We start from the raw sequence: 243,793 nt of genomic DNA on the forward strand, positions 1-243,793 counted from the left end.
TACAATATCCTGTAAAAGCAGGTTATATAGGAAGTTTTTAGAGATTTTTATAAAACCTGGAACTCTGCAGAAGCATAATGAAGACAGTTTTTGGTCCAAAGATCTAAATGCAAAGAAGCATAAAAACGCTACAGGGAATGGAAGAACATGATTGCAAACTGTTGAAACAGAAATCCAAACTTTATTTTTAAAAAGTGGTATATTTTATTTGGAGTTAATCACTCATGAGATGCAGGCACCTTCTAAAAAGAGCTAACTCCTAAAAAAATAAAGTTCTGCAAGCTTCTTTGCAGAATGAAGTAAAAAAATCATAGCAGATTGAGCCTTTTTGTTCAGGGTTATGTTGTAGGTTTAAATTGGTGACTTTCTCAAATGTCTCACCTTATTTTACTTTGTTCTTATATAGGTAGTGGAGGAAGTCGGAATACAAGTCTCCTTCCAAAAGAAATCCAAACAGACAATTCCTAAAATGTCTGTTTTTAACTTTATTTCCGAGGATGTAGTTTCTAATGCATGTTTCATGGAACACATTAAAAATAAGACTGGATAGTAAAACTGCTGCAGGTAAAGTGCCTTAATCTGATCTGAAAAGGCTGCAGTTTAAATGCTGATTTAAAAAAAAACAACCACGTGAATGTGCCTTTAAGGTAAATTAAATTGAATGTTGACTAATGCAAGATGGTGCAAATCCAAAATGAAGAGTCCTGTTTACATCAAATTTAAACTTGGGTTTGGTTAAGAGGAAGTTTAAGAAGGAACAATAGAAACACCATTATAAAAGCTCACTTTGTTCTCGGAGCCGATAAAACTGCCATGTTTAACAAAATCCTAATGTTAAAATGTTGTAATTTTTTTAAATGTAAAATTTACAGGTACCATGTTCTATGAAGTATTGTTTCTGATTTGGTCTTAAAAGATGGAAAAGAAAAGTAAAATGTAGGCTACAGTGTGGAAAGTTCCGAGTGGCGTGGCCAAAGTGATGCAGAATATCAGGACAGCGGTGAGTTCCACAGTCACTGTAGAGATAAGGATTTGTGTTTATAAATCCTGGTATGGGGCTCAATGCAGTACTGCCAAGCACTCTCACCAAAAAGGCCCTGGTTGAAATCCCACCTTGGTTCTTGCTGTGTGGAGTCTGATTGTCTCCCTATTCCTGCAACAGTTTCAGCAGGCACTCCAGCTTCCTCCAACAGTCCAAAAACACGCTTCATAGGTTAATTGGTGATTCTAAATTATCCCTAGGTGTCGATGGTAGAGTGTGTGTGTAGTTGTGTGGCTCTGTGACAGACTGGCAACCTGACCACCTTCACCCATCAGAGCTGAGATAGGCTCAAGCAACCCCTTGACCCCAAAAGAGTTACTATTACTATGTGACATTTTTAGCCAAACGCAAAGTCAATTCCAACACCTGACTACATCTCCAGAGGAGCAATTTGTGTTCATCTGTGTTTGTTTTTTTTCATTTGATGTTGCCTGTTGACATCGGATACTCAAGAAACATGATTGGATCGCATAACAAGCTCGTCTGCTTAATTAAAGTCCTTATTTTGACAATTTTCATTTCATAGTAACTCTTCATTACTCAGTTATTGTCAGCACTGAGGTCCAACTGTGTGGAATGTCTCTCTGGAAAATAAAAGCATCATTGACAGGAGTGAGAGGATGCAGCATGTTAGCAGAATGTGCAAGTTAACCCGTTTTGCACTGTGATGGGAAACTTTCTTTCAATAATATTTTCTCCAAAAGGTTAAAAAAAAGAGGTCAAAATGATGTTAAGAAGCTCAGTGCTCAGTTTTTTAAAGCCCAATAAAAGCAGAGAAAAAAAACAACGTAGTCCGACACTGATCCAAATCCAGGCCACAGATTTAGTTTTTTTAGAGGGATCAACATTTCCTGTCTTTTCTTGAGCAATCATTCCATTTCTATTTCCTCCAGAAAGTCAATATGAGTGGGAAAAAAAATGGAGTGGCGCCCTTGAAAAAGATTTTAGTTGGAAGCTTGTGAATATCACTTAATGTCCCTTTCTGCAAAAATGCAGCACTTTCACAAAGTGAGTTATCTATAGCCAGAACCAATTATTCCCCTCTTTGTCAAGTCATTTCCTGACTTTTATTTTGAAAAAAACATATCTTTTTCATGTTTTGAGCTTCTTCTGTTCAGTTCCTATAGAAACAGAACTTTGAATCATGTGAGGATTGTGCATGTTTTCTCCTTCTGTCACCAAAAATTCTCCCTTTTGGACAAGGATTATAAAGAATTTTTGTTTTTGTCAACTAAAGCTCTGATTAGTTGACATTATGTTTCCCAAAGTAAAAGCTCATCTGTGTTCTGATCTCACTTTTTTTGCATAAAGGCCCATAGAAGCAGAAATCCTTGATGTTGAGCTGATCAAACTCATTTCATTGGCTTCAGTGATGGCAGTCAGCTGATTCATAATTTTTACATTTTGTTTTTACCATTTGTCACATTCTATATTTTATTCTTAGCGTTTGCTGCCTATCTGAACTGCAGAAATCCTTTAATCAGTAATGAACTACATGAAATTGAATATATCTGGTTAAGTATTTGAAATAGACATATATTTGCCTTGGTTGGAGTTTCTGTATGAGTTGCACTGTGGTGTAGTGGTTAGCACTCTGTAGTGAGAACTCCCTGGTTAAATTCTTTCTGTGTGGATGTTTTCTTGTTTTTTTTTTACATGTGTGGAAGCTCTCCAGCCTTCTCCCACAGCCCAGAAATTTGCATCTCAGGTCAACTGGTGACTTTAAATTGTCCCTAGGTGTGGATAAGTATGCCTGTTTTGCCCTTTAATGAACTGCTGACCCACCCAGTTGGCTGAAATAGGCTCAAGTGACACCAACAGGGATTAAGTGGATTAAGAAAATGGGTGGATGGATGGAAAGTCTACATTTATTGCAATGTCTTACCTTTTTCTGCATTGGGTGATAGGTAACTATTGAGATCGCATAAAAAGGAGCACTTCACAGATCTCTCTTTCTGTCTATAATTATTGGGGTTTTTAATTTTAGAAGCATATCTTGAGTGTTGTTTATAATCTATCTGCTGTTTTTATGTGAATAGAGTTACGGTAACAAGTTAATTTCCCCTTTGTTGGATCTATTCTATTCTATTCTATTCTATTCTATTCTTTTCTTTTCTTTTCTTTTCTTTTCTTTTCTTTTCTTTTCTATTCTATTCTATTCTATTCTATTCTATTCTATTCTATTCTATTCTATTCTATTCTAAAAAAGCACCTGCACCAATGACTGAGTCAGTTCTTCCAAAAACGAAATTACTTTTTGATTGCTCTAACACTGTTCTGTATTGAAATTTCTTACTGCAATCCATTATCCATCCACGTTCTAAACCTGCTGAATCCCTCCTGGGGGTCAAGGGGCTGCTAAAGCCTATCCTGGGAACTTTTGGGCAAAGGCGGGCGGGGTACACCATAGACAGGTCGCCAGCTTAACGGAGGAACACGCAATCCCACTCGCTTACATTCACACCTAACTTATTACTTCAAAAAATAGAATATTTTTAAAAAAGTATATTCGCAAAAACTGAATCTTGATTTCTACCTGCATCTCTCTGCAAAGACTTTGTTTTTTTATTTAGAGATATTTATTTCGGTTATGTTTAACAAACAAACTTAAAAAAAACCCATCAACATAAGCATTGACACTGAACAATGTCAACATAAACATTGAAAAAAAAAAAAAACATTGAACAAAATTAACCGAAAAAGGTGTTGGGTGAAGCCAAGGCTTATTTCCCCAACCCTGAATACAAACATCACATCTACCTAAAATTGTTAGAACCTTAAATAAGAAAAGAAAAAGGAAGAGGAGAAAAACAAAAAAACAAAACAAACACAAACACATCTCAAAATTACCTCACAACCACCAGAGTCTCTCAGTCCAGAAGGTATTTTTGATAGATTTTAAATTTATACATTTTCGTAATCCTTGTGCTATCCTAGGCACTTTACCATTGGGAGTTGGGTCATCTAGACCCACTAGACAGTGCTCTGAACCTTTTTTCTTCAATGATTTGTGATCTTCACTGGTGTCCATGGATTACATGAAATCTTTCCACCTTTATCCACCTTTGTCATGGTAGGGAGAACACGTCAATGTAAGGGTGGGGTCATTTAAGATAGCACAAGGTTAAACTGAAATATGGAGTTTGCATATTTCAGATCTTCGGATAATGAATTCCCCACGTTGACCCCCTGAACAAAAATACTATACCTTAATGCATTAGTTCTGACCACTTTCTTTTTAAACATATCTTTACCCCGAAAATCATAATTATCAACTTTTATTTCAAAACAAACTCAGGTTTTGGCAGGTACACATTGTTTTTTAACTTTAAACATAAAAATTCCAGTTCTAAGATCAACTAAATCCAAAAGTTTAATTGGCCTTAATTTTGGAAATATTTGTTTTGTGGATTGATTGTATGAAGAGTACGACGGAGTTTTAGGGCCACGGTGAGGAAAAAAAATTCTGGCCAACGTGACGAGATTAAAGTCGTCATGTCGACTTTAATCTCGTCATGACGAGAAAAAACTCGACACAAAGTTTCGAGAAAAAACTCGTCGTGTCGAGATAAAAGTCGAAATAAAGTTTCGAGATTAAAGTCGCAATGTTGCGCGACAGCAGTGAAGCTGAGTCTTTCAGGAGTATTCAGTGTTATGGCTAATGTTAGTGAGCTAGTGGCTTTGTATTTAAGAGTTTACGACAGAGTTTTATGGCCACCAAAAAAAAAGTAATTTTATTAGGAGATAAAAACTCGTAAACTTACGGGAAAAAGTCATAGATTAACAAGGAGAAAACCCCGAAGTTGTCTGTTTATCGGAGCCTAGCTTGAAGATGAAATATGTGGAGCCTTTTGTGAAGCTTTATTTCCGGATTATAGGTTTAAAACAAAGAGATTCTGAGTCTTTTGGCGACTCAAAATCAGATTATTGTCAGTGGAGCCGCCTTTCCGGGGTTCGGTGTATTGTTCAGTGTCAGTAAAGCGGACTTTCATCTGTAAAATAAGGAGCTCAGAGAAACGTTTGGGTGCAGAGGATCGCTGCAGCCTTTATTCTCCTTTTCATTCACATAACCTGAAGTTAATCTGTCACATTACGTCATGAATCTGTCATCCGATCACCAATGCGGAAGTAAACAGTGTTACATACACCCACTGCTGCAGATGAAGCGACCCGTTTGATCATTCAAAAACAAAGATGAATGAAAATAGTCTGTTGTATTAGCATTACAACGTTGAAATAGGCAAAAAAGTGCTGCTCCTCAGACGGAAGCGTCGCACAAACATAGAGATCTGGTCCTTGGTGGAGGAAGAAAGGATTCAAGTGAACAGCTGCAGGGATACCGATGGCTTCATCATCGGGCTGCAGGGATCCTGCAAACCAACCATCAATAAATAAAACTTTAATGAATCGTAAATCAATCAAATGAGCCTCCAGACATTTGGAACATTATCAATAAACATTCAGCTCACCTGTTCAACAAAGTTTAGTCGGTCTGATCTGCTGCTGCGCGGTGTTCACCTGCTGCTCTGCAGGCTCACTTCCACAATCATCTCGTAAATTTACGAGTTTTTTTCTCTCGCGAGCAATCTCGAAACTTTATTTCGACTTTTATCTCGACAAGACGAGTTTTTTCTCGAAACTTTGTGTCGAGTTTTTTCTCGTCATGGCGAGATTAAAGTCGACATGACGACTTTAATCTCGCCACGTTGGCCAGAATTTTTTTTCCTCACCGTGGCCCTAAAACTCCGTCGTAGTACCAGAATTTTTTTTCCTCACCGTGGCCCTAAAACTCCGTCGTAGAAGAGTGATTTACGATTCTAATTGTTTTTTTTTTTGCAGAATAAAAACAGGTTTTGTGTTTGACTTGTAACTATGCCCCCAGATTTCTGAACAATAGGTCAAATAAGGAATTATGAGGGAACACTATATAATATACAATGTATCTGTGTTTAAAAAATACTTGATGTAGACTTCATGTAGAATGGCTAATGATTTGGAAAATTTAGAGAGAACATGTGTGGTTTCCATGATAATGTATGATTCAAAATAACTCCAAGAAATTCATTTCATTTACTCTTCCAAGAACAACATCCTCAATTTTTAACTCAACAATATTTTCCAGTTTTCTATATCCAAATATAATGTACTTGGTTTTATTTTTATTTAAAGACAGTTTGTTTGAATCAAACCCTTGTTTGATTGTGGATAATTCTTTTGTTATGTCTGAAAGAAGCTTTTCCAGATTATCTCCTGATAAATACAAAGTAGTGTCGTGGGCATATAAAACACAATTTAACAAATTAGAAACTTCACAAAGGTCGTTTATGTACAAAATAAATAATATAAGACCCAATAGGGACCCCTGAGGTACTCCACATGTTACAGGACACATATCAGATTTTTCCTTATTGAAATAAACATACTGACATCTGTTAGTAAGACAACTTTCTAACCAGGAATATGCTATTCCTCTAAAACCATATTTCTGTAGCCTACTAAGTAACATAGTGTGATTTACTGTATCAAACGCTTTTTGAAGATCAACAAAAACGCCTACCGTAAATGTCTTCTTCTCTATCGAGGAAGAAATGTGATCAACCAGCTGCATCATCGCCATTGAAGTGATAGAGCCACAACATCAGTTTTCATAGCTATGCTGATGATACCCAGCTGTACATAGCTATGTCTCCTGATGACACAAGACCAATAGAAGCACTTTTTAACTGTATTTTAGATGTAAAATTATGGATGGCAAATAATTTTCTGCAGTTCAACCAGGAAAAAACTGAAATTTTAGTTATTGGTCCTGAAGCCAAGAGGGAGAAACAGTTTCTGAAGCTACAGGAACTTTCCATAAGTCATTCGGAAGCAGTCAGAAACCTGGGTGTTATTTTTGACTCTAAGCTAACTTTTATCCCCCATATAAAACAGGTGGTTAAAACTGGTTTTTATCATCTCAAAAATCTGGCTAGAGTCCGCCCACTACTCTCTCTTGCTAATATGGAGATGCTAATGCATGCTTTTATCATGAGTAAAATTGATTACTGTAACGCCCTGCTTGCTGGTCTTCCAAAAACAAATATTAGGAACCTTCAGCTTCTCCAGAATTCTGCTGCACGAGTTCTTACAAAGACCAGGAGGCGGGCTCACATCACCCCAATTTTAAAATCCCTGCATTGGCTCCCCATATGCTTCAGGATTGATTTTAAGATACTTTTAACAGTTTTTAAATGTCTTAACGGTCTTGCGCCTTCTTATTTATCAGATCTTTTAGTAAGATATGAACCCTCGCGGACCCTGAGATCCTCTGGCACTGGTCTGTTAACCATTCCAACTGTAAAAACTAAAACCTATGGAGAAGCTGCATTTCAGCACTATGGTCCCCGCTTATGGAACAGTCTGCCAGAGGGCCTGAGAGCCGCAGAGAGCATTGATACTTTTAAGAAAAGGCTCAAGACCCATCTTTTTAACCTGGCTTTTAGCTAATTTTTATTTATTATTTATTTATTTTACTACTTTTATTTATTTATTGTTATTTATCTATATGTATTTTCTATTTTTATTTTATTTCTTTATCCATTTTATCTTGTTTTATGAACTTGAACCTGATTTTTAACGTGTTATTTTAATTTACCTTATTTCAATGTTTTATCGTTTTTATCAATATGTTTACTTTTTGATTCTCAATTTTTATTCATTTTTATTTCCGGTGCTTCTTCAGCTGGAACCTCTCCCTCTGGGACGGCTGCTGTTCAGCCGCTGCGGCTCTGGGTGGGGACCTGCATCACCGCTTAGCTGTGGTGGAGCGGTCCCCGCCTGTGATGTTGCATTTGGCTGTCTATGCGGCTGTTCACAGGGGGGGAGGTTCCAATTACTAGCGTTTCCCGCATCATGTTTTTGTGCTCAGCATATGTTTTACAGCCTATTTTTCATTGTCATTTTCCATCAGTTAGAGAGTGGGAGGTGTGAAAGGCGTGGGGGGCTAGGTACGGGGAGGGGGGCCCTATTATTTATTTATTTATTTATTAATGCTTGCTTGTTTTTATATTTTGTTGTTTTAATGTAAAGCACTTTGTGTTATATTTTTATATGAAAAGTGCTTTATAAATAAAGTTTGATTTGATTTGATTTGATCTGCCAGCCCTAAAACCATATTGATCCTCATGCAATAAAATAAACTTTCCAATAAAATTATTCATTCTTTTAACAAAAAGTTTTTCTAATATCTTGGAGAATTGAGATAGTAATGAAATTGGTCTGTAATTTGTAAATATATGGCGATCTCCATTTTTAAAAATTTGAATAATTTTTGCTATGTTCACGTTATTTGGAAAAATGCCTCCCTAAAAGACATGTTAAATATATAAGTTAGTGGCTCAACAATGAACTTAACTGTGTGTTTAATTAATGACATATCAATATCATTCCAATCTTTGGATCTTTTATTTTGAAATTTTCTTACAATTTCTAGTATTTCAGTTGTACTAACCTCAGACAGAAACATTAAAAACTTGTTTGGCTGGATACTAAGTTCTTTCAACTTCTTTATTGGCTCTTTTATTTCCATTGCAAGTTTATTTCCAACATTAGCAAAGTATTCATTTAATTCACTAGCAATAAGCATTGGGTTTCTAATATAAATATCATCTTTTTTTAAATAACTTGGATACTCTTGTTTCTTATTGTTTTTTTTGGTTAATTTGTTTATTATTTTCGAAGTCTCTTGCATGTGTAATTTGTGTTGCTCAATTAACTTATGATAATACTGTTTTTTAGAATTTCTTATTATACTCACCAATTTATTTTCGTAATTGTCATATCTGTTTTCTCCTTCTTTGCTTTTTACTTTTACAAACTGTCTGTACAGTGCATTTTTCTTTTTACAAGCCTTTTCAATACCTTTGGTTATCCAAGGTTTTTTATTATTTTTTTTTTTATGACTAATTTTAATCTTTGGACAGTTTAAATTGGAAAGCTCTTTGTCACAGTCTCTCTCTCTCTCTGCCATGTTTTTTTCTAAAGTTTCAAGTCTACTCTATAAATTGAAAGAGCAAAGTCACTCCTCAGATGTAGACAGAGGAAATCTAAATTTGATCATAAAATAACAGACAACGCTGAAATTCCAGTGATCCCAGAACTCCGAAAGAACAGGAAACAAGAACATTGGAGCCTCAAGAGAAAGACATTCTCTCTCTGCAGCCTGGTAGAGATGTCTGAAGATCATTTGTTGTGGTTTTACGATGAAGCAAGCACCAGCTCTGAGGCTTTTATTGTTGCCTAAGTCTGTTTCCTAATATAGATTTAACAAGCCTAAAAGAATAGCAGAGCGAGAAGCCCTGTGAGGCTGGAATGCTCATTAAACATCTAAACAGAGTCAATGAAAAAGTGCTGGGAAGAAAATGATAGCATTTAAAAAGAGAGGAGAAAACAGTAATAATGTTGCTTTTCTTAGCATCTCATAATTAGTGGTGGGGAAAATGTTTAAAGTGTGGCCACGGGACAGCACAAAGTGGGGCTCAGTGGACATATCAAAAGCATTTCACACTCATTTTGCCATCAAGTTGCACGACCAAATGCAACACACTGCTGTGCAACGTTGTGTTCACAGATGTGTGACGGGCAGACCTCGTCTTTATGTGAGGATAAATGAGCAAACGATAAAGAAAACGATGGTGCTCTCCCAATAAAACTGCTGTTCAGGTTTAAAGACAAGGGACTACAAACACTAGCAGCAACATTTCTTGAAAACAGTTGATGGCTCGAAACGTCAGGGGAAAAAAAATGAAGGAAAACAGAAACATGGGTTTTACAGGAGATGGAGTCTTCTAGTAGACTCCTGTGAATCTATAAGAGACAAGTGATAAACTCCAGCCCTTAAAACCCACTCCATTTTAGTGTTTATAACAATTTTTTGTTCTTGGTGATGGAGTACAAAAATGAGAAAAATTAAGCTCAAATTAGTATTTCGGAGTATTTATTAGTTCAAATTGTTGTGAATTAGGAGCAGTTTAAAAATGGCATCTGTAAAAGCTTGTAGCTGTGATATTAAACTTACAATCAGCGAGCCACAAGCTCCCTGGTCCGCTCCATTCTGATACATCCACTTGCAGACACATAGATTCATGTACGTCTTTGTTTTTCCTCATCCAAACTGACATCTGGCTCCACACTGTACTGCCGGACAGCTCCAATGTTGCTCGCCATTTTTGTTGCAGCGGTAAAGTTAGGTTGGGGGTGTGAGGGACTGTAAGCTAGAAGGAGAGAGTCTAAAGAGATGATTCATGGGAAGTGGACGTGGGCTTACTCCGTGCCAACAGTCCCACCCACAACTCAGAGGCAAATTTCTACTGAACTCCTGCAATGAAACTTAAAAAAAACAATGGAGTTTTCCTAATAAGGCGCTGTTCAGGTTGACCTGTGTTATACAACAATAATGGACTCTTCTAACAGACCCCTGTGAACCTATAAAACACAGGGGGTAAACCCAAGGCCTGAAGAGCCAGTGTCTCAACATGTTTTCCAACCTACAACCTGACACTGTAGCTTCATACTAGCCAAACACCACTGATGCAGGTTCTCAGCATCAGATAAGGCAGGTTTCTGTAAAACCAGTAGGATGCCAAATTTGACACCCCTGAAGAAGGAAGCATTGAAACAATTTCCTTTAAAGATATTTAAGTAAACATAAAAAAGTTGCTTCTTAAAATAATGCATTCAGAAATTTTGTTGAGCCGTTTTGAAGACACCATACCTGTTCTTTTTTATTTTATTTTTTGGTTAAGGTGTAGGTCTAAGCTATAGTTTGCAACATTTTCTTTATTCCATTGAAGTTTTACAGTAGTCTTCTTTGGTTTCTTTTATCAATGCATCTTCGGCACGTGGAGATCAGTTTCAACCTCAACGCAGACAGAAGTCTCATCATTCAAGGTTATGAGCAATGAATCTTTGATGGTTATGGTGACTCTGTGGAAGCATGGCGCTTCACAGTTACTGAAAAGTGAGGCATTGGGACGGTTAACCTTCAAAGACGTGCTCTATAACAGCTTTCCACGAATTTTTGGGGTGTTTCTGTGGGAATTAAAACCCTTAAATTCCACAGAGTATTTATGAGATGAGGCTGTGATGCTGGATGGGAGATCCTGGCTCCCGTTCTCCCTTCCAAGGGTTTTCAGTATGGTTGAAATGAGTAGGCTCCACTTGCCAATCAAGCTGCACCGCACTAAACGTGCCCAACCATGTCTTTATGGTCTTTGATTTGTGAACTGGAGCACAGTCATGCCGAAGCATAAATATTGGCCGATGCTGGAAGTAAAACCCAGAAGTAAAACAGACTCATATTATGAAAACAGTCATAAAATGCCTCTGTTTTTGAGACCTTTTTTTTTCTTTTTTTTCGAAGGATCTGCCAAATCCATTATTGCAGACGAAGCAGCCAAAACCCAGAACACGATTTGTCACTCCACAGAGCACAGTTCGGCTGCTCCACAAGTCCAGGGACTGTGTTTTCCTGCACGCCGTCCAAAGCCTGGCATGGAACCAGGTGATATGAGAGTTGCAGCTTAGCCAGCTTAACCTTGGAAATCCATTCAATGAAACTCCCACCGCAGTTTTTTTTACTTTCTTTCATATCAATGGAAACATTAAGCTCTGTCCTGGTGTTTTTTTTGTATTTTTTTTTTAAAACCACAATTTTCTTTGTTGGTTTTGCACCTTTGAATTTTTTATGACAATATCCAGAGTACTTAATAAATAAGTTGAGAATTTAGAGATCCTTACATTTTTATATGACCATAATCTCTTGTAAGAAAATCTCTATATAAACCGTCAAAATAAACTCCAGCAGTTTGTTAGTTTTGTTTTCAAGTCCAGGACTGAAACCTCAAATAAAAAAACTGAATTTTTTTTGGTCATTTGGGAAAAAAAGAAGTTTTATAGTCTTTTCAGTTGTTGTTTCCTACAGGAAAATGACAAAACAGAGCAGTGTTTGTGTCCCTTAATGGCAAAAACTTGAGTCAGAAACCAGACCATGGATGCCTAAACAGCAGTAACCACAAAAACTGATACCTGTGGTAAAAAGTCGTTGCCTGTACATTTGAGTTTCATACACACAACTTCATAAATAATTCAAAGGTTTTTTCACAAAACACCTAATTCCATTAACCTAACCCCAAGTAGTCCGGGGCCTTTTTTACCTTTTTTATCCTTAATCCACATTTTGCTTACTGACCGTATTTGTTTTTTTGGCAATCCATTTATTTAGTACAACCCCAGCTTATTTTTTTTACAGATATATTTTGGACTATATTAGACAATAATTTCCCTGCAAAACTGAAACAGTCCGAAGAATCAATTTTGGCTGGTAAAGAAGATCATTTTTTTTACTTCAAAATTCACAGAAATTGAGATTTTATAACAAAATATCAAACAATGGGAAAAATCTAAAAAATCAAAAACACTCACAAACCCACCAGCGAGTTACTTCGATCTTCTCATTGAAGATTTTTAAGGACGCAGCTTTTTTTTGTCCTTTGTGTTGCTAATCTTTACCTCCATCAGAACAATCCCAATCTCTTGATTGGACAGGTTTATTGACTTTTTTCATAGATTATTGCTAGATCATGTTTAAACTTTTGGAGCGAGACTCTGCTGTTTTTGTGCCAAACCACACTAACAGCAGGAGCATACAGGAAACTGTTGTTACTTTATATGACCCAAAAAAAAAAAATAAGGAATCCAAATGTATTTTCCAGTAGGGTCCCATTTCTAAAGCATTCAATTTGGGTTGAAGTTTATGTTATAAATCTTTTTTGGCATACAAATTATCCTCTTCTTGGTAAAAAGTAGACCTTTTGGGTAATATTTGAGTAAATAACAACATTGGAAGGGGCACAATATTTTTATTTAGTATTTTTGATGCTATAATCAGACAAATTTGAGACATTTACCCTCATACTTGTTGGTTAAAAGAATGCCTTGTTTGTGTGTGTGTGTGTGTTTGTCAAAGTTGTCATTGTCATACAATGCCGTTGTGGAGAGGAACAGATCAAAGCTTCTTCCTGTCAGCATGCAGCACTCTGACATCTGAGACCGCACTCTTGTTAATTTTTAATGGCAGGTTTTGTTCTGCTGTCTAGTAAGCTGTTAAGAGGAGCTAAAATATTCAGGCCTTGAAGTGAACTGGAAAGACACACGAGATGATCAGAAATGCAGATTTGACTCAAATATGTCAAAAATAAACCTTTTATTTGTCCTCACTTTATCCCACAGTTTAGGTACAAAAGATGCTTAGTTTTGTTTCAATTTAGAAAAAAAATAAATACTAAACAATTGTTTTTATCTAAGAAAAAACGTCAGAGATAATGTTTCCCGGTATGAATAAATAAAAGCACATTAAAAACACTGATATCAAGTTTAAAAAAAAAATCATTTTATCAAATTGTCTCTGTGATTTCTCCTCATTGTTTTTCTTGTAACTGTTTCTCTGTCATTCAGTTCGTTTTTTTGTTGTTGTTCCGGATCGACTTCCTCCTGCTACCCGGAGGTCACTGACGTAAATCGCACGACGAGTTGGCCTTGGACTAAAATGAATTTGAAAGGTAATTGCATTTTGAAGTTTTTAAGCCACTTGACACAAACCTCTGAGTCATTCAGCAACAAAAACCTCAGAATAAAACAAGAATGGTTGTACTTACCGCATGAAGTAAAAGTAAGACTTTAGCTCCATAGTGTTCATATTTCAACATGGAGGAAATTACTTAATAAATAAAACATTAAAGTCTACTAAAAATTGGTAAAATATTACACATTTTTAACCCTTCTGCTATCTTAGATGATCCCACCCTTACATTGACGTGTTCTCCCTACCATGACAAAGGTGGATAAAGGTGGAAAGATTTCATGTAATCCATGGACACCAGTGAAGATCACAAATCATTGAAGAAAAAAGGTTCAGAGCACTGTCTAGTGGGTCTAGATGACCCAACTCCCAATGGTAAAGTGCCTAGGATAGCACAAGGGTTACATTCTGTTCTATATGAAGTATAAAATAAAATAATTGTGTAATTTGATAAATATTTATTAGAAATCTGCAAAATTTGAAAAACTATTAAACACTATACACATCCTTTTTGTATGTTCAAAAATGGTTATTTAAGGACTTTGTCCATAAATCAATCTAAGTGGGTGGGATTTGCACACCTTTTGGCTCATTTTTGATTAGTTTTTACAGACACCTGCTTATCCTTTGTGCTATCTTATGCACTTTACATTTGGAGTTGGGTCATCTAGACCCCATAAGACAGTGCGCTGAACCTTTTTTCTTCAATGATTTGTGATCTTCACCGTTGTCCATGGATTACATTAAATCCTCTTCACCTTTATCCACCTTTGTCATGGTAGGGAGAACATGTCAATGTAAGGGAGGGGTCATAGGATAGCACAAGGTTTAATACTGTTAACCTGTTAGTTAGAATCTAAAGTTTAGACCAAATACATGGAAAATGAGTTGCTTTTATTTGGTTTTAAAGACCCACTTCACCCACTGACAATCTTGTTTCATCATGTTCTAGAGGTAACTCAAATTTGCATTTCTGAGTATTTATTTATTCAAATCATTGTGAATCAGGAGCACACGCAGAAATACAGTAAAAAAAAAAGCATATTAGTGACGCAGAGAATGCGCTGGGCGGGCCACAAGCTTCCTGCTTTGAGCAAGAGGGAAAAGGGGGCGGGGTCATCCCTTGCCAAACACCCCACCCACAACAAAAAAAATTATTTATAAGCTACTGCTCATTAAAAACCTATTCACTAACTGGTTTTGCCCCATGTCTTGTAATTAAACTTCTATTTTTCAAAAAATGTTTTTTTCTATAAATTCTGACTTGGATTTTTTTAAGGTTAATCTTTTGGGAATAAATGAAATGTTAGTGAAGTTATATGTAAGATTGTAAAAGTATTTTTAGGATTATATTAAATATTCAAAATCAAAAACATGAATTTTCTTTATAAAGGCAATTGAGTAATTCTATAGTCTTAACATGACTTTAAAAATGTTTCATTTACTAAACATGTTTGCCAATTTTACTTAGGATTTTCAATGCTATTTCCTTTGACTAAAATAACTCAAATAGCAAGAGACAAATAGCAAGTTCTATGCAAAAAAATAAATACGTAATAAATCAGAATGTGGTAAACACGCCAAGAGTCAGTATCCAGCGTCAAAAAATTCCTTCTCATTTCTTCAATAATCTTCAGGAAGGACAGAATCGGCAGCACTTATTTCACTCGAGTTTATTTGTAACAAATGAAACTTGTGTCAATAAAGAACAGAATTCTCTTTTTTTTGTCATTTTCACACGCTCCGAGAACCAATGTAAGAAAATAAAAAGCACTTGCTGAACTCAGAGCTGAAAAAACAACAAACAAACAAAAAAAAAACTTTACATATACAGACCAATTGGAGGTAACTGACCCAAGTAACACACCATGTTTTATACAATTTTACAAACTCCAGAGTTTCTCCATCTACATGATACATTTGGGAATAAAACAGGGACACGTTTTTGTGAAACTTGCTCGTTTGTGGTACAACAAACCCACAATGTGATGTATTGCACACACAGCTGTGCCATAAAACTGTGATTTCAGGTGCATCCTCTTGGTATATCACTCTGTATATCTAATAAATTTCTCTTTGTTCCTTAACTCTACATAAAAATTTTTATATTCATATTTATGCACTGCAATTACTCTCTGTGGTTTGTGTTATTTACATAGACACACTCTTGTGAGCATGTGGAGTTCAAGTAAGACTCCTTTTGGGGATGGCCTATCCAAGATAAAAGGATGCTAGTATTAGTGCATAGTACAAAGAGAAAAAGTGCAAGTCTTCCCATAACCGGCGTGACCAAACAGGGGCATCTCAAAAGTGGTTACCATGCATACAAAAAACAGCTCTAACTGTGACGAGTTGTCGTACATCCCTCATGGAGTTGATGGGTATAAAAAAAATGCTTTATGCCCGTTTTGCGTTGTTAGCACCAAAACTTTCCTTATAACCTCTGTTGTTGCCGGAAAAACACAAACAAATGACATCAGACTGCGGGACACAGGTAAGCTGCTTGACTGAATTTAGGTGAACTGACTTTAAGTTGAGTTCAAACTTTGCCTTTTTTTCGGATTTCTGCATAGCCGAGCAAGAAACAACCTTGACTGAGCTACGTAGTTGCGAAAGGGGGGCCAAAAATTAAAAAACTGAGGTTTTTGCATGAGAAAAACAAATACACATTTAGATAAGTAAAAAAAATAAAAATAAAAACTCACTCAGATGTCTTGCTTTGAAACCATTAACAAACCTAATCAACAGCTACTAGAGTTTAATTGGTTTTGGCTCTGCAGCCAACGAAAAGCCTTCCTTAAAAAAAAAACAACAACACAAAAGAGCAGGAAACACCCTTTAGGTCACTCAACAGAAATTATGTCCACAAACATTCGGATTACATGTACCAGCACGCATACGGAAAATACACAGAAAAAAGCCTTTTTTAAAGTAACTTTATCAAAATAGGCGTTTAATATAAGGCACTAGAAATCTAAAATAAAAAAAAAAACACTTAATAGATGCTGTTCTGAAATATGAGTTCAATCATTTGCTGCTTGCTGTGACATACCCAAGAATGAGATCGTCTACTGTGATAAAAGATCCAGAAAGGAGTTTGTTAGGACTTCATCCTCAGCCCGGATACCATAAACGCAGGAAAAACGATTCTTGCTATCATCATCATCATCATCATCATCATCATCATCATAGTGGTGATTAACTGCAGTTAGTGACTTGACACAAAAATATATAATACATCTACTTATTGCACACTGAATCAGACAGAGAAGAGTTTACGGTGAGCATTCCAGTGAGAAACTTGTCTCAATGCCTGACCTTTCACCCTGCGAGCCCCTTATTTGTGTGAATCCCTTCCTTTCTCCCTCGTGTCAGACATTTTTGTGAAGCTTATCTGGACTTTTAACCCTTGTGCTATCCTAGGCACTTTACCATTGGGAGCTGGGTCATCTAGACCCACTAGACAGTGCTCTGAACCTTTTTTCTTCAATGATTTGTGATCTTCACTGGTGTCCATGGATTACATGAAATCTTTCCACCTTTATCCACCTTTGTCATGGTAGGAATAACACGTCATTGTAAGGGTGGGGTCATCTAAGATAGCACAAGGGATAAATATGCTTCTCATTTGCGTGCAGACTGTCTGCACTTCCCGTCAGGACACAGGCAGGCAGGAGGTGGTTGTTGGGACTTTTCTGGCATCATAGCGAGAAGGTTCTAAGTCCTGTACGCATGCCAGAAGTGCGACGAGGTGGGGGTGAGATGCTGCGAGGGAGCGTTTGTCCTAAAACGGTGAAAATACCACACTAGATTTGATTGTACACTTTTAATCTCTTATAAAAAATGGCTACAGTTCATTGGATGACACAGGAAACAAAGCCTTACTCTTGTGTGGTCTGTGGGGGACAAAACGACAAATTGTGCCCACCTTAAAAAATAGTTGCGGCTTACTGAAAAATAAAAAAATGATTTTATGGTATGCATTTTTCACCTCTGCCATGCGTCCCTTATTTCAAATCATAAAGCGTAAGGTTGAATCGGTGGAGTTTATCGCTGTATGGTAGAAATTTCACCTTTTTTCCCGCCAAACGTTTTTGTTCAAAAGAAACAAAAGTCTGTTTCCAAAATGATCCAGAAAGAAACAGAAAGCATGACCCTGTGGTCTTTTCAGTGTCTGTGTCTTTTAATACTGTGTGCTCTGTGCGCTCAGGCTGACGTTGGCAATTCTGCGGTGCTGAAAAGAATCCGCTCCATCGGTCGACCGGGTCTCCGATCAAATAGATTCTGCCTCGAGTGTTCCCATGATATAAAAATCCAAACTCCCGGTGACGGAAAAAGTCTCGTAGCTCAGTCCCGTGTTTCGTTAGGTTATGCTACACTGGTGGACGAGGTGAGGCTCCACACCCAAACAAAGGGATCCAAGTGCCCGAAAAAAAAGCACAAAAGAAAAGAAATCTATACTCAATTGAGTATTCTGATTGAAACGGGTGGTTGAGTTCTCCAGACAGGTGTGTTTGTTTGGGCTGAGAGGGGCGGGGAAGGACCCCTCCCCACCTTTGTCAAGCAGGTATGGCTCAGTTAGAGGTGCTGTTTCTGGGTACGGGATAAGCCGGTGGGCCCCCTTAACTCTGCATGTGGTTGGTGTTCATGCACACATCACAGCCTAGTGCATGTATTCAGGTTGTGTGTGACACTAAGAGGAAGCACTAGGTTGAGTGTGGCATGACAGACGACCGGGTTTTTATGTTGCATAGTGGTCAAAGCTTCCTAGGTACTCCAAACTAGCCCTGTAGCAGAATTGGTACTGGTCCTGAAAGACAGAAAAAAGAGATTTAAAGACAGGGAGATGGTATTTTTGTCCAGAAAATGAAAGATTGAGAGATATGACCTCTGTCTGAACCGTGGCAGGTCTTTGAGTGCGCAGCATCTTAACGGTCTGGAAGATGTCCACTACACCTTCATACCTCATCCTCTCCAGAACGATGCTGAGGGTGATGAACACTCCGGTCCTTCCTACTCCAGCACTGGGGAAAGATTGTTTCAAAATTATTTTCTAGCAGAGAGAAAAAAAGAATGAATAAACTGGTACTGAAAAGCAACTGGGTACTAAGTTATTTAACCAGTAATTAAAAAAACACAAGTGTTTTAATTTCTTGCATAAAAATAGCTCATTTTAAACTTTGATCAAATTCCCAGCAAGCCGACAAAGAAATAGAGATTTCTGGATAATAATCTTTTAAAAATCCACTCAGATTTTTTCTGATCTATTTTAAAGTTCTCATACTGGTCTTTTAATTATGATTATAAAATTAAAAAAAATTGGTTGTTTTCTAGGAAATAGTTTCTGCAGAGCGGCAGGATTTAGTTAGAAACAAGCCTCTGAGTTGCAGGCGGGACCATTTCTGCTATTTTACATGCTCTCCTGCTAGTTTGCAGCTCCTCACAAAAATGGTGACAAATATTGGAGCTATCCAGTTTCTAGCCAGATACCAGCTCGAACGAGGAAAACAAAGACCTACATGGATCTAGAATGGAGCAGAGCAGGGAGCTTGTGACCCAGCCAGTGTATTTTCTATGTCACAGCTACAAGCTTTTTCCAATGTCATTTTTTCATCTGCTCCTGTTTTACAACAATTACAACAAAGGAAAGAAATGAAATGCAAATTTGAGCTTAGTTTTCATTATAAATGTCCTCCATCTTCAAAAAAATGCCAAAAGGACGTGTTAAAAAAATCCAAAACACTGTTTTCATTGGAATGGGTCTTTAAAAACACACCCAAAATTAAGCTGCTATAAATATAAAAGGAACTTTTGTTTTCTTGTTTGTTTAGTATAATATTTTTGTGAGTATTTTGTCCTTTGTTTTACTTTGTTCAATCTCAGCTGTGTTATTTTTGGTTCTTGTCCTGTTCTGGTTTCAGTTTTTTTATCCCCCATTAGTCACTTCAGGTTGTTAATTATCCACAGTGGTCTTCATTAGTTAGTGATTAGAAAAGTCTGGTTTCCAGTTTACCTGCACTATTTTGTTGAACCCATCTTTGTGCACCGCAAAACAGGTCACTTAATAAATAAGTCAAAAAATTGTTACCCCCTTGGCAAATTTTCTTTAAATAATTAAAGAATCCACCAATGGAGTAAAAAATTGGTCTGGCCGAGAATTTTTATTTTAAGAAAAGAAATTCCAGTCACTGAGACATGTTTTCTCAAACTTGAAAAGAAAACTTCTTCTACTATTGAAAAACTTTAGTAATAAAACATTCTTTTTCTTGTAATACAGAAAATAAGACAATTTTCAGTTTTTCCAATGTGAGTTAGTTCATGCTCAAGTTTGTTTTTTAAACTTTAAAAGCCCTGCTCTTCTGCAACTTTGGCTCCCACACTTCAGTTGAAGGCCTCCATCATTATAATTCATTTCCAGGACTGAGGCAGACATTAGAGAAATATTCCAAGCTGATCTATCTGTTCTGATCAATACATTGAAAGTTACATCAATTTACAAGAAATGCGTGTCAGTAACCTCAGAGTCTGGACAGACGGTTTCCTCTTTTAGGTCATTCACAAGGACTGGATCTTCAGATAAATATGACATTTTTGTCCAAAAAATGTGTTAATTTAACAGTTAATCTCTAAATTTGGTTTCATATAGTAAACATGGCTTGCATCGACTTTCTTTAATGTTTGCACATCAATAAGCGATGCTTCCTTAAGTCCCGATAAAGTTCCAGTAGACATACGGCTGCCTCAGCGTTAAGGAGCTGCTCTGACTCTCTGTTTTATATATTTGGATCTGCGAGCTGTTTCCAGATTTATGACGAGAACACAATCTGGCTCACATCTTTAAAAATATTTAGTTTTGTTCTGTTTTTCCTCCGAAGGCTATGAGGCTCAAAACTGCAGGCAGGCTGATTCACGAACTCTTTGTTTTGGATCCGTTTCCTGGTTGTGTGTGCAGAAAAGTGGCTCAGTGAATGAGCAACTGGTTGGCAACATACGACCCTCATTGTATAAACTGAAATAAATACTGGTTGCAAAAGGAAAATCTCAGTAACCTATAGGTTCAGGCAACCTTCGCTGCTAAATCGCTGCTTTAAAATCACCTTAAAAAGTTTTGTCTTCTTCATCTTAGATTTAGTTTTTAAAAAAAAAAATCTTAAAGATCCACACTGAAAACAATATGTTTTAGGTGTTTTAACCTTTTTCTAATGAGGGAGGAAAGATATAAAGAAAATTAAGCTACTTTTGTCACGCTTTCAACCCTGTGGCTTATTCAACAATGCGGCTAATTTATGCCTTTTTTTTATGAAATTTTTTCTAACGACCGCTAGGGGGCGCTCGAGCAGAAAGCTTAAGAGCGAGAAAGGGGGAATTCGGTATTTGTGTCGAGGAAGACGCAAGTTTAATGTAAATGAATAGCACAAACAGACCCTTATCATGGAAAATGCAAGAAGAAATGGATATGATGCAGCTTTCAAGTTAAAAGCAATCGTTAAAAGCAGTGTGAAAAAATCCACAATCACCAACGGGTTTGGAAAAGCTGGTCTGCTGCGTGACGGAGAGGACAGCACAAGCTCAGGAGTGAATTTACCTCAGGATGAAAGTGACACTGACAGCGACAACGAAGGAGACACTGAGAGAGAGTGTGTGGCGAAGAATATCTGATGCTATTCCAATCCGACACTGAGGAGGAAGACTTCCATGGTTTCAATGCACAGGAGGAAGTGGAAGAAAGCTCTCAGTGACTTTTACGTTTATGTTTTTTAAAACAGCCCTGTTAGCGCTGTGTTACGGTGTGTCACTGTTGTGAAAGAAAACATCCGGCACATGCACTGCGCTTGCCTCTGCGCCGCACGCGCCTATAAGTTACTGCTGCTCTCAGTGACCTTTTTTTTTCTTTTCTCTCACTCTCAGTGACTTTTACCGGTATGCTTTTTTAACCAGCCCTGTTACTACCATATTGCTGCCGTGTTACTGTCACAGGCGGCGGTTTTATCACATACACATCCTCCTTCTACAACACGTTTCAATGTGGGCCCAACGGCTTATAGGGAGGTGCGGCTTATCCTTTAAAAATGTGATGGGTGCGGCTTATAAACAGGTGCGCTCTATAGTCCGGAAATTACGGTATTTCTTTATTAAAATTGTTGTGAATCAGGAGCAGACGAAAGAAAATGCTGTTTCGAAAAGATAGTACTTATGAAGTCGAAAATACAATGGGTGGGCCACAAGCTCCCTGCTCTGCTCCCTATATACATTTGAAGATCCATGTGGATCCACTAGATCCCTGTACGTCTTTGTTTTCCTCGTCTGAGCTGGCAGCTGGCTCAAAACTGTACGGCTGGATACCTCCAAAATATTGCTCGCCATTTTTGTTGCACCGATAATGTCACGTTAGAGGTGCATGGGACTGTAAGCTAGAAAGAGAGCGTGTAAACAGAGAGCTCTCAGATATGGGTGACAGGAGCAGGGGGTGGGGAGGTGGTTTCTCAGCGCCAGCTTTCCCACCAGCAACTAAGAGGCGAATTTCTAATAAACAACTGCTTCTCTGCAGAAACTATGTCCTAGAAAAGAATACAGCTTTTTTTTCCTGTTCAAGCTAAAAACAACATAATTAAAATAGCTCAAATAATGATCGAAATATACATTTAAATGTCAAATGAAGCTTAATAATAAACACGTTTCCAGATGTAGTTCCTGCTGTAGAAACAAATCAAAGTCTCATGTGGAGTTTTTGGTTTTTTTCCGCTCCACACTGTTCTGTTCTGGCTTCTCTTGTAGATGCAATATGGATTTTTTTTCTACAGCCATTTGTTTCTGGCAGGTTTACAAACATGAATGTTGAAAGGGGTTACACTTTTTACAGGTCAGCTGCGACTCACCTGCAGTGCACGGTAATTGGCCCGTCCTGCCCAAACTGCTCTTTAGTTTTATGCACCTGCCCAATAAAATCTATGAATCCCTCCCCTGACTTTGGCACTCCTTGCTCTGGCCAATCAGTAAACTGGAACTGGCGAACCGTGCGTGACTGGCCATCCTGAAAGGAAAGAAGGGAGTTAATCTTTCAAAATCCCAAAAGATCAAAGTAGTCCAAAAGAGCGCATCAGCAGACTCACCCTGGCATCAGTCACTTTGAACTCTCGCAGGATGTACTGAGGCATGTTATACTCCGCCATGGGATCCACCACGAAGTACTGGTATCTGGCCGAGCGCTCCGCAGGCCAGTACTGGTGACACTTCTCCTGCAGAGGACAGCACACTTCGGCTCAGAGCGCTGTTTTTTCACTCTGAACAAACTGAGTAAGAGTCATTTCAGGCGTCTTCATTACGAAAATGTCTTTTTCACTTGCAAGGTTCATTTCTCATTTAGGGCCTATTTTGTGGCAGATGAGCTATGACTTTCATGAACAATAACCGTGCCGTGTGCACAATCAACAGTCACTATATTCAAACATTTATCACATTCAGCTTGAGTCTCATTTTGGGTTCAATATCATCCACAAAGCGCTCATATTTAGTCATAAAACAATCGTTTTGGGGTTTTCTTTCTTTTTCTGCCACACCTAAAAAGCTGTATGGAGACTCTGAAGGAAGACTGCAGCTTCAAAATTATGATCCAATAATCAACATCCATGATTAAAACTTACTAAATGATTCATCCAATAGCGATGAAGTAATCTAACATAGAAAAATTATCTTTTTTCCCCATCTTTTTTTCCAAAGGGGAGCTGTTAAGGCCAAAATTTCAAAAATGCTGTGCCAAAGCAACATTCTAGTACAAATCCAGCAAAAACATTACTTTAATTTAGTCCACCAATAAATCAGAAATTCCAGGATTTACTTTTTGTATTTACAATAAAACAATCATCTATTGCATGAAATGTTTCATACAAATCACTTTGGTACTATCATATACAGAGGAATTGCTAGGTTTATATAAGTTTTTAAAATGAATTTCTTTTAAACAAACATCCCAGTTTGTACAACAACATAAAACTTCTTTTGGCTATCGTCTACAAGCTCTAACAGCAACAGATTCTTTAATTGAACAATTTTTCCCACACGTTTGGCCTGATTGCATAAAAAAAACCACGTCAACCGTACCCGTCCCATTTCTCTCAGCTTGGTTAGCATGACAACTATGGTGGAGTTGTGCTCCCACAGCATTCTCCAGTAGTCCTCTGTGGTCTCAGCCAGTGGGCCTTGAGTTGCTATATAAGCTCTCTGCTGCCTACAAAAACACAAACACATAACAAGTGTTAAAATGAACAAATAAATGAACAGACTTCCTCTTTAACATTTCACTCTAGTTTTTTCGCGCCTGTATCCGTCGATGAAGCTGGCGTTGATGTAATCCGAACCCTCCACTCCTCTGATTGGCTGCAGACACACACGTGTGGTCTCGTAGGGCATGATGTTGACCAGCCGGTTCTTGAACTTGTTACATGGCAGATTGGCACTCACGAACCGTGACGTGTGAGCCTTGGCACTGGCCAGACGCTGGAAAACATTTGACATTTGGACGTTAGAGGGTACTTGAGGAAAGATGCATTTAAAGTAAAAAAAAAAACACAACAAAAGTGCTCTATGGTTTTATCAAACACAAAAGAATAAGAAAGTGTCTGGTTTTATTTCTTTGTTAAATGAGCTAAAAACTGTTGGATATATTATTTTTATAGTATTATTAACTTTATACTAAGTGGTGGCTTCAGCGTTACATTTAAGAAGGATTTTTTAATTAATTGGTTTTGATTTCTTTTTTTCAATGACCACATTTATTTATTTAGTCATACATTTCATCAAAGTAAATTATTGTTTTAATGCATGAATGATGCTCTTAAGTCTAAATTGATTTGAAAAAAGATTTTCCTCCAGTTTAAAAAAAAATTTTTTTTTTTAATATCACAGTCTTTCTAGCTGTGATGAGAATTCCGACTTCTAGTTGAACCTTACGCATGTCAAAACTCACTAAATGTATTTGCCACCAGGCCCGGTGTTTTTCACTGCCAGACAAGGGGAATTGGAAAATCGGTTAACAAGGCAGGCCTGAAGGTATTTAGCCAGACAACTCCAATTGAATAAACAAAGTGGGGGCGACTCAGAGGGATTGGGGCGGCAATATGGAAAAGAAAAAGAACATAATAAGACGGACAAGACGAGCAGAAAATCAAGAGTCGGGCTGCAGGAAACCACAAGGCCCCGCTCTGTCTCAGTCACATATGCAAACCACACTTGATCCAGCGCAATATGCATACATATATTTATAGAGCAGGCAGGAGGTGAGCGGATACACTCTCCTGAAACTCTTGACCGCTGAGAGACATGGCTTAAAAGGAAAGTCAGAACAACAGAGAATAAGCAAGAAGTAACCGCAGACTGAAGAGAAACAATGAGCTCCCACGAGCCGATCTGAGGCTAACGCAGAGAAGCAGCTGGAAAATCCCGTCGATCGGAAATATGTCTGGGTATCAAGAACTCCAACATCAACAGTGTCAAATTCGTCGCAACTTTTGACCTGAATCCGACTTGTTCTATAAACAAACGGCAGAGTTTTACGTGTGGACGCCTTCTTTGAGCTCCAGGAAACAAAAGCATGACCTGTGTGAACGGGATCCCTCTGGCTGCTTTTTCTCACTTTTGATTCAACTTTGTGTGGTTTTCAGGCGAGTTATGCGAAGCCAGACCGCTTCGAGAAATTTCACACACTTCTGGTGTTTTGTTAATGAAGCTGGAAGGTGCTCCTCGAGACAGCGGCCCGCAAAATTCCACGAAACGCCATGTTTTGGATGATCCTGGCATATGTTTCACATCAGCACATGACTCAAAGAGAAAACAATCAAGTTATGGCTCGATCGGTTGTCATTGGCAGTAGACTACTATGAAAAGAGGAATGCTGGGTTAAAGGCTAAAGGAAATTTCTTGGGTCGCCTGGAGTGTTGACTCTATCTACCCTCTGAGAGTTTAGGCAAAGATTGTGTAAAAACTCTGTGGCAAACGTCACTCAGCCAGACCGGCCAGGTCTGAGGAGGCCTAGTTTGGTGAAAGCAAACAAAGGAAAGGCAAAGTAAAGAAAGTCGGATCTTCTCAACAGGAATTCTGATTATCTCCATTGATCTTTTAGAAGATGACATTCAAGATATTTTAGTAATCTGCTATATTTAGTATTTCTATTTTATTTTATGTGTTTTATTGTGGTATCTGTATCATTTTCCTGCACTCATATAATCTCACTTTAGATTCAGTTACTCTTGAAACCTAAAAATATGTGCATTTATAACAATTTTTGCTTGTAAAGATTGGAAGAATTTCTGACCAATCAGCATCAACCTTCATGTCCATGTCTGTGATTGGCTGGCTTTTGTCTTGGACCTTTGAGTCCTGCTCTGTTTCGAGTGCAGAAGAGAGAGGATTTCTCTCGAGTGAAAATTGTTTTGATTGTATTTATTTTAGAGTTTCAAGTGCAAAATACTTTTTTGAGCACACAATTTTTTTTTGTTTTGCGCTCAAAACAGTGAATGTTATGCTTGGAATAATGGCAGAAAAAATCCCTCAATAAGAGAGACTCTCTACAGAGATTTGAGAGAACAAAAAGTGGTGATATAAAAGATAGTTATCCGAGCGACTGTGGAAAACGGGAAAGGTAGGAAGAAAGCAAGAAATTTGTTGGCTCACTTCCAAGAGTGCGGGAAAAAAACAGGAAAAAGAAGAACAGAATCAAAGCTAATTAAAAATTTGATTAACCCTTAGATGACCCCACCCTTACATTGACGTGTTCTCCCTACCATGACAAAGGTGGATAAAGGTGGAAAGATTGGCATCTAAGTTTGTTACTGGCCTGGCAAGCATGAGCATCTATTACATTTGATTTAATTTAAGTCACAGTTAAAATTGTCATTACAATTCTTTCACATCTTTGTCTGGGACAACACCCTCTTTAATGATGCTTTCAGAGTTTTAGCAACAACTTTCTGTTGTTGAACGCTTCTGACCTTCTGCAGCCCAAACTTGAGCTGCTATTGTACAAATGACAAGCATCATTGAACCTCTAAGTGCCTGGAGAAAAAGGGAAACGTGCATCTTTTCCATATAGGGACAAGACAAGTGCTACCTTGTTTTGCTGCTACAATCCAGCCCTTCTCACCTTGAACTCCAGCTCCATTCCTGTGACATTTTCTCCAGGCTCGATCTGTGTCAGCCTCTGGATGTAGGAGTACAGGTTTCTAGCGGGAACCTCCGTGTTGCCGCAGGTCACGGCCTCCAGCACAGCGTCATGGATGAAAATGTACTGGTCCTCAGTCTGGACCATGTAGTTCCTCTGTGAGCGCATTAGCGTGACATGGCCGTAGACGTCGATGGTCTTTTCATGCTTGATGCGCTCTGTCATGGCGTCGATAACGATGAAGCAGCCCGTGCGACCGACTCCAGCACTAGGATGAGATCAAGGGAGATTAAAAACGGGGTACACATATTAGGAAGACCACATAAAAAAAGGGGTGTGAAGAGTCATTTTCCTAAGTGTCCGCTATCGCTTTACAGCTGATCTGGACCCTGCAAACCATTAACTTAAATCACCTAAGTGTTGCAAAGATGCCCCGCCAGCAATATTTCTAACAAGTGACACCAGCAATGACTCAGCACTTTTATTGCACCGGTATCTGGAAGATAATATCCACATCGGCATAAAATCCAGAAATACAATCCATGAAGGTGCTCACCCAAACACTTCACATTTTTGCTCTGTAAGTCCCTGACTGATGAGATGACCTGACCAAGCGGGACTGTACGAGTGAACAGAAAACTCTTTGTTTAAAGTCCCACGTCGATCGTCTTTTGATCCATTTTAAAAGCTTCATACTTAAAAGCGTTGGTCTTTTAAGTATGATTAAGCTGTTTTTAGTCTAAATCTAAAAAACTTGTCGTTGTCTCGGACATAGTTTCTGCAGTGTGGCAGGAGTTAATAAGAAATTCACCTCTGAGTTGCGGGCGGGACCATTGGTAAGGAGCTACTCCACTGAGAGATCTTTGTTTACACTCTCTCCCGCTAGCTTACAGTGCCTCACACCCGGTGTGAGGGACTGTAAGCTAGCGGGAGAGACAAGGAAAACAAACGGACGAGGAAAACAAAGACATACACGGATCTATGTATCTCCAAGTGGATCCACCAGAATGGGGCGGAGCTGAGAGTTGTGGCCCGCCCAGCGTGTTTTCTATGTCAAATATAGCGTTGTGTTAGGAATGGCATCCAGTGTATAACTCTCTGCTAGACCGAATGTGCGGATCAGTGAAAGCCGAGGGGATGTGCTGAAAGGTAAAGAATAATCTTGGTCGAATTTAGGCAGAGACTGTGCTGATGTTGTCGGTCATAAATAACCCCCAAATCAGTCATCGTCATTCGAGGAGAAGGTTTGCTGCAGTTCAGCAACCCTGCAGTTGTCGATTTCATCAGTGAGCAGATTAGGATATTAGACCGTCAACATGGTTACAGAATGCATGAGAGGTGCACACTGGAAGAACTGCATGCTACTCATGACTTGGTCTATTATCACGAGAAAAAAAAAGTGTTCTCTCATGATAATGCGATAGTAGGCGGCGTTATTGAAAAAAAATTAGAAAAAAAGCAAGATGGGAAGTTCTCAGTTTATGTAATTCACAACAATTTGAGTAAAGAGATACTCAGAAATGCAATTTTAAGCTCAATTTTCATCAGAAAAATGGCAAAAGAATATGTTAGAAACACCAAAAACAGCGTTTTTAATCAAAGTGGGTCTTTAAACTCACAACATTTAGCACATGTGTGTTCGTGGGAATCAGATTGTTTCATACAGAGGCTGGATGGAAAATCATGACAGAATTTGTGGCAATAATTAAATTTGATCTATAATCCTGTTAGATACCTTGCAGACAGAGGAGATTAGGAGGAGCTGTTTTTCCTGCCAACCTCCAGTCTTCGTCTTCCGGTGTCTGTAAGTACCCATCCAGCACTCTCACACCACACTCTCCCTTTCTGAACCTCTTTGAGACTCCATTTCATCCCCACCTCCAAAGAGCTTCTCTTTAATTCATCATTTTCATTCACCGTGCCCTGGATTTGACCCGACACCTTCTCTATCATTCTACACAAATTTCCTCCCCTCGCTCTGCACCCTTCCGGCTTCCTTGCTCTCGATCTGTTCTCAACCCAGTTTTTCTTCTGCTTCTCCGCTCCCTGCTCATGCATACCCCCTAATTCTTTCTCCAGAGAGCTCCAGCTCTCCTATTTCCCCCCGTTTTTCTCACTTCTAAGAGCAAACTAGCTTCAGTCCTGGAGCTCAGCACCGTATTAAGACAGTAAATATAGGTTTTCTGAGTCTTTCTACTTCCAACATGCATGCTTCCTGCTCCACAGATGGTATTTTCATTTAAACACACATTCATAAATCCAACTCTTCCTAACTCTAACAATGAAGTGTCAACTGTGAAAGCTAATCTTGGGAAAATTTTAAAAATGATGGATGTTGTTAGCAAAGTATGCGGGTGTGAAAGGCAGTGAGGGTGGTTTGAGGTTTGAGCCATGGCAGGCCAGTCTTGTTTTTGTTAGGAACAATCTTAAACCTATGGCCTGGGACTGAATGTTGATCTTCCCACACTTTTTCACAAATACTGCCAAGAAAAACCCCAAATTACACTCAAGTATTTTGAGGATCAAATTTAATTCCTTTTGGCTCCTCTGGATTGATATTAGGGCGTTGTTTTTTTTCCTTCTTTTTGGTCCAATCAGTGATGAGAATGGAATGTGTTGAGCAGAAACACCGACTAACCTGCAGTGGACAACCATCGGGCCTGCGTCTGGAGGGTTGCAAGCCTTGACCCGGCGAAGGAAGGCCAGGAACGGGGTGGGGTGTTCGGGCACCCCGTGATCCGGCCAGGCTGTGAATTGGAAATGACGGACCTCACGCTTCTCATTGGAGCCGCTCTGGATGAACAAAGAGACAGAGAAGTAGTCACGAAGCGTGGGTGGGTCTGGATATTTCTTTAAAAACCAAAAACACCACTAAAAAAACAGAAAGAAAAAAATACAAGAGGGGTTTTTTGAATACAGTTCTCATCTTTATAATGGTTTTCTCATTTTTAAAAACAAAAAAAGGACATGTCACCACATCCAAAGCAACTTAAAAAAACCAAACAGATTAAAAACCTACAGGGAGCATCTGTAAGCAATCAATCTCTATAGTATTCCACTATTTTTCTTGTCAACAAAATCTTTTTCAACAAAAAAGCTAATCAGAAGTTGGCTCTTTTGAGAAGTTTCCTGATGTGGACTTTTTCCTGTTAGCTCACAGGAAAAAGTTTTCTGGAATCCCACAGGTCACAGCATTCCCGCGGGATTCCCATTGGATTGGAGTTGTCTCTGCCATTAATCACAGGCCCGGGACGGGATAAAATTCTTACAGGAGCAGGAATCAACCGATAAGAATGACGACAAAAAAAGTAGTACAATTACATGAGATGTTTTACATAATGATTAAATAAAGACAAAAATATAGAAGAGAGGGACAGGGGTGGGTTTATTTTGAATGGGAGTGGGATGGGAGTGTGAGTCAGATCACCAGGAGCAGGATGGAACAGGATTATTTTTCAAACTTTGGTGTAGGAGCGAGACGGTACAGGAATAAAAATCCACCTGCAGTTTGGACACAGTCTACCCTACTGGATGACTTTAGCTGTGGATGTCCAGTCGCATCTTTGGGAGAACCTCCTGATCTCCCAAAGCTTGTTTCAACTCCTGTTAAAAGCCAACAGCCAACTCTTGCTTGTTTCCGCTTCCCCCATGTTGAGTTGGGGCAGTAGCCTAATATGTCCACATAATTTCTGACATAACTTCGATGCCAACTCACCTCCAATCAGATTTCAATCTCTAAACAGCATCGATAGTTAATCTAATGACTTTATTAAGTCAGTCCTGCTGATATTCAGGATCAGGGTTCCCTTCAGCTTTTAGCCTGACACAGACTCTTTAGAGTACTGAATGAAGGACGGACAGTTTTTCTGATGACTAAAAAAGTTCCACTTGACTTCCTGTAATACATCCGTTCAATAGACATCAACACCTTCATGCCTCCGTGATGCTTGAAACATGGCTAGTTGGATTCTTTCAACAAGCAAAATATAGATGATCAGAAGCCATATTTTACTCCATCCAGCTTTTAATGTGACAAATCGCCGAGACCAAAATGACTGTAATAAACCATCTATGTTTTACATCACCACACAGAACACTTTACCTTGTAAAGAGCAAAGGTCCTGACAGAGTAAGTGGCTAGTTCCACTGTGTCCAGCAGAGTGACCTGGATGAGGCCGTAGGTCTCTGTGCCTCGAGTCGGCCAGTACTGATCGCACTTCACCTGCAGGCGAAAAGGGGAGAAGCTGAGCAGTTTGCATATGAGTGTGAGAGTGTGTGTACAGATTTGTGGAAGCAGAGGAAGACAGAGCGGAGAAGGGTGCAAGTGCAGAAACAAAAAACAAATAAATAAATAAAGAAGAGGGGAGTGATGAGGTAGATCAGTGACAGAAGTGATGTTCAGTACATGTGCATACTTGGACAAGAGTTTTGACACATTTGCTGGGTAAAAAAGTGACTAAAAATAAAATATTTAAAATGTTCAGCTTGGTATTCTACTTTTTTTCCTTAAACTGTGTCATATTCCATGCTTAAAAAAATGCTTAATAAACTTTGGTAGAAGATCAAATCCCAGCATCCTCTACCACTAAAACACTATTTGTAGTTCATCAGTTCAGCCTGCAGGACCACAGAGGAGGGAAGGGAAGAAAATCCCAGAAGAGATAAAAGAAGAGAAGAGGGTTGTGGCAGAATCAGGCCAAACCAAACGCTACGCGCTGATCCCTCCAGCCCTCACATCAAAGACAGCAGGAAGCTCCGCTCAGCTAGCTCTGCATTCCACTGCTCCAGACTGGGGATTAAGCATTTTGGCCTAGGACGCTCAGGCTGTAATTACGGCTTTCCAGCTGTTGTTTTCCCAGCAGACCTTGAAAGACTGTAAGGACAGAAATGGTCGACCACGTAGGGGGGCCCAGTAACTGCCAGTGATTTGACAGGATTTCAGAACACGCTCGGAGTGAAAAGCTTCATAATTTACTGATTTATGAGCTAACAGCACGACCATGGTGTGATTTGTCCTAAAAGGAAGGATACTGGCAAGATTACCACTGTGGAACCATCTGTGTTCATCTGTGCTTTTAATGGCTAAAAACATAATGGCATAAATGTTTAGACGTGGTAAATGAGATTAAATTTTTTCTGTGCACGCATGAAACAGAGGCGTGCAGCAGGGAGCTACGGTGGCCCAGAAGTCAAAACCACATCAATTAATCCTTACTCTACCCCAAAACATTTAAAGATCACAAGGAAAAATACAAATTAATGATAAAATATTTTAAAAAACATTACATTTTAGAAATCAAAACAAGATTCAAGAAACCAGTTCCAAAAAAAGCAGCCCCCCCCCACAACACAATCCAAAAAAATTAACAACATAAAAAGGAAACATGTCAGGAAACAAAAATTGTTTCTAAAAATCACGGTAAAAATAAAAAAAATTTAAAAAGGAAGCCGAAAAAATAGAGTACTATGGGACATTACTGATTGAATGATGATGTTTATTCACCTTTTCAACCAGAAGTTATTCTCATGGCAATACCCAACATTTGTTTAAAGTCCCACGCAAACCATCTATTGTAAACGTATTCCCAGAGCAACCCCGCCCCCCTTCATGTCACCAATAACTGAGTGGTCCCTGTTTACATGCTCTCCTGCAAGCCCCTCACACATCCAACTTAACTTTTCCGGTGCAGCAAAAATTGTTGCACTATTGGAGCGGATTTGTGATGTACTTTCTACGTCACAAATACGATCTTTTTCAAAAAGAATTTTTCTGTCTGCTTCTGCAAGATTTGAATCAAAACATACTCAGAAACACAATTTTAAGCTTAAGTTTCTTTAAATATGCCCTCCATCATCTCAAAAACAAATTAAAAACACAAAAAATATGATTTTCATCGGAGTGGCTTAAACGTTATCCAATCAGTGATATCCCATAATCCCTACCTTTTCTGGTTTCGTATTAACATTTTTTTTACATTTTATTTTAATTTCTGGAATTTAATTTTGCTTTCTCAACTTTTTTATGTGATGGTTAATAGAATTTCTTATTTCTAAAATGTGATGTCTTTTAAAAAAGTTGTTTTGCTGTTTAAAATGTCCTTGTGATCTTTAGTATGTTTTTTGTATTGAGTGATTTCTTGATGTGATTTGGACTTCAGGGCCACCGTAAGGATCAGACAGGTGAATGCTTTTATTGTGGAAAACTCGGCTAAATGTGCAGTTTTAATCAACAACTGCAGCTCAAAAAAAGAGAATAAAGCACTCCATAAAGTGCATTTTAAAACCTGGTGGACAATGTGAACAATCGTTTTTCGAATTACATCTCACTTTATGCAGTAGGTATTGATTACATATCTCTATATATGTATCTAATAAAAAAAAGGAGGGAGGGGGTAAATACAGGATAAAGGGTAAGGAATGAAACATGGGAGGTCAAGGTTGCATTTGAAAAAAGGATTAGCAAAAGGAGAGAAAGAGAGGTCTTGCCTTAGAGAAGAAATAAGAGGGCATCTGAGGGTCAGAGAGACACAACAGAGACAGTTGGAAAAGGTCGAGAAGGACACAGAGATCGAACAAAAAGCACTGGTTAGTAGAAGAAAGAAGCAAAGGATGGGAAGAAAGGATCATTCTCTGGAAAGAACTCTGGAAATAATTGGTTAGCACTTAATCACGATTCATACCTCAAGCCATTCCTGTTCATTTCATACTGACATGACATTCTCATTACGCCGGATTTTTACTCAAGCGCAAATTCTGTTAGCGAAAGAGAAATGCCTCGAAACCAAATGACTTTCTAATTCATTATCGACCCGGTTTAGCAGCGTCTCTAATCCTCTAAGGCTTGGCTCACCAGTATGTGCTTTTCTGTATTGTACAATTTGGTTCTGATCAACTATGTGAAGTGCTCCAAAAGACCGCTGTAAAATAACTACTCCATTTGACAGAATAAACCTCTTTGAGTTTAGTCTCTGATAAGTGTTTTAGCTCCCTATTGTCCGTGCTGATCTCAAACTGTTGTCCTGTTCCAAAAAAAGCTTTTTCTGCTTTGAATCTGTAATTTTCATCCATCAAAGTTTTCTTTTTGCTTTTAATTGTTTAGGAAAACTGCTTACCTCTCTATTGCATATTAGACACAGGGAAAAATTGTATATAACATTTTTATTAAGACGTTTTGCGGGTATGAGGCGGACATCCCACAGGGAGATTAAAGCTGGTGTCGGTGAACAGAGCTGCAGTTTAGGAAGCATCAAAAGTTGATGTGAAAAGCTCTGATCTGTTAACCCTGGAGGGGCTTGAGCTCATTTTACAAGCCAGTATAATCTTTTGTAGATTTTATAGCTTGGCTCACTTAATAAATACGTCTTAAAGACTCACTCTGATTATCTTTTGATCTATTTTAAAAGCTTTCCCAGTGGTTTTTAATGATGATTAAGCCATTTTTAGCCAAAATCAAAAAAGCTGTATTGTTTTTTAGAACATAGCTTCTGCAGAGCAGCAGGAGTTCATCAGAGTTGTGGGTGGAACCACCTGGGCGGAGCAACCCCACCACCGTTCCCCTCCCAATTGGTCAGAGCTCATGACAGAGAGCATGTGGTCCGCCCACCATAGTTTTGACGTCATAAATACGATTTCTTCCTGCTCCTGATTCACAATGATTTGAATAATGAAATAGGGTTGGGCGATGTCCCTTAAATTGGCCATTGACGATGTTTGCTGTCAACCATCGGGATGGACGATGACATCGTCGGGGGGGGGGGGTATTTGTACATTTTTCGTTCTTATATAACTGCTATTCGTTTTTTTGCTTTTTTCATTTTATTTCCCAACTAATGACTAATCCGCGATGATCCAGTATAAACTGACGGAAGTGACTTTAACAAAAAAAGTAACAAACAAAATAGAAAAGAAGTAGTCCGCTCCCGCACTTCCGGGGGAGTGCGGATTTACAGCTTTGTGTTTGATGGGAAGGGGGGGGGGGTACATGAGCGGTATGTGTGGGAGATTTAAGACTGCGATCCGTCCCGCAGCTCTAGGGGTACATGCAACCGAACTCAGAACCGGGTCTAAAAGTGTGTGTCTGAGCACAGCTCGGATCGTCAGCACACACAGCGGTTTGAGCTTCAAAGCAGAAATGTCGCTCAGTCCTTTAAACATTCAAACAATCACGCGGATTTGTGTTTCCAGTCGTGTCCCGACTAAATAAAGGCTGATGTTATTCTTACATGTTTACGTGCAGCCAGCAAGCAGCACCACCCAAAGCTAATGTTGTTAGCCCGTGTTAGCATACTGCTAATTCTGGCTTCGTTCAGAAAAAGCACTGACCACACGGATTAAAATTCAAATGATGAGCGAACAGGTGTTTCATAATAACCGTAACATTATTAAAGGCACATTTAGAAGATCATCTCGTATTTTACCGAGTTGACATGTCAATGTATATAGCCGCTCGGCGCTGTTTAACAATGTTTTGTATTGAATAGTTACATTCAATAAAGTTTGAAAAAAAAAGCCGCTCGGCGGAGTTTATATCCTTCCGTTTTTCAAACCCTACTGCGCATGTGCGAATGATTTATTCCGACGGAAAGTGTGACCTTAGTGAACGTTTTTATATTCTGAAAACATTTTTCTGGGCCCATCTACACGGTTGGATTCTAATCCGACTGTTGATCCCATCAAGATATTTTGTACATGTAACCGCGGCTTATGGTGTCGACGCGCAACGTGGCGGGGGTGTGGCATCACGATGGTGGTCTCTCCATCGGGATGTCAGTCACCCATCACAACCCTATAATGAAATCTTCAAAAATGATATTTTCAGCTCAATTTTCTTTATTTACGTTCTCCATCAATAGGCAAATGTCAGAAGAACAAGTTAAAAACACCAACAACACCATTTATATCAGAGTGGGTCATTAAATAAGGTGAGTCAAGGTTTAATTGAATATGTTATCTTGTGATTAAACTCTAAGGGGAGTGAAAACTTAATGTTTTGGATCTAATAATACTGCTGCTAGTTATTTAGATAATGAAAAACTGGCTAAGTGCTTCTTCTTTTTTGTTTTTAATTAATTGTTTTTTCCAGTTTTGTATTATTTTTTGTTGATTTATTTCCCTAAAAGGCGCTTCAGTTTGCCAAGACTTTACTAAATTGCTCTAAAAAATCAATCGATTGGTTAGGGTTCGGGTCATCAATCCTCCATATACTTCCCTTTATCTCATCATTGTCATCCCAGCACTGGTCACTCGACTATATTTCCGCATTTCTAAACTTAATTTGACTGATTTCCGTCCTTTTCCAGGTAAATCCAGAACATTTGGCATTAATTATGGCTTCCAATGAACCTACGCGCAGCAGAAGAGCGGAGATGAGCGATTCTCCCCGTCTGCCAGCCCATCGCACTTTCTTACCCGTGACTTCTCCTCCAGCTTGGTCATCATGATGATGTTGGCTGAGTGCTGCTCCCATACCATCCTCCAAAAGTCCCCAAAGGTCTCAGGCAGGGCACCCTGCGTGGCGATGTAAGCATTCTGTCGGCGGTAGCCATCGATATAGTTTGCATTGATGTAGTCACTGCCAGGGACGCCTGCATAAAGAGAGAAGCAGGTCATGCAGGTAGAAATGAGATGAAAAAAATGCAAGCAATTAAATAAAATAAAAAAATCTAACAATCGGGTGTCCATATGAATCCCTGTAAGTTTCTTTGCAACTGAATGTCAATGGTTTTAATAACAAAGTAAAAGGATTTATTTAAAACTCTAGCACTCTGACAGAAGGTTTATGTTAAAGTAATAAAGGGTAAGGATCATCTGAGGTCATGGTGGGAAGATTAATGTTTTCATGGGGGCCCAGTAGTGTTGGATTGTTCTGTCGTCTTGTTTTATTATGCATGCTAAGACGATCATGGGCCTAATCTCAGTTTACTCTCAATGTGTCGCTTTGAATGGCAATAGGACTGTAAGGCCATCTCTGTGTAAGACTCTGCTGACACTGCTTGTCCAGAAAGGGATTGTGTGTGATTGTGCGATGTGGAAAGACCGTCTGTGTGAGTTTGATTTGGGATCAAACCTGCTCATCTGCGGCCTAATACCATAATCCCACAAATCACTGAGTCAGAGCGCGAACATGCACACATACACCAAAGTGTGCAAGAAGTGAAAAACACATGTGTCTTTGTGTCCTCACGTGCGTTAGGATTCACACACTGAGCTGTGACAAGATTCTGCTAAGGTGATGAAAAAAAAAAAAAACTTTCAGATTTTTCTGAATTTATAAAGACGTCAATGATTCTCATCAAAAAATATTTGCTGTGAGGGAAAATGCCTGGTACAAAATTTGCACCGCAAATAACCTTATCACAAAAGTTTTTCAATAGCAGAATAATCTTAGATTGGGGAAAAAATGGCTTAGTGACTTACATATTTTTTGTAAAATAAGATCATTTTCCTTTCACATTGGCGGATAGAAAATCTGTCAGTGGAGTAAGAATATACGGATCTATTTCTACAGAGCCTGATTTTTCCGTGTGCCTGCTGCGTCCTCAGCTTTACAGGTTTTTTTTCCCACTAGGATACGGAAACAACAGACACCCATGAATCCATTTAAATGAAAAAGGACAGAAAGCTTTGATTCATCTTAGGTTCCAAGATGAGACACAGTAAGATGAGCAAATGTGAGATAATTGCTCTTCATCTCTTGAGAAAGCATATGTCGAGGCTTAGATTTCCTTTAACTTTACTGCAAAGGAATACAAAAGACAGCCAGATAAACCCATCATTAACCAACACAGCAGTGTGTGTGTGTTCAAGAAACTGCAGGCGAAAAAGGCAAATACCGTATGTCCCAGACTGACAGCCTATAGGTAGATAAATATTTTTCTGTCATTTGTGCTCATTTGCAAAAGAGCAGACTTTTTTTTTTAATTATTATTTTCTTAGCTGAAAGCAAGAAAGGCAACCAGAGCTTTAGGACAGGCGAGGGCGGAAGGGCTGCTTCACACATGCTCTGCCCAGATAAGGCTCATCTCTTTGGGCTTGGCCTCCCACCGCCTCCTGCCTTCTTCTGCACATTGGAGTTGCCAGTTTCCCCGCCTCGGGTCTTTCCCAGCTGAGGTGGGTGAGTGTGCTTTAGAATGCACAAGAAGAGCACAGCCAAGACTATTTATTTTCTCTCGATTCATTTAAGAAGAACAAATCCAATTAAATGGACACAGGAAGAATGTCTAAATATGGAAGAATAGTCTAAAAATGATGTCCTCATAATTTATCTAGACATATTTGCAGATGACCAAGACTGGATCTGAAACAAAGTCTCGACTTTGTGATTTTACTGTTGAACAGAGTTCAATAAAAGACACATTTTGTCAGCTAACCAAACAGTTGTGATGCTAACTAAACTCCTTTTTTAAATTTTAAAGACTCTCACTGATGAATATTGTTTTTAACATGTTCTTGTGACATTAATCTGATGATGGAGGACATATGTTGAGAAAATTAACCTTAAATTTGAAATTTGAGAGTATTTTTTTCTTTCTTTAAATCATTATGAAGACAAGCGAAGACAAATAAAATGCAACAAAATGCTGGGAGCGCCACAAGCTCTCAGCGACTAGAAGGGGAAGGGGGGTGGGATTGCTCTGTGCCAACAGTCCCACCCTCAACTAAGAGGCAGATATCTAATGAACTACGGCCGCTCTGTAGAAACTACGGTATGTCCTAGAACACGACAGCTTTTTAAAAAAATTTTGGCTAAAAAGCTGATAATCATATCTAAAAGACCACTAGGAATGCTTTTATAAAAGATCAACAGATGATCAGAAAGAAGCTTTAATTTATATTTTTTGACGTTCTTTGCCACCTGATAAATCTAGACCTGAGTCAATGTGAATTGCAGCAGCCATATTACAAACTCGGCTGCATTAATACATAACACGTGTCACTGTGAAAAGAGCGGGAGCGAGGGAAACAGATGTAAAGGGCTGGCTCATAGCCCCTCCAAATCTCCCTTAAGAAATTTTACGCCAAAATAAAGTCAGAACTTGAGCGGCCTGCTGTGTGCACAGCTGCTGCAGCGGCACGATTGGCAGCAGCCTCTGGCACAGACACAGATGCTGTGCAGGACACCAGAGTTTGAACCACAGAAGAGCCATGGTGACAAAATGCTGACAGATCCAACTCTTCATGGATGAGTATTGGGCATTTTCTCCTTTCTTTTTAATGCCAGAAGACTTCACTGTCAAAAAACTGTGCAAACGGTAAGATGTGTTTTGAAAAATGCTGTTTGACTTCCTGTATGTCCTTTTCTCACCTGAGGTTACAGTTCGAAAGCCTCCATTTGATGTTAGCAAAGACAATCAGTCCTTCATCTTTTAAAACTTTTGTTGCTGATGATCTGCACCCTTTAGTCATGCGCGTCTATGAAACTAAATCACAATTTATGACATTGGGTTAAACAGCACATTAGATGAGGCTGCTTTTAATATGAGTGAACAGAAGTGTCATCAACGTTAATGTCTCACAGCCTAAAGTTAAATAAATGTAAAAATAATTGCAATATATAAGGTGGATATAAAACAGGGTGATACTCAGTGCTGAGGCACTTTGAGCAACTGTTTGATTTGACAATTGTATGTTGCAGTTTTAATGCAACAGAGGCATGAAGGCCTCAGATCACATGGGCCTTTTTCAAGGCTGCAGCGAGTGCACTATTACTGTTTTTTAATCATGTATCTCTCTGTCTGAAAAATATATGATTAAAACGCTTCAACCAACTGTGGATAACAGAAGACATTGGGTGAGGTACTTGAGTGATCCACCGATCACCGCAATGCAGGCAGAAACAAGATCCAATCATCCCAACCCAACGCCACACAAGCAGCACAGAAAGTTGAAAAAAAAAGGAAACTTTGATTTATTTTTGGCATGAATTGTTTTTAAATATAATTAGTCATTTTGACTTAATTTTTTTATTCACGCACGTTTGCAATTTTCAAAACAAAAGCATCAGAAATGTAAGTTATGTAAGTAAGCAAAGAAGCAAAATGTAAGTTAATCCTAAAAACATGTAAAAAAATGTGTACAAAAAAGTCCTCAAAAGTAAAAGGTACATAATATAAAAAGAAATAGTCATGTAACCTATGAATTTACTCTCCTCTGTAAGTGTTCTTTGTTGTAAGTCTTCAGAGGAAAAAATAAAAGCCTAGCAGGTGGCACAACTAGAAAAAAAATTGAAAAAAGGCTAGAAGTTCTTTTGTTTAACCCTTTTTTTAATAAAATGTTTTTTAAGATGCCAATTGAGCAGACTAAAGAGGTAAAGCTTTTGATATTCAGATATTTTTTCACAGTAGAAATTCAGGAGCCTCTTTGCATTCATGCCCATTGTGTTCGTGGATTCTCAACATATAAGAAAACCTCAGGAAAGAGCTGTACGCTTTACTCTAAGTTGAAGGGAATGCTCTATAGATACGAGTACAAGGTGGATTTAGGACAGATTGTTATTGCACTTTTTCAAACTGCCAACTAGAAAATTGCACTTGCATAGTTGTATGCGGACAATTATTCCACCAAAGTATTTTGATGCAATAACAGACTTGAACAAACTTGAATTAAATTTGTGGTAAAAAAAATAAGAAAAAAGAAAAAAGAAACAATTTTAAAGGTAATTTAAAGCTAGTTTTTATAAATCAAAATAACTAAAAAGATGTATCTAAGACAAAAACTATGAGCAACCCATGAAAAAAAGTGCAGGTAACAATGAAACACAACTGATTCTCAAGACTGGAAAACCACAAAGAACTTGTGAGCGTGTCTTACCTTCAATGCTGGAAAGTACAACCCTTGAGTGATCGTAGGCAATGACATTTGCGTAGCGGTTCTTTGGTTTGTTGACTTCCAGGTTGGAGTTTTCCCAGGTGAACTGCTGACCCGGATCAACAGACTGCAGGACACAAGAGTGGCGGTCAGGGCAAAAAAAAAAAACAATTCCCAAGAGGCAGTAAATGTTTTGCAATGACTAATTTAGTTGTCCCACATGGACACAACAGTCAGAAACTAAATCTTCAGTCAAATTAATTCTGATTGTAAATAAAAAATACACACACAATTCTGTCAGATTTATTGATAACATTTGTATCGATGTTTAAGTTTGTTTAAAAGATCTACTTTAATGGAACGCTGACTTTCAGATCTGTTATGGTATTTGTCATTACTGTGGCCTACTCTGGAATGCAGTTGATGCTGCCTGCTATGTACTGTTATGGGGTGTAACGATTCAGTTTAACAACGATATGATTCATATCATTTGTGATTGACGATCTGATTCACTTTCGATATTGGTTCGTTTTGAACGATCCAATTCACCAACAATTGATCACTTTATGGTAGCAATGGAGATCTGGGTAATAAGGAACTGCTCTAACATTCATCAACAAAACTGGACAATCTTGCTACAGTGATTTGGTGAAAGCTGGGACATTTCTTGAGAAGCTCTTATTTGAATCCTTTTGACAAGAAGTTTAGTTGGCAGCTTGGTAATTCATTCATTGACGTTGAAAGCTTATTTTAAAATAAATAAAAAACTGTTATCTCCCACATAAATTTAACAGTAGCTGAGACTTTTCTCTCAAAACACATTTGGAACAGAAGCGCTTCGGCGTCTTTGAAACGTTGAGCTCGAAAGCGCTGCCAAGGATCGCTGTGTCAACAGCCTATCATTACAAAACAACTACAAATGAAAGTCTATAGCGTTATTATTGGCACTTGACAGAAGTGCAGGTACTTCTGAAAAAGATTTTCCACAGAGAAAAACCTACCAAGGGGAGAAGGAAGATAAAAGCATTAATAAATTCCACGGGCCGAAAGAGGACAGTCATGTTCGGCCATTAAGTTCTTGGACGGTAATTGTAGTGTAATCATTGCTGTAAGCTGGGAGAAGCAGACATGAGGTCATTACAGGGCGGTCGATGGAAAGGGGTCAGAGGGAAGAGAGCCAAAGCAATTTAGCAATTTTGAATATTGTACGACACATAATTATGGCTTGGTTGGAGAAAAATGGACAGGAGTGGTAGTGGATAAGTGCATCTCTGTGTGAATTTAAGGCCGCTTTCTCTGCCCTGGCAGCATCATGTGTGTCTGATAATCACACCACAATCACTTCTGGCTTCCCTCTGTCGCTCAGCTGCTCTCCTCCTCCTTTGCAGAGGGTTGCGGTGCTCAGTCTTGCAGGGGGAATGCTAGTTTTTCCAGCTCTCGCCACAATCTCATGCAGCTTCCCCGCTTACTGTCTCGTCAAACACCGACTCTCTGCCCTGTCTTCCTGTATACATCTGCCAAACCAATTCTGCCCTTCTCTTTTTGGTGTCCATCTGCTTCAGTCCTTATTCGTTGTGAAAGACTCTTTGGTCCACACAGATTTAGATTTATTTGAATGTTTTCTGCACAGAAAAGAAAAAAACAACTACGTTTCTGTCCGCTTTACCAGCTCTCTGCAGACCTCATTGTAATTCTAGGTCTTATTGCTAAAAAAGCCAGCATGTTAAAAAGCAGTTCTGCTGATCTGTGTACTTTGCACACTAAAAGGCACCCAATTTTCCTCCCCAATCCCGTCATGAAAGCATTCATTGTGCTGCGAGCTTAAAGGAACTAATTAAAAAACTGTCTTCAGTTACTCCACTGAATATTTGAAATCTGAAGCTTTTGGTCTTCTGTTATCTCTGCTTTTCTGGGTTTTACAAGAATAAAAAAAAAGAACATTGATGATATCTTGCTTTAAGTAAACACCCCCCCCCCCCCCCCCCCCCCGTTAGAAATTTAATTTTCCTATTTTATTTTGGTATCAACAAGAACAAGAGAAGGGGTTTCATCTTTCTTAGATGATAAAGGACTAAAGTAAAGTTACTGTATAAGCCTTTGACTTAGATTTCTGTTTTTCCTATTTTCAAAGATGAAGACGAGAATGACAAAAAAAGTTCAGTTTTTAAGGTTTGGAGATTTTCAGGAAGAAGTTAGAATTCCTACCTCATACTCCTGGGAGAACTTGAGATTGTCGTTTGCCTTGAGGCGCTCAATGTGATCCGTCAGCTCAGAGATGGGGACGGGTGGGTGACTTGCCATGCCTGTCCATGAAGGAAACAGAATAACGAGCCTTTTTAATAAAGCATCCCATCTAAACTAAAAAAACAAACACGTAGCATTAGGGATTCTTTAAGCAGGGGTTGTGTAGTCTTGTTGTCCATTGTTAGTGCAGGAAGTACATGAAAGTATGGCTTTTTGGATTTAGTGGCTTTGTTGTGTCTGTGCATGTTTAGAAACATGAAATAAAATGTCTTTCAAGACCCACTCCAATGAAAATTATGTTTTTGGTGTTTTCAATATGGAATTTTTCTGATGATGGAGAACATCCATGAAGGAAATTTCTGAATATTTCTTTATCCAAATCTTTGGGAATCAGGAGCAGATGAAAAAAAGTAGTTGGAAAAAGAACTTAATGGGTAAACAGAGAGCTCTCAGCCATGGTGGCGGGGGAAGGAGGAGTTGCTTTGTGCCAACCGTCTTACACACAACTCAGAGGTGAATTTCTAATGAACTCCTGCCACTCAACAGAAACTATGTCCTACAAAACGACACAGGTTTTCTGAGTTTGGCTAAAAATGACTTAATCAGAATTAAAGGACTGCTGGGAACGCCGAAAATCGTTTAAAAGATGATCAGAGTGGGACTTCAAAGTAAATGAACACAGCTGGTGAGTGTAATGACATGGGCTGTTAAGATAAGCATTATCTTATGGAAAAATATATTTAAAAAAGGCACTTGGTGAAATGCTGTTATTCAGCTGAAAATAAAACGCAGAGTTAGAGTAAAATTAGGTAGAATGAAAGAAATCTGACAATGATGAACTAACTTGACAAGCGTCGATAACCGCGGTACACTGATACACGATAAGCTGAAAAGGAAAACAACATTAAGGTTAACCCAGCACAACGTATACCAACACTCGGCGTTCTCTCATAAGATGCAGCACTTGGCTATACTCTGCTCGGCTGGATTTGGTTCTTGTGTGAGCTGGGTTGTCCTAGCAACAACATCACAGCTCTACAACTTTTGTTGCTCTCAATAAAAAAGGAGAACCAGAATATCTGCAGGCAGTCAGATAACACATTCCTAAAAGAACCGGGAGAAGCCATGTGATGCTGTTTAAAGGGAAACTAAGTAGCTAATGCTAGTTTTTTGTGTGCAATTGTTGTACTTATTTAACCTTTTATTTAACCTTTAACCTAACGGCATTTAGAGCGAACAGCAAGTAAGCATCTCATTGTACAGTGAAACCCGTTGCCTTACTGTACATCTGACAATAAACCCCTTCCTTTGAATACTTTGAACTTGGGTGTACTAAATAACCTGAAAAGTTTCAGAACAAGGTCTGGGTCCCATAATTTAATGAAAAATGATTTATTTGTCAAGGTTTTATTCCAAACCAACGTTCAAAGTTCAAGAAGATGCTTACAAGAATAATTTTAATGATTTTATTATTGCAATTTCTGTTAAAACTAAAGCTAAAACCAATTGGATTGTTGATTCCTAGCCTTCTTGCTTACTAATATATGTATTTGTAGTATTTTTCAAAACGCTTTTTAGTGTCAACGTTCACTTAAACTGGCAACAAAGTCTATTGATGCAACTATTTATTGGTTAAACACAGGTAAGTGACCAAACAATATGTAACACCATCTAAAAAGCAGAAAAAAAAATTAGGTTAAGTCCTTCTGAGCAGAGGTATGAGAGGAAAAAATGCACTGAAGTGTTACATGTGCTTTTCTCTACCTGGAGTTTGGAAGTTAATTCTGCGCAGCTCCACAGGATCGGTGGGATGGTGGGAGGACATGGCTTTACTGCAGGGAAAACTGCCTTTTCTTCCTTCAGCTTCAGCTCTTTTCCTAAAAAAAAAACAAAACAAAAAAAACCATCAAGTTGTGCTTAAACTCATCCTGAATTCAAATTTCCAAATGTCCTGTATATTTCAAAGCCCTGCACACACAAATGACACAGTGAGGAACAGTTTCATCTCTGCTTTTAGCATCTCCGGTATTGACCAGCAAAATGTAAAGAAAACAAATTTGGCGGTTGCAAATCGACTGACATGTAATCTAAAAACCATCCATAAATTAAAATATGAAGTCTTTTGCTACAATTTCTATCTTTAATAAATGAAACAAATTAAAGCTTTAATCACAAAAATATTCGTTTTCAACTAGTGGGCCTGCTTGTTAGATTAGTTGAACTCAGAAAAGCTTAGCCCCTTTAAGGTAGCAAGTTTCTTTTTCTTTCCACTAAACGCAAGTCTTTTTCCTACTTTAAATAATCACACGCTACCTTTCCTGCTACTTCTGTTCTGCACACTGAGTACATGTAGCTTATTGAATGGTACAACCTGTCCAGAACACTTAAGGTTATCCAAACAATCCAGATCCTTCTAGTTTATTCCAGTTTTTGCACTAGCTTTTTAATCAGAATACCAGATATCAAATTAGACAGAGCATGTTTACCTGTCTGGTTTGCTGGATCCAAACATGGAGCAGACGAGCAGTTAAGGAGAAAAAATTGAGATGCATTAGTGTCCAATCAACCTCCATTGGGGCCATAAAACTCCATCATTATGTAAAACATTAGACGAGCTAAACGCTTCTTTTGGTTGCAACCGTAAACATGCACAGCCTCCCCTTTTATTGTGACACGCAATACCTTGGTAAAAATACTGCTTACTTGGAGACAAGTGACACGCTAATAGATGGAGGAGCATCGTGGGAAATACTCCAGGGCTTATAAACATCAGATTATAAGCATCGAGGTTAATAATGCTGTGCCACATCTGTCACAGCAATTATTTATATGTGCATTAACAAACCTCCAGCTACAGGACTCTGATTACCATGGAAAACGCTGATGGCTGATAACGTTATCACGGCCTATCACTCATGTAAGGCAGTGCAGCTCCGTGCATACAAGTAAACCAAGGTAAAATGAATATTTCAAATGAGTAGACTGGAATAATTGTCAAAGGTTTTTTCCAAATCCTTCATGCTTCACTTACCTTTTAAAGAGAAGAATGGCGATGACAATGCAGACGATGAAGACCACAGCCAGCACAGGCCCCACCACCCACAACAAGCCTTCCTCTTCGTCAACAATCGGCTGAGGGTCCACATCAGACGAGGTCACCGGATCAGAAAACGGGCTGGTTGCATACATAGTCTGAACGAACACAGGTCGTTTGTAAGTTTTCATAAACTGCACATCACCGCACAGTCTGCTGGAAGGGTTGGAGGGGTTAGTTTTACTTACATTCTCCGAAAGGTCCAGAAGTGCAAGCACGAAGAAAACGTACTCTTGTCCGTTCTGTAGAGGGCGGTTGCGGAAATCTCCGTAGTTTCTGCCGTCGCCTAACGTGAACTCCAGGGGGAGGGTCTTAAAGTGAGCTGTGACGTACGCCCTGGGATCTGACAGGCCGACCTGCCTGCGGATGCGGAGAGCACGGCTGATGCTTGTCCTGTTGATCTCCTTCAGTAGCTGGAAATACAAAGAAAAAGTATATCAACAGAAGACAAAAATATCTTCCATTTTTGGGTTTGCAGACCCCATTTTAAATTTGTTTGCATAATTGATTTCCTTGTTTTTGTTTTCTGACAATTGCCATTTAAGTCTTTACTCCATAATAATATCAAAATTTGCAGAATAACCGCTCTTTTTTGTGAGGCTCTTTTTTGGGTTAAAACTCTCACCTCATCCAAGTTCATTTGGTCTGGCTCCTCCCAGGGATTCAGGAATTTACCCCCTCTCTGCTTCTTCAGAGGCACCACCACAACATAGTAACCCCTAAAATGCAGCATGCATAGAATCACCTCTGTACATATTTACAAACATCATGTCATTCTAAATTTTTTCCCTAAGTGGAAGAAACATTTTTACTCCTCTAAGACAGAAAAAGAAGAAAACCTGAGGAACAAATGAGTTCTTGAGGGCAAATATTCCTTATTTTTATCATCACTTCTAGACAATAACCAATAAGATGGAACGTCCTACAGTGATGCTTTGGCTTTTTTTTCTTTAATACTTTAAAAATTGGCACAGGCATGGATTTTGGTGAAACATTTGACCCATATATTGCAAATAAAAGCACACTTCCTCTGAACTTTAATTCTCCATCCTCACATTCCTAGGCTCATCCCTACCTGACTTTTGCTGTGGTCTGTACAGTTGGCAGCTGCACAGTCACCATGCCGTCTGCATTGGTCTTTCCAACGATGGTTGGCTTGGCTTTCAGGATGTCTGGTGCAGTTGTGGCAGTGACACGGTGCTGCAGACCTCCAGCACTGTTGGCCCGGTTGGTGAGCAGAAAGGAATACAGTGTGTCCGGAGTCAAGCCAGTGATGAGCTTCTGTGTCTGCTTGCCATCTACCTCCACAGACTGGCCCTTCCCATACAGAATCTGAGAACACACCAGTGTCAACAGGAATGGAAATGGTCACATGAATTCAGAGAGAAACATAAAATATGCACACGTTGATAGAATGTATTCAAAGCCTAATCCTTTAAGTTTGTGGTGCCCAGCTGAGTAAAAAGCAACAACTTTCTGATGCTTTCAGGGGGCATCATGTGGGTGTTAATGTCTCACACAAGTTAATGTGATGACCATTTCATGTCACACAAAAAGTTATAAAAGCTCATTTGTCAAAAGAATAAAAGCCGAGCATGAAAACTATTCTAGTAAAACTTAAGATAAGATTTTTTTTGAGTCTACATGGAAGGGTTAAACCTTTATCCCCTTTAGCAAAATGTACTTATTTATTTTTTGGTTTCTGATAGTGTTTCACTAAGTTACAAAAATCTTTCTAAGCATCTGTGTAGCACTCTGATATTTTTTTATTCTACCCTATATTACCATTCATGTCATATTTGATAAACATATTTTAACGTTTTTTTTAAACGACTACTTGCTGTACTGAAAGAATGTAAAGTTTTTAGATAATTAACTCCTTTCATTACAGCTACAGCATGTTAAAAATGTGTGGATCAAATTAGAATCAGTGGATACGTTTCTGTACTCCAGAAGAAAATAAAATGAATTGCAACTTAAACACACATATATGCGTGTTTCAGGCTTCTGCATTCAAAACTCTCATATTCAGGCATTGCTCTAAAAGATTCTATGACCGTTTTTCGGTTCTACCTACAAAACGTGTGGCCACTCAACGCACATTAATAATTAAACCAGTGGATATTCGACCAATCAAAGATTCAGATTTAATATTGATGAATGAATGGACTCGCCTTTTATTTATGGAAATATCAACCATTGGAAAATGTATCATAGATTATAAATTAATAATTGGATGGGTGTCAGAACAATCCAGTGCGAACAACATATACTAAACTCGCATTAAGGAACACGCTTCTAGAACGTTTTTGAAGGTACGTCAAATTTCCAAAGTGAACGTGGCATCACAGGGTCAAAACAACTTTGATATTTGTTGTGTATTGAAATAGTGATGATGTATCTAATTGTGAAGCTGAATTTCTAATGTGTTTTTTTTAATTTTTTTTATTTATTTCAGCTTTCATGTAGTTCCTGAGAGCAACCAATTACCAACCTGCTGTACCTGTTACCAACCAAAAAGAAATGTACTCACAGTGAAAGGTTGGGAAGGATTCTTGTCCCGGATCTCCCAAGAGAGGAGGATGGAGTTCTTCATGGAGGCTTTAACTCTGAAGTTGGTGGCAAAAACTAAAGCAATAAAAGATACAAAAAAAAAACAAAAAAAAAACTGATTTTTGTGCCATTACCAACCCAGTCACCCAACAATTTTACCTGTATCCCACTTTCCAGCACCGGCCTCAAGCTAGCTATTACACCGAACTGGACAAGAGCACTTTCCTCAAACACTGACTAGAGTCTTACCTTGCTTTTAGAAAGGGAGGTTGTTATCTAAGGCCACAGTGACAAGACAATGACAGAGGACATCATGATGCAACCACCAGATGTTTGTGTGAATGTTGGACTTGTTTGTACAATAAATGGTCAAGAAGTGTGTCTTGGATCCAGAGCAATGGTGATGGCTTTTCAGAATATGAGCATGTTCCTACCTTGGTCTAGCCGCTGCGTCCTGAAGCGGACACTGGGGCTGTATGGCCCAGGACCCACAGCTGTGAAAGCACACACCCTGACATCGTATACTGTGTCGGCAATCAGACCCTCCAATTTAGCACTTGAGCCTGGGGCGGGCACCACCACCTCTGAAGCATTCCCACGACTGTTTATATCCTTGTAGAGAACTGAGTACTTTACGATTTTCCCATTTTGCTCAATTAGTGGAACCGACTTCCATGCCAGATGGAGTGATGTTGCGTAGGCATCCTCCAAGATAATATTCTCTGGGTATCCACTTGGAGCATCCTCTGGAGTTGTCACCTCCTTCACAGCCTCTTCTCCATAGCCCATTTTGTTATGGGAGCACAGTCGGAACTCATACTTTGCTCCCTTCTGAATATCCTGGACAGTGTAGCGTGTTTCCTTGGTTGGGAATTCCACAACTACAAAAGGGAGGACATCGACTCGGCCAAAAGTAAGGCGGTACCCTAGAATTGGGGTTGGTGGGTTGGAAGGAGGGTACCAATGGAGCAGAGCGGTACCCGAATCCGACACAGTGACCATCAGTCTGGGTTTTTCAGGCACTAGAAAAAAAGAAGAAAGGGAAAAATAAAAAGATAATTAGATAGATAATTACACACCAACCAAAAGCAAAACTACAAAAAATAGCTTGAAATCTGCCACTGATATGACTAATCCAATCTTTTAACCCTTGTGCTATCTTAGATGACCCCACCCTTACATTGACATGTTCTCCCTACCATGACAAAGGTGGATAAAGGTGGAAAGATTTCATGTAATCCATGGACATCAGTGAAGTTTACAAATCATTGAAGAAAAAAGGTTCAGCGCACTGTCTAGAGGGTCTAGATGACCCAACTCCCAATGTTATTGTGCCTAAGATAGCACAAGGGTTAATAACCTCTAATGATCACAAGTGGTGAAGAAAACCTTATGAATTACAGAAAATGTGTCTTATAATGGCTTTTCCTTGGGTTAGTCTGTTCAGACACACTTACAAGGTAGAGCGGTGCACTCAGTTATGGGTTTGCTGCGAGCGCCATCGCCTTTAGCGGTGTAGGCTCCAACTGATACAGAGTAGGCGGTGTCAGACTTCAGATCTCCAAGTATCACTTCCTGCGGAGCAACAAAATACCTTTAAGGTTCAAGTGAGCCAGTTACCTTTCACCCTAACAGTTTTTCAGCTTGGAAAAGGAACACAGCCATTTTTCATGTATTCCATTTGCTCTGAAATGTTTATTTTTTTAGAAAAACAAAATACATACAGTATTTTTTTTTTCCATCTGAGAGGGCACATTTTTAGAAAAGCCACCTTCTTACACAAAACATCATTCAAGATCACCAATGTTAAACATTTGCCAAGACTTGTGTTCTTTATAACACTTAACTTGCCTATTTTCATTTTTCTTACACCAAGTGAATGTTATCGATTGTACAACAGAATATTTTCCGTCCTAATTCATATATTTTTCATTAATCAAGACGAGAGCGGAAAGTTTTCATATGGTAATGGTTCAAAATCTTTTGTGTATGACTAATTCATCTGATTATTTTGTTCCTTATAATATGACTTAATAAATGGTTAAAAGATTTACTTACATATTCCACTGAGTCACCATACTCCCACTGAAGGACGAAGCAGAACCAAAGAAATGAAAAAGAGAAACAAAAAAACCTCAGTATCTTAATAGCCTTTCCGCTGCAAAATCTCTCTCACTGTCCTAAAATTATAGTGCATAATGTCTAGCGGTCGTTACAGATAATAAATCTGTGGCAGTGAACACATTTATGTGCTTCAGAACGGCTTATTTAATAACATACTTGACAATCTTCCTAATATTTGTAGCAGAACATCCTGAGTACAATCCAGAATAATAAAAATCTCATCTATGTGTCGTATTTTCTGCATTGGTCCATCCAATTATCTAATTCAAGTAAAGAAAATAAAAGAGTATAAAATGTGAGGAGCAGCTCCAGCAACCCCATCTGGACTATACATCTCCCTAAATGTACATAAAGCTGATTGATTTGTGTCTGTCAGTCCAACTAGATGTCAATTAAAGTTGCCATCAAATCGATAATAGGAACCTCATTACCATTAGGCCATTACTGCTCATATTAACACAGGACACATAATAGAAATTATACCATGACTCTAAAATGAAAATAGCTAAGAGGTATTTTCTGTTTTGCAAAAGAAAGGAAGAAAAGCGCTGGATGTGGTTACATGAGCTTAAACGATTGTGGAAAAATTACATTTGACTTCCAAAAAACAAAAAAAACAAAGCATGTAATAAAATAAAATAAAAATATGACTAGTTATAGAAAATGATGCATTGTATACCGATTCTTAGGTCAAAACCAAACCTTATTCGAATCGTGGGGAAGTGAAATGGTTGCAGTGTTGCAAACGCATGTTGTGCTACATCTAAAAAGGATTTATTATTTATTGTTTTTTATTATCTGCAACCTTTAAAATAAAAAAGCCATTTGGTCCAGTTTCTTACTGACCAAAACCCAGTGGCAGCCGCCAAATCCCACTTTATTTATGGTTATATGCAGCCATTCATTTACAAAATGTAGCTTTTAAATGTTTACAATTAATTTGGAAAAAGTGTTATATTTTTCTTAAAAATAACAGCATTAACCTCTTTACTTTTGACAGCAGCAAATAAGTTGATTTCAAAATAAAGTTCACCCCATGTCAAATAAAACTTGCAGTTTCTATCATCATGATAACTATTGTGCAGCTTAGATTGGGATATGTGCTTAGCTTAATTAATTTATTATTTTGTCAAATTAATTGCATTTTTCTATAAAGCCAAAGAGTCAGAATGGAAGAAATAAAGAGCCTTATTGCGTGGTTACAGAGCCTCAGTTTGTAGGCCGCTGGTATAAGCTAAAAGCTGTGTCATCATTGTTATTCCCTTATTAGCAAATTAAAAAAAAAGATTAAAAAAAAGGTTTTCATTTTTGTTGTTTTGGAAAACAGAAATCATATATCAAACCAAACCAAACTCTTTTATCTCTTGTTAAAGGTACTAATATAGACACAGAATTAAATATCACGTCAATACAGTGAATGTGAAAGATTCTGGATCAATAAAGTCATTTTTCTTGTTATATTTTTTTCTTTTTACTAAGTTTACTTGCTTTCATTTCTTTAATACGTATATTTCACATTATTATTTTTCATAAAGGTTCAAAATTATGCTACCCTAAATAGTTTTATTACAAATTTAACATGCAAATGTCCTTTGTAATTTACTAAAATTCAGCAAAAAGTTTACAAAAATAAATTGCAAAACATAAATTGCAAATATTGGGTGAAAACTAATTTACTAATTTATTTTTTAATTAATGTTTAAGTACAATGAAAAAAAAGATAAATTATTGCACTTTGAATTATTACGTTTTTTATGAATTAAATTAAATTAAATTAAATTAAATTAATCTTTTGGTGTTACCTGTGAGTCATCAATGAGGATGTCCTTGATGGAGGGCTGGCCCTGTGGTTCCCCATAGTTCATTCTCACGTAGTGCACCTGGTAGCCTCGGATTTGGCCGTGCTGCCGTTCAGGAGCTGGCGCCCGCCATTTCACCCTAATGGCCGAGGCGTTCACAGTCTCTGCCTCAACCCCACGGGGAGGACCACTTGGAACTAAAAATGCATTTTGGGATAGAAGTCAAGGGGCGCGGACGATGGGTAGTAAAAAACTTTCAAGTGAAGGCTTCTACTTTAGTAAAGGTTTTTTCCAATCAAAAATATGCGGGCGACAAAAAAATAGAAAACGCCCAGAGGATGAATAAAATGTAAAAAGAAAAAAAGAAAAAAAGCAATCCTCTAAAAAAGGACAATTTCTCTGATGCCTGGGAAAAGTCAAAATAGTTACTAGGGAGAGGGCTTATGGTTAAACTGTGGAGTTAAGATGGGACACGTAGGGAATGATAAGGATGGCATAAAAAAACACAAAAGACGTGTTGCAGAAAAAAGGGTGGCAGGCAGTCAAAGAGAAACTATCTTTATCAGAAAGACCCGCTCTCACTCTGCCAAGAACTACACCTCTCCAAAAAAGCACAGAAAAGAATACAGATGGAAATAAAACCTTGGGCAACCTCTGGGTTATTGCTTGATTCCCACAAAAACATTTCAAAGATCAACATAGTCATAAAAGCCTCCATGTGAGACAATAAAAAAGGAGACAGACGTGCAAGAAACAAAATGGCTGCAGGTAGCTTTTAAATTATCCAAACAAAGTGGTACATTTCCAAATATTTGCAGAGGAATTGGAGAGGATTTAGGTGATGAGTGATTAGTGGAGAAAGGCAAGAAGGGAGGGCTGAGGTAAAGCTTCCTCTCTGCCATTAGAAAGAAATATTGTCATCCAAACAGAAGAAAATGCAAACAACTGCGTTCGCAAAAGGAGGAGATTTTTTTAGAGAGGGAAAATTGATCATTAAAAGGGGGATAAAATCGGTTTCCTTAGAGAAAAGAAGCTGACAGGAAAAAGCAGGGGATGTCTGGAAGTTGAAAGATGTTGCTGGTTAGGGAGGGAAAAAAAGGGCGATGCACCAAAACCCCTTTACTGATGGAAAAAGCCCTTTTGGTTGCGCGGTTAGTGAGGCACGTTGACTTTTTTGGGTTTTATTTCTTTGAACATACCATCTTCCTCGGTGCGGATAAGCAGCTGTAAACTTTCCGGTCCTTCTCCAGCCTCCGTGCTTGCTCGGACTGTTATGCCGTACTCAGTCCATTTCTCAAGGTTTTCCAGGAGGTACGGGGAGCTCTCCGGGGGGATTCCATCAATTCTTTTGGATGTTTTGTTCCCTTCCATTGTGGTGTACTGGATGGAGTATCCCGTTATGATGCCATTCCGAAACTCCAGGGGAGGTGGAGCCCAACTTACCAGGATGCTGGTAGAGCTGGGGCTGGTGCAGGAGATGTCCTGGGGAGGTGCTGAGGGAGCTGGTTCGGCCCGATTAAAGGATGCACAATGGGGTTTGTTTGGGTAAATGTCATGTGGTTGTGTGTGCCAGTGGTTGGGTGAGATGTGTTACGAAATATGGAAGGGGATTGACAATGAGCAGATGAGAAATGGGGAACAAAAGACAAAAAACATAAAATGAAAACGAAACACTGGAAAACAAAAGTGCTCCCAAAAAAAGAAAAAAATGACCCTGCAGGTAGAAAGCAGGTTGATCGAAACAAAGATACTTGAGGGATGGGTGTCACATTCATCCAGTCGAAGTGTTTGATAAATGGAAGTGTGAAGAAATGCAACACAAGGAGACTGACTATACCATATGCTTTAGTCACATGCACCCCTATGGGTTCTGCGGATTTATGGTTTACCCAGGCTGTGGAGGGCCGTCTTAAGGGAGCACAGGTATATCTAATGTGATGCTCACACCGGGCTCAGAAACGCGCATTCCAGTGACCACTTTCAATGAAATTCGATCATTAAACACAAATTAATAATTGCAGTTTGCGCGCAGCCATAATTATTTTACAGCAAGTCATTCATATAACGGAATAGAGCTGTGACAGAGAAAGCCTGGAGACTGATTTGTGAGATTTGCACCACATTGACATTTTTCACCAAGCCTCTTCTAACTGAGTATGTGCGCTAGTATTGAGCAGCAACAGCCCGTTTGCCAAAAGCATGATCAAAAACCCCACACATGCCTGGTGTGTACATAGCATTCCATTTCCCTTTAGGTTAGTGCAGCCACCTCAAGGGACGTCACAAAAATGGAACGCACGTTTGTCGTGCATGTGGTGAATGCATCGTGAAGTATTTTTAAGGGCAATGTAAGTTATACGCACTTCTGTCGTCCGAGTGATGCTATCATACGGTGCCCTTATGCGGCACACTAGTTGTTAGTAGGGTGCATGCATAGACGGGCTCCTTCCTGACTGCGCGCAAATTCTGCATGCGCAGGGTGTGCAGTGGACACCCAAGTGTCTGTAGGATGTCCACACAAACTACCCATTGTTTGATTTCGTTCGCAGGGTTTAAAATGATGTAAAATTTATACGATTGCCTGCGTCTCACCGACTTCCCCTGATCTATGTGTTGCATAAGTGTTTGCTACAACCTGCAACATGCCTATAGAAAAACAAATGTGCATTAACATTTTCCCTGTACGAACTAGGATCTTAAAAGTCTGTCCAGGCCACCTGCTTTGCCCATTTTTCACCCGCAGACAGCCGGTATCCACCTGTATCCACCCCGTAAGGGCAGTTGTGACTAAGGCATTAGACACAAAGAGCACCCATCCATGACTTACTTGTCTTTACAGCCTTACTGAATCCTCTCTGATCCGTGCGGGACTTCTCGTGTCTATCTGTAAGCTTCTGACCTCTTACCTTATCCTCTGGATCTCTGACAGACCTCAGATCGGTAACCAACAACATAAACACAACCGCTGACAACAAATCTGAGACTTAACACCAAGCAGCCACAGCTGATGGGGTAAGTTGTACACTATCCTATCAGAGCTTTGATGCAGTTTGTCTTTTCCATTTAACTTCAAATCTTTTAGCATCATATGCATGATGGTGTGTAGGACTGAACTGGAATAAACTGACTTAAACTGGATTACTTCTTCTTTTTAGTCTGTATAGTAAATTAGTAGTACATAGAAAACCTTGGTAGCATTCAACTCGACTGAACTACAGTAGAATAGACCAATCTTTAGGGTATTCTTATGTTATAGACATAATTTTTAATACACTTGACTTTTTTCGTTCCATATGAAATGGTTTAAGATGGCTTTCAGTGTACTTGTAAATCAAATGTTTTAGAATATGTCAGAGGAAACAAGACTACAATGGAAGTGACTTTGGTGGTGGCTGATTGGTGCAAATAAAAAAGACCAAACTGTAGACACAGTTATAATGGTTCATTCATTTGTTGGGATGAAAACAGGTTTGCCCATTTTGCATTGTCAATTTTGCATTTACTGCATTTTACTATAAACATCTGTGAAACAAATTTTTAAATTAATAATAAATAAGTTCAACTCAGGGTGAATTTTAGACCAGGATAATTCAGTGGACCGGGTTCAATTTAGGAGGCAAGCTAAAGAATTTTACAATGGCTTACTTTTACAGAACAATTTTGAGATGGGATCTAACCAAAAAAAAAACATGTTCCAGGGTTTTTCTCACTGGGACATACGCAGAAGGAAGGAGAAAAGCCAAGAACTTAGAGATAGTTCATAGTCTTTTGAGGATTTGTTAATACATTCCTGCACCTCCTGACTACTCTGTCTGCACAAGATAGTTTACAACCTTTTTTCGATTTCCTGTGGTCATTATCTTTTCTGCTTTAGATGCATAACACTTCCATCACTTCTTCCTTTATTTCTTTTCTTCTCTTTGTTCTAAAAAACAAAAAGAGGTCTGTGCTCACAGTTTTAGGTAACCCTCAAACAAAACTGTGACTGGCGTTGCCAGGCAGACCCAGTCTTGCTTGTTAGACCACAAAGGGATGACATAAGAAGTTAAAAAAATTTTTTGAAGTCTAACGGCCCCTCGAAAAGTCAGCAGTAGAGATTACACCTTTTGGACAAACTATTTGAGATGAAGTTCTGACATAAATCAGAATTTCTTTAGCTTTGAGTTGCCCACATTCTCGACAACTGGAACTTTTTGTTTTCCTCTTTTAAACAAGCATGTGCACATACAAACTCTCACACTTTGTAGAGTGGTTTCATGGACGTACGTGTTTGTGGAGTGCCAATGGACACTTCATTGGTGTACGCTCCTATTCCATTTTTGCTCTTAGCTGCCAGCTGGAAGGTGTACGTGGAGAAAGGCTTCAGATTCTTCAACAGGTAGGATGTCGTAGGCTCAAAAGTGACTTTCTTCTAAAAATACCATCAAAAACAAGCATTTAGATCATCTTTCAGTCATTTTGATACCAATAGAGTAGTCAGTCTGTCTTTTGTTCCATCCTTACCTCTTCCGAGTCGTTCACCCTTCGGTAAACCAGCTCATAGCCTGTAATCTGGCTCTCTGGGCCACCCTGGGTTGAAGGGGCTACCCAGGACAGTAGGATACTGGTTTCAGACTTGGCTTCACCCTTAAATTCTGAAGGCTGGGACGGTACTAAAAAGAAAACAAAAGCAAGGACTCTTTAAATTAAATAAATATACATACCGTAATCCTTATGTTCTTTCCTTTATATGAATCAGTGCATGCAGCCTATCTGCATTTATGCATCACCTCCAGTCTTGGCAATAATCTGCAGGTCTTGGGACAGAGGTCCATCTCCCACAGAAGTGAACGCCAGGACTCTGATGTAGTACGTCTTGTTGGGAGTTAAATCCTGGATGGTGATGAAGCTGGTGCTGCGTACCATCTGCTTGTCCCACTGCATGGCACACTTTGGCATCAGCAGCAGAAATGAGCAATCATGAAACGGAGGGTGGGGACACTCACCTGGTTGACTGGAAGCATGTTGTCAGAGGTGTAGTAGACTCTGTATCCCACCACCTGACCATTGGGCTCCTCCGGCTCATCCCAGTGTATCATTGCTGTTGTGGCACTTAGCATCCGGCCGATGACCTGCAGGGGTCAATGGAAAACAAACAGCCTGAGCGCAACACAGCTTAAAAAACATTTGTAAAAAATTAAACTCGATTAGATAAAAAGCACTTTTTGCCAACTGAAACTCTCTGACCTGCCGAGGAGGCGACGAGGGCGCCTGCTCAGCTGTGCGAGCCTCCACAACTTCGCTGGGGGGTCCTTGGCCGATGGTGTTGAAAGCTGCCACCCGAAAGTCATAGTGAGAATAAGGGCTGAGGCCGCCCACGCTGTAGCGAGTTGTAGCGATGCCATCAATCTCCTTGAAGGGGTCCTCTGAGCCTTTGCCGCGATACTGGAGGGAATGAGAGATGATGAGGGGAAAAACAGAGGAAGGATTCGATAGTCGTAGATCGGCGTGAAAAACAGCTTTTTATTTACTACCGCATGTCAAATGTGGGAGCCCTGCTTTATATAAGTGAAGTTTTCAGCCAGTACCACTTAAACCGTTTATGACTCATTCCTGTATTTCAGTTCAGTGCTCCTCATAGACACAGACAGCTGTTAATTTACAAGATGTTTCCTTTTATAGTGACGGAGGGCGGTACATTGGCGAGAGATGTGGAGCTCCTTTTCCTTTACAACCCTACTTAGTGATAAGAGTTTATGCAGATATAAAGTTGAGCTACCAGACGCTCCACTTCAGAATCATAGCAGATTATGTGTGTGTCTGTAACACACCTGTATCACATAATAGGAGACAGGTTCTGGGTTTCCTGAATCCCAGGTGAGGGTGATGCTTGTTGCAGTTCTTTCTGTCACCATAGGCATGCCCGGAGCCTTCGGCAGAGCTTCAAGGAACAAAAAGAAAACAAAATCTTAATCCCAAATGCATTTTTATGGTGTGAAAGATCTATAGAGGGGCAACAGCTTCCGCTGTAGTTTAAAGCCTAGCCATCCACACTTGACTTACATATCCCCTCAAACTTTGTTTTATTACACTTTTACTAACATCGACAAATCCCAAACTTTTCAAAGAAATTAACTATGTATGAAATTAATCAACTAGATAAATTTTATATTCAGTAAAACAATAAAAAATGGGCTGTCGCAGGATTCCTGGTGTACTTCAAAAAAGTTTATAAACTGTATTATTAAATAAAATTATTTATCAGATAATCATTATTTAAAATTTTCATATTTACTTTCTTGAATTCACAGACTTATTATGAAAAGCAGATTTTAAATTGAATCAGACTAGATGAATATGTGAGATTACAACACGCTAAAAAGTTATTTTTTCATTTTTCCTTCAACAGCTTGTTGGATTGGACCCATGTGTTGGTAATTGTCATCTCAACAGCACCACAACGCTCAGTGTGTCAACAGCAGAAACAAAATAATTTTGAGAGACTGATCTCAGGCCAGTCGAGAAAAATATGGCACATTAGCTGCTACAGCCACGATTAAGAACCTGATGCTAAATGCTCACACCTTTCTGAAGTTCAGAAGAAAGAAAAACTGTCAGTGGAGCGGGGCATTCAGTTTAGTGGAAAGACACATTTGCAGTGACTTAAGATGTCAATTAAGTGACGTACTTTAGAGCACAAAATTGTGATTGGCCAATGGTAAAAAAAAAAGATTTTTTTTTTAAAATTTGTTCTTGGTTATTTAAAAAATACCCTTTAAAATGTGTTGTTAAAGGGATCCTTTTAAAAAATAAAAACGTTGCTAAGACCTACCACTTCCCTATAACACCTCAATGAAATCCTCTGTTTATATGTTAAAAAAAGGTGTACAAAAATCTTTTTGGATGTGTGAAATGGTCCTGAATGGAAATATACAAAACGTTTTCATATGCCAAAAAAATTGAACAACCTAGTAATTAGGTACTAATTGTATGGAACAGAAGATCCAGATCAACACATGGAGGCTGACTATTGGATAGACCTGTTGCAAGACTTCCTATAAGCCTTCCAAACTGTTCACATATTGGTGGAACTTTTAAACTTCCTGTTCCTGTCTAACCCTTTACAGGGCCGTTCTTTGTAACCATGGCAACGCAGACAGTTGTAGGATTAGCTTTTCCAATGTGGAAACCAAAAGTCTGCAAAAACTTCAACATGCAGCTGCCTTACATATGCAAACCTACCAATTATGGCACCTTAATTTTTCCAGTTTTTGGATGTCCAAAGAATTTAAAGAAGTGAAAAATGATGGTTGTGGAGTTGAGGTTATGAAAGAAACATTTCTACAATTTCAACCACATTTCAGTGTCTGCATATACATGAAAAAAAAAAAATACAGATTGATGAACTAAAGATTTAAAACTGTTGATAGCATCTAATACAGTTCAGAGTAACTATTGTGAAATAAATGAGGACTATTACAAATAAAGGTAAGGAATATTTTTTTATTCCAAAACTGAAAGTCTTGTTTTTATCTCATCTCAACAATTAAATTTTTTTGAAACTGTGGCCGTGTTTTAGAAATAAAAAAACAAAAAACATTTTCTCTTACAATATTGTCATGAAAGGTTAGTGGAGAACCCAAAATGCAGGAGACCAGGATTGGTGACAGGAAATAAAACATTTAATAAACAAACTGAAACATCACAAACTATGGGGAGAAACAAAACTGTGACACAACAGAGCAGATGAGCTGACAAGGATGAACAGAAACTAAGACACTTAAATAGGCTGAGGGTAATTCACTGAAGTGAAGACAGCTGTGGATCATGAACCTGAAACTGGAATGACCGACAAAAAGAAAACCAAAAACATGGCCAAGAACAAAACCACAGAATCCTTTCAGTACCCCTCCCCAAAAGGGCAGATCCCAGATGCCCAAACAAACCCAGAGAAAGGGACCTGGAGGAACAGGAGAAGTAAAAACAAGTCCAGAACACAGTTTGGGTTCCTGCAGCCTAGCAGAGGTGAGGGGTGACATGGCAAACCCCTCCTCAGGAACAGGCATGAAGAGGAGCAGTCCCAATTACTCTCCCCAGGGACAGGAACCACGAAGGGGAGCGGCACTGGTGACCCTCCTCTGGACCAGGAGACACAGCCAAGGGGGAATAAATGGTGACCATCCTCAGAGACAGGGGACATAAGGTGGAGAGGCCCCGGTAACCCTCCACAGGAAACTTGATACTTGAAGGATGGTCCCGGCAATCCCCCTCAGGAACAGATTAGCCGGATGTGGATTGGCATGACTTGTGGCTGCGGGAAACCCCATTTGACATGGCGTGCACTGCAGTAGCAAAGAAAAAAAAAAAAACCCTGCTACTGCAGCAAAAAAATCTCCTGCTGGGTCCAAGGTGGTCAGGTCATTCTGTCATTAACTGGTGGTGGAGGACCCAAAACGCAGGAGACCAGGATTGGTGACAGGAAATAAAACATTTAATTAACAAACTGAAACATGAAAAAACTATGGGGAGAAACAAAACTGTGACACAACAGAGCAGATGAGCTGACAAGGATGAACAGAAACCAAGATACTTAAATAAACTGAGGGGAATTAACTGAAGTGAAGACAGCTGTAGATCATGAACCTGAAACTGGAGTGACTGACAAAAAAAACAAAAACATCAACAAGAACAAAACAGAAACAAAACCACAGAATCCTTATAAATATTTACCCTTGTTACTATAAAAAATGACACAAGGGTACATAAAAAAATTAGCTTTTGTCCACAAATCTCAAATTTGATCACTTATAAGTAATTAATTGAATTTTTGATCATTGTTTTGATGATTTTTCTATGAGAGAAGGGTTTGATTTTCCTTATCAAATCCTGTCCTCCTCAAAGCCCACCTTTTACAGTGATCTGTGCCATGGCTTCGATCACACCGAGTGTTGACATGGCAACGCAGGTATAATTGTTGGACTGCCGCACATCGGTCAGTTCCAGGACGTTGCGGCCGATGGGCATGTCATCCTCGGGTGTCAGGTCTTCTGCTCCCAGCATCCACTTCACATACGGCATGGGGGAGCCAACAGCCACGCAGGTGATGTTGATGTTACCTCCTGGCATGATTTCGCTGTCAGCAGGGGGGATGGAGAAGCGAGGGGGCACACGACGAACTAAAGCAGAAATGAAAGACAGGAAATACTATCAATTCTCAGTTGACCTTGAAGGATGAGAGGAAATATGTTTTACCGCTTTTAAATAAAATAGAAAGCATACAGAGTCACTCAGGTACATGCTGAGTCAAAATCATTAAAAGCTTTTCCAAATCTGTTGCAATAAACATTTAAAGACCCACTCCGATTTTTTTAAAGCTCTTTTAAAAGCAGCCTTTTAATTATGATAATGTCATTTTTAGCCAAAATACAAAAACCTGTCGTTTTCTAGGACATAGTTTCTGCAAAGTGGCAGTAGTTCTTTAGAAATTTGCCTCTGAGTTGTGGGCAAGACTGTTGGCACAAAGCAACCCCGCCCCTCTTCCCCACCTTGCTGTTGAAAGCTGGGAGCTTGTAGCTCACCCATCGTATTTTCCATGTCACAAATATAATTTTTTTTTAAACAACATTTTTTTGTCTGTTATTGATTTATGATTCAATTAGAGCACATGTGTCAAACTCAAGGCCCGCGGGCCAAATGTGGCCCGCCATGTCAATTTATGTGGCCTGCAAGAGCATAAAAGTTTTTAATTTCTTAAAATAAAAATAAAAGTTGGTGTGTGTTTATTCATATGAAGGGGGAATTGGACTTAAATATCGGATTGGGAAACTAGACATTAGGACTTAAACACTGTCCATATAAACTAACCTGACAGAATCAAATTTAAGAGGATTTATGCTAGAGTAACAAGCAAACATATGTTTTCTATGCAACTGTAATTGTCAAATTAAAAGGTCATAATAAATAAATAATGAGTTATTTAACATTAAGGAGTAGCTACGTTTATTTTTCATTACATTTAGTTACATGTGTAAGTTGTATCTGGCCCTTTGAGGACAACCACTATGCTGATGTGGCCCTCGGAGGAAATTAGTTGGACACCCCTGAATTAGAGAAATATTTAAAAATACATGAGAGTTTTAGCTTTTTTTTTTTTAAAATATGCCCTTCATGAAAAAAATGCTACAAGAACATGTTAAAAATAACAAAAACCTGATTTATATCAGAGTGTGTCTTTAGAGAACCATAACGACAAAATAAAAGTATGTAAAAGTTGGAGAAAACTGACAAAAGCACATGAGTGAGAATGCAAACAGCATTTTACAACAAAGTCATTTAATAAAGATGGCCAAACCTTAAGTATCTAATATAAAAGACACGGAAAGGACAGCCTCAAAAGAGCCACAAAGTGGTTTCTGTACCAACCTTCTCGCAGTTCTGCAGTGGCCAGCGGGACAAAGAACAGCAGGAGGGAAAGATGAAGACGAGAGAAGAAAAAAACACAGTTAATATCAGAGAAACGGGAGAGAAATAAAGTTTGGAAAAAGAAGCAAGGTAGCAAGAGACGGAGCGTGAGGCGAAGAGAGGAAAGAAAGTGGGAGAAGAGAAAGACCATAAACATAAATATCTAGTACGGTAAGTGGCTGATGTTGGAAGAGTTCAAGGCAGCTTCTACCGCCTGCAGACCCCAGTCTGCCTGTCAAACTCTCACTGAGCAGCAGAACCTATTCTACCGGCATCACAAGCGCTGTTAGTCGCACATCACTGACTCTCTGCTGTTTGTCTGTTCTTTATCACACACACTGTGCGCATGCTGGATGACATGGCTGCATGTGTGAAACCAAAAAAGAAGGGCAGACAACAGAGCAAAAGGCCTCGGGAATCAAAACGTCTCCAGGATTTGAATGTTTGCTGGGTCTGTGCGGGAATGTGTGAGCACGTTGAAAGAGCACAGAAGGACACAGCGCCCGTGGAGCCAGATGCCTGTCAGATTTGGGAAGAAACACAACTCTTATCTGGGCTATGACTCGTTTCTTCAATGGGGTCTAAAGGTTAAAAAGGCAAGGCCAGAAGTTTATTTGCTTGAGAGGAGAAGGAGGCCAATTGACCTTTTTAGAAGCACATTTTTCATTGCTTAAAAGCTAAAATAAAATAAATCAATACAAGTTTAATTGAATTATATCATACATAAAAAATAGCAATTACTAGTGGATAAACCATTGAGTGTATATGAGAATTGGACTGAGTGACCCCTCCCCCCTTGCGTTCCAAACAGGAAATACCCTCTGGCTCCAAGAAGCCAAAATCCCACAGACTTCTATTGAGAAATAAACAACTACTTAGTCATAATATTTTTCAGAATAAATATTCTTGCCCTGCTACCTTTTAAAAAAAAAGCCTAATTATTTGAATGATATTTTTTAGTGCTATTATGCAATTAATTTTGACCTGCTTTCAATTAATCTAATGAATCTATTTTTGTGACATTGTTTGATGGAAGGCCACGGCCCAACCACTTGAAAGTGAGCCGGGAAATATCTGTCAATCAAACACTTTGATCGCTCGATGTGAGACTACGTACTATTAGCGAGGCATCTGATTGGCCAGTTTGTAACTTGAATAACTTGCACTACAGAAAAATATGAACAAGTTAGAAAAAAAGGTAACAGATCAAGTATGGTTATTCCGACAAATAGAATGACTGTTTATTTTTTTAACAGACGTCCATGGGTTTTTGGTTTCTTGGAGTGAGCGGCTACTTCCTGTTTGGAACGCGAGGGTGGAGGGATCTTTTGGTCTAGTTCTCATCTACAGTCAAAGGCATGAACTCATGTTTTAGTCACAATTTTACCTCTGACGTAGAGATTCGCTGGGGTGGAATAGCGTGTCCCATCACTGTTGGTGGCGACACACTCATACTTCCCCTGGTCCGACTCCTCGCTCATCTCTATCTGGAGGGCGCCTGGATGGACGGAGTGACAGCGAGAAGAGGGGAGAAAGACAATAGAGAAGCATAGATAGAAAAAGAGAGGGGAAAAGAGCAATCACACAGAAGTGAAACACATCAGGCACAGTATGGCACCAACGCAACAACACTGTAATGGTCAAACCCCTCAGGAAAAAATGAGTCTAAAAGAGGTTTTTAAGTGAAAACAAGCAAAGCTCAGTGAGAACAGGAAGATTTAAAAAAAACAAACATATTTTTGCAGACAATCTGCCCAAAATGAAGGACAGCTTCATGATTTAGGAATGACAAAAACAAGAAAAAGGGATACAAAAGCCTGAAAAAAAAACCCAGAAGAAACTTCCTCCTAATATAAACCGAGCAGCCCAAACAAGGAGAAATCCACTCATCAATACAAACTTTTCCAAAAAAAGAAAAACTGCTGCAAGTTGAGATGTGGTTAGGTCAGTTCAGAGGGAAAAGAGGTGACAAAGATATTGCCATGGCAATAGGACAACCCCAACCCCTTGCAGATCCACCAGCGGGATCAGGAGTGTGATGTCATTTTAAAAACAGACCAACGAGGAGGTGAAGACATCGCTCCATCAAGGGCAACCACATATATTTAAAGAGAAAAAGGAAAAAAAAAAAAAAAAGGAACGACATACGCAAAGCCTTGGGAGGGGGCCGATGCTTTCTCGCTCCCTGAAAATAGAAAAACTGTCAAAAAAAAGTCAGCCAGAGAGGTTCTTTAGAGATGATGTGGTACGGCAAGAAAAAAGCGCCCAGAAAAACTTTATCAAAAAAGTGGTTGTTTGGGGCTTTTTGTTGGTAATGGAGGAGAAAAGAGAAAATGATGGCAAAAAACCAGAAAGAAACTCGTGATTCTGTGTTTGTAAGGGGGAGGTCAGTGTGTTTGTATGCGAGTGTGAGCATTCTAATTTTGTGTGTCGCAGTCTTCGCCATCTGGACTACTCAGGCAGAGCGAATAACAGCTGGGAGGGAAAACAAAACTGGGACATTTGGTTGGGCAAATACGGACAAGTTAGAAAGAGAGGCCGGGTCAAGCTTAGGTCAAGACCCTTCAAAAAAAAAAAAAAAAAAGAAAAAGAAAAGAAAAAAAAGGTAGATGTGAGGATATTTTATCCCTTCGCTAAAGCAAGAAATAATGAAACCAAGTACGCCATGCTTTACGTCTGAACCAAATTAGAGATGTAGACGGTTGAATGACTGAAAATGATGAGTAAAGAAAAAGCAAATCACATCATCACATGAAGACTTCTGTGTTACAGAGTGACAGCTGAGGCTGAGATGGGAAACACATGAAGATGAAGAAAGGCTGAGAGATGAGGAGAAAGGGAGGTGGTCATCATATCATATCATGAATTTCTTCCTCAACTCCAATTCCTCCTCTTGGGCCTAATGCAGATCTGAAGCAGTCGCAGGAGAATTACCAATATGGCAGAGTCTGAGAGCTCATATTGATGAACCCACCAGGAGCTGCTTTTCAGATCTGCGAGACAAGTAGGAAGCAGGGTTGAAAAGGAATCAGGCCACTGTGTCATGTCGGTCCTCCCAGCAGTCTTACCTCGTATGGGCGTGCCACCTGAGTGGGCAATGAATGCACGAGATTAGAGAAGGAGAAGAAGAAGAAAATGTTAGTACCTCTGAAGGAGTAGGGGGATAAGGGAGGAAAGGGACTAAGGGAACTAACTTATTGAGGAATAGAACCAAATTAGTGAGTAGGGACTCAAAATATAGATCCTCAGAGATTGAGAAGAGGAGGAGACATTAAAAGAATTCAGAAAGGGTTAATAGAGGCAGAATAAGCTCAAGAGGAAAAAGCAGATCTTAGATAGAGTGACAGACAGTGGCAGAGCTATAAGAAGATGGGTTATAGATTGGATTTTATTGACTTGCAGTAGGGCAGATGTGAGTCTAAGTCTAAGGCTGACTAGTGGATTTTAACTATCGTATATGTCCTGACCCGTAAACCGCTTGTGCTCTCTGCATAAACCAAACGCAGGTCTAATCCTGCTCATTGGATATAATAGAAATCTTTTTCATATCTGCTCTTAGGAGTAAGAAAAAAATCCACTCTCCAATACTGTCTGATGTTGAATAGATTTGTATTTTCTGTTGATATTGGGCTTTAAATCTCTCATATGAAAAGGTCGCGGCACACGTGACTCTTGGCCTTTTATTTACCTTGCCAGCACAGAACAAAAACTCGAAGGTCTAGAATTCATCATCAAGATTCACTCTTGCTGTCAATTCTCATTTTGGGTGGTTCCATCCCTCAAATAAGCAGCTGTTGTGTCTGTGTGAAATTTCCAGATGGTTTGTTACGTTTCTAAAAGCCCACCTGGTCAAATAACAATATAAAATTTCACATTTCCTGCCCGATTGAGTGTCAGATTGTCTGAGTGTAAAAGTTCTATCAATTAAGGGTTGTTTGAATGGGGACATACAGTAAGTGCTACTGTGTCGTCCATCCATTCACTTCCGCTGATTTGGGTTTGGATCTTGAGGATAGCAATTGGATGGATAGCAATTTAACCACCCAAAAAGACCATATAGAGAAACTGAATGCCTGCATCAGAGACATCAAGACCTGGATGACAATTATTTACCTCCTCCTGAACCCAGAAAAAACTGAGGTCATTATACTAGGTCCTAAAAACCTCAGAGATGCTCTGTCTGCTCAGAAAGTCTCCCTTGATGGCATAAGTGTAGCCCCCAATTCCACAGTTAGAAACCTTAGGGTAGGGTGCCCATACAAACTACGCTCTGATTGTCTAACATCCTAAATTCTAACGGTCAGGTTGCACGCAATGAGCCCTCAGGGAGTGTGTGCATATTCTTGAAGAGCCCTAATGGACCCCTGCACAGTACATGGGATTTGAGACGGTTGAAAAAATAATAAATCTGTATGACCCGCCTTCGTCTCACCTACTTTACCCTTATGTGTTATATACGTGTTAACATGACCTGTTGCTTGCAGCATTCCTACAGAAAATTATGCGTGAACAATTTTGCTCTACGGGCTCACGGCTTTGGTATTTTGTGAGGGCCACCTGCCCATTTTTTGCCTACAGACAGCCAGTATCTACCCGTATGGGCAGTTGTGACTAAGGCCTAACAGCTTGCTAACCAAAAAACCTTATACATAAGAGCACAAGTATTGAAAGAGTGGATTATTCTAAAGAAATGAAAAACTTCTGGACAACTCAGACCTAGTACATTGTATCTCTTCCAGCTATCCAGCCTTCTTGGTGCTGATTAGTTAAATGAGATGTGTCCAGATTCTGATGGACTGAAAACACCTGATCCAGGGAATCAGCAGCAAAAAAGCAAAGACAGCTGAACTACAAGCAAACTGGTAGATGTTGTATTTAATTAATTTTAAACCCGAAACACACCTATCTACCATCTGGTATCAATAGCTTTTTTGACAATAGTACCACAGAGTGGAGATAATTAGTGGGTGAATGAGTGAGGGAAAGAGATATCTAAACAAGTCAATGAGTGGAAAGTAAATAGGTGAGTGTTGGGAGCAAGTTACAATAGTCTGGGTTTGGGAAAGCTGCAGGTGCACGGATGAAGGTGAGGCCAGCTACGTCTAAGGTGATGAAGAAGTTGGTGCACATGTGCATGTGTGTCACTGTGTGAGCGTTGTCTTTCCTGTTGCCTGAACCCTAAGGCAACAGGTGAGTGCATTTATAAATATCCATGGTTCGTGTTGATTTGGAGTGTGACGGTTAGTAAAATGCGCACCATGCATTTTAATAACACTAACACATTTGTAAAGGTGAGCAGAAGCAGCAAGTGTAGCAACAGTAGTGAGCAGTAAATAGAAGAGTGGACAGTGAGGATGTAGGCCTCGAAACAGAAGCACTTACCAAAGGACTCTGTGGTTAAAAAGATACAAAGAGAAAAGAACAGCATAGACATGGCATTACAATGGGACCATTGGTGACACAGATGTGCTCAGCAGAAAGACTACGAAACATTTTATTGGAACTCCACAGAACTTTACTATAAAAAAAGTATTTAGTGGCAAACGAATCAGAAAGTCAATCATTTAAATCATAAAAATGAGCTAAACTAACATGACAAATATTTAGCTATTATATTGTAACATTGTTTTTTGTCAAATAGAAGTTTAAAAGGAAGGCTAATCATCTTGAAACAGCTAAAAAATATTAATGACAATAAAGCGGGGACAAAAGAATGCTTTTCCAGGAAATTAGGGTGATAAGGATAACTTGACTGAAATAATTTAAAGAGGATTTTAAGTCTCTAGAAGCAAAAGGGAGAACTCAAAGGGGAATAGATTTTATGACATATTGGGTTTGTTAGACGTTACTGTGGCAGATAGAGCTACTGTGCTAACTTTTTTTGCTGAGCCCTCTCTCAGAAAAAATCTGTGTCAATATGGCAAAAGCAAACTAAAAAAGGAAAACAAGAATAAACTTTTCATTCATTCATTCATTTTCTATTCCGTTTTATACCTTTTTTGGGGTCACGGGGCTGCCGGAGCCTATCCTGGCTACTTTGTCTCAAGAATAAACTTGAGACAAATTATTTAAAACTGCCATCATTCTCATAATATATCTCATATTGATGCAAGTTTCTTCCTTCACACATTGGACAAATTTACAATATTTCTTTTGCGCTCCTTTTGTTATAATGTTATAACAGAATAATAGAGGTTCCCAAATTGATTTTCTTTTATTTTATACATACAACATTTATAAAAAATAATTATAAAGAATTAGACTATGTATTTTGTGACGACAAAATTTCCAATTATCATCCAATTAGAACACAGTATGCGTTGGAGGCTTATTCCGATGGTTTATCAGGTTATGTAATTTTTAAAACATTTTAGTCAAATCCCTGAATCATCTCTGCTCCATAAAGATGCAGATTTTGTTCCGAATTAAAAGTTCTACTCATCTTAAAAGCAGCTATATGGAAATAATTTCATGAGGAGAACCTTTTTAGTTTTCTAAAGCTCAAACCGAAGGAAAAAAAAAAAAAGCTCAGTGAAAGCAGCAAATTAATTTTTTTATTTTTATTTGCTTTTACCATGTGATACAGCCTTTTCGAATTAAGGGTTATAATTTCCTCAAATAACGCTAAAAATTTTAAGAATTTTTTATTAAAGATAATCGAGATCCTGGGAGAAAATTATGTGCGCATAACAAAGAATAATCCCAGTGTATGGTCACAGCATTAAGAAGTAGACACTTCCTGATGTACATGCCACCATCACCTGTATTTCGTGTAAGTAAACTTTGATATAATAACTTGAACCTTCACTACAGACATGTAATGCATGTCAGAAATATCTCAAACGAGTGTGGATAGTAATAAAATTGATAGTGATGGTGATTTGTATAGGAAGTCATCAGTTTGGAGGACAGTTGGGAGTCTGTTTCAAAAGGTTTGGTAAAGTATAGAAGGGTTGGGAATCATACACAGCCAACTCGTATCACAGCAGCAGCAGCAGACAAAGTCAGCTAAAATATCACAGCTGGCTACTACGCAGGAGGGTGAATCAGCGGCGAGGAAACAAGGGTTGAAGATCAGCAGAATCAAAATCATAGTTTGCAGCAGCAGCAAGTTCGAAATGGGAATCAAAAACGGAGTCAGGAAGAAGAAGCTGGAATTAGGGAATAAAAAAATAAAAAAATGGTCAAAGTTTTGTTTACCTGAGCGGAGTTGCTTGATTCGTCCATTGTTACTAGATGTGTTCACTGGCAGGAAATCTTTGAACCAAGAAATTTCCGGGTCAGGGTTGCCACTTGCAGCACAGAGCATGGTGGCAGTCCGAGAACGCTCAACCACCTTGAGTTGGGGGCCCATGTCAATGGTGGGAAACCCTGCGGGAAGCTGGTCCTCTAAATACATGCAAAACAAAGCAAACATCATCAACAGCCACCCATCAGTCAATGACACAATTTCCAACCAGTGACAAAACAAATAATTGAATCTCTTCTCAATGCCACCTGTCAGGGAGTGAGATATTTTAGAAAACAAACAAAAATGTGTCCCTAAATTCATTAGAGGGTGGAATAACCAACTCATGCGAGAACTAAGTAGAGTTTGACAAAGTTCTACATATTATGGCTAGAGTAGATCTAAGGATCTCCACATATGCAGATCTTTTGGAACATTTTGGTGGCATGGAATGTGGAGCAAGGATCACTGATACATGTAGGTAAGATAGGCTGACACTTGAGGTCTAGTATAAAAAACTACAGAAGCTCCAGTTGCTGAAGAGTTTCAGGTCTGATCTGACAGAAATATGTCAGAACCCAAAGTTGTTTTGAATTAGGGGTGTTTGAGTACCTCCAGTGACTTTTGTCCATACGTATAAGAACCAATGACTAAAACTTGACTGTTGACCGAAAGGAGGGCATTGTCTGATTTACTAAATCACATTTTTTGCACCACAAAGATGGCTAGGACTAGGAGTAAAAAAGTGATCCAAGGACACACAATGTGAAGAAGGCACAGTGCGGAATGTATTTTGGACGAGTGTGTTCTGTGACAGCAGGGGATTCTTACAGCAACACAACACTTTCTGAAAGCGGATCAGAAATCATTAGAGGAGCTGCTTGGTGTCCAAGTTCAAAACATCCAATTTGGTTGAGCAATTGTAGGAAGTTGAGCTTTTCTCATAATTTCTATAAGAACGATCTACTCTGCCTCCAGGTACTTCCTGGGCTTCTCTTATGTTACTCAGTAATCAAGCCATCATTCTAAACCAATCGTTAAATCGCCTGCCTTTCTTTCCAGCCAATTGCCTTCATATTTTGGCTTAAAATTCATGGATATCATCTATCTCTGCATTCCAAATGGTTTTGCCAGCCATCACATTCTCCACTGGGAGCGGTGTTTATGCATGGTCTGGTCCTTGACCACAATCAGCAACTAGGCTCTGGGGTTTACTCATCTATAGTCACCAGCCCAGAGCCTCACCTCAAGATTTATGGACTTGTCTTATGCACCTCGTTCTGTATCACACATATATCTTTACTCATTTTCCTAATACCTCTTTTGAAATACAGGCCAAACCAATTCCGAACCTTTATGGGAGTGCCTCACCTCAATAGTTAAGGCTTATAGACAGCCCACAATCTCCACAGAACAGGGCTGATGCGATATGCCGTTGATTGAGTACTGTCACTCAAAATACTTTGTGCCGTGGCACAATCACTTTGTACGCCACTACATATGGTAGCACTGGTATTTTATGAGACATGTAGTGACTTACCAACATCATCTATAGTCATATTAATGATTTATTTAAGTGTATTAGATACTCAACTTTTGCTCCAGATCAGATGAATCTTAGTTTTTATGTTTGTGTTTAGTTGTAGTCCAAATAGGCTTATAAGTCACTCGTCATACTTTCTGGAACGTTTGAGATTATGATAAGTTTTGGGATCACTGCACCACTGTACCAATCTGAAGACCCAGTTATGGTGCTATTGCACATCTGGAAGCACCATAAGAGTTCCCTGATTGAGCATTCAACAAAACAAATCACAACAATAAAACAAACTAACATTTTAGGTCAAATGTACTCAGGCTCATAACAAATGGTGTGCTTTGAGAAGGCCCTTACAAGACTCAAATGATCTGTTGCTAACAGCTTAAAGGAAGACATCACCGCTCACCCTAAGAAGTCCAACTAAAAAACATATCTAGAATAGTACTGCTACGTTCACACCGGGTTTGGAATTACGCATATGAGCAACTGCTTTCAATGAAAAGTTTAAGTAAATGCGCTTATAAGTGGGTCTCGATCTTCAACATTCAAAACTCTCATATTCACGCATTGCTACACAAGATTTTAAGTCAGTTTTTGGGCTCTATATATTTAATATATGCGGCCATTGAACGTACGCTGAAAGTTGAACCAGTTGAACTTTGACCAATCAGGGACCTGAATTTGGTAGTGACGTATTGGCAGTGTTCATTTCAAAATACTGCCAATACCGTAATGTCACGCCTGATAAAAGATCAGACTTTTGAGGGATCCCATAAGAAGGTCCTAAAAAAAAGATGCCATCCCAAGACAGTCAGTCATTGCTGTTTGAACAGAATTAAAGAGAAAATTAAAGCATATTCTTTCAGGGAATTTAACGTGACTCAGCACACTTTTACAAGCCTCATCCAGTCCAAGAAATTGTCCCTGGAGTTCACCTGTTGTATAAAATCAAACAGGCAAGTTCAATAAAGTCCTGCCCACTGGGAGCTGTAGCCTTGTGGGACGGTAACTTAAATGCTAATTTTTTTGACATCAGTGGCAATTAACTCAAACATAGAAAACCATTTCGCTGTGACATGGAAAATCAAAGGCATTGGTCTAACTTTATTCACTTTAAGAGGGAGGTTTAGGAGAGAAAGAGGGAATAGTGCTTGGAGCATTTAGAGGATCAAAGAGAATGGAACAAAAAGGAGAAAAAACTGTATCTAGACTTGTAATCAAATAGGTATGGAGCAGATTAGTTTTACATTTTGTCCTAAATTTTAAACGAGCAATGGGAAATTCAAGAGTCTGCAATCATCATAGGAAATTGGATAGAGAATTAAAGTTTGAAAAGAAGTCAGATAAGTAAGAAATGGATGTTTGAATGATGGGGTATTCATGTAAAAGGCAGTCTTCCCTGAGTTTTTTTGTTGGTCAGAGCTAAAATCCACTGTGACTTTCTCCATCTATACCACACAGAGCCTCATTAACAGGAAATCCTAGCGCCTAACCTCACTGAGGAGATGCTAATTCTGGTAGGTATCATCGAACCGTAGCCAATGGGTCGTGAGACGCCGGCATCGAGTGCATGCGTGGCCTTTTAACAGCTCCGGTTTCAATCAATCACATCGCCTGACAAATGGAAACGCAAGCATAATAAACTAAACTGAACACGACGGAGAAGTGTTTCTGGGAGTGAGTGAGTCCGCATTAAAGCGCGTACGGTTAAAGAGGGTAGAGACTTAAAAAAAGAAAGAAAGACGAGCAGAAGACATCACTAAAAGACAAAGAAAGAGTGACAGAAAGGAGAACCAAAGAGAACAAGCAGGAGAAATAGACAGAGAGGGTGAAAGAGCGCAAGGGAATTGTACAGCATAGCAATCCTGATTCTCTCTGCTTTCATTATGCAAACACTTACTTCAAAGCCAGCCCCTTGTAGGCAAGAATAATGCATTCTATTTCATCTACCTGGGGTGGGACACTGCAGCGAACAGAGTGCACAGTTTGAAAGCAGCTCCCAGATGTCGTGCATTTCTCTCCGTCACTCTTCTACAGCCACTCGAATGGGCATGAATGTGCTAACTGACTGTAAAAAAAGTCATGTAATTGCAAACAGGTAACATCTTCAAAAATGCCCATAAAAAGACGCGCAAAGTAGTTCTTGAGTTGCAACGAAAAGAAAGAACAACTGTTTAAGGCTCCAAGCTACAAACGCATATTGGTTTTCTCACTGTGCTGCCGAATGCAAGGAGTTAAAGACCTCCTGAGGTCAAAGCAGATGTGCAATCCTACACTTTGGAGCCGACACAGATCTCCACACACCACACTGTTTCATTTGGATGTGCTCCCAACTCACTGTTTCCACTGTGAGCAATCCAGATCCTTTCCAAGCTCTCAGAGAGGCCCGCTCTCACAATAATGAGGACTGCTGTGAGAACGCTGTCATTTTACAGAATGCTCCAAATGTAATCTACACACGTCGCCACGGGTTTCATCATCTGCCTGAAAGACTGCGATTCGTGCCTGCTCTTCTAATCAGGGGAAGGCTGTATCAGAAGCCTCACAATTACATAATAAGAACAGCTGTAAGCAAACTTGTTTGCATCCCTCACTGTTTTGACCGAGAGATTCATTTCTTACGCAATTGAGCACAATCCAAAGGATAACTGTCTATTTCTTAATATGCATTGATCTTAATGCTCTGTCAGAATTTTTATCTGAATTTTTTTTAAGGAAAGACAGTTATCATTTACACCCATTTAGCTCGTTCAAGCGCCTTAGTCTTTCTAAACTAACTCTTTATAATAATAAAAAAATGTATATAAAATGTTATAGATTAAAATGTTTTATTTATTTACTTCCCGTTATTTTAAATAAAGTGCTTTGTGGTCCTGTATCAGCTGTGCAGACACCACATCATGAAAAATAAAGGTACGGTAGCTGGTAGATGGTATTTTTTTAGCATTTTTTTCATGATGGAAGACAGATATATATATGTATATGGCTGGTTTGCGGCGCCTTCGGCCCGTGAAACCAGGGTTCGAATCCGGACTGCTCCCTATTCCCTTCTCTGCTTCTGTGCCGGTCCCAAGCCCGGATAAATTGAGAGGGTTGGGTCAGGAAGGGCATCCGGCATAAAACATTGCCAAGTTAACCATGTGACTCATCCTCGAAAGAGAGGTTTTTTCGCTGTGGCGACCCCTGATGGGAAAAGCCGAAAGAGAAAGAAGATATATATATATATATATATATATATATATATATAAACTAAGCTTAAAATTGTTTCTGAGTGTTTGTTTACTCAAATGACACGGCAAACGAAAAAATGCAGATGGAAAAAGTTTTAAGCTGTGATGTAGGCGGTACAATCAGCAAGTCACATGCTCCCTGCTCTGCTCCATTCTGATGGATTTTAGACAAATAGATCCACTTATGTCTTTGTTTTGCTCGTCTGAGCTGCCCTCTGGGAAAACAGATTCTGGAAGGAAACTACAGGTAAAAAAAAAAAAAAAAATCAATTATCAATGCAGTCTTAAATAGCCCCAAAAACAAATTAAAGCCGTTGTATGGTCTGCAGACACTCCCCCCCGTCCCCCCCCCCCACCCCGTCCCCTTTTGAACCACTGGCTGAGCTGCTGCGACAACACTCCTCATGCACCAGTTCTGCCTCTCATCAGAACTGCAGGTGACAAATGTTGGTTTTTGCTCCCAAGTAGCTTCCCAGTGATGCTCTGGGAGCTAGGAGGCGATAGATTAAAATCCAGGAGAGGAGTTTAAACATCCCTGACACGTGCGTTTCGGTTTAATTGGCGGAATTGCAGCCATTTATTAGCCATGTAAGAGATTTTGGCACCATTTTCTTTTTTTAATGTTTTTGCCGCTGCAATGTACTGTAATCATATGGGGGGGGGGGGGGGGGGTATTTATTATGTCAAAAGTTCATTTCCACCAGGTACAGTCTGTGTTTTTTGGACTATGTAGCTGGGGTGAAATTTTCATTCAATGTACAGTAGGAAATAAGAATACGGTACTTGCAGTCCAGGACTGCTGTGGTCCATAAATATACAACCACGGTCTCACTCATAAGCTTACATGTTTTGCACAAATCTTTGTTAACTGGGATGATTTGCTGAAGATCCACCAGTTTTGAGCATTAATGCCAAGTTTTTTTTATGATCTTGGCCAAGTCTTTAAGCACATGACAGTCAGATGGCCAACTGGACCAGTGTCAGCTTTTCTTATGCAACTTTGTGCAACAATTTTCCAGGAAGTTTTTTGGGCAAAATGTTCCCCATATTGAGAAGTGATTAAAGCATTGGATGATAGAAAAGTAAACTGTTCATTAATAACAACAGCAACAAAAAAAGTCAGATCACACAGAAATATGTTCACTTCCGGACTTGTTGCTTGTCACCTGTCACCCCAGGTACATGTGAATTTTTACAGAAAGTAGGAATTATACAGAAGCCGATTGTGCGCTGGATACAAAAGCATATAATTGCTCTATGCTAAACTATTATTTCAGCCACTGCCAATTATGGCCATTTACTGTGAGCCAAGATTTCAGGCAGTCTGGTCCAATCATCAGTAATTAAGCCTCCTGACCTTTATACCAGATCCCGCATGTCAGGCAGTCAGTCAGTGGGCTGAGTCTGTGGAGGTGGTGTTGAGTGGGGACACATGACTGACAAGGCTGTGTGTGTGTGTGTGTGTGTGTCTCGGTGTGTGTACTTTGCGACTGACATTTGCACTGACAGCCTATCAGGGACTATTAGCTGCTCCCAGGTGGCCTCTTATTCATCCACAGCACAATGACTCCTCAGAGGAAGAGAAAGAGGGTAATCACCACATAAAAAGATGCACTGTCTTAAATTGAGGGCACGTTTGTCTGTGAGAAACGCGCACGTGTGTGTGTGTACGTGAGGTAAAGAAAGACGGGCGAGCGGATCGAACCATCCAGTGACAGAGGTGGAGAACTTTGAAATAGATGCAAAAACAACAAAAAAGGTACACACACACACAGATGTAGGCGCACAGCTTGGTGTGCTCGCACAATTACAAGGCGCACACACAGACAGACAGGCGAAGACTAACCACGTGAGACAGGAATGATTCTGGATGGATGGATGGAGCGGAACAGCACAGAAGATGCAAAGAGTGGTTGGTTGTGAATTATTTAGAAGTAGCTGTGCAGCAGACCTAAAAGCACGTGGAGAAACAGACAGAAGAGAAAAAGCAGGCAGAATAAAGAGTATGGTGGTGGTAGTGGTGGTTGGGGGGGCTAAAAAATTAAACATAAAAACGGGAGATGACAAGAGAAAGAACTGCAGACTCCCTTCTAACCCTCAAAGAGACAGGAGAGGAGGAAGAGGAGGAACATGCTGCACATCTTTCCCCCCATGAGTATCACTGGCAAAGGCAGGTGATGTGATTATCCACACTTGAGCAACTTCACTCAATAAGACGCTCTTGATCCTCAAACTACCGGTTCATAATGTTCTCTTAATGGACTCCACTAACACCAACATCACTGTCTGCATTAATGGACCCTTGCTTACACTAAATCATCTACTGGAGTGAATCCAGGCTGAGAGAATCGGCCCAGGCTTTACAGCCGAAGGAGTGCGAGGTGTTGCTCATTGTGGACATCGATTGTTAGTGTTGCTGGGTTGTTGAATAAGAAGACAATAAGGTGTGAGACAGGCTGGATGAGGAGGTGGAAGACAAGCTGTTTATAGCTACAGCCAAAGCAGACACACACAACATCAGGTTAGTGGAGCTAATTCCTTTTGCTTTCTTTTTGCCAGACACAAAAAGACGGATGCAATGCAAATTTGGCAAGTACGTCTTGACGCTGATGCTGAGACCAATACGAAGAAGACGGAACGTTGTGCTTGCTGCACTTCTCAAAGAAGAGCAACACGCACAAGAAGAAGAAGAAGAAGAAGAAGAAGAAGAAGAAGAAGAAGAAGTTGTTGCGTGAGGCAGCGGTTGCAGAGGCCTCACCACGCTAATGTTTAAAAAAAAAATCTTGAAGATTTTGTTGATGCCTCATCATCGCACGGTGGCAGTTGTATTTGTGACCATAGCAAAAAAAAAAAAAACGAACAAAGTGTAACCTAGAGTACATTTTTAAAAGGGTGCCTGTAATTTGAAAGATTATTTTTTCTAGCTGTCTTCTCATATTCCTGGATCATTTTAAGGGTTTCCCCCCCAAAACATGTGAAGCAATATGTCAGTATAGGTTCTCATTAATCCTGGTAGTGTTGTCTTGCAGTTGAGTCATAGCAACTGGACTTCCTCTTTGAAACATTTTGTTGCTTATCCAAGTGGCTTCATCTGTCTGGATCAGGGGTGGGCAAACTTTTTGACTCGTGGGCCACAAAGGGTTCTAAAATTTGACAGAAGGGCCAGACAAGGAGCAGATGCATTGAGTGTATTACCAAAAATATGCTTTTGTTGTGGTTCAAATTTGATTGAACGAGTTTTCATATTAAAACTGTGGCTTTTGTTTTCATTTTCATGCCAATTGCGCGATGGGTGGATGACCTTCAGGGAAAAATGCAAACTTAGAAAAACGGCATGTTCATGTGCTGTTGGAATAATCAGAAAAATGACTCTCTGACTCGGAAAACAAACATAAATGTCAGAAAAACAACAAATTATTCAACACCACATGAATGCAGAATGACTTTCTGCACCTAGACAAAGGTCAACATATTTATAGAGTACCATCCATGGGAATTACAGTGAAAATAATAAGGATTATCAATATAATTTATTCCAGGTAAATAAGAGACTTGGACTTCTCACTGTATCTCAAAGCCCTGCAGCATTAATTGCAAATGAGTTTAAAAATGTCTCCAAATGTTTTTTTGTTTTTCCATGAGAGGAAATACAGATTTTTTCTTAAGTGTAAAAAAAAATTCTTGGCAAATTAAGAAAGAGTTTACAAAACATTTCTTAAAAATAGTCACAGATTTGTCTCAACCTCAACCTTTCTCAGTTCTGTTTCAGAGTTAGAAACTTTGAAAAAGTGACAACTCTGTAAAAAGCTGCAGACCTTCATCCATCCATTTTTATAACCCGCTGTATCTCTTTCGGGGTCATGGGGTCGCCAAAGCACGTTAATATTACTGCCAATGTTGGGCGAAGGCGGAGTATACCCTTGACAGGTTGCAAGTCTGTTGCAGGGCCACAATCACTCCCACACACTCACACCAGCATGACAATTTAGGGACAATTTAGAGTAACCAATTAACCTATGAAGCATGAGAAAACCTACGCTTGCAAGGGGAGAACATGCAAACTCCACACATAAATGTATACGCTTTTGTGTAAATAGATCTGAGAATCTGTGTTTAGTGATTCAATGCGGATAAAACAGCTGATCATTTATCACTTATTTAAGTGATTTATTTGACCTAATGCATAAAACGCTTCAGATCAGAGTTCCAAATGATACAAAACCAAAATTCCTCTGTTAAAATTTTATACAAAGTGCCTCACTTTATTAGGCACACCTGTCCAACTGCTTGTTAACACAAATTTGTAATCAGCCAATCACTTGGCAGCAGGTCAATGCATTTAGGCATGTAGACATGGTTATGACGATCTGCTGCAGTTCAAACTGAGAATCAGAATGGGAAAGAAAGGGGATTGAAGTGACTTTTAACGTGGCATGGTTGTTGGTGCCAGACAGGCTGGCCACAGAGTACAAAAATGCCTTGTTGATGCCAGAAGTTAGAGGAGAATTGCCATACTGGTTCCAGCTGATAGAAAGGCAACAGTAACTCAAACAACCACTGGTCACAACCGAGGTCTGCAGAAGACCATCTCTGAATGCACAACATGTCCAACCTTGAGGCAGATGGAATACAGCAGCAGAAGACACCGGGTACAACTCCTGTCAGCTAAGAACAGGAAACTGAGGCTACAATGAATTTACACAGGATCAAAATTGGACAATAGAGGACCGGTAACGTCCTCGACATTGTCTGCTGCCACATTCAGGTGGTAGGGTCAGGATTTGGCATCAACAACATGAAAGCATGGATCAATTCTGCCTTGTATCAAGTGTTGAGGTTGTTGTTGGTGGTGTTATGGTGTAGGGGATATTTTCTTAGTACCAATTGAGCATGGTTACAAAGCCACAGCCTACCTGAGTTTTGATGCTGACCATGTTCATCACTTCATGACCACAGTATACACATCGTCTGATGTCTACTTCCAGCAGGATGACGTATCATGCCATAAAGCTAGAATCATCTTAGACTTGTTTCTAGAACATGGACTCAAATGGTCAGATCTAAACCCAATAGATCACCTTTGAGATGTTGTGGAACGGGAGATAGGCATCATGGAGCCGACAAATCTGCAGCAACTGTGTGATGCTGTCAAGTCAATATGGACTAAACTCTCTGAGAAATGTTTCCAGTACATTGTTGAATCTATGTCACCAAAGATTAAAGCAGTTGAGAAGGCAAAAGGGGTCCAACCTGATACTATCAAGGTGTACCTAATAAAGTGGCCAGTAAGTGTATTTTTGTTTTGTCAAGAGCCTTTAAAGCATATCTGACTCCATCATAAATAGTTAATGAAGAATTGATGGGTTCATGATAACGCACAATTAAACTTGAAAGACTTAAAATGAAATATGACACACAGCATATCGACAGATCTTTAGAGCATTTCAGCCTAATTGTAAATCTGTTCAATATTCTAAGACTCAACTCAAAGATATTATTTACAAAAAAACAAAGAAAATCAGTTGGATCACATATCAAAAATATAAGTATTTTATACAGTTTTTATAATAATAAACCACTTAAAAGGTCAGGTAGATAGTAAAATATGACTTAATAAAACCCTTTTGGTCCCTGATGAAAACAAATATTCCCACAGAGAGATGTTTTATGATTAGCGGACAATTTGGAGTTTTTAAAAGCGGGAGTCTTCCCACCTACCTCGTAACACACTGAGTCGGGTGGAGGCAGTAATCTCTCCTGCTGAGTTGGAGGCGTGACATTCGTAAATGGCCTCGTCTCTGGGAGTTCTCAGCGGTTGGATCCTCAGGACTGAACCGGATCCATCGTCAAACTCTATTACCTGTCGGTGGAAGTCACAGTCAAGCAGCCGTACCTCTATCATGGAGGGGTTTAGCTGAACAAGTATGGAATCTGTCTGTGGTTGGTGTTATTATACAGTCCAAGTGTGGCGTTGAAAGTCTTTCATTTGTTTGCTTCTGCTTTTTCTTTGATTTTGATTTTTAATATGAAAAATCATTTTTAGAAAAAAATAAATGGTTTCAAATCTCTCCCTTAGTTATTTTTCATCTATTAGGGAAAGCTGACTTTAAAGGATAACACAACTCACTACACACATAAAAGCTGATTTTGTGTGGCATCAGCATCTATGTAAGTTATTTCCTTTATAGGAAAAAAGATGTAATTAAATTTATATCTCATATTCTGGGATGTGTATTAACTTCTTTTAGAAACCCTGCTTTGTGCATTAAAAAGGCTTTCGCTTCAGAATAATGCACATATATGTAAGAATGAATTTGATTTTCTTGGAAAGTTTACTTAAATGGAAATCGGATAGTAACAATCCCACAAGTCTTGACCGACAAAACAGCAACAAGTAACAGCATGTAGCCTCGGTTCATATAGTTTGGATCAATAATAAAGCATCTCCTGGAGTGATTTAATCACAAACAGGAAGACACAGAGATGAACCTAAACCTGGGAGGGAACTCTGCTTATTAAAGCGGAGGAGCATCCTGGGCAACACTGACCAGACTGGAAAGAGTCTGATTTAACATCTGCAACTGAAAGGTGACTCATGAGGGTGCAAATAAATCAAAAGTTTTTGCCTTCGGGAAACCAATAAGACTGATCATATAAGAATCTCATATTCAGCAGCCGGAGGGATCATCTGACATATAAGAGAGAGTATGGGCAGACGGTGCTTCACACACCTGAGTGACCTTTGAAGCACAACTACAGACAAATCTGATTGCCTTTAAAGGTACAGTTTGGTCTCTGAATGTAAACCGATGATGCCCGTTAAACAAAGATCACAAACATAAAGCCGCCCGTTTCTGTCTTTAATGTCAACTTCAACTGTCATAAATGCCATGCATTTTCCCAGCGGGCACTGGTTTAAAGAGGGACTCTATAATAATACCATTATTGATGGTTCTAATTGCACAAATTAAGTGGAGACGGCACAGCTCTACAGAATATTTTCCATACTAAGTGGTTGTTTGATATGTAAAATAAGTCATCTGTCATGTTTAGCAAGCTTTGAAACACTACTGAGGCTCGTTTGTTCAATGAAAACATGTCTTAGTTCTTACGACCCTTTAACAGCGGAACTTTAGCTCCCGTGTTGACAGTCTTTCGACTATCCAAACTCTTCAACCATTGATGCAATTAATATAAGTTCAGCGAATTTGGAAACGGAGAAAAACGGCATAGCACTAATGTACGACATTTTACAGTAGTGAAGTGCTTGCATAGTGGTGTAAAGCTGCGTTTGTCCTTGACAGAATCAGGCCATTCATGGCGATCGCGTCAACGGCCGAAGATTTATGGTATGTCAAAGAGCTCAAAGAACGAGTGTTTTTCACCGGCGAAAGGTGTTAAAAACAAAACTCTTTAAATGCTGTGTCCACAAAACAACAAACATGGTTACAACAAAGAAATCATGAAACAAGCATGAATTCCATTTTATTTTTTGTTCAGTTAAAGTCACATGGAAATTATTGATTATCTTTCGGCGTATCTCGTTAAGGGACAGCAAATCCTCTTTTACTGATTTGTTCAGGTGGTTTGGCAGAGAGTTTTACACCGGATGCTCCTCCTGACACAACCCTGTATTTTGATTGATTGAATATTTTTATGCCACAAATGATCTTTTCTATTCTGTATTACAGTCATCTATATAACAGCACATTTTATTCAGCGCCCTGATTGGCTGAAGAGTCTTGTCAATCAATCCCCTTTGTACTGTGTCTTCTATATCTACACAATGCATCCAGTCTGCCAAGTCTAAATAAATGTACATTGGCGAGGAGATCTTGGTTTTAATTTGATCAAATTGGAATTATTTTCCCTAAAAATTTGAACTTTAAAGCTACGTTCACACCGCCCTTGGTAGCATGAACCAACTTTGACCTATCAGTATGGATGGCATCCTTAATTCACGAAAGAGTCAACCGCTTGAAGATTCAATAATTGCGATTTGTGTCCCATATATGACTCCAAATCTTTCATACTGTATATATGTACGTGTATTCAATAAAGCTGTGAAAGAAAAAGCATGGAGAGAGATTGGCAAGATTTGCATCGCTTCGGCATTTAGCAGCAAGCCTCTCCCAATTATAGGTGGTGGTCATGTGCAAACACTAGTAAATGAAAAAGAAGAGGAATCCCCTCCCTGCTTGTCCAGTGTGAACACTGAGTTACAGAGTCCAGACAGAGTCACCATCCCTAGTTATTTTTGGAACGAAACTCCTGCAATAAAAAGAGGGACCACTGTATATACATTTAAGATGGCGAATAATGTAAAACTAAAATGTTACAAATTCTAACCATGTAGAAGTAAAACCTTTGTAACCGTGTGAGATATGAGGTTATTAGTCGAAATGTTAGAATACATGGTCCGTTAATTTATGTTTATCCAAATTATGGTAGTACACCCTGAATTTTGTTTATGGGCCCACATTATTGTCAAAAAAAGGATGCAGCTTTATACATGTGTCACATTCACTCTTTTTGGAAAATTCTTAAATTGTTTCAGAAAAAAAGGTAAAAGTTAGGGTTGCAGGAAAACTCGTAATTTGTGGTCATATAATTGGTCAATATTGCGATGACAATATAATTTGCAATACCTTAACAAATAGCAAAGCAACCAAAAACATCATTTACATTTCACTGCAACAGTTTAATTCAAATAGGAGTCAACATACCTTAAATTATACTTCAAATGACCCTCGTCTACATGGGAGGCAAGTATCTAATATAAAAGGGCTCCATCTGATTGGTCAAATGCGTGGAGGGATTTATTTGATTCGTTAAATACTTCAAGCTGCCATAAGATAGTTTTAGCACATTTAAGGTAACCATTTATCACAATTTATACCATCTTTTGCGATATGCGTATTGCACATCTTGATATAACGATAAATTTGTGACTTATTGTGCAGGCCTAGTAAAAGTGGTGTTTTCTCTTTGATTTAAAATAAAATCACTTATATATATGTATTTGATATTGTCAGTAAAGATGTTAAGCTATGGCCCTCAGGGACTTTTATGTAAAACCCCAATGCATCGTCATCAGCGGAAGGCATAAATATCTAACTCTTGCAGGAGATACAGTGTCTTACCTCAAATCTCTGGTTGCTGACTCTTTTGCCTTTCTTGTTCCACATTATCTTGGGTTGTGGGTCCCCAGCGGCCTGACACACAAAGGAAGCCACTCCCCCCTGGACTCCTGTTTGGTCCTCTGGGGTTCGTGTGAATCTAGGAGATGCTGTGAGAAGAGAGAAAATCACAAGTGAACATGCTTGGAAGTGAAACAGGGCGCTGCAACTGACAGCTTTGTTATATTTACTAGTCACTAGTAGCACTGATGTAAAAAAGAAAACCCATGCATACACTAAAATAAAATAAAATGTTTCTAAATGCTCTCAAGAGATGAAAAATTGCTTTTCCTTGTCCATATGCAACACATGCAATGCATAGAAAATATAATTTTAGTAGATTTTTTGTGCAGTTTGAGAATAACTAAAGGGCAACAATGCAGAAAGTCAAATTCTCTCAGTATATTTCTTACAACAACCTCGTTGCATTCAGCTTGGACGTGTGGGTGGGTTGGAGTCTGCATGTGTGTGCATGTTCCCCCATGTTTTCCCTCTGTCCCTGCACGGCAAAAGAAGCTTAATATTTCTGTGCCATAAAGGATTTATGAAGACTTATTCCTGACATGACCACTAAAGCCCCTCGTTTCGGGGACGCCAACAATATCATGGCGGCGGCCTCCGCTAGATTGTGACATCATAACATCAAAAAGATTCGGCACGTCAGTCACGGCACGTCACCAGCCGCTCGCCTAATGGCATTCCAACCAAACCAGAAAATCCCTACTTAAGGGCTTACTGCCAACCACCCTGACAAAGGGAGAGAAATTGCTTTTTGCTGTTTTAAAAGAAATCAGGGAGAAAAGGAAAGGAAGCTTAGCGTTTCAGAGCAAGGGGAGGAAGAGGAAAAAAAAGGGAAATTAACAGAAGAACGGATGAGATAAAAGGAACAGAGGGAGACACGCAGATGGAGAGCAGAGGAGGGAAAGAGGAAGATGAGTGCGAATACAACATAAAGAGACAGGGAGGCAGAGTGTGAGTCAGATAGGATGGCAAGCAGTCAGAGAAAAGCAAGCTGCCCAATCAACTCTACACCTCAGTGATTCACGGCCAACTCTAACCTCCGTCAACACACGTGTGTGGATGCGTTTGCCTATGAGCTGATTTAGTGTTTCTCTTTTATTTTTGCCCTCCTTGCACATGTCATATTACATGTAAATAAAGCTTTTTGTTATTATATCAAAATTGATTATATTAAAAAAAAAAAGAAAAGATGCAGATGTTCAAAAAATATTTTTATTTATTTATCCCTTTTTAGACAGAATTACCTTTTTTTATACAGGGTCATTATGCACAAATCCATTAAAGACCCACTATGGAGAAAATTGTGTTTTTGGTGTTTTTAACATGTTCTTTTGCCTATTTTTTCTGTGGATGAAGACATTAGCTAAAAATTTCATTGTTTTTACAACTTGGTCTATGGTGAATATTATCTGGTTTAACAATCCTGCTTGGTGACATTGCATCTTTGTTTGCACATTTTGCATAATTAATTTTCATTTTACTAAAAAAAATGTATTTAATTTTTTTTGTATTAATACTTTCAATAATTTTCCTTTAGTTTTTACCTGGGAGTTGCACTTTACCAAAGACATCCTTGAATGTCCCTGGGTCATCAGTGAAGAGGACAACCCATTGAAGGAAAAACTGTTTAGTTGACTAAAAATATGGGTTTTATTTTTACTTAACTCAGTTTAAAAGTAAGGCATCCCCATATCATAATACTGCCACCTCGGGTTACAAGGAAAATCTGGATTCTTTTGAAGCGTCCTTTTCGATTCATGAACTTGCCAACCGCTCCCCATTAAAAGTGATCATTAATTATTGTCCAGCTGGATATATATATGACACCAAATCTTTCATATATCGAAATAGAGCTGTGACAGAAAAAGCCTGGCTCAACATTTGTGATATTGGCACCGCTTTTCGCATTTCGCACCAGGCCCCTTCCAGCTGTAGGTGGCAGAAATGCGCTAGCATCAGGTAGTGGTAGTCCAGCGTGAACACAATAAGTGCATTTTAAACTCACGTTCATTGTATCCTTGAACGTTCATCACATGCCCGGTGTGTACGTACCACACACCGTGCCTCACATGGCCGGTGTGTACATAGCACAAGCTAGCAGGAGAGGCTGTAGTTGGATCGATGACGGGAAATGGGGATGGGCTTACTCCGTATGAGCGGTCCTGCTCAAAACTCAGAGGCAAATTTCTAAAGAACTACTGCCGTTCTGCAGAAACTATGTCCTAGAAAACAACAACGCTTTTTAAATTTTGACTAAAAACGTAATAATCATAATAAAAAAAACACTTTTATAAGAGCTAAAAATTACAGGCCTTTAACATTTTAGTTAAAGAAAATGTGTAGTAATGGTTGTGGGTTCATTTTCTTTTCTACAATGAAATGAAAAATACTGCAAAGTGTCACTGTGAATAAATGTTCCACTGTATGTAATCTACTTGCAGTATTGATCTTCAGTGTTTGATCTATCATCGTTTGATGAGCAAGAAGGAAAAAAAACTCTAAATGTGACTGGTGGGTTTTTGCATTATTGTACATTAAATGTGACATTTTCGGGGCTTTTAGAGATTGCATTTGCCTTCTGAGAAAATGTCACGGTCCCTTCTTTTCCCTTCCCATATTGAATATGTCACATCCCACTTAGTTATCATGTGGTTAAAGAGGACAAAATATTAGCAAATCCTGATATTGTGTATGTGAAATATTAACGATGCAATTATGATGGGACCGTTTTTACCTGCATACATCTTGTCAATGGGAGCTAAAGCTACATAAAAGAGACAGAAAGGCTGAGGGAAGAAGGAAAAAAAAAGAAAGAGAAGCGGGGCAATCTCCCTCTTAATCCCTCTGCTAATCTCTCCTCCACAAAACAAATGAAAAGTGTAACGCCAGCAGAACCACACTAACAGCCATGGCAGAGCTTTCAATTTATTCTGTTTAATTTCTCCCCTTTCCTTTATCTTTCCAGACCACTCAAAGATCTTTCTTAACTTTTGGATTTCCTGTTTCAGTTTGGTTTCAGATGAAACCCACTACAAACCCTTCGATTCACTCCTTTTTTCTGTCTTCCTTCTTCTTCTCCGCCCTCTTCTTACTTATTTCTCATATCCTTCTTCAATCTCTGGAGTGTTACATAACTCTTCCTGTCACATTGACTGACTTTATGATGGCGGGAGTTCGGTAGACGAAACAGTACAACCGTATGTTCTTTCTTGCAATAAGTTTTCTCCTAGACTTCATTTCTTAATCTGCTTTTTAATGAAAAAAGACCAAATACAGGATATGAAAACTGTGCAACAGCCTCTATTTCCCCACAATAAGATTTAAAAAATAAACAGCATGGAAGCATAGGGTAAGATTCCCCAGATTTAGACCACATCGTAGTGTCCCAACTTGGGATATTTGTATTATTTTTGTGTCTGATAGGAGCCATTCAAAGGAGGCTACATGGATGAATATCTTTAACATTGGATCTACTCAGCAGATGACAGGGATTAAATAGTCAATTTTGCTCTCAATGCAACTTATAATTGATATGTGAATACACGTGCCAATTTCCAAGGAGACAAAGACCCGTTGCATCACCAGAGAACTTAAACTACATGTGGAGCTTTAAGCCACGGACACACTGGGCATGTGACGCATGTTCAAGAAAGTGCGTTCTCGAACGGAGCGCGTGTCACATTAAATTCCAAGCAGGGAAGGGATTTCTCTTCTTTTTCTTTATCTATTGTTTCCTAGAGCATGTTTGCCACCCACAGTTGGAAGAGGCTTGGTGCGAAATGTTGAAGCGGTGCAAATCTTGCAAATCTGGCTCCAGGCTTCATATTTTGTAGTTCGGTTGGCACTTCCGTGAATAGAAAAGGTCTTTTTTTTCATATGTCACTACCTAATCCGGGTCCCTGCTTGGCCAAAGGGTTAGGGTTAGGGTTAGGGTATCATTTGCATTGATCGTTTACATAAACTTTTCATTAGAAGTGGCCGCTTGAATGCACGTTGTCAAGGGCGGTGTGAAATGTAGCTTCTGAGCTGATTTGATGACACAAGTTTAAAAGACCTGTAATAGTACAATTGAGGTTCAATAGCATTGCTGGAACTTTGATAAACAGCAGGAGTAAAGGAAGCTAACTGCACTTGGAGACTACAGGGGCATGCTGTGGCTGACAGATGCTGTCTTAACCCAAAGGGACACTTAAGATAAGTCAAGTTTGTAAGAACAGATGCTTTGCCCAAAGCCTCAGGGAGAAAGGATTAGTGCATATAGTGTGTCGGAACTAAGGTACCATATGAATCTTAGAATGGAAAGTTTTTACAGGAAATATGATTAAAAAAATAACAGAAAAGGTGTAAAAAACTGCCAAAAACACCCCAACAGACTGAATAATGATCAGAGCCAGCTAAATGCCATAATGACACTAGATACAAGTCTAATATATTAATGCTCAGTGATCTGAACTCATTCCTGTACAGCTTCTAAAATCCTTGGCAAGATGCGGGGACTGATGTGCCCTGTGGTCTCATCGAATGTGCCCTCAATCACTTACTGTAGCTGATCTGATGCGAAAAAGCATAAAGCAGGCAGGCCTTTCCAAACAAATCAAATCAAACAAAAAGCAGTGGCCTGAGCTGTGCAAAGAAGACCCACTCTGCCTGATAATGCAAGTCTCAACAGAGAAGAACAGGCAAATTCACAGATTACCAAGAAACAAACATTCACATGGTTAAGAAATAACCAACAGATTTCAAAAGATAATGAGTTCTTGAAAAGCAGGTTAACTTTTTGGAGAAGAAGGATAGAAGAGGAGGAGCCTCATGTCAGGGTAATCGTTATTGTTTGTCTGATTGAGCATGCAGATAAATTTTTTACTGTCTACTAACGATCCAGTTAACTGGCGATTCACCTTATGAGAACCAAATCGCTCCTGTCAGAGGGGTTGAAGAACGAGGCCAATATAAGGGACAGAGGCGGTGCCGTCGTTGTGAGGCTGGAAAATGGGAGGGCAGCTGGCCTCAACAATAACTTAAAGCAAATTACAACATATTAAGAGCACACTGTCAGCAAATTATAAGGTGCTCACTTTTGTCCCGGTAATGAAATTGGAAAGCTGAGGCCAATAAGCCAAAAGCTATCATCCTTCTGCAGAACCCACACAAGTGTTAATTGGAAAACATTTGGTCATGCCGGCTATATCAACAGGAAAAATTAAATTATACACAACAAAGTGCCCTAACATTTAATGAAAGTTTGATAAAACACACAAATTAGGTTTCGTATTGATTCAAGTCCTAATCTGAACTGCATTTAAAGTTTCTCCTTTAAACGCTGTAGAATATGTCTGGAATATCTCCAAGTTGCATTACAATTGATAACAATGACATTCTCGCCATGACGTGAAAATGATGCAAACCCAAATATAAAATGCACTTTCACTGCCCGGAGCAGTGCATGTCCAATTAGCATGCCATTTATGCCCCCATAGAAGCCGCAGGGTCTGGCTAGTGACGAGTTAAGCAGGGTTAATTTGCTAGAAACACAAGGGGAGGAATTAATCAAACAGGATCCTTTTTATGCACAGGTCATTAGAAACACATAGGCTACCCACTGAGTACACAACTTTACTGGGTCAGTGCAGGCTTCCCATGAAAATGAACAGAGGGTTTCTCAGTGCTGGTCGCAGTATATTAGTTCCACACCACTGCTTATGTACGCTGAAGCTAAGCTAACGCTACCAGGGCCTCTTTACAGACCAATGCACCTGCTAAGCTAATGCTAAACTAAGATAATCAGATTTTGTTAGTCACAGATGAGTTCACAGCCATGTTATAGCTGTTGATAACTTTGCTTTAGGACATCAGTGCAGAAAACCTTTCTCCTATGCTACGCTAATCCAGATATAACCAAAAGCTCCGAATGTGTAGTGTCGGCTAATATGTAAAATCTGGACAGTACTGTATTGTTTTAATTTTAGGTGCTTGCTACACTTGTTATGTATACCTGTGTCTATATAAAATGACTTCAACGCCTTAATGCCTGACTTTGTTTCCAGTTATATTTAAAAAACGTATCCTTCAATGCTTTTCCACTCAAGGTGATGCTTCCTTAGAGGGAGTCCTGGATTAAATGGTACTTTGTGAATTCATATGGCACAAAATCAACAAATAAAAACAAAATCAGAAATTGAAAAGCAAGTACCTATAGAAACTACTAAACAGAAAAGGTTTTTCACAATTGTTGTCACAAAGTTTGTTTGAATAATTGACGGAAGAAACAGCTTATTTGTTTTTATTGTTTAAACAGAAATTTATTTCACTTCTTATTTGGCTACATTTTTAATGTAATCGGAATATTAAAAAAAAGTGAGAGAAAGTCTTCGGGTGGTCCCTCAAAAGATGTAGGTATAATTTAAAGTAACTTAATTATTTTTTTTTTTAATAACTAATGCTATGTTCACACACACCTCAACAACACACGTTCAAATGACCAAGTCCAGTAAAATGTCAGTAAATGCACTTATGCACGTTTTGGGCAGTCATGTTCAAAGCTCGCTTTCATGCGTCACTATGCAAGTTTAAAAGCCTATATTTTTTGGCTCTACGTAAAAAATGCACGGCCATTGACTGTGTGTTGTAAGTAAAGCCAGTTTAACATTGACCAATCAGGGACTTGGATTTGGGAGTGACGTATGGGTGGCGTCGTTTTTAATTCAGGAAAGTGCGAATTCTTGCACTAGTAGTGGGTAGCGACAGTCCAATGTGAACACCGTAAGCTTAAAGCGCATTCAAGAACTTGCATTTATCGTGTTCTTGAACGTGCATCACGTGCCCAGTATGTACTTAGCACTTGCGATTTGTGTAACATGGAACAGACTGCAGCAGAGTCACAAATAGCTGTGCTAACCACTGTAAAATTGTGTTTAAGTATTTAAATTAAGTTCTCTTTTGTTTTATAAAGTGAAGATATTTTAGTCAATCACTACAACTTTCAAAACAGGTCTTTAATGTACACAATGCATAAGGTTTCTGTGTTGTTAGGCGAGGAATGACATCTCCTAAAACATATATGCTTAGGTGTCATAAAATTTACAAATATTATTTCTCAAAAATCAAGACAGATATGTGACAGGTAAGGTTTTATGGGGTAAAATGATCCTTGAAATCTAGGTTTTTGTAAGACACATCAATGTATTTCTAAAGTATTTAAAAGAGTTTGAAAAATCAAAGCATAGAACATATTAACAAGGTACCACTGCAAAAAATTATTAAAATATGTGAACTTATCTAAAAGCTTACCAATAAAAACCAGCATTGTATAGATCATACTCATTCCATCTAAAAATAATACTTTTTCCCCTTCCTGACCTAAACTGCCAAGAATGGTCTTTGGCACATTTTATAATAATGTGTTCGACAATGATCCTGCTGTTTCTTTCCATTTTCACAGTGAGTCCAAATAATCATAGAGAGGAAAGACGACCTCTATAAACCCGATCTTTTCACACCCTTCGCTGATCATCGGGTCAGAAACATCCAACCTCAGATTAAGCCTCTATATCTAAATCTTATCCCAGCGAATCCTCACATTACCTCATCCATCAGCAGCAAGAGGCCACAAGCTTTACGTAACTCAACGTGGTTGTTTCAATCCAATCATGCCCGCTCTGGGCTCTGCAAATGCTGTCCTGCATATAAATGTGAAACAGAAATGTACTAAAAAATTGTGCACGGGTTACTAATAACATCCATACAAGATGACAGCATTTTAAAAAATGCCCCCAACTTTATCAAAATAACAATAGAAAGAGCTTATTTTGACAGAAAATGTATCTATTCATTTTTACAAGCCAATGAAATCGAATGAAACTTGCAGATTAAAAAAAAAGACACTGGTGTTTGCAAGTAAGGTGGCTCAACTCAGCATAAGCAAACAAGCTGTCATAGTATGAGATCCAGCCAACCACCTTTCAAGTTTCAGTCAGCCCAAAGGCCCTTTAAGAGCTGGCAATGCTGTGGACTTTTGACAGGTTAATCAGTCACCACATGAGACGGCTCCTTTTTTTCAGGGGGACTAATACAAAAAAGGTCGAAGTTTCAGGAACTAGAAAGTAAATTGAAACTTTTTCAGGGGGTATACAACAACCTTTTATAGCACATAAAAGACACCCATTCAAGATGAAGGTAAAGATTTATGCGATACCCGGTTCCTCCTTATTTGAACCTCTCCTTTCCAGTTTTATAACATACAGTCTGCTCACTAAAGCAAAGGGTTGCAGGTCAGCAGCGTATCCGCTACTGTAAGCCTCTGAAAAAAACAAAAAACAAAACAACACACTTGATTGTGTTGTGGTGCTCGCACAAAGAGGTTTTACTTGGTTTGGAATTGTTGTTGCGTCAAAGCTGGAGGGGGAAGAGTAACAGCTTGTTGGTTTCGGGGCAAACAAGGTTCTTGCAAAGGACCCGTGTTAATGCTGCGTTTTACATACGACAGAATGACAAATCAGGAGATGTGATTTTCTCGCACAGGGTGTCACACTGTACATGGAGCAGTGGCCTAGTTTGCAGAGGGATCAGGGCATTACTCTTAATCCACCGGATAGATGCCACAAACCAGAAAACACAATACAGCAAAACAAAAGATAGGTGGGAGTGGTAAAAAGGGGACGGTAAAAGGAAGAAGATGCATGCATCTGGTTACACCTGCCTATTAACGGTTGAATATGGGCTGACTGCTGGCAAAAAACAGTCAAACTTGTATGGGGCACCCAGGTGGCCTGCATGAAGTTTAATACCACTCATAAAGAGAAAGTTTTAATGTGCATTTTTTCTACGGGCATGCGGCGAGTGACAAGTTAAAGCTAACACTTAAACAACATGTAGGGCTAAATTAGGGTGATAAGACGCAGGCATCTCCCATGTTTTTATTTAATTTTTTCAATTCCCCCTAAAACCTCCACTCACTGCAAGGGACCCATTAGTAGCGTTTAAGGGATAAGTGTGCGCTACTTACTTGCAACATGACTGTTGCAATTAAGGACATTAGACAATCAGGGCATCCTATGGGCATCCTATGGATTCCTACGCATCACCTGCACACACTTTGCATGCAGCATTTGTCAGTAAAGAGCCAGTGCGTGCACCTCACTATTGACAGGACACCGTGCAATATAGCATCAGCCGTACGCCAAAAGTGTGCATAACTTGTGTTATCCTATCAAATACTTTTTGATACACTTACCACACGTATAACAATCGCATGTTCTGTTTTTATGACGTTCCTTGAGGTGGCTGTGGGAACTACAAGGAAACTGCAAGACATACCTTTGCTCCCTTAAAGATGTGGCTGCACGTGTCTTTGACCTTCCACAGATCCGGTGTTACGGTTGTGGCGTATTTGGTTTTGTTTGCTCTGTTTAATGCTGTGTTTTGTTTATTTTATTTCTATCAGAGTGGGACTTCGTTGTTTTTGTGGATCTTTGTGTGTGTGACTGATTATTGCCAGTTGTTGTGCTGGAAAGGGTGTGGCTTCCATTTTTAATAAAAAAACAAACAAAAAAAAAAAAACCGCCACAGCCGTAACACCGGACAACCCAAGAATCCGCCGTACCCATTCGAGTCAACGTCTGTATGGCTGCATGTGACTAAGGTCTTACACCAGGGGTCGGGAACCCTTTTGGCCAAGAGAGCCATAAACGCCACATATTTTTAATTGTAATTTTGAAAGAGCCATACAATAATGTGGTGTCTCTTTCCCACACTGAGGCACAGAGACTTAACCTCTTTTAAGGTTCTATATTCTGGTTACTGCAGACCGCAACAAACGCCGTAAAATTAATTCAGCAACTCCTTATTATCTCCCGCCGAGACGAGAGCGCTTCTCCCAACTTTATATTCCCTCACTGCCGCGTCAGCCCTCCCATTTCCCTTATTCGGCCCATAGCTGAACTCCATTGGTCCAAACTACCTAACAACAGAATGAGCGACAGAACTGAGGGCCAATCAGATCTCTGCTTGATGCGTTCATTGAACTCCAGAACTTATAACGCGGCCCAACAGCCACCCAGCCCAACTCAGTCCGCGACAATATGTTTAAAACTAAATATAAAAATGAATATGTGTATTTGATGTAATTTCAACATTTTTAAAGTACAATAAGTCTGTGGATTATTTTTAATAACATCGTCATGCTGTTGCTAATAAATGATGAGTATTTCTCGTGGTAGTTTTGCTGATGGTCTAGTCTGGTTGATACGTGGTGAGTTTCTGCTTCATGCAGGCGTTGAGACTTTAAACGTGATCTTAGGTTAGTATGAATGTACTTTAGATGTGAGACAGACGTGGAGCCAAACACACACTCACACGCTGCAGTGAGTGACGGGTAGCGGGTTTTATGTTTTTACAATCCCTGCGCGGTTCACCTGCTGCCGGTCCCCACAACCCCTCCCCCCAACCCTCTGCTTTCTTCTTCACACCTCCCGTCCCCGCAACTGAAAGAGCGCGCAGTATTAGGCACGGCAATTCACAGGTTTCCAGCTGGTACAAACTCTGAGGAAAATTAGATAATAATAAACTGATATGCGGTGCAGATTTTTCTCCCAAAGCACCGATACTACTGCGCGCCTCTGGCATCGCATCGCGCACGAGAAGGACTGGTCTAATGAAAATAAAAAAAGTATAATAAAAGATTTGTCTGCGAGCCACATGTGACCATCAAAAGAGCCATATATGGCTCGCGAGCCATAGGTTCCCGACCCCTGTCTTACACCATGGCTGGCCAACCCCCCTCAAGAACCTCAACCCTGCCTGTTTTCCAGCTCTCCCTGGACTGCTTGATGCTCACTACGGTGTGTTCAGTCAATCAGGATGTGGAATCACTTGAGTCAGCTAATCAGCAGCAAGCTGGTCAGGGAGAAGTGGAAAACAGGCAGGGTTGTGGCTCTTGAAGGCTAGGATTGGCCAGCTCTGCCTTACATCATTGCTCAGGTTGATTTAAGTTAACAACAAATCAGGATTAATTGGTGCTTTTACTGGAATAATGACATTATAATTCAGGCAGTGTATGATGTGTTTGCTAAAATCTCATTTTCAAACATTTTAAAGCCTCTTCTGTTTTTTTAAAGAGGGAAAATACTCCTTTAGCAGCCAGTGTTACAGACGATAAGTACAATGTGTTTAAAATTTCAAAACATTTTGACATGTGACAAGCAACCAATATGTCAGCTCCCAAGGACCTTCTGTTCCCGTTCTAAGTATTCAAATCTCAGAGTCCCTAATGTTGATATTAAAGGAGTCAAAACTCAGAAAAAGATAAAAAAGAGCAAACTTTTGTTCCTCCTCCACTCTGTGAAGCCCCCTGTCCACCCTCTTTCAGCAGATTCCTGGGATTTGCTGGGTAATGGCAGAAGCAGAGCGCGAGGACAGCAACGGGGAAAATCACAGCAATTCAAATGAGGGGAAAAGCCGGAAAATATAGACACAGAAGACAGGCTATGAATACTTTCAGCCCTTGTTGCATTAGCGATGCTCCTCTAATCCTCAGAGAAAGTCTAGAGGCATCAACATTTTGATGGATGACTGGGCCTTTAGTGGCTGACCCTGAAACTTCCACATGGGACAGCAGGGCAGGAGGTTGAAAGCAAAACAACAGGCTTGCTGATGTGTCTGCGCTTTTACTGGGCTCCACGCGACTGTGCATTTATAACATTGCAGCGTGGAAATTACTACCTCAAGCCTGTTCTGGCACAACAGGATGTTGGTGATACATTTTGACTGTCATGGAACCACTTTTTTTTCAGCTGGATTCCAGTTCCTTTGGACATCCTCATCAGCTTCATATTCATGTACAGAATGAGCAGTGTTGAATGTTCTGCAAATGTTCTTCTTATAATTCTAATCATTTTTGCATAAACTCTCATTTTATAATCATTAATGACAGTTAGCTGGAAGAGTTAAATAAAAAAATGAAGTAAAGTCATTTTTTTATTGCATTCTAGTTAAACAGATGATATATGCAGTTGAAATAGTGAACTCATTTTTATTGAATTTCTCATAGTTCTTCTGTGAAAGTTTTAATTTGTTTTAAATAGTGATGAAATTCTGACTATCTATGTTATGTTCGCAAACGTCACATTTTTTTCTTTCTACTTTCTGACCTTAAATTTAATTTCCATAACTGCTTTATTCACTGTTTCTTATTCAATTATTGATTTCAACTGCAGTTTGAAAATACAATAGTAAAAGACAGTCGTCTAAATTCAAAGTCTACCTGCTCTTGAGTAACTCCATTGAAGTATCAGGTATTAAACTTAAATGGATATCATGATAACGTTTAGGGTTAATAGTAAAATAAATAATCCAACAAAGTCCCGATGGCTGCATCTTTGTGTATTAAATTCAAATTGGACGTTCAACAGTAAACCTTATTAAAAAATATTTTTTTTGTTTTTCGGGCTGATTTTGGATCAGAAATTTGTCAATTGCGAGGAAAGACACAAGATACACACAATCACCTGCATTCAATAGAGTGCAAAATCTGTAGATGAACCACAAGACAAGCTGTTTTATTCCATGTTCCATTTGCTCACGTTTGGACAATTATATCTGGCCCATTTTGTCATATTTGTATTTTAGCAAATACTTACTCTTCCTGTCCTCACCTTGATGTTCTCACTGCTGACTAATGGACTTTGAAGTCTTGTCTTTTGACATTTATCAAGGGTTTGTGAAACCTTGAAATGATGCATCTTTCTATTTTATTTTATTTTGTGTGTTTTTTTAAACACATTATTTGTGATTTTAGTGTGTGACTTTGCCTTGTGTTGGGCTTCGGCCTGTTGGCGAAAATTTATAAATAAGTTGTAAATGACCCTTAACTACTTTCTTTCTTTTGTTTATAACTATCTTTGCTCCCAGATACCAGTAATAAAGAGATAATTACAGCTCACAACAAGAATGCTAATATGCAATTAGACAAACATAAGAAATGGTTTGAAAGATTGTCTGCAGGGATCGCAAAACACAGTTTCAATCGCAGCACAGTTGGTCGATGATCAGATCTGCTGTAAGTTATCCTTCTATCTGCCAGGTTAAACTTTGAATGGATAAAAACAGCCCGCATGTAAACTGTTCCAAAACACACCAAAATCATTAACACACAAGTAGACAAGAGATCCACAATCCCCCACATTCAGCGGGATGTGATATTTGAAGATGAGCGCCTTGTAACCGTTGACTGTACATAGTGAATCAGTACCTGCTGATTTCAAGAAGCCAAAATCCCATAGACCTCTATAGAGAAATAAAAAGCTGTTACTTACTCACGTTCTCGCAAATCAAATTTTTTTTGCAATGACATTTTTTTTCTGTAGTGCAAGTTAATAAAGTCATAAACTGGCCAATTGGATGCCTCAATAAATTTTTGTGGTCTTTCATCAAACTTTCAAAACGTTCGATTGACAGATTTTGTGTAGCCCCCTTTCAAGTGCTAGGGGCGTTGACTTCCAATATGCTTGTTCCTGATTGGCGAGAGCGGTCGCCATTGAAATGAGGACTCCGACTGACTCACACCAATCACAGTTGGTTTCCAGTTACAACATCACAAAAAATAAAGTTGAGTCTGAATTGACTTAATTTTGTTGGAGCCAGATGTAAGCCATTTCCTAAGGGTGACAGTCCAGAAACTAAGTCCAGTTCTTATATAGTCAATGTCCGTACGCAAAAGAAAAAAAAAAGGTTCCTTCACACGTATGTGTGTGCATTATCTGTGTTAGTGTTTAGGCAATAAAAGTGGAGTTGAGGTAGGTGGTAGAATCCTGAACAAGTCACTGTTAGTGAGGTTGGTCGTCCTAGGTGGAGACGTCCATGTTTCCTGGGGGGCTTGGCAGGTAGGCTGTGCTGTCCAACTCGCCAGAATAATATAGCTCTTTGGATTGTAGCCTGCCTTAACTGCGTCTGTCTCTGTGTGTAATCCCAGACTGACTAAATAATGTTGGAGGTCAAAGCGATGTGGGGGCCTTACCATCTGTTGTGAGACGCCAAGCACTCCTTGTTGCTGAAGATAATTGTTTATGACTCTGGCTGTACATTTGGCGTTATAATGGAAACTCAGTTAGGAATTTATGACACGGAAACAAATTCAGTCTCTGAAACCTTTTGCACAATGGCATATTGAGTGGGTGTGTGTTTGTGTGTGTGTGTGTGTGTGCCTATGAGTGTCAGTGGAAAGAGAAAAAAAAAAAAAGAGCAGACAGGCGTGAGAGAGCACTCACAGTCAGCATCAGCGAGGAAGAGGATGCTGAGGAGGAGCAGGCCTGGACTGGCAGAGTGCATCGTGGGATAAATCGACACATGCATGCTGTATCCACCGTGAGTTCAGCACCTCACTGCACCACGGGATGATAGAGACAAGCCGTCACAACCTGAGGAAGGAAGGAGAGAATGCAATCATTAAGGAAGTCCAAATGAAGAGTTTTCAGGCCCGGTCTGTGAGCACATACACACACACAAACACACCGGCTGACAAAAACAGACCTGAAGAGCGTGAGTCCCCCACAGCCCTTCCCCAGCTGCCTCTCTCCTTCTTGCTTCATTAGAACCATGCACTCATTGCCAGAGGTGGGTTTGTGCGCATTTGGGATGGAGTTCAGCAGCAAACAAAATTTCAACATATCGCAAAGATTTAGAGACATCAGTCTCCTCCAACATTAGACTTTCTTATGTGTCAGTTTGTACTCGTTACTCAATCTATCTCTGGAATATAACTTTTTTTTCTCTCCAGTTGTGCCTTAAAAAAGGACAATTTTTGATTGATGAAAAGGAGTTGATGGCTTTAAGAAGGAGGGGTGGAAAAGCCCGGGATTGATGGATGACGGATGGATTAAAACGGGCGGAGAACGACTGGTGTTGTCTGCTAGCTATGTTGCACAAAGTGCTGGATCAACCTACAGCTCGGCAGGCCGATCCTTTCATCTTTGTCTCACATTTCTTTTGAAATATTTCTCTTTCAAAAGTGTACATCCTTCCTTCCTGTCGTCCTTGCTCCACGAACACGTACATCTTTCGTTTCCACCGGTCGGGTTTTTACTCCCCATGCCCATCTGCGTGTATGTCTTTTCGCCATTAGTGGCACTCAGCGTTAAGTGTTTGGCGTTTGAAGAGTTGTGTGTCCAAAATCTCACAAATCAAATCACATGATTGGATGCGACAGGCGAGATCACTGCTCACATTTTTTGAATTAGAGATCATTAACGTGACTCACAAAAGAAAAAGAAAAAAAAAAGGAATCGTAAAGATTTTCAATACATGCATTCCTATTGGCGGTTAATGCATGTGTTTGAGCCTTTCCATTCCTGTGTCTACTAAGGCAGACCTTATCTACTCCACATGTTTGTGCAGCTGAGATGTCCCCTGTACACGTGAGGGGATATGTGCATATGTTTGTGTGCTTTCCAAAACTGAACAGATTCATTATCAGCAGCAGCCGCAACAGCAGCAGTCTTAATCCCCTCCACTCCTGAACAAGCCATCTGATTAAAAAAAGACGAGGGGGTGGGGGGGTGGAACCCAGAGCTCTTAGCATCCCTGCAGCCCAGGCAGCAAAGAACTAAACCCACACTGGATTTTCCACTTGGTTTGGTCCAAAACAATTGCTTTGGGATAACCTAGATCTGTCCCAGCACAAATTAAGTCCTCTGCACTGATTTCTACGGTAGACATCGAAATGCCGCACAAAACGGTGTCATCTTCAAGAACTGTGCGTGGCTACCAACACAAAATTCATTTCAAATGCGAGACCTTGAACTAAGAACACATCAATTGAGATAAAAATATGAAACAGGAAATAAAAGCTTTTTATTAAAATGTTAAAAATCAAAATGTTGGTTTGTTTCCACTATCACAGTTTACCCTGAAGATAATAAAAAATAAAAAAAAGTTTGTATTTGTTTAAGTTTGGCAAGTTTCGTCCAGACAGTTGAGTTTAGACAACACTCTCATTACAGATGTCCATTGAGATGTGGATTGTCGCACGCAAAACCTTCAAAGACCAGCTATCAGACGGCGCATGGACAGTTCCATTACATGACTGTGGAATAGTCCATGCACCGGGTCAGTCAAACAAGTTTAAACGACATGTTTGATTACGCGTCCTGAATGTCAGAATCTAAAATAGAATAAATAATGAAACAAAAAAAACAACCAAACTGTTGTTTATCTGTCAGGCAGAGTTTAAAGGGACATGATTGATATTACAAATAATTTTTGGGCTTATTGACCTAATTTGGACTGAATTAGTTTAAAACAATTCTCATTATTTTAATTCGTTTTGATGTTTCTTACTCTTTGTGAAACATTGTTGGACTATCTCTGTTGTATATTGGTGCTTTCTGAGATGTTAAAATGGGCAAACCTGTACAGTGGTACATAGGTGGCCCAAACAAAATTTTAACCCTTGTAATGCACATTATTTTTTCTACGGGCATGCCGTGGGCGACAGATTGTTGTAAACACAACACAAAACACCTGGGAGGGCCCCAATCCACAAGCCCGGAGCACCCATACGGGTCATGCCCTGTAAAGGTGCATGAGACTAATGCTTAAGTGAAACAAATTGAGCTTTAGCCACTAAACCCCCATTTATTGGTTAGAACTAAATTTTACGATGAGTTTGTAATGTAATACAGTTTACGAATACTGTAAATAAAGAGTAATTTTTTGTCACTTCTTTTTGTTTTAAAATACCTAATTTGTTTGGTTTTCTATAAGTAGTTTGTGCAAAACTTTATGTCTTATACTATTAAGCAAAAAGCATTGCCTCTTACACAGGTCTTGGCAATGATGCTACTATCACTTAAATGAGGAGCCACTCCATGTAAAGATTGCTGTAGAGCCAGCACACCGTCTGTGGCAACATTGCTCCCCAACGGCGGAAACATCCCTCCTCCAGAATGGATGTTCTCCACACGACACAAAGTGCTCAGCAACGGCTCGATGATGAGAACAAGGACTTTGACATGTTGAGCCGGACTCCAAACTCCCCAGATCCCAATCCAATCAAGGATCCATGTGCTGAACAAGAGCAATCCATGCGTCTCGGCGTCTCCGTACCAGACGCCACAAGACTTCCTGTGCTGTCAGTAGGTTTCAGCTGTTTGTTTGAGGAGCAGCAACTCCTCATCAGGCAGGTGGGTTTCATCTTATCCACACATTTCAAGTGTCTTTTTCTATTTGTTAAAACGAGATTACTAGAATAAATATAAACCCTGCAATGTGGCTGCAGGGCCAGAGATCCTGAAAGTGATACAGGAGGGAATCATTTGGGGTGTGTGTGTGTCAGACAGAGTGCTTGTGTGGCCGCTAATCACTCCAGCTGATTCGATGTCACTGGAAAAGCTTGCATTATTTAGCATCTTACTTCACAGCACGTCACGTTAATTAAAGGGCTAAGATAACTCCGGGGGTGGTGGGGGTGGGGGTGGGGGGGGTGCACGGTTTGAGTAACAAGAAAGGGCAGATAAAAAGAAACCAGGAGAGATGAGATAAAAAAAGAAGGTGTGTGGAGAGAAAGACAAATGAAAGCTGAGCGACAAACAGACAAGACTGAAAAAAAGGGGGGGAAAAAAAAGAAGATAACAGGAGCCACACATACGTGCTCGAGCACACACACACTCCCTCTGCTTCCCAAACACAGCCAGGTAGTCACCAGATTGTAATCTGGGTGGCTGTTGTTGCTGGTATTACCGAGGGGCTAACAGAAAGCCCGAGCTTCTGCTTCGGATCAGTCAGTTCTAAGCTATTCACTCACATTAGCTGCTATCGCTCAATTATACACCGTCTGTCTGCCCGGGTCTGCAGATATTGGTTACACTTATCTGGTGGATAGTTTCTGGCAGAACAAAGCCAGTGACTGGTGTGCAAGCTTGGGGTTTCATTGCAGCACACAAAGAGGTATAAGAAAAGGCTAAATAAGAAACAATATGCAGTAAAAAAAAAAAAAAAAAAAAGAAGCAGCAAGGAACAATATATTGTATTTTCTTCACTAAAAGGCTCAATTAAAATCCCTAACTTTTTAGGGTTGTGTAACAGACCTCATGGTTTTCAGAGGTACACATTGCTCTGTCAAAACGTCAGTATGTTTTTTTAAATATTCTTATGAGTAACATTTGTTTTAGTGGTATTAGTCTGTTTTTTATGTATTACTAACAAGGTTGGGTTTTAGTGTGAAAACACTAACATGGCTAAAGTAGCGGTGTTAGATACCTTTTTTACATGTTACTAATAAGACTGGGAGTTAGTATAGTAACAGTAACATTTGTTATAGCAATATTAGTTAGTTTTTTTTACGAGTTGCAAACAAAGGTTGGTTGTCTTTGGGAATATGCTTTTGTGTAGTGGGGACGGATTGTCTTTTCTTTACCTGTTACTAACAAGATTGGGAGGTACCATAGTCATCGTAATGTTTGTTTTATCATTACAAGCCTATTTTTTATGTATTGCAAACAAGGTTGGGAGTTATAAGTATCTGTATTACATTAACGTGGCTAATGTCAAACTGTTTTTTATTATTATTTTTTACATGTTATTAAAGAGGTCGGGAGTTAGCATGGTCACAGTAATGTTTGCTTTCTTGGTATCAGTCTGTTTTTTTTAAGTGCTGCAGACAAGGTTGGGAGCTACAAGTTTTGTTAATGAGGCTGTTAACGTGCAGCGTTCTAGAATCGGAATGATGTTTCTAAAGTCTGTCTGACTGAGGGACTTAACTCTGACTCTTTTGCCTCACCTATGCGCCTTATAGTTCAGTGCGCCTTGTTAGTTCAAAAATGGGACCATCATTGATGGTGCGCCTTATAACCTGGTGCCCTATAGTGTGGAAAACATGGTAGATAGAATCTAGAAGCAAAAGGACAAAATACAGATTTTATGAGAAGGGAGGGTTAAAAATAGAGAGCTGTGTACAAAAGTAATTGGGAGTATAGAAAGGAAGAAGTCCTGAAGCAAAGTAAAAGTGTTACAGATGTAGCTAGTAGGGATCTAGATGAAGACAGAGACAAAGACAAAAGGCAGGTCCTGGAAATGTTGTGCTTCCGGCAAACCATGTGCCAGGCAAACAAACAGCGAAAATCCTAATTTGATTTGATACTCCCAAAGCTAAGCACCAAATGCAATTAGACATGTTAATTGACTTATTCTGTTTTGCCCTTTTGAAAAAAGTGGCTGACAGAGCGATTTATCAGTGGGCAGACAAACTAAGCTTATTGCATCAAATAGCTGCACAAAAAACACTGAAACGCTAAATGGGAAAATAAATATGCATTTCTGTGTTTTAACTCTCAAAGTTCGAACCTTTGGAAAAATAAGACCAGTGATGTAGAATGAAACCAAAGATGCTCGCAATTAAATTACATTTTGCAAACTGAACGCATTCGGTACAGGAGTGACGGCACAGCCAATTAAGACACAGAATGTATCCTGCTGTTAAAATAAATAGACAAAACATGCAAAATTGTGCAAAAAAAATCTGCGAGACAGCGGGAAATGAACCGCGATATATAGCGAGGGACCAATGTATTGCAACAACTCTAACAAGTTGGCTTAGTTGTCTTGCATTTGCTGCCACTATTACATTGTTTTAGTAGGTGGCAGTGGAGCAGAGGTAGAGCGGTGATCTCTGTTCGGAGGATCGCAGGTTTGGTTCCTGCTTTGCCTATGTTAAAGTGGGCTTCGGAGAGACACTGACCCCACCTTGGTTACAGGATGGCGCCAGTATAAACTATCATGGGACTGGGACTGGAAAGTGCTTTGAGCCTTAGAAGTATACGCCATTTTTTTCTTTTTTTTTCTTTTTGTCTCTCGGATAACTCATGCCTTTTATACTAGGATGCTAACTCCTTGTGAGAAGGTTTTAGGTTAATGAGCTTGAACTTCTGACACATCAAAGGAACGCACAAAAAGCCATTAAGGACAGCGTGCCATTTTGCAAACCACAGTATTTTTTGTTTTGTTTTTTTAGAGTTTAACACATAAAATATCTTGGTCAGTATATGCATTAAAAAATAAATAAAAAATAAGTAACATTTGCACAGTCATGTCAACAATATTACACTAGTAACAAAGGCAAACAGCTACAGAGGCTTGAAAGAAATTCACGCAAAACTATAATGCCGCCTTTTGACACTAAACTTCATTTCTGTGACTTAAGGTGGGGATTTCCTGGAAACCTCAAGCTAATTCACAACCTGTTTAAAAAACCATGGAAACTTAACTCAAATATAGACTAAAACATTCAAAATATGTCTCCAAACACAGAGAGATGTGTGCTTTTTTTCCGTGCAATAGTATTTATTGCTTGTAGAAAACAGTTGTAAATATTTAGCTAGAATTGAATCTTTCTTTAACAAAATGTTTGTGCAACACCCTTAGGTCCGTACACCTAATGAAAAATAGGAAAAGTATAGGACTTCAATGAAAAATTGTCAGGATTAAGCTTTTTGGTTGTAACTGCAGCACCCTTTTGATTTAGTCCAATGACGTTCTGAAACTGACATCCCTCAGGTTTCACAAGGAAGCTTAAGAGGAGACTTTGATGTTTCTCCCCATAAAACTTTTTACATCAATAAAAACCATGTCATGTTGCCAAATAGTCGACTAAACATATCTTTTTCTCTTAAAAGGAAAACAGATATGTTGGAAATGCTGGAGGGCCACTTGTTTGTTTGATCTATGTGACGACCGAATGTGTGTGCGCACCTTTACTTCCACAAGCCTCACCAGCGTCCCGGTTATCTGTCATCTCTCCTGCGTCACACCAACCCGAATGCAGGAGTCCACACGTAGCCCCTGAGCATGTTTTCAACAGACATATTGATCTCAGCTGAAGTGTCTGCAGGGATGACACCATGACAGAAACCTTACTTGTATTTGAACACAATGACTCATATGGTTTACCACCCACCTAAAAGCACTGTGCGCTTCAATTTGCATACAGTAAGCTTGTTTTCTGCAAGTGCACATTTGGGGCTTGAGTGCTTTCTCCAACATGCGTTACATGAGAGGCATTTGATTGGGAAAATGTTTATTTATTTATTTTTGGTTGGTTAAATGACCGACTTTTGAACTACTGCTCCATCCAGGATCAGTCAGAAGCTCACGATAATCCCAGCAAATAAAATCTCGTGGGATCCTACTGCGTTCTTCTAATATGAAATTCAATCAAGCACGCTGAGCTTTTTTCATTTATTTTTTTTGGAGGTCTTCAAAACACCCCTGCAAGGAGAGCGAAATCCCAGCTGTTATGATATATTGTTTTTGAACAGTAACTAAAATCTGAAAGAAGATATGACAAATTAATCCCGTAATTGTGGCTAAACCGCATTGCTCCCCTCGCAATTAATATTTTATTCTCCGAAATGCAGTCAGTAACCATTTTCACACCTGTGAGGCCAAATTGAACAACTTGGAATAATCAAAGAAAAGCCTTGGAAACCCTCTGCAAACTCCTTATTATCAATGCTTATCTTTAAAGATTTGTAAAAACTCTATTTAAACCAATAAATATCATGAATAAAGAAAAATGCTGGTCTTCGGATTTTTCCTCCAGGAGTGAAAATAAGAAAATCACAAAAAAGCTGCCTTTTCAATTCAGTAAAGTAATGCTATATTTAAATGCAAGAGAACAAAAAATAAGAGCATCAAGTTCGGGCTGTTTAAGCAGAGTGAATTTTAAACCTGGGACAAATAAAAAAAAACACAACATTGTTTTGCTGTTAAATTGTAAATCAGAAGGACCGTAACTGTTGCCTCACTGATAGAATTTTAGGTTTGCAAGACCAAAAACTGCAAGAACATGTAAGGATCCTGCCCACTGCAATAATTAATGCTAAAAGCATATATGTTTTGGGACTAAAGTGGCATTAGTGCTCTTTCCCGCCAACATAAAGACCAATAAAAAGGAATCTCAGTGTGATAATATGAACCACTGCCTACCACTAAATGAAGAATGCAGAGGATGCACAATATGACAACAAATTTCAAAAGCCCATGTAAAGAAAGAAAATATGAAGAGACCTGAATGATTTACTTGCCACAATGTCACAATTCCTGATTTCAAATATGCATCCAGAGTATCCAGTGAATTTAGTTGCTTTAATCACTACCTTTTTACCATAACAAATAAATCGATTTTATAAAGCAGCACATCTTAAAAACATTACAAGAGGACATTTGCTACTTCAAGAACAAAACCATTTTTTGTACCGGGAAAATGAGAACACAAAACTCCCAAAAGGCATCTGAGGTGGCTTTTAAGACGCTGGTTACACAAGAAATCGATAGTATAAACTCGGGGGAGATGAGGGAAGAGTCTGATTCAGTGAAACGAAGATTTAGGCTGTCCTCCTTCCTCATTTTTTTCTGACTCGGTTCCTGACAACCACCTCTGTTCTGTCTTATCCTTCTGTGGTGCAGTCAATGACCATCACTGCAATCTTTGACTATTCTTCTCCATGCTTCTCCCTCATAAAAACAACTAATTTTTTCTACTTTCTTTTTTTTCAGCATGCCCATAAGGGAAGTTGTGACTAAGATATAAGATAGGTCTCAGTAAATATTGTTGTTTTATAGATAAGGTCTAAGTAAAAACCATATTAGTTCATTTTAACCCACAATTCGATTTCAGCTAACCAAAAAAATCCATTTTCTTCTATTTAGCCCACACAGACCCAATAAAACATCCTACCTGCTTTAAAGGAAACTTCTGGGCTGACGCCTTCAGGCGAGCAGTTTGATCTCATAAACAGTTGTTGGAGTGCAGGAACACAGAGTCTACCCTCTTTGACTGTCAGTTACACAGAAAGAGAATGTCTCTGCCAGTGCCTCTGTTCATGTCTAGCTCTTCTGGTCCAGCTTTTGCACAAGCGGCTTTGTTTTCAAGTCAAAAGACCAACGCTTGAGTCCCATGCATTTCCACTCGTAGAGATGTTTTAGCGATGTACAGAGTCCCACGTTGCCCAAAATATGTGCTTATCGACAAGTGCATGCAGATACAAAAGCCCTGGAGTGCATATATGCAAATGACATCACTTGGAACAGCCTCTTCAAGCTAGTTTATCTGTAACATTTCAAGCCGTTGGAGACCCGTTACCTCTACTTGACCTTTCTGAGATTTAAGCTGCTGAACAGTTGAATGAATCACGCATCAAGCAGCTGGCCATTTCTGCTGTCCTTATCTCTACACATGTCTGAATCTGTAAATGAAAGATATATAGCTGAAATGCATACGGTTCAAAACGAGTGAGGATCATTTTGATTTTTTTTAAATCAATAACGAATTAGCAGCTTTAGAATGTAGGATCTCCAAAATATCATGGCTAAAGGCCAGGGAAGCTGAGGATAAAGAGGGCAAAGGAAAGCTTGATCCAGCTGTAAATATCAGACCAACACTCCCATTAAACTAAAAGTAGCGTTCATCCATGACCTAGAGAACAAAAGAAGAACATAAGTCAGCAAAAAATGAGAACGACCATAGCAGTCAACCTATAACTGGTCTTTGAAGGTATTTATAACCTGGTTAAACCTAAAGTATGAAAGCTAACTGAGATAATTAGCTTTAGTCAACCTAGACGGGTAAGAGACTTCCTGTTTTTCAACTGAAGTAAGAGAAGACTACTGTTTGAACAAAAAAATGAAGTTTACTTTACCAAAGAAAAAAAGGGCTGTAAATCTGTTTGATCTACTGTGTAACATGGTAGCCAGTCATCCACCTGTAGCCAACCCAGATACTGTTGGGTGAAGGCAGGGTACACTCTGAACAAGTTGCCAGTTTGTTGCAGGGTTGCAATTCAGAACAAGCTAAATAGGCCAAAAACTGATGACCTGAAAACAAGTGTAAATCTCATATAATAAAGGACTTATGGGATGGACTGAAATCTGATGACATGACCTATTCAAACTGAAAACTACCAAACAGTGTAGATCTGCCTTTGAAAGATGATTAAGGCCGAGTGGATTATCAGGAGGTTGGGGACAAGATGCCATAACCTATTGAGACGGCTTTTAAAGCAAACCTCATTAAATCCCACCTCATTGGGCCATCAAGACAGTAGCAGAACTCCAGAGGAACGGATGCAGGGACGACGCAAGAGATGAGAACCTGCTGACAGGTGAGAAGGTTAAAGAGCGAGATCTCAACGGCGCAGGGAAAGGTAAGCTGAGAGAAAGAGGGAGAGTGAGGTAATGCTCTTACTTTAGCAAAGCCGTTTTACATCTGTCACTGTGTAACTGGATCTCGGATGAAAGTCATTACAAGTAGCAGAATCGGGACGGAAACAAGCTCACGCATCACTTACGGCCTAAATCTAGGAGTGCTGAGAACAAAAGGATAGCAGACATGACCAGAAAAGAAAAAGGAGTGGAGGAATCCAAATAACGCAGTCATTTATGGATATATCAAACAAATATCTTATCTTTGCTGTGCCATTTTCTGGTCCAAACACTTCTTTGGAGAACTAGTAAAACCAGTTTTTTGAACAAGTGTGCATTTTGTGGTACAGGCACCAAATTTGGCATAAGTGTAGCTTAATAAAAGCAAAAAAGCATGCATGCCACAAGAAAAACCAAGATTTGTATTTCTATATTAGTAGTCTGTAAGTATCTCTCAGGTGAAAAGTGTGCATTTTGTGCGTTAACACCCCATATTGTTGAGACTGAGGAAAACAGAAATTGAAAATGTTTGTAATGATTAAGTGGTTGGCCGCCATTTTGGATTTTTCATGTGGCAAACGTGCTTTTCTGAAAGAGGGGATTCTAGGGTACATCCAATGCAAATTTAATTAAAAATGCACAACTTATCTAGAATATCAACCAAACCGGCTCTGCTTCAATTACAGTAGTATCTTTTTTAAGTATTGTTGGAGTTTTTAAAGTTCCACACTGATCGTCTTTTGATCTATTTTAAAAGCTTTCCCAGTGGTCTTGTAATGATGATTATGCAGTTTTCAGTCAAAATCTAAAACCTCCAATTGGACGCATTGGAATGGAGCAGAGCAGGGAGCCACTTTGGCCACAGATTGTAGCACCTATGTCACAACCACCACCTTTTTTAAAAAACAATCCCAATTCACAATGATTTGAATAAAGAAAGGCAATTTTGATCTTAATTTTTCTTAATATTTGTCCTCAATTATGAGAAAAATGCCACAAGAAAATGTTAAAAACACAGCTATTGAAGTGGATCTTTAGACATTTCCAGCCAGGAAAAAAAGGTTGGTTCCCACAAAAAGGAGCCATGGCTATTTAAGGTGCCCCAGAAGAAGCATTTATCTGATTTAGGCTTTAAAAAATTGTACTTAATCTATATTTCAATGCTTACATTTCTGTAAATATAATTACAATATCCTCTTTTTACTGGAGCATTCAGTAGTTTGTGAAAAGTGGCACACTGGAAGCAGTCAGCTCTATAATGTGCTTTAGAACATGGATGGGTGGAGTGGGGGGCGGATGGATCCATGGATGGATGAGTCTGCAGTATGGTTACAGTGTGACTCTCGCAGGCGCGTAGCATGCCACGCATACTTCTCCGAGATAGCAGGGCTGGATACAAATCTGAAAGACTCTGAGTGCTGACACATGCACAAACACAAAATGCAAGCGCACGCCCGCGCACACAGATAAAACGATCTCGCAGGATGGGTGACCTCCATGAGCAGGTGGAGTAGAGCAGTAATAATTTACAGCCCCTGAGCAGCTCTAACGTCAAATAAAATATGGATTTCCTCTGAGCCTGAAGCGGGCTAACCCTTAAATAACTGTGCCTTTTATTCACATGGTGCTCCAGTTATAACCTGTCTGCCAAATACTTTTCGTTTGTGTAAAAATCCGCTTTTTCAAAAGGCTCTGATTCCTCATCATGCCATTAAAAAATCTGCAAAACCTTTGATCTTTTTAAAGTTCCCTAAATGTCCGTCATGGTGCAATTTCCTATAACAGAAAATCACATGTTCAAACCACACAGGAGTTCGTGAACTCGGCTTCCTGCATTCTCAGAATTCCACAGTCCGCCACAAGTCAAGTGTCCAAGAGTGAAAACCCGCCTCTTCAATCTGCCATAGCGGGACTGCTGACGAGATAAAGGAGAACTGAAGCTGTGGATACAGAACCCGCCCCCACGCTCTTTTCAAGGTGATTCCACAAGCAGATCACACAATAAAGCAAATCCTTCAATCTCACTCAGATTTAAGGTTATACAATCACTTAAAGAAAGATCAGCATGTCTTCGTACTTAAGGAAAAATCAACTTGAATGAACAAAATACAGGAACCAATTTGGCAATTCAATTCAAAAGAAGAAAAAGCAAAGCTCTCAAGGTCAAACCTGACAATTGAGGCCAAAAATACACGTTTGATCAATGTATTCTGCCGATGACTAAACGAGAGGGATGGGGTTACAAAACCTTCTCCCTCAAATTGATTTTGGCCGGTCGTGCTGTAAGATTACAGGAGTATAACTCAAATAACATGCAAGGAAATTTTAAGACCAGCATGCATGCCTGGCATTAGACACACTAGAACATACACATTCAGAACTTTACAATTATCCAAAATAAACATTTTGAAGAGAAGATAGACTTTACCTAGTTGTTTCTGTGTGGTTAGCAATAAAATGACGTTGCGTCACATATTTATGCCCAGCAGGTGGACATATCTGTCTTTGAATCCAAATAACGCTTAAAGACCCACTCTGATCATCTTTTGATATATTTTAAATGACTTCCCTATGGTCTTTTATTTTTGATTGTGCCGTTCTTAGCCAAAAACAAAACACCTCTGGCCTTTGAGTAGGACATGGGATTTCGACAGAGCACCAGAAATTTAGAAATTTGCCTCTGAGTCAAGCTGGGAATAGAAATACAAAGATGTACATGGATCTAGTCGTTTAGAAGTGGATCCATCAAAATGGGATGGAGCATGGAGCTTGTGACCCTCCCAGGCTTTTTTCGTCTGCTCCTGATTCACATTGATTCAAGTAAAGAAATACTTTACAATGCAGTTTTAATTTCAATCTTTCTAAACTATGTCCTCTACTATCAGAAAAATGCAACAAGAGCATGTTAAAAACTCCAAAAACACGATTTTCATTGGAGTGGGTCTTTAAAAAAGCAAGTCGTGTTTTTTTCCACAGCTCAGACTGCTATGAGTAAAATGTAAGATTTTACAAGTCGTTACTTAAAATATATGAAAGCATAGTTCAGAAGAACTAGAAGACAAATGTAGAGAAGGTGATAAGGAGGGAAAATGGAGTAAATTCAAACATCTTCAACTTAAAAGACATTCAGTAGAAGAGAAGAAGGCTCAACCCCCTTGGCTCCATAATTATGACTGAGAACAATAAATATGTAATGGGGGCTTTTTCCACCGTGTCCGTCTCTTTCTTGGAGATGAGGCCACAGGGAGACAGGCCCAGGAAAAGCGACTAAGTACACTGGGTATTAAAAATGTATAGATGAAACACTTCCCCTGACTGGCCCCACTGCTGACCAACCACCCATAATGTTGTGATGGGAGTCACCGTGGTTACAGCGCTCCAAAATGCTCTTCGGTTGTCAAGGTGAATCAATTCACACATGCAAGCACCTCCGCCTCTCCCGGACGGGCTGCCGTTGGGAGCGCCAAAACTCAGTGATGTCACAGACGAAGAGCAGACCTGCAGAGAGTGAATGCTGGAAAGAAGTGTGAGAGGAGACAGGAAAGAAGGAGCCAACCATGACATGATGTTCCAGAGAGACCTTAAAGAGCAAGGTTCACATTTTACTTTTCACAAGGTTTTTATTTTGGGAATTTACACATTTCTTCTGCTAAAGAAAGTGTTCTTTAACATGTTTGATGCCTTGTAGGATCTCAAAGACCTGATGGAGTTCCAGATGGAACTTTCCAATCAGGTGGATAGAAATCAAATTAAGACAACATCAAACTGTTCTGTGTTTTTAATTCTACTTCTTTTTATTTGCCTCTTCTTATCCTTCTTTCTTTTTTGTTTGAGGTATTCTTCACCTCAAACTCTTATGTCTACAACATTAAGGTAAGGGCTGCCCAATCCTGGTCCATCTACCACCCTACCTGCCTTCCAGCTCTCCCAGCATTTGTTGCTGCTCCTTACTTGAATCAGGGATGGTCATACAATAAGAAAACATGGGCTGTGTCCAAATTAACTCACTCCTCCCCAGGTAGTACACCATTTAGTGTGTTAGTCATTTCTTTTCAGAGCGTTCAAATCTACAATTCAAAAATCCAGTCGCCTAAAAATTTCCTAGAAGTCTCTGCGATAAACTAATGCACATCAATGCTTACTTAATTGGCATATAAAGACCACAATGCATTGGGTTTGCACAATTTGGTATTTTTATATTAATCATCCAAGTTTTCATCATCAGAACACATTGGATTCATAGATAGTCTTTGTAAATTGTTTATATCTATTAGGTTTTAATTCGGCAAATGTGTGATGTCATGTTTAAAAAGAAAAGAAAAAGAAAGTAGTGAAAATGAGTCCGAATTGCATTAAGATCCAGGGCACAGGATAGTCCAGTAGTCTTTGGGGGGGTAAGGGAATGGTCTGTGGATTCGGACATCGCCATGGACACACCTGAGTGCGCTAATCAGTACTAAGGGGGAAAGAGAAAGCTGAAACACAGGCAGGGTGGTAGAAGACCAGGATTTGGCTTCCCTGATTTAGAGATATGGAGCAATCATCAGATGATCCTTAGACAGAATATTCTGTTTGTTTCATAATTCTGAAAACCTCTGAAACCTGACCTTATGTGCCATAGCCTAACATGTGACAACAAATTGTACTATTACATGCATATTTAAAAATTTTATCATTAATTTTACTGATAAAATCATTTAAGGGTGATAATAGACTCAAGAAAAGTGAGTTAGTGAGTGAAAACCAATTTTTTCATCATTTCTGAAGTAACATTACTAATATGGCACAAGTGTTCGTGTCTGTCTTTTTAAAATATTCAGAAGGGTGTGTTCAGACTGGAAAATCCATTGGTCTGGATCGAGTCTTGAATCTTGAGTTTGGTGTGTATTCAGACTGCCTTTCAACCAGACATTTCTGCTTTGAACCAAAGCTTGTAAACAAGACCACGTGACCCTGATCTCTTCAGTCATTGACCAGGAATTATAAGGGTGCGGCAAAGCAGCAAGAGAAGGAACAATTGAAATCCTACACTTTGCAACCCTTGGCTCGTTCACTTATAGCTAACTTTATGTTTGGCTGACCAATTTTGAGCATCTGTATCAACGTAGGGTACAACGCTCTTTACTTGCTGCTGGTACAGTGAGGCATGCTACAAGGCGTTTACTCAGGAGATGACGGCCAAGAAGACATATAGATTGTCTGGAAAACAGTGTGAGAAGTAATGTGAATTAGAAGTTCTTTTGCTCAGCCCTCATTCATCTGACTAAATTTCAATAAGTTGCTGCGTCTTATCCTCATGGCTACCTTTCTACTCTGTTTACATCCCATGACGCCTGGCTACAGTGGCTGTTTTGGTCCAGTTGTTCCACTCCAAGCATAAAGTCTATTCAGATGGAGAAAAAACTCAGAGCACAGTCCAACTGGAAACAAACCAAAACCTCCTTGAAAGATGGGTCTGAGAGCAGTTCCTGGTCCTGGACCAGGGTCCACTTGGGAACCTTCAGACTGAAAATGTGTTCCGGATTATCAGGGGAAACAAACTCTTGTTCACTTTAAGTGAACCACAAGTATCCAGTCTGAATAGAACCTAAATCTCTCCACATTGGCACAATGATATTGCCTACATTATTTCTGCAACATAACTTAAATGTCTTGCAATGATAATGCATGTTTTCCATGGCTCCTTAGTCCTTTGCAATCATTTTCTTTGTTCCAAATGCAACTGTCTCACAGTGTTAACATTCTGAGGTTTGAAGGCATTCCACTATTTTTCCAAAACTCTAAGGCAGTCTTTACGACCTAACAGTTTTACTCTGCTCTAAAAGATGAAAACATGTCATAAGGAATTGAAAACAGTGTCTTTTTTTGATCCACTTGGTGTTTGATCTACTTTTTTTAAATGTAGTTTAGAAAAGCATACTTTCCCTTAATTTTGACCAATGTTTTTTTGTAGTATTAGTATAGACAGGGAGAAGAATCCCAGACTCAAAATGCATAACCTGCCATCAGCCCAAGCACTGCAAGTATCAGGAAGAGAAAAACTGCAAGATGATGGAAGGTGAAGCCGTGCAGCAGCCAGAAACCACCATTATAAGTGAGAGCCTTTAAACATGTCCACCTGTGAAGGGAGGTGGGGCTCTGTGCAGCACTGTACACATTAAATCGCTAGCGACAGCAGTGCAGAGCTTATCTTAAAGCAAAAGAGAGCATGAGCCATGAAGGGAATACTGAGAAGACTCCATGTACCAAGAGGCATTTCCCCCCCTACACTGGAGTGCAGAGCAACATACAGAACAAACTTGCATGATCCCAACTAACAGCTCCTGAAGTGATGGATTCCCATTTTGGAGAAAATGCTAATTAGTACCTAGATGTTCATTTTTCTCACATGAAACCCCGCCATCCTCACAATTGCAAACATACTAGAGAAAGATTAATGTGGCAAGGCTGCAGTCTGTCAAGGCGTGTCCTCATTTCTATGTGTCGCTGATGCTCATATTGACGTCATCAATCATGACATCGCAACATCAGTGGGGATTTGGGTATCAGGGATCAGGCAGAAAGCCTGCACAGTTTAGCATGAATGAGACAGGCACAAAAACACAGCAAAAAAACACTTTTGGCTTTAGAAATGATTCCACTCGAAAGGTCAAAGAGTCACTTTGCTGCTTTGATTGCTTCAGGTCGGAATTGATTGAGAGCTGGTTTAAGGAAAAGACAGATCACAGACGATGCATGAAAGTTGCATTATATAAGGGAGAAGTACGGAATCTGGTATAATCCATCAAAGGGTTTTTCCACAGAAGTTGGGTGATTTTTTTTTTCTATTTCAAATTTAGAGATGAAGAAAACAACAGCTTTAAAATTGCTGTGCTTTAGGTCAATTCATTTTGACTACTGTCACATGCTCAAAGGAAAACTGAAGTATCTATTTCTGAATTGGATTCTGCCTGAAAAACTAACAACACCCCGACAGATTTTACACCCTTAAACAGCTCAATAATAAAGTAACAACTCAGATTACTATTATTACTATTATTTTATGGCTGCTGAGTGTGCATTAAAAAGTGCAAATGCACAGCGATAACCGCACGCCCCTAAACGAAGTTCCGGTCACCCATCTCAAATCTTCTGTATCACTGCGCCGGCTTCTTTAAAACAACCTTTAGCTTCATTCCCTGGACAAAAACAAGTGGTAAGAGGTGAACCTTCTCTCTGAACTGATGCTTTATTTAACCCATCGGGACGATCAATATATATGTATATATATATAAAATCGCTTTATATCACCAATATATATATTGGTGATATATAATAATAATATATATATATAATCGCTTTATATCACCGAATCTTGACTGCAGCGGTGGTGCAACGCCTTGTCATGTTCCTATGACAAGGCGCCGTACCACGTAACTAATAGTCCGCTTTTCGTGAAAAAAGTGATCCAAATCGGAAAAAAAACAAGAATTAAGGAGTAAAAACAGGTTATTTCTTTTGTAAATGACAATGGTATGAGCGGGTTTTGAAGAATACGTTATCACTTTTTAACGCACTTCCGCAAGTCCGTTAAAAAGTGATAATGCACACTTCGTCGACCCTATACAATATATAATATAGGACTATATATACTTTATATTTATTATTATATACTATTATTTGTATTATTATTATTAATGTATGGGTATTCTATTTTGGCCCTTTATCTAAAAAAATGACTTACAGATAATCAATTTGTGGTGTCTAGATTATAATAGGCCTAAACTCTCCCTTCCCCAATACATTCCACTAATTTCCTTGGTTTTCTTAGGCCGGTTTATCACTAAATACTTTTAGTTCAAAGGTTCTAAATAAGCCATCACTGCCTTTCTTAATTTGCCTTTCATGAACACCTAACCTATAAGCATCGGAACTTTAGCTCCAGCATGGACGCTCTATAAACAATCACTACTCTTCCAGTGATTGTTTCCATTTTAGTTTTCCAATAGCATTTCAATAAGATTAAAGTGGGAACATTAAAGGCAAAACTATTTCTTACTTAATCTGTTTAATGAAAATTCAATAGTTTGTGATTTGAAAATTGGTCGATCTCTATAGAAATAGTTATGTGCCATGCTTTATATTTTTTGTTTTTTGTACACTTTCACTATGAAACCTAAGTTCCATCCAGTGTCTGTACCCTCTTATTCCTGTTTAGCGTCACTAGGATGCTGGCACCGACCCAGCTACTGTTGACCGAAGGCAAAGTACACCCTGGACAGTCCACCAATCCATCGCAAACAACCACACAAACTCACATTCACACCTAAGGGGCAATTCAGAGGCACCAATTAAACTATGAAGCATGTTTTTGGACTGTGGGAGGAAAACCAGAGGGCCTGGAGAAAATCCTTGATGAGAACATCCAAATCCCACACAGAAAGGACCCAGGGCTTTCTCAGTATGAGGTGAAAGTACTAACTCCACATTACTGTGGAGCCCAGAACAAAGTTTGCTTTTTTAAGTTGTAGGTGTGACATCTCACCTAAACTTTGCTGCAGACCAACCAGGCTGGTTCATCTAAAGATGGGGGTTCAGTTCACACTGTGAATGCAAACAGACTTTTGAGTAGATGAAAGAGGTTGAAAAATGTCCAAACATTGAAAGTAGAAATAAAAAACAGGACTCAGGAGGCTGAAAAAGCAAATAACTGAAACAAAGTTAGTAAATGGCTTGGGAGTATAAGTGGTGTGGTAAAGTGCTTTAAAGCTGCTCCCAAGATATGTACCTGTTCTATGTATAGAATATTTTTTGTGGCTGTTAAATCAGCTTCACTCTTTTACATTTTTAAGAGTGCCACATTGTGCTAAGTTATTAACAACACAAACATACAAGCAAAAATATTCTATTCTGTTGTTAAGAAACCTTAAGCCCCCAGATGTAGAACAGAAAAGCCAATTGAGATGCTGGAATTCAAATGTTTTTTTGGAAGAAAAGTAGTTTTTATCTAGAAGACTATGTACACATCGGGCATGTGATGTGCGTTCAAGAACGTGCTAAACGTGGCTTCATTAACGTGCATTTAGCCCATTATCTTCAAACTGGATAGGCGGAGAGGGGCTTCTTCTTCTTCTTTTTCTTTTGCTACTTTCAAGTTGCGCGTGTCAGTTGACAGAGGCTTGGCATGAAATGTCAAAACAGTGTAAATTTCGTGAATCTTGCTCCAGGCTTTTTCTTTCACAGTTCTATTCTAATATATGTAGGAAAGACTCAAGCCCCAAACCATCATTATTAATGTTCCTTCTAAATCAATTTTCAAACAGTTAGCACTTCCGTGAATTGAAAAGGACGCCATTCATATGTCACTATCAAATCAGAGTCCCTGACTGGTCGAAGCTCATCCTGGCTTAAGTTGTAATGCGCGTTCAATGGCCGTGCGTTTTGTAAGTAGAGCCAAAAAACAGTTGTAGAAACTTGTAGCTACTCGGGACACATAAGAGTTTCGAATGCAGAAGCCCAAAAACGCGCATTTATATCATATATGAAGGTGGCTGCTTGGACTTGCCGTGCGTTTTATAATTATGAAAGTAGCTTAGCAATTATACGGGGATCTAGATACAATAACTGAATGGTTCAGGAACAAACATGAATACATGGTGTTAGAATGTCAGATGATTTTACCTGGTCATCCTTTTACAGAATACACTGATCAGCGAAAAAGCACATTTTTTACATTCATTCCAAATTTATCTTTATTGACAATCCTAACAAAGGGCAACAGCATCTTTGCCATAGAACAGGACGTTTGGCAGCTGTCAGCCAGTGTCTTCCGCATCCTTTACCTGATGGGGTTGTGGTAAAACAAATATATGGTAGTTGCCAACAAGTAAGGAGAAAAAAAACAAAGTTCTTGATAAAAATTACTCAAATATTGAAAAATTTGAACTATCTCACATATTTCTAGGCCTTTTTCATTCAAGAAAATCTTTACCGGTAGGTGCATTTCCAAGGAAATAATGATCTGTCAATCATTTTCTGATTCGTACACTTCTACAAATATGCTTGAAAAATGTGATATTTGCTTGTTTAAACACAGATTATAAGGTATAGATATTCAAAGACTCTTCTCTCTCCCAGCACACCATATTCTTAAACACTTGCAAAAATGCTTTGGATGAATGCTAAAATCTTAAAAAAAAAACAAAGGGGGTAGGATCATAAAGGAAAATAATGATCTAATTTGTCACTTCCTCAATGCGTGATAGGCCAATCCATCAGGATGAGGGAAGCCGTTTGTCACGGAGCGCCGGCAGGTTATGGCAGCACACTGGCAGCACACTGATGGACAGGGGCTGTGTGTGGAAAGGATGGGTGAGCTGCCCTTGTCCAAGTTCTAAGAAGGAGAGAAACGGCCGGGTGGGGGTGGATGTGGGCGGGGTCGACGCGATGGGCCCTAAATGTGTTCTGAACAGACTCGTTTGTCACGCTTTGTCATTAAGGGACATCGTGTCAGGAAACAGCTTGTGCGTGCACCACAGAGTCAGAGCGGGCTTGGCATGGTATTTGACAGTGTGTAATGAGTTTGCGTGTGCACTCAATTACCATGATGATTGCGCGCCCGGGAATACATTTTGTCAATAAAAATCACACGAAAACACATATGATGCAAAATGTGAGCTGGGGAATTCAAAAGATTTGACCTCAGTGTGTGTTTCTGCATTATTTATGGTCTCACGGCAACTTCCCCACGCTTGTTTTTTCAAAGTTTGTCTTCGAGTTAAAGGGTGGAAAAGGATGAAATATTGAAAGTTCCAGAGCATGCTATTTCTCAGAAGATCCTTTTTCTTGTTACGCTTCTGTCTACGGATAAGGAAAACACAAAAGTAGCTTCCTGTTGTGTTCCCAATGGGCCTGGAACGTGCGGTTAGTGCAAACAAGTTGCAGGCTGGGATTTTCAGCCGTCCTCATGAAAAAAAAGGGCCTCACCAACGTTCACCCCTTTTATACAAGTCGGATACTTGCCCACACACATGCGCATATCCTCAGGCCTATCCGGCGGGGCAACAGTGTGCAACTTCAGAGACCTGCTGTGCCAAATCAATGGCAGCCAACACAACGAAAAGCCACCATTTTGCTGGCTGCCAGCCAATGCAGCCGAGAGGCAGCCTAATCGTCTGTGAGGAGAGCAGAGCAGTGTGGCCGCGGCGTCCACAATGACAACGCACAACAACGGGGGGGGCAGAAAAACGGAAAAAATATATATATCTCAATGTTGCAGGATGCCAGCCGGGCAGCCAATTTGTCGAGCAAGCTTTGCTGCTTGTGTTCGTTGGACGCGTGAGCCTCATCACCGCCTCGCTCAACGGTGTTTGAATGAGAATGAAAGCCTGTGCCGGATGATTACAATGCAGAGGCTGACTATAGAATTTCAATCAGAGAGAGATGTGGCTTTTCTGTTGTCATATGGATAATTGCTCTCTTTCAGGGGAAAGGAAGAGAAACATCACACAGGCAAAGTGTGTTTTATGCTTCTGCGCCACACACTCATCCTCGCCGCCTGCATGGCGGGCTGCTTTCTAATCTGTGAATCATCATATCACCCAAGAAATCTCTGATTACTTTGTAATCCTGTGTGGCGTTGCTTTAAACTCTGTACGTCAAGTTTATGCACTGCAGTTTTGTAACTCCCTACATGTTCAAACGAAGACACACAAACACACACTCTGCGCACGTTTGGCTGTGCACGTAACCCACCGGGGAACCCGAACAGTCTCGGGCTCAGAAGGTGACACATCCCTGCAAGGAGACATGGGATGAATCTGTGCCGTGACTGATTGCTGAACCCAGCTCAAGTGTTTTCCAGGGAACAAACACAAAATTGAGGCAGATTTTTCCGTGAAGGTATCTGAAGTACGGAGGCTAAACATCAGACACCTTCCCCAGGAAATCGTAGAAATGAAAGATGGAATTTGTTTTTAAAAAAAACACTTAATATTTGTGGCAATTGAACAACATGACATATGAACTGATGGCAGGATTCATATTGCAAATTATCACACAAAGAACAAAACACGGTTATTATATGATAGACAAGAGCATGTACATTCTCACTACTACACATATGTCCACAAGATTTTATTCTCGGTACTAACTTCTTAAACCTTAGTCACAGTTGCCCTAAAGGGTGTATAAGGGCTGTCTGCAGAGAAATATGGACAAATCTGTTGGGCAAACATGTAATATTAAGGTCGTAAAGCGCTTGGTGCAGAAGGAAAATGTTCATGCACATTTTAAGCGTTAGGTCAGTAAAGGGGCCACGAAGCGCACCTTAGTCATGACTAGCATGCAGCATAGGAGCACCGTACGGGAGCATCACCCATACGTCCTAAGAACGTGCCTTACAGGTGCTTCACAATACTCTTATCACGACAATATTACATAACATTTTCATTGTGTCCCATCAGATGGCTGTAAAAACCTCAAGGGAACCTGTAAAATGCGGCCACTCCTCTCTACGACCCTCTAGGGTTTTTTCCTCTGTACGTGCATGTGACTATTTCTCAAGAACTATTGCTTCTATTTTTTTATTTTTTGGTTTACCTATACTTCGTTGGTTTATGTATTAAATAGTTTTGGGTCTTATTTTTCTTTTTTAAGGTGACTGTGAAAATTGTCAGTAATCCTGGTCACGTTTTCACAGGATTCAGTTCTTCAGGGAGGCTGGGCTTTGAAGGTTGATCCAGAAGATGTTTCACTTCTCGTCTGAGTAACTTCTACAGGTCTGAAGACGCTACATAGAACTTTTAATCTTCCCTTGGGAGTCAATGAAGTATTTTTGTACTGAATTGAATTTGAATGTAAATTCATTCTGTAGTGAAAGGGACTAGAGTTCAGATGAGCTTCCAAATCTGTCTAAAAAAACTATCTGAGAACCCAAACTCTGGTCTGGAATGTGTGTAAAGGTCTTGACACAGTCAGATGAAAATTGGTCAGACGTGACTATATGTGAAAAAAGTGAGAAAAGTTGTGGTCTATGTGAAATTTTCTCAGATGTATCAAGAATGTACCATGTTAAAAACAATGGAAGAAGTGCAAATAAACCACGCAAAAAACAGGTGAATCAATGTAGAACATGACCTGTGCGTGATTATTGCGCTGTTTATATGTAATTTATTAGTGACTCCTGCATCAATTACTTAATTGTGACGTGATATGTGCCCCGAATATGAGACTTAAAAGTTATACATCTGTAGTAAATGCGTGAAAAGTCCATTAGACATACATGGACATTTATGGAGCAGCTGTGGAAAGCCACAAATTTACGTATGCATCTTGCAAAATGATGCAAAATTGCGTAAGATTTACTTAACAATTGCATACTACCCGATCAAGAATTTTGATCAGCTCAAAACCCAAGTCATGTAAAAACCCATCGGCCGAAACTCTCGGCAGACATCTGCGCACATCGACAAACACAAGAAACACTTATGAATTATGTGTATCACACATGTATCACAAAAGATCAAAATGTCATATCTGGAAAATGTGCAAAATGTGGCCTTAAGTGAGCACTTTAATCCAACCTTAACCATGGCCTTGGGTTTTTTACGTCTCCAATAAACTTTTGATTTAAAGGCATTCCCAATGGACTTGCCGTTATGAGTAAGTCATTTTTGGCCAAAATGAAAAAAAAACGGTCTTGTTTTCTAGGACACAGTTTCAGCAGTGGTTCATTAGGCTTTCACCTCTGAGTTGAGAGTGGGACCGTTGACGCGAAGCAACCCCGCCCCCCCTTCCCCACTGAGACCTCAGAGCAGGGAGCTAAAGACCGCCCAGCATATTTTCTATAACAAATAAGCTCTTTTTTAAACAGCATTTTATCATCTACTCCTGATTCACAACAATTTGAACAAAGAAATACTCATAAATGCAATTCTGAGCTAAATTTTCTAAGGGTGTCTTCAGACTGGACACATTTGGTCGACTATAATTGAATCACAGTTAGTTCCCCCCTGATAATCCAGAGCAAGTTTTCAGTCTGAATACACCCAAGCGGACCCTTGTCTTGGACCAGGAACTGCCCTCGTACCCCTCTCGACGTTCAAAACTGGTAATAGAAATATAAAGTTTAATTGATGAACTGTCCTTATAAGGAGTGTAAAGAGCAGCACGCCCATCTTTCTCTTGTTGTTGTTTTGACCCGCCCGCGTAGTTCCTGGCCAATGACTGAAGAGATCTTTACTCACGTTGTTTTGTTTACAAGCTTTGATCGGTAACAGTATGGTGCGCTTGATGGCGGTATGAATACAGACCAAACGCAAGGTTTGGGACTCAGTCTAGAACAATCTAAGCGGACTCGATTCGGAACAGTCTGAATACACCCTTTATTTATGTCCTCCATCATCAGAAAAATGCCACAAGGACATGCTAAAAACATACATTTTCACCAGAGTAGGTCTTTAAAGTAAACACCAGTGCAGTACATTGATGTCCACATCTCATTCATAGAGAGGCTGGTTCTGGTTAGTGTCAATCACCAGATTTCTGAGAGAAGAAAAAGAAAATCCTTTCAAAATGATTAAATTGCTTTAAAAAAAAACAACTGGATGCTTTATTGCTCTAAGATTTTATACTAGCCAGCATCTGGTATGAAGTCTCTGCTTTGGCTGGAAGATGTGGAGGATACTCTGGGAAAAATGATGCCAGTCTGAACGCCGGGGGATGTATTAAATGACAGGTCTAATTTAATATAGGGATATTGAGAAACCTGCTAAGGCACTTCCTGTGTCTAAAGGCTGTTCAGGAATGGAGTAGTTGGTCCTTGCTGAGTAGGTGGTTTGCGATACATTAGCGAGAAAAGGAAATGATTTCAAAGCATATATTTACAAGCTAACTGATGGGCACGGTGTGATTATGCAAAGCTGTCTGTTGCTATGTTTTCATCTAATGCACCCCGAAGTCATGTAGGCTTCCATTATATGATCCCTTAATCGAGACAAAATATCGTATTTCGACCAAGTGTGTGGATATGATGCACTGCGGCTGAGCATGCAGTAACATTATTTTGTTCATGTTTCCATCGACTCCCATCCCAATCTTTCTATTAAAAAATAAATAAATGAAAAAAATAAAAACCACCAAATCTACATCCCACATCTGCTACCAGCTGCAGGCGTACCAACCTGCACGTTTGTTCGTTTTTAAATGTTTCCGAAGTCTTTTATGTCCTGCACATGCACGGACGTTTGAGAGGTTGGTCACACATGCAGCAACCTCTTGCATCTAAGAAGTGAGAGACCTTGCCTGTAATGTGGCTGCTTCATGCAGAAAACCTGAGCAGGGAAAGGAAAAAAGAATCCAGCCCTCACACACACACACACATCCTGTATCACGCATCATTTAATCCCAGGTGCTGCAGGGAGTCTGAAGAAAATACGGAGGCTGAACGTAATTTCTAAATATAAACAGCAAAAATAAAATCTGATTTATTTGAGACTTAGCTTCCTCGAGAGGAGAGAAAAGAGCATCAGGAGGGGAGATAAAAAAAAAGAAATTACTCTACTACTCAATCCAAATGCCCTTTTTTTCTTTTTCATTTTATTGGGCAGTCAATAAAACCGGAAAAATATCTTACACTCCATAAAGGTCTATCCTTAAAGCAAGAGTTATTGTGCAGTGGATGACTGGCTGGAAGCAACTGCAGGTGTCCAGTTACTGCTAGGTATTTTGTGAATGGAAAATGTTTCAAGAATGAACCACAGACTGAAGCTCTGCAGCCATGATTTCCATTGGCTATCACTTTTCAACCTGGTTATGGTCTGAGGAGTCTTTCTTTACCCTAAAATGTATTTAAAATAATTTCAGGAGACATTTTTTTCACACTGATAATGATTTTAGCGGGCAGGTTCACTGCTTTACCTGTCCTTGTGTTGGCATGCGGTCCTTGGAAACAGGCCACGTTAAAGCTGAAACAAGCGATTGGAAGCGCCACTAGAAGAATCCTGTTTTAGAAAAGGTGTGCTCAGGTCAAAGTAAGGGAGGACAAACAAAGGGGGCTTTTATTGTTCAGTCTGTTGAAGACCCACTGTGGTGAAAACTGTGCTTTTGGTGTTTTTAACATGTTCTTGTTGCATTTTTATGATGATGGAGGACATGCATAAAGATAATTGAGCGTATTCTGAGTTTTTCTTTATTCCAATCTTTGTAAATCAGAAGCAGACGAAAAAGATCGTATTTGTGACATAAAAGGATCGTATTTGTGACATAAAAGGACCACTAGTCAGGTCTCAAACTCCTCGAGACTGAACATCATATAAATTGATGAATCGAGATATATGAGAAGAACATAGGCAGCTATGCAGGGTTATCTAAGAGATGCAGAGACTTGTGTTTAATGGCCAGTGAAGAGAACTTTGACTGCAAATATACCACAAAAGTGCATGAATCAGCCAGCATACATGTAATTCAAAACTGTTTTAACCTGCTTTAGGAAAACCAATCAGCATCTGTAACGGCATCGATCACATCGGTGTGAGGCAAGAGGGCCGATTTCAGTCAATAGATGTGGCCACGCCAGTCATGTTCCATTGCATTTCAGGGGACTTAACATTGCAATGCAGACAGAGCAGAAATGCAAAAGTTTAGCCACAACCAACACACCTGGGCAACCAAATGGTGTAAAAGGTCTTCTTTGGAAATATTCTCAAATATTTATTTAACCAACTGACAAGCTTAACCTTGATCCAGATGTTTAGGTGAAACAATTGTAAGATGGGCCTGTTGATTATCTTTAAACCTCATGGATTTTTGGTTACAGAAAAAGGAGTCAATAACTTTAATTAGTCAAAAATTAATAATAAAATGATTAAATATAAATTAAAGTGGATAAATTATTCCAAGCTTTCCTGTCTACTTTATGAACCTGATTTTCACACTTGCAAAACAGATCAATTTTGTTTTCTTTTTATTACGGTAAAAGTAAAAACGGTAAAAACTACGGTAACAGTTCTGAAAATGACATTAATTGTGTTTGTTTTGGATCATTTTTAGGCTCCTGAGCAGTCAAACTTTAAAAATGTAACTGCCTGATACAGTTCAAAAAATACTTTTTAAACATATTTCTGCATGAGTAAAAATATTATTAGGAAAGTTATTTATTGCCAAAAAACAACTGACCTCTCTTCGTCCCAAACCAAAGAGCTGTCTTAAGTGACTGACAGGTAATCTCAAGGAAAAACACCACAGTGATGACAGTTTGGAGCCAAAGATGAAACCAAAATCAAAGGAAAGGTGGCAAAAAAGGGCTAAGTGGTTGCCAGCTTTGGCTTCTCCTCTTGTCACTTGAACAACAACAAAAAAAACCCTGATGGAAACTGTCCAACAAACTTATCTCTGGGTTTGTGGAAACTGGCTTTTACATCCATGACAGTGCCTTATGGAAGAGTATGATGGGATTTAATGCAAACTCGTGTCACAAGGATGCGACTGTAGAGTGGACTATAAAAATAAATAAAGCGGGGATAAGGTGGAACGGCTGAAGGAAAATGCATTTTAAATTTTTAACTACTAGTTGGAACAGAGAGAGCACAGGAACGGGGGGGAAACAAACAACCGCAAATCCCAGGCAGAAAGAAAAGAAGTGATGTGGAAGTTGTGCAGCCATGCCACTAAGCCCCCCGCTGCAGATTAAACTGTACGGCAGAGAGGAGGGTTGGGAAGTCAAAAAATGACGATTTATCGTATTTCGGGCAGATACTCGCTGCAGTGTTTTTTCAGGTAAATACCCTAGGGCGGTTCAGTTAATTAACTCACCTGCTCAGCGTCCTATTTAAGCCAGGTGCGCAGTTGTTCATTCTTTCTTACCTTCAGCGCTCATTCTTCGCCGGTCTCCGAGCCCGCGGGTCTCCTTCTCTTTCGGCGTCTTGCCGTGTTCCCCCGTCCTTGGGAAGGATGATCCCCATCTTTCTGATGTGGGGTTTTGGTTTCGCCGCGTCTGCTCTCCTTAATTTCTCCTCCGATCCGCGGGCGGCTGACGATCCGCGGGCGGCTGCCGGCGCACAGCGCGTTCGTTTCGCCGCGGTCGCGTGCATCTGCTGGGGGTGTGCTTTCCGCAATGTTCGGGATGTCCGTGCCCCCCGATCAGGAGTAGTCGGGTCTTCTCGTCTGCCGTGGTCGCCCCAATTATCCACGGTGAGCGTCACGCGGTACTTTTCCCATATAGTTTTCTATGGCTGCGTCTCACTTCCTGTTTACTTCGGTGACGTCACGCCCCTAAGGACCCTGGGAATTGTAGTTTTTTTTTCCGGGTCCTTCATGATGCACTTCTGATTCTTTTTCTGCTGCGTAGTTCTGCGTCGTCCGGTTGTTTTATTTTATTTATTTTTTTTCAGGGGTTGTGGGGTCCTTTCTGTGGTTGTGAAGGCTGGCAGGCCTCGTTTGGACAGGTTTCTCATGCTGGCTGAATTTATCGTGGCTTTTAGCATTTGTTTTCTATTGCTGTTTTGTTCTTTGGGAGCTGTGTGTAAATCTTGATTGTCTTTAATTTGATGCTGGCTTTATTATTATGGCGGTTCTTCTGTTTGTTTTCTTCGTTGTTGTAGCTGCTGGTTAGTTGGAATGTGAATCAGTGTCTTTTGGACCCGTCTCTGCTCTATGGACATTTTCCCTTATGATTGGTCTCTCTTATGCAGCGTCTATGGCTCATTTTATTCACTCTGCGATCCTCATTCATTGCCCCCGCACGTTCTGCTCCACCTGTTTTTCCCCGCTCTGTGTACCCCAGTGGGTCATGCCCTGGCTTCAGGGACTTGCGTCGGCCGCATTAGTGAGTGTGTCAGTCTCGTCGCGGCCTCGTTTTCTCGGCTGGACAGTTAATTTGTTATTCTCTCTCTAGTTTGGTTGGAGGTTTGTGGGGGCTATGTGATGGATTCTTCCGGGGCATCGTTTTCAAGCTGCCACTAAGGGTGGCCCCTAGGAAGTGTTCAGGTTGATGTGACTTGATCTGGACCTGCTAGCGCCTCGCAGTTAATCTTCTGGGCGTCAGTGGCCTGGTTCCCCATGCGCCTTCAGGATTGGTATATATTTTCTTCAGCTCCCCATGCTGTCTCCACGAATTTCCTCCGAACGCGATGTAAGGCTGAGGATGACTGTCACTGATGGTCTCACTGTTCTGCCTCTATGCCTCTCAGTGGCGTCTCTTGGCCTTCAGTTGGCGCTCGAGGTGTTTGTCGGTTTACCTTTCCGTTGTCGTGGCAGTCCTCATAAAATCGACTTTATCGCCCTGTACTGGATATTTGTAGGCGATGGGTGCCCTTCATTTTGCATGTTATTGATTATTTCTTGGTGGCCAACTTTACTCTGTATCCCTGGTCTTTTGAATCTCTGTGAAAAAACTTTATTTCAAAATTGGGTTTCCACGTTATCTATAATGTATGGTCCTCCACCCGTCCGGATTTATTTTTCTTCTGTAGATTTGGGTGGTTCATTGATGCTTGTCTCTCCCCATTATGTCATCTCTAGCTTGTGCAGCATGTCGTTTCTTCGAATTTTGGTTGGATATGATTCGTCAATGATTGGGCCACCTGACGTTTGCTGTAGCTTTGGTCCTATGGTCATCCGTTCATCTTGTGTTCTTGTTCTGGGTAGTTCGATCCTGGGCCACGTGTTCCTGTTCTGGATTTTCGTGTTTTGCGTTTGATCTTTCCCTCTCTATGCCTGAAGTGGTTTTGTGATACCTGTTGTGTCTTCAGGCTCCCTCCACTTGTTCTCCTGAGTCTGCGCCTTCTGGTTTGGGGGAAAAGGATTTAAGAAGAGTGGTTTGTGTTTGTCCGGCCGCCGGAATCTACAGCTCTGTTGGTTTTTAAGGGTTGTCCGGTTATTTCATCCTTGGAGATTATATTAAAGCTGATTCAATATTGAATGATAGTATTGTCATCGGTTGACTTGGTTAATGTTTAAATAACACCTTGAGCAACTTCTACCCTGACCGTAGGAAATATATCACTTGCGCTCTCAAGCTTAGTTCAAGAGTTAAATCTTGTGTCCACAAGTCAGTCTTCCATCTGCCTTGTTTAAGCAGATGACACTCTGCTAGATGCATCCCCATTTAGAGGCTTGTTATACTCCGCCTCTAAATGCTTAAGGTTCAGTCTAGAAAAAAATACTATCAAAACCTATGATCCCTCATGGCTCTCAAGTTCTCTTTTGCAGTATCCAGACGCCATTGGCTAATTAAAAAATTTGAGAATCACTAATATCAAAGCATCAAATCCAGCCGAGCTGTAATCCTTTGCTACGTGGGATGTTGACCTTCCTCATCTACAAATCTCCTTGGCTACTCTTCCCATCACCTGCTCCTCGATGGCCTCCTGAAGGTGCGTCCCTCTGAAACTGTCAAAGGTTACTTTTCTCATCATTGGAGTATATAAAAATTGGTGTTCAGATTTCGTGCAGGTTATATATTTCACTATCATTTCACTGTTGGAATTTGTGATTATGGGGGTTTCTAGGGTGCGATAAATCCACAATGGGTCTTTACCTTTACTATCTACTAAATTTCACTTTCTCAGATTTGTTGTTTCTTTTTAAAAGCACTGTTATTTAATTTATCTCAATCATTTTTGAAACTGATCAGTTTCTGGGTTATTTATATATTCTTGTCAAGACTAATACTGCTTTGTTTTTATCTATGCATCGCATCCTGAGCCTGCGAACCCCTACGCCCCGATCAGCTTCTCCGTTTCCAGGAAATGATGTCACCAATGCATTCCTTGATCTGGTGCTGCAACGATGACTGCTCGACGTACCTATTGCTGCACTGAAAGTGACGGGGCGTTGGACCTCCTCTGCATTCCAATGACACTTCTGACTGTATTAATTAATCAATGTCAACCGCAGAATGAATGTAAATTCTTCGATTATAGATGTTAAAAGAAAATTATAGCCAGGTGGAAGCCTCAAAAATTTTAGGTTGCTCTAAGTTGTATCATAGTTTGCGCGGTGCTCGGATCTGGTTCTTAAGCTCATTTGTTTGTAGTATGCCAATGAAGCATAGTAAATATGGGCGTTGAACTCGTTCTTAATATTGGGATGGAACCTCATTTATATGGATGTTCCTTGAGCGCTTATAATTGGTATGCCAAATGGAGAAAATTATGGCTATTAAGCTCGTTCGTGGTACTGTCGTTGGGAGCTTCGAAATAACGGATGTTAATTAAGCGCGTGTATATATAGTTGCCAAAAATGGTAGAGTTTATGGTCATCAAACTTGTTCTTAGTTTAATAGAAGTTTGAATAATGGCTGTTAAGCATGTCATACGCCATTGGAAGCTTTGGATTGGATGTTAAGTTGGTGTATCATACGGGTTGTTTGGCGGTTTAAATTATAGTTTAGCACAGCGTTTTGCGGAAGTGAGCTTACGTTCTAAGATCAGTTTATGTTGGCTCCCCTTTTATTTCTTTCCCTCTCTCTTTCAGATAGTATGTTCCTCTAGTGGTTTCCACGAACAGGAGCGACCCTACGGTCAATGGTGCCGGGTCACACATAGCAGATCCACTAGATAGCATGTCCCCTTCGTGGCGCTGTACTCGAACGGGGGCGGCCCAACGGTCAATGGTGCCGGGTCACACATAGCAGATCCACTAGATAGCATGTCCCCTTCGTGGCGCTGTACTCGAACGGGGGCGGCCCAACGGTCAATGGTGCCGGGTCACACATAGCAAATCCACTAGATAGCATGTTCCCTTCGTGGCGCTGTACTCGAATGGGGGCGGCCCAACGGTCAATGGTGCCGGGTCACACATAGTAGATCCACTAGTTAGCATGTTCCCTTCGTGGCGCTGTACTCGAATGGGGGCGGCCCAAACGGTCAATGGTGCCGGGTCACACATAGCAGATCCACTAGATAGCATGTTCCCTTCGTGGCGCTGTACTCGAACGGGGGCGGCCCAAACGGTCAATGGTGCCGGGTCACACATAGCAGATCCACTAGATAGCATGTTCCCTTCGTGGCGCTGTACTCGAACGGGGGCGGCCCAAACGGTCAATGGTGCCGGGTCACACATAGCAGTCATACTGGGAAATGAAATGAAAATGGAATGCTGCCGAAAACACACCCCATTTTATTACACACTGATTTTACATTCACATTTTCTCTTCTTCTGGATGATTTTAGTGTTGGGGGTTTTGTTACCCGAAAGTTTTATGGAATTTTATGGAAGTTTTATGGAATTGAACGGAGCCTTATGCCAAACGGAAATATGTGAATGCCAACTTAAAGAATGTGGAAAAATGTCAAATAAATATTTCTTACTGCAAGAGTTGTCTGACTGAAATGACGATTTATCGTATTTCGGGCAGATACTCGCTGCAGTGTTTTTTCAGGTAAATACCCTAGGGCGGTTCAGTTAATTAACTCACCTGCTCAGCGTCCTATTTAAGCCAGGTGCGCAGTTGTTCATTCTTTCTTACCTTCAGCGCTCATTCTTCGCCCCACCCTCCTCCCCGGCTTCCACCTGTGGGCTCCGTAAAGGGGGGTTTTGTTACCCGAAAGTTTTATGGAATTTTATGGAAGTTTTATGGAATTGAACGGAGCCTTATGCCAAACGGAAATATGTGAATGCCAACTTAAAGAATGTGGAAAAATGTCAAATAAATATTTCTTACTGCAAGAGTTGTCTGACTGAAATATATATAAAGAGCAGGAGAAAGAGCTGCAGGGAGAAATGAGGGTTTTATGGTCTGGCACATGTTTGCTATGTAAAGCCAACATGTGTGCTGTGGGGAAAGGAGATGAGGGAGCTGGACGCTCGGCGTCGGCGAAACAACATAAGAGGGGCACATGGTGGGGGTAAAGATAATAGGAGAGGGAGAGAAAGAGGGAAACACTCAAAGCCATGACTGTGAACGATTGGCTCAGATTGTTTTTATGATTTTTGTGTGAGTGTGGGTGGAAAATGGAATTGTTGTGGCTTCTGCTCGGCTCCCGAATAAGCGGGGGTCTCTGAGCGGATCCTCCTCGCCGCAAACTTTGTCTGCCATTCCTCATCACGCTGAAACTGTCTTCTCTCTATTTTTGTCAGACCATTATTGCGCACGCTAACACACGGCGGCAAAACACAGGCCCTATGAAATAAATATGGAAATCTGATGCCAGGGTTGTCTTCTGTTATGGAATAGTAAGCAGAACGCAGCTATAAATGTCCCCGAGCGGAAAAGTGCTTTTTCGCTGTGCTCTGCCATGACGCCACTTTTGTTTGGAAAAGATGGTGAAAAAAGAAGTGAGTTGTTTTGTTTGAAGTGTAAAGGAGAGGCGTGCTCGAGCAGGGAACAGATGAAGTGATGTTAAGTCTTAACTTAAATTTTTAATATCTGGCCATATGCTCTTCTCCGCAGGGAAAGACACATTTTTCCTATAAACGACCGATTCCCAAGGGCGGTCTTACCATAAGGCAAACGTGAGCGATTGCCTTTGCTGAACACTTAAAATAAATGTCAAAATTAAATTTCAATATTATTGAACTCTGTCATAACAACCCAAAATCACTAAAATGGCATAAAACTTTTTGAAAAACAAAGGCAGACGTATTTAGGTTGGTTGCCTGTCTGTGTTCACTTGGTGAGTTTCACCTCGTCACTACCAGATCTGAATCCCTGATTGGTCAAAGATGATCTGACTGAGCTGGCGACACACGTGGCGACACACGGCCATGTGTGTTGTAAGCGAAGCCCCCAAATTGTCACAAAAACGTATGCAGCTATGTGTGAACGCAACAGTTTAAATGTAGTCTGAAACCTGCAATTTACGTGCATTAACAGACTTTTCAAGTACGTCAACGAGGCCAATGTGAATGTAACTTAAGTATTTTGAAAAAAAAAAAAAAATTATAATACAACTGCTGCAGAGGGGCCCGTGTTATTGTTGGCCTGGGCTTCCCAAACTGCTAAGTCCGGCACTGCTGATTCATGTCAGGAATTATGTGATGCATAAAAAGAAAACAGGCATGACTTGCGAGGAAAAGATAACATACATTCCTCTAAATCGGTGATGCACAAAAGTTGTAACAGATCAAACAAAGGGAGCAAGCAAGTAAAACAGAGGGATGACAGAAACAAATATTATCGATTTGGATGGGATGTCTGGGAAAGTGAGAGTGAGGGTCAATCTAGATCTCAGGCGGAGAAAATAAAAAGGCAGGAAGGCCGGGACAGACGCTGGTGAACTGGCGGACAGATGATAGGGAGAGCCAAGATGGATTGGAAGCTGTCCCCTCCGACTGCCAGCTAAATCAATAGCATTGCTGACTCTCTCATCACCACCAACCCCCCCCCCATCTCACGTCCTCTTTTTATTTTTCCCCTGCTCTATCCTATCACTTCTGCACCGCAGCTGGATGCTGGCTGACCACGGCTGTAGAAAGTCCATTTTCACTGCCGGGCTTCTGCCTAAAATAGCCTTTACATCCGCAGTTTGACTCATGACAATCCCACCTGTGCTTAAGTTTCTATGTGTGGGAAAACAGGAACCCCCCCCCCCCCTCCTTTTTTTTGTGCACGTTTTATTCATCTTGACAGGATGGCTCTGTTGACCCTCTCCTCTCACATCCTGCTGGTTCAGACTGAGCTGGCCCGGTCCGTGGGAAACCGAAAAGGTCCCTATAATTACCAAACCCCACTCATAACATCCTTGACCCTAACGCCACCTCTCCCAGCCCTGACTCAGCCTTCTGGGCACTGTCGCTTCAGATGCACACATACATCGCATGTCACCGAGAATGTGCTGACGAAAGGGGGTTTGTGCAGAAACACAGCTGGCTTTGCAGACACTGGCATCCATCACATCTTGTGAAACGTAATCTCTCTGAGAGGTGAAACAGCTGTGCAGATGCACGTGCACGCACACACACATGCGCACACATACATTGGCAGAAATGAGGATAAGCCCGGGTAAACTTCATCCACAATCTGACATGTGACAAGGCACCTCTGACCCTCTGAGATGCGAGTGGTCCACTTTCGATGTCAAGCATGCACACATTTTACAGTTCTGGCGTTAAAACACATCTGTTCATCTTTTTTTTTTTTTTTTTTTAAGATTGCAAACCTAAATATTGAACTAAAAAAAATTTTATGAGAAAAAAATAGCTGGTTTTTAAAGATGTATTTCACATTTAGAGAATATCCCCCACTTCTCACAGCAGCCCTTCATTAAGACCTTCTTTCTTCCTGTGCTGCACACATCTCCCTCTTGCACTTACTAATTGTCGGCTGCTTGCTCGATTGATCTGCAGGCAAGTGTATGTATGGGCTGCAGTGCTGACTGCTGTCAAACACCGACACCTGACAGGGAGTGATCACCTCCTTCCACAGACAGGTGAAAAGCGCTCCTTTCTCCATCAATCCTCTGACAAACTCACAGGGTTCCATCAAGTCAAGCCTCATAGACATATGCAACATGAACATCCATCCAGTTTTGCTACACAGCAGTGCCAGTGGGTCCAGTCATGGGGAAATACCCCTGAGGGTGTTTTGTGGGAGGGGGCAGTGATCAACACCAGAAGAAACCCCGTGAATTCCAGCTTTATCAATCCACAACTGTTGTTTCAATTGGATCTATTGGAACGGTTCTACTCTGTATTTATCTATGTGTGTATTTAATATTATAACGCAAGGTTGAATTATAGAATGGCAGGTTATGGGACTGAACTCAACTCTGGAATCCGGACAAGTACCCAAAGCGATCACCTGAACCCAACCACACGCGTTATGGGTGCGCGATCGCGCGCACGGACGCACGCAGACGCCAAAGTTCGGTCAGACAAAGCAAAGAACGACAGGCTCACCATATCAGAATCCTTGCGTGGGGGGGTGGGGTGGGGTGGAAACTCGCAGTCCGAGGAGAATCAGACTCTCCGTCCGTCGTCGGTACAACATCCAGCGAGGCTGCAGCCCGAATAATCCAGCAGCTCCGCGCGTCTGTGGCGACCCCCCCTCCTCCTCCCTCCCTCTCCACACAGCCAACGCGCTCTCTCGCTCCAGTAATTTCCCACACCGTGTGTGTTCGTGTGTATGTGTGAGCGTGTGTCTGAATCTGTGAGATGGAGTCCTCAGGTGCGGCGGCTGGACTGAAGTTGGGTAGATTATGATTTTAGAGATAGACGCGATCAGAATGATCTGCATGCGACATTTTTTTTATTTATTTATTTTTATAGGTGGAGGGGGGGGCAGCCTGTTCTTGTTTCATCACGGAAAGAAATGAAACGGTCCCGGTGGAGGACTGAGGAAGAGGAGGATGTGAGGATCAATAAGCAGTACAGGAGCGTGTGTGTGTGTGTGTGGGGGGGGGGGGGGGGGGGGGGGGGGATGTTCTAAAAAAAATAGGTAAGTTTCAAACTTGTCAGGGAAATCATTTAGTAGCCTGGAAATGTTTCACTTTAAGATGCTTTTTGACCTTTGTCCTTGGAAAATTGCTTGGATCAACCTGCAGTTCACAACATAACCAGTAGGAGCTTGTTCTATTCACATCAGCATTATTTTGCTGATGTGCCGCGTATTACAGTAGTGAGATTCTTACAAAATTATCATAATAAATATGGCTGGGTATCACCAATAATTTCCAGAATCCATTCGATCCACCAGAGTCTGGATCGAATCGATTCCGTTTTCAATTTGCATGGTTTACACACTCAGACATATTTGTATAGAAATTCAATATTAATCTATCTATATACATTCTGAAGATATTCATTTTAATCTGATACATTTTACACATACTGTAAAATGTATTAGTGAAATAATAAACCAATGAGATTGTTAACACCATACAGTGTCACATGATTATCGAAAGGAGAAGCTCCAACAAAAACATACAGATCATAGTGTTCTGCCTCTCCTGGAGGGCGTTTCAGTTTGGCCACTAGGTGGAGCTTGCACGATAGCATTAGAGATTAGACTTTATTCCTTAAGATTGAGCAAAAACAGTTTTAGACCACAAAAAAAAAAGAGTTTGGAAAATACATGACTGTGTGTAAATAAACTTGTTCACTTAGTCAGCAATGTATGTTTAGGTCAACTTAGTGTTAGGGTTAGTCGTCCTATGGGAAATTCCTTTCTACGTTAGCATCAAGCTAGCAGGCTTTGGATTTACTGTTGTTTTCCGTTAGGTCACCAGAAAAAAGGAAAGGCATAAAAGATCGATTTCTACTTTAATGGATTGATTATTGACTCATTATCCAGGAGATTCTGAAGCAGAGAAAAGGGAAGTGCTTTTGCAGTCAAACCTAAATCAGCAGATTTGTCACAGAGGAAAACTGCTTTGCGCTGGTATGCAACACTTTACGTTAGTAATGTGTGGCATTATTATTTCTTCCTTATTTTGTGAAATTTTAACTCAATTTCAGATTAAATCTTGCTTGACTTTTGGCGACAAGCTCTCCCGGATAATATTTGGAGATTAAAAGAGCAGCAATCACAAGCGGGATTTATCTGTGGAGACAAGTGAAGCTGATATTATCTCCAGAGAGAAGCAGCTTTTTGATAAGCAAGGGGTTGTGTGTGTATGTTTGTGTGTGTGTGTGTTGGGGGTTGCTGCTTAAATATTTCCTATTATTCAGAGCCTCCCTTTACTTTGTGAAAGTACAGAATCCCTAAATGGGTTTGGAGGGGTCATTGGAAGCATGAAATTCTCTTTTCGTCCTTTAATTTTGCTGAACAGATGTGAGAAATGTGTTCTCCCAGCTGGATGACGACTCCAATAAAATCCAAAATCTTCCCAGATGGAGCTGCCCAGAGCGCTTAAGATGTGCAGTGTGATTATGACAGCATGCATAAGAAAGATTCAGCTCGCTGGTAAATTGATGACTTACTGGGGATCCATGTTTAAATCTAGTTTCAAGCAAAAATGTATCAAGAAAAAGCAGCAAAAGTTAGTTTTTGAACAGAAAATGTATTTAAAAAAAGTAATCCGAGCTAATGAATCACATTAAAACCATCATAGTTTAAATATTTTTTTTGCTGGCCTTCATTTGTCAATGTTAAAAAGTCTCACAAATCTCTTCTCTCACTCTCTCTCTCTTTCTCTCTCTCTCTCTCTCTCTCTATATATATATATATATAAACAGCCAAAAATGCACATGCATGAGTGAACATTGTGAAGTGTTTTGCTATTTTCAGCATTTGAAAAGTTTGAATTAAGTCTTTTGATGGACATTAAATACATTAACTTTATTCAACTTTCACATAGAAAAGTAAAGTAAACCTCCATAACTCACTTAACTGTCAAATAATTTTCCACTTCTGTTACCTCAGAATCCAGAATAAATAAAAATCTTTGAGGTAAACAGCAGCAATGCTAGAACATTTTATGAGGGGGATGTGAGGGGGGCATAAAACTTTGAAAGGTATACAAAAGAGAACATTTGATTTTAATTCAAATTAACAAAATATTAATTTATTGTAAATTTTATTTTTTAATTTTTTTTTAATTTTTGAAAATTTTATTTTGACTCTAAAAGAAGGGTAAGTGGGGGTGAAAGCTTTTTGCTAGGGGGGACAGCTGTTCCCCCTTGACCCCCCTCCCCCCTTATAGCTCTACCTCTGGGTAAATAGACCGTAATGGATTTTTTGTGTGGTTGATCATTTCCTGCAGGAACATGTTAATGTGAAACTTTTTCGGACTCCACTGACTCCTTCCAGATTTGCAGTAAGAGAACAGCTTCTGCGCTGGGAAGAGAAATTTTTTGGTTTTTTTGGTTATCAGTCGGCACGGCAGAGCCAGTGTCTCAAAGACAGAGAGCCCGCTGATAAAGAAGGGGACGGCTCTGGAGCTGATTGTAAAGAGGATTGCACACGCTGGTATACACAATAGCCGACAGAAAAACCGCCTGTGAACAGCACATTCGGCAAGCAGCAAAAAAACTTGGAGTCAGAGGCTCTTTTAGATGGATGGTATAAAGAAGCGAAACCTATTTCTGCTTTGGAGAAACACTTTAAACCAGAAGAGGATGCGTTATCTACCTCTTTATCCTCCATTAGTATATATAGTATTTACCTTGTTTTTCGCTCTATAAGGCACACTTAAAACCCTTAATTTTTTAATTAATTAATTTATTGTAAAATTTGGAGTGTGACTGTTTGAGGTTGTGGACATATGTATTTTAAATAGATAACCAGTTCAAACAGGTGCCATTAATACAGGTAACAAATAGAGGACAGAGGATCCTCCTAAAGAAGAAGTTACAGGTCTGTGATAGCCAGAAATCAGAAATTGATTTTGAAAGGTACAAAATGTTATTGTGAATACGCTTATGGGTATTACCTATAGTGGTGTTGGACCGTGTTCTTTTTACGTTATCAGCAAGTCTGGGAATTAGGGTGGTCACAGTATCTGTCAGAGGTCAGACCTCTGTCTCCCGCTCTGGTCACCATCGGGAGCCATCTTCAGAGTTCTAACCCCACTTCCTGGATGCCGCACAACTGACTCTCATTTCACTCAATCAACCACAGCACACTTAAGCACTGCACTGAGCTGAGCTCAGCGTGAAGGATTGTGTGCCCAGAAGGACTGTTTGTGTCTCTTTGCCTTTATGCTGCACCTTATATATGACATAATTTTGAAAATAGTTGTTTATTTTGCCTGAAAGTGCAAAAAATACTGCACTTGTTTTTTTTTTTTTGAGTTTGTCATTGAAATATATTTACTTGTTTCCGTAAAAGAGTATCACAAGAACACAAGAACATGTATGCTGCATGCATCGTTTCACACTACGCAACATGCCCACAAACCTTTCTGGTTGTGTCGACCTACAACACCAAATACGATGTTTGTGATTGTCAATTGACAATCATGTTTTTGATGTTTTTAACATGTCCTTGTTGCATTTTTCTCAAGATGGAGGACATATATATAAAGAAAATGAAGGTCAAAACTGCATTTCTAGGTATTTCTTTATTTGAAAATAGATCTAAAGATAATCGGAGTGGTTCTTTAAAGAAACGGAGGCATGTGAATGTGCTTTTGTTGCACAAACCCCTTAGGTTAGGGGGTAGAACAAAACAAAACTTTTAAAACAGAGCTGGATGCATGCAGCGCACATATACAAGTTTCTTCGGGTGTTGAATGAGCTGTTTTACACAAAAAGTATCACAAATTTAGCATACCCACAAAATCCCGCTGCAATTAAATACACATTCAAGCAAAGCTCTAATGAAAATGTATGCACTTAGTGGTCAATATTGGATGTTGTGAGCAAACATTAATGATTTTTATGTGTGTGGGTCACATATGTTCCATCCAGTCCACATGCGCCCTCCAGGCACACATTGTGAATTTCTGACACACTTCTTTTTCTGCTTTTTAATGTTTTTTTTTTAATTCTGCAGGAATTCTGAGTTTCCTAAATGATGTTTGCCCACAGTCACAAAACGTGCAATGAGAGCCACAAGAGACATGCTAAAGCTAGAGCTTTACTTAATCAAGTAAAGCATCATATGACACTATATGTGGTTTTGTTGTAAAATTAAAACTGAATGCATTTAAATCAACAACTCCCATTCACTAAAGCACATACTTTTGTGAGGCCAGACTTAGATAGTGTTCTGCTCTGATCTTTTCCGCGGCTAATGCTCATATTAAGGAGTGGAGGATATTAAGAGCCTGTTAATGGCAAAGCAAGCATGGCTGCAGTTCATTACCCACACAATCTAGCGAATGTTAGATTAAAGCGATTCTCCTCCGATGAGATTTATTAGAGCATTGTGATTTACGACGGGGAATGAAACCAGATGCCCTTTGACCGCAAGAGATTGGCGGCCATTACAATGCTTTCTCTCTATGTTAGACAGTTTAATGCAGTTCCGAGGAGGGGGGCGTTAAAAGATTGCACACCTTTGTTTGGTTTGATTTCACGCTGCTTTGTGGAGGTTGGACCAATGTCAGAAGCAAACCGAACCGCGGAGTTAAAATCAGTTACAGTTGTATCATGGCGGCGCTGCTCGAAGAAAAGTTTGACCAGAAATACAAAACAAAAAGCGTGAAGGTCTCTAATCAAAAGCTTGGTTATTCAAAGAAGAGCCTTATCAACATAATTGATTAGCACTTTAAAACTTGTCATAAAGCACATTTACCTTAGAGATATTTTCCTTTTTTTTTCTGAAATCGTGATTTTTCAGGTTCAGCACTGGTGGTTGGAAAAAGAGCCTGCCAGCAAGGCGGTGGTGTTTAGAGAAATGAACACGTAAAGACCCACTCCGATCATCTATTGATCTATTGTAAAAGCATTCCGACTTAAGGGGCAAGAGTCTGGCGATACTAAATGTATCCCGATACACGTCTCCTGACCGCAATATTGTACCGGAACACGTTTTCATTTTTTTGCATGACTTAATACACCTTTTCTGGTAATCAAATGGTGACATTCATTTTATTTCATGATCTTGCTAAGACCTTGTAGTTGTTTTGTGCGGTGTAGAGCGGCTCAAAGAGCCTCAGTGGGCGGTGCTGCCAACTAGCGGTAAGGGGTTTAAGTGGAAAACAAGAGTCAGACGCTGGAGGATGCTCATAAATAATGACATAGATATTGTTTTTGACAGCATTTTGAATCGCCAAAGGAAATATCGCGATGTATCGCCAAATCGATTTTTCCGCTCACCCCTAGTTCCCAGAGGTCCTTGAATTATGATTCTGCTGTTTTGTGAAGCTTGCTTTATTTTCTAGAACGCATAGCAGTTGAAGTTCATTAGAAATGTATTTGCTTCTGAGTTGTGGGCAAGGCCATAAAAGAAAATAAATAAATAAATCAGATGAGAGCTGCAATGGAGGCTATAGTGACATGCTAAATGGAAACAAAGAGTAAATACTATAAAAATAAAAGAGAAAAATGAAGGCCCAGTCTTGCTTTTGTTCTTCTCTCTTGAAGGTTAAACTCATGACTTATGAGATCAGGGCAGAGTGGAGGTCCATTAAAGACATGACATTTCAATAATTGCCTCTAATCTCAGCATCACTGATGGTCTCAATGCCACCCACCTGCTCCACTGACATAAACACACACCTATGTCCTCATTATAGAAACTCAATGATTCATGCGTGGCACACATGCCTGACCGCGCATGGATGCTTCGCAAACACTGCAGGTGAAGTGAAGAAACCTTGGCGAGCGCGTTTGCTTTTAATCTATTGAATGATTTCATTAAAAAAACAAAAAAAAAAACAAGCTGTTGTTGTTGTGTTGGCCTGAATTCTGTGTGCTGCTTTCCCATTATGCCATGCTGCACTGACTTGATGGAGTCTATCTCCTGAGACCATCAACTGCTGCGTTTCTTATTCCTGCAGCTGAAGATTTTTTTTTTTTTTTAACTTGGGCTGCATGTTTGAGTCATCGGTAGAACAAGAGAAGATCACATGCTTCCCAGTACAAACGGAAAGAAACCTCAGGATCTATAAACAGAAAAGTTCAGGAAATCAATCCTAAAAAAAACAACTTTTCTTTTGTTATTTTTGTTAAAAATACCAATGAGTTTGCATATTTTTGGACTGCTCACACATGCCACACACATCCCCATGTACCACACGCCCCAAACACATCATTATCCCTTACTACCTTCAGGCACAGACTTGGCACTTGTCAGTTCTCCTGGCGTTTTTGGTTTCCACCCAGATAGATGCTGCAGTGGGCTGCTAACCATTAGAGACTCGGCTGGTATAAGAGATGGCAACATCCCAGGTTGCACCTGGAAGATTAAAATCGTAATTTCATAAAGAGATATCCTAATGCGGCTAACAAGGAGAGCGTGAACAGTTAGGGAAATCTCGTGGGAAAAGCAGCTGAAAGGTGGATTGTGCACCAATATCCTGAGTTGAACTGAAGGGATTTGGGGCGTTTTTATGCAATCCTTTGTGAGTTCTTCAACATAAAATGAATTAGAACTGTTTTACTTCCTGTTTACATGTTAGCGGCCCAGGCGAATCCCTGTCCAACAGGAGCTTTTGAGCCATAAGTTGACCAATTTGGCTTACACAGACACAAAAATAACCTCCAAAATCGAAAAATGTTCATTAACTACAAGAGGAGAATTGAATCTGAGGCGGAAATGTACGTTTGCAGGCTGATAAAATTAAGCAGGATTACAAAGAAGCACAGAGGGAACATGCCGTTGCATGAATTTGAATCATCCACGAGACAAATGATGCCGAAAGGTGAATCTGCAGAGTCGTCTGCACTTGTGTCACAAAAAACTGGGATGTAAAAAGAGTGATGCAAAATGAAAAGAACAAGAGAGCAAGCAGGCTGACAGTCCTAAAGCATCCTTTATTGAGTGTTAGAAAGGAATGATGAATACCCGGCCCGCTCTTCTCACTCAGAGGAAATTGAATTTTGGAATATTGAGCTAGCCGCCATGATGAAGTACACAAGCGCCTCTCCATATGTGCACGCAAACACTCCTCTTTTTATTTTATAACAGAGTGTCTTTGCAATATCCAGTCTCTACAGAAGCTTTTGTGCACACATGAGCACAGATTTTTATTTAAGTTGTGGGCTGGGGTTGTATGAAGACGGCTTTTAAAAGACAGAACGACCTCATGCAAGAAAATGATTCGGTAAAAACAGGGAAGTAGTCCACAAAAGCACACACTTTTTAAAAGGGGGAGGAATTAAGTCCTGATATTTTGAGGAAAATATGCTGTAAATCTGCAAAAATACAATAAAAAGACAAACAAATCCTAAATATATGGGGGACTTCTACGACTGAGTTTTAGGGCCATCATAAAAATAAAGAAATGTGAAGAAAAAAGGTGTAATTTTAAAAGGAAAATACTCAAAAAATGAGGGGAAAAATTTATAATTTTATAAGAAAAGCCATGCTTTTTCAAAAATGAAGTTGGTGGTGGAAACCTTCAACCACATTACTTGCCGTCAAATCCATCAATGCATCCATTGATGGTGAGGCCTTAAGGCTTTCTGTCTCAAAAATGTTTTAACTGTTTTTCTAATAAATATATGAGTACATCCTTGGAATCCTTGACAATTTTCCTCCTGAGTTTCCTTTCATAAAAGTCCAATTTTCTTCATAATTTTACCACTTTCCCCCCCGAAAATTAGATTTCTTTTGCAGTTTTACAACTTCTATCTCATTATTTTTGGACTTTCCCAGTTTATTACTGTTTTTTAATTTTTTAATTTTCTATTGTGGCCCCAAATACTCTGTCTAAAGGCCTGTTCACACCGGGATGAATTTCGAGAGCGATATTTGCAGACGTTTAACGCCTCGTGACTAAACAAAGGACACCAATGTGAGTGTGCACACCGACGCAAAAAACGCCACGCGTAAAAGCGTCATTTTTTAAAAAACGCCTCGGGTTCGTTTTTTTGGTTTGACGCGCTGCGTCAAAAACTATACGACCAATGAGAATGGCGCTTTTGCACACGTGTCTGGAGCTTCTGAAGTTACAGTAAAACACAACTTACTGTCTTGCTGAGCACACATACGTAACGGCGAAGAAGATAGACGCCAAGTAGCGTCTACACTGCCGCGAAGAAATAAGACGAGGAAGATGCACTCACTGACGGACATTGTAAAATATCCCAGAAAAACGCTCATGATACATTTTCAGCTCTTGTACCAGTCGATAAAACTCCCCATGTTCTTCTCTTCTGGTAACCATGGGATGTACCCAAAATTGATGTCTTTTCCGGCGTCTTACATCATTCTACAGAACAATAATTTCTTCATCGCTGGAACTAGAGCTAGAGCTACTGGTGCTGGAAAAATTCATGTTTTCTTTGTATCATTCTGACAAGCACGTAAACACTTGCTCTCTTCTTCTGAGTGAAAAGCGACTTTAAGGAGCGTAAAGTTGCGCAGCGCCACCTTGTGTACCGGAGTATTTCTGTTTTACATTAAGCGCCATCTAATGTCAAGGAATGAATTTGCATGTTCACTCGGCTCATCGTCAGCGAAAATCGCTAGGGTGTGAACACAAAAAACGTGTTGAAAAATGCTGGCGAATAACGTGCGCCGATAATTGTCCCGGTGTGTAAGGCCCTTTAGGCTTTATATTTTAGGACTGAATTTGAAAATTCCTGAATTGAATTTTGCTCTGCAGCCACAAACTGCTACACTCAGGTCTACTAGTGTATCCATGTATCGACACACACTCTGGTCTAAACAGTTTAGATTTCACACAAATAGACAGTTGAACACACTGACTCAGAGTGTGTTGTATCAGAAGCGTCATCTATGTCAGCTCACTATTACTTTGACATAAAGAGCGACGAACGCACAGCCAAATTAACTGCTATCAATGTCTAACACACACAGACATCTGATGCTCATATAGCTCACACGGTGTACACATGGGTGATGGAGAAGCAGCTGTCATTGTGATTGGTTCTCACTGCCGAGGGCAAGCCCACAATAGCCAATTATCTGTCATTATGCACCACAGCAACACTTGAGGTCTGGGCGCTTCAGCACGTGTCAGCGAGCGCGTCCCCATGTGTGTTTGTGTTCAAGACGCAAATTGGAAGGTTGGTAAAATTGTGGGTTCTGTGTTTCAGCAGGATGGGGAGAATGCTGAGCAGAAATATGCTGAGTGACATTAAAAGGACATGAAGATATGACATCTTCTTTTTTTTTGGCAGTTGGAGATTAAATGAGATCCCAGAAAGCCACAGACTTCCAGTGTGTTTAATGCTCATGAATGATATTTTTGGTGAGTGGGACGTGTTTGACGCAGCTGACGGCTGATCGCAGAAGGAGGCGCCACAGGACTGATGGCGTATGAAAAGCATGGGACTGGCTTTCAATGGAGAGCGTGCATAAACTTTGAATCCTGATTAGCTCTGCATCTCCTTGGAATTAATTTTAAAGGACACACAGGACTGGTCCTGCATTAACACCATCGCCCACACCTGCCAATTTGTATGAAAGAGCTTACATTTACTATGCTTTCCTTTTCAACCGGATGAATAGTTTTTATGTGTAAAACGGCAGTATTCAGTCGCACAATTCAGCTAAGTCAGAGTTATTTTCGCAGAGAAAAAAGTTATTTTCCAAAGCTTAAAATATTATTTACTAGTTTGCTACCCAATCAGAGCAATTTACAAAGAAAAAATAATCTTTTTACTTTTAAGTTTAATCTGAATGAATACCTTTAGTATGGAATTGAGCAGCTACCATGCACCAGGTCGTCTTTTAGATAGACCAGGTGAGATGTAAGACAACACGTACCTTATGAAAAGAAAATAATTTGGAAGTTCAGGAGATCAAACCAAAAATCATGAAGTTCAGAAGTGTGACATAAATGGCAACTCTTTGGTGAAAGCCTTTCAAACCTCAGACATGCTAATCTAAAACCAAATCAATAGTCCTTACAGACAAAATGATGTCAAAAGCACCCATATGGGGATGACCTATAAAGTTTGTGGGTTGACTGTGGATGGTCATAAACATGAGGGGCTGCTAGATCGGAAACAATCTAATCTTTGTATTGTTTCTTCAATCAAACCCCATCCCTTTTTTTGATCATAAGCCTAAATAAAATCTTGTGACTCTTTATGGGCTCACCTCGCCTGTGGATTCTGCTCTGGGGAAGTAACACCCGCACAGTGACAGCCCATCATGTGCGAGCCAATGTCTGTGAGTCGTAAATCACACTGAGAGCCACTCCTGCCACATGTCCGCTCATTTTCCTAACAAAACTCACTCTACTGAGATATACGAAGCCAAATGGTGCTCCAATGCTCAATTCATGGCATGAATAACATTGAAGCTTTAATGAGCCGGTTCGCGGGTCACAGCTCATGGCTGACTCCCGAGACATATGTCAGGTGAGCCACCGGAAGTCAGTCAGAGCTGTTTGCAGCGCTTACTGTCTCTCAGATGAGGTGAGTCCATATTTTTCACATACAGTCAGGACCATAAATATTTGGACAGAGACACATTCTTTTTAATTTAGTTTCTGCACATTACCACAGTGAATTTTAAATAAAACAACTCAGATGCCATTGAAGTGCAGACTTTCAGCTTTTATTCCATGGGTTGAATTAAAAGATTGCATAAAAATGTGAAAAACTAAAGCATTTTTTAAACACAATCCCTTCATTTCATGGACTCGTAAGTAATTGGACAATTGACTTCCATGCTATTGCATGGGCAGGTGTGGGCAATTCCCTTTTTATGTCATTATGAGTGAAGCAGATAAAAGGCCTGGAGTTGATAGGTGTATCAATATCCAAGTCTACCATCAAAAGAAGACTGCATGGAAGTAGATACAGAGGGTACACTGCGAGATGCAAGCCACTCATAATCCTCAAGAATAGGAAGGCTAGATTGGACTTTGCTAAAAAGCCAGCACAGTTCTGGAAAAAAATTCTTTGGACAGATGAAACCAAAATCAACCTCTACCAGAATGATAGCAAGAGAAAAGTATGGAGAAGGCGTAGAGAGGCTCATGATCCAAAGCACACTACATCATCAGTAAAACACAGTGTGATGGTCTGGGCGTGCATGGCTGCTAGTGGCACTGGGACACTAGTGTTTATTGATAACGTGACACAGGAAGCAGTCGAATGAATTCTGAGGTGTTCAGAGACAGACTGTCTGTGCAGATCCAGGAGAATGCAACCAAACTTATTGGGCAGCGTTTCATAATACAGATGGACAACGACCCAAAACATACAGCCAAAGCAACTCAGGAGTTTATTAAAGCAAAGAAGTGGAATTTTCTTGACTGGCCAAGTCAGTCACCTGATCTTAACCCAATTGAGCATGCATTTCACTTGTTGAAGACTAAACTTCAGACAGAAAGGCCCACAAACAAACGGCAACTGAAAGCCGCTGCAGTAAAGGCCTGGCAGAGCATCCAGAAGGAGAAAACCCAGCATCTGGTGATGTCCATGACTTCAAGACTTCAGGCTGTCATTGCCAGCAAAGGGTTTTCAACCAAATATTAGTAATGAAAATTTTGTTTACAGTTATTTCATTTGTTAATTACTTATGAGCCCATGAAATGAAGGGATCGTGTTTAAAAAAGGCTTTAGTTTTTCACATTTTTATGCAACCTTTTTGTTCAACCCATGGAATAAAAGCTGAAAGTCTGCACTTCAATGGCATCTGAGCTGTTTTATTTAAAATTCACTGTGGTAATGTGCAGAAACTAAATTAGAAAGAATGTGTCTGTCCAAATATTTATGGTCCTGACTGTAGTTTGTTTAAGCATTATGACATCCATGACTTTTCAGAACTTGGAAAGTAAATCCTCCAGCCATGATAGATGCCGTCTTTTATGATGTCGATAGGTTTGAGCAGTTTTCAAATGCAACTTTTTTTTTCTGTAAAAAGGCCATTTAAGAGTTGCAAAGGCACTGCATCACATTGGAAAGATTGTAACATTTTTCTGCTGCTCATCATTTATCCCTACTGGTGTCAGAAACGTAATTCAAGATGGGGTTACAAAACTCCCTAAATAGCAGGGATGCCATTTTTCCAGGAGTTGTCTTCCCTTTTATGTAACAGGGTTTTAGTTTTTACATCAGATTAAGAACCTACTATCGTCACGTGAACGCTACACGAAATATCGTTGACCTTTAGTTCATGTCATCTTCTTTCTGGGTCGGTAATTGTTTGCTAGAGCTTCTTTGGTGCTCCATTGAACTGCTTTTTCCCCCTAGTTTTTTCTTTTTTTGTACTCAAGCTCAATCGCTGTGAGTCATAAAAGTCATTAACCTAAACAAATAAATCCATGCTTCGGTTCACTCTTAATACAGTGTGTATATGTGTGTGTTTTTTATCAAGTATGACACTTATCTGTCTCTGTCTGTTTTACAGCTGCGCTTGCACAATCCCCGCCCTAATCCAATGCGTGTGCATGTTGTCTTTTTTTTTTTAAATCTTTGTGGATATAAGGGTTTGGTCTTTAAGATTACAGCTTTCACAGGATATCTCTTCCCAATGCCATCCTCACTGAATGAATGTGTAGCTCCACTTCCAGTCACTCTGTATTGAACCACTCAGAGCACTGGCCTGAACACAATCGCTCTGCTGCCAATATCTGCATTAATATTTCCATCAACAGAAAACACAGATGACCTGTAAAGGACTGTGGGTAATAAAAGACCTGATGAAATTGGTAGATTGCCACTAAGAATGATGGAAATGTGTTTGTCCCAAACAGTATGGACAGTTATTTTTTACTTATCACCTCTGACATGGATTTCGAGTTTTGTCACTCAATCGGGATAGTTTAATTTACTTGAACTTATTGTATTTCTGAAATACTAATTCTCAACTAAGGTTGTCTAAAGATGCAACACAAAAGTCAATGATTATGACTTTTTAAATCCCATTCATTCCAAAAAAATTGTAAATCATTACAACCCAATTCCGTCTAAATCACTCCAAAAAAAGCAAATTATCTTAAATGTGATATAATAATAACATAAATAGCCGACCAATAGATTGAAACTAAGGGTTGTTGTAAATTGAATTCATGGGCGCAACATAGATTTACATGGGATGAAGCTGTCATCAGTTGTGTGTTTGTAATACACATTAAAAAAAGGATGGAAATTCACACTTTACACTTTACAGCTAATTTTGGTTTCATAAGTGAATTGTATGTTTGATAATGCAAGGCAGAAGTCCTGTGTGCACTTACAGGCCAGGGTCTTGACAGGTGGAGTGAACTTCCTATCAATCTTAGGGACATTTTGTGAGGAAACGTGAAACTTTGTACTTTTGTTTTCCCCTCTTTCATCTTTTTCCTGTTTTTTTTCCATGTGCAGTTTTTGTAGCTATGTTTTAGCAAATATTATATCATAATAATTAATTTATTATACATGTTTTATGATTGCTTGTGTTTGTTAGTTTGCATTTATTTGTGCATGTGCATTTTGTATTTTGAACATCTTGAAATGTATTTGTATGACGGTTTCTGGAGCCATGTTTTGAGAGCCAACTTGTTGCCTCTTTTTGTAATCCTCATATCCTTTATATTCATTTTTTTGTACTACAAATGCTTGACTAAACCTTTTTTCCCTTTTTTGTGCCCTCATCACCCATCTTTAACATCCCACTCTTTTTGTCTCAGTCCAAAAAATAAATGTATACTAATATAAATACTATAAATAAAGTCTAGCCTCAAATACAAAAGGAGTTTATTCAAATATACACCTCATGTGTCCAAAGATTCATAACCCCCTATAATTATAGTAAAATCTGTCCAACAGAAAAGGCCTTCAGTTCTTATCTGTTTGCTCCACCGCTGGACAGGACAAGTTAAAACAAAAAAAAAGTTATGTTTTAGTTTATTTCTAACCTTTTTTTCTATCATCTTACAAAAGTAATTGCAACTAGTGCATGATCGACCCCGAAGATAAAATACTCTTTATAACCAATTTTACTACATTAAATATGAACGTGTCTAAAAATTTACACAAATAATGCTTTGTGTAATTTAAATTTGATAAATATCTGGGATCACTTTTGTTTCCCTGGGATTGTTTCCCATTCAAAAATTGGTGGGACAAAGTTTCTTTCAGTGAAACAGAATGTGTCTTAAAACTCTTCTAAATTTAGTATCCTGCTAGGCTGCAGCAAATCACTCCTAGACTAAAGGGAGAATTTTAAGAATCTTGGGAAATGTTTTACAGGGAATTATCCTAAACTTTGCACAAAAATCTGGATGCTTTGAGAAAAATCGGTCTTCAAATTCAGCAGCTGTTGATAAATATGTTAGGTGGTAATGACATGCTGGCTGCATCTGCAACACAAAGAATCCTTCTCTCTCTCTCTTTATATATTCTTATCTCTAATCAGTCACAATTATTGTGTCTCATCCTATTAGTATAGATTGTCAGCTTCTCACAAAGTTGTCCCACATTTTGAGCACTTCATGACTCATCGAAACCTAATTGGGAAAAACTTGAAATGAGTTGGATTGGAGACATCTGCAGCAACTTGGTGACTATTTTTAGAGAGTCGTTTTGCATATTTTGGAAACATTTTCACAGTTCAGCTTTTGGAACCCGGAGAGATGACATCTTAAATGAGAAAAGAGCAAAATATCTGTGAAAACTGTTGAAAATCTGTAGTACGAATTTGTGATTGATTAAAGACCAATAGAAGACTTTAACACTCAGAATGACTACTTTTACTGTGCCCCTTCAGTTTAAATCAATAATAATTGTGTATTACGGTTCACCTCGTTATTTTGCAGATTTTTAGCAGTTCAATTTGGTAGACTTTTTATTTATTTATTTATTTAACATCACAATGCGTACTGATTGGCTGGACAGCATCTCCTAAACATAATGTTTGCCAAATCAACATAAATCTTTGATCGGAAGCAGATCTTTGTTTCTATTCTACAATACTAAACAAGGAAACCAGGACACTCCTTTACCTTTCACCAGGAAACCCCTTTTTTAACCTTTTAACTCTGGCGACACCTTAATAACACACTGTCCTTGTCATACCGTAATACGTGATTAACATGAATCAGCTGATTCTGATGCAGAGAAAAACAGCTTTCCCCCACAACAGAATCATCTGGATTTACGATGATTGCCCAAACGGTTGAAGAGATCCCTCTCCACTGCCACTTCCTCCAGCTCTCCTGGGGGGAACCTGATATGTTCCCAGGCAAAGCCAAGAGACTTAATCTCTCCAGCATGTCCTGGGTCTTCACTGGGGCCTCTGCCCAGTGCGACATGCCCGGAACACGTCATCCAAGAAGCATCCGGACCAGATCCCCAAGCTACCTCAACTGGGTCCTCTCGATGTTGAGGGGCAGCGTCTCTACTCTGAGCTCCCTCTGGGGGACTGAATTCCTCCCCCTATCTCTAAGGGAGCACCCAGCCGCCCCTCGGGACCTCGTTTTTTTCTATCATGACCAGGAGCTCATGACCATCGGTGAGTATTGGACCGTAGATCGACCGGTAAACTGAGAGCTTTGCTTTCTGGCTCAGCTCTCTTGTCACCACAATGGGCCGGTACAGCAGCCGCATTACAGCAGACGCTGCGGCAATCCGTTTGTCAATCTCACACTCCCTCCCTCGTAAACAAGACCCCAAGACATATAAACTCCTCCACCTGGGTGGCAGTCGAAGGTGGGTGCTTCCGCGGCCCAAACTCCGGTCATGGAACTTGGCTTTTAATTGTACATCATGCGGTCATATAATTCCGGCCGGGCACAAACCACAATTATTAATTTCTCCTCCTTGATCATGTTAACAATGATTGGGACTTCCTGATTTTGAAAAGGATGCTACCCGAACATGACTACCAAATCAGAGTCCCTAATTGGACATAGTTCAGCATTTTTGCAATTGAGATGTCAGAAGCTCAACTGGTCAAACTTCCAGCGTGTGATCAATAAACACCCGATCTGTACGTAGAGCCCGTGAGCGGACTTAAAAACTTGCGTAGCGATGCACTAGTTTACGTGCATTCGTGTGAATTGATGCAGCCTTTACAGTAGTCGAAAGAATGTCAACACTAAGCCAAAGCTCCAGTGTTAAATGATGAGTTTGAGATTTGTGCATTTACAGACTCTAACTAGCTCACAAAGTGATCTGCGGAGTTGCATGATGTCTTTCTGGGAAAACAATGTTCCCGGTGTTCTCATAGTCCATTTGTTTGTGTCTTTTTAGCCACATCAGTTCCTAAATTGGGGTTACAACATTAAAAGAGAGTCCATGTACAAACACAAGTGGTCACATGTTTTTATGGATGGAGAAGCAGACAGAAAAAAACATGCATTTAGATTGCTAAGATTAGGTAAGAAGGGTAAACAATAGGGTGAAAGAGGATATCAAGAAGTGCACTGTAAGACAGAAAGAAAGAGAACTCCCCTAGAAACAGATTCTCATGAGGAACCTGTAAAGGATGAATACAGAGAGGTAAGATGTTGATGAGTGGAGCCCTCAGCAGCGATAATCTCATTAGCAATGTAGTGCATGTTAAGCTCTCCACTGTGTTTAAACATGTGGGTACATGCAATGAGTATGAGTACAGCCGAGTCCTGCATTACCCACCAAACCGAAATGATCAAATGTGAAGCTGCATTTGGGGTAATTCCAATTTATGAGACGGTGGGAAAAAGACGAAAGACCAACCCAGAAAGCCACCGGCTAATGAGGCGATGGCTCACATGCATCCCAGAAATTGGTTGCTCTCAAAATGAGGACCAGCGACACACCGGAAGACAGAAACGTTTCAACAAAAGGAAACAATGGGGGGGAACAGTGTTTCCTTCAGACTGCATCACAGAGAGATTTGGAAGAAGCTGTCAGGAGATGCTCAGTCAGCTTGGAGCTCAGTTTGAACTAATCTGGCTGCTCTCTGTTCTTGTCATATCTGGCCACGGCTCCACAGTGCTGTGGTCCGCTCCCACAGCCGTCGATTAGGCTCGGCTAGCCGAGACTAAATTCTCTATTGAGGAATCATCTAGGTGTAATCCTTTTGTGAAGCCAGCTCTGTATGGTACAGCATATTGTGGCTGTCACAATAGCTATTAAGGGGACCACACTAAGCTCTCTGGAGACACAATAGACACGCATGATCATAGTTAGACATGTATTGGTAGCATTACTCAAGGGTTGTTTTAATTTGTTAGATAAAATGGGATTGGTTCCCCCAAGGTGGCACTCCTGGGAGCAGAATCATTATGAGCTCTGATGGCTTGTTTGTCACCATTGCATTCACAATTTAAAACAATATTTTAGAGATCTCTAGTAAAATTGTGTCTTCCCTTTTTTAAGCTTTTAAGAGAGGATTTTTCTTTGATTTTCTTAAATTTGCTTTACTATTCTTGAACTTCATAGTGAATACTGATATGCACCTAAACAGAAGTTGTAGGATAAGAATCTGAACATGCTTTGTCAAACCAACAGGCTTGCTATAAGGTTAAAGTCATTATTCTACAGAAAATATGGAAAACTTGTCATACTAAAATGTAATGGTCCTCTCACAGACACACTCAGTGGTTTGGAGGTCGCAACTGTGTTTTGCATGTATTGCACATATAGGCTAGTTATGGGACTAGTTGGTCATGTGCTGCCTCTTGTTCAAGTATTAGGGCAGTTTGCTCCACTTAATTTTTCCTTTGATAGCCCGCTTGTATTGTCTAGGTTTAAAAGTTCTGCTAAATTCTTATGAGGCTCTACAACGGACCGGCAACCTGCCCAGGGTGTACCCTTAGAAAATGGATGGATGTAACTCTGGTGAAAATCAACCATGCCCCTGATTTTTCATTCCCCAATTTGACACAAACCAGGAATTCCCAGAGACTACTTGAGGCAGGTAGCAGATAGGTAAATGGTTATTGGGGTATACTAACTTAGCGCTTTCCTACCTTCTTTAAAGCCCGAAATGATAAATGGCACACACTTGCATGGCGATTTTCTACCTTCCTCATAGGCCAAAAGTGCTTTACAGTCACATGTCTTATCCACACATTCACACGCTGATGGAGGCTTTGTTGCCAAACACTGGTGCCAACCTTTAACCACCAGAGGCAATGTGGGCGGGAATCTAACCCGCAGTCTTCCACTCAGAGGTCGACCGCCCTATTCCTGCACCTTGGCCACCCCCATGAAACAAAGTTAAGCCCAAAATGTTTTGTAGTCATAGTCCCATTCACATTCACACCTAATCATACACTGATGGTAGCAGAGCTGCCATGCGCAGCTCTGGCCAGACCACCAGAAGCATTTTGAGGCTTCACTTTCATAGCATATGTCCTCCCTCATAAAAAAATGCCACAAGAACATGTGAACATTTTTATCGTAGTGGGTGTTTAAAACATTAATTTGTGACTGTATATGTGACCAACTAATTTGGTCTTTAACCATCTCAAAACTACCCCTTTTGCAGAAATAGACTGGCTCTTTCTTCTCTAATACCAGAAGGACAATGCCGAAGGTTACCAGAATTTTAAGACCAACATGGACCGTTCCCAAACCAAATTCATGCCTACTCCCATTGACACTACCTGACCCAATACCAGGTATTAGTCATCATTAAAATAAGCACATCAGAAAGACCTACTATAAACAAACACCCCTAAAAACATAGCTGCCAGCAACTCAACCCCTCTACTGTGATAAAACGGCTGATTTACAGAAGTACAGGTAATAAATGCCTGGGAAGCGTGGGCAAGAGCAGGTTTAGAAAAGGGACAATAGCTTGGATGAAAGATTTACATACACCTACACCAGCTCCACTAAAAAAAAACAAAAAAAAACTTCTTGAAACCTAAAAGCAAAAGCAGTGCATCAAAGTGCCTTTTAACTACTTTTACATCTTTTTTATTTTTTACAAAATAAGTAAAACAAATTCCAAAGCTTTTTAAGTGCATAGCCAATGGTAAACCTAAATCTGCCCTTTTTATCTAATTCTAAGAAAATACCCACATTTGTTAAAAAACATTGAAAAATACAAGTGTTTTAGATTTAAATACAGCTAAAAGTTAATGAACCGTTAAGATTATTTTACGTATGGTCACTATTTTGTCAAGAGGAATCCTAAATTTATGAGCGGAGGGCTACAAAAGTGGGAAATATCTTTGGAATTTTTGTGGGCAAGGCTTTGATAAGTCTTAAAATGCACACACGAGGGTAAATATATATAAAAAAAAAACCTGCTTGTATTTAAACGTCATTACAAGCACAATGTGGGAACAGAATTGGGACAGCCCCTGCATGGGTGCCTTTCTGCCACTTGTGTGAGTAAATTATTAAGATCTGGAGCGTCTTTCATCACTCTGAGGTGTAAAAACAAAAAAGAGGTAATAAAAGAAATAGCTCAGAACTCTATGAACACAAGGACAGAGACACAATATATTTGGAACTAATAAATCAACACACTGCCATCTTGACAGTAGTCTCCAGTGTGCTAAAGACAGCAAGATACTTCTAGGTTTGCAATTTCTAAAGAAAGAAGAGACATACAATAAATGTCAATGAGGATTTTTTTTTCTTATCAAAAACTGATACTTTTGTTTAATCCCTGCTGCTTTTGCTCTTTCAAGGTCAGGTTTATTACACCATTTCAGATTTATTACAACGTTTTGTCATTCCCTTAGCAAAAGTACTCTTGAAGTATACTCGAGTATGATGTAAAAGTACGCATCAGTAAGGCAAGAGCTACATTCCATCAGCTGAAGGACATATGGGGAGCAACAGATCTGACTCGCAAGATCAAGATGAGGATCTTTAACACCATTGTAAAATCCACACCACTCGGTGCTGAGACATGGAGGACTACTGCTAAGCTGATGAAGAAACTCCAGACCTTCATCAACACCTGTCTCAGAAGAATCCTAAAGGTGCGCTGGCCCAACATCATCATGAGTTATGGGACAGGATAGAGAAGCAACCAGTAGAGGAAGACGTTTCCAAAAGACGATGGTGATGGATTGGCCACACCCTAAGAAAAACTGCATCCAGCACTACAAGGCAGGCACTGACGTGGAATCCCCAAGGAAAACGAAAAAGAAAAAGGGGGAGACCTAGGAACATGTGGCGCCGAGATCTGGACGCAGGGCTCAATAGCATGTGAAAAACGTGGGGACAACTGGAAGAACTCGTCCAAGACTGCCTGGAGAGTTCTTGTATGCAGCCTGCATGTCCCAACGAGGGGTAACAGGTGATTTACCTTACCTGTGTTGTCAGAAGTTTAGTAACTGAATACGTCTTCAGACTAAATTGGAACATTTTAAGTTTAAAATATATAGATAATATTTAAACAGTGAACTTCAAGTATACTGCTTCACTTTGAGTAAAGACTAATAATACTTGTAGTACACTTAAAGAGACTATTTGATGCTCGGTTTAAAGGTGATCCACTTTTCAGTGGATTTCTGATAAAAATGTAATAAATAATCAAATTTTGGATAGTTCTTTTGTATTTTTTTGGTTTCTGTGGCCACGAGACATTTATTTTTATAGCATGAGCTTTAGCTGCCTTCCATTTGTTTCTTAAACTACGTGAATTTCAACAATGTTTAAAAATAATTTATCCTGTCTAGCATAAGCAAACAGTTAAAAGCTGATTTTGGTTTTTCTAGCTTTAGACACATGAGGTGTATATTTGTAGAAACCCCTGTGGTACTTGAGGCTACATTTTATTTTTATTGTGTATGAATGCCTTTCTTTTTGAAAGTCAGAAAAAGAGATGGAGAGTGGTATATTGTAGATGGGAGACTGGGGTATAAGACAACAAAGTTGGAGAGTGATCAAAGCAACGGACAGGAGGGGGTTTATCTTTGTAGCTTTCAAATGTAGTTGTTTCTTAAAAACGCTGGGCCTGTCACAGACATACTCATCCACACACTCTCAGATATACAAATATCTATTGGATGTAAAAATGTCTCCTCTTTCTGTTGTCTCACCAAAACCTTTGACAACATTTAGCTTAATCAACATGGTTTTGTCTCCATCAGCATTGCATATAATATCACTATTAACCTTCAATTTTATTCTTTATGTCCTCCAGTCAAAATCAAATAGTTTTTTTTTATTATTTCCTCCCTGTTTCCATTGACTTTCATCTCTCCTCTGCACCTCTGCAGCCAAATTGCTTTGAGCTTGAAATGTCCTTTAAGTTGCACATAAAAGCTGATTCAGACACCAAATTATGCACATTGTTCATTTCTCAATACATTCCAGCATCACTAAAGCCTTATAACTTTAGAAAAAAGTTTAAATTGAAGTTTCCAGGGTTTAAGTAGGATGCTTCATCTTAATTCATCTCTTGTAGATATGATCCCAGAGTCCAAGGATGCTGAGAAACTCACTGCATATACAGTATACATAATGTATATGCTGTTATTGCTGTAATTACCTTAGTCTCTATGTTGTCCCACAGCCATTATTGCTGCCTTATTGCCTTTGTTTTTCTGTGTCCTGTCCTTCCTTATCTTAGTTTATCCTTCAGCTTTAGTCTCTCCTGTTGTACCAAAGTTCCTCCTCTTCTCTGCAATCCTCCACCTCATGACACCTCGCGATGGTGGTTAAAATCAAATCAAAGGAAAGACTTAATGCAGTAAGTTGGGTTTCCTCTGCAAGGTGGTCTTTAAGGAACAGGCATTCGCTCTCATTTCACACCCAGTTATCCTCGGATGTGGCACCATCCCTGTGCTGATCTACCATGTGCCTTATGAGCTGCTTATGCAACAGCAATGAGGCATTTTCAGCAAACCGTGAACGGGGAACAAACTCACTTTTTTACTTCATAACTGTCAAAGTGATTGCTGCTGTATCCTGTCTTCTTTTTATATCCACACATGCATGTGTGCTTTTAAAAACTTTATAAATCAATCTTGTCTGAGCAATCAGAAGGAAACATCGGGACAAAACATATACTGTCTATCATATATTCCAATTTTATCAATGAAAAATATGCATTTAAAAGAAACATAAACGGGATAGAAAAATAATACAAAATAAAAGATAGATTCTTGAGTGCGACAAAAAAGCAGAGAACTAAAAGGTTTATGAGTGGGCATGACAAGGAAACATTCTGCTAAGAGCCAGGCAGAACTCAGCAGGAGAAGGTTCTGCTTAAGGAAGGACCCTTTCCAATTCTGTTCTCCAAATCTGTGTAGATGTTTGCAAAGAGGAGCACCAGCAATAACCCCCTAGTGGCTTCAATAATTAGAAGTATTTTTGAAGCAAACATATTCAGCGTTATCAAGTTTTAAAACCATGCCGCCCAGCTGTATTAAATGTTAGTGCAAAGAGCTTGATGTTGATTTGACTTTTTTATTTATTTTTTAACATGATGAAAGACGGAACATAAAATGTAGTTTTGGTCAAAATTATTAGCCAATGTCTAATGAAAAATCAATTTGACTGTAGATCATTGACTGTATATGAAAACTGGACTGAGTGTGATGTCACCTACAGAAAATGACTTACTTCCGGCTCCAACCAATGAATTCAGTCGCCATTTTTCGTGATACACATGCCGCCATGTTGTAGCCTGACATCGTCAGTAAGCAGTGACTGGTCCAAGTCTGTCTGAGTTATTGATTTATGGCAATCCACTCTTGCTAGTCAGGAGAGAGCCTGTTGGAAGTCCACACTCCTACTAATATATAGTTTTGTGAAAATATATCTATGACATAGGCTGCACAGTGGTTAGCGCTCTTGCCTCACAGCAAGAAGGCCCCTGCTTCAAGTCCCGGCTGGGGGACCTGAAACAGAACAACAATGGGGAACCTTTCTGTGTGGAATTTGCATGTTCTCCCCATGCATGCATCCAAAAACATGCTTCATAGGTCAATTGGCAACTCTAAATTGTCCCTAGGGGTGAGTGTGAGACTGAATGGGTGTGTGATTGAGGCCCTGCGACAGACTGGCAAACAGTCCAGGGTGTCCCCCTGCATGCGCGCAAAGTGGCCGGGATAGGCATCGGCAGCCCCCTAATCCAGAAAGGGATAAAACGGTAGAAAATTAAAGAATATGTATGACATATTTCCGAAAATAGTCCAATCGTTGACGGTGCGCCCTACAGTGCGAGAAACCAGGAACCACCTTTCTTCATTTTGTCAATTAAATGTTTTGAATATGAGATTTTGGCTTCTTGGAGCCAGCGGTTTGTTCCTGTTTGAAATACAAGGTGGGGTCACTTAGTCCAGTTCTCCTATATAGTGAATTATTTAGATCAACTTTGACTTTTAATGATTGTATATCTTTTCATGCAGTTTTAAGTAGTAAGACATGGTCAGGACTAGTTTTTCGGAGAAACCCAAGTACAAAACCGGGCCAAAATGAAACTTTTTTTTTTTAAACCCCTTGTACATCTCTTGGCTTCTAATAGATGTTTTTGTGTTTGTTTGCATCCTGCAGCATAATTTCTTTAATTGATAAAGATTCTCATTCATCCAGGTGATGTCTTCATGTTAAGTCACAGCATCTGGACTTTTGGTCTTCTCTTCTAAAACGTTTTCCTATTTGAAAGCACAACAACAACCTTTTTTTCTTCACAACTAATTTAGAGTTTGTCAATCTTCATCATGAATTTTTCTTTTAACAGATTTTCCTGTGGTTTCATTCCTATGTACTGTTTATGTTCTCACTAACTCATTTTTCTGATCCACGTTGCAGTAATTTGTTAGTCTTCATCATCTTCTCTCATCATTGACTTCTTTTCTCTTATAACAGATGCTCTGTCTTTATGCTCGACTGCTTCCTGGTCTCAAACTGCTGCAACGACTAACATCATTTTTTTTGTCTTATAGCAGATGCTTTAGGCTTTTTTTTATCTGCTTCTTTTTCTCTTATTACTGCAGGTATTAAGCTGCCTTTTTATCTTACCACAGATATCCTTTACTTATAGTCTTTATGTACATAAAAACACACTTAAAAACACTATAAATATGATTTCTAAATAAAGATGTTTCCTTTTTATGTCTTTTTTTTCTGCAAGGGTGGAGGTAGAACATGTTTGTATGGCCGGGCAGGAGAGGGGGCAGAAGACTTTGGCAGGGTGGCAAATGAGAACAGCAGAGTGGAAGCCCAGAACCCCACAAAAGCAAATGCATTGAGGGGTTTAAATTTCATTTAAACATTATACTTTTGCTATTTTTACAATGCTTAAAGAAGCACATATGGATGATTTATATCTTTGTCAATAAAGATACTAGTATTGACTCAAACATTGGGGAGGAGCAAAGCTTATTGCTGAGGGGGCATAATTAATTTGCTTTTTCTGCAGATTTTTGAGGTGATCTTAGATGTGAACTTGCGCTTTATAAAAAAACTGAATTTAAATGTCCTAATATTATGTGAATGTTAACATTGGTAATCTCTACCTCCAGACCTCATAGAGTCCCCAGTTTCTTAGAACAGAGTGCAGAAATCACTGGCTTTCTTTCAGCCCAGAGTTGTTTTTGACTCTGAGTGGTGCTTCAAGCCTAAGTGTTACAATCACTGCTCCCAAAGGCAGCAATTTCTTCAGTGCTTAGACCAGTTTGCCCAACAGTCTCACTGAACGTGCAATTTCAGTGTAAAATGCCATAAAGTGCAACCCTCCTGTGAGTCGGGCACCCGTGGAACATTTCCCAGCCGTCGGAAGATCTCCTCAAAGCAGAGTCGGTGTGCGGCTCAGTGAGTCGTTCCGATCACATTCCCAATGACATGGATAAGTGTCTCTTCAGTGTGCATAAAAAAAGAAGAGTGTACGCAGCCAAGCAAGAAGGAAAATGCACAAACAAAAGCAAAAAGACACCAGAACTGTTTTTTGTTCTTTTTTTTCTTTTTCTTTTTTAAAGGAAGGCAAAGCGTACCTTTGCACATGGTTCATTCTTGAAGCTGGAAAGTTGGAGCTAAAAAGGAAACAGAATAAGTCATGTAAGGATGGCGCCAGTCACACGCTAACTAATCAGCCATTCATGAGACTTTTTAGTCTATTTTTTTATTTATTTTTTTTACTAATGGGGAGAATATTTCCCTTATGAACCTGCAGTGATGAGGGACTGATAATTGAGAGGAGTGCAAAGATAGAACTGGTAAAAAGGGAGCCACATTGAATCAGGGTATGTTGCTCTGCTGCCACCTGTAGATTAGATTAGGTACTCCACACAAAAAGGCTTTAAACAGGTGAAATCTCTTGAGGAGCAAATAAAAACATAAAGAAATGTGGGTGCGTTTTTTTCTTTTAATTAAAAGTCTGAATGACTCTCACTAAAGTATCATTAAGAACTCTTTGAAAAGCTAATTTGGGGGTTTGAAGTTCTGAAAAACCTCCTCCAAAGAACAGAAATCCTGGGATAACATGACCTGGATGACTAAGAGTTCTCATCAAAACGGTCAGACCAACTGGAAAGAAAAGTGGCCCTGAAAGCTGCGTGCAATCTCTGCAACTATTAGCAACCTCAAAGAGGATGAGCGAAGACTTTATATTTAGAGCGGTGACGCTATGCAAACTTGAAGGCTAACCTGAGAGGAAGGCTCAGCGATGCGTTGAAGAGCCGCGTCTTCAATTATGTATCAGTGGCAGCGTTTTAAGAACAGCTGGGGATCGCCGCTCGCTCTTGTCCTGTCTGCCCGTCTGTCTCCTTGTATGTCTGTCCTTCGGGTGTGTTTGCTGCGATGGCAGCAGGTTTGTTGCTCCTGTAGGGGGGTAGGATGATGCTCGGTTAAACTTTCAGCCAATCGACAGTGACTTTGCTTGCTCAGGGTTTTTTCTAAGTTTTCATCACTTTCGTCGGGGAACAAAGACACCCCCCTCCCATAGCTCCCTTGTAGTTTTTGCTTATGAATATTAATGATCTAAATTAGCTTTCTACTCTGAAGCTACATACACACCAGGCATGTGACGCATCTTTGAGAACACGCCAAACGAAGGTTGTTGCGTTTAGCCCATTGTTTTATACAGGACAAGCAGGGAGGGGCTTCTTCCTTTTCTTTTTCTACTGTTGGGGGTTGGAGGCTTGGTGCGAAATGTCAAAGCGGAGCAAATCTTGTGAGTTTTCCTCCTGGCTTTTTATTTCACAGCTCTATTCTGATATATGAAAGACTTGGTGTCATCTTTGCACAAACCGCAAAGATGGATTTCTTCTCCAAAACGTCACTACCAAATCCAAGTCCCAGATTGGTCATAGTTCAACTGGTTTAACTTGTAACATGTGTTAAGATTTCACGCTTTTTGTACATTGAGCTGAAAAACTGTCGTGTGAATGTGAGAGTTTTAAATATGGAAGCCTAAAATGCGCATTTATGCATGTTATCATAGACTTTTCAGTGAAAGTGCTCGTTTGAACGCGTGTTTTCGAGGGTGGTGGGAACGTAGCCTTAAAAGGAAGTGTGAGTTTACAGCTACGTTCACACCAGACATGCGACTCACAGTCAATCATTTGCTAAATGCTCATTCTTGAACATGTATTTAACATATGGTGTTCAGTTATAGCACATGTACTCACAGTTGGAAGAGGCTTGGTGCAAAATGCCAAAGCAGTCCAAATCCTGCAAACCATGCTCTTTAGTTTTCAAAGTTGGTCAACGCTCAACTGGTTTAGCTTTTAACGGGCGTTCAGTGGCCATGCATTTTGTGTGTAGAGCCCAAAACCTGTGTAGCTACAAATGAACGCAAGAGTTTTAAAAATGGAAGCCGGAAATCTGGGTTTCCATAGGCTTATCATTGAAAGCGGCTACTGTAACGCGTGTTGCCATGGGTGGTGTGAACGTAGCTTAAAGGAAGTTAACGGTTTACAGTCAGTGTGATGATGAAAGGTCCTCACCTGTTTTAGTGCACAGGTCCGACGTAAGCCTTCATCCTTGAGGATCGAAAGAGGAAAGAAATCTCCCCAGAATTCTCCTACAAGACAGGAAGAGAGGACGTTGAAGACAGATTAGAAGCAAAGCATCAGATTTATAGACCTAAAATCCAACTCTGACCTTCAACTAAGTTCTTCATGCGTGCGTGCTTGCATGTGTGTGTTTGAGAATGAGACCAGAGAGCCAATGTTTAAGTCATAGCATTCAGATCAAGGCTTCAAAAGGGAACTCTGATTCTGAGCTAGTGCAGACGAGGTGCTCCAAAAGCAGTTCGGGTCAAATGGACCTCCGTAGCTCAACTCCTGCAGTGGGAGCTTTTAAGGCTTTTAAGGTTTCCATGCCAGCAGCTTAGAGATCTTAAGAGCTGTGAGGGAAAGAGGGCCTGTAAGACCCGGGTGGGAAAAGCATGCATCCATGAGAAGTACACACTCTGAGATCAAGCGGGGGGTCGCATTAGGACATGAGAGCAAGAAGGCGTGTGAAATGTATATGCACACATGCAGATGCCAGTCTGACATGGCGTTCCATGTTTTGTAATGTAGGGAGATTGACAAAAAAAATTTATATATAATTTTTTTAATTTTTTTTAAATTTCCTGTCCTTTAAAAGCTTCAGTCATTCTACAGCCCTCTTATTGTTTCAGCTCGATGAAACGGAGGAGATAAAATCTATTTTTACTGCAAAACCGGAGGATGACATCACTAAATCTGGCTCTGGGCAACAGAAGGCTGCCATGACGGCGAGCCGCCACCAGTCTGTGCTGTCTCACCGCGCCTTGAGCTTGTGCTGCTGACCGACGTAACAAGCGATGATGGCAGCATACATTAAACACAGGATCCGGTGATGTTCAAACCTCCAATGATTTTAATTGCAAATAAGAAGCGGGGCGTGTGCCATATCTGGTGCTGGTGCACCTCCTGACCCATAAACACCACTGGATTTTGAGGCCACTGACGCCTTACGTAATGTCATCCCAAACCCATTTTGAAGAATCTGCCTTTTGCATTTGGCTCCCATGATCTTGCTTGTGTTACATTTCATCACAGGCCTGGGTTGCTTATATCATATCTACTGTGGCAAATGGTTATGTGCCACGTGTGAGAACGGCTTCACACTTTATTTTCAGTTGATGACACATCCCTCCCTCGCTTTCTTCTTCTGTTGCATCATCTTTCTTAGTTCTTTTTTACAACCGTGCCACAATAGGGGTTAAATGCTCCATTTTTTCATTCAGTTTTTGCACTCCCTCTGCGAGGCTGACCTCTCGGAGTCAGACGGTCACCGGGCCGCCTGCTCAGGAAGCCGGGGAGCAAAGAACATCAAGGCTAGGCTGCAGTTCTGGCCTGCACTTTTCCTTTCTGTCGTATCTCTCTGTTAGATTTCAGAGCTGGGCGGTTAAAAGAAAAAAAAAAAAAAAAAAAAACACCTTGTTAGCGAGTTCATGCTTCACCTGTGCTGGCCCAGCAGCAGTAATTAAACCCTCGGCAGCTTTGTGCCGAAGAGGGGGTTTGAAACTAGATCATTCGGAAAAAAGCTCATGTTGTTTCATTTATCCGCAAAGCCACTCCACATTCCACCATGATTTTTGTGTGATAAAGTGGAATATCTGCCTGGAAACTTATTTGGTAAAAGGGGGAGCTCGAAGTCTCAGTGAGGACTCCCATAGGACGCCTTCAGAGCAGCCTTTGAAACCCTTTAATCCTAATGGCTGAAGTGACAATTCGGGGCCCCAAATATTGCTCACAATTAGAAGTAGTTGTGTCTCCAGGTGCTCCGTCTGGACGCTCTATCATATCGGCTGGTGCTGGATATGATTCAGGCCAAAGCAGCAGATTATTTAGGTCACCGAAGCAAATTCGCATGAACTCTTTTCACAGAAAAAAAAAACAATTTCTGCAGTGATTTGCACAGCGATGGCCCAGATAATTTTTTGATGTTCAACCCTAAACAGGGCAGCTCAAAGGGAACTTGGCTTACTTTGGATTGGCTTCACTCAGCATGTGTGAAAGGCTTCTGTCAACTGAACTCAACATCAAGGCAAGTGGGTAAGCAGGGCAGCAGAGTGGGCATCAGATGTTGATCCTTTAAGTCTGCTTAAAATGTAGTAGCACAGTAGGGCCACCCGCAACACAGACACGCCAGCCAACAACCTTCATCTCATCTAGATATGTTGCTCAAACATCTCAATATCAGTCGGGCAGAAATAATCGGCTCACTAACATCTTTTTTCATTTGCACAGCAAACACATTTCGGCTGCGATCGTGTTTACAGTCTTGAGGTACGCTCATCGACATTTGCCCAGAATGTTCAGGAAGGCACTGCTGGCCAAGTTGGCAAGCGAGATTTAAAACAACATGACACAGTTCTGCATAAACAAGTGAAGATTTTGATTGGCCTGCACGTGCTCAGTACAGCAAAACATGCACGTCAAGTGCTGGGAATCAATCCCGCATGAACTCAAAAGCGACTTTCTGGCCTTGAATCGTTTTAGAAAAAGATTTGGTAAAATAAGAAGTATTTCAGTGCAGTTCTTCTAGAAAGTGGAACAGACTGAAAGGTAAGCTGGTGCCTCATTTTAATCCCATACTACGTGAAGAAACTGTTCTTAGTGGCTGAAAGTACAATAAGTACAGCCACATCTGGCATTTGGAGTGAGGTGGATTACAGCGCTCCACTGTGCATTCGTGTCCTGGTTTCACAAAGCATCCCTCACTGAAACTTATAGAAGTTTAAACTAAAACATTCCTCCTTCCCTCCTTTCATATTGTGCTTCAGTAAACTTGCATGGGAAAAAAAAGCAATAGATTTTTTAAATTTCAGAGAAAAATGCCAAAATGAAGGAACTTCAATTAGTCATTCATTTTTGTCAAAAGGTAAAAAACAAAACAAAGACTACTATGATTTAAAAATGTGGTGTGACCGACACTTTCCTTTAAATGATTCACACACATGGGGGCACGGAGTATTGTTTTTTTTGTTTTAAAGTAGAATTTTGGGGCTGCACGGAGTAGTAGTTCAAATCCCGGCTGGGACTTTTCTGTGTAGAGTTTGCATGTTCTCCCCATTCATGGTTTTCCACGGGTACTCTGTCCTCTCCCACAGTCTAAAAGTATGCTTCAGAGGCTAATTGGCGTCTTTAAATTGCCAATAGGTGTGACTGTGAAAAGACAGGCAACCTGTTCAGTGTGTACCCCGCCTTTACCCAACAGCTGAGTTGACTCCAGCAGTCGTGACCCTGAAAGGGATTCAGCGGGTTCTGAAGATGAATGGATGGGTGGATAAAAAGTTGCCAGCTTTCTATGCACTTGTATTTTTTCCCCAGCATTTACAGTATATTGTGTATGCTGTGCATCCCTGGCAAAGACCTCAAAGAAAATATCAGACAAACCAAGTCTGGAAATTGCAGCGTTGCTATGGGGGTTCCTACAAGAACAATCTGAGAGGCAAACCCTTGACTTCCAGACTGAAGCTGTTCTAAAATAAAGGGAAAACTTGAAAACAATTACAGTTCACGTAATACCCACATTGTGGTTAACCAAGAAAGACTCCTTTCATTCACTAATGTAAAAGTTCCAACTTAAAAGCAGGAAGAATGGGCATATGTCGTGGCTTGCACAAAATCTAAAAGTCATAGCTGCTCTGTAAGGCTGTAGAGCCAAATTGTTCATGTGAGTTTTCTTCTAAAGGCATACTGACAGGTCCTAGCAAGCACTTATAGGACACGCAAGGAGGAGTAAAGGTTAAGTAAGCAAAATCCTACATTAGCCTTAGAGATGCTTCACAATGCACACACTCGACAATGGTACATTCCATTTTCATGATGTCCAGCTTTGAGGGAAGTGTAAAACACATTTCTGCTCCCCTTAAGATGTGGCTGCTTTTGTCTGCGACCCTTCAAGGACCTGGACAACCCCAAAACCAGAAGTACAGTACAGTACAAATACAGTATTGCCCTAACAGGCGAATGTGATCAAGGCTTTTACTGGAATTTGGAAAGTCCAGGTATTGGGCTAAATTAATGACCACATGGCTGAAAAACTGGATTTTAATTATCTTAACACAACCACTACATCCATCCACATTCAAAGTCCACTTTTTTTCTGGCCATAACATGAGCTACAGACCAGTCGGATTTCTTTCTGACCCTGTTAAACACCGTCTAAGCATTATAGGGTTTAGTTGAAGATTTGTACAAACATGTGAGTGGCTTTGCTTTGGTGTTTCCACATCTTCAAAAATCTTGGATGCAGACAGCTGTGCTCTGCCAATTAGGAGTCGATCCTGCTTCTGGATTTGTTACGATCACCAAAGACGGAGAGTTGCCTTTCCATTTTCTCACCTGCTGTATTGTTGTTTTTATGGCAGCACTGCCAAGTCAAATTCATCAAAGTTGGCAGCGGGATTTAAAACACCTGTGTGCTGCAAAATGTATCACCACAGGCGAGTTTTCTAGTGTTTACTAGTTTACTAGTGTTCCCTCTCCTGGAGCTGGATCCAGCCCAGATGTCTGTGGGTCCAGGAATTTGGTTAAACCGGCAACTCAGCATAGAGGAAGTGATGCAACCCAATGGTTTCTGGTGCTCATCAACAACTATTTGCAATAATTAATACAAAGGGGGGTTATTTGTTTATCTCTTAAGTCTGCCATTTTCTCCCTTTGACACCAAACAAATCTATATAATTTTCGGAACCTACGTCCCCCTTATCAGGGTCAGGTGGCGTCCACCCCAGCTGTCATCCGCCGAGAGGCACCGTCATCCATCACATGGCCGCACAGAGACATATAAGACAGGAAAAGCTTCCACACTCACTCCTCTGACAGTTTAGAGCACAAATAACCAAACGTGAACGCTTTTGGATCGTGGGAGGGGGGAAACCCACACGGTCACACGGGGAACCAAAGAACTCCACACAGAGATGCCCCAGATCAAATGTGGGCGCTTCAAAGCGAGCGAATAAACACATCAACACAATGTGGCATGCCATATAAATTATTAACCGTAGTTAAATATTTGCAAAAAGATTTCTGTGTTTTTTTTTTAAACAGACATGGAGCGACACTGAGTTTTCAAGCTGTGTGATGTGTTGTATTGATTGATGATTTACTGTATAAAAACATGATTTAGTTTTAGCTGTTAATAAAAAAGTATCCAATTGGGACAGCTAAAACAGTTAAACATGGGCTACAGATGAGACAGATCTCCTAAAACGGGACTTGTAGGGTTTCGGTTTGCCTCTCCCGCATCTCATTTTTAGTCTTTCATGACGGTAGGGATCCATGACAGTCGTACGAGGCCTCATTCACTCAAGCAGAGCCCGACCCAACTTTAACGGACTCCAGACTAATTAGACCTGCTCCAAAATGTCAGTGTATTGACAACAGCAGGTGGAAAAGAGCAGCTATTTAATCACCTTAATCCTCTCTATAGTTAAAAAAAAAAAAAAAACTGGAATAAATTATCTTGATTTTGTTAATCACTAACTCTTTTGTGACATAACAGATACAATAAAAGAACAACCCAACAGTGACCAGCTTCAGAGAACATCAATCATAACAAAATACAACAAAATAGGACACAAATGTTAAAAGAAAAGTGGGTTTCCTGCTGAGAAAGGCTCCAGTTTATCCACATCACTCTGCATAGAACAAAGTGGGTTTGGGGAAATGAGTGAATGAACTGCAAGCACATCACACAACAGGAGGTGTACTGTGCAAGTGTTGATCTGTTCTTGCAAAGTCAAAAGCAGTATGGATTCTCAAATAAAACACTTTTTTTTCTTGTTTCACAAAATTCCTACTGCTAAAGCAGATTTCAGTCTTTGATGATTTAAATCTACATTTTACTTTGTCCTGGACCTTTTCATGTATCCTTTTAAATATATAAAGTCCTTCGGTTGATAGATTCACGGCGGTTTACAGATTCTAAATGAAAGCAAACGTTCAATGCAAATGCAACAAGCATTTGACCACAAGCAGAATAACAAGGGAGGTCTATCAGACAATGCCAAGTTTAGAGATAAAGGTGGTGTGCAGCCCACTGAAATATGTATTAATTCAAGTTTAAGTGCAAAACCATGTTTCATCTGTTGTAGCTGCAGAATCGGTCCATTTTCACACATCGGTGTTGGATAACTTGCAGGAAAAAAAACCCCAACAGAATACACACAGGAGAGATGCTATCTTAAGCTTCCCTCCTGTGTGAGAAGTCCAATTTTTCTATTTTGTTATTATGTGAATGGTTCCAAAAAATGTGCATGGTTCCAATAAGCTTAAAAAAAAAAAATCACTGTGTTGTTCAGAGAGGAAGCTCAAAAGTCACAAAATTGACAGAAATTCTAAGACAATGTGCAAAACCCTTTACCTGCCTGCTCAATCAAACACTAGAGCACATATTTTGTCTTGGTTGGGTAGTTAAAGCGTTAAAAAAGGAACCAAAAAAATAATAATTTTCAAATTTACTGACAGTGAGTGTTGACGCTACAGCATTCCGTGACTGCAAACACCTCTCATTAGGAAATGTATAATGGAAGTCAAATGACACGACTTCCACTGTGACAGAAGGGCTGTGCTGAACCACGACAACAACGGGAAAACCATGACGGCTGTCCTCCTGAGCAGAAGATGCAATTGTGGGCCTGAAGCGGGTCTAAAGTAGTCACGGATAAATGGTGAGAGTTCTGAGTAATCGCTTTGTAGGAGCAACAAATTGCGCCGTGATGTCCCACTTTCAAAGACATATTGAACTCTACTGTGCTGGAGGCCAGCGGAGCGACGATCTGAGGAGGCGAAGCAAGTCAAAGAAAGACTCTACAATAGAAAGGGGTAAGTAAGAAATATGAATGGGAGTTACAGAGTGAGGAGAAGAGAGGTAGAAATGGACAGAGAAGAATCTTAACCTGTGCCTAAATCTTTAAATGATCATTTATTGCCGTTAAAATCCCACTACAAACCTCTATTTTAAAAACCTTCCAAGTGGTTTATTATTTATGATTATGTCATTTTTAGCCGTTTTAGCGGCAGTAGTTTATCAGAAATTTGACTTCAAGTTGTGGGTGGGACAATTGATACAGAGCAACCCCACCTTCACATCACATGACTCGTAGCTAAGAGCGATCTGTTTGAATGCTCTTCTGCAAGCTTACATCCTCTCAGACTTCCAACCTGACATTGCCAGTGCAACAAAAATGACGAGCAATATTGGAGCTTTCCAGTCGTACATTTTTGAGCCAAATACCAGCTCAGACGAGGACAACAAAGACGTACACGGATCTTTTTGTTTGTAAGTGGAGGCATCAAAATGAAGCGGAGCAGGAAGCTCATGACCCAGCTGACGTGTTTTTAAGTCACAAACACAATCTTTCTCCTGATTCACAATGATTTAAAACAAAGAAATACTCAGAAATGCAATTTTGAGCTGAACATTCTTTAGGAGATGTGTCGCACTTCATGAGACAAATGGTGGTCACACCAAATACTGACTGGTTGTCTGAGTCCCCTGACCCCCTCAATAAAACAAAACTGAAGATTTCAGAGTGGCCTTTTCTTGTGGCCAGTCTAAGGCACACCTGTGCAACAATCATGCTGTCCAATCAGCATCTTGATATGGCACACCTGTGAGGTGCATCTTGGCAAAGGAGAAGTGCTCACTATCACATATTTAGACAGATTTGTAAACAATATTTCAGAGAACTGGTTATTTTGTGTATGTGGAAAATGTTTCACATCTTTGAGTTCATACCATAAAAAATGGGAGCAATAACAAAAGTGTTGCATTTATATTTTTGGTCAGTGTATATGTCCTCCATCATGCATCAAGAACGTGTTAAAAACACCAAAAACACAATTTTCCTAAAAGTGGATCTTTACAGGATTAAATTGCAGAGTACATTTTAGGTAAAAAATAGAGCAGTTTATGTCCCAACTCCTGACTTCTGTTACTGCTAAGATAAACGCCTCTCATTTTCGCTCACAGGGAACTTGTAAACTTTTGGAGTTTGCATAGCTGACATTTTTCTTTCAAAAGAAAATGAGATGGAGCTTTAATATAGGCTGAATAAATAGAGGAAGGTGGCAGAATGTCACCACTGTGGAGGTGGAAGAGACCAGCATGACCTGACACCTGGTTATTTCTTACTTTTCATGAGGTCGCAAATGTTAGCCACATATTGGATTCCAAACGAGTGTTGACTGGGAATGATGGGCAGAATTAGAATGGCCACGAGACGATTGCAATGTGCGCCCTAATGAATAGTCTGAGTCCCACTGCATGGTGACCCATTTCCCCCCCACTTCCTTGTTTAAAAGACACAGATGCCCTAAATTCTAAACAGTGAAGGGGAAACGTATTCATTTGGATAAAATATTATTTAGACAGACACAGAAATCCTCTTTGGTTTGGACTCTGGGGGCTGTGTAGCCTAAAAGGGTCAGTACTCTTTCCAAGGAGAAAATGTCACAGTGAAAGCTTTGCGTTCATAGAAAGTAAATTAACTTTACCTTAAAGGACAAAATTGGATTAATACTGAGTTTTTAAATGGACGTGTGATTGTTCTAACTTTATTTCCAAAAAAGTTCTCAAAACTGCTAACCTATCTATGAAGCTTAAACATTTACAAAATTACTAACCATATCAAGAACAAGAGAGTTTCTTTTTCTCTTTCGTTCAGTTGACTGAATTATTGACTGTTCTAGAAGATTCAACAAGCAATGAGTTAAGTTCTAAAGCAGAGTATCATCTGCAAATATGATCAGTGCTGGTGAAAGACTTCCTGTGATCTCGATCATAAATGTAGCCTTTGAGGGTCCTTTGATGTACAAAACATTTTCAATGAATAGCAAAACAAGAAAAAATGCACAAAGAAACTTTCATGTTGCAAGAAAAAAAAAGAAACGCTGTGATAACACTGCCCATGAACATTTTCCTATTTTTTAATGACACAGCATTGTGTGCCCACTACTGAGGAAGCCACCAAAACTTTTGTCAAGTTGACGAGCTAGTATTGTTTTCTCTGGCCTTTGCGAAAATCATGTAAGCAAACGAGTGTAAGTCGTATTGTGCATGCATCCTTTAACGTTTAAGACATACTACAAAGGTTCATTCACACGTAGCAGTCTGTATTCTACTCATATATGTTTGATTCCCATAGTTTAGCTAAGTCTGTTAATATGCTAATTTCTTGCTCATATAAAGTATGTTGGGGTATAAATTAATTAAAATAATAAAACTAAAATAATATGTATTCTATGTTTGTTTCTATGAGTGGAGTTAGTATGTTGTCCCTGTAAATGGATGGGCTTTCTCAAGGTACTCCAGCTTACAGAGACATGCACTGTAGATCCATTGGTGACTAAATAGGTATGAGTGTGTGGTTTTCTGTCTCTGGCCAACCATCCAGGCTGTACCCAACCTTTATCCAAAACCGACGGGGATAGGCTCCAGCAACCCCTTCGCATCATAGGTTTTAAGCAGTTTGGGCAAATAGATGGATATTTTCCATGCACTTGTAAGCCCATGTACCTATATCATAGTACTCAAAAGAGATTATTATGGTACAGGTAAAACCGTGACTTCTGTACAGATTATTCATTGGAATGTGAGCTCTAAATTCTATAGTATGTTACTTGAAAATCCATCAAACTGACAAATAAAACAAACTTTGTTAAGATTAGCAAAAGTGATCCACAAAAACATACTTTTGTAAAAGAGTTTGCACCCCAATTTATTTTATGCTATGGTGTGGCCCTTTACTAAAGGAATCAAAATTGTAAAATAGAATTAATAGAATTAAAGTTATCCATCCATTTTCGGAACCTATTGAATCCCTTTCAGGGTCGTGGGGTTGCTGGAGCCAACCCAGCTACTGTCGTGTGAAGATGGGGTACACCCTGAACCGGTCACCAGTCTGTCACATGGCCCCACAATCACACCCTAACTTTCACCGTAGGACAACTTGGAACCATCAATTAATCTATGACGCGTGTTTTTAGACTATGGCAGAACACCGGAGATCCCAGGAAAAACCCCACACAGGCACGGTGAGAACATGCATACTCTACATAGAAAGGTCCCAGATGGGATTCTAATTAGGGCCTTCTCGCTCTGAAACAAGAGTGCTACACCAACCACTAAACCACCATTCAGACCGGTTAATAAAAAAATTAAATAAAATAAAAAACACTCAAAAAACTCCTGCCAAGAAGTATCTGTGTAGGGATCCACCGGCTACTCCGCCTACCGAAATTTGACATGAATCCTCTGGTTCCTTGAACTAGAGGGGCAGTGCATTTGAAAAAATCAAAGTCCTAAAGTTGAAAAGATAGAAAATGTGTAAATTTGATTTGTGCAACCCAATGAAACTGCCATGTGAAATCCACAATTAAAGATGTAGGGTGTGGTTTATGGATGATCATCTTATGGCTTCAATTTCAAATTGGAAGCTCCATGTTAAGCTGCCATAACTTGTATTATGTGTTATGGCTAAATATTAAATTGATAGGCTGGTTTTAAAACATTTCAGATATCAAATAAATTATTTCTCTGAACACATTTAAATGAACTGAAACAACGATCAGTAGATCAATATTTTTTGCCAGAAATTCTTTGAACAAGTTGTATTCAAGGTATTTCTTCACAAGTTGGTGTTAATAATTGTTTTTTTTTCCCTCTCAGCTTTGATGACATTTTCCGTCACATCAGGAAGGACAAACTGATTACTCCTTTGGCAGCACAACTGGGCTTGTGTGCGTGAGCACATGTTTCTTCCTTTTTTTTCCCTTCTCAAGTATCTGCTGTCATCCAGTTGGAGAAAAACGAGGTGCATATAAGTCATCCAGCGAGAGGTAGTCACTAATAGGATGGAGGCCGCTCCTTCTCTGGTACAAACACACAACTGGTGCACACAGACTCTGTCAGACACACACAAACCTCCACAAGAATGAGCTATGACCTTATTACCCACCTCACTTCCTTGCAGTCAGTGTCGTCCTGCAAAAACACAAATGTTGTTTCGATTTTCTCCACACTTTCCATCCATTCATTCATCCACCATTCAGGTATCTATTCCAGCCTCTACAGTTTTTTTTTTTTTTCTAGAACTTCACCTGCCCTGTCCTCCTTACAGCCCCACTCCTCCTTCACTTGTCCACTCCACACCTTCCACAATCCTCCTTGGGCCATCATGTGGCACTTCTACCTACCTCAAGCATGTGATTTCCACCCTGTATCAAAATAACCTTACTTTGCACCTAACAAACAAGTCTGGATACATTTTTTCCCCTTCTTCTTCAAACCCCTCTTCCTTTTTTTTTTTTTGCTCCGATCCCACCTTAACCCGAACAACCCCTCTCCGTTCCTTTAATTTCCTTTTCTTCTCAATACTTTGCTAAACTTTCGTCATACGCCACTCCGCTTGATCTATTAATCTCCTTCTGTTCTTCTTTTCCCCCCCTGGCTCTTTCCTTTTACCCTCCCTCATCTTTTTCTCACCCTATTTTCTCATCCTCTCCGAGACGCAGCACCTGCTGCTGACGCTGTTTAGACTGGCAATGAAATGAGGAACCAGAGAGCGAGGGGGCGGGGACAACGCAAAGAGGAAAATAAATAGTAGGATAGAAATTGGTTGGAAAGATAAAAAGTCTGTTTGATGCAAAAATGACAAACATCAATAAGTCATTTTTAAAGTTTTCTCAAAAATCATAGACTTAATAATAGTCTTATTTTTGTGGAAAATGTGGAATTTTTTTCTTCCTCGTGTTGGATTCTTCTCTGATGATTACAGCAGCCGTGATTTTTCTCAAGCACACAATCATTTCCATTCAACCGTCTGCAATTTCATTTCCAATGTTTTATAGTTATCTGGCAAACGCTTCACACATTTTTTATCAAGGTCAACTTGATCTGAGAGGACTGTCTCCATTTCTTCTTCAGGAAGAATCCTCATTCCTCTCACGTTGTGAATTCTTTTTTTGGTGGGAGAGGAGGACGGATGGAGGAAAAAGGGAGGAAAAGGAACAAAGATCTTGGTGGTTTGATGAAGGGAATGAAGACAAGCAGACGCTAGATTAGGTCTGTAGCAACTGAATGTTTATCTGGCAGTCTGCGTGTTTGTGTGCCTCAGAGTGAGACGTATGTGTGCTTGACAGGAGGAGGTGTCCTATCTGTCTACAGCAGGATGTGATAATTAACCTTTTTCCTGCTGAGAGGACCTATTAAAGCTGAAGCTGTAAACCTTTTTCTTCACAAACACATGACACGGCTTCCGTTATTTAAAGCTAAAGCTTTAATGATTGTTAGCTCGTGCAGGTCGTGCACACTTTTGAATTCCAAACCACTGCATCTGCTGCATACTTACCTGCCGAAGAAACTTTATAGACCCAATTTGATCATATTTTAAAGTTTTTTTTTCAAGTTTTCTCAGTCTTTTAACAATTTTTGTGCCATTTTTAGATAAACTCAATAAACCTTGTTGTTTTTAGTTTCTTCAGTGCGGCAGTAGTAGCCCTGGAGAACCCAACAGCAATTTTCTTTAGGGCTTTAAAAGTTTATTAAACAAAGCAGCACTTAACATCAGCCGAAAAATTAAAAATAAAACCACATAAAAAGATTACATAAAAAAAAAAAAAAATGAAACAAACAAAATTTGACCCTGTGGGTTCTCCAGAGGTAGAAAGTCTGAGTTGTAGGTGGGACCATTGGCATGGAGCAACTCCGCCCCACTTTCTGTCCCCGTAACTGAAAGCTCTCTGATTACACTCCCTCATGCTAGCTCACAGACCCAAGCTAATATTGCCGGTGCAACAAAAGTGGCGAGGAATATTGGAGCCATCCAGCTGTACAGTTTTGCTGTTCGGACGATGAAAAGCAAGATGTTCAATGCAATTTAAATCTTAATTTTCTTTTTATATGTCCTCCATCATCAGAAAAAGGCAATAAGTACATGTTAAAAGCACAATTTTCACCATTGGGTCTTTACACCCAACTGCCTCAACAAAACCATTCCGCTTTTTGTTTTTAATCAAGAGGAATTATTCAAACAGCACCCTAAATATTATCAGCTGACATCCAATTCATCAGTTGGATAACCTCTGTCTTTTATCTTTGTCTACAAGCTGCCATCTGGAGCGATGAAAGTGAGTGGAATGAATGACTGCGTCTACATTTCACAGCATTATGGACTTACATACGGATTTGACCACAAGTCCTGTGCAAACATTTGAGGCAGATGCAGTAAGAAAATGAGTAACAACAATATCAGATAGTATAAACCAACACAAACAAATGTCTCCTTTGAGAAAGCTTTTGGGTAGAAATGTTGATATATTAAAAAAGAAAAGAAATCTATTGACAGTCAAAGATATCTTGGGAAACCACTGTGAGTAAAGACAAAGACAAACATGGCAAATAATGGAAAGGTAAACTAAAATGTAGGCTCTTTGACAGCCTGCAAATCTCTGTATTACAGTATAACAATGTTAGTTAAATCACATTTGTATATTTTCATTTAGATGTATTTTTTCAAGTAGATGCATTTTAGAGGAGGAAAGAAAGCCTTATACAGTCCAATGCTTAGGTCTGTGGTTTTAAGTCCCAGATAAGAGTCATAAGACAAAAAAGGGTGATGTGCTTTCATCAAATATCATTATAGCTATGTGAAGCAAACTGGTAATTAATGGACAATTGCATTTATTCTGCCAAACAAATTTGATAACAAGAAGAAAAAGAGAAAAAGAAAAAGTTCTGTTTTGTGAGAAATGTCTAATGCTGGGGTGTCAAACTCATTTTCACTGAGGGCCACATCAGCATAGTGGCTGTCCTCAAAGGGCCAGATATAACTTACACATGTAACTAAATGTAATGAAAAATAAACGTAACCACTCCTTAATGTTAAATAACTCATTTATTTATTTATTTATTATAACTTTTCAAAGTGACAATTACAGCTGCATGGTAAACATATGTTTGCTTGTTACTCTAGCATAAATAATTTTTAATTTGATTCTGTCTGTTTAGGTTATATGATCAGTGTTTAAGTCCTAATGTATAGTTGCCCAATCTGATATTTCAAGTCCAATTCCCCCTAGATATGAATAAATACACAACAATTTTTATATTGATTTTAAGAAATTAAAAACTTTTATGCTCTCGCGGGCCACATGGCGGGCCACATTTGACCCGCAGGCCTTGAGTTTGACACATGTGGTCTAATGCTTTGCTACTATATACTTGTCCAAACCGTGGTAATAAACCTAATGCTCCTGCCGCATGTGGGAGTTTTTGACTGTATATCTGTATACCTCATAAACAGTCAATCCATGGATTGTTGGATGGTGTTGAAAGATCAGGTTTATTTATTTTGAGGAGTTCTACAAAAGCATCAATGATCACATTGATTCTCTGTACGGGGAGGTTCACCATCTCCTGCAGGAACTGCATCTGACTAAGGGTCACTTTTAGCGGTATTTCTATCTCTTTGTGATCCAATTGGATGACTTGCTGTCCCAAATTGGTCCATGGCAGGAAAAAAAAATACAATTAGAGGAACTTCTTACTATTGTCTCAATACAAACATGGATCCAACGATCCATGTTGGTTTTGCACTCCACCTGCTGATCAACATAACATTGAAAGTGGACGCCTGTGCCGCAAAAATCGCATTTGTTGTGAAACTAGCTTACGATTGAGTTTTCAGTTTGTTTCACCATGTTTTACCATGTCAAACTCAAGGCCCGCTGGCTGGATGGATACCATGATGACATTTGATAACCAACACACACTACAACTACCACAATGCACTGCCACATGTGATGAAAACCCACCAAAAGTCGAAGTGTGAGTCTTTGATGAAGAAAAGCAATTCATTACACCAGAGTCGTTTTCCTCATGAACACCTTCATACAATCTGGAAGATTATCTCAGCTCTAAGCCTGACGCATCACGTTAAGGATTTTGTATCCAAACCCAATATCTCTGCCAGGTGAGTATCCAGCAGAGCAGCAAACTGAGCTTTAATGCATGTCTGTTTTTTTATTGTTGCTCCAGGAAGTTTTGATTTTTTTTAAATTAGTTTTGGCTGTTCTTTGCCTGTAGAAATATGTTGTCAGTTAAAAACAAATCCAGAAAAGCATCAGAGAGAGCTTTGGGAAATAAATACAGCTGATTTTTGCTTGTATTTAATGTTTAATGTTGTTTTTTGAGGCACGGATAGACTTATAAGCATTGTCAGCTCCAGTTTCTACTACTTACTGGCGTTTATCACAATGTGGCAAACGTCATTTTTGCAGGTTTTTCTTGCTGCTGCAGAAGCGTAAATTTAAAAATATTTTTACCTGTAATTGGCCAGTTGGAAAAAGTGTAATTAGAAATTACTATAAAAACTCTGGATAAAAAGTGAAAATACTTGATATCTAGGATTTCATTTGATAATTAACACTGGTTTTATAAAATTATATTTTGTAGCTTTGTTCATTTAAAGTTAAATTGGTGTGATTGTTTAATTGATTGAGTATGAAAAGAAAAGGGCAGAAAAAATGCGGGGTTAAAGAAGTTGGAGGATGATTAAAGAAGTAGGACGGGGTAGAGTCACAAAGCAACACATTGCTGGAGGTTAATCATTAACACTGTCAGGTGTAGATGTCATTCAAAACGCAGAACTTTATAGACAGTTTGACTATAGAAGAAAAAAAATAGGTTTGGTTTCCAAAAAACAACAACAACAAAAAAAGACGACACTCAACTCATCAAAAAGACAGAAAGTCAAACTAAAGCCAACTCACCTCTTTGCCCCCCGCCCCCCTGAAAGAACCCCATGACCCCACAGACAATGAATTCGTGGACACAAACATCACTGTAGAAACTTTTAAAAGAAACGTGTGGCCTGGCTCTGCTGTGAGGAATCTAATCATGACAGCAATTAAAGCAAAAGTATACTTTTGACTTAAATATGGCAGTGTTAAATGAACTCCAAAAGAGTTTAACATTTAACACTGTTTCTGAGTGTATTTGGTCCTTATCAGATCTGGTGTTAAATCAACTGTTTTTATTGTGTTACAATTCTGGAGTAAATTTAACTCAAAATTGAGTAAAAAATTAACTCTGACTGACACTGCAGTGTTGATTAAATGTAACTCTTTGGATCATTTGACTCTAGAGAGTAAATATAAACTATTTGCAGCATTGATACATTACTCTATTGAGGTATAAATTTACTCTGATTCAAATTATACTTAACACGGCACTATGTCACTGAGTAATTGGAGGTACCGGTAATACCACACTCTCAATTAGCTCTGAAAAGTGCTAACTTTACTCTCAATCGAGGTGATAATTTACTCTTTAGCTGAGTAAAACCATCTCAGATAAAGTCTAATATTAAAGGTTCACACTGTAAGCTGCAGTTTATTATTTACACTTTTCAATTGTTAAATGCCATCTTATTAAAGTCGATCATTGAAAAATAAACGACCAAAAACATGTTTTTCAAAACTTTATTCAACGTCATCGCTTTTTAAAACATGTAACATTTATTTTGACTCATTTGTTGTACAAACTACTTAAAATAGAGAAGCACTGAAATAAAAACTAAAAAGTTGTCCAATGACATTCACCTGCTGTGCCAGGTATCCCAGTTCAAAATACTGTTTACATTGTTAGTTTAAGAAAAACAAGCCACAGAAACTTTGGGGTTGTGTAACTACACCTTTTTTGCCATCACAGAACTCCAGGTAAAAGCCAAAATATAACATTATGAAGTAGATGGTTTCAGGAGCACACATAAGACAAATCCACTGACATCAAGTTAACTTAACAGCTTAGCAACATCAGCCCTGTAGAACATGACCTTAAGTCTGCAATAAATGACAATATGGAACAATATATAAGCCAGTATCAGTTGTACCGTACTTCATTTGCACATCAAAAGGTTTAAAATAAAAAAGATCATTTTTGTGAAACAGTTTTTCAACCTTTTATGGGTGGAGTTGGACCTTGAAAGCATGATAATGATTATCAAAACACAAGGTTTCCATCAATTGTCCTTCCGGCAAAACACAGTCATATTTTACAGCACACATGTCAACTTTTCAAAACACAGGTATCTCACATACTTCCTTTGTACAAACTATGAAGTCACAACACATTTCTGTACCATAGTTCTTTATCAATTTGGCAAAAAACACAGAGGTTGACAAATCAGTTCCTAATTTTGATGCAATTTCTGCAGCCTGTCTTAACTCCAAAGGTCATCATCTTTCCAGGATCTAAAAGTAATTTTTCTTTGCCAAAAGATTCAAAATACACTGACATGTAACTGTAATGCTTTTTAGCTAATGTCATTGAGATTTTTTTTGAAGTTTTTTAAATTATTGCTTAGAAAATGTGTGCTTTACTTCGTAACACATGCACCAACTTGAATAGCTGATGATGATCAATGACTAAATGTTTGAGCTATATGGTCATGGCCCCTGACAAAACTAGGGGAACATACAACGTAACGATTTGTAGAAGCAAAAGTAGGAGATGCCAGTGATTATCATGTGTCTTAATCCAATCACCAAAAAGCAAAGGCATGTTCCGCAGCAAGCATCAGGACTGTGTTTCATTTAATCTCAAATCATTGCTTCCATCCATTAAGGTATCTGTTGGCAGAGGTAGGCGGTTTCACTGCTGATTAAAACCATAGTTATATGCATGTATTATGCCAACAAATTGTTCAGCACTTAAGTAGTTACTTTGAATGAATTTCAGAACCAATTTTACCTCAAACTGGCCAACCTCTCTAGAATGTCATGCATGATATCTACAGATAAATTGCTGGCTTTATTAGGTAAAAGCGCTTCCTTCCCACCATATACATGAGGAAGTCTGGTGTCTGCTTGTGAAGTCTGACAGTGCTATGCATGCATTTTCAGCTGTTCTTAAAACAACTTCTGGATCATCTTCACAGAATACATTTTCAAAACTGTGTTTTTCAAGGAGGCCGAAACGACAGCAGCTCCGAATCGAGCTCCAAATTACTCCACAAAGCCAGACAGCCCATGCAACCCAGGATTGTCATACCTGACTTGCACGACAGTATCATGAATTATGTGTTCATAATTTGGAATTTTAAGTCTGTCTCAAGCACTTTTAGATCATTAATACTGTAAGTGGTTCTAGTACTAAATTAAAGCTAGATTGCTTGATGTCCTGTGCATGGAAATAAAATAATGGAAATAAAAAGTAGGGGGGAAATTTCGTAGAGTGAACTATATATAGCCCCCAATTTATGAAGACCCCTTTTGGATCCTACTACATTGCGGTTTCCAATCGTCACAAAACAGCTGGATCTGCAAGGAAACTTTTTCAGTGGAAACCAGTGGACTCTCTATGAAATGGGTGTCATCTCTCAAGTCTGCATAAACACGTTCCTTAGAAATATACCTGGGCTAGAACATGGCTTCAGTATTATCCTTTTGTAAAATAAGCTTCAATTTTTCCCAAATGGGAACATGCGCAAACATATCGGTTACAATCACTTGGTCATATGTCCCAGTAGTTTTATTTCTTCTGCTGTCAAATCTTGTGCCAAGTGCTTTTTGAACCGGGTAAATAACTCCATATTTCAGTTTCAAGTGCTTGTGGAGTACTTCCGAATTTAAAGAAGTGAATGGATTTTGCGACATTTGGAATGATTGTTCCAATTTGTTCCTACTTTCTGGATTCTTTGTTATGCACTGTAAAGCTACATCCTTAGCTTGACTATGACACTCAAAAATCACTTCCTCCATTGAAGAGACAAATTATGTGACATTTGACTGACTTAATCCAGCTGCTTTGAGTTGTGCAATGGCAGTGGCACACATGTCTAAAGGGCTGGACTTTGTCAATTGGGTAGATGTTGCTGCCGCTTCTACAGTAGCAGGAGCAAGGTCTCCTGCATCACCAAGGTTTGGCCTTCTTGAACTGACATTGTTATGGCCTTGTTGGTCAAATGTGTCCATGTGTTTGGTGTGTTTGGTGCCAAGTGCATGACCACATCAAGTCTGAGAACATTTACGTAGTAGATTTTTCCCATCTATGCAACCATGAACTATTCGTAAATACCTAACAAGAGCATTTACACAAGTTAACTCAGAGTGACAAACAAAACACCTCATCTCAGATAAATAAGTTCATGTGCTAATGAAGCAGCCTGGCCCGAACTTCTGCCACACGGGGACTCTCCTTCACTTTCCCAACATCTATGTTGTACCCAGTTGTCTGGATGAATGTGAACATGTTGTGTAGCATTGGGCTGTACGTCCTGGCAAAAACAAAATATGCCTTAAATAGTTCATCAAAGGCACCAAGTGAGGAAGCCGACCTACAAGCGATGGCATTTTTGTCAAGGAGGATAAAGAACTTTTGGATTTCTTTCCTACTTCGTCCTACAGCCAGGAGATAGGGTTGAGTACTTGTCGTCATGAAATCAAGATGTTCTTGAATGTTAGGTCCTGTCTGAAAAAACATAAAGCATATATTGAGACTTTTACAGTGACATTGTAGTAATATTCCATTTCAAAAATGTACTTGAAATGAAAGCTGGGAAATAAGGTAATTGGGCATAAGAAAAGTTTCTGGTGCTCATCAGTCATTGGCTATGAGCACATGTTTTCTCAACATGGCAGCACCAGGCGCATTGCTGAAAACAAAAACACACCTTCTTGAAGACCACCAAATGCTTCTCTGCTTGGGAAGCAGAGACTTTTCCTGGTCTTTTACGACCCTGAGCAGAAGGAGGAATAAGGTGCAACAGCAGCAGAATCGATGACCGGTCACAACCAGAAACTCTTTTAGATCAAGCTCCGTTATTCTCACAAATGTTTGGACATCACCAAGTCTCCTTATCAACATGGTTCCTGCAGCACATAATTTATCATGGTTAAAATGGTACAATGTTATAACAATTATACAAAGAGAGAACATGTACTTTACAATAGAGCATAGCTGCTGCAAGAATATTAAATGTTACAAATATTATACTGCTACAAGTAACAGAAATCACGCAATGTAAAGGCATACCACTGTGACAATTAACCCTTTTATCTTAAAATAGAAAGTAGCAACCTATGAAGCTCTAATGGTACCATTTTCTATAAGAAATATAATACAAATATCAAAGCAATATAAAGCTACAGACGTGTATACTTTAGTGTGCGAGTTATGAATGAATTTCTTTACTGTTGACTAGCGCATGTCCGCTACCTACAATTGGAAAAGGCCTGATGTGAAATGTCCAAGTGGTGCAAATCTTGCTCTAGACTTTGTCTTTCACAGCTCTATTCCAAGATGTGAAAGATTTTGTGTCAGAATATCGGCCAGGCAGAAAACGCGCAATTATTAATATCTCTTGTAATAATGTTCACAACAGTTTGCACTTCTGTCTTTTGAAAAGGACGCTACCCACTTGTCACTACCAAATCCAAGTCCCTGATTGGTCACAGTTCAGAGCTTCAGAATCAAGAAGGCTCTCAAAATCAAGTAAAACTGTATAGGATAAACTTTAAGGGGGAACAAAGGACATAATACGCACACGGCAAAATAAGATGAAGTCGAATTAACACGTCATTTTACAAACACGGATATTGTAAAGTTGGACGGAGTTGGCGTGCATTTTAAGCTAGGTTTTCACTCCACCACGTTAGCCATTTAAAACTAGTGATTGAAATACCGAACTAGCTAAAATACAGCGGGCAACAACCAACAACACTGTTTATTTGACAGAATTTATTTTGAAATAGGAGTATAAATAGAGTTAATACACAATAAATATCCTTACCGTAGTCTTGGATGGTAAGCGAGACGTTGACCACAAACTCCAGGTATGATTTGGTTCAAATGTGAAGAGGTGGGCGGAGCTTTGGGTGTCACGTTAACTCTACGTCTTCTAACACTAGATTTTGTCACCAAAACTAGGTGTTGTCATATAATTAGTAGTAGATTTAAGCCAGTGTGTTGGTTGGTCACAAAGTGTTTTCCTGACTATGGTCAATCCTGTTAAATCAATCCATTGGGCAATGGCATCAAAATCCAATGGACATTTGGTAACAGCAACTCATTTGATAGATCAGTTTAGATGGGAGCACTTGGTGGGTGAATGTTGTACTTAACATCCATCCATCCATTTTCTGAAACCCTTTTGGAGTCACAGGGCTGCTGGAGCCTATCCCAGCTACAATTGAGCGAAAGCAGAGCACACCCTGGACCTGGACGCCAGTCCATTGAAGGGCCACACAACCACATAAACAGATTTACACCTCGGAAGTATTTAGAATGATCAATTAACCAATACAGCATGCTTTTGGACTGGCGGACAAAAATCCACGCATGCATGAGGAGAACATGAAAAACTGCACGCAGAAAGGATCTGAACCATGCACCACGCATCCTTGTACCAAACAAAACATTGAAACTCCTGTCTTCCAATGAAAGAGGTTATATAAAATCTTCTCTCTGATTCAAGGAAATTAAGAGACATCTGCAAATGAAAGTTGAGAAAATAGCCACAGTGTGGATGGAAGATGGTCTGCAACAAATGTCAAAATAACGTTTTAGAACAAAGACGGTATTCTGCGAAACTTAGTGCTTAATAGAACTGTGTTTTATGGCCAAGGAGGAAATTTAGTGCTAAAAAACAACAACACAAAAAGCTCCAACAGCCCTGTGTGTCTCCAGTTACGTCAGTACTTGTAACATTACTGTCTAATAAAATGTAGTAAATTCTCTACAAATTAAAGCACTATACTTTTTTTCTTGATTGAGACAAGATTAACAAAATTAACTTAAAAAACTATTTTTTGGGGAAAACAATTTGGGAAAGCAGCAAAACCTAATTATTACTAGATTTAATTCTGACTCCAATGATGCATAAAGCAATCTATTTTTACTTTCATCTACTGCAAATGAATAAAAGCAAAACAATATAGAAGAAAACAGTATTTCATTTCTTATTAAACGTTTTGGGACAAAAGGTTTAATACTTAAAATCCATGGGGTTTCTAAAAACATGTATTAATGTCTTATTTATTTATTCAAATTTGGTAAATAGTTTTCCTTGCTTGAAAGTTTATGAGGCTAAACAAAGTAAATTTAGCATCCTACTGGGTTAGGAATCGGTGCTCATAATTTAGTTTCTGAAAAAAGAAAAAACATAACTGTCTGTTCCCCCCCCCCCAAGATTCATAAGCACAGAATAAGAAATAAGTCTAAAGTAGAGGGCCAGAGCAGCAGATGGGCCAGCAGTAAGGTAGCATATGATTTGGTGCCCTGAGTGTCTCCAGTAGCAGCATGCTGACCAAACCTGAGCTACTAATGAGGCTCTACGCAACCTCCCAACAGGGAGCGTTTCCAAACAGCGAAGTCGACACACACATGGTCAAGACAAGGACGGGAACAAAGGCTTAGATGTTTCTTTCAGACACACACGGTTTTTCCAAACGTTAATGTTCACGACAAATTAGGAAGCCCTTTATTCAAATGTTTACTTTTACATGATAAATTTGGTTCCCTAACCCTTATTTTTCTGTAGGAAATCTGGATAAAATCAACGCGCTGTTTTGTTAAAGTTAAACATGAATGTTCACATATCATTCCTTTTAAACTTTTAATTATTGGAAGTAACAAATATTAATTTGAAGTATTTCTTTTAACATTCTGTTTTAAATGAGTACATTTGTGTAATTTAGGTAAAATTTTATGCATTGGGTATATCTGTAAAGCTATGTCCACACCAAGGTTATAATAGTTTCAGATTTTTTATTAGTTTTAGTTTTTATTTAGTTTTGAATTTTTGTTTTTAAATTTATTTAGTTTTAATTAGTTTTTAGAGGCTGCTTTACTAGTTTTTATTAGTTTTTATTTTTTGAAATTGCTTCGTTTTAGTTTAGTTTTTATTAGTTTTAGTGTTAGTTTTAGTTTTTTTTTTGTAAATTAGGATATTTGTCAGGTGCATGATTCAAAATCACCAGAATAAGTATTGTATGATAAAAACGCAATCAAAGATACATTTTGAAACACTTATTATTCAGAGGACACAAGGACAACCATCCTTAAATTAAAATACAACAGCCGATAACAGCATTACGTTATCTGCTCTGGCTTCTTTTTCGGGGGAGGGCGGGCGACAGGCTAGCTTGTCTAGGTACTGTTGATTTGCGTTGTTGTGTGCGCTTTTTAAATGTACTTTTAGATTCGTAGGGTTTTTCCCTTTGAGGAGCGTTCCACAAATTTTGTCTCCTGCTTCGACTACAAGGCACTTACTTTAGTTTTCGACGCTGTTATATTCAAAAAAGTCCCAAATAGGACTCTCCCGCTTTCTCCCAACTTTTACTGCAGCCATCACGCTCATGTAAATGTCTATGACAACGCTAGCCGGCAGTGTCGGACAGACATCATGTGACGTCACAGACTACGTGATGCCGTAAGGTTCAGATTAAAGCCCTGCGCGGGACTATTTTCTTCATCCCGCGCCCGCTGAATTTCTGACCAATCCCGCCCGCTCCCGCAACGTATGCGTTACACTCCCGCCCACACCCGCAATATGTATGTCCACTCCCGCCCGCACCCGCAAAACTCATAGAATTTAGTCCCGCACAGTAATAGAGATGCATTGATTTTGTATTGTCTCCCGTCCCGCAGGAAAAAAAACACGTATTTGTATTGATATTATTAAAGAGATTCATGTCAGTCATTTATTTGAATAGGGGGGACAGCGCATATTAATAAACATTTCTGTCAATATGCCAGAGTTAGCCAAAGGGCTATTTTTCATCTGCAGTCCCTGGGAAGATGTTAAAAATCACCCTAAAAGATCAAAGTAAAATTACATATTTACATAACATTACATATATATATTAAACAATGCATTCAATAAAATAAGCAGTTAACCTAAAATCAAATTAATGATAAAACAATCCAAAAACAGAAAAATGTAAGAACATACGTGCACATAAAAGACATGACAGTAATGAGGATCAGTGAGAGGAAATGTACTCAGTGTTGACAGCTCTGATTGTCAATGAGCCATTTCTTTAATTGTGTCTTGAATAAATGATATGTGTTTTGATTTCTGATACTAACAGGTGTGAAGTTCCACTCAGTAGCAGCTCTAACAGAAAAAGCGGTCTGACCAAAAGCGCTTTTTCTGAAGGGAATGATACAGTCTCCTCTGACTGCACTCCGAGTTCTGCTGTGATCTGCTGTCCGGATGTTAACAAACTGGTGAAGAGGAGGGGATGATAAGCCATGAAGGATTTTGTACATGAGACAGAGATTTGAAAATTTGACCATGTTGTCCCAACGAAGTAAACCATGTTTTTGTAATATTGGACAATGGTGAAATATGTTGGGTTTTTTATCCAAGGTTTTAACAGTTTGTTTGTATAATGTTTGGACAGGTTTTAAAGATGTATTGCAAGCCTGTGACCAGACAGGCAAACAGTAAGTGATATGAGAGAGGATCATAGAGTGCATGTACATTTTTGCTGACTGTGTGGACATCTGGTGGCGAATGTGTCTAAAATTACTGAGGTTGAATTTGATTCTGTTGCAGACTCTTTTTATGTGTGATTTGAAAGACAGCTTTGAATCCAAAATGACACCCAGATATTTATATTCTGATACAATCTGTAGCCTTTCTCCTGAAACAAAAACATCTGGTTCAGCAGTGAGATTATTATTGGACTTGGTGAAAAACATTGCAACAGTTTTAGATGTGTTTAGCTGCAAACAAGAATATTTCAACCAAGCTGTGATGTTAACCATGGCATTGGTGAGCTTCTCAGACACCTGAGAGGAATTACTGCCATGAGCATATATTACAGTGTCATCAGCATACATCTGCACAGAAACATCAGGACAACTGGATGGAAGGTCATTAATGTACAATGAAAATAGCAAAGGTCCCAAAATTGATCCTTGTGGAATACCAGTTGGCAGACTGAGAGCTGCAGATTTAAATGACTGGACTTTGACAAGTTGGGAGCGGTCAGTGAGGTAGGAGTCAATCCATTGCAGTGCATCAGAAGAAAAGTTAAAATTGCATAATTTTGACAGTAAGATTTTGTGATTAACAGTGTCAAAAGCCTCCCTGAGATCCAGGAAAACAGCACCTACAACCCCCCCTCGGTCCAGCAAAATCCTGATATTTTCAGTGAAAAAACAGGTAGCGGTCTCCGTGGAGTAATTGGCTCTAAAGCCAAACTGCATAGGATGGAGAGAATAGAGTGTGGTGTCGAGGTGGTTTATAATTTGTTTAGCTACCAGTTTTTCTGCAATTTTTGACACTGTTGGAAGAATGCTAATGGGTCTGTAGTTGGACATGGAATGAAGGTCTCCACTCTTAAAAATGGGAGAGACAATGGCTGGTTTCCAAGTGCTCGGGAATGTTTTTTGTGAGAGGGATAGATTGATAATTTTGGTAATGGGGCGTGTCAGTGATGAACAGAGGTCCTTGAGCATCACTGTGTCCAAGCCAAAAATGTCTTTACATCGGGATGGTTTGAGTAAATTGATGGTCTGTGATACATCGGATTCTGTGATATTTGTGAAACTAAATGTCGGTTGGCTTGCGTCTATTGAAAGATTGTAGGTTTCCACAGGTGTGAAACAGCTCGCTATGTTGGCCACAGAATCAATGAAATAATGGTTAAAGGCCTCTGCTATGACTTGAGCATTGTTTGTTAGTTGTCTGTTTATTTTCATTTCTAGAATGTTTTGTTCTTTAGGGCGATCACCTGTCATTTTTCTTATCTGGTTCCATATTATTTTAGAGTTTCCATGTGATTTTTCAATTATTGTGAGGAAGAAATCTGCTTTTGCTTTCCTTAATGATCTTACCACCTTATTTCTCAGTATGGCAAAAAGACCTCTGTCATGGGTTGATTTAGTTTTATTTGCTTTTTTTAAGGCTTGGTCTCGTTCTTTCATGAGTTTTATGATGTCCCTCCTGCAGCCTCATCTTTTCATACATTCCTCTTTTGTGTAATTTGCAACTTAATTATTAAATATATTTTCACAAATCCCGTTCGGTTAAAAGTGTGCGTGTGTGCGCGCGCAGACAGACGGCCTGAAGCGCGCTCTTAGTAAGAGGCGGGGCGGGGCGCACCCCCAACAACAGGTTAGATGACAGAGGACATTGGGCGTCTCTACCTGATGCCTTCACGGAGCTTCAGTACATAGAATCCAACAGCCGCTCAGCCTAACGTAGTCCGCTAATATATATTCATGAGATATTCATGGCAGCACTGATCCCGCGGGTTTTTTTTCTGCCGCCCGCTCCCGCCCGCAGCACAATTCAAACCGCCCAATCCCGCGAGATTTGGGTTGGGTCCCGCGGGACCCGGCGGGACCCAATCCCAATGCAGCCCTCTAGTTCAGATACACAGTAAAACTAGCAGGGTGAAGTAAATAGACTTTATTTCAACCCAAAAGACTTATGTATGAACAAAGACGAAAACGAAGTATTTTTTGGGGTTAATATTATTTAGTTTCAGTTAGTTTTATACACACAACAAACAGTTTTAGTTAGTTTTCATTTTTTTAAAAACTCTCGTTTTTATTTTTATTTCAGTTAACGAAAATGTTTTTTCAGTTCTAGTTTTAGTTTTTTCGTTCGTTTTCGTTAACTATAATAACCTTGGTCCACACCCCCATCGGCAAGGAGCACTCAAGCAACCATTTTCATTGAGAAGTCTATGTAACCACACATTTTTGGCCCGTTCAAAACTCGTGCCTTCATTTGTCACAACAAAAATTTCTACAACCTTTTGTACATTCTACGAACTAAATGTTGAAAGTGAAATCAGGTAGAACTTTGACCATTTAGGGATTTGGATTTGCTAGTGACGTTTGGGTAGCATCCCTTTCCATTCACTGAAGTGCCAACTGTTTAGAAATTGATCGTGGAAATCAAATCATTGCAGTTTGTGCCCAACTGGAATTCTATGACACCAAGTCTTTCATATATAACAATAGAGCTGTGACAGAAAAAGCCTGGAGCAAGATTTGTATCACTTTGACATTTCGCACCGAACCACGTTCAACTGTTGGTGGAGGATATGCGCTAGAAAACAGTAGTAAAAGAAAAAGAAGAAGACGCCCCTCCCTGCTCTTCCAGTATGCTGAAAAAATGCATGTTTAGCACATTCTTGAACATGTGTCACATGCTTGGCGTGACTGTAGCTTGAGGCAAACTGTCTACTTTTGAGACTTTCACAGTATTAGTCATAATTATCTTTAAAACTCCCCCCCCCAAAAAAAAAAGTTATGTTTTGGCTTCTTTGAGTGCTTGAAGTTTATTGGGAAAAAAAATGACATATTACACAGGACGAGAACGACCATGTCTGCTAATGTTAAAAAAAACAAAAAGAAAAAGTTTTCTCGGAACAATTAGTGAACATATTTTTATCTAGAGAACACTAATTTTGTTTTTTTTCAAGTTATTGAAATAAAATTAGACCTCATTTTCTGGTGATAAAGACTTATTAGTTTTCTTTTGCAAGAAGACAAACAAAAAACAACACATTTTTCAATCGTGCTTGAGTTTAAACATTGTTAAAGTAATCTTGGCTGGAGCCTGACCCTATGGACCGTTTGCCTGTGACATCACTGTGCTTGCCCTCTCCCACATTTTGGGAGGCAAACAGAGAAGCTCAGTGTCGCAGATCTTTTCTTGTGTGCTGTTGATCAATTCCCTCCTTTGATCAACGGAACTGGATCAAACCCAAACAGGACCCATCCCTAACCATAGGCCTATCTGGCACAAAATGTTCACTACAGAGTCTGCTGGTATCTCTAGGGCTCCATCCTTCCCATTCGACTGTAGCAATCCATCATTTTCTATCTTCATGTTGCAGAAATCAGTAAAATTAGTTGCTTGAATTTGGAGTTTTCCTGTTATAAAAACCAACAGCAATGCATGTGTGTACTGCAATGAGATTTGGTGTCTACTTCTCTACACCAAAGTTACCCATTGGATGTATCTAAACAATGTGTGCATAACTCCCAAAATGGCAGACAAAGGGGTCTTTCGGATGTCACTGCAAGGGGTCCAGAGTTGATCTTTTCATTTTGTTGTGACCGTTTTATTTTTATTGTTAAAAAAGCAGCACCTTTTTCCAATTTGGTGCGAGAGACTTGATACATAAATTGATCAGTTCATGACTATCCTGTATTTGCCATTTTGACTCATATCCCCCACAAAGTCTAAATAATAAAGTTATCTCAATATAACCAAATTTGTTATCTTGCAAAAGTGGGTTTAAAAAACTTTGAACAGACGTAGCTGTTCTTGTCTTTCTTACTACTTGAAAGGGGGCTACACGAAATCCGTCAAATGTTTGGAATGTGCAACGCGGGGGCCAGGAGGCACCACATACGTTTATCAAGGCATCTGATTGGTCTGTTTCTAACTTGAATATCTTGCACCAGAGAAGAACTCAGCAAGAACATGTTAAAAAAAAAGGTAGCAGAGCAAGAATGATCAATATGATAAATATACTGACTCAGTAATAATAAAAGCTGCTAATATCTCAAAAGAAGTCTATGGAGCTTGAACATATTTTTTCTAAATACAACATTAAACTGTTTAAGGAAGGACAAATACAACTATTTTCAGTGACAAGCAGGAGACAAAGTTGACGATGTGACATCACTAACATTGGACTGTATAAAAATATAGAAACTTTTTAATGCTAAGTTTCCTTTTTTAAATAAATCCCACTTAATGGTAATAAGAATTGTAAAAGCATAGAAAATACGTAAGACTTGTGTTTGGATAGAATCGCATTACATGCCATGACAAAAACATGATTTATCTCAATAATAAGGTACTGAATTTTACAGTTTTGTGACAAATACCGTCTGAAAAGAATTTGCAATAGGCAGTACATTTTTTAACACATGGAGCAGCAGTATGACGGCAATGATTTCTTGTGTTTTTTCTGATTCACTCATGACCAGTTAATTTTACTCTAATGTACAAACAGTAAAAGGAATAGGGAAAGAGGAATGTATAATTCATGGGTGGAAGTTTTTACACACAGAATAAGAAATCCTACTGGACATTTCTTTGTCAGCAGCAGGGGGGGAACGGTGCAGAGTTAAACAAAACGACTTTAAATCATTTACAGTCTTCTCAAAAATGAATAGACGAGTCAGAAATATTAGCAATGTGGGAACGACAAGAAAACATCAATGGTAAAAAGATTCTCTTTCATTCAAAAGAATGAGAAAATCTGTGTGCGTTCACTTTGAAAGCACACAAAACAACAGATTGGACCTAAAGCACAGCAGGAACTGTAGCGTCTATAAGTGGACTGATGTTTTTTAATTACACGATCTTTTGTTGCTGCTGGTCTTTAGTGTGTATCAGTTTTTATTTATGTGTCAGGATATGCATATTTATTTCTCAGAAGTTATTTATTTATCATCCCGCTCTATTCAATATTTTCCAGGAACTAGATTCTAATCACAAAGCTATTAATATACCTGAACATTTCATCACAATTAGTGAGAAAAGCCCATTTGGTACGGTAGTTGGGTGAGTTTGGTAGTGAAGACGCGACTATCAAACTCAAAAAGGGACTTGTTTTACAACCACTTCTGCTTATTCAGTTTATTATAAAAAGCATTGTTTTAGATATCAGCCACTTTTTAGGATTAACATGATTTGCAGAAACCTAGAGCTAAAATTCATGGCTTGACACTTAACAAACATTGAAGAAAAATGATGCTGATCAGTACTGAGAACTCAAAAAGAGATGTTTCGTGGCTCGTACTCCAACGAAAACTTTCCTGGCTGACATCTGCATTTTTGCTTCAGGCACTTAATGCTAGACTGTTGCTAAAGCCACCAGGTCAACACCTCCCACTCCATTTCCCCTCCAGTCTGAACGGTTGTTTTGAGGACAGGGGCTTCAAGTTGGAGACTTGATGTATGCCCCCCGTAAAATTGACTATTGTGATCACTCCCATCCACACATCACAGATCTGAAACAATCACCTGACTTGCTCTACTACCATTCACTGTTGTCATCCTTTAGCAACGTGCTCTCTAACGTCTGAGCTTTTGTTAATTTTTTTTAAAGAAAACTGACAGGGATCTGGGCTGCATGATGGCACAGTGGTCAGCGCTCACGCCTGGTTTGAATCCTAGCTAATCCTAGTCAACTAAACCTGGCTGGTATGAGTACAACCCTAGAGCTTCTTATGAAAAGCAATTTTAACTTAACTGGGAAGTTTTGGTCTTTTGAATTCAATTTTTTTGTTTGTTTTTTTGAGATATTACTGTTAAATTGCACCAAAATTTTTAACAAACGTGGATTTCTAGGTATTTAAGAACATTTCCTTTATTTTTATAAATCAATTTAAGGATCCACTCCAATGAAAACCATGCATTTGGTGTTTCCATGATGGAGGACATCATCATGCGTTTCTGAGTATTTCTTTACTTAAATTGTGTTGAATCAGAAAATAGAATAAAAGATGATTGGGGTGAGTCTTCAAGGTGGAAACCAGTACGTAATGAGAGTTTTATCTGCTACTACTGGAAATTTAAAGATAACTTTGGAAAGAGCGCCCACCACCCCTGGTTCTCGTAAGCTTGTTTTCTTACAGTTGTCCCCCTCGCTGCTGATTACACAGATCAGGTGACTTCAGTCAGTCAGAATCAGGATACACATAATCCAACTAACCAGCAGGGAGCAGGGAGAGCTGGATAACAAGCAGAGGGGTGAAATTCAAGAACCAGGTTTTGAAAAAGCTCTGTTTTTTTTGTTCTGTCTTGTTGCATACAGCAGAAGGAATGCCTGTATTTCTATTTTTTTAGACAGCAAATTGTGATGTTAGTATTTTCTATTTATAGAAACAAGAGTGGCAACCTCTGTGGTTCCCCACTGCTGCAGCCCACCTGCTTTCAGCTCGTCCTGCTGGGCTTTCACATATATTCTATAGGTTGTATTTTATTTGTAACAAGCAGTGACATGACTTATCAATCTGGTTATCCTCTGCTGGCCTGTGGTAGAGACATCACAAAAGCTGGCCGCTTTGTCAATAAGAAAAGTAAAAAAAAAAGTTCCACTTTGAACATCTCTTGAGCTATTTTAAAAGCATTCCCAGTGTTTTTATTTTTGTTTTTTTAGCCAAAATCCACAAACCTGTGCTTTTTTTAAGGACATAGTTTCTGCAGAGCGGCAGCAGCTCATTAGGCAATATCACACATCCACTACTTACATTTGGTGCCTTTTTCCACCTATGAAATTTCGGTCTTTCATGACACATGCATGATATATGTAATTCCATAAGTTGATGTGCACAGAGGTTGACAATTACGCAGTTTATGCGTATTTTATGTAGTTTATACCCAGTTATTACTTAAATCTTCCGCAATTGTGCCTGATATCTGAAGATTCATATGCAAATTTGTGGCTTTCCGGGACCGTTCCGCATGTGTCTAACTGACCTTTCACGCATGTAACACCTTTGTATGACTTAATTATCTCATATACGGCGCACATATCACATTAAAATCATCTAATTGAAGCACAAATTCTTGGCCATTACTTCAGTGTTCTTTGCGTGGTTTATTCAGACGTCATGTGTGACTTTAACAAGGTACATATGTGATTCATCTGTAAAAAATTCCCGTAATTCCACAACTTTTCTCACCTTTTTCATGTATATTTACATATGATCAATTTTCATATGAAATTCACCTCTGAGTTGGGAGCGGGAGCATTGGCACATAGCAACCCCGCCCCCCTTCCCTTTTCTGTTGCTAAGGGCTCGGAGGAGGAAGTTTGGGGTCGCCCAGTGCATTTTCTACATGACAAATCCGATCTTTTTCAAACTGCATTTTTCCATTTGCTGGTGATGCACAACTATCTGAATGAAGAAAAACTCAAAAATGCAATTTTGAGCTTAATTTTCTCAATAAAATTCCTCCATCATGAGAAAAATGCCACAAGAACAAAATTTTAATCAAAGTGGGTCTTTAAAATGATTTACTTGATGTTTTTTTGCATAGTCTTCATAGAAGTGCACATGCTATCCATAAAGAGATTTTTTGTTTTGTTTAATTAGAAAAAGGTCTTCTGTCATTTTCTCAATATTACTTACAATTGGAAAACCAGGCAAAGATCAACTTTTGAGGAAAAATAAAAGATGATTTAAAATCCGAAGGACTTCGAAGAAGTCAGAAAGGAAAGGCCAGTTCATGTCCATCACAGTTTGCACATATTATGCATACACTCTGTGTGCCCAAACACAAGGTCAGTTTCATTGCAATGTGGCACATCTCATTCTCTCTTGAATAAATAGGGAGTCTGCTGGCATTATTACAGGGCAATCCACCCAGAAAAGATTAACTTTCAAGTATGGTGCAGGTGAAACCTGTAGTCCAAAACCACTTTTTATTCTCTCTCTCCAGGAGGACCTTATAATAACTGCACTCAATACTAAGAAAATGTGAAAGGAGGTTTGATGGGGGCTATTAAACCCTACGCAGAAGATTTCCAATTTATTAATCAGCTGAACTATTGTCACAAATCTTTTGACATGTGCTGTAAAAATCCTTATAAATACCTGTAGGTCTGTACAACTTTGATGCAATAGAGCAGCTATGCGCTCTCGAGTCTCTTTTCTTTACACGCTCTTATTGTGTTTCACTGAGCGGGAAGCCAAGCCAGAAAAATTCAAAGCTCCCATCTTTGTTTTTTTGTTTTTTTTACTTAATTCTAAGTCTTTTTTCCCCTCTGCTGTCAGTTGCTGTGGTGACAAACAAATTTCCCACGTGTGGGATCAATAAAGTATCTCTGATTCTGATTCTGATTTTTCCATGGTACACATAGTGCACCAAGTGCTGACGGTGTGCTGCGTTTTATTGTTAGAAAAAATCCGGCTGAAAGGAAAGAAAAGGCGGGAGAACATTCTTACCTTAAGAACCACGCCAACACATCAGACTGCAGGAGAAGGGGAAGAGGGGGGAAAAGGGAGGGACAAAAGAGAAAAAAAGAACAGGTGAGAAAAAACATGGATTTTCAACAGTTTGATGCACAACAATGTGTTTTTAACAAAAGCAATAATGATCTCTGGAATAATATAGTGTCTTCTTGTGTAATCAGAGGGCACTTCAACTTTATTTGATATTATTTTTTACTTATGGGTTTGTTAAACATCCATTCCAATCATCTATTGAACTATTAGTAAAAAAAGAAAAAAAAAGTGTAGTTTTCTAGGACATAGTTTCTGCAAAGCGCAGTAGAAATTCACATCTTAGTTGTTGGCAGGGTTAGTCCACCCCCACTGCCCATCATCCATCTACTCTCCCACTAGCTTACAGCTAGTTGGGGATGTAGCCCAACCTATCATTTCCAGTGCAACAAAAATGGCGAGCAATATTAGAGCTACACAGATACCTTCTTTTTCAAACAACATTTTTTCCCGTCTGCTTCTGACTCGCAACAATTTGAATAAAGAAATACTTAGAAATGTAATTTTGAGCTTAATTTTTCCTTTAAATATGTCCTCTACCATGAGATAAATGGCCACAAGAAAATACTACAAACACCCAAAAAAAAAAAAAACTTTCATCAGAGCGGGTCTTTAAATGATCTGTACTTGAAGTGGTAAAGAATAAGTAAGATATATATGGAGATTTCTGCTTTCATGTCTTTGCACTTTGATCTGATTCCTAAAAAATAACCACAAAAAATCTTGTTTCTGAAAATTGGATCAGACAAGGCACTATTTGTACCCCTCACCTCAGAATATATATGTATAAACTTTATTATGACAACATGATGGACATTTTATATAAGTTTGGTTGTAAATTGACATACATTTTTACAAATTATCTAAAAATGTTATGCATAAATGAAGACCCATTTATAGAAAATGTATAAAAACTATATAAAGTAATCATATCAAGGAAAATTAAGTACATTTGGGCCCTTAAGCATTCGCAACTGCAAGTTGTGTCTAAACTATTTTTGTACAACATATTTTTCCTTTTTTTGTTTTTGCTGACACGCAGGTTTGCATTCTGACAAAAAAAGAAGTGCTATTTTTAGAAATATGCTGGAAGATGCTTCATAGAAGTTTTTTCAGCAAACGGTTCTCCAGTCTCCACACAGCTAGATTCACCTGCAACATCCAACATTTATTCCAGGCAATGCAACCCAACAGAACAGTTTGTCTTGTGCTTGTTATGTTAATCTTGGTTCTTGTGTATCATGGAACACAAACCATTCCTGCTGTTGTGACAACATAAGCACCTGAAATAATCAGAGAGGACAAACTACAGGGGCCCGAAGCCGCAGTACAAAAAATGGCGGAGCACATCTTAAAATATGAAACTCTTTTTTTCCTAGCTACGTCTTAAACAACATCAACCTTTTTAGGAATTATTCAGATATGCTAAAACGTGGGCCTTCGTTGTTAACACAACAGATGACATGTTTTCGAAGGAGAGGATCACATTCAAAATCCAAATACAAAGCGGTTGCTTTCTACCGTATTGCATCATATAAACTGGGGAGCCCCTTATCAGGTGACTGGGACAATGCCCTTTGTCTGTAAAAAAAAAAATCATTTACTTGCTTTGAAACTGAAACCAAAAACAATCAAAGCAACTGTTCAACTCAGAGAGTTGAAAATCTTTAGCACTACTCGGTCAGATGGACCCACATGAAGTTGCAGCTGGTGTTTTACGTTTGCTGAATGAAACGCTCTGCCTGCCTGTTCAGAGCAGTGACGCAAGCGCTTTAGAGCCTCCACTGAGCTCCGCATTTGCATTTGGCATAACATCCCAACATGCCTGCAGCACTGCTGTGGTGAAGGTTTTTGGAACTATGTCCAAGTCGTTAGAGGGAACAAAAAATGTGCCTTAAGTGTCAAATTTAGTGGCAACAAATTTCTACTCGTGTCACTGAACTAATGCAGGAGATGAGGCTCATTAAACAGCGAACCAGTCAACTCCATCAAACAAAAAACCCACTTTAACAGCTGAGCAAAGATAAGTGTAGAGATAATGTGGTAATATTCATCTGAAAACTCATAATCATAACATTGTAGGTAATAACGTTAGATATGATTGTTTTCAAATTACTTGACAGTTGATTTCTGTATGGCTGCCTTGACCCGATATGAAGTGGTGACTAAGCAAAACATTCCCACAAGTAAATTTCGGTAACATATAACCTAGCTAACATCCATCCATTTTCCAAACCTGCTGAATCCCTTTCGGGGTCACTGGATTGCTGGAGCCTATCCCTGCTACTGTTGAGGGTATGTCTAGTATACTCTGTGGAGGTTGTCAGTTTGTCTCAATGCCACAAAACCAACACAAATCGTTTTTTGATCAATTTTCAAAGTCTTCCCAATGGTTCTTTAATTATGATTATGCCGCTTTTAGCCAGAATAAAATAAACTGTGTCAATTTGTATAACATAGTTTCTGCAGAGTGTAGTTCAATAGAAATTCGCTTCTGAGTTATGGGCAGGACTGTTGGTGCAGAGTAAATCCTCCCCTGCTTCCCGACATCCATATTGTCACACTCTCTCTCCCGCTAGCTCACAGCCCTCACACGCACAACCTAAACTTTCCAGTGCAAAAAAAAAGGTGAGAAAAACTGGAGCCGTCCAGATATACATTTTTGAACCAGAGGCCAGCTTGGATGAAGAAAACAAAGATATATATATTACAATGTACTATATAGTACATAGTAATGTATGTACTATATTCTTTTTTAAATAGCATTTTTTCGTCTGATCCTGATTCACCATCATTTAAACAAAGAAATACTCAAAAAATTCTATTGAAGTTTAATTTTCCTCAGATATGTTCCTTCATCATGAGAAAAATGCTACAGGAACATGTTAAATCGTAACACTAAGGGAGACCACCTGTGGGAAGCTTTATGCAGCTTGCTCACAACTTAGAGTCTATGGTCATGAGCTGCGGCTTGTGAACAACTCCTCTATGACATGTAGGTAGCAGCAACTCCAAGCCTTGAGGGTCGCACTCCTGCATGTTTTTCGACAAACTCTGCTTTGGCCGGACACACCTGAACCAGGTAATCAGTCATGAGTAGGACTTGGAAATCTGGAAATCGTGCAGACATACCGGCCCTCGAGGCCTGGAGTTGCCCATCCCTTAAAGTTAAGGAATATATATATTTACCAGTAAATTTAGGGCTTTGTTTTCTGGTTTGACTCCCGTCACCATGATGAACCAAAACAAACTCCACATTACTGCAGGCTGGTAAAGTTTATGATCAACGTAAAGCTTTCCAAAGCCTGTGCATGCAACTCTTAGTCAATCTTAGGGATGACAGCATAGACCAGACATTCTTTCTCACCCACTGAGCAATCAGATTGTTTCATTAGTAAGGAGCTGACAGATAGCCCTCCCCAAGGAGACATTGACCAAGAGGCCATTGATCTACTGAGCTAGGCCAATCTGTGTCCAACTGTGTGTAAATGTGTACAGATTGGTGTGTATCTATGAGCCAAGCGGCGCACTGATGGAGTCTTTAAGTTGTTAGGGTAAGCACCGTAAATCTAATCCTGTTGTGTTTAATGGAGAGAAAAAGAAACAGGCTGCCGACATATATTCATTAGGTCAAATTACTCTGCCCAATCACTGTCATCCGGCTCACTCTCCACAGCGAGGAAAGGGAATCAGCACTATCTACGCTCTTGGAGAACGACCGCTACAGGAATGTCTTTGGACAACAAATAAAACACATATTTATTCCACTTCCTGAATGGCAATATGGTGCGTTTAGAGAGATCTCATTTCATTTGATCTCATTCAAGTCTGGCAGAGAACAGCAGCATAAATCAATCTGGCTAAAACTGGGAATCTCTAAATTATACAGTCTTATTGATGATTCAATAAAGTATGTTGAGGCTCAGAGGCCATAATAATGACTTATGGTAATAATGTAATGACGCAACCATGTTTTCCATAACAAGCTCATTGGTAAACACTAACAATCACAGACAGAAACAAGACAGCCATGCTTTTGGCCACACATCATCCGCGTGGATGCCTGTGTCTTTTCCCATTTACATGTGGGTAACTTGTAATTAGCTTTCTCTCGTACGTTGGATGTGGAGGTAATTGGGGCTTTTGGACACTCGTTCTCCATCTCTGTCAATGCGGGTGTGTGTGTGGATGTGTGGATCCATCTGAATTTGGGAGGGTAGCCAAACCATTACTGTGTGCTCAGCTTCTGATTCATTAGTAATGAGAACATTTGTAAAACTAAACGAGTGTCTGAGTGGTCAAGCGTGTGCAATGATTGTCTTCACTTATCCACACCACGCTTCTATTCTACATTGGAACACACTCTCTCATGCTCATATCCATGTTGTACGGAGGAATGTTGGGTTGTTTTTTGTGTGTTTGCTAAGCCAAGTAGAAGCTCATGTAGACACAATGAAGTCAGTCAGTTGTGCCATTAATTACTGTTTTACACCTGCTTGTTTCAGCTAATTAGACATGCTGACACACATACACATATGCAGCACGTTACACCACATGTGCACATCTACGCTATGTGGAACAACACACAAGGGTGCATGTTATCACACTCAGACTAACACAAAAATTCCAGACAAGCCCCCACCCCCTTTTTTATTTTTTTGTACCGTAGACAAGTCAAAAATACATTTTAATTTTCACTTTGACTGAGGTGAGATGGCACAGCTAAACACAGCCTCCATTTCCCTGTCTTAGTCTCACATCTCCGTGGACCACCTTTTTCTTTTCTCACTCTGTCATTCTAACATCCTCACACGTTTGCTTCCTGCGTGCAATCTCATACCGCCATCGCCCTGCTCGCTATAAGATCTGTTCTCCTTGTCTGACTTTCTGTCGCTTCCCGCAAACTTGCAGACTTTAAATCTCAGGTGGACAATATTTCCTTCAAGGGAACCACACATTAACGTCTGACAATTAAAAGAACACGGGTGTGCAGGAAGGTGTTTTAGTGTCAGAAATATGTTCCTATTTCTGACATGTGGAGACTTGTATTTCAGGTTCAACTCAAAACTCATTTGAACAGAAAACTAAATAGATTTAGTTGAGTTTAAATTATCCTTTATGATTATGACCTTTATGATTTTGATTCTAGAATCAAGTTCAAAATCCTCTTGCTAACCTATAAGGCCTCACACTGTATGGCCCCATCCTATATTAAAGTACCTTACCAACCAAACAGAGCACTTCGCTCGCAAAATGCAGGACTGCTTGTGGTTCCCAGAATTTATAAAAGCACAGTTGGAGGTAGAGCCTTTAGTCATCAAGCCCCTGTTTTCCACTTTGGACAGGCTTATTTAGGGTTGTGCCGATACCATCGTCCATCGTGATGGCTGACTGACATCACGATGGAGAAACACCATCGTGATGCCACGCCCTCGCCACGCTGCGAGTCGACACCATAAGCTGCAGTTACATGTGCAAAATATCTTGATCGGATCAATGGTCGGATTAGAATTCAACCGTGTACATGGGTCTCACTTTCGGAAAAAATAAATCATTCGCACATGCGCGGTAGGGTTTGAAATACCGGAAGAGGAAATGAGTTCCGCTGAGAGGCTACATACATAGATATCTGGCAGCTCCGTAATATACGAAATGATCTTCTAAACGTGCTTTTATTAATGTTACGGTTATTATGAAGCGCCTGTTCGCTCAACATTTTATTTTTAATCCGTGTGGTCAGTGCTTTTTCTGTTGAAGAACGGAGCTGGAAGAAGGCAGCCAGGGCTAAGAGAGGCTAACACTCACTAAATCAATGCGGGAAATGCTGCAATCTGCAGGTTGGCTGAACGTAAATATGTGGGATTGACATATTTGGGATTGTGTGGGATTGGGTCCGAGCTCTGCGGTCTCGGACACACACTTTTACTGGAAGACCCGGTTCACCTGAGTTCGGTAGCTCGTTCACCTAGAGCTGCGGGACGGATCGCAGTCTGAAGTCTCCATAACATAGCGCAGACGTAACCAAGCATCCTCCCTTCCCCTCAAACACAAAGTCCGTCTGCTCTGCTCAAAGACACGGTCCACCGGTCCCCCACGGTCCCCCGGTCCACTTGAGTAATCAAGTGCAGGAGCGGACTATTTCTTTTCCATTTTGTTTGTTATTTTAATTTTTTTGTTAAAGTCACTTCCCTCAGTTTATACTGGATCATTGCGGATGAGTCATTAGTTGATAAATAAAATAAATGAAGTAATAAAGTAAAATAACGAATAATAATTCTATAACAACGAAAAATTAAAAATACCCCCCCGATGATATTTTCATCCATCCCGATGGTTTACTGCAAACATCGTCAACTGCCAATTTAAGGGACATTGCCCAACCCTAGGCTTATTGTCAGACTAGCTAGTCTTCAGAGAATATTTACCTTACTGTTCATTTGTTTAAATTAAACTTAACAATAACAATAAAGTTGACACTAGGCTGCTAGAAGTTTGAAGGTGGGGAAACTATGGTGCACTGGGGTTTTGTCCTCTATTCTCGCCTACTTCTACTCTCCTTCTCTCCTCTATTCTTGATCATGTATTTATGATTTAGTTCTCCAAGCCTCTGTTTGGTGCAGTGCGATTCATGTACTGTCCCTTTTTCCCACTCCAGTGCTTCAAGATCCCAGTTAGCTTATCCGTGCTCCTGTTCCTGACCGTTTACCTCATTTCTGGCTTGCCTCTACTACTACTCCTACATCTGGCTGTGGATCCTGTCTCCGGCTCGTCTCTGCTCTGTACCTGGCCGTGTACCTCGTCTCTGCACCTAAACCTGGCTGTGGATCCTGTCTCCGGCTCGTCTCGCGCCCCCAGCCGTCCCCCAACTTCATCTGGATGAAGATCATCTAATGGACTTTAAATATGTAGTTGTAGAGTTAGATAAGTTAAATCTTTTCTATGAGTTCTGGGATGCCAGTTTAGTTTAGTCTGTGTAGTTAAAGTTTAGTATTATCCTATTGAATTCTATGCATTTGCGATCCTTTTTGATTGTATGTTTACCTTACAATTACCGGTATGAAGCCAATTGAGACAACTGTTGTTGTGAATTTGGGCTATACAAATAAAATTGAATAGAATTGAATTAATAATGGATTAATAGTTCGCCTTTCTGATGTAGAAAGAGCTATACCCCTGTATGTTAGAATTTTACATGATAGGGATCGAGGTGACAGATCATCCATAAGATCCCGCTGAATCACTTTTGGGGTCACGGGTTGCTGGAGCCCATCCCAGCGGCTGTTAGGCGAAGTACATCCTAAACTGGTCGCCAGTCTGTTGTAGGGACATCTAATTTTAACTAAATGACACCATTAGAACTGATAATTATTTTGGAAAGAAAATTTTCACACATTTCCAAGACAATTTTATAGTTATGCAGTGATAAAAAAAAATACATAATGCCAGAATGTACCAAAACATCTATCCTTCCTTCCTCTTTCGGCTTTTCCCATCAGGGGTCGCCACAGCTAAACAACCTCTCTGTCGAGGATGAGTTGCATGGGTAACTTGGCAATGTTTTACGACGGATGCCCTTCCTGACGCAACCCTCTCAATTCACTTGGGCTTGGGACCGGCACAGAAGCAGAGAAGGGAATAGAGAGCAGCAGCAGGGAATAGGGAGCAGATTTGAACCCTGGTTTCATGGACAGAAGGCGCAGCAAACCAGCACGAGCTAATCTGGCTCCCTTACCAAAGCATCTATACTATTTTTATTTATTTAAAATATGATTATGGCATTTGTTCTTCTTTTCCACTTTGAGATGTATGAACATAAGGCGGGACTTTGCTTAAATGCTTGGTTTAGCAGAGCCGCTTAGGTTGATATTGTGCATTTTGTGGTCTAATCACCATATTTGGCATGTACCTTTTGATCCCCTCTTTTAGAAAAGCACTTTAGCCACATGAAAAATCCAATATGTAATTTGTAAAGATGATGGCCATATCCTCAATTATTATAAAAATATTTATTGACTATTTGCCCCAGTCTAAAAAATATGGGCTGTTTGTACATAGGATCCTAAGGTACATTCATGGAAAATTTGGTGCTTGTACCGCAAAATGTGTGATTATTTCAATAACCAGCTCCACTGTTTGATTTGGTAATAAATGCATAAAAAAGTTATACCTCTATTTAGCTTTGCTTGCTTTTGCACTCTTAAAAGCTGGATGGGTGCAATGCAACACACACACAAACAGTTGTTGCGTTGAGTGTGGCATTGCCCAAAGGAGCACTGACCTAAAAAAAACAAAAATAAAGAAAAAAAACCTGAAAGCACATCCTGTAAGTCATCTGACTGTCAGATACTAATTAGTGCTTGCACGTCTTCTTGTCTTCTTCCAAGACAATATCCAACTAATATGAGAATATCCCTTCTTCCGTTCAATTTTTAAAATTACTTTTTTTTCGTAACATGCAATTTACTTATGTTACTTTGCATTTATAATTCTTTAGCCCACTGAAAATGTGATCTGCATTCCTACTGTAATAAGCCCCGCTTGAGTTTATTTACAAGAAAATGGAGCAGGATTTGCTTGCTAAATCAACAAATCCAAATGAGCTTCCACACCTGTTTAAATAAAATCAGTTTATCAGTGGAAGCAAGTTTGATTTAGACCAATCAACCCTGATGTGAATATGACCAAATGGCGTATAGATCCCATGTATGGGTAACCTTGAATCGTGCAGTCCCAAATCTTTGCTATCCTGCAATTCCACTCCATTGGATGTGCCCCAAACACAAATGCCATTTCTTACTGTATAGTAAGTAGTACTATAGTATAGTAGTACTGCAGTGACTGCAGCTCTTTTTTTTTGCTGGTTAACCATCCGCCAATGAACAGAAAGAAAGGTTTATGCATGTCAACATGAAAACAAGAAGTCTGTTTCAAAGACCCAAATATTAGTGGTAAATTTAAAGATTTGCAGTATTTTGGACAAAGAGTAAAGCTGTTTGACACTTTAACACCAGAGCTGTCGCCGGCAACAGCAAAATAACACTTGCTCTTCAACTGTTGACACAATTAACCAACGGATGTTGACGCAGAGAAAAAGAAAAAGGTGCAAAGCTGCTTTTTCTGCTTAAGAAGCTATTGGAATTATGCTAAATCCCCGCTCCGATCATCGCTTGACAAATCGTTCCCAGTGGTCTTTTAATTATAATAAAAAAATGTAAAAACCTGTGTTGTTTCTGCAGAGCGGCAGTAGTTCATTAGAAATTCACCTCTGATTTGTGGACAGGAGAAAGTGAGATGAAGACATAGATGAGTAGATGGATCAGAGGAGGAAACTTCTGGCACGCCTAGGATATTTTCAAAGTAACAAATACAATTTTTTTGGAAAAAGTATTTTTTGTCTGCTCCTGATTTATAACAATTTTAATAAAGAAATACTACGAAATGCAATTTAAAGCTTAATATTCTTTCTATATGTCCTGTATCATGAGAAAAATGCCACAAGAACATGTTAAAAACAGCAAAAATGCAATTATCATTGAAGAGGGTAAATGGCTGAAAATTCAAAAACTGTCATGTCGAATTAGCGTAACCCTTGTGCTATCTTAAATGACCCCCCCTTACATTGATGTGTTCTCCCTACCATGACAAAAGTGGATAAAGGTGGAAAGATTTCGTGTAATCCATGGACACCAGTGAAGATCACAAATCGTTGAAGAAAAAAGGTTCAGAGCACTGTCTAGTGGGTCTAGATGACCCAACTCCCAATGTTAAAGTGTCTAGGATAGCACAAGGGTTAAACACAACTTCGGATTTAGCAAAGTTGAGGTTGTAGCCTTAGATTCCAGTGATGAAACATGCTTGATGATCACATCAGATGCATTGTGGGCCATAGTTCACCAAACCTTGTTTTTTCCCACCTCCTTTAAATACCATTTTTTAAGGGTTAGACTCTTGCTAACTGAGCATGACTTCCTGAATTTGTGCAAGTGTCTCTCATCCTTGCTCGTTGCCTGATTTGCTTTCACAGAAGGGCTCATCTGTAGATTAGCAGCTCCCAAATCATTGATGGAACTGAAACAATGTATGTGTTCAATTAAACATCAGATGCATTCAAGTGCACTTCAAGTCAAAATTGATGATCTTATCCTTCAAATGAACACTGTTTCTTTAGCAGATCAAGACTTCCTGACTTGTCTCCCACCCGAGGTCGCACTGTGCTCAGGCTGTCTCGCGCGCACGGACGCACACATAAGCACACATACGCACACATACACAAACACACAGCCCGCACCGCATATGGCTATTTCTCTCGTCTTTGAAGGGTTGCTTTGAAGCTATGGCACCCTTATCGATTGGCGCTCAGATGAGCTCGCTTCACCAGAGCCCTGCGATTATCTGTCGCTTTATTTCAAACGGAGTGCGAGAGAGGAAGGCTTACACACCCATCACTCACTCACACTCCCAGAGTCAGCTGAACACTCATACATACATAAAACACACACACAAACACTCACACAAACGGGGATAATGAGATGAGCTTTTGCTCTAAATCCCAATACTTAAGTCAAGTTGTGCTTCAGAACTGACAAGTGAGTGGTGAATATTAAAAAGTGAGGACATAGTGAGAAGAAGAGACTTTAAAGTCAGGTGATGAAACTTTAGAGAAGATGTTTCCCCATAAAACTTTGAGCTGATTTCAAAATGGAGAAAAGAAAAAAAAATAAGGCCAAGTTTTTTTGAATCTACAACACTACCAAAAAGTAAGGAATTACAACTTCTTTTCTCTGGAAAAACAAAAGTTGCTAAATTGCTGTTGGGTCTATCCTTGCTGAGAATTCCTGGTATACAGTGTGTCCTTACAAAAACCTTTTTAAAAACTCCACTCCAATGAAAAATCGTTTTTTTTCAGAGTTTTTAACTTGTAGCTTTTTTATTAAGAGTGTATTCAGACTAGAAAAGTCTGTTGGTCCGGAAAGAATCTGCTTAATTTTGTCCTGATCGAGTCCTGAACCTTGCTTTTCGTCTGTATTCAGACTGTCGTCTAGAGGACTTTCCTGTTTCAAACCACAGCTTGTTAAAAAAAAAACATTTGACTAAAATGTCTTCTGTCTTTGGCTAGGAATTATGACGACAGAGCAAAGCAACGGGAGAAAGAAAATTGAAAGCCCTGCACATTACAATTCTTGTCGGGATGGTTCACTTATTCCAACTTTGTGACCTGAACGTCTGTATCAACATCATGCACAACACAATAGTTTGCTGCTTTGGTCATGCTGTAAGACGGTCATTGAGGAGACAACGGCTAACAAGGTACGCTAAGAAGTGTTTATGAAATATAGATTGCCAGGAAAACAGTGTGACAAGCGATGTTTGTCACATTATAAGTTGTTTTAATGAGCCTGCATTCATCCGACCACATTTCAATGAGTTGCTGTGTCTTATTGGCATGGTTGCCACGTTTTTACTCTATTACTTTCCGTAATGCGTGGCTACGGTGGCCATTTTGGTCCAGTTGTTTTCCAGTTTGTTAGGCTCTGAATAGGCTCATTCAGACGGAGGAAACTCAGAGCGAAACCGGAGCTCAGTCAGATAGGAAACAAACCGAGACCACCTTGAATGATGTCAAATGGACGGGCCAAAGTCTCCCTCCTCCACTGCATTATGATACATCTACTTGCAGACAATTAGATACACTCATCTAGGGGTTGTAAGAGGCTGTAAACTAGTGGGAGCGTGTGTGAAACAAAGGGATGATGGAATATCAGTAGAGGCTTATTTCCGCACCAACAGACCCGCCCACAACTGTTTTGCAGAAACCATTTCCTAGTGTGATGGCAGCATACCCTGCCACACCCACAAACAACATGGCGGTAACCTCCCTTCAGCATTGCACACTTTCTTTTTAATTTTATTATTTCAGATTCTTTATTCTTAAATAAATGCACATATTTCTTTGAGTTAAAATATACATCTATTTATTTTCAATAATTTCTAGCACATGGACACTTGTTTAGTTTACTTATTTTGGTTTGTTTAATTAATGTCACCTGTTTTTGAGTTGCCAGTGCTGAGGGGGCTACTGGTCGCTACGGGTGTGGCTGAGGTTCTGCTCCTGGAGCTGTGCTGTGAGGACTGGCAAAGGAGGAGTTCAAGTCTTCACAGCCTTTAAATACTCCAGCCGGGCAATTAGGAAGGCACCATCTACTGAAGCCTCCAGGGGAGAAACTAATGGACTTATTTAATGTTTATTTGCTTTGCTTCTGTTGTTCATTATTCATTTTGTTCCACTTTTGATGAATTTTCTCTTCCACTAAGAGGCCAAGTTTTGTGTATAGTCTTGTCTTTATAGTCTTTGTTAAATGTCTTTTGTAGTCATGTTAGTTCCCCCCCATGTTTCTCAAGTGGTCTGATCAGCCACTATATATGTTCCCCTGTTGTGTCTTTGGTTAGGTCAGTTTGTTTCTGTTACTTGGTCTGTTCAGTTGGTTAAGTTAAAGTTATTGCCTGAGTTAATTATGTTTCTGTTGACCTCTTTTACGGGCCCAGTTTGTTCATCTTTTTACATTTTTTGAGAAAATTAAAATTTTCATTTTTGTGAAACTTCTGTTGTCCTCTTTGGCCGCTCGATCCCTCACACCTAGAAAACAAAAATTTTAAAATATTTTGCTCATAAATGGCTTAATCAAAAATAAAACATCACTGGGAACGCATTTGCATTGGATAAAAAATAGGATTGGAGTGGGACTTTCACAATATATTTGTCAATAAAATAACACACACACAGCTAACATTTACATATTCTCAGAGGAAGATATGTGGAAAGATGTTTTTTTTTACCTTCACAGCATATTTATTTTGAAAAGAGACTCTGGATTGAAAAACTTTGACATAACATAAACCTGTCACATTGTCTGGAGCCTTTGAGGGCAGAAAACATCTCATTCTCTGAGCCATTTCGAGTTGCGGTATGCTGTCACAGCGCTATAATAGCTCAGAGTAGAAATGTCCGAAGTCTCCGTTTTTATCCCCACCTGCATCTTTGTACCACGTTGCATTCTCTGTTCATAATAGGTGGAAAGCTGTAACTTCAAGGTTGATACTTTTTTGTTCTTTTTGTTTTTTGCTGTAAAACAGGGCATTTTCATATCACCAACTATATGTTTTATCTCCCTCCCAGGTGGATTACTAAAATTCCAAGATGTGACACCAAAAGGGCAGCATTTCAAAAGTAAGCATGTGTGCAAATGTCGATAAATCACTACTTATGACAGCCATATTTTACAAAATTGAGCATAACACATTAGAATAGAGATGGTTTAGAGGCTGTCAAGCCTTCATGCTACAGAGAAATCATGAATTTCAATCATCAATAATGATAATAATCATCAATGATTTTGTTACTTGAAAAGAATCTATCTGATCAGAACCGGATCACAAAAACTATGCAAAACTAAAAACTGAATTATCTCAGTAGGGGTGGGATTATATAAGCGTGCTTCTTCCCACTCCATTTCAAGCAATAAATCAAACTCCACTTGACTTTATCTAATGATCACTATATTTAATTAAGCAAATGCAGTGTGTCTTTATTTTTTTTCTCTGTTCATTTTATCTATTCATTTTATCATTTCTGTAATGAGTTTCATAAATCTGTCTAATTTTTTTATTGTATTGACTACAATAATGCTTGAAATAAATCAAATCAAATCAAATGTTATCATTGTTTCACTAAAAAGTTCATCACTTCAACTGGGCTGGTTCTACAAACACACCTTGATAAGATTAAGGACAATTGCCAAGTCGAGATTTTGTTTTTCCGTTTATTACATGGGTTTTTTGTGTGCTTGTCTTTCTGCGATTGCCACTAGCAGCTCCAGGATTTCATAAAAAAACACTAAACGTAAAACCTTTTCACATTTGGCGCTTTGAGATTTTTTTTCAAAATGTAAAACACATTCTTTCTAAATAAAATGTATTAGTATTATTAACATCAAAGATGTCGGGGGCGACATCAATAACACATGCCTTTTAATATATCGTAACTTTTTGACTGTTCATGCAATCAACATTAATTAACTGACTCTGTCGTGGAGCAAAGCATCTTTTTTAATTCTTGTGTTATCCTATGGGGTCCAGATGACCCGATCCTTTCATTGACGTGTTCTCCCTACCATGACAAAGGTGGATAAAGGTAAGGATTTCATGTAATCCATGGACACCAGTGAAGATCACAAATCATTGAAGAAAAAAGGTTCAGCACACTGTCTAGTGGGTCTAGATGACCCCACTGCCAATGTTAAAGTGCATAGGGTAGCACAAGGGTTAATTGGCTTTGCGCTAATATTCCACACTGTACACACAAAACTAACTATAAAACTATTCCCATCAGCTGCTTTACATTGATTGGGTACGCACTTCACTACTGTAAAGTATTACATACAAGCAATAGGATGATTTTTATTTATGCTTGAAAATTGGCTGGGGCTACGTACTTTATTTGCGTAAACGGTCAAAAAGTTACGATGGTGGAAAGAATGTCAACATTGGAGCTAATGCTCCATTAAAAAAAGGGTTAAAAGACTGAGGTTTATTATTAGTTATTTATCTATTTTGTGATACTAAAGGAAGTTTCATTAACTACTACCGGATTCTGTTCACCACATCCATCCATCTGTCTTGATGCATCACATGACTTAAAACAGCGGTTCGTATTGCTAAGTTAAAAGGTTAAAGCTAAAAAGCTAATGAAAAAAAAACAAAAAACAAACTTGGAAAGTTTCTTTGGGGACAAAAAAGCCATCAAGGAATCTGAATAAAAACAAAAAAACAAAGCTGTTTTTCACAGAAATAAACATGATTTTTCCTTGACTTACTGTATACAGTAGATTTCTTGAGACAGTTGTCACATGTACCAGAAGCTGCTCCGCTCTGCCTGATACACAGCGACTTATTCTTGACTATTTCACATATGTAGATAATAAAGATGCAGATTCATATTTATTATTATATTTAGAAAATACCAGTTTTAAGATGGTTGTGCCAATTCAATTTGCTTTATTGCAGCTAAAGTTAGGATCCAGCTGTTCACATCCACTTTGACGTCTTCATCATCATAACAAAGTCTAAGTTTAAACCAGCTGCCAACATTTTACAGAGAATGAAGATTCAATCAAATGAAGTTGTCGACCTGCTGAAGACGTTTCTGAACTGAGGAAACTTTTAAAGGAGAGAGTAGGGGTGAATTAGGAAGGGCAGGAAAGAAACTAGAACAGAAAATGTTCCAGTGATTAAAAATAAATACACAATGAATCAGGATTTATGTAAAAACAAAATATGAAAAATATATCTTTGCTCTGAAGGATGATCTGAACTTGGGTTGAGTTCTCAATGATATAATGTTGTTCAATGGACCAAAAAAAACTAGTGTCGCTTTTATTGATTTTTTCTTTTTACAATTTAAAAACAACTTCTGCAAATTAACAATTTTCTTTCATACAATCCTTATCATCTTCAGAAATCAGAAGCTTAAAAATATTACACGCCAGCTTTGACCCCGTTTGGACCAATCCGTGAAAATACTGTCTGACATTAAAACGGTCCGTGGCGTGAAAAAGCTACAGTGCAAGTACAGTGACCATTGCTCTCTAACCAATGAAAAATCCCCCCATCCAAAAATACCTATTAGCACCTCAAACCATTGCCAACGTGAATCTTCATTCAGTTTTTTTAAGTCCTAACAATGCGCAATACATGCCAACAACATCCAAAGTGGGGATTTTATGATTGAAATTCATTCTGCTTTAATGACCTTTTTTTTTAAGTAGGGATGGTGTTTCAGTTTAGATTTTTTTTTTTTATGAAAGAGCTGCTTTCACCAAAAGACAATCTAAACTCTGATGTTGATGTGCTGAGAATCTTTTGGACTGATGCCTTTTTGCCAAATGTTCTCGGCTCGCTCTCACTAAATGCTTGGGTACACTGAGCCTGTTTGGCATTCTCTTCTACCACCTGGACCAAAAAGAAGATCCGGAAGGGGCTGGGAGTTTCTCCTTTTTTTTTCAGCTTAAAGGGTTTGTGCGTCTCACTAAAATTACTTTTGTTAGAAAAAGTTTACTAGACCGAGGGGGTTAGGATGATAAGATGGAAGATACGTTTAGAAAGGAATGAATGGGTTGAAATAACCAGATCTCTGAATCAAAGTTGCTGTGAAACAGGCTGTAGAAAATAGATGAGTGGATTTTATTACCTTCAAAACCCTAATAAAATCAGACTATCAAGTCAAAACACTATTTTCTCTGATTTAAAAAAAATCATATAAACAGACCAATCTATAAAATATACTACAACATTAAATAAGGTCCCTGTAAGTAAAAGTCAGAAAAAAAGTCTGGGCAGTATGGTCCATTTTCTGCAGACGGTAGCACAGATTCCTCAGACAGCAAACTGCTGCTTCATGCAAACTGAAGTACAACGAACAGTGAGCCGGGGTGACATGAAATGTTAATGGTGTGCCAAGAGCAGCAAAACTTCATAAAAGACTTGATTTAGAATCTATTGCAGTTTTCCAGGCTGTTGAAGCCTGCCACATCACACAGAGCTGGGAATCCACAACCAGGCGTATACGCACGAGCAACACACGGTTTTAACTTTTAAACCTGGGGGCGACATGGGTAGGCTGTTATGAGGGGTAAATATTTTTTGCAGCAGTAGTTCAGGTACTCCCTGATGCTGGCTATCAGGAAGCACAAACATTAGCCTCATAAATGGGAAATTAAAAAAGAATTACTTTGAAGCGGTTTTAAAATGACGGTGAAAGGAACTGGTAATAGTATTAGCTGAGGTGTTCAGTCAGTGGGCATAAGAGTACACATGAAAGCATGAGTGCACAACCAAGAAGTAAGGTTTGTGTGCTACATTCGTGTGTTTGCACACTCGTTAGGTTGGTCTCCAACCATTACAATCAGCTGTAATCCTGACTCAGCATCAATAATGACCCCATTAGTCACAAACCCCTACTGATGTGCATGCACACACAAACTGCCAAATGGACTCCTTCTCTAATTGCTGAATATGTGCGGGTAAATCCTGCACACTGTTTAAATCCACACCGTGGCCGCAGTAAGTAAGTCCCTAGTCAGCCGATCACATGGTAGCAGGTCGACGAGCTATTTAAGTCACGTTGACAAGTTGGACAGAATCTGCAGAAGCCTAAATCGGATGAGAAAACGCAAAGGCAAGTCAGTTAAGACTGGTACCCGGCCACGAAACACACAATCAGATATTTTCATCTCTACAGCATACTATCTTAGTACAAGGATATGTAACTAAAAGTACTTCAGTCATTTGGCTTTATTTGACAGCATTGGACAACACTACCGTATTTTTCAGACATAAGTCGCTGCAGCCAAAAAATAAAAGCATATTAAAGAAGAAAATATGGGAACCAGAAATGACATTTCCTCTTGAAAGGCAAATCATAATAATGGAATAGCTAACAATAATACACTGAATATATGCACATTTCACAATTGTGGCGCTTCTTCTTTTGCGTTACTGTCAGTGGCAATTACCGATACACACACCTATAGTGCCCTCCGTTGGTTATTGCTATTTAATTTCAAATCCCATTCAGTAAAAGTTGCTAACTGTACAGAACCTCAGTGTAAGTTGCACCCATGATCTGAAAAATACGGTTGTTTATATCAGTCAGAAATAATTTGTCTCTTGATTTTTAAAACATATTTTTGTTCATGTTTTTTTTTTCTTAAGAAATTTTCCAATTCTGTGATGTTTGTGAAAGACTGGCAACCTGTCCAGGGTTTACCCCACACTAGGTGGGATAGGCTCCAGCAACCATGCAAGGCTGAAAGGGATAAAGAGAAAATTGATGAATGGATGGATTTTTAAACCCTGTTTTTAAGTCATTAACCAAAAAAAAAAAAGAGGTTTGGAATTGGTACGTAATCTGATTTAAACACGAATTGATGCTGAATGAAGGAGAACTGAGACAAACAGATTCTTGCGGCAGACTGTCCACAGAAGCAGAAGGCTCCACTACGTCTAACTTGTCTTAGACGTTAAAATAAATAAATAAAAACATACGGAAGTCACCAAAATTTAAATATGAGCCGATAAAAATGTAGTTCCAGGCTGAATTAGAGTTGATTTACTTTTGCTGCAACATTGTGATAGTAAAGAAGAGCATCAGCAAAAGTGTCTTCCATCACCAGCTCTTTCAGTTAAACTTGTAACTCAGCAGGTCACCTTGACCTTGACACGCCGTCATTAGCTGGTTAGATAATTGTGTAATGACACCGTTAAAACGCATTAGAGTATGTTACTTTGGACTGGATTTATCATTAAATAGGGTCATTTTTAAAGTATGTATAATATTGTGAAAATTAGATACTCTCAACACCAGAGTGAGGGCAGTTTCAAGCATTTACTGCCTATAATGACACATCCAAGGATTTTTGCAGTGATTATGTTTAACCACCTTAAGTCTTATTTAATTGTGTGGTTTAAAAAAACTGTATTATTCATGTATGCATATGCACAAAAAAAGATGTTATTTAACTTTCGACGAATAATGATCCTTAAAGAACAACAGCAGCATTGTTTCAGGAAGGACAGGAACAATTAAACAAAAAAACCCATCTCATAATCGAATACCAGCCAATACATTTCGTCCTTGTTTGTACTTGAACTGTAAACAGTTAAGTAGGGGTGCTGTGGCTCATCTTCTGTCAGAGAGATTCTAAAGCTTGGCATAAAAACAACTGCAGGAGAATAGGAGCCTATTTTTTTTTCTTAAGTACAGAAAAACTCTTTAGGAATAAGGACATCTCACTTATTAGGAGAGAAGTTAAACTGAGTTACAGAAAACAGGACAAAGCGGCATTGTTATCTACTTAAAAGCTATTTCATTTGTCCTTGTGCAAGGGAACAACTTCAGAGCTGTTTGCTAAATCCTATCTGCAAATGGTTGGATCTAAGTTAAATCTTTAAAGGTCTTTTTGTGCATAGGAGCTGGTAAAGACGTGTTCATTTTTTAGGGATCTCGATTGTTTCGGAAAAACCTAATGCTCAAACAATGTACAGGAAGAAATAAGACTAACCGAATGCTGCACAGTTCTATTACATAATTGAACGTGATTGTGCTTATCTTAGTTCATTTATCTAATTTTTACTTCTCAAGTTTACTTTGACCTTGTGTTCCATTTAGCCTTGTAATGTGTATTGTTTCAGTCTTTGAGTTATGCACAGTGGACACCTAAGTCTGGTGTGCATTAAACACAGCTGTGTCCCAGTTGTTAGTTATCCCTCAGAGTATTCAACCTCACTGCTTTTTCTTTACTTGCAATGCTACCTCTGGTGTCATTAAGGGCCACAGTAAATACTGTTACGACAAAGCTTGTTTTGTAAGAAGAAACAAAGTTTGGAATTCAAACTTTGGAATTCAAACAATCAGAGCTCTGACAACAAAACATTTTTGATTTCTTCAGTAGTGGAATTAAAAGTTTAATAAAGTCATGGGAAAGCGGCCAGAAATATTGTAACTTAAAAAAAATTAATGATGTCATGTCCAGTCAAAAATGTTATGAAAAATAACTTCAACAAAAGCATCGAAGTCATCTGCATATTCTATTTCCCAAATGAAAATCCCAACAACTTTTGCCAAGTCAGCCATTCATCAAAGCCGTTGTCTGTATATAAAAACTAGACTGAGTGTCACCCACAAAAAATAACTTACTTCTGGCTCCAATTAAATGAATGAATGAATGAATGAATGAATGAATGAATGAATGAAAAGAAGCTTCAATCCAAAAAGAAATTCAAAAGCAGCCAGCTGCTTGCATTCACAACCACTTAAGCACATCTGAAAAACATTAAAACAATAAAAAAGAATAAAACTATACAAACAACCAAATATTAAAATCTATAAATTAAAATAATTAAAAAGTTAAATTCAGTCACTGTTTTTTTGTTTTGCACTTCGGACACAGCCATGGTGGAGTGAGACGTCGTCAGTAAGCAGTGATTGGTCTGAGTTGCTCTGAGTTGTTTCTATGGCAACCACTCTCGCCAATCAGAGGTGAGCTTTCTCAAAGTCTACACCCCTTCCAAAAACCTGTTAAAAAGGTGTCAGAGTCTTGTGCTATCTTAGATTGACGTGTTCTCCCTACCATGACAAAGGTGCATAAAGGTGGAAAGATTTCATGTAATCCATGGACACCAGTGAAGATCACAAATCATTGAAGAAAAAAGGTTCAGAGCACTGTCTAGTGGGTCTAGATGACCCAACTCCCAACGTTAAAGTGCCTAGGATAGCACAAGGGTTAAGGATCTAGTTTGAACATCGAACTTTAAGAAAAGAGATGTTAACAGCAATTATTGGAGAATGCAAGGAATGCTGTTTGTTCTATTTTGTTCAAAACTGAACTGACAAAAGGTAAAGATAGATCTTACAGCTTCTTTTGCTTTTCCAGTCAATAACTTATCAGGCGCAGAAACTCAAAAATGGAGAAGTGTATTTTTTTCCTGTATTCAACTGTATTACCTACATATTATATTCAACAGATATCTGGATCTACGTTTTCTTTCACATAGATATGTCAAATATGCATTTTAAATTATAATTTTGGTTTTATAGATTAAATGTATAGATTTACTGGTGTGTTCAGGAAAATATCATGTTACGTATATGTTTGTGAAGGGAAAAACAAAATAAAATGACTATACAATACGAGGGCACCTATGTTTGACATATAGAGTTTGATATGAAAGATCCTGGGAAAAGCAACATTGCTGATGGAGGAAATGTCAAAGGTTATGTCTCAAAAGTTAAAGTCCAGTCAGCAAGATTGGACCTTTAGGAGACCCATCTCTACTAGACTGTGCTTCCATGTGTGTGGATATGTTAAAAAGATACACGTGGACTTTTACATTCAGTTTCATTTGAATGAACATGTGACCCTATATACGCTCTAACACCCTGAGAGGAAGATCTCGGGGAGGTTGGACCCTAAAGTGTCCGTCACAGATTCCGACTGACAGACGAGTTAGCTGGTGCTGCTCTCACGTTCACCCACGCCGGTTCCCTCTGAGGACGCCACTCTGTCACGCTCTCCACTTGACCGTCTTTCACTCTTTCTCTTCCTCTTCTGTCTCTTTAACGTCCCTCTGTGGATCCATGCCTATGTATTTATTTATATTTTTTGGCCACTTCACTCCTCGTGTGTACATTTTTATTCCGTTTGTGACCTACCCGCCTTCGACAGACCCTCTGCTTTTTCTCTGACAGATGCCTAAAATCCCTCCTGCTTCGTCTTTGTTTTTGTTTTTTTTTTGCGTTTTCTGCTTTTCCTTACATTGAGCGGCGATCGCTCATGCCCGGACAGGTATGCGTGTCCAGCTTGTGTGCTGATCGCATGACGTGTCTTTGAACTCACGCCTATCCTCTGGCTTTCAAAGCTCCTGCAAATGACCTTCAGAGATTTTCTGTAAAACTGACACATTGCCATTTCCTTTGAGTGCGAAAGTAGATCATTTCACTAAACATCAGAATTACATTCACTTTTAACCTATGAATTATTTCTAAATATAATTATTACAGGTAATTGTTTAATACTTTTTCTTAATATGTTTTTTTTTTATTGCCCAGCATTAAAATGTACAAAGTTGTGCTTTAATTGTTTTAAATGTTTTATTTTCTCTAACATGTTTGCAGGGTGGATTTCTGTTAGTCCGTTGTGATAAAGTTTTGCTTTTTAGCTAATCAGCATCAAATCACGTCCTTATCAATGCATTTTTACTCCCTTTGTTTTCTTCATGGTTTTTACAGTTTAGGTTGTTCATTCTTGGGTTGAGTTGTTTCTATCAATGTCAGACCATTGGTCTCCACCAGCACCTTTCCCTGATCAAAAATTCTCAATGCAAACATCCACATGAACGTAAGTCAAACCAAGATATTTAAATCACGTAAGCAATAGCAAATATTTTAAGTTTTAAAGCAAAAAAAAAAGTGGCAAGGCCTCAATTTATGGTAAAATCTGTTGCACAAAAAACTTTCACAAATAATTAGTTTGGGTGCTTTATCAGAAATACACAAAAACTGGTATTACAATTTTTAGTACTGCAGCTATACGAAGAAGTAAAAAAACGAAATATTTTGACATACATTAGTCCCTTGTGAATAGTAGAAGTAGCCCTTTAAAAAAGTAACCTGCAATAAGTGAAAAACAGGAAGAGGTCACTTTTATTTTTAACAATTATTATACATTTTTTAAGAGTATAACTCCTCACAACACAGGAAGGAAGGAAGGAAAGAAAAATTGCACTAAAAACATCTACAAAACCGATAAAAGCGACCACTTCCAATCAAAAGCCTGTAGACACGTGTAAATGTGCGTTTCATTCTTCCACATTCAGAGCTCTTGCGTTCACACATCGCTCTTTAAGTTTTGATGTCAGTTTTTGGGCTCTACAACGCGTGTTAAAAGTTAAACCAGTTGAACTTTGACCAGTCGGACACTCGGTTTTGGTAGTGGCGTGAGGTTAGGGTCATTTGTAAAACACAGACGCACCAACTGCATGAAATTGATCACAAAGGAGAAATTAACAATTGCGGTTTGTGCTCGGCTAAAATCATACAAGTCTTACATATGTCGGAATAGAGTAGGGAAAGAAAAAGCCTGGAGCACGATTAGCAAGATCGGCACCTCTATGAGATTTCCCACAAATAGTGTTCAAGAGCCCACGTGCATCACACGTTCGGTGTGTATGTAGCATAAGATATAACACACTTTTAAAAAAAAAACTTTTTAATAAAGTATTTATCTGGTGTTTTCTGCTTTGCTTATGTAAAAAAAATACTTTTATGGTTGTTAGTTTTTTTTTGTTGAAAAAAAAGCGTCTTTAGGAACAAAAATTATTTAGATAGAAACAATAATACTAACAGTCAGGATGGAGTTTTGGCAGCTGAAATGTTCAAAGTAAAAATATATAAATAAAATGGATGCATGTGAAGAGTGGGATAATAAGACAGGGATTTAGAAAGTTAAACCGTTTCATGAGGATCTGCAGCCAGAAATAATCCAATTGTTTAGATGCACGTCATACGTTGTGTGTGTTTGTGTCAGCCTTGAAACTCTGAGCTTCCACAGAATTGTTGGACAATCAAAGAGCCAGGGTCACACTGAGCGTGTCTGTGGCGCTCGAGCGTGGTAATTTATCTACGCCTGAATCAGAAGATCAAGTTGCATCAGGTGCTTGAAGACCCACTACGATGAAAATGGTGTTTTCAACATGTTTTTGTTGTATTTCTCTCATGACGGAGCTCAAATGTTAAGAAAATTGAGCTATAATCTGGATGTCTGAGTATTTCTTTATTGAAATCCCTGCTGTGCCCCCTCCCACAACTCAGAGACAAGTTTCTAATGAACTCCAACCGCTCTGCAGAAACCATGTCATAGCATCAACATGATTAAAAGACGACTGCTTTTGGAATAGCTTAAAAGATGATCGGAGTGGGTCTTTCACAGTCACTTGAGAAAATAAAGGACTTGTCACCTACAAGGAAGTAAAACCTTATTTCAGTTACAGGAAAAGACGGAAGTGTGTTGATTTCCTCTTAGTTTGCTTCTCAAACTCAAGAAATTAGGAAACACTGATAGGATTTTTATGTCACCAAAGGATCCAATGGGGGTACCACTCAAAATTACAATTCCCCACATTTCTGTTGTTGATTAATCGGGGATTGCTCTTGATAGCATAGTAACCTGTGAATGTATAGAATGTTTGCTTTGCAGCGGCTGGTCCGACCTTTGAATGTTAATGTTTCCGTGACAGATGACCTGTCCCCGTTGTACCCAGTCTCAGTGACAGCCGGGATAGTTCTCACACTCCCAGTGACCCCAAAGACGATAAAGCAGGTATAGAAAACTAACGTTTCTTTTTGCGGAGATTTAAAAAAAGCGAGCAATCTATTTCTGGATGACATGAGCTGACAGCGATTGCTTATTGGTGCAATTTCTTCACAAAAGGTTCACAAAAAATGTAACCGTTCACATTCAGATGATTATGTTGAGGAAAAGATCGAAAAAAGGGAGATTCACTTACATCAGAGGCAATTTACCAGACTCTATTCTGAGATTGTTTGAAACCTAGTCCCATCCTTCGCTCTGCTTTTCACTCTATTCACATCTTATACATTTTAGCCCATTCTAAAGAACATTCCCCTGCATAATCTACTCTGTTTCATCCCATTCTTTGCCATCATCCTCTGGTTCCACTTCCCGCCCCTCTTGGCCTTCTTCATCTTCTTGTGTTCTCATTTGGCCCCTCCCCAGCCCGCTCCTTCATCGCTTTCCTTTCGTTTCAAAACCTGACAGAGACGGGATCAGGCAGTAAATCTCCTAAAGCATGCTCATCCACCATCGTTCACATCGCAAAGCTGGAGCGCCAGAAAGAAAGGCCGTTAGGCGATAGAGCGCATGCACAAATGGGCCCAAAATGACCAAAGAAGGTGCAAAAAGTGTGGCGAAGTGCGGGAATGAAATGAGGAAACAAGTTTCCACATCACATCGCCAATCCATGCACGCTCTTATGGTAGTGGCAGCATGAGCAGCATGATTAAAATTCCCCCTTGGGCCAGAAGACATCCTTTCTGCCCCAGCAGAGTGAAACACGTAGGGCAAAGATCCTTGGGCAGACAGTTCACTTTATGAAGGGCCACCACTCAGCATGTGGCTCCGCACTTAAAGCTTTGTGATCGCGCACACGAACCGAACGCAAAGGCGCTGCGTGCAGTTCCAAGCTTTCTTTCGGCGTCCACACATATATCTGTCTTTGTTCATGACTCTACACTTGCAGTCGTTTTTCTGCATCCGCGCATCGCGGCTTGCGCGTGGGTGTGTGTTTGTGCGGGTGCGTGTGACAGCGGGCCGGGCAGGGTGTCTATAGCTGGTGGTTTATGGCTGCTGAGGTCTGATTACATTGGTGTGACTGGAGGGGCGAGCAGACTGGTGGTTCTATCCGTCTTCTGTGTGGCCGACTGCACAGACACGCACACACGCGGCGAATAGAGACGACTCAGCCAGAGACACTTGGCCTGCCTCCCGGAGATCTCACAGAGAAGCAGCCACATTGTGGATTTGCACAAGAATACACATCTGATTCATGGTTGATTTGGATGTTCTGTGTCTTTCTAATGAATCTGATTATCGTCGAAGCTGAAAGCGCTGGACGTTGTTTGATGGGCAGTTGTGTAATAAAGGTTTTCATCTTGAAATTGTCCCGTCGGGAAAAAAGTGTCTTGCTTCTAAAGCCTCTCATTTGTGAGGTAATGGATGTTTTCACCAGCGTGTCATGATCACCGCTCGTGGTTAATTTATCTCCAGTACATCAACTTGAACACGAGTAGTGAAGTGCAGCAGAACAGGCTCTAAGGAAATAATAAAGACTTCAGTTGACAATGGCTTTAATTTTCCAATTATTAGTTCTTTTTTATAACCATAAGAAAGTTTCAGTTTAGTATTAACCCTTTAACACTGTCGCTCTTTTCTCGTAACACTTTGACCGTTTACACCAGTGGTCCCAGAGATGAAAAATACAAAATATTTCTGATATTTCGGTTATTATCTGATTTTGAAGGCAGTTTTATTTTGTAAACTACTGGATTCTCCACCGCATCCGACTCATTCTTTTAAGTCACATGTAGAAACTACATTTCTTTTCTTGGGAAAAGGGCCTGTGAGGAAACAGAAGAGCCTCCCACTTCAAAGAAAAAAAAGATTTTTTTAACAGACAAAACCAGGAGTCTTTACTCCAAATATGGATTTATTACGACAGTTGTTTCCACCGTTGTTATTTATTTTTATTTTTTTAATCCGTCGCACCTTAAAAGGCGAACGAAGTTGAAGTTGATGCACAACTTTTTTTTTTGTTTTTTAGTTTTCACTTTGACAGTTTTGGGTTAAGGGAAAATCTCCACAATAAATAGTTTCTACACAAAATCCAGTGCACAAATAAAGTTTAAACCAGCTGCAGATATTTTACGGAGGGTAAAGATAAACTTTACCCCCAAAAGTTAAGGGTAACTGAAAGCAAAAAAAAATAAATAAATAAACAATTCAACACTTCAGCCTCGTACTGGCGGATTCATGAAAATATTGTCAGACATGAGATTGGAAATCACTGGTTGATGCAATCAACGTGAACCAGAAGACATTAAGTCCTCGACCAGGAACCTATCTTACTTGGAAACAAAAAACATTATTTCAATTAGGCCTGCACAATATACCGCAAATTTATCGTTATCGCGAAATCAAGCTGTGCAATATGTATACCGCAAAAGACGGCAAAAATCGCAATAAATGGTTACCTTAAATGTGCTAAAACAAACTCATGGCAGCTTGAAATATTGAACAAATGAAATAAATCCCTTTATGCATTTAACCAATCAGAAGGACCCGTTTACGCTTTTGATCAATCAGATGAGCCCTTTTATGTTTGATGTTTGCCTCCTACGTCGACAAGGGTCATTTGGAGTATAATTTTTAAACTGTTGCAGTGAAATGGAAATGATGTTTTTGTTTTTTTTGCTATCTGTTTATATAACGCAATTTATATCGTTATCGCAATATTAATTACCAATATCGCATATCGCGAGATTTCCTCATATCGTGCAGCCCTAATTTCAATTATATTGACCCTAACATTTACAGTTTTTCCCGTTTTAAGCCCTAAATCAACTTTTTTCCATGATTCTAAACACTCCTTCCTTATGGTTAGGATTAGGGTTTGCGTAAGTTTTAGCTGCAGGTAGGTCCGTTTTTACTGATTCGGATGTGGAGAAAAGCAGCTTTTCACATCGGCTTTGCCCCGAAAAGCATCACAGCAAAAACTTGCTTTTCTCTGTGACAGGTTACGCAGGAATTACGTTAATTGTGTAAACGGCTGAAGAGTTACAGTAATTAAAAGAATGTCAACACTGGAGCTTTAGTGTTAAGCGGTTAAATGAGAGAATTCTATATGTGAGTTCAGTTTTAGATAACCAATAAAAGACTAGATGCATGTGCATTTGTTTTCTGGCTTTAGCTTCACCTGACGGTAGAAATACCAATTTTCTTACGTAATCTTGCAGTAAAATGTTTTTAATCGTTAAACTGAAGCTGGGTTTCCAAACAAAATCCAAGTCAGCAATGTCCAAAACAGACACAATTCTATTCTTTTCTTTTTTACCTCATTCTATTGTCTTTTATTCTGATTAAGTTGCTTTTAAAAAAACTACATTTCGAAAGGATAAGACAGTGTTTTATGGTGTTCTTTCCTAATGATAAGCAAGCTGAGATTATATAATACACAGAGGAATAAGGCTGAGGTAACGTGCTTTATCTTGTGACTCTAAGTGCGCACTTTTAGGAACCATTCAAGACAGGAAAGAAGAGGCAGAAAGAAGGAGGAGGAAGAGGTACAGTATAGACGGTAGAAGAAAAAAGAGGAGGGCGGAGTGGGAAGAAGAACAGCAACTAGATGTTGCTCCATTATTGAGCAGCAGCTAAACCCCATTGTGCCCCAGCAATTTGAAGACAGTGATGAAAGCGAGGGGCTACGATGGGGAGGGGGTTGGTGGCTGTGGATGGGTGTGAGGAGCGCTGGGAAAGGTGGAAGCTGGGAGAGGGAGCAAAAAGGAGATACCAAAAGTAGAAAAAAGCTGAGAAAACAGACAAAGACAAAGGAAGACAGATAGTGATCTATAGGTGTGCCGGGCAGTCCGCTACAGCGCAGGGCTGCTCCCAAGTGTGCGAGGTGTGAGGAATTAGAGGGAACAATGTGAAGTGGCGAGGGAGCCTCGGATGCCTGGCGGTGTCTTTGCTCGCCGTTTCAGCCAATGCCCCCCCCCCCATCAGACGCGATATTTGAATACTGCATGTGGATGGAAACCACGACTTTAGCTTTTTAATCAGCCTCATCAGACCCCGAGAAGCTTTCAAGTAGAGTTTCTCTAACAAACACACACACACACACGTACACACACAGGCACACAAAGCATCCCCTCTTGCCTTCTGTTCTAAATTTACACCTAACATGAGAACAGGAAAATGGGGGTAGGAGGAGGCAACGAGAAGAGCGAGCGAGGTAAGGGAGTGAAGATGGAGAGCAGGGGAAGAGCGGAGGAGGACAGACGGAGGAAGATGCCAGGTTGAGGGGAAAAAAAAACAGGAACAGAAGAGGGAAAAGCGCACAAGATAGGCAGAAGAAGTTCGACAAGGCAAAACTAAATTGAAAAGAGGAAAAAAAAAAACGAAGGCGGAGGACTAAAATTTGATTTAGACAGTGAGCAACAGTCAGAGAGAAGGGGAGGGGAGGATAAAGTAAGATAGACTGGTAGAAAGATAAGGAGGGAGAAGGACAGCGGTATATTAGTCAAGGTGTCCAGTCGGTGTATTGCCTGCTGTGCAATACCACCCTTCTGATTTACTCTGCCGAGTGACTGATGAGAGGGAGGAAGAAGAGGGATACAGAGATGAGGGGATGAGGGAGGAGGGAGGTCTCGCTACAAGCGTTTAGGCCAAATTAACGGCGCCTCATAAATTAGTCTAACAGCCAAACCGGCAGGTCTGGAGGGGAGGGGGATGCGACTGCGTGCAAGTGTCTGTGTGTACACAAGAAAAGTAAGTGCATGTATGAGAATGATGATGCGTCGAGGGGGAACAATTTGAACCAGCGCAAACAGATTACTCTCTGATAAAGAAGCAATGCCCAACCGCTCACTTACACAAACACAATCTCGCCTTGATTACCACGAAGCGTCTTCGCCCGCATCAAGCCCTCATAAGCAAAAATAGCAGGAACACTAGTGCTATATTCCATCGTCTACCCTTCGAGTCAGAAGGCTCTTTCACATTTTCGCATCAAACCAGGTTAAGTATCAAACGTCCGTTGATTACATCTTCGAGCTGGAACCGCACTTTTTAGATGTCTGCTGAGGAACTACCCGCAGGTATGACACAGAAATCAAAGGCTGACCTGAAGATGACCTGAAACAGATTACATTGATTTTTTTCTGGGAAATTTATTGAACTGCATCATCATAAATCCAGAAGACTACTTAACGTTAATCCCGCTGATTTGCAATGTAAATACAGTATGTAGATTACTTAACATAAATCACACTTGAGTATCTGTTTCTGGACCAGGTGCTGATCATATCACCTGTTCTGTGCTGTGGCAATCTAGAACCTTCATCCCTGTTTTTGGGCAGGAACCCCTGCTGTTCATGCATGTGTGTCAATAAAGTTCAACACTGGATTAACCCTTTCAAGCCACATTCACAGTGCCCTAGGCAACGCAGATTGAGCTTGACTTCCAAAAGTCTATGTGAATGTTAGTTTCGGGCTCTTGCGTTCAAAATTCTTGCGTTGACGTGTCACTACGCAAGTTCCCATGAGCGTTTTCATGATGCGCGGCCATTGAAAACGCGCTAAAAGTTTAACCAGTTTGACCTAATCAGAGACTCGGATTTTGGTAGCGTCTTTTTCAAAACACGGAAGCACCAACTGTTTGAAAATTGATCATAGAGGAGAAATGAATAATTGCGCTTTGTGTCTGGAAGGAATTATATGACACCAAGTCTTTCGTATATCTAAACACAGTTGTGAAAGAAAAAAACTGGAGCAAGATTCACGAGGTTTGGATCACTTGAACATTTCGCACCAAGGACGCTCTATTACCGCATTCTTGAACTTAGTGACATACCGTAACTCTTCAACCGCTTTTTGCCATGACAATGAATCAGTTGATTCCGATGCGGAGAAAAGCTGCTTTTCATATTGGCGCTAATGTAAAGCTGGTAATGATCTCATCCACCAGAGAATCAGTTGATTTTTGTTAATCTGTGCAAGCACTTCACTACTGTAAAGCGTTTCATATCAGTGCAAGGCTGTTTTTCTCTTCAGAATCCACTGAAATTATGGTATCTGCATAAACTATTGACGACTAAGGTAGTGGTGAAAAACTTTAAATGTTGGAGATAAAGCTCTGGTCTAAAAAGTTAATGTGTTTGCAACTTTTAAAGTGACAAAAATAATGCAAAGTCAAATTAGAGTCATTTCGTCAACCAAGACTCAATGAATGAACAAAATGGGTAGAAAATAACTTCCTAATTTGGCTAAAATCGATACAGTTGACATCGTTTTCATTCGTTTTACCTTGCCACTGCATGTAGTATTCAAAAAGACAAAAACAACTCTGAGAAGGTTGACAAGTTTTGTTTTAGAAGTTGAATAATCACATTGATAACCACAGGTAAAGTTCATTTTTCTGTACAAACACGGTGTTAGGATGTCATAAAACGTTGTGTTGAGTGTTAGTATTCTGAGGTTTTTCTTGCAGCAGGTTAATTTGTAGCAATGCAGCAACATTTCACACTCTCATTTGGTATGGTTTTGTTTTTACACTGGGCCCACCAGACCACTGGGAAATGGCCCAGAACTAAGTGCCTTTGCCTCCTCACTGAGTTGTTTTTACCCACACAAATGTATGTTCTCCTACTTCTAAAACAGCTGTTTTTGCTGTTTTGTCTATGCACTTAACTGAGCTCCAAAAAACCTTTCAGTTGGTTTATACTAAGCTTGGTTAAATCAAAAACAAGAAATAATAAATCCTTCCTAAATTTAGTAAAACATGTCTTAGATACTTTGGATGTAAACATACTGGTAGGGAAGCAACGTTTCGCTTTCTTCGCAATTCGGTTCGGCTTCAAACTGAGAATTGTCGCATCCCCATAATGAACACAAGTGAAGTTAGAATTGGATTTTTGGACAAAGCACACACATTCCCCAATAACATTTTTGTAAAATCTTGCAAAGAAATAACAGCAACTCTCATTCAAAGTTTGTTTTCTTAAGAATAGGTCATTTTCAACTGTTCATATTTGGAGTAGCCGTGGTCGACCTCTGATCGACCTCTGATCCTCGGGCAACACTGAACCTCACATTGCCTCTGATGGTTATGGGCTGGCGACAGTGTTTGCTAGCGGAGCCGCCATCAATGTGTGAATGTGCATGGGTGAATAGGACTGTGACTGTAAAGAACTTTGGGCCTTTGGGAAAAGGTAGAAAAGTATATGCCATTGTCAGAAGTAAGAGCTCTGTCTCTCCCTTTGGTCGCTGGGGTACTACAGCTCCCAGCAACCCCAGCACACACTTCCTTGATGCCGCACACCTGACTTTTATTCATTCAATCAACCAAAGCATATTTAAGCTCTGCACTGAGTGAAGCTCAGTGCGAAGTATAGTTTGTGCCACTCTGCCTTCCCCACCGAGTGGTCTATTTGGACCTGAGCTTCTGTCTCATGACCCTGAGTCTGACATTGTTTGCCTGCCGACTGCCCCAACCCTCGCCTGGATCCTGATTATCCTGTCTCTCCTCTGATGATCTTGTGCTTGTTATTGACCCCTGTCTGCCTGACCCTGATTTAGCTTTGTGGACCTTTAGCTGAGCTAATAAACCTGCTGCATTTGCCGTCTGCCTGTTCTTGTGACAGCCGTTTACCACTTACCATATTTCACATCTACCAATCAGCAAATCATTCTCCAGAGGTTTCCGCACTATAAGGCACACTTAAAATCCTTAATTGATAACAACAAAAAACAACAATGCGCCTTATAATCAGTAGCGATTAATATAATGATTAATTCTGGTTGTTCTTGCTGATATCTGAACAATTTCTGTCACAATGTCTGTCTGTTTTTTTATTTATTTATTCTTTTTTTTATAGAGTTGCAAACAACTTTGGGTGCTTTGTAGATACTGCTCCAACCTTCGCCTGGATCCTGACTACCCTGTCTCTCCTCTGATGATCTCATGCCTGTTATTGACCGCACACGTGTTGCGGTGTCGGACAGTCTTTTTTTAATTGTTGCAAATCCGGTTGAGGGTCACAGGTATTGTGAATATGCTGACGTGGCTAATGCTCCTAACATGGCTAATGTGTAGTGTGTTATAAACAAGTTCTTGAGTTACTGTGAGTGTAGCTATTAAAGTGTGTTTGAAGGACTTGTCTCTGACTCTTATGCCTCGCCTAACGCGCCTTGTAGTTGGGTGCGCAATATATATGACATCATTTTGAAAATAGACCGTTTATTGGCCGTGTGCCTTACAATCCAGCGCACCTTATAGTGAGGAAAATAAATTAAAAATGAGCAATTGTTGTTGTCATGTCTGCAACCTCTCAGATTTTATTATTTCAAATGTTTAACATCCTTGAGTGGAAAGTAAAGTAACTGTGAGAAGGCGAACGCACACCTGGATCCCTACAAATTGCCCTCTCTTTCATAGAATGTAAGTTTTCCGGTGCACTTCCACCTCATCTGGTATCAATCCTCCCTCCTATATGTTACTTATGTCAGCGCCTCTACATTATAATGAAATGTTAACTCTGTCACAAGTGCGAACACTTGCCAATCGCTGTGTGATTACAGCAGTGCTTGACTGAGTGAGATAATAATACAATCACACACATGGACACACACACTGAAGCAACCACACACCAATCTTGGCAGTGTATGGTAGATGCTGGGAGTGATTAAAGTGGCAGACTTCTGAGTGTGTCACCTGCTGCTGGTGTATCTTAAATCAGGACAGTGGGGCTCAGATTGGGTATTGACTGGCCCACAGAAGTCTCCATCCATCATGCTGAGAAACGATAGCGCAGAGGCCGGCCTGATGTAGCCATATACTACTGATGTCGCTGGCTGACTGGCTGGGGGGTGGGGGTGGGGGGTGTGTGTGACGTGAACTCAGGGTTATGGCACAGGCTCTTTTTCCCCTTTATTTTTAATACAGCATGGTGAGCAGTCAGAGAGACGCAATTCAGCAGGAGATGTGGAATGACAGGCCGTCAACATGGGGATAAATGTTCACAGCGAAGCAAAAAGCCACCTGTGACTAACACAAGCTGACAAACACACTTCAACATGCAGCACTTATCATAAGAGTGAAAGCCTCCTTTTGTATCTCTGTTATTGAGAGGGCGAGACAAAAGGCAGACGGTAGCATCAGTACACACTACGGATACAGCTTTGGGATCAGCCTCAGTCATGGTACCAAGCGTCAACTAGAAATTCCTAAGGTTTCTATGATTTCTCCAGTCACTTTAACGTAGGCCGGTATTAACAGTAAAATAAAAAAAAGTACAATATATGTAGCTTACTGTTAAGTAACACATTGTCTTGTCAGGCCCCCAAAAAAAGAGGAAAAATCACCACCTGGATTTAACTAAGCAAGTCGGGAAGAGCATCCCATTGGAATACAACTACAATGATTAATGTGTTTCAGCTGGCAACAAGCTAGGTCAGCTTATTACCCGAATATACTGAATGACCAAATTCTACCGTCAATAGATTTTTTTTTCCTTTAATGACATAGGAAATATTCCAGGATGACAATGGTAAGATTCATATTCCTCAAACTGGGAAGGAGTTGCTTGTAGACCGAGGAGGTAACGCAAGGCAGTGATGGGAAGAGTTAATAGAATGTCCTGAATAAGCAGCAATCTACCTTTGGTGACTCTTCATAGACTTTTTTCCACTGGAACGCAAAAAGGATCTTCTAGGTTTCTTTAAAACCCCCATCGTGTTACTTCTGGGGCTTATATGTCTTGTTAAAACTCTGACACGCAACATTTCAGGGTAAAGACAGAGTAAGAATGACTACAGGATCCTGTTCTTCGAGGCAACTGATCTGTAAAGGTTCCTCTAAGTACAGTGGTCCCCAACATTTTTGACGCAACGGACCGGTATGACATAACACAAAACTTAAATGGACCAGTCTTTCAAATGTAGGCGGTGATTTTCATAACAATACTACGATGAAAGTAGAGACATAACAAGGCGAACCCCGAGCTTTTATTTTGACACACATAACATTGTACATCGCACAGGTGTCATCATCCTCTCCCCTTCCCACACTCATGGTGGAAAAAAGAAGTACCCTCTATTAAATGTAGCTTTCTTTTTTTTGGAAATCGAAGGCTCATCTTCTGTCTCCTGGTTGGGCGTATTCCCCTTGACAAAGAAACTTTCCAAAGACGTTTGTTGTTTACTCATTTTGCTAGCTCCTGGGTTTTATTTTAGCGGTAACCTATCACGTGACCGAGAAGAGCGACTTGGCCAGTGTCAAGAGTGACATAGACGGATGTAACAGAGAACCGGGCAATTTTTCAAAATAAAACATCTTTCAGATTCCGAAATAGATAAAACAAAAGTAATGTAAGTTTTTTTATTCTTTCTCTGCGGCCCGGTACCAAATGACCCACAGACCGGTGGTATTTTAGGTGTCACCGGAGATGTCTCTGAATAGCAAACACTCTTTGACATTGCTTAAATCCTTGATCATTTACTTAATCAACGTGAATAAGATGATTCTGATCAGCTTTGCAACGATATGCAACTCTTTATGAACGTTAAGTGATCTGTAACGACGCAAAGCCGCTTTCCTCCGTGACAGTCAACTTATTTACATTGATTGCATAAGCATTTTACTCCTGGAAAGTGTTACACTTCAGCACAAAAAGCTGTTTTTCTCCACTACAGAATACACTGGAAATTCTGTTAATTCCGCCAACGGTTCAAAAGTTATGGTCAAAGAATGTAAAAGTATTAAATTACCTTAAAAACACCTATTTTTGCATAACATTTACACAACATTTCTTCCATAAATCTGAAACTGTACATAAAACTAAATTCCAAGTGGTCAATGAAGACATATTAAGTAAAAAAAATTACTAGGATTGAGAACAAACAATTTTTATGTTTTTAACAAAGATTAAAAGACTGTGTAAACACAAATTTAAATGTTTAAATCCGAAAACAAAGCAAATACTAGCTAAAGAAAATTGGAAAAATGTCTTAAAAAGCAGGTGAATCTCCACTGAACTCTTGATTGGTTGATTGATTGATTTAATTGGCCCTTTTTAAGCAATTTCAGCAATAAAAACACAGGAAAAAGCCAACAAAAATAAAAATAAAACATCTGTAAAAGCTGTTCAATATGTTAATTTGTTAATTTATCAAAAAATATATATGATGCTACCTTCTTGAACTTATTGTTCCTTAACATAAACAGACATATTTGCACTCAAACAAACAGTTCATACACGACACATAAAGACTGTCACTAAACTACAATGTTCTAATGATTGTTTTCCAAGTGGTGTTACAATTATGTCACAACTCTTATGTCTGTTTAAAACCAAACTTGTCAAAGCTAATAACTTTTATAAAGCCTTCAAGTGAAATTTTGAAAGAAAACCATCCTAATACCATTTTGGCATCAATCCTGCATCATAAATTCCTCATCAGCAGTGAAGACTTTGGAAAGCCAGTCAAATGAGCAGTGAACCATTTTTTAGCTCAACCTCTGAAGTCATGTGATGTCATGACCTGGATGCCAGATCTATGTAGCTAAAGCACAACTGAGCCCGGTTTTTTGTTCTTTTTTTGCCATTTTTATTCCTTTCACTTCAACAAGTAACTAACTCCCCAGTCTAACAGTCAACATAGTCAAGTTAACCGTGTATGAAGTCTTGACCGGTGCTTTCAGCTTCAAAACAATTCTCATTAGCACCAAACAGGACTCTCTTTGTCCACACACTCTGCCTGTAAGAACATGTTTGTGTGCTGTGCTTAGCGGTTGTAAGTAAAATCAACCTCTGCACTAAAAATAATAATAATTCGTGCAGAGCCCTGGCCCAACAACACGCATGAAGAACTATTCTAACTTCACGGACAGGAGGTCCTAATTAGGAGGTTTGTGTTGGAAAACACCAGTGGCAGCAATGCATCTACCCACGGCAGAGTCCAGTCTGCTGCAAGAGCTTAATTCCTCATACTAATGTTTGTGACCTTAATAGGTAGACAAATCAATGATATTGCTTGAATACGCTGCATTTTTTATAACAGATCCGTCTGATGTTCAATAAAGAGCTTGAAAAAGGAAATATCACGGATGCAATTAGATTAGATTTTTATATTAAGTAAATTCAACTTGTAAATATTTTTCCCTTAAGCTTGTAAAAATGACATACTACTGTTTTACTTTTTATATTGGTTAGTTAACTTTCACAAAACATTTGAGTAGAAATTTGATTAAAAAATATATATATTTACATTAAATATGTGATAGTTGCTTTTGGTTGTTTTACAATCAAGAAGAAAAAAAACTGGCACCTAAAGACAATAAAATTGGCAGGTTAACATTTAAATCAGAAAATCTGTGCATCTCCAGTACATGCCAACACACACTCAGTCTGGACGGCCTGAGCAGCATCTTTTGACTATGTGCCTAATGATAATAAATGAGCCATCATGAGTGGGGAGGGAGACACTAAGTCATCGCTCCCATCGACAGGAGGAAGACTGGGAGCACCAAGGTCACCCCACTGTCAGCATCACTCTCTCTAATGACTCCTCGCGTTCTCCCCCGTGCACACACATGCACATACGTGTGCGCACAGGTATGAACAGCGTCATAACAAGTCCCATCCGTGCCAGGCTCACACTGACAAATCGTCCAACAGAAAACACCATATTGGTTCTTTGTCACCTTAGATGCAACCTGAGATAAAATAAATGCTCTGTATCAACGAATAAGAGTTCTCACTTTTAAAAATGAGTTCTCTATTTACTCTTAACCAGCTGTAGGAGACTCAAGACATTCATGGGTTAACGTTTTCCTTTCACATTTTCAATTAGGCAAACATAATAATGTGAATGTTTTCACGTTTTACCCCAAAGCTTGTTGCAGTTGTCTGCATGGATTCAGTGATAAAACATTATCAACAGTTTGTTGGCAACAAAATATTAGATTATGTAATACTTCCTTGTTGTTTTTCTTGTTTGCTCTGTCAATATTAAGCATCTGTAAACGCAGAAAGATAGAGTACAAGGCTTTGAAAGTGGATATGTTAGCACTAGGAGACAATCATGATCTTTATAAGACACCCAGGGTGCAAAAATTCAATCAACACTTCGGTAATGGATCTTATTGGATGATAATCTGCCAAGCCACCAGCTCGGATCAAAAATACCTTTTGGAGCTGAGGACGTAACCTGCTGGAGTCTATTTGGAGCCAAATGCTAAAAGTAAAGCTCTGTGAATTAATTAATTAAATTAATTTAAATTAAACTTTATTTTTATAGCACTTTCCTGCTAAAAAAAGAATCTCAAAGTGCTTCCCATAATAAAATAAATAATAGTAAGATTTAAAAAATTTGTAGTTCAAATACCAAATAGAAATACTATTAATAAAAATAAAATAGATAAATAAAAACACGTAAAAAACCAACACATACACATCCCAGAAGTAGAATCAAAATAAATCGGATTAATTGTTACTGAGATTTTTTTTTTTTTTAAACTTGTCCTGTCCAACAGCTAGGCAAACAGATGAGAGCCGAGGGCCTCTTGTGTTGGACATATTTTATTTTAAAAAGAGGGGTTATTAATCTTCAGACAAACCAAAGGTATGTCTGAATAAACCCCTTTTGTAATTGAGGCCAAACTTTATTAATTTCAATCATGTTTGAAAATCTTTGGTGTTGGACCGGACGGAAAAGGAAAGAGGGGAAGAAGAGAGAGGGACTTTAGAGAGAGGGGGGGTAGGAGGGTGATAATAGGAGGGGAAGGGGGGTAAGACCATGAAGCAGCATAGAGCAGACAGGTTTACTGGTTTTTTATCATTACGGTATGGTTCAAATGCAGTACAAAAAGGGCGGGGCCTGTTCACACACACTCAAATATTATCAACACACCTGCTAGCTGCAAAAATGTCCACATGTCAACATGTACACAAAACAGATAGTGTTCATGAACGCATACCTATGCCTTTAAACCAACTAGTGTGAAATCTTTCATTCATTCAATCATGCAAACTATTAGTGCAAAGGTGAACTAACACCTGTGCTCAAGTGAGTGTTTATGTTCTTCTAAAATGGATGGTGGAATGTGAAAAGAAGGAGGAGGAGCGCCCAGCCACCCCCACACCCAGACCCCCGCCGCAGCAGCAGCCGGAATTCCCCCAACGCCATACGGGAACAGGCAGGGAACAACTGCCCCCCGGGCGACCAAGACCGCCACCCAGGCCAGGGCCAGCAGGACCGCCGCGAGGCCCCCAGAGCCAGAGAGCAGGGAGGCGCGGAGGGAAAGAGAGCGCCGCCCCAGCCCAGCCAGGAAAGCAGTCCCCCCCCCGCCGCGCCGGAAGAGCCCAACGCAGGGCCCCACCGGAGAGGGACGCCCACAGCCCCAGACGAGCACCCCACCACCACCCAGGAGTTCCGGGCATCCCCCCGCCCCGACCCCAGGTACGAGCCAGGACCCCCCAAGGGAGACCCGCTCCGCACTCCAGGCAGCCACCCACCCAGCCCACGGTTGGTCCAGGTAGGAGCAAGGCAGGGGCCCGCCGCCCCCGCCCAGGAGGGGGGAACCCCGGGGAAAAAAGGGTGGCCCACAAGGGGTGTTATAAATATGGCCCGACCAGGCTCGGCCATGTTGGAAGTTTGGCGGGGCCCAGCGCCCAGGGGCAAGGACCAGGACCCACCCCCCAGGGACACGAACACCCCCGGCTCAGGTGTAATATGAACCCCCCCACCGTGCGGAGAGAGCACCGCCGTTACTGAGATTTCTAAAATTAAATGAAAACATGTAGACAACTAAAAACTATATATAGGCTTTACTAAAAAGATACGTTTTAAGTTTGTTCTTGAAAACCTGCACAGTGGACAAAGCCCTTACATCCTCAGGGACGCTGTTCCACAGGTGAGGCTGTTCCTCGGGTGAGGCTGTTCCACGGGTGAGGCTGTCTCACAGATGAGGCTGTTTCACAGGTGAGGCTGTCTCACAGATGAGGCTGTTTCACAGGTGAGGCTGTTCCACAGGTGAGGCTGTTCGACAGTTGAGGCTGTTCCACAGGTGAGGCTGTTCCTAAGGTGAGGCTGTTCCTAAGGTGAGGCTGTTCCTAAGGTGAGGCTGTTCCTAAGGTGAGGCTGTTCCTAAGGTGAGGCTGTTCCACAGTTGAGGCTGTTCCACAGGTGAGGCTGTCTCACAGATGAGGCTGTTCCTAAGGTGAGGCTGTTCCTAAGGTGAGGCTGTTTCACAGGTGAGGCTGTTCCATAGGAGAGGCCCCCAGTGCTGATATGAGGCCTCGCCGTGGGTTTTTGTTCTGACTTTCACCAGCAGACCTGCACCTGTTGTCCCAAGGACTCTGGGACAGTCATAAGTAAATCTGATAAAAATGAGGAGTCAGTTCCATTTAAACTGTTATAAACAAATACAAAAGAACCTTTAAAATCCATCTGGAAGCTGACTGGAAACCAGTGCAAACATTTCAAAGTTGGAGTGATAGGCTTCTTCTTTCTGGTTCTAGTTAAATGCGTGCAGCCGAGTTTTGGTGTGGTGTGATTCCTGAAGCTCATTGGTAAAAGATCTGGACAAAATGAACATTTTTGAAATGTTTGATCCAGATGATGGAGGAATTGGTCATTTTGTTCAGTTTTTGGGGGTTCTTAGTTGCCATTGTGTTTAGATATGTTGTGTCCTTCTGCTCAGGCCTGTGGCTTTCACACCTGGTTTGAGTTCATTGCCACGCCTGCTGCTCGATTTGATGACACCTACAGGGTTTATGGTTGAACAGTTCTCTGCTAGAGCCTTCTTATGCGTTAGCCTAAGTATTTTTTGTCGTAGCAGTTCCATGGAGTCTTGATTAAGACGTACTAAATGGGCAGCATTTCAAATTCAATGTTGATAAATTGAAAATTATGCAGATGAGTGTGTTATTTGTGGTTATATACCAACTTAAGGAAGTGCAACATTGAAATACGGGTCGGTGGGCTGAAAAGCACCGTGAAAGAAGGTCTAAATTGAGATTTTTCTCCAGAATCCAAAAATGCATTCTTTGAACCTAACGAGCTTCTGTAGTCCGACCAAAATTGCTGATTAGAGTTTATGCGGTCGTCTATGACAAACTAACCCGTCCAGGATACTGTATATCCTACATATCCCCAATAAGTTCCAGTTCTGATCTGTTTTTCAGCTTTTGTGCCCCCTCCCCCGTCCCAGTCTCACCTGGTTTCATGGCATAATCGTCAACAGCTGCTTCTCTTTTAGGTAATTAGTCCTCCGTCTATTTACAACCACAGTTTACAGTCTGACGGTGTCAGGTCATCTGTTTTCTGTCATCTGGTTCAGTTTTGTTCTCCCTTGTTTCTAGTTTGTCCAGTTTAGGTTTTCAAAACGCAATTTGCTCCTGTGTGCGTTTGTTACACCATCGTTATTAGAATCGTTTTAACCATTTCCAATAGGGGGAATTGTGTAATCTAGCTTCAGCTCTGGCGTTAAAAAATATTGTAACTCTGTAACTGTTCACGTAATTAATAAAACTCCAATTGATTCTAAAGCTGAGAAAAGCAGCCTTGTGCTGAAATGCAAGACTTTACAGCAGTAGAGCAGCTTTCATTTCTGCATCTGGAAAAACATCGATTGGTCGAAGAGTTACTATCCTTCAAACAGCGAGATTTATTTTTTCCTGTTGCCGGCAACAGCTCCGGTGCTTTTATTTGTTTATTTAATAAAATTTGTTTTCGAAAAAATGTTAATAATAAAGTGCAGTCAACATGACCCAACAACAATGATAGTAAAAACCACAATAACAAAAATAATATTAATATTAACACGTGTTTGAAAGGGAGCAGGCAGCATATAAGCTTATTAAAACCTGCCCCGTAAAAATACAAATCAAACAAACAATAAAAATAAATAAATTCAATAGATGTGTTTTCAGCATAACCATAATATAATAATTATAATTTAATGGTCATAGTCATGTTATTCTTCATCAATATACACAACAATAAACACTAATAATAATATTTAATGGTTAAGGAAATCAGAAAGAAAATGACAAAGAAAGTGATGTTTTTTATTTTTATGAAAATTAAATGTTTAACGCCAAATGGGCTGTTTATTTTGTATAGCTGAGGCACGAAGGCGTTTACAGAGGGGTTCCTTCTTTAGAACGCTTGTTAAGCGATGTTCCACTTGTTGTATAATACAAGCCAACAAAAAAAAGTCCAACTGGGAGGATTAAAATTGGATCAAACATCGTTTTTTTAGCTGCCTTTGTTTCTAAAAGATTGCAGCATCTGTATCACAAGTTTGTTTTAGAAAAATGTCAGCTTCTGCAAACGGTGGAGATAAGATTTCCCGCTCGTTGGACTTCTACCTTATCGCAAGAAGGTTTGCGGTGCAGAACTCAACCAGGACCTTTCCGTGTGATCATTCTGACATTTACCCTACAGTCCACGATAACTGAGATCTTTTAGTGCAAAAAAAAGAACTTTCCTTTTGTCCATCATAACCTTTCACTCTGCAAGTACAGTTGATAGTGATTTATTGTTTTTGAGCTCTCAGGTTGTTTATTTTTTTGGAAGAACAGGAAACTTGACAGCATGAGCTGCTGAACACTGTTGTTTGCTGTACTCTAAAGTTATCTCTAACATTGTAGCATCTCTTAAATGAGTCATACTACTCTGTGCTCTAGTCATATGCCAATCCTCACACCTCACACGGCAGAACATGAGCAACCAGGTTTGCCCTTTAGCAAACCAGCAGATCGTATCAGAAAAAAGACTAGGATTCTCACCTAATGAGCCGTCCCGCTTGAGACAAAGACCCCAACTCTAACCCAACGACACAAACACTTCAAAGCAGCTGATTTCATTACGGCTGCACTCAAAACACAAATTTGAGCAAAGGAGGCGTCATCACATGAAAAAAGCAAAAAAAAAAGGAACAGGAAGGTAGTGCCTTCACTTTCAACTCGTTTTTTTTTTTTTTTCGTCAGACGTGCACACATCTGTGCATGTGCGTGCACACGTGTACGTCGCAAGTTCAAACTTGAGCTGTAGAGAGCTAATTTGCACCACATTGAAATGCATCTCAATTAAAGAGAAACACATCGAAGTGCCAGGGGAGGAGAGAGAAGAAAGATGTGAGAGGAGGAAAAGGAAGAGGGGGGGGGTGAAATAGATAGTGTGTGAGTATAGGGGACAGGGGGGGGCTCAACTATAACTGGCGAGAAAGAAGAGAAAGACAGAATTGGAGGGATAGGGTGTGTTTTTCGTCTTCTCTCTGGGAAAAAACATGTCGTTTGGGATGAATCAAATTTAAAAGGGGGAAAAAAAGGGGGTCTAGGAAAGTTTGAGGTGGTGGAGAGGTGGTGGTGGAGTTAATTACCCCCTCCTCCCTACCTTTGGTGAGATGCCAGCACACCGGGGTTCTCCCTTTTTAATGCCGTGTTTGTTTGCACGTTTGCACCCGGCTATTTTTAAAACCATAGGCCGTCTCCTGTTCGTCTGAACGGACGGAAGAAAAGGCAAAGCGATTTTGCATAATCACGTGAGCAAATCTGGAATTTTTGCCTTGCACTGGACGCCCCACTTGTCCCATTTGTCCGTCATAGAATGAGGATAATGTGTGAGAGTGCATTCTGTGATTTATCAGATGTGCAGATGAAAGACCAACAGAAACCGGAAGACCGAAAGGAAGAAAAAAAAGCGCTCGCAATCTGTCACACACAGACAAAAAAAAATCTGGATTTGTTTTTTCCAACCATTTTGCATGGATGATATGTTCTTATGACTACTGGTGCTTACCCACCATCTTAACAACTCTTAATTCAGTCAGAGCCCCCATTAAGCACAGAACGCCAAACTTGTCTGCATTTTCCCAAAAGCTCTTTGAGCCGCTGCCTGCCTCTGGTCTTCAAATAAACAAAGCTATCACCACAGAAAAGAAAGTCCTTGTAATCTTAGTCTGATGGAAGATGAAGCGACACTACTGCTAAGTGCAGCGGCGGTACATTGCTAAGCCATGACGTAATGCACCTGCTTATGGACATAGTCAAAGAAAAAGGACCGTCAGAAAATGTTCACCCCAATCTACCGTATTTCCGACATTATAGGGTGCACCGTCAATGAATGGCTTATTTTTTAACTTATGTCATATTTATACCGCATCAAACTGCAACGTGCATTGCGCGAGCCAAAAGAGTCAGAGATAAGTCTGTACCTCAGTCAGACTATTGACTGCGTTCACAGTAACTCTAGAGCTTGTTTGTAACACGCTACGTGTTAGAAGCGCTAGCTGCGTTAGCCGCGTTAACGTGATAATAATACCTGTAACTTCCAAGCAAACTGACGGATACCGCTAAAACAAACATTACTGTGACCATGCTAACTCCCAACCTTGTTAGTAGCACGAAAAAATAGGAGTCCAACACCGCTACACGTTAGCCGTGTCAGCGTAATCACAATACCTGTAACTTCCAACCTTGTTTGCCAAATGTAAAATAACCGGACTGATACCTCTAAAATAAACGTCACTTTAACACTAACTCTGAACCCTCTTAGTAACACAGACAAAACAGCTCAACACCACCACATGTTACCAGCACTTGCCTATTAATAATAACATCTAACCCTGTGTGTAACTCGTAAAATATACAGATTGACCTTTTGAGGGAATGCCTTATACCCCTTGAAATCGCTTCAACATAACTAAGAACAATCAGAATTAATCCTTGTATACTATTGTTTTTTTACAGAAGAAAATTAAGGCTTTTAGGTACGCCTCATAGTACAACATATACTGTATGTAAAGCCTCTTTCTAGTCACTCATATATCAATGATAGTCCATGGCAAACAAGATTGATGGTGCTCCTCTGTAAACTCAGCAAAGAAATTAGGTCTTTTTTTCTCATGTGTGCCAATTAGAGCTGTAAAAAAGAGATTGAGTAGTTAAAACTTGGCCTTTTTTTGACAAAAATCACACCACAATCACAGCTAAAAGCTCCCATCATGCTTAATCTCTAGTTATAGGGAAAGGGTACCTTGTCTGTCGTGTTTCAATCCAATATAAATTGAAAACAATTAGCTATTGACCTAATTCAAACATAGCTGTGACCAGTAAGTGTTTTTTCCCCCACTCCGATCTAGTTTTGATCTATTTTTAAAGAATTTCCAGTTGTCTTTTAATTATAATGATGATGTTTTTAGCCAAAATCTTCTAGGACATAGTTTCTGCAGAGTGGCAGTAGTTCATGTATTGTAGGCAGGACCTTTGGCATGGAGCAACCCCGGCCCCTCTTCCTCTCCGCATTGCTGAGAGCTTGGAGCAGGGAGCTTGTAGCCCGCCATGCGCAATTTCTACGTCACAAATACAATCTTTTTCAAATGGCATTTTTTCATCTGATTCAGATTCACATCAATTAGATTAAAAAAAAAACTGAGAAATGCAACTTTAGGCTTAATTTTTGTTAATAAAAGTTCTCCATTGTCAAAAAATTGAACACGTTAAAAACACCTAATTTACAATTTTCATCTGAGTGGGTCTGTAAGAGTTGTAGTGGGGCAAAAGAAAAATACTAATAACTGGTTTTAATGGCTGACGAATGAAAAATGAATGTGGGACACTCTGAAGAGCAACGCTTTTTTTTCCCCCTAAGCTGTCAGATTCTTTTGAGAAGCACAACATATACTAAAATAACAAGAACGCGCGCCAAGCCTTTCATGTGACTGCATGCAGTTCAACCCTGCGCTGAGTTAAAAGGTCCTGCTCTGATCAAGAGAGACTGCCTTCACCATTTGGAATTTAAAAAAAAAAAAACAATGAAAAAAAAAACCAACGAGGGCCTCCGTTCACACATGAAGCTGACATGTTCAGTTACCATTAGAATAATGGCAAGGAGTAGGGTCTTAGGGAGGCAGTGAGGACTTTTAAAAGATCCTTTAGCAGTTTGTAAAAATCCCTCAGTTGAGATTATTTATAGAACATTATCCTTACAAATCAAGTTTTAATAAAAAATATCCCCACATCCTCGGGTGTTGACATGGTGCTGGTGTTAGCATCCAACTCTCTGATGCAAAAGCCGCCACTGGGTTGCTTTGATTCATATTAGACATGCACCAATTGCAATTATCCTGGCTGATTCCAACTTCCGATGTCTTTTCTTTTTTGTTAGCTGTATATTTTTGAAGGTCTATTATGGTAAATATGGCTAAAAGAGAATCTAAATGTACGGTTTTGGAGGTTAGAAAGCATAATTAAACACATAACGCATCCTCTTTTGGTGTTATTTTAGTGGTATTTAACAACCAATGACCATTAATAGCTTTTTTTAATTCGAAAATGTCAGACGTGAGAAGGTGTTGAATCGAACAGAACAGACATTTTTCACTGAAAAGTTAAGCCATTTATTTTGATTACAAGGTCTTTCACCTTGTTTTCTTACTTATTTCAGAATAAAAGAAAAAGTTTTTTTTTTCTCCTTGTTGCTCAACATTTGAAATAAAATTCCAGACCCGAGCAGGGTAGAAAATGTTCAAATAAATATATACTTCAAAACTGTGTTCTGACATGACTTCTGACGAGCTTGAGGCTGTGGCACGGCTCTGCCCTACCTTCCCACCTTCTTTATTGCTCAGCAAAAGGAGTCAAACTTAACTATGCAACTTCTATTCATTGTGTTGGCTTTTATTAGACAGAAAAATGCATCTTGGACGAACTGTGGCCGGATTTTCCGCAGAAGGGGAAGCTATGCTGTGAGTCAAAATCAAGTGTGTGGACAGTATTTTCTTCGTAACCTCGGATTGTCTAGTCTGACTGCACAGGGAGTGGATTTTATGAAGCAGATGTTATTGGTAAGAAGTCTGTAAAAAGCTCCAGATCCTACGCACAACTAAGTCCTGACGAGTTTCCCAACTAATGAAACAAAAACTCTTCATCAAGCATCAAAAAGATATCTCAATCAATAGGAGTCAATGGTTCAAGATTTCCATCTTATCAAGTGATTTGTTTTTGGACAGAAAAACTTCTGTCATTAAAAGCAAAAATAACTACTGTCAGCTTTGAAGTGACACCACAGCAGGTGGTGACAGGAAAAACTGATGTGTGTGTGTGGGGGGGGGGGGGGGTGCAGTGGCTAAATGTTTGGTTGACCGCATGATAGTCGGTGATGTCTATTTGCATGAGTTCCTGACTGAGACTCATCTAAACAAAGTGCAGGAGGTAATTAGAAGGTGGAGGGTTTTGGACACTTTTTTTCAACATTCTTCTCTTGTGTTTATCTTGTGTGCCCCCCCCCCCCCCCCAATGTCAACTAAAGTCTGTGGTGTTGCTTGGACAATCTTTTTAGCCATTTAGACTTCAGCTGAGCTCAAATAAACCATGGCTTTCAATCATATAAACCTCAAGCTGGTAAAAAAAAAAGACATGTAAAAGCTAAAAGATCCTGCTGCAAATGAGTGAGGACTGTGACAGCCAGACACATAGGGATATGAGCTAAAAAGGAAAAAACTGCTTACACGGATATTCTCTCCCTCCAGAACTTTGAGTTAGCATAATCCCTCTCTTTCCTTCTTGTCCCTTTTTTTCGCTCAATCATTCTGTGTCGTTGATAGGAGTGGCACACACAAACATTGTGCACACTTTTTTGGAGGGAGTGTTAACAGGGGGATGGCCTCATACTGTACTTGGGAGCACCGCAACACATTAGCAAAACTACTCAGACAACCTCTGTGGGCACTTTTGTCTTGTCTTCGGTGTCTTTTATGGCCTCTCAATCTGCCCTTGATGACACCGCTTATGAGCCTTTAAGCAGCGCTCTGTTGTGCATGGGCCTGACAGATCGAGATGTCATTACATTAAGTAGAAACCCTCTATTAGCTCCAATGGTGGCACATAACCAGATTATCGGCTGCGGACAGCAAGTGTGGCTATGTGGGAGGTGAGATGATAACGGATGGCGTGTGGGAGAGTAATGTTTTATGTTGGAAGAAGTGTGATATCTCCATTATAGACAAGCCTAATTGATAAACAGGACAATAAAAAAAAAAAAAAAACACCAAATGGCCCCATACATTTCTGCAGCCCTTTAGGATGACAATGGAGAATAATAGCAAATTAGGAATAGGTATCAGATAATGTCATCATTGAGAAGACATAAAAGTCTAATAAAAGCCCCCCTTACTTAATATATGAAAAAAAATCAGGGGTCCCCTAAGGACCAACCCTCCCCTCCCACTCTCCAGCCGGCATCACTACCCCCCACCCCCCCGCCCCTTTCGTGATATGAATAACGACCATAGTGGTTATTATCACAAATGGACACGTTTAATTCGCATGCGTAATAAGGATGGAGATGCCCGAGGGAGGAAGAGGGCAGCGTTCCCACACTCTTCTGATACACTTCACTTGGGATCATCTCACACACAAATAAAGAAAACAAAAACAAAAATCTCAGTTGTGCACAAACAAAAGTCGACAATCAATAAAATGGAAAGAAAGTGCGCGCGCGCTCACCAGAAAGCCGGGATCAGCGCGCGGGGTGCGGAGAATCCCGAGGAGTTTCTCGCGTCTTTCTTCGCTCCAAGTTGAAGGCAGGAGATCGGAACGGATCCCACAGTCTGCGAACACAGAGCACAGTTGAGATGGAATAAAAAGGGGGAGTCCTATACCTCCAGTCTCCCGGGCTGCAATCGAGGTCACTCGCTTTTTACCCGCCCACCTCTTCCCCCTTTTTTTTTCATAAAGTACATCAATATTAACACGTGTTCTGCGCGCTCAAGCGGGGCTTTACCTCTTAATGAAGACGGAATGACAATCGGGGAGTAAATGAGACGGGCAAAGGAGCTGGTTAGGCAGCGGCTGTCAGATTTGACTTCAAACTAGTGCTGACGATGCGCACACAGATAAGAAGAGCAGGAGGAGGAGGAGGAGGAGGAAAGTGAGAGAGGGAGAGACACGGAGAGGAAGAGGGGCAGGGAAGAGCCAAGCATCCACTGAGAGGAAGATCTCCACGGAAAAGTTCCTGAAGTGGATCAAGACAGATCAGCTGGGGAGGGCAGGACCAGTTACTTGAAAGGTCCCAGTATTAATAAATGGATTTTGATCGCATTTATTTGAAGCCTTGTGCTGCGTATACAAACTAACAAACTACACACAACTTTATTCTACACCATGCATGTCAATACACGCAATCCAGACTGATTATGATGACTTTAATGATAATGACTTTAATCTTTTAGTTTCACCAATTTCGATGTCACTCCTACAGGGGCGGAGCTTAAAAATGTTGTAGCTCCGCCCCTGCACTCTTGTCAGAATATCTTTCTGATGACAGTAGACAGTGTTTGGTCACATGACCCAGTGTTATATACAGTATATTGGACCCTTTTAATGCCAGTTTGTCCCACATACACATTTTGACACCAACAACTCAATCAAAAACATGTTAAAGATAACAGAAACAATTAAAAGAAGCGAATACAAAATGTATATATTTTAGAAAACAAAAAAACTAAACGCAACAAAATAAAAACAAAACAGTTTGGAAAACAAAAGTCATTTCAAGAAATGTTAAAAAACTAAACAAAATAGGAAACCAGTGTAGGTACCGTAACCATTCGGCCTGCAATAACCGTTCGGGGTCCTTTCGACTGAGGATGACGTCACACTACGGTAGCCCCACTTGGACAAACTACATCGCGTGGAGATCAGCTTGGGCTCTACATATTTTAATTTCACGTTTCCTTTTGTAATATAAAGTTATTTTACCCCATAAGTTGTGTCTGACATTATTCTTTGTAATGTTTATAGAGAGATTTTGCCATAACCCACTTAGTAAAAAGATCTGTGGCTTTTAGAACGACCCTTCTGCTCTACACAAGATAACCGTGTCTCTGAGCAGAGCAGCTTTAGCTTCGTGTTCGCAGGCAGGGAAGGTGCTTTGTTATAGAGTGCGGTCCGGAGAAGTGTTCGGACCGCAGTCCGTTTCGCTGTAAATGCCCTTAATGATAATCATAACAATAATAATAGCACGTTTAGAAGATAATCTCGCTCCATGTCGGAGCTCTGCTTGTTTACAGGATCGTGTAATATCTTCTTCTATGGTGGTATTATATGGTGGTAATTTGTCCAGACCAATCACTATCTGACATGTCATCGGACTAATAGACAGCCAATCACATATTGTGACATCAGCACTAGTCGAAGGACGCCGAACGGTTGTTGCCGGCCAAATGGTTATGGTACCTTAACCAGGAATGTCTGGGACTATGGGACATCACTGTTTAGATGATGACATTTGTCCTTCTTTTCAACAAAAAATGTCTAATCCATCCAGTCAGCAAAGTCTTATAGCACCAATATTTTCAGTTTTACGAT

At 39.6% G+C, this 243,793-nt stretch overlaps 1 protein-coding gene across 26 annotated transcripts; it reads right to left on the reverse strand.

Moving 5' to 3' along the window:
- Positions 1–15,314: 15,314 nt before the first annotated feature.
- On the reverse strand, positions 15,315–242,333 carry LOC101165944 (receptor-type tyrosine-protein phosphatase delta). Of its 26 annotated transcripts, XM_023956020.1 has the most exons (47): positions 242,208–242,333; positions 241,931–242,034; positions 194,458–194,483; positions 161,475–161,551; positions 160,174–160,347; positions 159,522–159,560; positions 98,328–98,477; positions 84,013–84,158; positions 80,588–80,729; positions 70,072–70,260; positions 68,254–68,262; positions 65,940–65,957; positions 64,259–64,369; positions 62,833–62,844; positions 61,317–61,586; positions 58,242–58,351; positions 57,658–57,855; positions 57,417–57,542; positions 57,201–57,348; positions 56,935–57,083; positions 56,698–56,842; positions 53,631–53,933; positions 52,435–52,628; positions 50,567–50,593; positions 49,966–50,083; positions 48,943–49,530; positions 48,489–48,583; positions 47,031–47,287; positions 46,581–46,674; positions 46,144–46,368; positions 45,893–46,053; positions 45,348–45,359; positions 44,626–44,738; positions 43,706–43,747; positions 42,823–42,920; positions 40,621–40,744; positions 36,220–36,395; positions 33,298–33,321; positions 30,914–31,033; positions 29,450–29,604; positions 26,794–27,079; positions 23,974–24,152; positions 23,757–23,883; positions 22,769–22,894; positions 22,535–22,689; positions 18,547–18,682; positions 15,315–18,468 (listed from the first exon to the last, which is right to left on the reverse strand). In XM_023956020.1, exons 7-47 carry the CDS (start codon positions 98,410–98,412, stop codon positions 18,400–18,402), a joined length of 5,862 nt encoding a protein of 1,953 aa, XP_023811788.1. In that variant the 5' UTR covers positions 98,413–98,477; positions 159,522–159,560; positions 160,174–160,347; positions 161,475–161,551; positions 194,458–194,483; positions 241,931–242,034; positions 242,208–242,333; the 3' UTR covers positions 15,315–18,399. The 26 variants fall into 26 exon arrangements, with proteins under 26 accessions (XP_023811788.1, XP_023811791.1, XP_023811799.1 ...); XM_023956023.1 differs by lacking the exon at positions 160,174–160,347; XM_023956031.1 differs by lacking the exon at positions 68,254–68,262.
- Positions 242,334–243,793: the final 1,460 nt, after the last annotated feature.

The sequence above is a fragment of the Oryzias latipes genome, chromosome 1 (assembly GCF_002234675.1).
Source record: "Oryzias latipes chromosome 1, ASM223467v1".
Taxonomy (NCBI): domain Eukaryota; kingdom Metazoa; phylum Chordata; class Actinopteri; order Beloniformes; family Adrianichthyidae; genus Oryzias; species Oryzias latipes.

Coding starts and splice junctions, on each gene's coding strand:
- LOC101165944 (XM_023956023.1), bottom strand. CDS start 98,412: ATGCATGTGTCGATTTATCCCACGATGCACTCTGCCAGTCCAGGCCTG. Junction 48,584..48,942: donor GACGCAGCGGCTAGACCAAG/GTAGGAACATGC, acceptor TTATTGCTTTAG/TTTTTGCCACCAACTTCAGA. Junction 40,745..42,822: donor AGTTCTCCCAGGAGTATGAG/GTAGGAATTCTA, acceptor TGTGTCCTGCAG/TCTGTTGATCCGGGTCAGCA.